This window comes from Acanthochromis polyacanthus, chromosome 17, assembly GCF_021347895.1.
Source record: "Acanthochromis polyacanthus isolate Apoly-LR-REF ecotype Palm Island chromosome 17, KAUST_Apoly_ChrSc, whole genome shotgun sequence".
In the NCBI taxonomy this organism is placed as follows: domain Eukaryota; kingdom Metazoa; phylum Chordata; class Actinopteri; family Pomacentridae; genus Acanthochromis; species Acanthochromis polyacanthus.
Genome location: NC_067129.1, coordinates 10,290,944 through 10,579,301, shown reverse-complemented (window position 1 = coordinate 10,579,301; position 288,358 = coordinate 10,290,944). Strand labels below are relative to the sequence as shown.

General features: G+C 41.0%; 11 protein-coding genes and 2 long non-coding RNA genes across 20 annotated transcripts; 5 read left to right on the top strand and 8 right to left on the bottom strand.

Annotated features, from left to right (window-relative positions):
* Positions 1 to 19,679: 19,679 nt before the first annotated feature.
* supt20 (SPT20 homolog, SAGA complex component) lies at positions 19,680 to 35,109 on the top strand. 5 transcript variants are annotated; one of them, XM_022210026.2, is made up of 24 exons: positions 19,680 to 19,805; positions 20,314 to 20,409; positions 20,579 to 20,614; positions 20,808 to 20,933; positions 21,577 to 21,703; positions 21,789 to 21,892; positions 22,082 to 22,198; positions 22,309 to 22,362; positions 22,571 to 22,710; positions 22,874 to 23,030; positions 24,493 to 24,549; positions 24,685 to 24,762; positions 26,312 to 26,481; positions 26,575 to 26,607; positions 26,704 to 26,815; positions 27,018 to 27,123; positions 28,242 to 28,397; positions 28,914 to 29,226; positions 29,315 to 29,427; positions 30,041 to 30,099; positions 30,676 to 30,786; positions 31,875 to 31,965; positions 32,709 to 32,797; positions 34,096 to 35,109. In XM_022210026.2, the coding sequence occupies exons 2-24, from the start codon at positions 20,407 to 20,409 to the stop codon at positions 34,240 to 34,242; spliced, it is 2,499 nt and encodes an 832-aa protein (XP_022065718.2). In that variant the 5' UTR covers positions 19,680 to 19,805; positions 20,314 to 20,406; the 3' UTR covers positions 34,243 to 35,109. The 5 variants fall into 5 exon arrangements, with proteins under 5 accessions (XP_022065718.2, XP_051793438.1, XP_051793437.1 ...); XM_051937478.1 differs by having other exon boundaries at positions 29,312 to 29,427; positions 34,120 to 35,109; XM_051937477.1 differs by having other exon boundaries at positions 29,312 to 29,427.
* exosc8 (exosome component 8) lies at positions 35,036 to 40,392 on the bottom strand. The gene is made up of 11 exons (XM_022210055.2): positions 40,320 to 40,392; positions 39,924 to 39,960; positions 39,726 to 39,789; positions 39,559 to 39,632; positions 39,430 to 39,475; positions 38,454 to 38,559; positions 37,255 to 37,300; positions 36,782 to 36,878; positions 35,956 to 36,076; positions 35,767 to 35,873; positions 35,036 to 35,246 (listed from the first exon to the last, which is right to left on the bottom strand). Exons 1-11 carry the CDS (start codon positions 40,334 to 40,336, stop codon positions 35,128 to 35,130), a joined length of 834 nt encoding a protein of 277 aa, XP_022065747.1. The 5' UTR covers positions 40,337 to 40,392; the 3' UTR covers positions 35,036 to 35,127.
* Positions 40,393 to 41,144: 752 nt separating this feature from the next.
* alg5 (ALG5 dolichyl-phosphate beta-glucosyltransferase) lies at positions 41,145 to 45,859 on the top strand. The gene is made up of 10 exons (XM_022210046.2): positions 41,145 to 41,483; positions 42,175 to 42,343; positions 42,598 to 42,644; positions 43,139 to 43,207; positions 43,355 to 43,447; positions 43,542 to 43,655; positions 43,756 to 43,815; positions 43,907 to 44,058; positions 44,849 to 44,934; positions 45,287 to 45,859. The coding sequence occupies exons 1-10, from the start codon at positions 41,421 to 41,423 to the stop codon at positions 45,400 to 45,402; spliced, it is 969 nt and encodes a 322-aa protein (XP_022065738.1). The 5' UTR covers positions 41,145 to 41,420; the 3' UTR covers positions 45,403 to 45,859.
* A 4,328-nt stretch (positions 45,860 to 50,187) lies between these two features.
* Positions 50,188 to 56,869, top strand: smad9 (SMAD family member 9). The gene is made up of 8 exons (XM_022210074.2): positions 50,188 to 50,752; positions 52,503 to 53,041; positions 53,748 to 53,963; positions 54,216 to 54,476; positions 54,635 to 54,745; positions 54,920 to 55,141; positions 55,787 to 56,043; positions 56,305 to 56,869. The coding sequence occupies exons 2-8, from the start codon at positions 52,846 to 52,848 to the stop codon at positions 56,446 to 56,448; spliced, it is 1,407 nt and encodes a 468-aa protein (XP_022065766.1). The 5' UTR covers positions 50,188 to 50,752; positions 52,503 to 52,845; the 3' UTR covers positions 56,449 to 56,869.
* A 78-nt stretch (positions 56,870 to 56,947) lies between these two features.
* rfxap (regulatory factor X-associated protein) lies at positions 56,948 to 60,529 on the bottom strand. Its single transcript, XM_022210076.2, has 3 exons — positions 59,826 to 60,529; positions 58,577 to 58,687; positions 56,948 to 57,864 (listed from the first exon to the last, which is right to left on the bottom strand). Exons 1-3 carry the CDS (start codon positions 60,252 to 60,254, stop codon positions 57,760 to 57,762), a joined length of 645 nt encoding a protein of 214 aa, XP_022065768.1. The 5' UTR covers positions 60,255 to 60,529; the 3' UTR covers positions 56,948 to 57,759.
* Positions 60,530 to 76,009: 15,480 nt separating this feature from the next.
* On the bottom strand, positions 76,010 to 130,703 carry dclk1a (doublecortin-like kinase 1a). The gene is given in 20 exon segments (XM_022214359.2): positions 76,010 to 76,186; positions 77,641 to 77,714; positions 77,927 to 78,040; positions 78,135 to 78,215; positions 78,318 to 78,414; positions 78,588 to 78,665; positions 78,860 to 78,993; positions 80,115 to 80,261; positions 81,949 to 82,068; positions 82,540 to 82,712; positions 83,565 to 83,646; positions 91,365 to 91,459; positions 105,477 to 105,506; positions 105,509 to 105,545; positions 105,548 to 105,582; positions 109,251 to 109,266; positions 109,268 to 109,351; positions 128,415 to 128,764; positions 129,701 to 130,096; positions 130,585 to 130,703. Coding segments are annotated over 19 exon segments (2,166 nt in total). The 5' UTR covers positions 130,062 to 130,096; positions 130,585 to 130,703; the 3' UTR covers positions 76,010 to 76,128.
* A 5,418-nt stretch (positions 130,704 to 136,121) lies between these two features.
* Positions 136,122 to 144,338, bottom strand: ccdc169 (coiled-coil domain containing 169). The gene is made up of 8 exons (XM_022214364.2): positions 144,117 to 144,338; positions 143,926 to 144,008; positions 142,015 to 142,125; positions 141,480 to 141,520; positions 140,248 to 140,346; positions 139,636 to 139,689; positions 136,963 to 137,039; positions 136,122 to 136,477 (listed from the first exon to the last, which is right to left on the bottom strand). Exons 1-8 carry the CDS (start codon positions 144,191 to 144,193, stop codon positions 136,291 to 136,293), a joined length of 729 nt encoding a protein of 242 aa, XP_022070056.2. The 5' UTR covers positions 144,194 to 144,338; the 3' UTR covers positions 136,122 to 136,290.
* Positions 144,339 to 146,067: 1,729 nt separating this feature from the next.
* sparta (spartin a) lies at positions 146,068 to 152,592 on the bottom strand. Of its 2 annotated transcripts, none has more exons than XM_022214363.2 (8): positions 152,426 to 152,592; positions 151,066 to 151,858; positions 149,305 to 149,499; positions 148,065 to 148,221; positions 147,605 to 147,799; positions 147,187 to 147,348; positions 146,917 to 147,007; positions 146,068 to 146,698 (listed from the first exon to the last, which is right to left on the bottom strand). In XM_022214363.2, exons 2-8 carry the CDS (start codon positions 151,855 to 151,857, stop codon positions 146,653 to 146,655), a joined length of 1,638 nt encoding a protein of 545 aa, XP_022070055.1. In that variant the 5' UTR covers position 151,858; positions 152,426 to 152,592; the 3' UTR covers positions 146,068 to 146,652. The 2 variants fall into 2 exon arrangements, with proteins under 2 accessions (XP_022070055.1, XP_051793594.1); XM_051937634.1 differs by lacking the exon at positions 152,426 to 152,592 and adding an exon at positions 152,084 to 152,298.
* Positions 152,593 to 155,224: 2,632 nt separating this feature from the next.
* Positions 155,225 to 161,128, top strand: LOC127530599 (uncharacterized). Of its 2 annotated transcripts, none has more exons than XR_007937244.1 (4): positions 155,225 to 155,331; positions 157,257 to 157,323; positions 158,654 to 158,769; positions 158,928 to 161,128. It is a non-coding gene; the product is annotated as an uncharacterized LOC127530599 (long non-coding RNA). The 2 variants fall into 2 exon arrangements; XR_007937245.1 differs by having other exon boundaries at positions 157,257 to 157,361.
* Positions 156,355 to 162,241, bottom strand: ccna1 (cyclin A1). 2 transcript variants are annotated; one of them, XM_022214365.2, is made up of 9 exons: positions 161,758 to 162,212; positions 159,152 to 159,310; positions 158,838 to 159,051; positions 158,638 to 158,750; positions 158,305 to 158,531; positions 157,982 to 158,186; positions 157,768 to 157,881; positions 157,526 to 157,659; positions 156,355 to 157,352 (listed from the first exon to the last, which is right to left on the bottom strand). In XM_022214365.2, exons 1-9 carry the CDS (start codon positions 161,758 to 161,760, stop codon positions 157,262 to 157,264), a joined length of 1,260 nt encoding a protein of 419 aa, XP_022070057.1. In that variant the 5' UTR covers positions 161,761 to 162,212; the 3' UTR covers positions 156,355 to 157,261. The 2 variants fall into 2 exon arrangements, with proteins under 2 accessions (XP_022070057.1, XP_022070058.1); XM_022214366.2 differs by lacking the exon at positions 157,768 to 157,881 and having other exon boundaries at positions 161,758 to 162,241.
* A 1,719-nt stretch (positions 162,242 to 163,960) lies between these two features.
* Positions 163,961 to 185,055, bottom strand: LOC127530593 (uncharacterized). Its single transcript, XR_007937237.1, has 3 exons — positions 185,005 to 185,055; positions 164,308 to 164,361; positions 163,961 to 164,151 (listed from the first exon to the last, which is right to left on the bottom strand). It is a non-coding gene; the product is annotated as an uncharacterized LOC127530593 (long non-coding RNA).
* Positions 170,163 to 182,052, top strand: LOC110965351 (serine-rich and transmembrane domain-containing protein 1). The gene is made up of 2 exons (XM_022214367.2): positions 170,163 to 170,821; positions 181,207 to 182,052. The coding sequence occupies exon 2, from the start codon at positions 181,212 to 181,214 to the stop codon at positions 181,554 to 181,556; it is 345 nt and encodes a 114-aa protein (XP_022070059.1). The 5' UTR covers positions 170,163 to 170,821; positions 181,207 to 181,211; the 3' UTR covers positions 181,557 to 182,052.
* Positions 185,056 to 186,544: 1,489 nt separating the features above from the next.
* Positions 186,545 to 281,465, bottom strand: nbeaa (neurobeachin a). Its single transcript, XM_051937218.1, is given in 63 exon segments — positions 186,545 to 188,258; positions 188,457 to 188,608; positions 188,757 to 188,953; positions 189,201 to 189,302; positions 189,410 to 189,580; positions 190,495 to 190,650; positions 191,024 to 191,095; positions 191,620 to 191,812; positions 192,483 to 192,572; positions 193,162 to 193,326; positions 193,451 to 193,603; positions 194,680 to 194,799; positions 194,905 to 195,045; positions 195,334 to 195,446; positions 196,520 to 196,635; positions 196,732 to 196,834; positions 197,047 to 197,164; positions 198,001 to 198,137; positions 198,453 to 198,485; positions 198,574 to 198,723; positions 198,799 to 198,923; positions 199,690 to 199,856; positions 200,738 to 200,846; positions 201,322 to 201,386; positions 202,800 to 202,861; positions 203,495 to 203,622; positions 204,675 to 204,794; positions 205,823 to 205,949; positions 206,897 to 207,051; positions 208,346 to 208,482; positions 209,606 to 209,994; positions 210,364 to 210,532; positions 210,657 to 210,725; positions 210,836 to 210,960; positions 211,964 to 212,144; positions 212,879 to 212,962; positions 213,386 to 213,409; positions 213,955 to 214,108; positions 214,448 to 214,665; positions 215,292 to 215,735; positions 215,966 to 216,646; positions 217,167 to 217,359; positions 217,490 to 217,613; positions 217,891 to 217,972; positions 218,101 to 218,209; positions 220,382 to 220,474; positions 221,297 to 221,394; positions 221,790 to 221,852; positions 222,223 to 222,302; positions 229,333 to 229,501; positions 231,258 to 231,410; positions 232,969 to 233,077; positions 233,768 to 233,901; positions 235,012 to 235,209; positions 241,039 to 241,185; positions 242,085 to 242,204; positions 243,415 to 243,507; positions 243,509 to 243,542; positions 246,711 to 246,832; positions 247,076 to 247,171; positions 249,333 to 249,433; positions 253,305 to 253,536; positions 280,793 to 281,465. Coding segments are annotated over 63 exon segments (9,177 nt in total). The 5' UTR covers positions 281,114 to 281,465; the 3' UTR covers positions 186,545 to 188,167.
* Positions 281,466 to 288,358: the final 6,893 nt, after the last annotated feature.

Below are 288,358 nucleotides of genomic sequence, written 5' to 3'. Positions count from 1 at the left end.
TTTATTCCATATGCCAGGATGCAGAATTGTCCACAGACAATCAGTTTATGTGCAAAAGTGAACAAAAAATAAGAAATAATCTGCCTCATTTATATAACTGTAAAGTAATTTATACAGTCACGAGGATTGGTGCAAAGAGGAGGTCAGGGTGGATGGATGGGCCAAGAAAAGATTTCAAAAGGTAGATTACCATTCATTTACTGTTTCAAAGCAATAGCCAACCAAGCCTCTTCCATGACCTTAACCTTATGTTTCTCATTGCCACCATGACAGTGTTTCTTTCCCATTTGAAAAATGGTTGTCATTGTGTATTTTAACCACAACTCTTCCACAACCTTCGGCATGTGTTTATTATTGTAGCCATGATGATGAAGAGCTTCTTTTTTAACACAAACCCAGCTCTTTTCCTTGACCTTACCAAGTTGCTTTTATTTCCAAAAATATCCAAACTGAGGTGAAAAATATTCAGTCCAGGTTACAGGGCTGTGTAAAATGTAGCTCAGTGAGCACATCAAGGTTTCGCAGATCACTTAATGCGACCTTAACGTACCTCAACATTGTTAAATGACAAAAACACTGAGAATTATTAATAAAATCTAGTGCTTCAGAAGAATCAAAAACAAAACCAATATTTTATGTTCTGCAAATTCACCGGAGAGTCAGTGTACTGTATTTCCCCCTCAGATGTTTAAAACAGACATTACAAAATGCTAATCCATCATTGAACCATTACTGCACCCAAGTTAGTGCACTAGTTTTACCAATCTGAATAGCTTTTTAAGAATTAAGAATCAGTCTGGAGTTATAATTCAGTACAGAGTTTTCCCTCCTGTGCAGGATGTGGGTTTTTTTTAGGCCAAATTTGTCTTTGTTCACAGGAAGATGTCAAAGTTTGAACAAACAAATGCTACTCAAAACATCCTTTTGAGGTCATTCCTTCTACACTGTGGTCATAGGCTAACCATAACCAGCCCATTTTCACTTGTAAATCAATCATAGTTTAGGAGATCTCTCTGTGAGCTGTTTCCATTTTCCTGTTTCTGCATATCCTTCCCACTCGCTATTAAAGATAATTCACTGTTTACTCCAGTAAAATCTTTCAATGTCCAAATAACAGAATCCTCTTTCCATACAGGATAGCAGACAATCAATGACTTTGGCAGCGTGTTTAAAGCATCATGTGCATGTGTTTTACATGGAACTGAATATAGGCATTTGGACCATCCACGGGGATGTATTCATGCACGCATGAGTGTCGTTTTTTAACACTTTCCTCTAAGGCAGTATTCATTATTGTGATTAAAGAAGTTGGAAAATGTGCTCTCACCAACGCCAGACACATTTAAATCCCGTACTGGCAATCTGGCCTCCGCATCCATCTCCTAAAGAAGAGCACAGCGCAGCCAAGGCCATCAGAGGACTGAAACCTAAATTTAAAAGTAATATCAAACTATTAAACAAGATGAGATCAAGTGCCATTGACTTATGTTTAAAGAAGAGTTGGCTCAGTCTGGTTTTGACATTGTGAGTGCTGTGCTTTTATCCACTCAGTGGCATTTGTAGTCTGATGCTCTCTAGTACTGATGAGGGGTTTTAGGTTTGACATTTAAATACAGACACTCAAAGCCAAAAGCATTTAGGAAGATTAAATACAGCATTTTAAAAATCTAAATCTAGTCAAATCTGAGTAACATTTGTCCTGCTTGAAATAAACTCGTGATAACCGTGACTCACTTCACTGTGGTCTAAACCTCCTTCACATTTGAGCTCTTATCTCACAGCCATGAATCAGCAGGCCAACTGATCTCCTGGGCGGAACATGAAAGCAACAAACTCATGACACGAGGGGGGTCAAAGCGATGATTTCACAGAGTGGAGTTATGAAGTTTGGGTGTAAGGAAATCTGAGGCTTCCAGCAGCCCTGGGCGGCTGTAGATCAGTCACTCAACAAGATCTGACCTACATGTCTTTGGCAGATAAATGGAGGAAACCCAGCCCTCTCCACCTAGAGTTCTCCTTGTATAACCTTCAACCCAGATCTGCCTCACAAAACATTTGCCAGGAAGTTCAGCTGCAGTGGTACATGACGCTTCACAGGTCAGTGTTCCTTACATTACCTCTGTGTGGCCTGAGTGAGTGTAAAAATGTTAGGCTTGTTGAACTGAAACAACCTTGACATTAAAACTGTAGTCAGTATGTGTTCTTTACCAGTCGGTATACCTTGTGGCCACCAGAGGCGTCACTAGGTTTTAAGGACAGGGGGGCTTAGCCCCCAGGAGATGCACAGGATGTGAGCAAACATTTAATTTTACAGCTAACAAAAACTGAGAAATTGCTTTTCCACATTAAGATTTAGATTTATTCAGAGATACTTTACTGTATAAATGTTTTACACCACAGTGGCCATGACTTTTGCTCACAATAACTCAGAGCTGCCAACTTGTGACCAGACCTCAGAGTGAGATTTGGTTTGTGCAGGATGCTGATGGGGGGTCTGGGGGTCCTCCCCCAGAAAATTTTGAAAATTACTGATCCTATTTCCTGCATTCTGGTGTATTTTAAGAGCATTTTGTTAAAATCTTATTATAGAGGGATAATAAAAAAACAACACTGAGCTAAAAAAAAATGCAAAAAAAATGCAATGGCAGGCAGTATTGAAAATGGTTCTTCATGTAAAATATGGATGAAAGTTCTGTGGCTGGATGAGCACAACACATTTCAGTATTTTCCATAAATATCTGCATAACTGAAATAACTCCAGCAACCAATTGTAACATTTGTCTTGGAGGATTCTAATGCACAACAGCTTCAATTTGACCACATCAGCCAACTAAACAATAAAAAGTGCTTAAGCAAAAGCAAAACATCTTTATAACTTAGTAAGTAAGTAAGTAAATTTTATTTATATAGCACCTTTCACAGACAGAGAGCCACAAGGTGCTTCACAGCATAAATAAAAACAACAATTAAATACACATAAATAGTCAACACTAAAAAATAGGATCATAACAGCCACAAAAACTAAGCAAAAGCCTGAGCAAACAAGAAGGTTTAAAGTTGTGTTTTAAAAGCGTCAATAGATGCAGCTGAGCGGAGAGAGAGCGGGAGATCATTCCAAAGCCTGGGAGCAACAGCCTGGTATGATCGGGCTCCTCTGGTCTTAAACCGAGTACGTGGCACCTTTAGCAAATTCTGATCCGCAGACCTTAAAGCCCTCGCAGGGGAGTAAGGCTGGAGCAGGTCACAAATATAAGAAGGAGCTTGACCATGCAAGGCCCGAAAGGTTAGAACCAAAATCTTAAAGTTGACTCTATAAGAGACTGGCAGCCAGTGAAGCTCCTTTAAAATGGGAGATATGCGAGTCCGCCTGTTTGTGCGGGTCAAAATTCTCGCTGCAGAGTTTTGCACAAGTTGCAGCCTCAAAAGCTCCCTCTTGTTCAGACATGAAAACAAGCTGTTACAGTAGTCTAAACGTGATGAAACAAAAGCATGAATGATGAGCTCTAAGTCATTACATGAGACCATTTTCCTGAGTTTAGAGATTTTTCTTAGTTGAAAGAAACAGTTTCTTGTCAGCTGCTTGCAGTGCTGCACTAGAGACATGTCTTTATCAAGGAAAACATCCAGATTTCTCAGACTCGATTTTGCAGACTGCCCTAAGTCACCAAGGTACTGTTTGATCCCTGGAATTGAGACGTCAGGGGCGACGATGAGTAACTTAAGTTATCTATTCACTGAACAGAATTACAATCACACACTACACTCTGTCTCACAGGAGCAGGGTGACATGAACTAAAATCAGGACTAAACCAGATCTGACTGGATATCACAGGAGCAGGGTGACATGGACTAAAATCAGGACTAAATGAATGAATAACTTATTAACGAGGCGCAAAAATAAATAACAAAGACTGTAAATTCAGAATAAATGGCACAACTGTAAACAGGAACAGGAAAAGAACAGGAAAAAATGAATTTTTGTGAGCCATGTTGTACTCCCTGGTGGCTTTTTTTGAAGCCTTGATGATCTCTGGGGTGGGTTCCCACTTATTGCATGGCTCCAAACCAGCCATTTTAATAGTCATAATAGAGGAGAGTGTTCCCGGTCTTAGTCTTCTTCAGTCCAACCAGTGAAAACAGAGTCATATTAGGTCCAAAACTAGCAAAATTATTTATTTATTTATTTATGACATATATTTGGACTGGGCTAATTTGGCTTATATATCTCTCTCTTGGCTATCTCCACTTTCCAATCATTACTCTAATAAATAAAAGCTCAAGTTAAACAAGTCTTATATGGTGCACCTGGACTGAAATGCTTCATATTTCATATTCATATCAAGTTCCATGAAAATCCAAGACTGTCTGCATCACAAATGACTCTCTCCTGTAAAATCCTTCAGACTCACCTTTCCAGTAGAGGTTTCTCCCCTCTCACTCTCTCTACTCCTCTGCCCTGACTCCTACAGGTCAATAGGGGTGGTGGAGTGATTATTATTATTATTATTATTATCATCATCATCATCATTATTCACATAATCATACGTGAATGAGCTCAGCTCCTGTTTCATTGTGTGCATCTGATGCTGGAGCTGATGCTCCAGAAGGAAGTCACCCCAAAGATAGTATATGGTAAAAAAAAAAAAAAAGAGTGCACACCTAACTCTATGAACAACCAGAACCTTCACAGTGCATTTCAGACTAACTAGCTAGCTAAGTAGCAGCGTTCTTTTAGAGCTGAAATGTAACTTTTGACCGCAAAACAACAAAGTTAAGACGTGCACAGAGATACAGCAGCGTCTCAGGCTGCCTCCTTTACAGGGACTCTCTCCTACAGAGTGAACAAGCCAGGTTTTCATTTGTCAAACAGGAAACATTTGGTTCATTAATTACATGGGACTTTCTGCTGTTAGCTGGGGGGCTGGAGCTAACTTATTGTTACTATCAGCAGTGATGAATACTTACTCTCCTGAAAACATTTTGCGTATCCATTCTTGTTCACGTTCTCCTAATGCTGGTCTCGTCCATTCTGTGTGCTCGTTGTGCTGCACGTACCGAGAGCAGCCTAGGTTGCAGGGGAAACGTGGACTGGATTTCAGGTGATGTGGGCGTGCTCCATATGAACAAGTGGAATGGACTGGATAACGACGCACCGACTCAGACTCTCTACCTTCCACTATGAAGTGAAGAGAAACCAAGATTTATGATCGTATCTAAGTTAAAAATGACTGGTTATGTGATTATGTATTTAAACTCATATTCTGGTCACATTATATGGAACTTTTTTGCACTTTTTTGTAAAAAAAACAAACAAACTTTTTTTTATAATAAATGAACATAAAATTATTTAGGGGGGCTTGAGAATATTTTAGGGGGGCTGAAGCCCCCCTAAAATAGCCTTAATGACGCCACTGGTGGCCACATGCACATTTTGATTAAAATGCAGATTTGTTTCATCATGATCACATTCCTATTTAAAATTATGCTAAGTTAGAAACTTTTGTGTAATGTGTTAAAAAGAAACGTAATGTGCCCGTGGGTAACAAGTCACTGTTGTGTACTTAAGTCCAAAATTAAGTCATTTTTAGCTTGTTTTTGGTGTTTACTGACTCCCAGGGAAAAATGTCAGGCTCTTTAGCTGCTCTTCAGCTGCTACTTGTTAAAGAAGTCACTAAATTGTGTCTGGGTGCTGTTACATTTTTCATTGAAAACAGCTGCTGGGGGCAACAACATGGTCGTAAGTGTGAATCTAAACCGCAGGGCATACAGCTACATAATGAGCTACAATCCACCATGAAGGTGCAGAAAGCTGAGAGGAGCTGCAGATTCATGTGATAATTCTCTGTAGGTTTGTATGCTCTTCACTATGAAGTACAAATTTGACATGGTTTTCACATTGTTGTTCACGTTGTTCCTCCACAGCTGCACTTTTAATCGTTCCCAAGGTCCTCACAGTGATACAGTTCTAGAAAATATGGAGATCTCTGCTATTGGACTTGCTGGCTCAGTGGAGAATATAAAGATCATAAAATGTATCTTTTTAATTTAACTATTTCTTTTCTCTTGTTTTTGCTACTGAACTGCAAAGCACTTTGAGCTGCCTTATGTGTATGAAAAATGCTATAAAAATAAACTTTATTCTGTCATTCTCAGTTTGATAAATTGCTGTCTGAATTGGGGTTTATGATGCAAATTGTGGTTTACAATCTAATAATAATGCAAATTTTCAGGTTCATATTTTGTGTTTTGGTTTGTATCTATTCCATTCATATCTCGCTCCGTTTTACTGTCTGCTTCTTAACAGCGTATCTGTGAAGCTCTTTGATGTGCTGTATGAAAGGTGCTATTCAAATAAAACTTCATAGATTTATTGATTTAATGTCAAGCTCACACCGTTTTATTTTCATTTCACTGCAATAAAAGCCGCAATAAAAAAATCAAGCAACTAGTTAGAACTTGTGGTTGTCACTTACTTGGACAGGGCTAAAATTCTGCATGATCATAGTTTTCCGAAGCCATTCATAACATTTTAGGCCAGAATAGACAGAGAAGCTAAGAACAAAGTGAATTACGATTCAACATGCTGAATCACGATAGTAAAGAAATTGATGTTAATGAGAGTCACTGACTGTAAGACTGTGTCAGCTTCTTTTATACAATGAAAATATGTACCTGAGAAGATTTAACATAAATTACATAAACCTCAATTTTGGGCACAAACTGTGACATCTCATTTTTTTAAAAACAGAACTTAAGGAAATAAGACAATTTGTTGTGTCTTAAAGGGGGTATTATGTAACAAAATAAAATGTAAAAGTAAAACTTGTCAAAATTGTTAAGCTTTTGTTTTCATTTAGATGTAACACCGTTTTCATTTACAGAAAAGGTGATACCATCAGATTTTGGGGGGATTTCTGGAAAACTGTTCATTGTGGAGGTGTGAGAAGCTGAAAGTATTTCAAAATTCAAGCAAATGTATCTGCTTTTGTATTCAGTGCTCAACAATGCAACTTGTAGGCAGCTATATCAAAGGAAACTCAATATTTCTCTCCTGCCAAAGACTGAAACATGAACTAAAATAAGTCTCAAAAGCATCTGATGTCAGTGGGGCAATGTCAATGTCAGTTGTTTTAACTTTATGGAGCCGTTGCGTCTATGTGTTTTGGCTAGCTCTGGAACATTTCTTTGCCAGTGGGGATTGAATTGTGAACATTTAGGAAAATACAACTTACCAATCTTTGCCATGATATAGTCGTGCAAAAATGTAAGGCCTCTGTGATCAGCAGCGTTTGATGCTCTGTATCATCAGTGGCTTTTTCACTTATTAGAAGTAAAATGGAATATAAGACTGAATCGATGTCATCCAGTGTCCAGATGTGACATCCCCTCACCTTTAGAGGTAATAATGGTGATTTGAGTTTTCTGGATCTTATTACATGACCTTGTATGACGCTAAAAGTCGGATGCTCGTTGCAATTTTACTTACACGACAGCATTTTCCATTGTTGAATGCAAGGCAGTTGTTCTACAAGCGTGTGCCTCGGATGTCCCGTTAATCCTCCCAGACAATCGCTGTAGGAAAGCAGAGTGGTAATGGAGTAAACTTGTCACTGCATTGGAACACTACGGACATGTGTTCACTCACTGGCTCGCTGTGTGTTTCCTTTGGCCAGGACCTCATGCTGTGTTGCCCCATCAGGCCGTTCCTGTCTGAAATTATTCCTGGCTTTCTCTCTTCCCCTCTCCCTCTGTCACACATACAGACCCACACTATTGCAAACTTGGCTCCGTTTCCTGCTTAATGTTCATGAACCACTGCGTTGTTTTGCTACAAAGTCAACAGTTTGCCCACACAAAGTCACAATGAAAAGCAGCAGACTTACAAAGAACAAATCTGAGTCACTTCCAGGAATGAGAGTCAGCTCACACTTGACAGTGACTCCTTGATAACTTGCCGAATCTGGCGTTTCCAGATGTTTGCCTTCAAGGACAAAGGCTTGAACACCTGTTGAGCTGCAGTTCATCACGTTTCATGATCTGGGTCCGAAAGCCTTAAGACAAATCTGTTTCAGACACTTTTTCAGGATTTAGGTGTTCACTCATATGAAATGCTACTGTTGCCAGGTCTGACTACTAGATGGATTGTCCTCCCTGAAGGTGAACAGCTACTTAATGTGCTTGGACTTGCATTTACAGCCTTTATTGCATCTTTCATTGCCATGTCATCTGATGTCATTTGTTTTCTAGATCACCTCGGGGGACATTTTCTAAAGGGGAATTTTTAACAGCTCACAGTTTGTGTATTTTCTGTTATGCTGCAATTGCCTTTTCATGTGCAATTCAATTTGTCACACTAATGCAGTTTATCATCTCTTTGCATGCCAAGTTTTTGTTCTTAACACCTAAAAAGAGTCAAAGGGTAAAAAAAAACTGAAACAATTTGGAATCTTCCTGTAGTACGAAACTAGCAGATTTGTTTAGAGGAATTCCCCACTCGTGTTTCTGATCTCTTTGACTTCCATCACTCTATTTTCTGTCAGCATTTCACAGCACATACTGTAAATGAGTCATCAGACGGATGATAGGAAAAAGTCATTTCTCCCATTTGGGCAATTATTATGAAGTGAGTTGTGGAAATTAAACATGTTCTTAGTCTTCCATGGAAAGGGCGATGATGAGTAGTTGTTTTTGCTCTTCTTTATAAAACTCAGCACTTCCATTTATTGAATTTCTTGTTGATCCTGGTATTTCTGGGTTCATGACACTGAAACAACTAAAGATTTAAAGCAGATGTTTTTGAGTGTGTTCATATCTGTTTTTGCTTTTGGGTTGTTTATTCGACAAGGATGATCATTTTTATATTTACTCATTATCTCAAAAAGCACAGTAATAATAGAGGAGTAACTACATCCTAATTGACTTTGACTATTTTGTTACGGCTACACTAGTGTACCTGTAATGTACAGGAGTCTGGCTTAAAATAGACATTACAAAAGTGGTTACACAAATGCACCAGTCATATAAGAGGAGATGTAAGAGGTTATAAAGAAATAATGTCTCCTTCTGCAGTTGTTTAGAATTTATTTTGTGGCCCACTATCCAAACTACAAATATCAGTTTCTCTCTGACTGTCAGTCACATTGCAGTATCCGTCTTTTTGACAGTCATACATACATTATGTCGAACTTTGTTTTCATGTTTTACTGTGTGGCTGTATTCCCACCATGGCTGGATGTTTATGCACACATGTGAACCTTGGCCCAGTGGTTTCCAGTTAGTTCCTGCTCCACATGTAACATCCATCCAGCTGCTTATCTGAGAGAAGAAACAGGAGCTCCGTACATGTGTGTGAGCTCTTTTTTGTCCTTTTTTCATTAGCAGTTTAAAAAAAAAAAAGACAGAAAGAGTGAGTCACTTACAAAGAAAGAGAGTGACTGACTCTTGCTCGTCTGTGCTTTCATACATCTGTGTCTCTGTAGGCAACAGGTCAGATAAAACTTGGCTGTGACTCTTGTAGTAGGTGACTTAGCTGTGGTAACATTCAGGTGACAAATGCACTCACATCATGTCCATTCTTGACAATGGTAATTAACAGCTCAGTTTGTGTTACAAGCAATAAGGAGAGCTGAGGAAAAACGGATCCAGTCGTTTCCTACAAATCTCTTTGTGCGCTGTTCATTCTCTGTGGAGGTTTATGCACTTTTTCTGGGCTCATTTTCAGACGAAGGGGAGAGGAGCTGCTTGCTTAACACCAAGCAATTTCAACGTGTTGATTTGATAATTGGCACAACAGGAAGACGTAGGTAGAAGTTCAGTCAGTGGTGCCAGAATAGAAGCTGTCAGCCATATATTTCCACAGCGCTGTTCTCTTTTCTTTATATAACATCAAATGTTAGAATAACATTGTGCTTTTTTTATGAGCTCAAGTTTTTTGATCTCACTGAAGTTCAGGAAATCTATAAAACTCTATATGAAACTAAAGCCATCAGAATTATAATTGATGTGGTAAGGCTATTGTATATTTCTTTTGATTGCAACAAACAACAAAACACACACAACTTGAAAAGGAAATAAATAAGGACAAACTGGTTTTGTTTGCCATTGAAGACCTCATTACACAATAAATCAATAAAGGCTGCTGTTTATTATGCCTCCACAAGAGAAATCCATCCAAGACAAATAGCCCCACCATGCAAACCCACTAAAATTAAACAGTGTTTGTTGGTTTGGGCACCATCCATTTCTCACTCTTTTCTTGCCTTGACCCCTCCTCACATATTCTTTGGAACCTCCTGCTGTCTTTGGATGATTTCCAATATTGACGTTCATGTTCACTTATCCGGCAGCTCTTGCGCTGCTTCTGCGGGAGTGAATCAGCTCATTTTGGCACGGAATCCTCTGGACTTTGCAGCTGCCATCAACCGCAGAGAGTGTCAAAGAGTCACGAAAGGTCACGTTGTTGAAATGTAGACACGTTGTCTGCTACCATGCTTTTACAAGTAAACAGGGGCAGCTGGCAAAGCTTCAGGCCTGAGCTCAACATCTCCCTCTCTGCAGTAATTTTATTTGATGTAACTCCATATGGTCGTTTCTATCATTCTTTAAAATCTCAGATGGGAAGCCATCAGCTCTTCACCGAGCACCAGGACAGGACCCAAAACCTCATCTTCCTTTCGGGGATTTGTTTTTGTTGATTGTGAATTCCTAAGACGTCTGATTAGGCAAATAACATGAAGCCAGATAATAAGATAGGTCATAAACAATTCCACTCTTCAGTCAGATTATGTTGAGGCACGAGCAAATTTCGCTCATCTACAATGTCAGTTATACATGATGGAAAATGGTGTCTGGTAAGAATGATGGGTCAAGGTTGAACCAGGAACTTTCTAAATAAGCTTCAATTACATATGTACATTCTTCCTGAAGGGCTCAATCTTTGGCGCCAGTTTATTCACTTTTTAGCTCCTGTTCTATGGTGATGTTGTTTTCTGTTACGCCGATGACTCCCATTTGTTTGTCTCATTTACTCCTGTCACTTATACTAATCTGGATTCTCTGCAATACTGCATTACTCCAATTAAGGACTGGATAGCTTCTAATTTCCTAAAAGTGAACACGGATAACACTGAAGTCTTGGTTATTGGTCCCAACCACCAAGTATCACTTCCCTCACAGAACCACTAACAACTAACGTGAAGCATTCAGCCAGAAACTTTGAAGTTTTTTTTGATCACAACCTCAAATGTAATTAGTGCAATAGGACTGTGGTTCAAACTTTCCATCTACAGATCAGAAATATTACCAAGGTCAAACCAATGTTCTCCAAACACATTGTTGAACAACTTATCCACGTGTTCGTTTTCTCCCACTGGGATTGTTACTTGTTGAAACACTGAATGCGGGGAAATCATGGCTTTGATGTGGCTCTCATTCTGGCTCAGATTCTCCTAATTACTTTTAAATCTCTTCATAGTCTAGCTTCATATAATATTTTACGTTTTTTCTTGTGTTTCATTACTGCCAGTTTTGATATTTTACTCTCTTTACATGTGTTTTATTGTCTTATTTTAATGATTTGCACATTTGAATGTCTAATAAATCACATTGTAACTCCAATTTTGAAGGGTGTTATAGAAATAAAGTTAATTATTATTGTCTGACTGCTTGCGTTGCAATGTCTCTCCCAAATCTCAGGCATTATATAGCAATGATTGCCAAAATTACAGAAACAATTTGGCCGTCCTCTGAGGAAAAACAGCTCATTCCCCAAAACAACACATCACTTTAACTTGTCCATCAAGAACAAAGGAGGGAGCAGTGGGATGGTGTCACAAAACGTGACCAAACCTCATGAAAACCATTAACAAATGTCAAAGATCTGTCAGTACTGTAACAGGAGTCAAAAAGATGGAAGCCTGAGAACATACTGCTCACAACACAGATCCAGCTGTGATCTCAGCGGGACTAAGAACTGTCTGTAACATTGTTCCCTGCAGATCTCTAGATTTTACTTAGAACATTAGCAGAAATCCTGAGAATTTTGGAATTCTTTGGAGATGTTTAGACTGAATTTGAGCAAATTACTAAAGAAATTCTCTTTTTCTCTCGCTCTCTTAGCTCTGCCTCCAGTATGTGATAAATGAGGTCGGCTTGGACCTCACAGAGTGAAGGGCTTAAGAAAAACATAAAAAAGGAAATCATTTCTGTGAGCGTTTAGAGAATGTCGTAGAAACACAGGTCTTTGAACTCAAAATTAGTTGCATAATTGAAGACAGCCTTTAGGAAACCTATTCTTTTCACCCTTCTGTTCCACCATATGGTACATAATTGTAACTTACCCAACACCCCACTCTGAGTTGTCAACAACGCTGCTTGAATACACTATTTAAAACATATTCCCATGTCTGGGTAAGAAGTTCGACAGTGAATTAAAACAACAGTGGCTGTGTTTTGAGTGTCTAGCCACAAATAAAATATATAGAGTTAGGGGCTATATTTCACCCATATAAAGAGAAAACCATTCGTCTCCGTATTTCTACCGGCCAACTCTCTGTGGGTCTGTTGCTCCTCTCTCATGTGACCTCATGAGATTTTTCTTCTGTGGTGTAATCCTACACAACAAGACCGAATAGCTCATTGTTTGGAACAAAAGCTGAGTCACAAGCTCATAGTGTGCAGGGTCCAGATATACAGCTATAATCCCCTCCGGACCACAACTGCACCCTATAAAGCAATGATTGGTGGCCCGGAGCGCCACAAGGTTATTGGCTTTTCCCACATTCATAAAGTAATAATATACAGCTCATGCTCTCTGCTACACACTATTGAACACTTAATCTTTCTCTGTGAGGTTAGGATTAGAGCGGAATTTGACAGCATGAAGGTAATGCATGAGCGCTTCTCAGAGTGGTTTGAGTGGGAATACAAACTGAAGACTGTCATTTTTTGGGCTGTAAATAATTGGTCATTTGTAACGCATAATACTCATTTTTGATTGCTCAGAAACACCATATTCCCCATTGAGTGAGTGCATTGTGTAAGCATCATTTGTTAAGGAAATGTAATGTCATTTGTTTGAATAGTTTTAATTTAAATGAACACAGAATTTATACCATGCTCTTCATTCTTTTTCTAAAAATGTTTGCTTTATTTAAAATGGATGGATGTGTAAATGCAGCACGAGTTTAATTTATACCATCTTTATACGTTTTACTTTGAAATCTTTGAATTATTTCATCTGACAATCTCCCTTTGAAAGTCTGGGCTTTGGAAAATCATGACATCCCTTCACCTGCACTGAGCTTGATGTTGTAAACTCCCACACAGCTGCTGTCCTCACCGCTTCACTCAAGAGAAGAGAAAAGCTGAGAGGGAAAAGTCTTTTTTTCCCACAGTTTCAAGGTCCCACGTCTATCAAGGTGAGAGAGACAGGGGAGACCAAAGAGCAGATAAAAGGGAGTAGGAGTAGATACACTGTAGATGCAATATATTTATTATTCCAACTGCTTGTCAACACTTTTTGCCACCAGGCCTGTTGCAAACACATTCTGCTAGATTTCAGGATGTGCTGGCACATTCCAAAGTGTCATCTCCCATCGCCCTCGCTCTCTAAAAAGGGTGTGCTTATTTCCAGCTCATCCTGCACTGGAAAAAACAGGACCAGAGTTCACTGCACAGCGAAATAATGACATACAGTGTCGGTGAATGGGGATAAAAAAAAAAAACCTTTGTCCGCTCTGTAAACAAAACAGCATGGTTCTTATTGTGAAAGGCTTTTTTATGATGAGTGATCTACCACACCTCATCAAATTTTTGGATTTGAAATCCTCCAACAATTTAGACTCAAATGCCCACCACATGTCAGGAATCCTGAAAGTTATTTGGTTCTTTTCTTCCTTCCAGGTTTCTCATCACTAATTAACTCTCTGGTTTATTTTGGAAGCAAATGTTGGCAGGTGCACAAGGAAAATGGACTGTCTTTCAATCTTTCTAGTTTCCGAACCAGTAAAATTACTGTAGGAACACCAACTGAATACATTCATCTATTCAGCTTATTATGTTGTCAGATTATTATTGGAATAATGGATTCATGAATTGATTGGCCACAACAACGACAAAAAAGAAACAGTGAACGGTGAAGCTAACAACACTGATCCTCTCATTACAATCCCTTGTTCTGCTGGAAAACCTTAGGCCATTGCATTCATGTGGATGCTGCACGGCCTCTAAATTCCCCTGATCCCAATACGATCGAGCATCCATGGCATATGCTATAACAAACCCCACCCTACAGTCCACAGGAAGCAAAGCATCCACTGCAAACATCTCAGACACCACACAACACCCCCAGAGGTTTCACATCCATGTCCAAAGCTTCAGAGCTTTTCTAGCTCCATTAGAGATAGCTGCACTCTATTAGGCAGGTGGTTTTAATGATGTGGCTGGTCGGTGCACATTTGGACTGCAAATGCAAATGCAATGGAAAAGTAAAGTACAAGTAAATGAAAGTCAGCTAATAAACACCATCTGGCACCTTTAATCAAGAGTCAGTGCCCAAATCCAGAGCTGCATTTTTGTTCAGTGTTTAGTTATTCAGAGGCAGGAAAGAATGGTTAGTTAAAGAGAATGTTTACTGTGGCCTTTAAAATATTCAGTTTAGGTCTGTTTACTGTTTAGCATCGTTACAACTCTTACAGCAGACAAAAGAGGAATATAATATCACTGAAGTTGCTTTAAAGCATCAAAAACACAAGATAATTTGTCTGAAAAGATACCCTAAAACCTGTTTTTTTTAGCATCTGCCAGATATGGTGGATGTTAAATAAACACAGAAAACTTGCTAGAATGAACACTGCAGACATTAATTGTGCTCTTTATCTACATCTGCACAGACAAATCATAATAAACGATTCCTGTTCCCCTGAGGTCTTGATGCTGGATGCTCTTATGAAAACCGAGCTTCATTTACATTGCAGTCAGACTGCTGTTTACATAGATAGCCCAGACAGAATGTCATCAGCTGTGGCCCCATGGCACCTCTGCCTTGCCGGAGTGCACCTTGAGTGAGCTCAATAATTGATTGCAGGTCCTAATTTGCAGAGGAGCTTACTCAAATCCTGCAACTCTTTCCACATGGCTTCAATGCATGAATTACATAAAAAGTTATTAAGCATTGAACTGTCATTTTCAATTTACCAGGAGAGACGCATGACAGAAATTTCTACAGATTGTCTTGATCTGAGAACAGCTCTCTGATACATATTGATGCCTCAGTCAGTAATAATAGTTAATTTGTTCAGGGCATCTTGAACATCATTACAAGAAACAAGTCAAAATTAGCAGACAGGTTTTTAAATTTAATCAAATAGCATCCTCCTCTGTTGTGAGATGCAAATGCAGTCAAGATATGGCATTCCATAACATGGAAAAAAAGAAAAAAGATGAAGCATTGTGCCAGCTTATTGCACACCTCACTGCCTGCCAAAACATTCCCTATTGCACAAGATAGAGTTCCAATGTGCCTGGAGTCATAATCATCATTGTCATCATCATTATCACTACCTCACTTGTAATATTGCTTTCAAAAAGAACATTCCTGCAGTAACGTTGGCAGCTTTATTTATTGTACCAACTATGCGGCTGAAACGCTGCCACACAGTCCAAATCCAAAAACACGTCTGAATGCAGACACCTCTCAGGAATGCTGCCATGCACTCCAGTCGCATATCACATAATGCCTTTTGTGCATTGTGGTTTTTCTTCCATACACTGTCCAACTCTCCAGCTGTTCAGTATTATATGATTTTTCATGCCAAGTTCCAACAGTCAGTCTTCACTGGTCAGGACATAAAGAATGAACTATTGTGAGAATGTATGTTAGTTCAACACCGCAGCGTGGATCTTTGGTAATATCCTGGACAGACACAAGTCAGAGTTAGAAGCTGGATAGACGGTGTTCATTATCCAAACAGACATTTTCCTTATTCTTCTTCGTGATCTGTTCATGTATACACACATGCAGTCAAGCAGCCATTGTTTTGACTGAGGCAACTACTGCCCAGCAAGTCGTGTTGATGTAATGCCTCATCTCTGGTCACGTACAGTCACTTAATAAAGCTATAGCTCTGGGATTTGAGTGAATGGAAAAACATTCATTACTGATGAATGTAAATCATTTTAATTAGACAAATACACCAGAAAGATGTTGGCAGCATCAGCAGCACAACTGACTGCAACCACATGAAATCCTGCCCTTTGTGAACATGAAAAGCTTAAAGAGCTTACAACCGAAATGTGACCGACCTCAAGCAAGCCCTGTCGTGTGTGTGTGTGTGTGTGTGTGTGTGTGTGTGTGTGTGTGTGTGTGTGTGTGTGTGTTCTTGTACTTGCTACATGGTGAGTACCATTTTCTGCATTTAACTATCAAAGTGAGGACATTTTTACAAAGTGAGGACATTTTGGCCGGTCCTCACTTTGAAACAGCCATGTTTGAGGGTGAAGACTTGTTTTTAGAGAACAGGTATGAATTGAGGTTTGGTTAGGGTTCAACCCGGTCTCACGGGGGCTGTAGGGTTAGGGTAAGGATTAAGTTTAGGCAATCAGTTGTGATGGTTAAGGTTAGGGTAAGGCTCTAGGAAATGCATTACGCCTATGGATGTCCTCACTAAGATAGAAGTACAAACGTGTGTGTGTGTGTGTGTGTGTGTGTGTGTGTGTGTGTGTGTGTGTGTGTGTGTGTGTGTGTGTGTGTGTGTGTGTGTGTGTGTGTGTGTGTATCTGTGTGTGTGTCTGCAGCAGGTGAGGACTGATCCTAACTGAGCCCCACCCAGAACCTTTCCGCCCTCATAAAGGAACCACTTACACTTAAACTCTCTGTTAACTCATGAAAAAAGAAATCAAAGCTGCTCACTGACGCTGAAACAAATAATGGGTGCAATATATTTATGTAACATTTTTGTGAAAGCTGCATGCTTAAAGAAAATCATGTTTCTTTCCTTTCAGTCTTTTAAATTCAGATGTTTTTATTGACAAGTTTTTAAGCACACTCGGTGAGTTTTACATATGCAGCAGTCAAACTTAAGTTAGATGATCAAAAGTAAAATTCTGGACTATTTTTAAAATGAACACTTTACGTTTTTGAACATTAATGCAGCAAGTACAATAGGTAAAACTGGTCAACAGTGTATGTCTGCTAATCCTATGAACTTCATCCTCTGCTTGTGTGTATTTTACACACATTTATGGGAAATTTTAGAGAAAAACTGTGATAGATTTCACTTGTAAATGTCACAAACTCATCTCAGCTCTGTATTTGCAAATGAAAATTTGTGATTCTTATATGTCATCTGATTTTCAGTTCTCCTCCACGTTGCTACTCCTGACCTGCTGGCCTGTGGCAAACAGCCTAATGAATCTGCTATCCTGCTCTTCCCCCTACTGTACAATTATGGCATTTCAACCAACCAATATCTATACATCACAAATTCTACAACTTCAAAGTATTGGCTTCAAGCAGTTTTTTTTTAATATCCTCTTTGAAATTTTCTAAATATATTCTCCACATTAAAGAATAATTACCTTTTGACCACAAGCAATAACCTCTATAATAAAAGCTATCACTGTTCCCTCCTCAGTTACCATTTTTAAATGAACATCCTTCTGGCCCATTTAAGTAAAACTGGCTCTTACATCCTTTTTCTTATTCATTGCCCTCATTCAGAGAAGTTTGTCAAAATTAAATGCAGATTTTAATATAACACCAACAGGATCATATCAATCAAAACCTGCACGTTTGATGTTCACATATTAGCTCAAACTACGATCCAAACTATGAACATCAGTTTCTTTTAGTCATTTATCCTGTATTTGTCTGTGAAGTGTAATATCTGTTTATGCATCCAGCTGATTAGAGTTTCCAGTCTGCTGACTACTACTTTAATTCTGAGTCAGCAGTCCAATTAGCATCTAATTATTTGCATATTCATCATTACTTATACTCTGATAGTAAGGCTATAATCTTGATTAATTACCACTGGAAGCCAGTTATTTTCAAAAAGCATAGAGTGTGCTTTAGAACGCTTTAACAGCTTCAGGCGTGCAAGATCAACATACAGTGGTTAATATAAAATGTGCATTAGGCATCTTATTACGCATCATAAAGAAACACTCAAATAGATGAACATTTATGTGCATTGCTCCGCCATATGGCTGCTCCCTGATGTTTTATATACTTTTATTGTACACTTGTCAAACTATTTACACAATTTCAGAGGAATTACAGTGGCTTTTATCATATGTAATAATCGCTGTATGATGCCTTGTCCTTTGCATTGTTGAGCGCCTATCTCCTATCCTATCTCTTACCCTAAATATTCATTTTCTCCCTGCTCACTGTGCAGGACCTACAGGTTTTCTATGCTAGACTATCATCTGTCCCAAGATTTCCTATGTGGTAACATGACAAAAGAATTTGACACAAAATTAACTTGAATCTTTAATCCTGCCCATGTGATCAATAGGTCAATTATTTCTGTTGTCAATGAATCTGTTGTTTGGCTTCTTGACAAACTGAGTAGTTGTTTGGTTTATTAAACATTAATAAATGACAAAAAAAAAAAAAACATCAGTTGGTATTTCCAGAAGTCCAAGATGACATCCTCAGTTTTCTTGATTTGTCCAAAACCCAAAGACATTACGTTTACTGTCATAGATGAGTAGAGAATTCTAGAAATTATTCATATTTGGCACAAAATGTTTATACAAGAGGTGAAGGAGGTTTTTCTAGTTCTTACCTAGTTTGACAAAATAATAATATGTGATAATACGTGAAAATATATAGAGTAGGACATCTTACCCCAGAAAAACCTCCTGATCTGGGCAAAGAGGCCCTTCAAAAGTTATTTTCAACACTCTAGCCTGTTTAATGTTAGATTTGGGATTTATATGTATTATGTACACTGATAACTTGCATAGTAACAAAATAGGTAACCATTAGTAGAACAAAAAGTATAATTAGCTGTGTAAAAGCATTGTTGTGCCATATTATCTTGCTGTACCACTCGCTAGATAGCTTCAGTTCATCACTAGTGTTGGCAAAGTATCCCTGCTGATTGGTGATTTGACATAATTTTTATGACAGCAATTTACATATGAGTAATAATAAAGTTTTTATAAAGTTTTGGCTTTTGTCCTCATCCCATGAATTTTACATTATCTGGAAACAATCAAGCGATTTTTAAATTAATCAAAAATAATTTCTGTATGTATCATCACAGTTAAATTAGAAGCAAAACCAAAATAAGAAAATAAGGTTTACTGAATTGATGACACGCTAGCTAAGATTATTTTCACAGTAGATGGGGCATCTTCCTCAGATTGTGGTGTAAAATACATCTTTGCAAGATTTTACATTTGGTATTACAGTAACAAAATAGTTTTTTGGCATGATTAAATTGTCCTCTAAATTTGTTCACTAAAACACGCTTCTTGTGGATTTATTATGTTGATATTTAAAATACACGTGTTTTCAAATAAAATTCGTAAAAGGAGTCGTCTTATTCCAGTTTACCCTATTAATAAAGTTGTGTTCATTGATCAAAATGATCAGGTATCGATCATCGAAAAAAAAAAAACAGGCGGTCTTTTGGTTCCGCCCACCGCCGCTCAAACCGGAAGTTTAGCTGTTGTTGTCACACTGGAAGAAAATGGCTGCCGCTCCGACTTTTTTTCAATGAAGACACTGATATTTCAATTTCATTTCGTTTTCTTGCATTGGAGCCACAGTCGACCGCTATGCAATCTAAAAGGCAAGTCGATCCTCTCTGTTAAGACTGACGTCGCTCCGTCGCCTTGTGTCTCAGACGGCGTACGGCCGTTAGCGTAGCTGGTAACTTACGGCTTGTCCACTCGGAACGGACTAGCATGCTAACGTTAGCCATGTTAGCCTCAACGGTCAGGCACCAACGAGCTTGTTGCTATTCAGCTACTCTCTTGGCTGGGCGCACAGTCCTCAGAGTTCACTAAGCTTAGCTACCTTGTTTTATTCACTCTGAGGCATTTTATGCATATATTTACTTTGCAGCAGCATTTCAGATAGTAGCAAATGATGAAACAACTTAGATGAAACAATGTTTCGCTCGTCAGTCCTCTTAGCTGTTTGTATGTGGCATTTGATTGAGTGCCAGCCAGACTATTTGGCATCAGCGCTGTCTTATCTGCCTGCCAGCCACACCGAGTGTCTCTACACTAATTTATCTTGTATCCACGTTTGTTTTGCCACGTTGATTGCAATCCGTCTGCTGTGCTGCTGTGCAGGGTGTGAATGGTCACTTTAGGAAGGTGACAGTGTGGGGCAGAAAGGACAGCATCGTCTACCGTCCCTCGCCTTGCAGCTGGCGGTGGACCACAATGGTAAGTTTAATCTCTTTAAGTTAATTTATCTCTTCTCATTCAGTGGACTTCCTCAGGGATGCTTATATAAGGTAACCAGCCTAAAGCCTTCACCAGCCCTTACACGGGTTATTCTATTCTCTACCAGTTTGTGACTAATTTGTTTAATTTTATTCGTATTCCTCCCAAGCAACAAGTTCTGGAATATGCATTGGATCGAGCCGAGGTAAAAAGTAGTTACGTCTGTCTTGTGTGTTGTTAATATTGTAGAATAAGAAATTAATAACATATTTACCCATAGCTGCTCCTAAGCACAGATTGCTTGCATCATTGTTAGGGAGGCTAACTTTGTCCCATCATGTTCGTGAGGCGTTATCTGTCCCATCATTCATTAATCCAGTGTGTTATCTTTTATTTAGTACATTGTTGAAAGTGCTCGACAGCGACCAGCCAAAAGGAGAATATCATCAGGTGGGAGGAAGAGCTTGTATCAGAAGCTCTATGAGCTGTACATAGAGGAATGTGAGAAAGAACCAGAGTTAAAGGTTTGTGTTATGCTATGTAATTACATGCCTGCATTAAACCCTTATACATTCCAATCTGACGGAATGAGTGGGAAAAAATGTACAGGAAACAGCTTTCATACTGATTTGTAATGCATGAAAGTATTTCAGGTGTATACAAATTTAAAAACAAAGAGCTTGCATATGTGCAACAGTTTTGCACTAGTCCATCTTTTTCATTTGTACAGACTTCCAAATTAAAAGCTATTTCCTGCTTTTGTTTACTGTTTATCAACTAGAATACATATTTACTATTGGCTTGATATATTTATATTTGGTAAGTAGTGCTGCCAAATTGTTCGGGGGACATGTTGTTTAATCAGCTGCGATGTTGCCCAAAACATAAGCTGTAAACACTGTTCAACCACAATGAGAATATATAATTCACATCTCAAGGTTTACAAATAGACATTTCCACTCTCTAATTATCTGTCAAAAATATTAAAATTGGCTGAAATAATTGTGCATGGGTGAATGCACATCATCTTAAATTTTAAAGGATGACACTGGCAGTTCTTTTCTGTTAGAAAATATTTTAGAAAAAATACAAAACTGCTACATAACTGGTGTCTGTTTTTGTTGCTAATATGACAGATTTGCTTTTTGTATTTTTTGCTCGGTGTAGAATTTAAGGAGAAATGTGAATCTACTGGAGAAGCTGGTGTCTCAGGAGTCTGCATCATGTCTGGTGGTCAACCTGTACCCTGGGAATGAAGGCTATTCTTTGATGCTCAGGGGCAAAAATGGATCAGGTAGGAGAAGTTAAATAATGAAAGAAGCTCACAAGTGGACCACATTAGTCTCTACTGTAACATCCTTGTTTGCGCTGCTTTTTAGATTCTGAAACCATCCGTCTGCCATACGAAGAAAGAGAACTGCTGGAGTACCTAGATGCTGAAGAGTTGCCTCCTATTCTGGTGGATCTGTTGGAGAAATCACAGGTGTGTGTGGATTTTGAAATGTGTCATTTGTAAATGTAATGTATCAGTTTCAAATTGTAAAAGCAGCGCCTTGCAAGGTTTCAGTTCTGGATTTCCTATAGCAATTCTTAGTTGTGCTTTGTTTGGTGATACTCTTTACTTGTAACCATTTGTTAGTTGACTGCCACAACGTATATTTTTGTGTCTCAGGTGAACATCTTCCACTGTGGTTGCGTAATAGTAGAGGTAAGAGACTATAGACAGTCCGGTAATACCAAGATTCCCACCTATCAGAGCCGACACATCCTGCTGCGGCCAACCATGCAGGTACTATTAACAAATTTACAATTTTGATAAGTATTGGGTGAAAAATCTTAATTTGTTTTAACTCAAAAACAGATTTGTTTATACTGTGTTTACATTTTTTTCCCTTACAGACTCTGATCTGCGATGTCCATGCCATGACCAGTGACCACCACAAGTGGACACAGGTAAAGTGTCATGTTCACTATGTTTCTGTCTTCTCTTAATTTCACCATGTAGTCATTCACCACAGCATGAAACATTTTGTTGCATCTATTCATGTAAAGTATACTCAGATACTGCATTGTATTCAGGAGCACCTCTCCCTTGTACATCCTGAGTTGTTTCGAATCAGCACAGGAGTTTTCTGCAGTGTTTCCCTTTTCTCTGCTTTAGGATGACAAATTACAGCTGGAGAGCCAGTTGATTTTGGCCACCGCTGAACCTCTGTGCCTGGACCCCTCCATTTCTGTTACTTGCACAGCCAACCGCCTGCTTTACAACAAACAAAAAATGAACACTCGCTCCATGAAACGGTACTGAATACACTCACACGCCCAAAATCTAATTTAGTCTCTTCTTTTTGTATAAAATGGAAAACACACATATGAAAGCTCTTTGCCTATGAAAAGGAAAGGAAAAAAATAATGGAGCCAACAGCTTGATCACGTTGAGTTTGTTTGTTTGTTTGCGTCATAGGTGTTTCAAGAGGCACTCTCGAGCTGCACTGAACAGGCAGCAGGAGCTGTCACATCTGCCCATGCCACCACAGCTGCGGCTCTATGACTACCTGCAGAGGAGGAAGGAGAGGAAACCTGCTCCTGTCATAGACCTGAAGATCTCAAAGATCGGAAACGTAAGTGGTCAACATTCATAAAAGTATGGATTAAGGTCCAAAAAAATCTTAAACTACTGAAGATACATCAACTCGGTGTCTGTTTTGAATTTGATAGAAGATGTTTAATTACTAATTATTTTATCAACTAAACAACCTACATGAATTGCAGAACATAATTTATATTTGGTCCACCCTCTGAGCTTTAGTGACAGGAGCATTTGAATTGCATTGACTCTAAAAGTTTGTACAAAACCTGAAAGTCCATCCCAGCATGATGGGATGATGCTGATGCTCCAAAGCACTTCTTATGATGTCAGGAGTGTTTAGCATTCTCAGTCTTCAAGTGCTTCCATAAATGCTTAATGGATTTGAGGTCAGGTAACTGTGGAGGAAAGTCTATGACACTTGGCGCTACTTGGTCTTCTTTTTCAAGTAGTTCTTGCAAAGATTTGAGGTGTGTTGGACGTATTATCCTGCTGCAGTAAGAATCCGTCCCAACAAGGACACAAACCAGAGGATGCAGAGTCTCTTAAGAGTGGAGTGGGGCTTCTCCATGGATAGGATAGAGGCAATCCAGTGCAGGTTTTAAACTCTGGAGTGGGCACAACACCCCCAGTTGTAAATTTTCCCCACTTGTTCTGTGAGACCACCACTAGATAGTGTTTTTTGACTGTAGTTTTTCCTCATTGGAGTTGTGCATTTATTATTTTGCTAATTTTATATGATCTGTAATGAAGTTGCTTTTCTATCTCCCAATTACCACAGCTTGATGTATTGATCTATGTAGGACAGTTATTATCTGCATAGTGGTGCTTTGGATGTGACTGGTGTAGTTTTTGCAAAGCGTTTGAAAGTGCCATGCAGTCCTCTTAAAAACCTTCAGCCTAGCCATGATTTGGTGTCTTGAAATGGAAGGAATTCAGACCGAGAAATAGTGCAGTATCTTACATTTTTTTCCATAATAAATTATTGTGGTTTGACTTTTTTAAAATTCCTCTGACTTTCTCATTATTTCTCGATATATGTGAAAATATGAATGAGTGTTGATGCTCTCAGACGTTTGGACCCCTGTGTATATGCACTGCATTATACATACACGGAAAAGAGGAAGTTTCCTGAGTCTCCCAAATGAGAATTGAAAAGATGCTTAAGGCATTGTTGCTTCCCATGGTGGTATTTAGCCACTGTGAAATCGGGTGAAAATCTTTGGCGAGCATTCCATTCAAACAGCTAAGCTACTGTACTTGTGCTCCAGTTCACTGTGTGACTGATTTCGTCTCTTTTTTTTTTACTGACCTCAAGTTAAAATGTGTATAAATGCCCCAAGGTAGTCACTAGAATAATAGGTGAAAAGAAGTTGATGTTTTAGTGATGTATTATTTCTGTTTACCGTTTCCTACTGCCAAGAAAATCTCTTAACCTTTTGTAACTGTCACTTGTTTTGCCCATATTTTTTCTCTGCTGCTGTCGTCACGGGCAGTGTGTTGACATGTGGAAGCAGAACAACTGCCAACTAACTGTACCCAAGGAAATTGATGTAAGTAGCTTAATAACCCTATATAACGCTGTCACTTAAACACTTGAAGCAACACTACTTAAAAACCACTCTGTTCATAGTCTGGCAGTTATAATGCGGCGCCTATAAAACCATTTTGTTTGTGTGTTGCTCTAGGTGGAAAAGTACGCTGTGGTTGAGAAATCTTTGCAGCTGGAGGACTCTCAGCCCACTACTGTGATCTGGCCTGCCGAGGTAAGTTTGGCAGCAGCATTAATCCTCCCTGAGGGTGCAGATCAATGATAGCTGTTTGCTCTCAGAAATGAGCAGGGAGTGTTTGTTTGAAATGTAAGTAAGTCAAAAAAGTTATTTATATAGCATCTTTTACAGAAAAGTTACAAAGTGCTGCACTGGATAGACATACAAAAAAATGATAAATAGCAATATATATATGATAACTGATTGCCCTGTGAATCAGTAAGAATGGGCGTTTAGAGGCTTTTTAAAGGCATTTGATCTAATAGGAGGCTCTGTTCCAGAGGAATAAATACTTTACGGGAAATAAAGTAAGTGTGGACTTTGTCGACTCCCTACATTATGAAAAATAACCACACAGCCCCTGTTTAATTGTAAGTGATGCAAAAATGTAGAGTTGCTAGAGTCAGCTAGAGTGCAGTACTTTTACTTTAGCAGTGGAGAGAGAGTAGCAAACCGTTTCTGATGCTGAAGATTTAAAGGAAACTATGCGCTCAGAGAAAGGGTTGGAGTCTTACTAAGAAAATGATTAAAATTGCAGACAAACAGTGGGCATAGGTCGTGAGCACACTTTGACAGAATTGTGTAATTACTCTCACTGCCAGAAGGGGGAGACGAAAGTGTCACTCTGCAGGTTTAAACAACCTGACATAGATTGCTTTTTGATGGTCAGCTATAAGTACAGATTGTGCAGAACTACAAACTGCTGTACATGTGGAACAGATTTAAATATCATACATGCTTTTACGCCTCTGGAAAAAATAGACCATGCTGGACTGTAGACAGACCATTTCAGTGACGTTCTTCCTCTTCATAAATGATCCTGGATATTGTTAGTAAATACTTCCAGCATATTTCATTCCAATGGAAAGTCTCTGAGATAAAAGACATTTTTTATGGATGCTGGGCTCTGAATCCGGTGGTGCTAAGCGCAGTCAAGGTTACAAAGCAATGCTGCTTGAATGAACATAAATGTTTGTGACTACAAATGAAATCACAGTTGCAGTCTGCCCCTTGCCTGCCTTCACTCTTCCACATCTGTCTTCTTGTCATAAACATTTTTCTTCACGTTAGGTAAAGTCAAATGTTTTCATAGCAACCAAGTTAGCAGTACTTTGTTCAAAATCTTTAATGTATTCGGTCTGTTGTGACTTGACTGCCAGTTTTCTGTAAAGTTAAAATGAACCACACCTCTAGATTTATTTATTTATCTATTTACTTAAGCATTATATTTATTTACTGATTTTTTAAAAATTTGTTTTAGTGCCCTCCACTGGTAGAAAGAAAAGAACCACACCTTAGCACAGGAACCAGACACTAAAGTGATTAGATAGAGTTTCTACATAAATCCATTGAAATACATGATTTAAAACTACTCATGGAGTAAAATGCAGAACAAAATTTAGATTGCACATATCCTTTGGCACATATTTTGATTTATTAACACATTTTGATTAATTGATGCTGAGACTTCTTAACTTGCGGCCCATTTACAGTTGGACAAAAAAAATGACACCAGTTCCCTTCTCTGTCGTCTTTGTGTCCACAGGAGGTTGTAGACGACTACACGTTTGAGTGCGAGGTGGGGGGTCAGGCTCAGAGGACCAAGGTGTCTATCTTCCAGTCAATGGGGGACCCGCTGGTGTACGGCAAGATTTACTGTGCTAAAGAACCAAAGGCAGAGGAGGACAGCACAGACCTAAAACTCATACATCCCCCGTAAGTACACTCAAGACAAATCAGAACCCAGTGACGGCATTTAAAATGTCACCCTGAATTAATTTGTCTTCATCTCTTTTGCCTCATTCACAGTTTCCTCATAGGGTCAAAGATAGATGCAGACCGGTGAGTCACTGTATTGGTTTTTGTTCAGAAACATGTCCTGCCAAATAGAGTTTATGCTGTCAGCAAGTGTGATATGATTTTTTGTCTGATTCACAGGTTTCTCACGCAGTACAAAGGAGTTTATGAGAGAGATGTAAAGTGTCAGGTCAAGATGTCCCATAACTCAGGCAACGTGGGACAGGGGCCTCCCTCCCCCAGCAAAGATGAGGTAAGTACTGGATGTAGGGAAAGTGTGAGGTAACTGAGTAGAGTTTGAGAGATAATAATGCTTGAGCTTTGTTAAAACGTTACCCTACCTGTCGTTGTGACCACGGTGTTGTGATTTGCATTTAGCGTTGTTGAGAAAATTATTTTTATCCAAGTGTTGTGAAGCGCAGAGGCTAACAAACAGGTTTCAATGTCATCTACAGGGTGATGGTATTTCTCCACTGGTCCAGACGTCACTGTTGGGAAAGGGGGTGAAGCACCGACCCCCTCCTATCAAACTGCCTTCAGGATCAGGCAGCAGCTCCTCAGGTACATCTGCTAATTGTGGCAAAGAAATGCAACCATGTGGTGGTTCTACATGATTCCTGAATGGAGCAGAAAACAGGGGGGAAAAGGAGTAAATAGCCTCATTTATAGAAAGTCCCAACATTTTGCTATCTGTGATTTCTGTAGTGCTCTTCACAACAGCAAATGTGTTAAAATTGAAAGAACAAAAGCACACCCTTCAATTAGTGAAGAATCACAGTGGAAAATGGATGCAAATAAATCATAGACATGGCTTGAAGTTGTACAGACCTGTCCTGGAATTCCAGCGTGGTGCCACGGCTGTAATCATTTTAGATTAAAAAATGTCTATTGTTAAGTGTTTTTGGAAAATATTCTTGCATATTGTGTAACAAAAATATGACTATGTAATGTATGTATACAGTCAGAGGGAACCCTACATTTTGTTGTTTGTTTTTTTTTGTATTTTTGGTGGACCTATTCTATTAATAGAAACCTTTGTTTACATTGTGGCTCAGTGATGTGTCGGTTGTGCTTCTTTGAGAAAGCAGGCCTGTCATGCCACATGCAATATTTATCGACCAACAGAAGAAAAAGTGTTGTAAAGTATTCACGTACTTTGACCGTATGCATATAGGGTGTTCTTTGTGGTGCTAAAAATTGTGCCTAGACTTAGATACAATACCACACTACAGTGTCCAACTAACAAAAGAATGAGTAGATAATATACTTTGCTGCCATTTGGACATTTAAAGTCCATGTGAGGATTCACATTTAGAAAAATGATATTGGATATTCTTGGTGTTCTGTAATATGTTGTCATCCATCTGACTTGTAGCTTACAGCTTGCGAGGCTATGTTTTTAGCATGTTAGACTTTATCTCTCCAAACTTCTGAAAACATTTCAGGCAGGCAAATTTTCGTTGGTTTAAGGCCTGCTTATGACAAAAAATTCAACATAAATATAGCATCAAATATAGTTTGATTTAGCATCAGTGCGTTAGCGTTGGATTTTTCCTTTCACGGCTTGCATCTTGTCTGCATTGTAATGTTGAGGTCAAGTTACAGGGGAAGGATTAACCCTGCAAAATCCACGGAGAAAGCCCAAAGGGAAGCCTCATATACTTGACTCTTTTTTTCAGGTAATCCATATAGTTCACAAACCACCAGTGGTCTACTTAAGTGTCCTACGCCCCCTCCAGCCAAAAGCCAGTCTCTGAACAGGAAGCACTCCATGGAGCTGGGCCAGGTGGGCCTGCTGTCGCCTGCCTCCCTCTCTCCTATGAGCTCCACGCAGAGTGAGTACAGCTGATTCTTACGAACTGCTGGACAGCTGACTCTCATGGGACGGTTGTAAAAATTAGCTGTAATAGTTTGTCCTATGTCACCTTTTCTCACAGCTCCCAAGTTTTCCAGAGCTGGAATTTTTTGACAAACTCTGATAAATTACCTTGACAAGAGTTCAGTTCTTAAGTAATATGGAAAAGAATTTTAAAAGCATAAAACTACAGGGATGTATCTGGAACTCGACATGAGCACGTCCTATTGCATCATCGCAAGCACTTTTCTCTATAGTCTCTTGTGTTCTAACTAAAACCAGCTGCCACGGACAGTTTTGATCTGACGAGGGGCTCATAATTGTAATTCAGTTTTTCAGCTGTTGTTCACCAACATTAGCTTCCATTTGACCCAGAAGCCATCATCATTGTCAGAAAAATGAAAACCTAATCAAGCATTGAACTGACTTCTGGCTCTAAAGGCATCACCAACTGAAAGAACTGTTTTGCTCTTTTCACCCACTTTTCCATCTTAAGGATCGGGGACCCCCAAGCCATCTACCCCCACCCCCACTAACACGCCATGCTCGACCCCGCATCCCGTCGACTCTCTCTCTGCCCCTCTCTCGGTGACCCCAACACCTTCAGACCCTCCCATGGTTCAGAGCCAGTCGCAGCCGGCCCTCCTTACGTCTTTTGCCCAGCAGCAACTGGCTCTAAGCCAGTCCCTGCCTGTCATGACCATTCCCCTGCCCACCATGGGCACATCAATCACCACGGGAACCACCTCGTCACAGGTCATGGCCAATCCAGCAGGGCTCAATTTCATCAATGTGGTCAGCTCTGTCTGGTAAGAAAATAAACAGCCTCTGATGCCACACTGTCACTTGCAAGTCACTGTCCCTTCTCTTGATGATCTTGTACTGTGTCTGTAGTAGCCCTCAGACTTTGATGAGTGGCTCCAATCCCATGCTGGGTCCAGGCCTTAACCTGAGTGGAATCCTGCCACCTACAGGGTTGATGCCGACCATGCAGTCTGCAGCCCAAGCCGGTAAGATCTTCATTGTCATGTCTTCATGTGCATCACTGTAATGGGATATGAGCCGTCATTCTCTGTAGAAGGGGACACAATAGAAGCCTGATTTGCAAACAGTCATCAGCAATATGCCCCTGACTAGGAAATTATGAGGAGCTGCTGTATTGCTCAAGGATATTTTGTGGGTGTTGAATATGCATTGGCTGCTCCAGAGATTAAACAAGTAATTATGCAGTTAAGAGTTTATCCATGTGAACACAGGGTGACTGTTCCAACCAAGCAAGTGAAGTAAATATTTTTTAGCCAAGTGCATCAGAAGTTATTATGAGCCCACAAAAATAAGATTTCCTGGCTCTGGGCATGCTGACTAGGGGAAGGTGTTTCAGCATATATCCTAAAATCTAACATATAACCTCAGAAGAAACAATTCAAAGAGAGTGTGTGACAGGAATTGTATTTTTAAAAAGACACAGCATGAACAATTATTGTGACAGTTGGAACATCAGAACACAGGGCATTTACACAGTACAGTAACACTTCAAATTTAACAAAATCCAGTTCCAGTCTATGTGTCTGTACTTTTTGTCTCATTGTTCTGTGTTTGATGCAGCTGTAACTTATGTTATAGGGAGTCCTTTTGGCCTGAACAGCAGCGCTGGGTTGAGACCGTTGAATCTTGCATTGCAGGTATGACTCTCTGACGCTATAGGTAGCATGCACTGGGTATTTGTTTGGCATAACTCTACCCTGATCCTCACCTGTTTTACCACATCTGGAATATGGATGTGTGAGGAAGAGGTGCAGGTTACATTTCCTTCCACCTCCTTTTCCTGCACATCATGCATATTCAATGTAGTAAACAGTCCTTATGACACTTCTCTCAAGCCACGAGGGCATGCATCTTTCCCATGTGATGCCCTCAATGGAATTTTAAATGCTCATTGTGACAACATTATTACTCCTTCTTTTCTTGAGCTGCTCAGTCTCTTAGCAAAAGCCTTTGCTGGAGGAATAGTGGCAGAACCAGTAAAGGGGAAAGCAATTCCCTTTAGAGTCCCTTGTAGTTCAGACATCGTGATAGTGGTAAAATGATTGCTTTGTTAACTCCCGTTTCCCTCTTCCCCCCTTTTGCTTACACGTGCATCGTTCCTTTCCCTCTGCCTTTCCTCTTTCCATGTCCTGCCCTTCGTTCGTCCTCACCTCCCCGTGTTTTACTTCCCCCCCCTTTTTGTTTGTTGGTGTGTTTGTGTTTCACATCTCCAGATCCCCACTGGTCCTCTCATCTTTAACTCTCTGCAGCAGCCGCAGCTGTCCCAGTTCTCCCCACAGCAGAGTCAGTCAGCCACCTCCAGTCCTCAACAACAGGGGGAAACGGTGAGACACACAGTTCGCGTTCACGTGCTTACAATATACAGGGACACAGTCACAAGAGCCATTTATATTGATTCCATAATTGGGAAAGCAACTGCCAGATGTTACAAATTGTGTTAGATGAAATCTGTAAAGTTTAAGCTTAACCATGTTTAATATTTATAGAGTCCACATTTGCACAAATATGTATAATCTGGGTTCTGCACATTTGCTTGTCAGAATAGAAACTTAATGAGTAACTCTCCAAAGGAATACATCTGTCAAACATTTAACTGTGTATTTAGATTGTTGGGAGTTCTCAATGGCACAGAGATGTGTTTTATATAAAAAACTTACAATTTGTATTTCCCAAGACTCTCCTAGTAACTAGCTTGATTTGAGAGGCGATGCATGAGCCAAGGACCACAGTGAGTGAACTAATGGCAGTGAACAGTCATTACATATTTTACAAACCTGGACTTTATGTCAGAGTGGCTTGAAGAAGCCAGAAGTACAAAAGAAAGCCAGATGACCAAAGCGTACTGACACGTAATGACAGATTATGAATGTACTTGGCTGACCCTGCTGAAGGCCAGACTTGGGTCCCAATGGAAAATTAGAAAATCTGACAGCTGTCAGATACTCTTCATCATACAATGGCAAGTTTGAACGAACCTGTCATGGATATTGGGAGAAAAGCCCAGAATCCAGCAGTGGTGATGTAGGAGAAGGTGTAAGCACTGCCAAAACACATCTCAGCTGCCTAATGACCGGACCTTCAGACAAGCAAAATCACTACCGTCGTTTAAAATCACCTTTAAAAACTTTGTGTTGATACTGTTTCCTTTCACATCAGATTTTGTCTTTATTTCCTACCATTTTGTGAACAGATGCAATTTTTGTAACATTTTTTACACACATGCTTTAAGTTTACTTTTTTGAATTTTTGTAAATATCTTGAGAAGTTGTTTAAAAATACAGTGTAGCATATTTCAAGCGGCGAGGCACTGTATACATTACTGCTTACGTCTTTGTTGTTCACAGATTTTGTTTTGGTAGCCATCGTGTCTAATTGCCCTGATGTCTTGTGCTATTTTTAACTTTCTTTTTAGAGTGACCCGGGCTCCGATCAAAGTTTAGGAAACCAGCAAACAGCTGTCATCAACCTGGGAGTCGGAGGCTTCATGTCTTCGCAGGCAGCAGGTACGAGCCACGCAAATCCACACAGACACACCAATGCACATTAAAGCCACACAAATTGCTCGAAAACATTTTTCTTCATTCAGTCCTTTAACTTGTTTCCAAACAAAAATGTCACCATGCCACTAACTAGTACTAATAAGATGAGATTTACTAATGTATTCATGATTGTAATTACTGTTCATTAGGACTCATAGTCTGTAACTAAACATGATCATTTTACTGCAGTTAGCCATTGTTCCTCTCAGTGGAGCATGTAACAACTGACAGGAGAGACTCAACTTCCCCTTCTTCTCTGCTACATTCTCCTTTTTTCTTTTTCCTCTGTTGTTGTTGTTTTTATTTTTGCCCCCACCCTCATGTCTTTCCCTCCTGCGCTGTCTTTCTGTCTCCCTTCTCAACCTGCCCTGTTCACTCACACTTTTCCGGCTCACCCTATTCATGCTATTTCCCCATAATCCCCTCTTTAAAACAATCCACGCACATGGTCATTTACCTGTGCTGCTGGCCTCCTCGCAATGTCCTCTCTTTTTGTGCTCCCTTTCTTTTGTTTCACTTCTTTCCATGTGTGGTTATGCATCGCTGCTCCTTCTGTCCTCCCCTTCTCATCCCCGTCAATGTTCCCCGTTTGCCTGTATGTGCATCTTCTCTCTTCATACTTTACTACATTCCTTCTTCTGCTTCTCTCCCTCTTGCCATCACATCCTTCCGTCTGGGGCTCCCTCTCTCCTCCCCCCCCCCCTTAGTGCTGTCCCAGTTGGGCTGTGGGCTGGACGGGTCTGGGCCCCCGCTGCCTTCTCCAAGGCTTCAGCAGCAGCACCAGCCACAGATCCAAGTAATACAGCAACATTAACATCCATATACACATATATATATATATATATATATATATATAATCTTTGTAGGAGCTAAACACAGAGGCTAGATTCATCAGCCAACTCTCCATGCCTTTATTTAGCAGGCAGGTGTATGTTGTGCTACAACATAATCTGAGTAAATTAACTTTATGCTGTGTGTAAGACTGACGCAGACAAGAATCGATCATCTTAATCGTTCTGTAGCATTTTCATCAGACCTGCATAAAATTTAAGTAAATTTGAAAATACTTTCTAAGTGTGGCTCCAAAATGCTGAATTTTGAGGGCTATGAAAATTTGAAGACATTTAATATAGTAAGACTTTTGCTATATATAGTAAAAAAAAAAATCATCTTAAACAATATTTGAAAAATATATCCTTTAGGCTTTTCTTTAATTTAATGACGAGTTGCAGTTTAAACTGTATCACCTCAGGTCTGATTTTCATCAAATCCTTCTTCACCACTTTTTTTTGTTGTTGTTGTAGATCCACACCGTTCATTCCATCTTGTGTTGTATGTTTGGTTACTATGTTGTTTGACAAAGAAGACCTCAGTGGTCCCAGCAAACCCCCACGGCAGAGCTTGTGACACTTCCAATGGCAGCAACTAACAACGTGTCGAACTGGGAGGCATGTTCTGAGACGGCACTTAACTCCGGGATCTGAAATGTGGTCACTGGTTACATACATGTCTGAATAGTTGCTGACTGCATCATGACAGAGATGATAGGCTGTTACGCTGTAAGCATGAAGTTGTGAAAAGAGTTTATTTGCGGAGTTGAAGTTGCTGTCTTACTCTGAGCAGAAAGCACGGATGCTAAGCTGCATGTTTGTTTTCGCCGGGATCACAGCCAGTACTTTGTGTCTCCAGACGCCTCTGGTGCTGCTTGACTGTGTCCTGCCTCACTCCCCCAACACACCCCGCCCCGCCCCGAATCCGTCCTCTCTTCCTTCCTCCTCCTTCCCCTCTGCAACCCATTAACCACTCTTCTGTGTTTTTCCGCACACTCCTCTTGTATGCCGTATGTACGAGGCTTTAGTTCAGCTTCACTAACCCATGCCACTGATAGACGTACTTATGGCACAAAGTGTTCTCAAGATATTATGCAATTACAGTTTGAATGAGGGAGTCAGCTTAAGACCGGTGCCAGTTCATGTTTTTTTAACCTTACTGGAGGTGCTTACAGATACTTTAGATTCACTGACAACGTACTGAAATCTCCTCTGATTTTTTTTTTATTATTTTCCCCCCCGTCTTTCCTTTTACACTGAACAGTTGCAATTCTTGCACCAAATGCAGCAGCAGCAGCAAATGGCTATGGGAGCAGCAGCTCCTCAGGGGGGAGCACCACGGCAGCATACCGCCAGCCAACCAAGAAGTAAGAGGAAGAGGAGCACGCCACAGCCCCTCCCGAAGTCGTGACAGATGAAAATCACACTAAAACTCTTCCCCCAGCTACACAAGAACGTGAATGATCCATACTGTGCTCTTTGTCTGCCTCACTGTGGAGACTGCAGACAAAAAAACAACAACTTGTTTTTGTCTTTTCTGTTTGTCTTTTTCTAGCTGACAAATTTGTATGTAATGGTTGTCAGAGGTTTCGGAGAACCAAAACTGTGTCCACCATAGAGGATGGGGTTTTTAGAACAGGGAGCCCTAAACTTAAAGAACCTTACTGATATTTTTTTGACATGAAACAGAAGAAGATGGTTCTCGTAGGTAGTGGGCTTCCACAGTTAAACGCATTGCCCCTTCAGGAAGACTTTTTTTTTCTCTATGGAGGCTCCTGTGGACTGAGAGGATCATGAATGCACATTCTCAGAGGTTTCCAAGGCTGCCCGATCCTCCTGCCTCTGCTTGGTTGTCCCCGGTAGAAACTGCCCTTTAAGCACGGATCCCAGCTGAGCTTATTGACACCAAATCCTCCATATAACCATTACATGTGAAAATGCAAATCTGATCTTGGAGTAGTGCCTGGGGGCAGCTCTCTACCTCTCAGTCTGTTGGAAGTCTTTCTTCTGTTAGCGGTCCCGGCACAGGGCTCAAAACGAGGACTCAAGATCAACATGCAAGATGGGTGTATCTGCTTTTGTACAGCACATTTTGAAAAGGCATTTCCTTTTAATTAGTTCAGGAGCCATGAGCGTATTCTTATGAGACATCGAGTGTGTGTGTGAGACATTTCTGGACACTGAGAAATAATTTTTTTAAGCAGTCTTTGTCAGCAGTTTTATTGTTATTAAAAAAAGAATATATATTGACAGTGGAAAATACAGCTTTTAGATAAAAGGCATCGTCTGAGTCTCTTTATTGTGCCGTCTTCACACTCTGTATGACTTTGTCGATGAGTTTCTGGATCTCTCTCTGTCGTGCCGTTGCTCGGCTGATACACTCCTGCAGTTTCTCTCCTGACAATGACGTCCCGCCTGAGGAGAGGTTGTTAGAAGGAAAGTGTCACAATTTATAGGATTTGTTTTGAAGCGACTAATTCTGGAAAAACGCCATTCAAACCCTATCAGTTTCACAGTTGTATTTGGGATTTAGCCCTCGTTCTTTTAGTAGTTTTGTCAAAGCGCAGTTCATGTAAAATTCATTTTGCCAACACTGATACTGAAGTTACAGCATAGGTAAATGTCAGTTATATTTCATGGGAAACAAAATGTCTAAGAACACAAAAATCTCCTCAAAACTGTAATTCATAATGAATGTATCTCACTGCCTATAGCTTATTCGCACTGCTACCTCATAAACACTTAGATTTTTGTGTCACTTGCTTCATATCAAACTGAAATGTAACCTTTGTATTCTCAAACAAAACTATTTTCTCCAGCCCTACATTTTTGACAATTGAGAATATCTAATGAGCTTTCCTTTGTGTAATCACTGACAAATTAGCCAAACATCACCTATAAATAGAGCGGGGAGTCATCAGAGGCTGTTTCTGACCTGGTTTGTGGAGAGAGCAGAGTCTTCCTGCCTCATCCGTCACAACGGTGAGGTGTGAGGTCGACAGACTCTCCTCCTCAGCTGTGGGGTCGACGATCAGTATGGAGCTGCACCGAGAGCAGGGCAGGATTACAAAAGACGCACATCGCATTTATGAACACACTTTGTATTCTACTTTGACAAACTTACTCGTCAAAGACGCAAAAAGATGCACCGACTGGATGCTTGTGAATGTGCAGCCCACATCTCTTTGCTGGATTCACCTCTGGTGTACACGTCTCCTTGTTGATGGTGATTTCTGGGAGTTGTGCTGCAGAGACCAGTGACACTTAATATACTGAAAATACAGCTTACAAAACAGAACCTATTAAGTAGAGATTTTTTTTCTCTCAAAGACAGTGGTAGAATAGCTGTATTTGCTGCAACAATACTGCAGTACACAAAAAGATTAACACTACATGACAGGCACAAATTCCTGGCTTTATATTAAGCGACTAAGTATAGATTAAAATGCCTCAGACCAGGAGGTCCTGCAGAGAGGGAAGAGAAAAGTGGGAAAATATATCACAGGAACTTTGCTTCCACCATCAGTGATCGATACGAGGAAACTGCGTGAGTAGAGCCACAACAACTATCACTGAACTCATTCCAACATGAACTGTTTAACCTGTTTTGGAAATAGAATCTGAAGCCTGCAGAGCGATAACTACTAGTCTACGGACAAGTTCATTTTTCTCGGCTGTAAATAAAAATTATAATCATACTGCATACATTAGATCTATACAGACTGGTATTACTACTGTTTTATTTTTATCTTTTAGCAAGGGAACTACTACCAAATACTCAGATTTTATTATTTTTAGTCTGTAATTTTGCTTGAAGTCACACTGCAAGTAACCGTGCACTTTGGTCGCAAGAAGAGACAAGTAAAACACTTCAAAGTCAACAACTGTATGTATATTTTTTCACTTCCATCACAGTGAAGTCCATTGCTATCATTTTATACAGCACTTACTGTTCTTTAGAGCAGCCAGCAGGGCAATGATACAAGCATCCAGAATGTTCCCGTCGTAGTCGAGACACATAATGTCACAGTAGAGAACCCAGCACAGCTGCAAGCAGAATCAGTAGAATTAGTACAAATGGCTCAACATTTACAGAAACCACAACCGGTGAATAAATTATGTATCTTCAAGGCATTATACCTGGAACATACTGCATAGAAGACATTTACAGATATGTATTAACAGACACATATAGCATCTTAAATGATGAATATCAACTAAAATAAGAAGCATAATGTTGTTTTTTCCCAATATTTTGCCCATTTTATTGAAAGAAAATAACACAGTAACCCAACAACTACAGATTCTATTTTTAATCGTGCTGTAAACAGAATGACAAGTTCATGAATTTAAAGTCCTAATTATCAAATTCAATTATGTGACTATCACACAGAGCAGCGTGTGTGCGTGCTTCTGGATTTACCTTCCCTCTGTCAATGCACAAGTCCTCTGTTTTAATCACTTCAGAGCTGCAACACACGTGAGAAACAGTCAGTAAAAAGGAGTAATAGGCATGAAGACAGCCAACATGAAGGTAGTGTCTACAGATACGGACCCGTAGCCTGTGGCCTAAGGATACGGCACTTTCCCTTACTATAAATATTAATGAGACGTACATGAATATTAATGAGCCAGCTGATGAACGCGCTTTGTGATTGGCTGGTAATCCGACGGACATAAATATTAATAAGTCGGCTTGGTAATCCGAGTGATGAAGGCGCTTCCGTGATTCGAGGTGAATCTGCGTGCCGAGCCTGTCATGTCAGTCATCTGCTGTTCTCTTTTCTATCATGCATAATGTCTTATAAATATCATTATCTGACTTTTTCACGGACAGCGATTTGGGGGTTGAAATCAGCACTACTATTAAAAATAGCAAAACTTTTTATTCCCGTGACCCTGTTCTAATAAAGCACAAACAGCAAACAAAACAAATGGCGGAACTAACAGCCAGCAAACTACAAGTATTTTTTTACCTTCAAAAGTAGCGACAGACTATTACATATTAACAACCTAAACAAAACCCTGACGTATTTTCTACGTCTGTCAACACAGACACTGCACGTCAGTCACTTTAATGTTAGCGGACTCTGTTGAATGGCTAAGTTACATCACCACAAACAAATCTCACAATATCACAGTAAATCGAGTTTGTGTTTTGTTTTTTTTTTTAATTCATGCCGAATTAAAGAGCTGCTCCTCGCCATTCACGAGTGTTTGTTTCATATTCGACATCCTTAACTTTATCTTGTAAATTAGCGTCCGAAATTAAATGGGAACATTTGCAATGGAGTTCGTCAGCCGCTTCCACCACTGAACGCGGTAAACTAATTAATAGGAGCTGGACTTCAAACAATTTATACACGGCGTCTAAAAGCGTAAAAACTGCAATGTCTAAAGTGTGAGAGGAGACGGTGTATTTTTGGTTAAATTATACAATGTTCGCCGTCAAAGTCATTCATATAAACTGCCTGTAATGTGCAGCAAATAGTTCACCGGTGCCAGCTCTTCAGTGACCTTAACGGGTCCGTACCTCTAGTACAGATGCTACGGATACGGGTCCGTACCTGTAGCATCAACCTTTGATGAAAGCTAAGAAAAATGTATAAAAGTCTGTCACACCTTTCAATTACATCAGCGATGAACTGGCTGGCAGCCTGGGCCTGTTCTCCTGGTGGACCCGGTCGGAACCGAGAGGAACATAAAGGTGGCAGGTCCACGTTAGGCACTACGAAGGGCACAGAGAGAGAGGACTCAACTCAAGTGTTTGTTAATGTTACAAATTAGAATGGCATCCAGAAGATGTAGTCAAATCATAAACAGCAGGAGGAAAAAGACAAAAAAAAAAAAAAACCCGCAGTTCAATGACTATAACTTGTCTGTTTATTAATTTTTGATTCAGTTGAAAGTAAGTTCCTCCTCTCCACTGTTACCAATGTGTATGCTCAAAAGGAGTTTATTGATTGATTGGGTCTTCCTTCGATAATTTTATAGAGACTTAACCCTAATTAATAATCTGAATTAGTCAGGTAATTTGTTTGAATATATAATATTGTAGGTTCCTAATCCTAAAAGTTAAATTAGTCTGGCAAATCTGCATAATTAACAATAGTATACGGGCTTCACCTTAATATTTAATTTAGTCAAGTTATGTTGCATTTATACAATATAGTAGGTCTTTAACTGTGATATGTAAATTAGGATAACTAATAACATTTTAGGGTCTTAACCATAATATCTAAACTTACACTAATCTAATGTGTAATCTTATTTTTCTATTGAAACAACCCTAACATGTGCTGTACAAATAACAATGACTTGACTAATGTGGTTTTATTGCTTTAATTATTTAACTTCTATTCATTAATGTTGACATCATGTGCTTTGCATTTTTGTGTCCTTTTGCTTTAACCTTATCTTAGTTGTTGTTATTTTGCTCTGTGGGTATCCTGCTTTTGCACCGTCTATTAAAGCACTTCGCAAACTCTTATTTCTAAAAGTGCTGTACAATTCAAGTTAGTATTAATGTCATATTCATGTAATAGAAAAGGGAAAGGGGGCGGATCTTGTCTTCAATCAACCTTGGCGCTCTACCTACCGATGTAACCTTTACCGGGTGCCTCCACTGTCGGGTTTGTCAGCTCCTGCAGATGAAAATAATTTGCTGTTAATCAGGTCTAGCTTTATTGAGACAAGGTTTTTAACGGCTGTTTTCTGGAGCTTTTACCGCTTTGATTCCACAGATGATCGTGGTGTTTCCCAACTTCACCAGCGCTGAGCCATCTGCTGTGGATATGGACCCTGACCAGAGAGAACAGGAGACACAAAACAGTGACTGGGATCTGACAAAATGAAGGAACACATTTAATACAGTAAGGAATAAATCATTCTCACCTATGTTGAGTGTTGTAGTTCTGAATTCAGACAGCTCCCGTCCATCAGGTCGACAGTTTTCTTTCTGAGAAGGAGATGTTTGAACGTAATGAGACAGCTGATACTGACACTAGCAATAAATAGGTATATGCACCCACTGACTCAGCAGAACAAGGTTTAGTAAACTGACTGCGAACTGAAAGGATTGTGGTCACGAACCAGAAAGCTCCTGTGGTACTCCAGAGGCTCAGCAGTCCTGCAGAGTCAACAAGGAATGAAGGATATGACAGATAACTACTGAGATCAGACTAACGACAACAACACAACAAAGAGACTGGGTAGTTTATGGCCTTAAATCGACTATTCCGTTGATATATACACGTGGATAGCAGTAAATGTGAATTCATTATGAACTACAGCATGAGAGAATCAACACATGAACTGAATGAAGAGCGCCGTTTTCGGTTTATCCTAGTATCAGGTCCTTTATTTTTGGAAAAGCACAAAATAATCAGATTTACATCAGCGCTACTGTTACATCTATTTAATGTGTAATAATAAACCAATTCAAAAGTACTACTTTCGGTAAAACGGCTACAATTTCTATGTTCTTACTTGAAACCAGCCGCCATGATGTTTTGATTAACCACGTGGGTTTGGAGTACGTCCTACGGTAGCCGGTAAGAGGAAATTCGCCGGTGTGGCGCTAAAAAGCGAACATTGCCCCAAAACTGATATGTCCTGGTTCATGACCATCCCTAGCTGCACTACCAAACTACTGTTTGGCAGCTAAATCGCATTTTCACCTAAGTAAAGTTCTACTTTAATTATTTTCTCAGGCACGGATATTTAGAATTGCACATGCACACACATAATTTTCTTTTCATTCTTTAATCAAACAATTTCACATAGAATAAAGAAAATAAATCAGTTTAGATATAACAATATTCTCTTGGTATCACAACTTCCTACACACTTTATGCTGAATTTACCATATTAAACACCAGAGTACCTACACACTCATTTATAAAGCAGTATGATCAGGATTAATAAGGCTGCTAATATTCCTGAAGTGTGTGTTTCTTTTTAATTGTTTTTTTAAATATACTTTTAAACTATCACTTGTGAAGCATTCTCTACTTGTCTTTTTTCTGATCGGACATGTTAGACTGTGTTCTGTAATATATATATATATATATATATATATATATATATATATATATATATATATATATATATATATATATATATATACATATATGCTTAGTGTTTATCTTCTAAAGTGTTTAGGAAATTAATATTGTCTATTTATTGTAATCCCCTAGTTTATTTGCAGTTTCATCATTGCTGTCAGTTCCACTCCTGACCACTAGTTGGCAGTGTTTGTGTCGCTGCAGGAGATACGGAGACTCTTGTTGTAAATGATGATGTGTCGAGAAGTCGCCGCTACTTCCGCGTCGCCGTGGTGTTCATTTGTGATTGGAAGTGGAGTTCAGTGAACTGCCCTCAGAGTAATGGAAATATAAGGGCTCTTATTCACAGCTCCTACTTTCTAAACAATCTCTCAAACCTGCGTTTTCTTCTGTATTCTCGGAGGTCAGTGAAAAAAAAAAAATCTACTGGACACAAAGCAAAGTAAGGAGAGAGCGAACTAGCTTTTAAGCTAGCCTCTAAACCTGGTGGTCTGTCGGAGGCTACAGGAAACCTGGATGGAAAATGGATTGTCTGTGTGAAATAGTTCAAGCCCTCGTCGCTTTAGCAGCTTTAGGTTTGATTGTGGTAAGTAATTATTATATTCAGTTGATATTACTTTGACAGAGATTTGTTGTAGCTTGTTTTAGAAGGTGTTTGTTATCTGTAATAGGAAGAAAAAAAGCTGTCAAACTACTTTGTTGCACCCACTGACTGACAGTAACAGTGACAGTGTTGATTGCTTTCTCTTTGCACGTTTTCCAGTCTGTTACTGTACCTCTTGTATCTTATTTTAATTATTCTTCTTTTTCTGTCTGCTTTAAAGCAACTGAATTGGTCCACTTTAAGGTGGAAAACAATCTGAAAAATAGTAAAGCTTGGCACAGTTTATATCATGGAAAAAAGTCAAACATTTGATTTGATTTAATTCTGCAATACAAAAACATGCAATTAAGACATGAGGAAATCAGAACTGAAATACAATTTCAAAACAGCATATGGAAGGAAGGAAGTTGGAAGGCATGAAATTTTAAAATGTGATTATAAAAACACTAAACATTGATGACACATAGATGTAGCCCATTGCAAGTGGTATCAACAACAAAGATCACTGCTTAATGTGGATTAAATAGTACTTGCTCTATGGTATGAAATGAAGTATCGCTGTCATCTGATTATCTTGTTAAAGAAAGTTTGTACACCTGTCTATAAATATTTTTTAAAATGACCCAACAGAAGGAGTAACAACAGTGCCATCCTCATTTTTCTCCCTTGTCAGGTGCTCATAATAGCACATTTAACTGCAGGCATGGTGAACCTGGTACGCCACGAGAAGGAGAAATACTTCCTCACCGCTACAGGAGAGAAGGAACTCTTCCCTAGCCTACATGATTCCCACTCCAGGGAGCTTTCTGTTGTGATCCCGGCCTACAACGAGGAGCTCCGAAGTGAGTGACGACAGCTTTTCTATCCGGAACATCTACACAGTTCCCTACCTAAGAATGCAGACACTTCAGTCTGTGAAGACTAATGTTAATTGCAGCATAACTTCACAAATAACAGCATTATGAATCAACTCATTGAACTGGAAATCATTCACTAATTGTGCATCATCAGTTGACAATCAGTTTAAAATTTCCCTGTGCAGCTGCAGTGGGGTGTAGGTGCTAATGTGTATGTGTGTTACTGTGTGTCGCTCCAGTGCCTGTGATGCTGGATGAAGCTATGGAGTACTTGGAAAAGAGACAAGTAAGTGTTGAAACTCAAATGTGCGGTGTTAAATTTAGTCTTAGTGAGGTTTTATTCATATGAGTTTCAGTAGAAAGCAACTGGACTGACTGGGGAATTTTAGTTGTATATAGTCACTACATGTCATCACCCATTAGAAACTGTGAAGGTGCCTCTTGGATGACGAGACAAACGTCTTCAAAAACCTCAAAGAGAAGTCCAGTTGATTTCTACTGAAGCTCCTAGGATTACCATGACCTGGATGACTGAGAATCAACACAGATCATTTTATTGTATTTTAGCCACTCATTGTAAATAGCCACTCATTTAAAATATTTTAAGCATAAATTAATTAATAATTTCGCCACATCTCTCAAAACATCCTCTGAGTTGTCTTGGCAAAGTCAGGTCTAGTTGCTGAAAATGTCATTCTCAAAGTTAGCAGTAGGTGGCAGCATTGATCTTAAAAAGTGCCTGTTGAGAAACTAAACCTTCACATTGCTTCCTCACTACAGAAACAAAACCCTTCTTTCACCTATGAGGTCATCGTGGTTGATGATGGCAGCAAAGACAAAACCACCGAGGTAATAATTTTAAACCTCCTCTTTTGGGAATATGTTCCCAAAATATGTTCTATTTTAGCTCTACTATGTTTTGCTCTGGTAACGATTGCGAAATGATTGCAGTAGATGCTTGTTTTCCAAGTGAGCATTGTTGTGATGTCCTACCAGGTCGCTTTACGGTACACTAGGAAGTACAGTGCCGATAAAGTGCGGGTCCTGACACTGGTGGAGAACAGGGGGAAAGGAGGAGCTGTGCGGATGGTAAGACTGTAGCTGTGAGAACACAATATGTCTGGATGCTTCACAGAAGCAGCAGTATGGAGTTGACTTCTCCTGTCTTTGCTCTGTATCAAAGGGAACTCTGAGCTCCAGAGGGAAATTCATTCTGATGGCAGACGCTGACGGAGCCACAAAGTTTTGTGACATTGAGAAAGTGGAGGCTGGACTTAATGACCTCAACCCCAGACCGGTGTGGTGGTGTTCTGTTTTTGTTGTTCTTCCTCACATAAATATATTAATAGAAGAGCTGTTTATACATGACCATACTAAAAATGCTCTCTTATATGTAGGAGAACATGGCAATTTCATGTGGTTCCAGAGCTCATCTAGAGAAAGAGTCTGTAGCTCAGGTAACTGTTTTTCTGGGTTTGTCTTTTGAGACCAAATTATTGTCAAATGTGTCTTGATTAAATTCTAACAACTACTTTTATGCTTCCATAGCGATCTATGTTTCGTACGTTCCTTATGTATGGCTTCCACTTCCTGGTGTGGTTCTTCTGTGTGAGAGGGATCAAAGACACACAATGTGGCTTCAAGCTTTTTACACGTGAGGCTGCACTCAAGACCTTCTCCTCTCTCCATGTCGAGCGATGGTAAGGAACGTTATGACTTCTCAATCTTGCCAATCAGAAGTTATCGTATCATTAATGAAGGGGCTGTTCTGAAACGACAGACAAACAGATGTGAAATGCCTCATTCAAGCCATCTCAGATTGGTGTTTTTTTAGGTAAAAATGGTTAATTTGACCTCTAGTCAAGTCAAGGTTAAGTTTAGATAATTACTGGAAAGTGGGCGCTCCACACCTGCAAAAAAATGAATAAAATTCAACTAGAAATCAGTGTTTTCTACTCATTATAATTCACCAATTATGAGCCTTCTCATTAGATGGTATGCATGTAAAGATTCTCTACTTTTAATGAGTTAAATTACTAAATGTCTAAAACATTGGACAGCATACCTCTTACACCTTGTTCCCTTTTTTCTGCTTTTTTCTACTTAAGTAAACTGCATGTCTGTTGATTACAAAAAAGCAAGAAAACAAATCAGAAGTATTTCTGTTCCCCAGTTTGGCCACTGAATGCACAAGGAGGCCAAAATTACATCATTTTGAGGTCTGACTTCTCTCTTTTGTGATACATCGAATGCAGCTTAAGGAAAGCATTTCACGGATCTTTATAACCCAATAGAAATGATAACCTTGTGAGTTCTACCACCCCAACAGGTGCAATAAAGCCAACAGGAGAGGAATGCCTGCTGAGCTTCCACACCAAACACTCGTGATTAGACCGCTGTGTTTTATTTATTTGTTTTAGCTGCAATAAAACATGAACTTTAATGCAACTTTTGAGCATCTGTTGTGCCCTTTAATCTCTCGTCTCCCAGGGCGTTTGATGTGGAGCTCCTGTATATTGCCCAGTGCTTTAAAATCCCCATAGCAGAGGTGGCGGTCAACTGGACTGAAATAGAAGGTAGGTTTTTCGTGGAATATGTGGACATGTGTTCTCTGTCTGTGGCACTTATCTGCTGTTCTATAAATATCTGTTGTACGTGTGCGCAAGTTTGTGATTGGCTGAATTTATTAATTTGTTCTGCGAATGTTTTATTTTCTTTGCAGTATTTTGAAAATTCAGAATTCTCTTCAATGCACCGGCTAATTGTTCATGTGTGCTGCACAACTGACTTTATAAATGGTCTTTTCAACTAATTTTTTCTATCGCATGTCCCATCAATGATAAATATCAGCGAAGCCGCACATATCCATTATTTGCCCTTTAATGATATCACTTGAGAAGTAAGTTGTTGTGTTTTTTGCTCTTCCAGGATCCAAGCTGGTGCCGTTTTGGAGCTGGCTGCAGATGGGACGAGACCTGATTTTCATTCGCCTGCGCTACATCACCGGAGCCTGGAAACTGCAGTCACCTCGAAAGACTGATTAGCCAATCAGATAAGCCCTTGTGTCACAGAGACAGCCTGTGATAGAGCCATCAAGCCTTTGGATGAGGTGGGATTACAACTGTGTCCATCATTCACTGCTCTTTTTCTCTTCCGACATCACTGGAGGTGAAGTTATCGCACAGTTGTGGGCTCCTCATGGTTCTGCCTTTTTTATTGGCTCGTTACGGCCGCAGTTACACGTACATCTCTGTTGCCACAGTTTACAGAATGTATGAGCGATTCATGTACTGAGTTACTTCATGTTTATTTTGTGCCCAATCAGCTGTAAGTGAGACAGATTTGTAGTGAGATGTGAGGAATCTGATCATCTGTGTGTCAAGATTCTCACAAACCGTTCTTATGTGAAATTTACTAAAGGGAGGTGATTTTATTTTGGAGAAAACATGGCTGTGGGAAACTTGAATGACTTGAACCAAAATAAAATTTAAAAAAAGTCAATTATTTCTGATTTGGTCATTAATACTAATCTCCTGACTGTAGCTGCAACTGATTAATCAACTAGTAAAAGGAACAAAAATGTACTGCAACTATTTTGATTGCTGATTTTTAATCATTTTTCAAGTAAAAAATGCCAAATAGTTGATTATTTTAGGTTCTCATGTGTTCGAATTATTACTTTTTTGTGGTCATTTGATGTCACCTCAAACTGTAGATTATTGTAGTGGATCATTTTCATTATCATTTTCAGATTGGGCTGTAATAACCTAACTTTACACTATGCCTCTCCAAATTGAACTTACAAAGTGCTTTATAGAAGGAAGAGAGAATAGAGAATAAAGATTGAGGAAATGTGAAAACAATGAGGTCAAGTGCACAAACCACAAAATCTAAAGTTATAAACCAGGAAGAGGCAAAGAAAACAAATGACATTCAAAAAGGGTTTTTCAGGAGGTTTACTTTTGAGAACGGCAAAAGCATGATTACCATTTTTTCCGCCTTCACCATGGAAAAGCCTGATTCCTGAACTGAAGACCAGCAGCCAGAGGACTCAGCAGCTCCACAGTGCAGGGGATGACCGTGTAATGTCATGGATGTTCATTCTAAAATCAATCAAAATGCAACAGGAAGTGTGAAGAAAAGAACTGAACCTGCAACCTTGTGCATTTTGAATTTGTTAAAATCCTTCTTAACCAGTAGCAGGTGACTGTCAGAGGATTTTCTGGGATGATCTGGCATCTTTTTCCCAAATCTTTAAATCAGTGGCTTGTTTTAAAACCAACAATTTCCCTTGGAGCTGAAAATTTGCAGTCAGATGACAGGTTTTTTTTTGAATATTTTTAATTTTGGTAGGTTGTATTTTGGTCTTCCATTAGCTACATCTTGCCATGTGCTTGATATCTTTCAGTAAAATGTAACATATGCTCTATCCCTACATCTTTTACAGTTTAGTGGATGATGATTGAATTTGGACCACTGGGTGTCTAACTGGGGATCAAGCATCGTATTTAGAGTACCGTGTCAGGAAATACCTGTGAAATATTACTGGAAATCTACACAATGCAACTCCACTTACAGATCACTTCATTTGCAATAAATTAAATTGTCAGATGAAGTTATATCCGGGATCAGCTATATGAAATCTGATGCGTTACAGGAAGCTGCATTATGGTGAGTTTGGCCTCTCCTGGTAGAAACCGGGGTGGGAGGTGGAGGGGACTTGGATTACGTTATTTACGGCATTATCCATCCTTTTGTTTGTCTCGTCAGCCTCGTGAACATCTTGGGAAGAGTGCTGCCAGCGTTTTTGTGGTCGGAGCAAATGAACTTTAATAGTGCTGTTTTCTTATGCAAGCCTGAGGCCTTGGGTTCGCGCTGATGCGGATGTCTCTGGGGCCTCCCGGAGCCCCGGGGAGCGCATCCTGTTTGCGCCCTGCCCGTCTGTCTGGCCTCTGCACCCAGACAAGACACTGAGGCGGTGAATCATCTGAGCGCTTCTAGTTTCCTGCCCCCGGAGTAAGATCTCCAGTTAAAAATTATATTTAAAAAAATAGATAAGGTGACGATTAGTAGATCCACACAAGAAGGGTATGGCGCTACGCTCACTTGATAAGATATGAATAAACAGGTTGTTAAAGTGCTATTTCCTTAAAAGTCTCTGGACCAGACTTTGATAATCACTGCTTTTGACAGATCACCTCCTATTTAGTGCAACACCAGCAGCTTGTCCTGGTGGTGCGTTTGGGTGGATTTACCTGGAGGTTTCAGGAGGCACAAAAAAAATCATCTTTTTTTGGCAGGATCCGCAGAGTGGTTTCACTTCGTGTTGGGAGTATTGTTACGTCCCGCAGCAGTTGCTGTAAACTGTGAAAATGTCAAACTTGTAGACTCACTGTCGCCAGCCGGGCTTGCGTCATTAACTGGACCAGTCACGGCACTCCCAATAAAGGATCGTATCCATCCGCAATGAGAAAGACCTCAATGTGGCTGCCGACAATAGATAATGAAACAGATTGGGACTTCTCAGTGGGGAAAAAAATAGTCACTTGATTTGAAAAAGTGAGTGAAGTCGAGGAGGCAGACTGTGAAGAGTCTTAGTTCTGGACAATTCAGAGTTGTTGTTTTTTTTTTTTAGACTACAGGTGCAGTTTTTGTGCGTATTTACGCACAGCCACATGAAAGTAATGGTAACTAAAATAGGTATGATTTGGTGTGATCGCAGTTAGGATTTGCGTAGTCATAATGATATAAATGTTCTATTTAAGTTAACAGCTAGTTTACAATTTATAAACAATTATTGATTCTGAATCACACACATACAAAAATAAAAGAAATGATGATACGTGATGTAATACTCTGCTATAAAGGCAAATAATGTAATTAAAGGTGCAGGTGAAAGAATAACACGAAAGAAAGTTAATGAGGTGTGTACCACAAACCCGCTGTGAAATCCTAAAAGAAGAAACGTTCTTCGGCTACGACAGCATCTGTCATGGGAAAGTCACTAAAATAGTCTGGAGCAGGAGAGCAGGTGTGACTGTTTTTCTTCCTGCCCTACGCTAGTTAGTGATGATTGGGAGACTGGCTCAGGTGGCCACGCACACGCAGGCGTGCACCGCGCCGCGAGCCGTGGATGTGAAATCCCTGAAATCCTGGGAAAGTTCCAGGAGGGGGAAGGCGGAGGGATCTTGCATGCAGGCGCTGCGGTTCCAGCCAGGCTGACGCCGCCGAGGCTGTGTGGCGCTCGGCTGGGGCTGCTGGAGGAGTGGAGCCTCCGAGCTCTTCAGACCTGCGTCAATCCGACCGCAGAGGTCAACGCAGGAAAATACTGAGACTGAAGCTTCACAATAACAGCGGGAAGTCTGGTAGTAGTTAGCTTTGACCGTCCCTGCAGTTTGTGCTTTGTCCTCTCTGCAGGTATTTGTAGGCTCGTCCCACCCACAGGTCTAGTGTTTAGATCTCTTGTTTCTTGTCTATTTGACACTATTATTGTTTTCTCTGTCCTTTTTCTGGTCAACCTAACCAGTGGAGGCAGATCCCCCCCCCCCCCCCCCCCCCAAGCCTGGTTCTTTCTTATTCATAGGAAAATCGATTTAATATTCTTAATGTTACTGTAAGGTATTAGCATTAAACTGTAACTCATTTAACAATCTTTTTTATTGTAATCAAACTAAATTTTTCATCCTTATTTTGTCAACCAGCACAATTTTCATGTTTGTCTGTCTGTCTGTCTGTCTCATGTAAATTCCCATCATAAATACCATGTAACTTAAGCTTCTTAGGTAGACTTGCAACAATGTATTTTTTAAATAATACGTTTGTATATTTCCATGCTCTCCAACCTACCTGCTCTGTGACATTACCGTATGTGAATTACTGTTATTGAATTAATTTAGGAGGTTTTAATTTTTTAGAAACTTGTTTGTTTGTTTGGGACCAACATTCACCAAACCAAATTGTTGCAAGACAGAAAAAGTACAAATCGAGAACACTTCCTCATATATCTGTCATTTTGTTTTAGAGTTCTACTATAGGTGTAAGTTTTACAATTACTAAAGGGTGTGTTGATGCTTATTTTACTTCTTCTTTTTTTTTTAACAGAATCAGAACTGGTTTTATTGTCAAGGAGTTTTTCATGCATGAGGAATGTGACCTTTTCTTTTACTTATGGTGCCTAATAATAAACACCAACAAGTAGTACGGAGGAATATACATGTCAAAAAAGTCAATATAGCAAAATAAGAAGCCATGTAGGAAAAGTAACCATATTTAAGTTATTGAAGATTTAAGAGATTGTGCAAATTATTTACGTAGAAGTGTGTTAAATTTCACGGTATATTGTGTAAGCAACTTGGAATGTCTTTATAATGCTAAATTTGGTTGACATCAGTCAATATAACGTGAATGTGGAGTCATCTGCCCAAATAATTGCAGGTTCAAGTTTAAGACCTTTTTTTTGGCCACAAACAATTATACACAGTATTAGGGTGTCCCTAATGTCTGGATACATAGGAAATGTGATGAACTTTTTGGTTTTTTTTTTTTAAAGACAGTTGAACTGGTACTTCTCAGTGAAGGATAGACATCGAAAGAAGGCAGATGAATTTAATGTTTTGATATAATTATTGTTAATAAGATTTCCTGTGTGTCCAGATTTTAGGGATGTCCTGTATACAGGCAGAAATAAATAAAATAGCGCAAATATATATACATATTTAGACGAGGCGAAAGTAAACCGGATAGTGAATAGAATACTTATGCATTCATGTACTTTGGCTTTGCATGTTCAACATCATATTTTTCTCTGTGTGTGTGTGTGTGTGTGTGTGTGTGTGTGTGTTCGTGTTCGTTCTTGTACTTGCTACATTGTGAGTACCATTTTCTGCATTTAACTATCAAAGTGAGGACATTTTTACAAAGTGAGGACATTTTGGCCGGTCCTCACTTTGAAACAGCCATGTTTGAGGGTGAAGACTTGTTTTTAGAGAACAGGTATGAATTGAGGTTTGGTTAGGGTAAGGATTAAGTTTAAGCAATCAGTTGTGATGGTTAATGTTAGGGTAAGGCTCTAGGAAATGCATTATGCCTATGGATGTCCTCACTAAGATAGAAGTACAAACGTGTGTGTGTGTGTGTTTTTCTGACACGAGCATCCCTCAAAGTAGCGACGCTCTGCTTTTATTTTGAAACAACCAAATGGATGCATTGGTTTCACTGACTCTGCCTTGGCCCATTAACGTCAACACACATGCTCGCAGACACAATCCACACACTCATACAAACAGACACACACACACCTTCGCAGCCTCAGTGAGCTGCTCTGACTGACCCACCAGACAGGGAAGCCTCCAACACTCAACGACTGTCTGCGCTGCACTTGTTATCACGGCAGAGGTGAGAAAACAAACCCAGACTCCGTTGTTTATGTTCCAAAAAATGTACATTTATTTTGGAGGCTACATGTTGCTTTTAATTTGTAGCTTTGTTCAACATCAAATTTTGCTGTTGCAGCCCACATACGTGCGTAAAATATTATTAATAGCACTCTTTGGCAACTTTTGGGGCGTCAAATGTTCTGTTGTGATTATGTGATAAGCTTAATCAATCTTGTATAGCTAAGTCAATTAGCATTAATTGAAGAATGTTCTAAAATAGTTATGTCCTTCTGGCCCATGTGCTTGCTTAAGTGGAAGTTTAGTCTGAGGTGTTATCAGACTTAGATCATTTTTAGTGTGATTTTGGCTCCAGCGCGCCTGATCACATATTTTCCGTCAAGGTGTGCGTCTGGAGGTTTGAAAGGGCAGAACCCGGATTTTGGAGCAGCCAAAGGACGCAGTGTAGTAGTAGTGAAAGGAAGCCGGGTTGTTTACTTTTTTGGGAAGGGGTGTCCTGGTGATAAAGCATTAGGTAATTAGCCTATCTGAGCCTGCAGACTGAGTGACGCCAGCCTCCATAAAGCAGCAGCGGAGGACTGATGCCGCATTAAGTTTGTGCGCCTTCGCTGTCATTGTAAACCTCAGCTGTCTGCGGGGGGAAAAAACACAGCGCTGGTCCTGCCAAAAAGCAGAGAGCAGGATGTAGGTATGCTGATTCACAATACTTATTACCTGTGTTTATTCTCGCATCCATCTTACTTGAAAAGCCACTGACTGAAGTAGAAGCTCTAATGTGGTTCTGTTCTGTGTTTTGGGTGCGTTTACCGAAAAAAAGCGGCGGTTAAAGGAGCTTCCAAGCCACCTTTGTGAACTGTAGAGTCTGCCAAGATAGTTTTTAGATGCGCATAAACAAACAAACGTGCAGAAAAAACGAGGAAGGCTGTAATCTGGCGGGCAAGCGTGATTTACAGTAATAGTAGCAAATGGGAAACAATCCATGTTCCTACCCAAAGTGTCAGACATGATGCTCTATAGACTGAAATAAGATCATACTAAACTCACTGTTAAGACTTTCTTGTTAGGATATTTAAGAGATGATGATGCTGGAGTGATGCCAGGGATTCTGTTGTTACTTATACTCAAGGCTACCTAAATAAGTGAAATATATACTTTTATACTCCTCAGTGCTGGCTATGGTGATTTCCAGTACTATCTAGATGGACAGAAAGACACAAACGGAGGCAGAGCTCTTTCTCTCTCTGTCTGTCTGTCTCCCTCCCTCCCTCTCTCTCCCCCTCCTGTCCTGTGATGTGTTCTGGCCAGACAGTATGGCTCCTGGGCGTCAGTGGCATGATCATAGAAACAGAGGCCAGAAAGGACATTCCTCATTGTTGGTGAATCTAGAAATGAGCTTGGCCATCTTGGCCTGCTCTTTCTTTTTTCTGCATTGGTTTTGTTTCATTTTCTCCATGGAGAATAATAACACTGTTGTTTAAGCATGTGTCCTGCTGATACAGCCTCCTTATCATGGAAATCCACCTCGAAAGCCCAGTTCATTAAATTTGAGTTAATTTTTGGTGAAGTGGAGTCCAGTGTTTGGTTTCGCTCTGGCCAGCCAGGTCGACTTATCACCTCAGTGACTCTGGATTAATTCTTTTTACAAATAAAACCTGAGGTCTGCCTTTTCCCTACCCTCCCAGCTTCTCTCCAACAATGCATCTGTTTTGGCTGAATTTTCAGTTAATACAATGTCTCACTTCTCTTGCCAGATGATTGAAACTTGACCTGGATTTCTGGCTGCGTGAGGAATAACCTTCCCTGCAGGAGGCTTCGGATCCAGAGCTGCCGGATCCCTCTTGTGCCAACACAGAGAGGGGATTTAGAGTTTGTACTGTGCTGGCAGGAGTCCAGCTCCTCCACCAGAGTTGCTTGGAAGTAACAGCGGAATACAAAAAAAAACAGCCTCTGTTTACACAGACTCATCACGCTACCTCTTTTATCCTTCCCCCCCTCTGTGTCATTATTTGCATCCTTACTCCTGTCCTCAAGGGAACTTTTATCCCGTTAACAGCACCCATCAGCTCATCTCGCCACCCATTTATCCATCTCATAATGAACTCCTCTACCTCCATTACGTCCCTATTCTCCTTCACCAGCCCGGCGGTGAAGCGTCTGCTCGGCTGGAAACAGGGAGATGAGGAGGAGAAGTGGGCGGAAAAGGCTGTTGATTCTCTGGTGAAGAAACTAAAGAAGAAGAAAGGGGCGATGGAGGAGCTGGAGAGAGCCCTGAGCTGCCCCGGACAGCCCAGTGAGTATCACAGTGTCACACAGACGTTTAGTAGTGATTCGCAATACAAAGAGTCAAAGAATAATTCCTGACTTTAGATGATTTCAATGACAGAAAAGAATGCACACAAAAAGGTAATATTTGAGATTTGCTTTACTTGCTTGTTCCTTGTGGAAAAAATGTGATGCTTTTAACTCTTTGGAGTTATGCCACATGTGATGAGAGGTCACAAGGAATTCACAAGAGCTCGATTTTACTGTTGAGAAGGCATAAATGCTGAGAACCACCGACTGAGTCAGGAAAGAAGCTGTTTCCTAGTGGAGAAGATGTCATTTTAGAAACCTGCTGGACCAATACAAGGGGAAAAATCTTATTACTTAAAACCTGAAATGTGAAATTATACTTGTGTGATTATCATTTAAACACATTAATTTGACATTAAATATTTTTTTATTAAATGTTCAGATTCACATGTAACACTATTAACTTACAAAAAGATACACTTTTGACACAAATAGATATTCTCAGTAATTAGCTTAACTAAGATACTATAGTAAATACAGAAGCACAGGAGATTTCCATTTAAAAGTGCATGAGAAGTCAGTGACTGCATCATTTGCTAGACTATTCATACTCTAGAAAATACAAGACACAGTACTCTCATGACTAAGGCTCCACTTTACTAAATCTGAATTGAGCACCGTGCCATTTCATTTTACTCCTTCAGGTAAGTGCGTGACGATTCCTCGCTCGCTGGATGGCAGGTTACAGGTGTCCCACAGGAAGGGTCTGCCCCACGTCATCTACTGCCGGGTGTGGCGCTGGCCCGACCTGCAGTCCCACCACGAGCTGAAAGCCCTCGAGTGCTGCGAGTTCCCCTTCGGCTCCAAGCAGAAGGACATCTGTGTCAACCCTTACCACTACAGACGCGTGGAGACTCCAGGTGCACACATTAGCAGAGAACACACGCTAAATTTGCCGTAAAAATAAAACCGTTATTGAATTTTAGAATCATAACAGCAAAGCTTATGTGAATTCCTAAATAGATGCAGGGCATGTGATCTAATAATGCTCCCCAGTCATGAGCATTTGCGGTAATGTGATCTTTTATAGCAGCATCTGGCTCTTGCTCTCTCTCTTTGTCTCTAGCCGCTCTCTACCTTTTTTTTATTTTTTCTTCCTCTCGTCTCCTCAGTGCTGCCACCCGTTCTGGTTCCGCGCCACAGCGAGTTCAACCCTCAGCACAGTTTACTGGCTAAGTTCAGGAACGCCTCCCTGCACAACGAGCCGCTGATGCCCCAGAACGCCACCTACCCGGACTCCTTCCCTCCACTGCCCTGCTCCTCCTTCTCCTCCTCCTCCCCCTCTTCATCCCTTGCCCAGTCTCCCACCTCGCAGAGTTACCCCAACTCCCCCAACAGCTCAGCAGAACCTGGCAGTCCGTATCACATCACAGGTACGAATCCGAACATGCAAGCTGATGATTTCAGCGTCACCGTGAAGTGCGGAATTTCTGCAGTGATTGTAGCAGATTGTGACTTTATGTGTGTTTCTGATGAGGACACGTGAATTAGATTTTTATTCTTTTGTGCGATTTGTGACATGGTTTTCCAGCTGAGACTCCCCCACCTCCGTACAGCATGATGGAGACAAACACTCAGGAGGACGTGAAGCCCAGCAACTCCACAGAAACCACGAAACTCACATTTTCCGCTCCACACAGAGGTAACACAACCTCACACAACACTGAGATATAGAAGTCATATTTATGCGGTGTGTTTAAAGATGCATTCTAACATTTCTTCCTCAAAGGAGGCATAAGCAGCCTTATTGTCATGTGCCTATAGAGGTTTCTGTTGGATTTGCATCTCTAAGTCAACCCTTTGTGATCCTGTTTAGATTTAAGGCCCGTTTGTTACGAGGAACCCGAGTACTGGTGCTCCATAGCCTACTATGAGCTCAACAACCGGGTCGGCGAGACTTTCCACGCCTCGTCCCGCAGCGTCCTGGTCGACGGTTTCACGGATCCGTCCAACAACAAGAACCGCTTCTGCCTCGGCCTCCTTTCCAACGTCAACCGCAACTCCACCATCGAACACACACGCAGACATATAGGCAAAGGTAGGCCGCACAGCTCTTGTGGGTGTCTCTTGTATAATTTCTTTGAGTTTTATTAAAACTCTACCCAACATGCATCAGTGAGAGCAAGAACTGAAGCGACGGTTGTTCGCAGAAGTAATTCTACTCACAAATTTGTTGCAATCGAAACCCAGTGCGTGTGTGTTTGCCTCTGAAAGCAGTCGGACTCGGTGTGTCTTATTTCAATGAGTTCCTTCAGGCCAAATAATGTTTCTTTTTCTCCTGGTAAGAGTTTACAAAGCCTATTGTAGGACAGACATCAAGCGTCTTTGTGGGTTACAGTAAGCTATGGGCTGTGAGGATGTGTGTGTGAGGGTAGCTGGTCCACAATTCAGACACTACTGACACCACTCAGACATGCCCTGTGGCAAAATAGGGGAAAACCACAGCTTTTTCAGTTTGTTTACAAAGCAGTGATTGAATTATGTGGGCTGTGTCATTGATTATACGCTTGCCATACATCTTTTCTTGGATAGATGCTGTTTTTATGCTCCTTTGACATGCTGATATTTTAGGGTTTGCATTTGCGCCACAGTAAACGCGCTCGACTTGTTTTCACAACACTGAAGTTGATTTATTTAGTAGGTTTTATCACATAGAGTTGTCTTCTTCCCCCCTCATTGCTAGGTTTACACCTGTACTACGTGGGCGGTGAGGTGTACGCAGAGTGTCTGAGTGACAGCAGCATCTTCGTCCAGAGCCGTAACTGTAACTTCCAGCACGGCTTCCACGCCACCACCGTGTGCAAAATCCCCAGCGGCTGCAGCCTCAAGATCTTCAACAACCAGCTGTTTGCTCAGCTTCTCGCCCAGTCCGTCAACCACGGCTTCGAGGTCGTCTACGAGCTCACCAAGATGTGCACCATCCGCATGAGCTTCGTCAAGGTAGCTACACTTCCTTCTAAAAGTAAACATCTGAGGGTAATAGTGACAGAAATCAGTTTGTGGGTTTTTTAAAAGTTTGGAAATCCACTTAGTGTAACTCAATATACCGTTATGTAAATCTTAATGTGCTGTCGAGCATGTCGTATCCCTCTTATATACAAGGTGGGATTACACTTGTTCACTTAGCGACCATTACTTTTAATGCTTTCACTGAGCTGCCAACATACTCAGCTGAGATTTATGCTTGTGTCCATTCCTCAGGGCTGGGGAGCCGAATACCACCGTCAAGATGTCACCAGCACCCCCTGCTGGATTGAAGTGCATCTGCACGGGCCCCTGCAGTGGCTGGACAAAGTCCTCACACAGATGGGCTCCCCACACAACCCTATTTCATCAGTATCGTAACGTCACCACATACACACACTTTTGTTAGTGTGTGTTCTCAGCCCTTTACACAGGTAGTCGTAGATTCTGTACGTTTTGCTATATCCAGATTTTCTGTCCGAGGGTCCCTCTCTTGACATCCGATACAAAATACAACCACATATATTACAGTTCTGTTACATCATGTCATACAACTCCCATGACTGAATTTCGTTCAGCTTAATTTGCAGCTTGTGTAGTTAAAAAATCATTTATCCTCCTCTCTGTTTCCAATGGGACATGTTAACTGCACAAAACAGAATGGGATAGATTTGTAGGTACTCAAGGAAGTGTTATATTATTACAACAGTACGTACCATATTTCAACGTGTAGACCAATGTTTGACTTCATGTACAGTTTGCTTTTTACTTGTTACATTAAAGTTGTCTTTTTCTTTATGAATCACAGCTTTTCATTTTCTATATCTTTATCTTTCATCAAAGAGTGACACAATATAAAACACGCAATCTGAAAACTTGCTAAATGGTAACATTATATTTTTAATCTCATATTCACAGTAGGACACACACTGAAACTTAAATACAAAGCAAACAGAGCTGGCATCCCAACAAAACTTAGCTTGTTTTCAGTCATGATTTACTGTTTGTGCAACAGACATACAAAACCATGTGTTAAAACAAGTCCTTAAAAGCTCCACTCGGCTAAAAAGACATGCATTACACACTTGATGGTCACATGTAACAACACTCAAAGAGAAAACATTTAAAACAGAACGAAGATCGGTAATAAACGAAGGGGAAATGGCCTTAAAAGTAGCATATAAAAGATACTTAAACACACAGAGAAACTCCTGTTTTTTCAGCAATGATCAAACTGAGTTCAGAATTATTTGGGCAAGAACTAAATCGAACAACTTTGACTGGACAATTTTAAACCAAAAGCCTTTGTTATTATCAAGGTAACTAACATAAAGACGAGGACTTCACAACTTAAAATCTGAATTGACAACGGATGAAAAGAAATGTTGGCTTGTATTTAGAAAAATATAGCCCCCAAACGGCACCAGATACTGTATGGTTAGATTACATGGTCAGCGTGCTACTTCGAGAAATCCACTTTTTTTTTTTTTTTTTCAGTCCGTTAGTCTCAACTCGCGTAACAAAAAACATCATCCGATTACCTTTTTCTTCTTTTGTGGCTCTCCGATTGGACGAATTCATGCTTACAAATGTGCGGTTGTTCTCCATTTACGCATCAGGCGCCAGACAGTGCGTTTCTTCAGTGCTCTCTTTGCATTACAAATACTGACATCAAACACTGTCCCGCCAGCGTCAGCAGCCCTGGAACTGCTGCTGTGATTGGCTGCGGCTCTGCGTGGCCAGAAGCTGCTGCTGTTGCTGCAGGAAACTGATCACCTCCGGACTCCTGAGCAGAGACTGAAGGACACAGACATTCAAATTTCAAATCAAAATGCAAAGAAACAGTAGTGTAGGTCCGCCTACTTGTCTTATCCTGCCTTTAACTGTGCCAAAATGTCTCTATTAGACATGGATGTAAGCTGGGTTGAAGGGCACCAGAGACAATAGCCGTCAAACCCGTTAACTTAGATAATTTACTATTTAGCTGCTGTGCAAGGCCAGACATTTCAAATTACTCTGCTTTGAATAATAAATTGCATCTCTTGTGGCTTTTACATTAAATATTCATTCGGCTTGTTAAAAAAAATCTTGCCTTACAAAATATTTGCGACTCACAAATTCTGCTTGTGTACACATTTCTGAAGATAGATTTTCAGGCTAGCTCAGCTTTCTTTGCTCAGAAAATCAGTGTACGGCACAGTCTTTTAAGGTCAAGCCTTCTGATTGGAAAACAGTACAGAGGAGTGAAATAGAAGACAATTTTAAATGCAGGGGGATTTAAAGGGTTCAGATATGAGAGAAAGAGAGAAAACACTGAGAATAAGGACACCGATAAGTAATTTGCTGAGAATCAGAATGAAAATGATGCAAATCCATGACGAGCATACTGTTGTGGAGGCTTGTGGTCAGCCGTGCAAAGACGTTTTAAATACTTCTATCCTTTAATTTGTTATCCATCTGCTTCAGCATCACGGCACCATCGGTGAACCTGAACAGCTGCATGTCTTACCAGTCTTTTCTGGTTGAGGACCTGCTCTATCAGCGAAGGTCTGGCAGGACGGTCTCCCACAGCACCCAGACGCTGTTTGTTAACGGACACAGGCCGCTCCTCAGAGTTTTCCTGATTAGCACACATAAAAAGAAGGGGAAACAGGCAAAAACAGGCAATTAAGAGTGAAAGTTCTGTTTGTACAGTGACTCAGTAAAGTGTGTAAAAAGGAACCCAGGAAACGGATGAATTCAGCCCTGGTAGTGAGGGGGTAAGCATGCATTTTCTACAGGAGGTGAATCTGCCCCTCCTTACTCAAATATAGTGTATAAAATGTAGTAAGTTTATCCTCTGTTTATGAACTCTGTCAATGGATACATCTGTTGTTATTTTCATCAATCAATTTTATGTTTATTAAGAAAAAATTTCATGCAGGATTTTGTAGAAAAGCTAATATGCCCGCCAAAGTCCTGTTTGTTCCCCACAGCTGGTTGTGTGTCAAAATCTTTACTTTGATTTTAATAAATACATGCAGCATCCTACAGCAGCAGGTGGGTAAATTCATTTTTTTAAAGTGAGAGCGATTTGCGCATTTACACACCTGAAACAGCAGCAGTAAATCCATTACCACATGGTCAGACAAAAAATTATGTTCTATGTTTTTTCTACACATGTCAAGTCAGCTGTTACACACTAATTCCAGGTTTATATTGTGCAAATATTTGGATTAAAGCTTCACTGGATGAACCTGAGGTAAACTTTTTGGCAGCCCAAACCAACCTGAAGTTTTATCCGCCTAGTAAAAGAATGGAAGTAAGTGGTGCCGAGTTCTGACCAGATGATGTGAAACAGCATTTAGTCATTTGCTGCCCACTGCTGGAAGCACTTTTAATGTGAACTTCGATTTGCCCCATTTTAATGGATAGTAAAAGGCAGTTATTTTTGCCACTACTTTTAATAAATCAGAGGAATTTTATAAAGTCTAGCCTATACTGCCTGTACTTATATTTTGCACTTTTAGTCACTTAAATTTTTTTTCATTTTATGGACACTTTATCTTTTACACATTTTTCATGTGTGTTTATTTGCTGTTCGTCAGTTTTAAGCACACTATGAAGTTTGTATGCACTTTCTTCAACTTGCTTCAATGATTCTGTTGTATTTTGTATTTATAAACTTTAACAGTTTTACACACACACATACGTGGGTGCAAAAAAATACTTAAATATCTAAGTAAAGTGTCCATCCCCTCATTACGGCTTCATCTTACATCAAGTTTTCCACTGGACATGGCCTGATCACTCTTCTTCTTCTTGTACTTGTCCTTGTACATTTTGTTGCGGTGCTTTTTGCACATCCACGGTTTCCTCTGCTTGGCCACCTGAGTTGTCGTCTCCGTGCACCCCTCGTAGGTGCACTGTTTGGGGGCGTTGTCTCCCTCCGAGGTCTCCTCGTCGTTGAGCTCCTCCGGGCTGGCGGCGCTGTCTCTGGGATCCGAAGTGTCCAGAACGTCGCTCTCCTCGTCCGGATCGTCCATGTCGTAGGAGGAGGTGTTGTTCTCCGGTTCGTGGGGCGTTACAACATTTCTGCTGTCCACAACTCCGCCTTTACTCACGTAGTACCTCTGTCCGTCTTTAGTGAGCAGAAGAGTCGAGTCTTTGTCTTTATTTGCGGATGCTGAGTTGTCTTCTTCGCTCATGATTGCGGTTCTCAAAACAGTGTAGCTAGCTAGCTAGCTAGCTCACTAGCATCCCTCACGTTAGCGAGCTACGCTAGCATTTTCTCTGACATTTCCCACCTAGTTTCCTTTATCAAACATCAAGCGTCTTTGTGAGTGCGGTGTGTCATGAATAAATCATGAGTTGATGAGAAATGTGAAGATTTACAAGCGGCTACCGAGATACTTGCATTGATTTAGCATGTCGCTGTACACTGCATTTCAATAACGAGAACCTTCTTCTTCTTCCTCTCAGCTGCATCGACTCACTGTGTTAAAGCGACACCTAGTGGCCAAAAGAAGAAATACATTCTATTTTCGCTGCCATTCTTTTTAAGAAGACAGGCAATATATTTTAATCATTACTGTTATAGCTGCATTTATTACACCGCCAAAGAACGGCGGAGTTATGTGACGATTGGCGTACGTTTGTCTGTGAATCTGTCTGTCTGTCTGTCAGTGTGAAACATTACTCAAAAACGGACTAACGGATTTGGATGAAATTTTCAGGGGAAGTCAGAAATGACACAAGGACCACCTCATTAAGTTTGGCAGTGATGGAACTTATAGTCTGGATCCATGACTTTGTTAAGGATTTCCCATTGCCTGATGTAGCTGCCTGCACAGTGTCGCTGTAACCATGACAAAAAGTGAACACTGTGTTCGTTACCTGCTGACAATCACATGGCTGTGATCCTACTACAAATTGATTGTGATTTATCAGTTGGAAATAATACAAGTAACAAATGATTAAACTGTGGGGGTGTTTCTGAGCATGGAGGGAATGATTGTTTTAACACTAGCAAAACAAAGAATCAGAATCAAAATCACTTTTATTTGCCAAGTATGTGAGCACATACAAGGAATTTGACTCCGGTATTTTACAGTACCCTCTTGTACAAGACAAATAGAAAACTAAATAATAACCATAAATTATCTAACAACAAATGTAAAAATACTGACATAACTTTAACCTTACGTAATAAGAAAAATTAGCGTGACATGACATGACATGACATGACATGACATGACATGACATAACATAACAACATAAAATAACTTAGTTTAAAGTGAACAGTGGGAATGGTGCATTTCTGGAGCTTATGTACATGATATACAGATATGCAGAATGTTTTTGGTTATAATTTTATTGTTTATTGGACTGTTTGTTGAGGTTATGGATGTTTATGTTTATGATTCAGACTGTGACTGGTTTCGAATGTTCATCAGAGCAACAGCCTGTGGAAAGAAACTGTTCATGTGCCCAGGTAGCTCAACTGGTTGAGAGAATTGTCTGAGACACAGACAAAAAATTCATAGTTTAGCATGTGATCCAAAATGTCACCAGAACGTCATCGTTTAGCATGTCGTACAAAATGTGACAAAAAAGTCATAGTTTAGTATGTCATCCAAAATGTCACCAGAACATCATAGTTTAGTATGTTGTACAAAATGTGAAAAAAAACCCATGATAGTTTAGTATGTCGTCTGTTACGGCCCTGTGCCTCTGTCTGTCTCTTCCTGCCTGGTAATTTGTGTTTTGTGTGTTGTGCTGCTGTCGTTCCACCTCCTCGTCCATCCCACCACACCTGCGACATCTGGAGCTGAGGTTGGACTGGAGTAGGGGTGGGACTACCACTGCAATCAAGGTTCCAGGAGCTGATAAAAGGGCCAGTTGATGCCAGCGTTTGGTGGCAGCTCTTGGGGAAGGGAGCTGTCCTGACTGTTCTGTGAACTGTTCTGGGAACTTTTGTGTGAATCTGAAAGCTAGACAGGTGTGGAATTGTAATGAATAAAACTGTGTCTGAAATCTTGGCTAATGGAAACATTTGTTAGCTTTAGTTAGGGGTGCTGCTGCTTGTGTATTTTTATTTGGAGCTTTTAATTTCTATTGGATGTATTTTGTGAATTCTCACACAGTCTGGTGGAGTTTCCTTCTTAGAGAGAGTCATCTTTTGTTACATTAGTTTTTTTCTTCTTTTAATTTCAGCACCACCCATTTTGCTTTCAGATCACTTACTTTTGTTTGGGTTGAAATCTGCCCTTAAAAGAAAAATAAACAGACTGAAATCTGAGAACCTGTTTACTTTAATGACCATTGCAACTTGGTTACCCTAGACCAGGGATCGGCAACTTTTAACACTCAAAGAGCCATTTCGACGCGTTTCCCACAGAAAAGAAAACACAGAGAGCCGCAAAATCCTTTTGGCATTTAAAATGAAGACAACACTGCATATATTGCTTTTTTACCTCTATGCCCTTGTTAATTTTGACTAATTAATTAATAAAAAAAATAATGCATTAAAAAACCGCACCTTTCTCAGTTCCCAAATTTCTGGCACACCAATAAGACTGATGAACACTCCAGCCAGGTAGGTAGCGCTAATGAACCTAAAGTCTGTTTTCCAGCCGTGAAGAAGATTCACAGGATGCACTGTCAGCGCACAACAAAGTTTAGTGAATAGTGATTGAAGACGAGAACACTCTGAGTGTGTTGAGCAGAAATTTTCTTTTAAAAATCTTCCTGATGGCAGCTTGGATAAAAACGTGGTTATTTGGAAATTGGGCAACAAATAGTTTTCTGATCACTGCAGCACTTCAAGCCGGTGTATCCATCCCATAATAGACCACTTTTCGAGATGCTAAAGGTGCTTGAGTTTACAAAAAGCTTTAAAATATTGAATATAGTCGCGACAAATGAACTTTGAGTTTGCAGTAATCTGTAAATGTAGTAGACAGATAAATATAAATGAAAAATACTTGTGCAGGACTCTGCTGTGAAGGCGGAGACGTGTGGCAGTGGTATATTTGCGACAATAAAAAAGAAATTTGAAGGAACGACAGCTAGGATTTAGGAATGGTGGCCCGCCGCTGCTGAATGAATGTAGAGCAAACACTGGGATCCGAAGATCAACAGGACTCCAAATGAATACACTGTTAACCTTTCCTGCTCAGCTCCCAACTGTGGTCAGGAGCCCAGGGGAGGACAGTTCTCTAGGGCCGAAGTTATTGTTGTTACTTCGGGGTTAACCCCCTTCACTTCCTCAGCAGTCGTAGAAGGCAAGGACACAGGAGCCCAGCCTTGAAGAATACTGCAGCCTTTATTTCGAATTAACAGTGGCTGAACCATACAGTTGCGCTAACCCAGCAGCTACACACCTCTTCTCTCTTACTCCCCGAACCGACGGTCGTCTTCCTCGCTCGCGCTGCATTCAGGGTCGCTCAGACATCTCGCTCTCCCCCTCACACACACACACACACACACGCTGCTCTCTCTCTCCCTCTCTCATAACGGAGCCACACACTCTCATAACAACACGCAGGCCTGCGAGTGTCGGAGACTGACGGCTGGGACGCATATTTTGACAGACAAAAATGAAGACGTTTTATTTTGATGTTACAAGATCACAATAATCTTCAAATTTAGAATTAAATTTTTAAAACTAACAAACTAAAATAAAAAAATTGTAATTAAATAGCCTGCTGATCATTAATTTTCCAAAGCTACAGGGAGCCGCAACAGAGTGACGAAAGAGCCGCATGCGGCTCCGGAGCCGCGGGTTGCCGACCCCTGTCCGAGGCAGCCAGGTTGTAACACGTCCAAAATGTGGACAAAAACGTCATAGTTTAGCATGTCATCCAAAATGTGGAAAAAACATCATAATTCAGTATGTCATCCAAAATGTGAATAAAAAGTAATAGTTTAGTATGTCGTCCAAAATGTGACAAAAGTCATAGTTTAGTATGTCGTCCAAAAATAGACAAAAAATGTGATACTTTAGTATGTCGTCCAAAAATTGATAAAAACATCATAAGTTAGTATTTTGTCTGAAAATGGACTAAAAACGTCATAGTTTCGTGTGTCGTCCGAAAATGGACAAAAAACGTCATAAGTTAGTATGTCGTCCGAAAATGGACAAAAACATCATTTTCCACCTGAAAATGGACAAAGAAGTCATAGCTTAGTATGTGGTCTGAAAATGGACAAAAAATGTCATATTTTACTGTGTGGTGTCTAAAAATGGACAAAAAAAGTCAGACTTTAGTATGTCGTCCAAAAAAAGACAAAAAAGTCATGGGGCTGCTGCATGTCTTTCCCCATTCGACTCCCCCATTTTCTGTCTCTCACTCACTTGTCTATCCAAGAAAAGGCTACAAAAATAAAATTTTAAAAAAATGTCATAGTTAAGTATGTCATACAAAAATGGAAAAAAACGTCATAGGTTAGTATGTCGTCCAAAAATGGACAAAGAAGTCATACTTTAGTATGTCGTTGAAAAATAGACAAAAAAGTCATACTTTAGTATGTCGTCCAAAAATAGACAAAAACGTTATAGTTTAGTATGTCATCTGAAACTGGACAAAAAAAGTCATAGTTTAGTATGTCATCTGAAATTGGACAAAAAATGTCATAGTTTAGTATGTCATCTGAAACTGGACAAAAAAAGTCATAGTTTAGTATGTCATTTGAAATTGGACAAAAAATGTCATAGGTTTGTATGTCGTCCGAAAATGGACAAAAAACGTCATAGTTTAGTATGTCATCTGAAACTGGACAAAAAACGTCATAGGTTTGTATGTCGTCCGAAAATGGACAAAAAATGTCACAGTTTCGTATGTTGTCAAACAACAGATGAAAGATGGGGCACATGTATAGCTCAATGTGTTAAGGAGGTGAACCATGTATAGGGGCTGGTCTCTGATGCAGTGGCCCAGGTTCGATTCCTGCTTGTGGCCCTTTGCTGCATGTCTTTCCTGTTTCTGCTCCCCCATTTCTTGTCTGTCACTCACTTAGTCTATCCAATAAAGGCTATAAAAATAATATTTAAAAAAATGTCACAGTTAAGTATGTCGTACGAAAATGGACAAAAAACGTCATAGGTTAGTATGTCGTCCAAAAATGGACAGAAAAGTAATAGGTTAGTATGTCGTTGAAAAATAAATGTCATACTTTAGTATGTTGTTCGAAAATAGACAAAAAAAGCCATAGTGTAGTATGTCATCCGGAAATGGGAAAAAAAACGAGATAGATTAGTATGTCGTCCGAAACTGGACAACAAACATTATTTTCCGACCGAAAATGGCCAAAAAACGTCATAGTTTAGTATGTGTTCAAAAATGGCCAAAAAGTCATAGTTTAGTATGTTGTCCGAAAATGGACAAAAAACGTCAAACTTTAGTATGTCGTCCAAAAATAGACAAAAAAGTCATAGGTTAGTATGTCATCCGAAAATCTACAAAAATGTCATACTTTAGTATGTCGTCGAATAATAGACAAAAAAAGTCATACTTTAGTATGTTGTTCGAAAATAGACAAAAAACGTCATAGTTTAGTATGTCATCTGAAACTGGACAAAAAATGTCATAGGTTTGTATGTCGTCCGAAAATGGACAAAAAATGTCACAGTTTCGTATGTTGTCCAAAAATGGACAAAATATGTCATAGTTTAGTATGTTGTCAAACAATAGATGACAGACAGGGCACATGTATAGCTCAGTGTGTTAAGGAGGTGACCCATGTATAGGGGCTGGTCTCTGACGCAGTGGCCCAGGTTCGATTCCTGCTTGCGGCCCTTTGGTGCATGTCTTTCCTGTTTCTGCTCCCCAATTTCTTGTCTGTCACTCAAATGGACAAAAACGTCATACTTTAGTATGTCGTTGAAAAATAGACAAAAAATGTCATACTTTAGTATGTGTTCAAAAATGGCCAAAAAGTCATAGTTTAGTATGTCGTCAGAAAATGGACTAAAAAGTCATAGGTTAGTATGTCATCCGAAAATCTACAAAAATGTCATACTTTAGTATGTCGTCGAAAAATAGACAAAAAAAGTCATACTTTAGTATGTCGTTCGAAAATAGACAAAAAACGTCATAGTTTAGTATGTCATCTGAAATCGGACAAAAAAATGTCATAGGTTTGTATGTCGTCCGAAAATGGACAAAAAATGTCACAGTTTCGTATGTTGTCCAAAAATGGACAAAATATGTCATAGTTTAGTATGTTGTCAAACAATAGATGACAGACAGGGCACATGTATAGCTCAATGTGTTAAGGAGGTGACCCATGTATAGGGGCTGGTCTCTGATGCAGTGGCCCAGGTTCAATTCCTGCTTGTGGCCCTTTGCTGCATGTCTTTCCTGTTTCTGCTCCCCCATTTCTTGTCTGTCACTCACTTAGTCTATCCAATAAAGGCTATAAAAATAATATTTAAAAAAATGTCACAGTTAAGTATGTCGTACGAAAATGGACAAAAAACGTCATAGGTTAGTATGTCGTCCAAAAATGGACAGAAAAGTAATAGGTTAGTATGTCGTTGAAAAATAAATGTCATACTTTAGTATGTTGTTTGAAAATAGACAAAAAAAGCCATAGTGTAGTGTGTCATCCGGAAATGGGAAAAAAACGAGATAGATTAGTATGTCGTCCGAAACTGGACAACAAACATTATTTTCCGACCGAAAATGGCCAAAAAACGTCATAGTTTAGTATGTTGTCCAAAAATGGACAAAAAACATCATAGGTTAGTATGTCATCCAAAAATGGACAAAAATGTCATACTTTAGTATGTCGTTGAAAAATAGACAAAAAATGTCATACTTTAGTATGTGTTCAAAAATGGCCAAAAAGTCATAGTTTAGTATGTCGTCCGAAAATGGACAAAAAACGTCAAACTTTAGTATGTCGTCCAAAAACAGACAAAAAAGTCATAGGTTAGTATGTCATCCGAAAATCTACAAAAATGTCATACTTTAGTATGTCGTCGAATAATAGACAAAAAAAGTCATACTTTAGTATGTCGTTCGAAAATAGACAAAAAACGTCATAGTTTAGTATGTCATCTGAAACTGGACAAAAAATGTCATAGTTTAGTATGTCATCTGAAATTGGACAAAAAATGTCATAGGTTTGTATGTCGTCCGAAAATGGACAAAAAATGTCACAGTTTCGTATGTTGTCCAAAAATGGACAAAATATGTCATAGTTTAGTATGTTGTCAAACAATAGATGACAGACAGGGCACATGTATAGCTCAATGTGTTAAGGAGGTGACCCATGTATAGGGGCTGGTCTCTGACGCAGTGGCCCAGGTTCGATTCCTGCTTGCGGCCCTTTGGTGCATGTCTTTCCCGTTTCTGCTCCCCCATTCCTTGTCTGTCACACAAATGGACAAAAACGTCATACTTTAGTATGTCGTTGAAAAATAGACAAAAAATGTCATACTTTAGTATGTGTTCAAAAATGGCCAAAAAGTCATAGTTTAGTATGTCGTCAGAAAATGGACTAAAAAGTCATAGGTTAGTATGTCATCCGAAAATCTACAAAAATGTCATACTTTAGTATGTCGTCGAAAAATAGACAAAAAAAGTCATACTTTAGTATGTCGTTCGAAAATAGACAAAAAACGTCATAGTTTAGTATGTCATCTGAAATCGGACAAAAAAATGTCATAGGTTTGTATGTCGTCCGAAAATGGACAAAAAATGTCACAGTTTCGTATGTTGTCCAAAAATGGACAAAATATGTCATAGTTTAGTATGTTGTCAAACAATAGATGACAGACAGGGCACATGTATAGCTCAATGTGTTAAGGAGGTGACCCATGTATAGGGGCTGGTCTCTGATGCAGTGGCCCAGGTTCGATTCCTGCTTGCGGCCCTTTGCTGCATGTCATTCAAAAAAGGCATACTTTAGTATGTCGTTCGAAAATAGACAAAAAACGTCATAGTTTAGTATGTCATCTGAAAATGGAAAAAAACGTGATAGATTAGTATGTCGTCCGAAACTGGACAACAGATATTATTTTCCGACCGAAAATGGATAAAAAATGTCATAGTTTAGTAAGTCGTCCAAAAACGGACAAAAAATGTCATCGGTTAGGATGGCATCCGAAAATTGAAAAACCCCCCATCATTTTCCGTCCAAAAATGGACAAAAAAACGTGATAGTTTAGTATATCGTCCGAAAGTGGACAAAAATGTCATAGGTTAGTATGTCATCCAAAAATGGACAAAAAAAATCATACTTTAGTATGTTGTCCTAAAATGGACAAAAAACGTCATAGTTTAGTATGTCGTCCGAAATTGGACAATGAACGCCACAGTTTAGAATTTCGTCCAAAAATTGACAAAAAACTTCATTGTTTGTTCGAAAATGGACAAGAACATCATAGTTTAATATGTCATCCGATAATGGACAAAATATGTCATAGGTCAGTATGTCATCCAAAAATGGACAAAAAACATCATAGTATGTCATCTGAAAATGGACAAAAAAGTCATTTGTGGTCCAAAAATGGACAAAAACGTCATCGTTTAGTATGTCGTCCAAAAATGTTTTCCTTAACTCAAGTCCGGTCCACTTTTTGGAGCGATCTGTTCCACGTTTTCCTCAACTCCAGTCCTGTCTACTTTTTGGAGCGATACAGTCTGGAAAAAGGCATAGTTTAGTATGTTGTCTGAAAATGGACAAAAAACGTTATAGTTTAGTATGTCATCCGAAAATAGAAAAAAAAATCATAGTTTAGTATGCCGTCTGAAAATGGAAAAAATGTCATTTTTTTCCTGAAAATGGACAAAAACGTCATAGTTCAGTATGTCATCCAAAAATGGACTGAGAAAGTCATCGTTTAGTATGTCATCCAAAAATGGAAAAAAGTCATTTTTTCCCCCGAAAATGGACAAAAACGTCATAGTTTAGTATGTCGTCCGAAAATGGACAAAAACGTCATAGTTTAGTATGTCGTCCGAAAATGGACAAAAACATCATTTTCCACCCGAAAATGGACAAAGAAGTCATAGCTTAGTATGTGGTCTGAAAATGGACAAAAAATGTCATATTTTACTGTGTGGTGTCTAAAAATGGACAAAAAAAGTCAGACTTTAGTATGTCGTCCAAAAAAAGACAAAAAAGTCATGGGGCTGCTGCATGTCTTTCCCCATTCGACTCCCCCATTTTCTGTCTCTCACTCACTTGTCTATCCAAGAAAAGGCTACAAAAATAAAATTTTAAAAAAATGTCATAGTTAAGTATGTCATACAAAAATGGAAAAAAAACGTCATAGGTTAGTATGTCGTCCAAAAATGGACAAAGAAGTCATACTTTAGTATGTCGTTGAAAAATAGACAAAAAGTCATACTTTAGTATGTCGTCCAAAAATAGACAAAAACGTTATAGTTTAGTATGTCATCTGAAACTGGACAAAAAAAGTCATAGTTTAGTATGTCATCTGAAATTGGACAAAAAATGTCATAGTTTAGTATGTCATCTGAAACTGGACAAAAAACGTCATAGTTTAGTATGTCATCTGAAATTGGACAAAAAATGTCATAGGTTTGTATGTCGTCCGAAAATGGACAAAAAATGTCACAGTTTCGTATGTTGTCAAACAACAGATGAAAGATGGGGCACATGTATAGCTCAATGTGTTAAGGAGGTGAACCATGTATAGGGACTGGTCTCTGATGCAGTGGCCCAGGTTCAATTCCTGCTTGTGGCCCTTTGCTGCATGTCTTTCCTGTTTCTGCTCCCCCATTTCTTATCTGTCACTCACTTAGTCTATCCAATAAAGGCTATAAAAATAATATTTAAAAAAATGTCACAGTTAAGTATGTCGTACGAAAATGGACAAAAAACGTCATAGGTTAGTATGTCGTCCAAAAATGGACAGAAAAGTAATAGGTTAGTATGTCGTTGAAAAATAAATGTCATACTTTAGTATGTTGTTTGAAAATAGACAAAAAAAGCCATAGTGTAGTGTGTCATCCGGAAATGGGAAAAAAACGAGATAGATTAGTATGTCGTCCGAAACTGGACAACAAACATTATTTTCCGACCGAAAATGGCCAAAAAACGTCATAGTTTAGTATGTTGTCCAAAAATGGACAAAAAACATCATAGGTTAGTATGTCATCCAAAAATGGACAAAAATGTCATACTTTAGTATGTCGTTGAAAAATAGACAAAAAATGTCATACTTTAGTATGTGTTCAAAAATGGCCAAAAAGTCATAGTTTAGTATGTCGTCCGAAAATGGACAAAAAACGTCAAACTTTAGTATGTCGTCCAAAAACAGACAAAAAAGTCATAGGTTAGTATGTCATCCGAAAATCTACAAAAATGTCATACTTTAGTATGTCGTCGAATAATAGACAAAAAAAGTCATACTTTAGTATGTCGTTCGAAAATAGACAAAAAACGTCATAGTTTAGTATGTCATCTGAAACTGGACAAAAAATGTCATAGTTTAGTATGTCATCTGAAATTGGACAAAAAAATGTCATAGGTTTGTATGTCGTCCGAAAATGGACAAAAAATGTCACAGTTTCGTATGTTGTCCAAAAATGGACAAAATATGTCATAGTTTAGTATGTTGTCAAACAATAGATGACAGACAGGGCACATGTATAGCTCAATGTGTTAAGGAGGTGACCCATGTATAGGGGCTGGTCTCTGACGCAGTGGCCCAGGTTCGATTCCTGCTTGCGGCCCTTTGGTGCATGTCTTTCCCGTTTCTGCTCCCCCATTCCTTGTCTGTCACACAAATGGACAAAAACGTCATACTTTAGTATGTCGTTGAAAAATAGACAAAAAATGTCATACTTTAGTATGTGTTCAAAAATGGCCAAAAAGTCATAGTTTAGTATGTCGTCAGAAAATGGACTAAAAAGTCATAGGTTAGTATGTCATCCGAAAATCTACAAAAATGTCATACTTTAGTATGTCGTCGAATAATAGACAAAAAAAGTCATACTTTAGTATGTCGTTCGAAAATAGACAAAAAACGTCATAGTTTAGTATGTCGTCCGAAAATGGAAAAAAAGTCATTTTTTGTCAGTAAATGGACAAAAACGTCATAGTTCAGTATGTCATCCGAAAATGGACAACAAACATCATAGTTTAGTACATCATCCGAAAATGTTGTCCTCAACTCCAGCCTGGTCCACTTTTTAGTCTGATCCGGTCCACGTTTTCCTCAACTCTCGTCTGGTCCACTTTTTGGAGCGATCCGGTCCATGTTTTCCTCAACTCCAGTCCGGTCCACTTTTTGGAGCGATCCGGTCCACGTTTTCCTCAACTCCAGTCCGGTCCACTTTTTGGAGTCATACGGTCTGGGAAAAAGGCATAGTTTAGTATGACGTCCGAAAATGGATAAAAACGTCATAGTTCAGTATGTCATCCGAAAATGGACAAAAACTTCATAGTTTAATATGTCATCTGAAAATGAACAAAAACGTCATAGTTTAGTATGTCGTCCAAAAATGGACAAAAAACTTCATAGTTCAGTATGTCATCTGAAAATGGACAAAAGCGTCATAGTTTAGTATCTCGTCCGAAAATGGAAAAAAGTCAATTTTTTCCGAATATGGACAAAAACATCATAGTTTAGTATGTCGTCCGAAAATGGAAAAAAAGTCATTTTTTGTCAGAAAATGGACAAAAACGTCATAGTTCAGTATGTCGTCCGAAAATGGACAAAAAACTTCATAGTTTAGTATGTCATCTGAAAATGAACAAAAACGTCATAGTTTAAGAATGTCGTCCGAAATGGACAAAAAACTTCATAGCTTAGTATGTTGTCTGAAAATGGACTAAAAAAAGTCATAGTTTAGTATCTCGTCCAAAAATGGAAAAAAGTCTTTTTTTTTCCGGAAAATGGACAAAAAACTTCCTAGTTCAGTATGTCATCTGAAAATGGACTGAGAAAGTCATCGTTTTGTATGTCATCCGAAAATGGACAAAAAACTTCATAGTTTAGTATGTCATCTGAAAATGGACAAAAATGTCATAGTTTAGTATGTCGTCCGAAAATGGACAGTAACGTCATAGTTCAGTATGTCATCCGAAAATGTTTTCCTCAACTCCAGCTCGGTCCTCTTTTTAGTCTGATCCAGTCCACGTTTTCCTCATCTCCAGTCCAGTCCACTTTTTGGAGCAATGCGGTCCACGTTTTACTCAACTCCAGTCCGGTCCACTTTTTTGGAGCGATCCGGTCTGGAAAAAGGCATAGTTTAGTATGTCGTCCGAAAATGGACAAAAAAACGACTTAGTTTAGTATGTCGTCCGAAAATGGACTAAAAAAGTCATAGTTTAGTATGTCATCCGAAAATGGGAAAAAGTCATTTTTTTCCGAAAATGGACAAAAACGTCATAGTTCAGTATGTCATCTGAAAATGAACAAAAACGTCATAGTTTAGTATGTCGTCCGAAAAATCACCAAAAATGTCATATTTTAGTATGTTGTCCAAAAAATCACCCAAAACAACATAGTTTAGTATGTCATCTAAACGTTACAAAAACTACTCCACTAAGGAACAGCAGAGTTACGTGACGATCGACGTACATTTATCTGTGAATCTATCTGTCTGTCTGTCAGTGGGCAACATTACCCAAAGTCGGACTAACGGATTTCGATGAAATTTACAAGGGAAGTCAGAAATGACACAAGGACCACCTAATTAAATTTTCACAGTGATGCGGCTTGATGATACGTCAACTGAGCAGCCTTGGTTGCATACTGCTCTCTCTGAGTGCTTTTTCTAGTTACTATTATGATGATCATAATCTCTTTACAAATATGACCCACACTAGCTAGGTGTTTGCTCTGGTTAAGTAGTTTTTAAGGGAGTGGTCACAGAGGGCCTCATCACATTTCCAAGCAGCTAAAATAGATGTGAGAAAGCTATAAGTTAAGAAAAATAGACACATTTTCTGAAATTAGAGATACTTTGCAGTCTTTGGGTTCACACCTCTAACAACCCACTTGGTTCCTGTAAATAATATTAGAAATTAAACTGAAATCTGCAAATGTGGCTGACAAAATCAGAACAGTATACAGCTGTCTGAGGTTTAGTTTTTTTCTCTGTATCACTGAGAGATTGTGAAACGAACAGTGAAAAATTTCTTAGGTTCTTTTTCATTAATTTTGCAAACTCTCCTCAAGGGACATTATAGAAGACAGGAATGTTTTTATCTTTTAGAAATGCCATATGTGACTTTCCAGTTTTATCAAATAATACCTCTATGCCTCTGATAACTGCTGTAGTTGAAGCTAAGTTATAGCACAAGTTATCCCTCCTGACTTATCATCTGATCATTTTTTTCCCCAGCCGTACTGTGGTAAATCCCAAAAAGATTTCTATGATTAAACAAGTGTGATGAATTTCACTTTACTCTGTCAGCCCACCTGAATGCTGAGCACTTGCCCTGTCAAGTACAGAAAATGATGGATCCTACGTCTCTTGCCACAGTTGGGATTCATAACAACATATCGAGCACCCCTTATAGTCAAGTGCCAGCCAATAGAAAACAGTAAACAATAGCGAAAGAAGGCCTGAGTGGGATGATGCGCATTTCCCAGTAGGACAAAAAACTACTTGACCTGTATGTAAAAAAATAAATAAATCAGCCCAGGATTAAACTGTATGACTGCTATTTTTAAAAAAAAAACAACACTAATTAACATATCAACTCTTTACAAAAGACACCAACAATCCGATTTTAAAACATGTTTTATTATTAGTATTGTTATTTATAGACCATTGTTGAACAGAGGTACAGGTATTGGTATTGCAACGGACTGTAATACGGTGGTGCAGCTGTGAAAGCACTTTGGTAAACCACATGTGCCCATGTGCTGGAGACTTTGAATTTCAGCAGCACACTGGTCCGGTCAATATGGCGGCACATTACTGAATATGCACGATGATGAGAATAAATACAGACACTTAGACAGGTGTGACGACTGCAGGGAGATCATCTGCAAGAAAACTGAAATTGCGCTGCATCTCGCTTACCCGTCTGGCTTCCCATCTCTTATCTCACATCTGTAACTGGAAATCATATTACCGGCTGCTTTTGGAAAAGAAGTGACATCATTTCCAGCATCTAACAGAAACAAAGAGGACAATCTCTTCTGCTTCTCTAGATCTGACTGTATTGATACATCAACGTCGGGTCAAAATGGTCCCTTGTCAACTCAACTGTAGTGTTTCATTTCAACCTGATGATCTCCTCTAGGTTATTTTTTTTCTTTGCTGACTGTTACACGTTTGACTGATGTTGTTTGTGTGTTGCTGTTCTTTTTTCCCCTTTTTTTAAACAATTTTCAAAGACTTACTACTAGTAAAGAAATATACTGTATTGTGAACTATCAAAATAAATAAAATTGTTATTTACAGAACATATAAACAATACTTCATCACTAAACATTTTTTTAAATATAAGAATAGGCTACTGTATGTCTGTCATGCTTTCATCTGAATAAATGAAGCCATGAATGAGGTTGTACAGAGCTGAAGTAAATCCTCGTCCATCCTTTTTACTGTAACTGTACTGTTTTGCAAGAGTGCTGCTGGTTCTCCGGCATTTCATCTCAGTCCTGTTTGACTGCACTTTGACTGCAGTACCTTTGTGCAAATAGGCAGCCTGTTAAATTTACACATTTATCAGCTAAAACAAACCTCCAGATCCATGACACATTTGAGCGGCAACAATTTCTTTTCTTTACTGCTGGAATATGTTCATGAAATATGCAAATTAGAGTCACAAAATATAAAGACCGATGGGATGTCAGTGCAGAACGATTGTGAAGAATTGTGAGGAAAAACATCATATGTCGAGTTTGCTACACAAGCACCCGGATGCTGCTGAATCTTTGTGTATCGAGGCGTCGTGAACCAAGCAGTTAACAAAATGACCAAAAGCAATCAAATGCACCATTGTTGTCTTAATAGCAGTCTGTGTAAAATGTAAACTGTAATACTGAAATCCAACATTACGGGAAGGCAACGCCAATACTGTGTGGAGCGCAGAATTATCATAGCACAAGTGCTGTCTTTGTTCTTTCATCTTTTTTTAAAACACATTTTGCAAGAAAAACTCTTCTCTCTACATCCTCTAGCTGTCTTTTTCCTACAATACACTGTTCATCAAGTCTACCGTACTATACTTTAAACATTTCTGAGCCCTACTTCTACAGACTTTGCCATTGTTTTCATTCCACCAAGCTCCTAGGATAAGTCAACCAAAAAAACATATCCTTCATGAAAAAGAGAAATGCATATCAAAAAAATGTAGTGAATAAAGAAAGAATACATAAGGTTCAATAAAACATGAACATCGGTCCATATTCTCATATTGCCTTGTAGAGCTGTTCCACCATAAGGAAGTTTCCATGTTGAGCCCGGATCATCACTGAAGGGTAAACAGTACCGTCACCCTTTCTCGCTCCTTGAGCTCTGCAACATGTGCTCAGATGAGAGAACGTCAAAAAGAAATAAGCAAAAGTCTTTCACCTTTTCCCCCTTTCCTCATGATCCCCGTCTTTTGTTGCCTCTTCAGTCTTTTCTCCCAACCATAGTTTTCTTCTTGTCCCTGCCCTTTGATCTATCTCTCCTCCTTCGGAAAGATGGATTCAGGGGGAGCTGAAAGTTCACTCTGATTTTTTTCTTTAGTTTTTCACTGTTCACACCCAGCATCAAGGTAAAAGAGCGTAAGGGAAGCGGACGCCTCCTCTTCCTCCTCCTCCTCCATACCGAGGGAGGAGCTGGATGAGGATTGTCCCTCCTCGCTTCCTGCTCTTCTGCACACCTTATCCTCTTCCTCCCCCTCCTCCCCATCGGTCTCCGCTCTAGAAGGGCGAGTTGGGGGAGCAGACGGTGCTGGCTGAGCTGATGGAGATGTCATCAGAGACAGATGTGGGGCTGGGGGCTGGGGAGGGGTCAGAGCACGAGTCAAGGGTCGGAGAGGGAGGGGCCAGGGGCAGGCCGGGGAGGCAACTGGGAGGCTCCGCTCGGAGTGTTTTTGTTGTCGTTGTTACTGAATTCACAGTCTGTGTCGTCTGCAAAGGCAGCAGCTTCACATCCGGGTGGCGTCCTCGTCTGAGAACCTGCCCCTCCTTATCAAGAGGGGTGGCCTGAAAGAACAGGAGAACATTCTGATTAGATCCTCTGATGGAGGCGTCCAAGTGCACAGAGGATAAACTATGCAGTATGGAGGACCAGAAGAGCCTTGCGCATGTTCATTAAAGCTGAGGTAGGCAGTAGTTTTTTGGTTTTTTTTTGCGTCACTGGGCAAATATTCCACACCGACCTTTCAACACATTGTAATTTGTATAGTGTAGGAGGAAACTAGACTCCAGTATTTGTTTTCAAGCTTTAAAAATAGTGCATATGATGAGAGATTTTAGCCAATCGCAGGTTTTTTCACACAGTATCACCAGATTTTCATGATGGAAAGTGGGGTCTGAATCTCATGTAAAGCCACAGATGAATGTTAACTTTATTTTTTAGCATGTTTCAAGCATTTGCTAATTTGTTTGGAGGGGCTCAGAGGAAAGAGCTTCAGCAGCAGGGCTGTATTTTAAGATTCCGCCACTTTTATCTGCTTTTCTGCCTGCCTCAGCTTTAAGTTTCTGATTGATATTTAACTGGACAGTCACAAGGGGAATTAACAACAGCAAAAGTAGCAAATCAATGGGGGCATATTTAAACAGATAAACTAAACTGTTATGTTTCATTTACTTTTCAGCTTTCCTTCGTTGCTTTGTCTTTTACTTGCTGCAAAATCTGCTCAAAAATGTTCTCTATAATCAGTGATTTACAAGAAAAGGTAGGAAAAAACTAATTGTCGCATTGATGCATTCATTTGTGAGTATTTTTTCAAGCCTATTATAAATTCCTCTTGTAAGTGTCCAAATTCTTTTCATTTCCATCATCTTTATAATCGCAAACTTCAAGGTCCTCCATAAATGAGTCACACAACACGAGTTGGGCAGCGGGAGCTGAATAGCAAGCTTTGGTATTAGAGGAGGCAGCCAGGTGGGGAGCATCACATCAAGCAAGTACATCACAAGGATTCAATGAGACAAGCAAGAGTGCAGGATTATTTTTTTGCAAAGGGAAAATTCACAAAGAAATTGCAAAAAATGAAAAAATGACAGTGAGAACCACAGCAAAACCATTTTTCTTTTGCTCAGAGACATAGCTTTTTAGGATGTGTTCAACAGTGAAATGTAGGAGAATCATTCACAGGGGTAATTCTTAGGATAAAATGCACGCCCTTATTCACACACCAAGAAATTGAGGTGACACTGTTAAACAAGGTTGTAGCAAAAGACAACAGTATGAAAGAGTATGTGTGCACGACGAGGGAGGGATGAAAGGAACGAAGCAAAAAGCCAAAGCACAAAAAAACGACAAAGCGGGGACGATGAAGCTGTCAAAGCAGCACAGCAGCAGCCAGTCAGCGGGGCAGCACGCAGGGAGGGAGGGGAGACATCAATTTCAGAGACACTATTTTGGTTTGTTTTGATTTCTCGCTGGTTTGCGACCATCTATCCAGTTGTGTCTCTATGGAAACCTGGCGTACCTTATCCAGTACATGGCCGGGTGCTGGTAGAAATCCAACGACCCAGATCTCTGCATAGAAAAGCTGTCATCCAGCTGAACACAAAGAGAAACCAGCACAATCAATCTAAACACCAGATCATTGGGAAACAGAAATACCACAAGACACAAAGTCCTCTCAAAAAGCTGCAGAGAAAATTAACTGAGAAGAACCTCGGTATAAACCAGCTCTACTGAGAGTAATAGCTACAGCTTTAGATGAATCAGTTGCTTTATGGGTACTGTAGTTTCTAAGAGCAGTCACTTACAGAAATGACTGACACTCCTGCAGTCGTGTCGCTGACCTTCGGGTTGGTGTTGAAGTGTTTCTTTATCTTCCCTGCTACAGACAGCTGGTGGTCATTCTCACATAGACCCTCATCCTGTATCAGGTTAAGGAAGAAAAGGAAATAAATGTTGTGTTCTTGCAAAAACGAGGACCGAATCGATGTTGGCGATCAATGACATGATACTTACAGTGACCCAAGGGTGCTCGAGCACCTGGAGGGCGGTGTATCTCTGATCCACCTCCACCTCCAGCATGGATCGGATCAGCTCCTGCAGCATCAAGTAAACAGCGGTGAATTGTTTTTTTTTTATTGCTCAAACATCCTCCAGACACAAACAGACGGTGAACGCAGGCATAAAGTGGATTTTCACCTTTGCTGTCTCTGACACGTTGTCCCAGTAGGGTAGAGGAAATTCTAGCTGACCCATTAGGATCTGATCGAAAAGCACTTCTTGATCGTCACTGCTCCTACAAGTGAAACACTTCTTTATTAAAGTGCGTGTATTAATAAAACAGCGCTCTTATTAACTCTGCCCACAGGAGTAAAGGTGCAATGCTGTTAACCAACCATATGGGGGACGCATGCACAACTTGAAGATTGACTTTAAAGCAGAAAAAGTGATTTCTTCCTGTTAGCTTACCCTCGAAAAGGTGGGAAACCACACAGGAGGATGTAGGTGATGACTCCTGCTGCCCAGATGTCCACCTTAAGGCCATACCTGCACAAAGACAAAGAAATCAGTCAGCTGTCAATATGCAGAGAACAAGATATCTGAGCAGAGACGCTAACGATTTTTCCTCTGCAACAACCATCCTAATCGCATAAAAACATAACTAATATGTTGGCCATGAAATTGAATTATGACATTTAAGAGGTAGAGGCTGCAGTTAACTGGATTTCTGCTTCTCTTACCCTGTTTCTGCGATGATTTCAGGTGCTACATATGTCGGGGTGCCACAGACCGTGTAGAGGGGTCCATCCACCATAGTCGCCAAACCAAAGTCTCCTAGTTTCAGGCTTTTGCTGCCATCTGCATGTTCGTACACCTGAGCAGACAGAAAATACCCATTCAGTTAAAAATAGGATCTGCAATGAGATCATCGTGATCCGAATGATACCTGCGAACAAACTGAGACCTTAAAGCTCCTATAAATGGATCTATATACATAACAGTTGTATCATGCGTGTGAAAGGGGTTTTGCTCTTAATAATTTGACTTCTCTCATAGTGTTGTTTTTATGTGGCAGACAGCTGTTTTTGGCAAATAAATGATGTGAAACTCACTGTACCCTACCAGGGCTGCACTAAATGACAGACAGACAAAGTTAGTCATCAGCTGGAGGACACGGTGAAGCATTTAGCAGATATTTTAATCAGGCGTGGGTGGAGACCAACACAGAGCTGAGAGGAGAGCGACTTGCATTTACAGAGGGGGCCAAAATTATGCTCCAAATAAACGGTGGTGTTGCTCCATGTTTGCTGGATGTGTCGAGAGAAGTGTTTACTGGCGTGTTTTCTAGCTTGTTTACCGTAAGTGGCCAAAAAAATTACCTAATGCAGGTTTAAAGTTGAATAAATTTCTCTCTGTTGCCTACCTAATATTGTGAAAATTGCCGATTTTAAAGAGGTAAGTTAGTTTTGTCCATCTGTTACATGCTTATGTGATTAATCTGTATGTAAAGACTTAAAAAATAAAAGATAAAGTGGCACCTTGGGGGAATCGCTCAGTATTTCTTATCTAACTGAAACAGCTAGAGGGTGAATAAGGGGAGACTTGGAGAAACACAGAAAAAGAAGCTGTACAGCCAGCGGGGGTGAGTGTGCCAACAGAGGCCACTCAACTAGCTTTGGAGTGGAACATTTTAAAATATGAATCTGGCTTGGCCATCACTTGTAAGGACCGAGGAGGGGCAGCAGTTGGAGTAAAGAGGACGAGAATGAGGAGTGTGACAGACGGGAGAAGGAGGGAAGGCACAAATGAGGGAGGCTGGAGAAGGAGCGTGCAGGAGGTGTGAGGGCAGCAGGAATGACTCATCTTCTTCTCTCGGTGAGAGTCCAGAGTGAGTGATATTACTTCACTGTTCATTCAGAAAGAGGGGAGGAGGTGGGGGGGGGGCACACTGCGGCAAGTTACATGACCATGTGTGCAATCTGTGTGTGAACTCACCAGCAGGTTTTCTGGTTTGATGTCTCTGTGCACAATGTTGAGGCTGTGGAGGTATTTGATGGCGTTGGCCAGATTGTAGAGCATGCCGCTGGCGTCCCTCTCTGTGTATCTGTTGGCGGAGGTGATGGCATCGAACAGATCTCCCCCCTGCGGACAAGTCATGATGGATGGACGGGCTTGTCAGTATTAGGGAGGACTTTCGCAGCAGTTTGTTTGGTGTCTTCACACACACACAGACACAGAACCTGACAGATTCACTTCCAAGCTTTCACAGTTGCTCGTCTTTTCTGCTGAAAGAGTTTTTCGGCTGAAAAAGTTCATTTAGCAGTAAGTTGTTTCTTTTTTTTGTCTGCTCAGCAGCTGGAGGGATCAACTGTGTCCTCATTCCTCACCTTGATTAAAATGTATCCTTACGCTGTCTTTGATATTTCCTTTACATTTTAATCTTATTTTTTTTCACTAATTCACGCTCTGCTCTTTTCTTTCTGGCTGTATTACTCTGTCAGTCTGCTATTTTGCATTCTGTCTGAATCTCACCCTCCTCTTAACACCCTCATCCTCTGTCTCTCTCTCTCCCTGAGTGGACTAAGTGGAACAGAGGCTTAAAATAGGGCTGAATCTCTCTCTCTCTCTCGCTCCTGAAGCACACTGTCAGGGTTCAACCTGCACAGCGACAGTTGTTTAAATATGAGAGCTGTCAAATGCCACAGCTCAGCTTCTAACCAATGTATCTACAGTTCTCTGCTTCTACTGTGTGGCCAACAGTATATGGACCCTCAGGCCTTGCATCTAAATGTGAATATTCCATTGGAAAAGCATGCATTTTAATATACTGTCACAACACCCTGTATTCTTATCTGTGAGTTTCTCCCATTCAGTCACTGGGAAATGAAGCATGGCACCCCAAAAAAAGTTAGATGGGGTTTTGATCAGGCCTTTGCATGAAAAAGTAAAGTTTTTCAAACCACATTCAAAAACCATTCAATTTATGGGCATTACTTAGTCACGCTGCGACATTCCTCCCTTCCTAAAACTGTCACAAATTATTGTCTGAGCACATTATTGCTCAGATTTGCTCTAAAAATTAGCCTATAGGACCAACACTGGTTTCTTTATCGTAATTTTTCTGTCAATTAATGAGCCTTGTCTCCTTTGAACGAATAAATGAAGTGAAACAGAACCAAGCAAAAGAACACTTTGTGTATACCGTACTTTGAACCATACTGTGCAGCATCTCCCTCCCTCCTTCTCTGCTCTTTTCCTCTCCCATCACTACACCTTTCTGTCTCTCTCCTTCTCTCGTTCCTTGTCATTCTAGTGGTGACTCTTTCCACCTCATTCATCCTCAGCCTCCTCTCGATCCTCCTACTTTGGACAAGCTCACACGTACACACATTTCTCCCACAGATTGGTTCTCATCTATATTCTGTAGTACTCCACGCCACGGTACGAACAGATGGATCACATTCCTGGCTCCTGAATTATGCAAAAACATTTCTTGACTCAGAAAGCGGGAGAGAGAATGAAGAATGTGACCACACGAGCGCTCGAGGCCACAGACCGATTCTCTCGATCCCATACTGTGCCGCTGCTTGGAATTCATCATTTGCTTCGCTGGTTGAATGCTGCTGCTCTGTTACTGTCATCATTTCTGCCTCTCTGCTCCTCTCTGTCCCTCCGAGATTTGACATAATGATCACCGTCATGTAAAAAAGAACGCCTCTGTCCATTATGAAAATTTGGCAAAATATCCCAGCCTGCCCCTAAGCAGAACAAATGGTGCACAAACACTAGAAACTAAACATGTAGCTGCAGTACACAAAAGGCCACACACCTTGACCAGTTCCATGACCAAGTAAAGTTCATTGTAAGTGTCCACCTCCTCGATGAGTAGCACGATATTTGGATGCTTGACCCTGCGGAGTATGGCCACCTCGTTCTGGATCATGTGCTCCTAGCAGGAAAAAATAAGATTTTATAGCCAAGCAGAACATTTATCAAAAGAATCAAGTTTGTCAGATGTCTGTATTGTCAGAATCGTGCTCTTCAACTACAGTTAACTGTGATGTGATGATGTACTGACACATTGGATAACACTTTAACATCACTGTAGAAAAAAATCTGCTACTTAATAGACATGTCAACCTATAAATTCAGTGGACAATTTTCATGTAAAATGCTCTTTTATGGGTGGAGAAACACTTGAGTTAATAAAACTATGGTTAACTACTGAAAACATGACTGCATAAAGCATTAGAAAAGCTGCTTTTTAGTTAGTTATAGTAACTCGTATCCAGAGAAGTTTTTTGTACTTTCAACACTTAATCTTACTCCTAAGTCAAGTAACAGTTTTTCGTTTTGATTGGAGCTGACTAGTAAAGTACATTTTTGCTTTTGGACTTATATTTTGTCCATGTTTCTTTACCTTGCCTCTGCATTTGCCCTTGTTGATGATCTTCAGAGCGTACTCCCGTCCAGTGGAGTGTTCCACACATTCCCTCACAACTGCAAAGTTCCCATCTCCCAACATCCGGCCCACCTTGTAGCGGTCTGATATGTAGGACGGCACAGCTGGAACCTCATCAATGAGAACCTCAGCTGCAGGGAGGAGGAACAACATTTAGAGCAACTGAGGGGCTCAGAAATCTAAACCAGTTTACACATAATCGGTGCAGTGCTTTGCTCACTTTTTTCAGGATTCAGAAGACAGAGAAACTTTTTACATGTTTTGTCTATAATGGAAAAAAATTACTTCATATCTAACTGAACTTAAAGGTAGAACTAATGAACATATTTACAACTTAACAAGCTGTAAAATACTTGCAAAGGGTATTGCTTTCTAAATTTAAGAATAAATCTTCAGGTATAAGAATTCTAAATTATTTAAACTTAAGTTTCAGAGTCAAATGGGGTTGTGGTTACATCCCACGGTTGACATTTTGTCACAGTAATGCTCTGCAGAGTTCTCTGTAAATGGTAATCAAGCTGGCAAATAGAAAAGTTAATGCGGAACCAACTGGCAAATCAAAATGCAAATAAATGCAATTAATGCTCCGTTAAATATTACTGCAAGTGATGACATTCGATGGGGTTCTTTGGACTCTTTTCAATTAAGGAAAAACACAGTTGAAAATATCCAATGATACTCAAGTGCCCGACTCAGAAGATATCATGTAAGTTATTTCTTGAAGTCTGTGACTTCAGACTCATAACTTGTCATCTTTTACGAAATTTACCAGGACATCCTTTTCTGCAGTGCAACAGAGAGATGGAGAATGACACCAGACAGAGGAGGGGAAAGTGTGAAAAAGAATGAGGTGTTGAGAACAGGGCGTACAAATCAGACGCATCAAAGGTCATGAACATGACTCAAACATGCATGATATTTGCAAGTTAAAGGCCTTCGCCCACTGAGGGACAGACGTGACACTCATGTAACATCTTCCTCACCTTCAGTAACGAGCCCGTCACCGTCTTCCACTGAGCTGGAAACTTTAGTGGAAGACAGAGAGGTGGAAGAACCCTGGGACCCCTGAAACATAAGGAAGAGACAGAGAGCAGGGTGACAAGAGGGAAAAGACTAATATTTTAATCCGTGGTATTACCCAAAATAGTTTGTAATCCACTTCACACACTGCACAAAATACCACCACAGTCCCTTCTGCTGCACTCCCAGCCAAAACAAACATGCATGACCAAAAATAGACAAAGAGACATTGTGCAACTCGTCTCATCCTCAGAACATCCTTTAGTCTGTCTTTGTTTCTGCATAGCTGTATTGTGCTGCTCTGGCTTGTGTGTGCACTGCACTCATGAACAGATTTACTTAAGCCACTGATCTGAATATAAACCAGTTACTTATCCACCACACCCCCCTGAGTGGTGTGTGTGTATGTGTCCATATTTGGAAATCCAAATAAGCTCCTCTCCATTCACTTCACAACTTGATCTGATCTAATTGCATCCTCCTTTCAATCCTCACTACTGGCTTTACTAAAACATAAAAACACAGGTTTTGGTGACACTAATAAAGGCAGATGAATACTGCCTTTCATCGGATTAGTAAGTAGGAGGTCATTAAAGTGAAAGAGAGTGGCTGAGATGAGGCGTCTGCATCTATCTAAAGACTAAAACTCATTACACCCTCCACCTTGTAACCTTCTGTCTGGTTGTCATGGAAGCAACAGGGATGGGGAGCGAGGATCCAGTCAGGACTGTAAATGAGAATCTCCCCCATCTCGCATTTCATTCTTCTCTCCACTCCTGTCCACCTTTCTGCTCTCGGCTTCAGCTTCTTTTAACACATCCAAACAGTTTCATTATTGCTTCGTTTGTAGGGTGAACATTTTTCATGTGTTCTCTGTGTGTCTTTCCCCACTTTCCTTCCTCTCCCCTCCCCTCCCCTCGGCTAAAATCCCTCTTTCCTGCCTTGCAGTCATGTTTGAGGTCTTTGGGGTTTCTAGTGCCCGGATAAATCCCACAGGTTCAACGGGAATATGCAGCCTGGCCAGTGATGGAAGCAGACTAAAATAAGTCCTCTGCCTGATGTGCATTATTAACACGTTTCTCTGTAAATGATCTGTTTAGCACGTGCCGATATTCACGTGCAACTGTCCTGAGAAATCAAGCAGATGATGGCTATCTAAATCGCTAGCAGGCGACCAGTTTTTCTTTCATGTCTCATTTCAGGGAAGGTGTAGCCAGACGTATTTTTGATGCTCTTCTCTGAATTCAAGCAAGATAGAATCATTCACACATCAATCACTGCTGTCTGCTTAGAGCCGATAAGATCTAAGAAGTGCTGCTGCTGAACTAATGGATGCTGGCTGTGGGTGCGATAATAATCCAGTGAGCATTTCAAACAGGATGATGTGGAAAAGGAGGCGAAATCTGGCATCAAAGCATTACATTATTACGGCATGGTGGCAGTCCATGAAAAACTCCTGCTTTGATGCCGTGTTAATGAAATCACATCTCATCCTTCTTGTTTTACAAAAGGCTCGATCTCTGCATAAAGAAAATTATGCTGGACAGTTTTGCATTCGTGTGAGCTTGCTGTTATGCCAGAGAGTATTTATTGTAATGATTCGCATACAAAAAACTATTTACAGAACAGCTCTGCCCTATATCTCTGCCCAAGTCACTGTCAGCTCTTTTGTTCATCTCTACTGCTGTGACCTGAAAAAAAAAAAGGTGAATATAGCTATGAGTCAGGCTGAATTTGGTTTACGTAATGTTGTTTTTCGTTGGGCACTCATCCTGGAACAAGAAAACCCACTTAATACCCATAAAGCCGATGACCCTCCTGTGCTTTTTCTCAAAAACATCCCTATTCCGCTCTTTTATTTCCTCGTCCCGACTCGTGTATTTACCTCTCTTGTGCCCTTATCGCACATCTAGCCCTGTCCTCTACTCTCCTATCTCTCTCTCTCTCTCGTTTCCTGCCACAGAGGGAAACAAAATACCGTTGCTATGGAAACTGCTCACAGAGAGGAGAGCAGCAGCTTATGAGGCTTCCAGTGTGGAGACAGAAGCCTATATATGGCCATTCCTGTCTGCGGGCTGGGAGGTAGGTTCAACCTTCTACGAAAATTGTGTCTCTCGTTCCTGAGTGAAAAACTATGAGGCAGATGGAGTGACAGACAGAGTGAGAAAAAGAGATTTGAAGGTGAGGAAACGTAAGAAAAATGTATGGAGTCTGGCCTGGTTGATATTGATCATGAGATTTGGCAGGAGCTGTCTTGTTATTGTTAGACCATCCAGCTTTCTCCCCGTTGCACAATACGACACACACTATTCCTAGCTCTACATCTCTACACTTTTGCTCCGGCTATGACTCACAGCACTAAAAAACACACTGACAAACCTTTTACATCATGGCTGGAGCCACTGCTCTTCAAACCTGCAAGGGCAACGCACGGCAACAGAATACTGATCAGCGCATAAGTAGGAATTAAACAAGATGTCCATGGCTGACCTTAAATGTGGAGCATCATCAGAGAAGTACACATGGAGCAGCAGAAATAATGGTTTATTCTGTTGTAGAAAAGGAAATCTGTCAACTGCAGAACTGAGCATTAAAAATGCACCACACATTTACATAACCAACTTAAGTGTAATGCCAGCTTTGTCCTCCGTGTCCCTGTTTGAATCTGATTACGACACACATCCTAAAGCCTTTTTTGCTCTTTGTCCCTGAGGCCGGGAGAGTCAGACCTCTCCTCCGGCTGCATTTCTTGTCACTTTTACTGTCATGCAATATCCAGCAAAAGCAGGATTTATTAGTGTTTGCCCCGGTGGAACAGCCTAATAAGATTTGATGGAAATGGGCTACATCGTTGTGTCCCAGCTTCCTACTCTGTCTCTTATAAGAGCACAAGGTAGAGGAGATAGTATATCTTGACTCTTATTTTGGTGTCTAGACAGACAGAAAACATAATCTACTTGACTCTCATCTGAAGAGATCAACACTGGTTAGAGGATTCTGTCTTTTAGCTCTGCCAGTTGGACACAGCGAAGGTTTCTAATCACAATCCTGATGGACTGCAATCCCAGAGAATCACAGAAATGTGATTAAATACTTCTGGGAAAATTAAAAAAAAAAGGGAGGGTGACTTAAATGGCCCCACCCTAATGTAGAAAAAAAAATCCAGAACAGAAGCAGTGGGACAGGAAGGGATAAATGTGCCTCTGGGATTGAGTTTGGTCCTGCTCTGTTGAATACATAAGCAAATGTAACGAAGGAGAACCGTTGGTAAACATGTGTATATGAAGACAATCAGCATCCTCTTAATTATCATAATAATGCTGTAACATGAGGAACAGCTGTTAATCAATGGTGCTGAGTGAAAATGAGGCGAATAAAGAACGAAAAAATGCAAAATGAAAATGAAATGACAATGAATTTAATGGTGACTTTCAACAAATGGAAATGAATACATTGAGCAAAGAAAACACAAACGGAAACGAATGAGCCGAGAAAGAGCTGGCAGCATCACATGACAAAATCACAAGATGTAGAAGATGGACGGCATGCTGAGATTTTTATGCGTGTGAATGGAAGCCCTCTGCAAAATGTTTTAGATGCATTAACGACATGAATGTAAGCAGATCTGGATCGTTTGCGAATCATTTCGAGGAATAAAACGCCCCAAAAAAACTTGTGTAACTGAAGTAATTGCCTCTTGCACAGTTTCCTCGTGTGGTGCAGCCAGTCTTTTTGGCAGTCATAGAAACAAAATTGGACAAACCATCTAATGACATCAACACGACATGAAATAAGAAATATATTACAGCTCAAAAAAACAAGTACAATCCTCAGTAACAGTACACTCACATGGATGAATGAGACAATAAGACGTTTGTAATGCACACTTTCATCTTCAGTTGGCGCTCTCTCTTTCTCTTTCTCTCTCTCACACACACACACACACACACACACACACACACACACACACACACACACACACACACACACACACACACAGTCACACACATACACAAATAATTAAATAATGATTCACCCAACACAAATTATGAACGATAAGAATGAGAGATGGAGCATGCAATTCAATGGATCATGGACATGAATGACTAAACGGTGAGAGGAGGATGTAGGTGACATACTACGGATACAATTAGCACTATCTTGCTCTCGTTCACTCAGACAAACAGCTACCTGACTGCGCTGAGACACGGACCTTCTGCTTGTCTCGCCTTCAATCTGTCAGCTGCTACTCTCCATCTATTGTCTTCTTTTTTTTGAAAAATGATTTATTCCCCTGCTTCTGTTTTTTTCCACACCTAATCGAGTGAACAGACGGCAGAGAGCTGTGACCTCGCTGGCTCACTCAATTTATCTGTACATGCTCCAGAGCTGATACTGACAGAAAACACAGTTCGGGGTGTGGGACATAGGGTTTAGTATAAAAGCTGGAAATCTAGGGTGCTGTCAGTGAGGCAAGTGGCATTAAAAGGATTATAAGAAGTGCAAAGGGGAAGGGGATGACTTTGTGAATGTGGACCACTCTTTCATGCTTCTGTTGATAATTTATAAAAAATGGGTCATAGCGTGCACCAAATGTGTCTACTCCCTGTGCATAAATACTGTTTCCATGTATAGAAGCGCTGTTTCTTAACTATGCATGACGGTGTAAGTGACTCTGTGCACTTTTTCTCTGAAATGTGTGCATGTCTGTGTGCCTACAGTTATGTATGCGTTAAAAAAAGAAAGGGAAAAAGCCACTGTGCATCGCTATGCCTGCACATTCTGCTCGGGGAAATAGGCTGTAATGGTCTGAGCCGTGCAAGCAGCCTACTTCAGGCAGCAAAGTGCCTCTAAGTGTTTAAATGCAGGGTCCGGCGAGGTGAACTGTTTAAATGCAACACTCGTAGTAGGTCACTGAGCCTCTGTGGCTGCTCGGGAAACGGACTTCTTGTTTTTTGTAACCTTTATATTACGAGGCGAAGCTCATTTTTAGGTGGCTTTAAATGTTTTATCAGCTAAAAGTTCAAAAAAGATTTCAGTTACTATCAGACCAAAATATTACATTCCCTGATGTTAAAGATCATCTTGGAGTCACAGTGTGATTAGTTTTGCTTTTTGTGATGAGAAAGGCATTCACACACCTAACAAGGCTGACAATGAAGGAATTTATGTGTATTTTGCGCTTATGATTATTCATGTGAGTTTACACAGAGGTGACGAAAAGGACAGAAAATGTGCAAATAGTGTCTCGGGCTTCTCAAAGCAGCTTAGAAATCATCTACAAGAGAAATGATGGAATATGATTTCTCCCTGTGAAGTTAATACCCTTTCATATGGGGGGGATGGGTGTTAGGGGCAAGTGAGAATAGCTGGGAGATGGAGTGAAAGAGAAATTAGAAACTGTCAGGGATGCGAAGGGACGGGGAGGGAATCGGTAACAGGGCGGATAGGGAAAAAGTACGAAGTGGAAGAGAGAATTACAACATAATATGGCTGAGGAGTGTGAAGCTGCAGGGTGGAGAGCAGAGATAATGGGCTGTGAGGCTTCCTCCCCTTTCCCTTCCAGTCAAAGCCATTGCAGGCAGAGTATATACTGTAGTGTCAGCGAGTACAAAGCCTGGAATAATCTCTCTTTGAGTAACGCACACTCAACTCATGTTGTGTAATACTCGAATTTAACTGCTCTTCTGGTGAGGCTCCACAAAAGCGAAATGTTTGAAGAGAAAAGTGGACAGCGGCGAAAAAGACAGACTGAATTTGGAGAGGAAAGGGGCTCGTTTTTTTCCCCTAAATTTCCTCATCACGTCTGGTTAGCCCTCGTTCACCTCTCCACCCTTCACTCCCACAGTCTCTCTCTGAATCTATGTGGAAACTGCCTGGGAAGAAAGAAACAGAGGCAGCAGAAACTGTGCACTGTAATTGTCTGCATGTACTGCTCCACATTTATTCATTCAGAGGGAAGCAGACAGAAAGATAGAGAGAGTTTATAAAGGCGCGCACATGCCACCCCATTTCCTCGCAACACTATAATCTATGGTGACCCAGTTCCATTCTACGCGTGAATGTGGAAGCTCTGTTTCACCTTGTTCTGTTCTCGGTAGCTACAACCCAAATCTGATGTGTTCCTGTTGCTCTGGCTGACCTTCATACCACGTCAATATAACCACATCACTGATGGAAGCCCACGGGCGCGGCTCTCCACCATCCATTAATTCTTCCTGCCTCATCAAATGTAGCACAAGACTCAATCCACCGAGCCCACCAACAAATGACGACTTTCTGCTGTGCTGATTTCTCTCATACACACAGCCATACGCACTCATTTATGGACAGAAATGATTCACAAGCCATTCAATTTTCTGTTGTGTCCCATTAAGAGGTATTGACTCCAACCTCGTTCTTGCTTTTCTTCCCTTGAAAAAAAGGGCCCTGTGCCTGCACAAATAATAAATAGCTCAACAATTACAAAATAAATCATAGCTGCACCTCTGTTGTCAGGCAGAAAACTGGTACAGTCATGCAGCACAGATTCACTCGCTGTGTGTTTGCAAATGGAAGCCCATGTGAACACATGGCAGGTTCACTTATAGTATGAATGTACGAGGTTGACGTAAACTGAGCGTGCGAGTGTCTGTTTACGAGGGAGAAGGAGCCAAATCAGCAGCAGGCTTAGAGCTCCACATAAATTATAGTGCTGCTGTGAGAAAACGGGACTCTGATTAGGATGGAAGCTGATATTAAAAGCTCACCATCATCACTGTCCAAGGACTGGATTAACAAATACTTTGATCGTGAACGCATACATACTTGCACGGACACACAACATGAGCTGAGGATGTGGAATTCAAGTCATTTTTTTCCATTTGAGTTGCATGCTCTCGCTCTGCACAGTAGTATTTTGTCTATATTACAGTGTACACAGTGTGGACGCAGCTCAGATCCTCGTTCCTCCCCTGTTAGCTACAGAAAACACATTCAGATTCTTAGTTTTGGTGGTTTAACAGGGATTATTTTGAATGCAGGCCAATGACAGAATATTTGACAAAAAGAAAAAACGGCGGAAATAGTCAAACGCACTAGTATAAAATGTGTCTAAATCATTTACACAAGAGGACATGTACAAAATGACATATCTTGATTAAAGCAGTTGGAATTAAATGCATCTTTTTTAAGTTTGTTGCTAAAACACACTAAAATGCAATGCAAGGCACTGCTTAGTGGCTAATAAAGGATGCAAACCAATTTTTAGAAAATATAAACAGATTTCAATCAGTCAGTCTCATCTTTAGATCGAATATTGCACAAATTACTGACTGACACATCAGGTGATCCTCTATAAGTCAGTGATAGCACCATTCATTGTTGAGCTACCAAAGGCAGATAGAGTTCTCCGTGAAAAAAGCTATGGGTTAGCATTAGTGGAAATTTGACAAAATATGAAAATGTTTAACATGAATCCTATCATGGGCCTGCCAGTCTTGGAATTCACCAAGCATTGGAATTCCAGAGCAGCACTAGGTGGTGGCAAAGGTCAATGCCCCACCCGATCTGAGACACTAAAGATGTCGGGATGTTGTCGTTTCTTCATACTCTAGCGACTCTAAGATGTAGTCGGCCTATGCTCAGTCATGGCTTTGTCCTTTTCCTGAGAACATAGAAGGAATGTGTTATAGATTTACTGATTTAGTGTCACTGGATGCTACCGGGTAATTGTTTGTGCGTGTTTGTTTGTTTGTTTGTGTGTGTAGGCATTGTCGTCTTACCCGGCGTCGGCTGAGGCTGCCCGGGCTGGTCGGGGAGGGGCTGGGAGATTTTCCCGAATGAGGAGTGGACAGCTGACTGGCCGGCGTCCCGTTTACTGGAGGGAGAAAACAAGAGAAAATGGAACAGGGTGGGTGAGAGGGGACAGACCGGTGCAGAAATATTGAAATAGATGATGCTTTAAAATGTGAAGGCATGCTTTCTAAAACAGTTATATTGGTGTCTAGCAGCAGCCCACACTTCCGCCCTCAGCATCTCTTCATTCACATGAATGAGGCAGAAGAGGAGGAGGTGGAGGAGGACAAGAGGGGGAGTGAGGGAGGAAGAAAAAGAGCAGTGAAATCCACACTACTCTTCTTTGTCCTTTACACTTCAGCCAAAATACAAATCCTGCTGCATTAATTATCCCTGAAAATGAGCCATTTCAGCTTGAGTTTTTCCAGACGTGCGATTACATAACCTTCTAGGTATCAAGAGCATGGCTGGGAGTCAACATACAACACCAGGACGTCCTCATTTTCAACCACATCCTATATTCAAGTGTACTTGTGACCCCGGTTCGGTCTACTTTTCCCGCTGCAGCACAGCACAAAAACCCAGCGGCATCATCTCATTAAATAAGAACATTAGATTAATCAACACTGCATCCGAGTCCTGTGTGTGGTCAGGCAAAAAAAAAAAAAAAAGATTCAAAAAAGCCCTAATGGCATCATTAAGTTGCAGCAAAACATGAGTCCGTCTTTCATCTCACTGAAAACAGGAGTTATTGTTTCTTGGCAACAAGACACTGCTTGGTGAATACAAAAATGATGATCACAACTGTGTATCCCTTAAGAGAGATTCAACAACAGTGAGTCCGACTGCAGGTTAATGTCAAGTTTTCCTTTTGAATAAAAACTCTAATTAAAAATATCCAGTGTGGAATTCAAAAAACACCATCAGATTCACTACCTGATAGCAATTCCAAGCCTTTTCTTGTATTGCGATATTTTCTGCTACTCTGGGCCAGTATTTTTGCATTAGTCTACTGCATGTCAACAATATTTATTTCTATCTATCCTTGTTGGTGCAGCAGATAAGTGAAATCTTTGCTCCCTGCCGAGATCAAAGAACTTTCTGAATTATTCAAGACAAACGAGAAAAAGCACACTAAAGACTAAAATAGCACCGGCTGCCACACTATCACACAATTATCACTTATTTTACATTCTAACGATGAAAATACAAAGAAAGTGCTATTGTTTGAGCCATTCCTGGACATCTTCATTGATGAAATTCGGCATCAGCATTACGCACAGAGACAGACACTCCTCCCAGTTACACAACGAAAAGCATCAACATTTATTAAAACCATCTCTCACTGACTTGTTAACACAAAAATAAATGACAACATGGCACAAGTCAAATCCCCGAACCGCGAACAACCCACATATTGGACGATCCGAGCAAGGATAAATAAAGTTGAAAGCCGAATAAAATGCTTTTTCATTGTTCCTACCTTCCACTTCCAGCATGGTGGAAAAACACAGTGATAATCCAAAGCAGGGGGAAAGAGAAGACGAAGAGGAGGAGGAGGAAGAACAGCACCTTTCTACGCGCTCCGTCCGAGTGTGATAGTAAACTGTGGTGAATGGAGAGATGGAGCAGCGCTGTACTACACGGAGAGGCGGAGAGGATGCTTGCGCAAACTCTGACGCGCACCGGGAACACAGATACAAGGAGAGAGAGAGCGACAGAAGGGTGGAAGCAGGAAAAAAAATACATCTACAATTCGGATATCTACTTCTATGCCCAAAATAATAGACCGAGATTTCAACGGGGAGCGAAACTTGGAAAGGCGCAGATTGCCGTTGCATTCAGTGGAGAGAAAAAGTCATCCATGGAGAGGTTGGAATGATCTAGAGGCAGTTTGTCCGAAGGTTGATGCTAGAGGTACGGTAGACACTACGTTGTCCTATATGGATACAGAGCAGGTGCGCCTCCAGACGTTTTTCATACGGGTGGCCAGATGGGCTCACTGAAAATGTTGGGCTGGCACACAAAAGCAACAGCTATAGTTGAATTTCAGGAATAATAAAGTTGATGAAGATGAATACACGTTGGTTTCTTATTATGTGTGCCAATGCATATACAGCTGTGACAGACCAGTTTTTACAGCCTCACTATACTGCAGATTTTAAATTGGATTTGGTGGCACGAACTTTTTACTAAATCTCCGGATTTTTTGGTATTTTTATATTTATTATTTATTTAATATATTTATTATTTTTAGTATTTTTTAGTCTGCCTGTCTGCTCCTCTTTCTGCTCTGCTCACTAAAACCAACAGATGACTCACAGCTGATTGGCTGATTGATACTGGTCTAGATTTTCAAAATAAAAGCTCAAAAAAGTTAAAAGTTACCGATCAGGGCTTGTGAAACATGCTGGCTTTACACAAGCATTTTTCATGAGCATTTTTCAAGATTGTTGCGTCCGAAAATGCCTGAATTCACAGCAGCTTTTCCAAAAATTGCTATGTAAGTTATGATGTTTTAAACTTATTTGTTGCGATGAAATTGCAAGACACACTGACACTTGCTAAAAAGTTGCATTTTTTCAGCTTTTTAGAACATGTTTCAACATTGTAATTGACAATATTTTTTCCGAAATTTATTATATAATGCTCCAACCCATTTACACAAAAGCTGGCATACCATGGTGGGAAAGTAGCAGCAGCCAGATGCTGGCTTAACATGAAGTGGTTGGTAGATTTAAGACACAAAATGATAATTTACTATCAGATGAATCACATTTGGACATATTTCTCAGTGGCCTAAAAAGTTAATTTCACTTCCTGGCACACACGTATTCACACATGTGCTCACGGCTTGTCACGTCAATGAACCAAAAAAAGCGTTTAGAGAGCGCAGTCCTCCGCCAAGACTGTTCATTTCCTGACCTCGCGCTGAACACAGGCATGCTATGCATGTGTGCATACCGAATGGCGTGACGTCAATATGTAGCGGGCGGCAGGAATTGATGGGACTCAGAAACACCCCAACACTCAGATGTTGCTTGTGTTTGATTTTGCTAGCATGTAATAAATTTGGACAAAGCCTGGAAACAGCTGGAAGCAACAAACTAGACTTCAGCTCCTTGTGCCCCCTTTGCAGATGCCACTGACTGTGAGGGTTCTGGATTCATTTTTGTTTTTTTGTTCAAACAACTTCATAGGGGGAAAAAAATGCTATTTCTCAGTTCAAATTTACCGCAACAGATACTGTGTTAGTCTGCTCTCCATTTCTACCATTTTCTTATTCCTGAAATTAACTGGCTGAGCTGGAAGACTTGAAATCACAGCAAGGTATTGGAAGTTTAATACACGTTAAGTGGTGGTTAGATAACGGAGTCCTCCTGTCCACGTGTCCACAGCTACCTGAGCAAAAAAACTTGAACCCCAGCTGGTTCCCAGTGCATGTCTCTGGGATGCTAATGGTTTTGCATCTGCCAAATGACTGTGATGTAATGGTGTCTTTCTCGATTCATCTGGCATCCCCAGTCAACATTCACACAAGAAGTTCTGCTGAAGAGGAGTAAGGTACCAGTTTGGCCAGAATGCAATGCAGCCACAAAAGACGGTGTGTTTCAGCTTCTTTCACACCTACCGTGTTAAGTAAGAAAGTGATATGGTTGCAAAAAAGAAAACTTTACAAGACGCCGAGCTAGCAGTTAAGATGCCTGTCTGCAGCTGTGTGATGTGCTGGGTGAAATACTGGCTATATATTGTGATGGAAATTTAAAAAAAACAAAAACAAAACATGGTCCCAGTGAGCATGGTATATACACACGTGGACAAAATTGTTGGTACCCCTCAGTTAAAGAAGGAAAAACCCACAATTCTCACTGAAATCACTTGAAACTCACAAAAGTAACAATAAATAAAAATTTATTGAAAATTAAATAATCAAATCAGCCATCACTTTTGAATTGTTGATTAACATAATTATTTAAAAAACAAACTAATGAAATAGGGCTGGACAAAAATGATGGTACCCATAACTTAATATTTTGTTGCACAACCTTTTGAGGCAATCACTGCAATTAAACGATTTCTGTATTTGTCAATGAGCGTTCTGCAGCTGTCAACAGGTATTTTGGCCCACTCCTCATGAGCAAACAGCTCCAGTTGTCTCAGGTTTGATGGGTGTCTTCTCCAAATGGCATGTTTCAGCTCCTTCCGCATATGTTCAATGGGATTCAGATCTGGGCTCATAGAAGGCCACTTTAGAATAGTCCAACGCTTTCTCTCAGCCATTCTTGGGTGTTTTTGGCTGTGTGTTTGGATCGTTGTCCTGTTGGAAGACCCATGACCTGCGACTGAGACCAAGCTTTCTGACACTAGGCACCACATTTCTCTCCAGAATGCCTTGATAGTCTTCAGATTTCATCGTACCTTGCACACTTTCAAGACACCCTGTGCCAGATGCAGCAAAGCAGCCCCAAACATTACTGAGCCTCCTCCATGTTTCACCGTAGGGACAGTGTTCTTTTCTTCGTATGCTTGGTTTTTGAGTCTATGAACATAGAGTTGATGTGCCTTACCAAAAAGCTCCAGTTTGGTCTCATCTGTCCAAAGGACATTCTCCCAGAAGCTTTGTGGCTTGTCAACATGCATTTTTGCAAATTCCAGTCTGGCTTTTTTATGAGTTTTTTTCAGCAGTGGTGTCCTCCTTGGTCGTCTCCCATGAAGTCCACTTTGGCTCAAACAACGACGAATGGTGCGATCTGACACTGATGTACCTTGGCCTTGGAGTTCACCTTTAATTTCTTTGGAGGTTGCTCTGGGCTCTTTGGATACAATTCCAACGATCCGTCTCTTCAATTTGTCATCAATTTTCCTCTTGCGGCCACGTCCAGGGAGGTTGGCTACTGTCCCGTGGGTCTTGAACTTCCGAATAATATGAGCCACTGTTGTCACAGGAACTTCAAGCTGTTTAGAGATGGTCTTATAGCCTTTACCTTTAAGATGTTTGTCTATAATTTTTTTTCGGATGTCCTGGGACATTCTCTCCTTCGCTTTCTGTTGTCCATGTTCAGTGTGGTACAAACCTTTTCAAAAAACAAGCAGGGTGACTACTTGTCTCCTTTAAATTGGAGACTGACTGATTATGAGTTTGGAAACACCTGTGATGTCAATTAAATGACACACCTGAGTTAATCATGTCACTCTGGTCAAATAGTTTTCAATCTTTTATAGAGGTACCATCATTTTTGTCCAGGCCTGTTTCATTAGTTTGTTTTTTTTAAATAATTATGTTAATCAACAATTCAAAAGTAATGGCTGTTTTTGATTATTTAATTTTCAATAAATTTTTATTTATTGTTACTTTTGTGAGTTTCAAGTGATTTCAGTGAGAATTGTGGGTTTTTCCTTCTTTAACTGAGGGGTACCAACCAATTTTGTCCACGTGTGTATCTGTGAACACTGATTTGCTTGATATTTGATCTTGCATAAAAGGACATTGTGATGTTGTAAAGAATAGTGTGGAGATTAGCCCTTTAACTGATGTTCTCATATTTGTGAAATTTAAGTTTGTGATGGAACTGTTTCCTTGCAGAGGAAAAAGAGATGATAGTGTTATTAGAAAGTGCAACACATCTTATTTCATTTTTTAAATTGAATATTTTTATTTCTTCTTTTATTTCATTTTTAAGGTTTGGATATCCTTGAACACTTATTTGAATAGAATATAGATTCTGATATTGTTGTAAAGAATGTTGGAGATGTGCACTCATGTTGGAATAAATCCTTAATTGTGAAGTAACCCTTACTTGCACTGAATTGGAAATATTTAGAAAAACACACTGAATTACAAGATTTTGCAGAACAGTGCGCTATTGTAGACTTAATATGCAAGGCTAGAATTACATATTTAATAGTAATAGGTCGTGATCTAAAGTGGGCCAGTCTGAGGCATGAAAGTCCAGGGCTGAAAATGAGTCCCACTCCGGCCGTGACAACAATGCACCTATACAGCAAATACAGAATTCCAGTATGTGAATTTTCTCATCTAAGGTCAACAAAACACTATTGGTGACACTCAACTCAATAAACTCATTAGCTGTGGCCAAAAATAAAAGCTAAAACTGTGGAAAGCCATATGCTAAATAAATACAATATCCCCAGGAGTTTCAGTTTTGTGTAGTCAATATCAGTGACAAAATGTGAAATGCAAAAAAGCGGCTTGTCTGTCTTTCTCCAAAACTGCACTTTAATGGGTTAATGATTATTTGGTTCTAAATATAAATGTGTCGCATATGGAAGTTCATGCATGAGGGAGACCAAAATGTCTTCTGGGGATTTCAACAAACAAAATCAGTAATTTTAGCACAACATTTAATTTTGGCATCATGTATGATCATTTATCCTCTGCATTCAGTAGAACACAGTCAAACACCGTACATTTATACAAGCTGAAAATACAGAAGAGCGGAAAAGTTAATGCACTGCTTTTCATAAACCCAAAGCTGTAAAAGGGCCATTATGCCTTCAGTGCAAATATCCACACTGCCTTGGCTGTTAAATAGTTTTTCCTGCAGTTTTTGTTGTTTGCTTGGTTCTCTGCTTGTCAGTTTTCAGGAAGTACACTTTGTACCCCTCATGAGCAGACTGTAAAGACCATGAAAAGCAGTGAAGGCTTCAGACGCCAAGCGGTCACAGTTCACAGAGCGCAACAGCCAGCGGGGGATCCTCTGGAGATATCCTGGATATATTTGTGGGTCAGCTGGCCTACTCACTTCTCCCACTAAAGTCTCTCCAATCACGCAGTGATGCTGATGACAGAGTTCGAAAGGTGAGACCCTGAAGTATCAGACTGATGCTGACACCATCTGCACTCCTCTGTTAATTTTAGAGAACACGAGGCATCAGAGAGACAGATGGCGAGACGGGGAGAGAGAGAGAAAGTATGTATGAGTGCAAATTGTTTTCTCACATTATTTCTGGGTCTATGTGTGTGTATACACACTCAGGCTGGGGTTGTGACATCATCTCAAAATGGAGCACGAGTGATGACAATGTCAGGCAGAGACGCAGCAACCTGCCCACACAAACAGACACAGCAGAGACTGATGCCAACACAGACTTTCAATATGAGAGGGAATACCTGGCATTTCTTTAAACATAGCAGCATTTAGGTTATACCTTAAAGCTGCAAGGTAGCTGAAATTGAACTTAACTGAATCCTTTTGGATTCATTAATGATTGGTCAATAAAGCTGATATGTAACTTCGAACTTAAGATTTATTCAGTTGAAATTCATCTTCATTTTGTATCATATTTACGTCACTTTCAAGCTTCTATTTAATCTAAAATTCTGGGACTTCAGTGTAATTATGATTCATTAGCCGGCAGTATGATTCACCTTACAAATGTACAACGCATAACTCCCTGAGCCTTGATGTTCTTCACTAAGTATAAGAAAGGGGAGTTCATTTCTCCTTGTGCTGGAAGCAGATAGAAAACATGTTTGTTATTACTGGAACTCTGAATGGATTTCAGCATATTCTCAGAAGGCCCATGTTCTCGAAGCAGACGAGACAACGTGCTCGTCTGATGAAGCAATACAAAAGCACACCGACAAAAACTTGCAATCCTCATAATAATAAATGTAATGTTTACACTGACTTATTTCTTTTTTGACACCTTAGTCACTGTGTGGTGGCGGTGAATGTCAGAGGTGGCAGCAAACATAATGACTGTGATTGCTTTGTAAGTAGTTTTATGAGCAATAACCTCGTCTTCTGCCTGATATTGCATGTCTTGGAAAATAGTTCTTTGTTTAGATAACTCCAGTTTTGTTAGTGTAGCATATGGTATATTCTAGCTCTGATGCTTGTTTGAATACAACCAAATTGTCATATCAGGTCTGAAAATTTAGATCAGATTTAGGTCCGTTTAGATGAGATGGGTAAGGACCAGAATTTGATGAGGTGTTCAAATCCTTGAAAGCTTTTATATGATACTGAACACAAAGCAAATATGTTTTCCAGCTATCTTCTAATTGTCAGAAGTTACAGACATATCAACCTCATCCACACCATACAAATGATGAGAGATTTAGGAACCATGTTTGTTCTAGTTGTGTCACATTTAGGTGGTGAATACATCTGATAACAAACATTTTAATATACGATATCCATCCATCCATCCAGCAGCTGTTCCGGCGTTATCTTTTAGAATGTCAGCTGATCGGTGCAGTGAATTCCATCTGAGATTAGGTTGAGAGATGAGGTACAGTTATGTACACTTACACTATGGTCAATTCAGAATTACCATTTAACCCACTGTGCATGTTTTTCTCTAGGAAAATCTAGAGAAAAACATGAAACAGAAAGGTCAAAACCTTCCTGTTGTTGAAACAATTTAGATCACTTTCTGAAAGGTCTGTTTTCCTTTTACATTTTAAAGATTCTTTGTTGTGTCAAAAATCCACCTTAAATCCACTTTTATTCAGTGCCATAGCAAAACCAAACTTGCAACGGCAGTGAGTAATTCGTATGCGATAAACATTACAATATTCCATCTAATGTCACAGTGTAACATCGTCTGAATGCGTCATTTGTGTTGGTATGAGTGTGCAAATGTCTCTCTGTCTGTCCCTGAACGTGCACTTCTGCTCCACAGTGGCGTCTCAGCTGCAGCCAGACACATGGATGGACACCAGGTGGTTTGGCAGCCGCGTGTTGTGTTGCATGCTCTCAGTCTCTCTATTTCACTAACGCAGAGAGAATTCTCGCTTCATATCTGCTCTGTTGCAGCTCCTTTCATCCAGCTTATTAGATGCGATAAAGACTTATTTTACATCCGTGTTGGCTGAACAGAAAATTAATATGGGACGTCAAGGTTGCTTTCAGAACTCCCAAAGACCTGCACGGAGGTTAAAAAAAGAGTTCATTACTGTGTTCTGACAGTATGGGTGAGAAATTTTACAGCTCTACAAGTGCTGATATCTAAACATCTAGAAAAGAGAGCGCTGTCCTGGCTGATGACTACGCTTTTTAATTTCACTGTCAAGATCTCAAATAGGGTTTTGACCGTGGGTGTAAAAAAAAAAAAAACCCAACAGATGCAGCAATAAGACCACATTCCACAGTTACATAATGTTTGTTTGACAATGTAGCCATATTTCCTAACTGGGAATTTTAGATTTGATATCAGAAAACTGCAGACCAAAGGACTAAAACATCAAGCATACTTGGTAACAAATCAAATATGCATTCCAGATGAGGGTTCCTGCAAACTCAGAAACAGCAGATGACCATCCCTGTTTGATTCACTTGTTCAATTAAATACTTCCACATTTTCAGGAAATATGTTGTTGATGTGTGAGTGTGATTGTTTGTCTGTATATGTAGCCCTACAACTGGCGACCTGTCCAGGGTGTCCCCTGCCTTCGCCCGAGTCAGCTGGGATAGGCTCCAGCACCCCCGCGACCCTAGTGAGGATAAAGTGGTGTAAAGACAACGGATGGATGGATGTTGTTGATGTAGGAATCGCATCTCTCCTGGTTTTGACTAAACTACTTTTTTTAAAAAAATTCTGATGATTGATTAAACCCCTAAAATCTCAAATCTATTTTTTGAAGTTAGACATTTAGAAGTTGTTTTTATTCCATTAAGACAATCTCTTCCTGTCTTAAAATGGCTTAGATGTAACTGTAAATCATTGCTTCTTTCAGAATGTGTAAATCTATTAAATATTTACTTTCAAATTAGATTAATCAGCTGTTCTTCAGTTCCTAAATAATATTTTGTTCATAAACACTCAGAAAACAATTAGAATTCCTGATATCCAAAGGTGACATCTTCAATTTTTTCTCTAACAGTCCAAAAACTCAAACACACTCAACACAGAATGAAATAAAACAGAATGAAGAAGCACATCTTTACTCTGAAGACGAAACCACCAGTGTTCTGTTATTTGTGATGGAGAAATTCCAAATCAAAGTTATTTTTTCATTTCAGCAACAGTCTGATCTGATACTGTGCAAAAATAGCCCCACCAGTTTTGGCAAAACACGTTTGTTATTCTTTCTCAAGTATTAAGTCTCAATACAGAGATTTATGTCAGTGAGTTTTGAATTAATTGCAAGTGAGCAGCAAGTGTAAATGTGAGGAACAAAAACTTTCTTTTAAGGAACATAATATTGAAAAAGATGCTTGTGGTATTTTAGAAATGGAGTCATCATATAGTTAGGATTAGGTTTCAATCCATCTCTGCAGCGGAGCAGATGTTGGCAGAGTCAAGTTTTGTCTTTGTGAAAGGCTAATAAATAAGGATCGTAATCTGTTTCTCTTTTTAAATATACAGTGGGTACAGAAAGTATTCAGACCCCTTGAAATTGCAGCCATTTGCCAAAATCAAAAAAGTTCATTTTATTTCTCATTAATGTACACTCAGCACCCCATCTTGACAGAAAAAAAAAAACAGAAATTTAGAAATTTTTGCAAATTTATTAAAAAAGAAAACTGAAATATCACATGGTCAGAAGTATTCAGACCCTGTGCTCAGTATTGAGTAGAAGCACCCTTTTCAGCTGTACAGCCGTGAGTCTTCTTGGGAATGACACAAGTTTTTCACACCTGGATTTGGGGATCCTCTGCCATTCTTCCTTGCAGATCCTCTCCAGTTCTGTCAGGTTGGATGGTGAACGTTGGTGGACAGCCATTTTGAGGTCTCTCCAGAGATGCTCAATTGGGTTTAGGTCAGGGCTCTGGCTGGGCCAGTCAAGAACGGTCACAGAGTTGTTCTGAAGTCACTCCTTTGTTATTTTAGCTGTGTGCTTAGGGTCATTGTCCTGTTGAAAGGTGAACCTTCGGCCCCAGTCTGAGGTCCTGAGCATTCGGGAAGAGGTTTTCCTCCAGGATATCTCTGTACTTGGCCGCCTTCATCCTTCCTTCAATTGCAACCAGTCGTCCTGTCCCTGCAGCTGAAAAACACCCCCCACAACATGATGCTCCCACCACCAGTTTCACTGTAGGGATTGTATTGGGCAGGTGATGAGCAGTGCCTGGTTTTCTCCACACATACCGCTTAGAATTAACACCAAAAAGTTCAATCTTGGTCTCATCAGACCAGAGAATCTTATTTCTCATAGTCTGGGAGTCCTTCATGTGTTTTTTGCCAAACTCTATGCGGGCTTTCATGTGTCTGCACTGAGGAGAGGCTTTCCGTCGGGTCACTCTGCCATAAAGCCCCGACTGGTGGAGGGCTGCCAGTCATAGTTGACTTTGTGGAACTTTCTCCTATCTCCCGACTGCATCTCTGGAGCTCAGCCACAGTGATCTTTGGTTCTTCTTCACCTCTCTCACCAAGGCTCTTCTCCCACCATTGCTCAGTTTGGCTGGACGGCCAGGTCTAGGAAGAGTTGTGGTCGTCCCAAACTTCTTCCATTTGAGGATTATGGAGGCCACTGTGCTCTGAGGAACCTTGAGTGCTGCAGAAATTCTTTTGTAACCTTGGCCAGATCTGTGCCTTGCCACAATTCTGTCTCTGAGCTCCTTGGGCAGTTCCTTCCACCTCATGATTCTCATTTGCTCTGACATGCACTGTGAGCTGTAAGGTCTTATATAGACAGGTGTGTGCCTTTCCTAATCAAGTCCAATCAGTTTAATTAAACACAGCTGGACTCCAATAAAGAAGCAGAACCATGTCGAGGAGGATCAGAAGAAATGGACAGCATGTGAGTTAAATATGAATGTCACTGCAAAGGGTCTGAATACTTCTGACCATGTGATATTTCAGTTTTTCTTTTTTAATAAATTTGCAAAAAATTCTACATTTCTGTTTTTTTCTGTCAAGATGGGGTGCTGAGTGTACATTAATGAGAAATAAAATGAATTTTTTTGATTTGGCAAATGACTGCAATGACACAGAGAGTGAAAAAATTTCAAGGGGTCTGAATACTTTCCGTACCCACTGTACCTCTAACATATACAGTATATACATATGCACACAATATCAATCAATATATTGATATCAAAATTATTGACCCTGAAAGTCCAGTTTGAGTTGGCTCTTCTCCTTGTAATATCAAATGATGCTGACACCACCTTAACATTTAAAAATTACTTTGTAAATCATTCTCTTTTCATTTTCATTGTGGTGAAGTTCCCAGTCAGACCTACTTGTGATGACATACTTACGCATTTGCCAACAGAACGGCATTTCCATAAGGCATTGTGGTACAGAACACAGTCTCAGCTGTTGTTGACTCTTATAATTGGACACATTTTCCTCAAGGGAAAGAAGCAGCATGGTGTGTTTTTAATGGTAAAACAACAACAACAACCAGTCAGGTCAAATTGGGTCAAACAGCAGATCTGCATTAGATTTCATTTCCTGTTTCCGCTCCACTCTTCAGCTCCTCTGTTACAAACCAGCAATGTTTTAGGGAGTAAAACACAGCGCAGGTTGCAAAACAGCAGTCCGGGGAGCATTTAATGCATGTTAAGTAGCGGAAACAGAAGCAGAGGGGGAACATTCTTAGAAGTGAAAACGGCAGGATGGTCTGACTCAGCGTGCGGCGAGGGCTGAACGTCAGTCAGCTCAACTGCGGGCCATTTCGCAGGAAGTCACTGCCATATTTGGCCGTCACAAGCTATTGTGTCTGTAGCTACATGCTCCTGCTGTGCTATGTTTCCATGGCAACCAAGACGAGTCAGTCTCCCCTTCCCTCCGTCTCTTGTTTTCTCTCTCTCACACACACACACACACTCAGAGACACACATTAGTATACACCTTCATTCCAGACCTGGCAGCAGCCAGCGAGATCAGATAGTGTATGACTCATTCTCATAACCTTTTCCCCAAAGTTTTCAAGCCATCAAGCACCCAGAACTTTCTCTTCTCCCTCCAGCTGTTTCTATCACCGCTTCCTCGCTTCAAGAGCTCAATGCAAAAACAAACGAGCAAATGTAGGTTTTCAGTCTGCAATGCAACATAGTTGATTTGAAAATAGCCCCAATAAAAAAAATGTAAAAAGTGCATGTGTGCATGTGCTCAAGCAGCAGGTGGAACAAATTTTTTTCGGGGGTAGTTTCTGTGTGTTGCATCACCCACCGAATCATCCCCAACCCAATAGGTCTCGGTGCATTCAAATCACAAAATAATTACAGTGAGGAAGAAAAGTCAAGTGCACCGTTGCATAACTAGGCATTTTACACACAGCCAAAGCTCAAGCTGTGTAATCAGGGAAAAGAATGACCTGATATTTGTTAAAGCTCTAAACTAATCACCAAGTCCTCGCCGGCTTCGAGACAGACTGACTGTTTGGCACACCACACAAAGACACACACACAAACGCTGGTGCGCTAATGAACAGCTGCATTCAGTTGTTCAAATTTATGCTCTTTTTGTGTGTGTGTGTGCACATCTTGTTTTGCTGCTGCCTCAAAAGGAATTTCTGGCATATTATCAGGCAACCAAACAATGGAGCAGGTACCGGTGCAAGCTCTCATCATTTTATTACGTTTCATTAGTATGTCAGGTGAAGAACGGCTTGTGGGGAGCTGCAGGATTGAGTCACCAGCCCCATTCCCTCTTCTTTCCCTCTCATCTTCACTCCCCCTCTTTTTCTTCACCTCTTTTTTCATCCCTGTTTGCATTTTTCTCTACTCCCTTGTGAAATCATTCTCATTTGAATTCATATTGTGCATGCAACGAGACGTGGCTCACATTCGTGCGCGCACACACACCACACACACACACACACACACACACACACACACACACACACCACACACACACACACACACCACACACACACACATACATACATACACAGCGCCAGACACTCCGCAGAACTCTGATTTTCATTGCAGTGTTTATTCATACTGTGCTGCGACGCTGATTAAGTAATGGGCTAGAAATACTTAGCAATCAAATGAGGAATTATTAGGACACAAACAACTCCCAAACTCCCGGTTTTGAGATGCTGCATGCATTCTTCATGCATCAACACGCACGATGATGACAGTGACGTCAGGCTAAACTCCATTAACAGAAGACCGAAAGAAGAGGGACAAGAAGAGGAATGAAACTTTTGGGTTTTTGTTGTTTTTCTCTCTTACCAGATGCAGGGGACTTGCTGCGGCGTGATGGATGACAACCCTGGGGGAGCTTCGGTTGAGAGGCCCGACATCTTCCCATAGGTTACCGACTTCATCGTGCGGCACTCTGCAAACACAAAGACAAGACAGGTAGAGGTGTTAAGGGACTATTTGACAAAGAGGATAAACCCAGAGCCTATGGTGTTTACATCTAGATCCAAACAAGGCAGCAACTGAAGAGTCACACATGAAGGAGGAGAAAACTGCTTCACTTTCTGTTTGCACACACAAAAACAAGTGAATATTCAGAGTGTGACGGTAAAAAAAAAAAACGACATTGCGCTTTGTGGCATACCTATATGAAAGATTTAAACACAACAGTTAAGCATTTTTGAGACAGTTCTGTTAGATTGAAATTGAAATTTATGGATTTCAAGCCAGCTATTGTTTTATTTTTCTTCTTTTTTGATTGGCTTTGACCTTTAGTCAGGCAAGAAAACACCAAAGCACTGATGTATCAACAAAGCTGTAATTGGTTTTACCTTCAGGTCCCCTGCAAAAATGAGTCGCTGACCTTCACTGGGCTCGCTTTCCAGACGCAATTATTGTGGTGTTTTGGGAGTGACAACTATGACTCACGGAGGTCTGGTATTTTACAGACACACAGCGCTGATAAATGAGCCATGTGATAGCACTCAAACACCCTCGCCTGCTTCCTTCTTCCCCCAAACTTTTCTCCTCTCCTGTTCATTAACCCAGCCCCATTATAGCTCATTACAATTTCAGACCAGTGGGAAGGGGGAATTGTACAGCCTGGCACGTGTGCTCCTCTTTGTCTGCACTTGTATGTATGCGTATATACATGAGAGCTATCTTGGTTGTGTGGGCAATAGCTGTGGCCCAGTGATTAATGCACAATACAGAGTGTTAACATGATGACAGTGTGCCAGAGCTGAGGCAGAAGTGATATTATAGTGATGCTAAGAGGAGGCGAAGTTGTCTGCAGCTCCTGACTCCGAATCTGTCGCGCTGTAATGTTTCGTTTGTCGCTCTGCGCCGCTGTCTATTTCTGCTTCTTGCTCTCTGTCTGCATGAGGAGGTGTCAAATTATGCTCTCTGTCTTCTGGGACAGAGCAAACATTACAGACATGTGTGGGTTTTTTTAATCATTTGTGTAGGGGAAAAAAACTGTTCACACAGCCTCACACATTACTGCACCTTACAGCTGGGGATTAAATCTAGTCACCCACAAAGTCAAACATGAACCTAAGGGTTAGGGTGAAGTTTTTAGCGAAGGGTTGGGTTATGGGCGGTGTGTAATATATCAAGACTGTAACTGACGTAAGAAAGGCCACCAATGAATTAAGTCTATAAACATCCTCAATATAGCAAAAACAAATCGTAATAAAATCCTAAGAGCTTCATTAGAATGCTATTGGACTTCTCTTTTTCATTCTTGAAGACATTTCACCTCTAATCCAGCCGGCTTCTTCACTTCTGACTGACTGATGGGGAACCTTGGGTTGTTAATGGGCCATTGGAAATGTGATTTGGGAGTGACGATGTGGCTGGGACTTCCCATCAGTCACTTAGAACTGAGGAAGCCACTTGAATAAGAGGTGAAGCATCTAAAAACAGAAATCTATTTGCCTTTTACTCAAACTTTTAGGATTCCATGGTCTGGATGACTGAGAATCTACACAAACACATTTTAAAATGCCCTCTTCGGTCATTGATTTAACCCACAAAGCTCATCTTTGTTTATCAAATGTACACATTTTAGAAGTTCCTGTCAAAGATCACCAGCTGACCTATGACTCTGTTAAAAACACTACAAAACTCCTCTACACAATGACAAGTTGTGTATATATAATATTGGAGCAAATCAGATGTCTGGGTGAGAAACTGATTTTGAAGAAGAATGACGTAAAAGATGCCCGGTTTGCAAGTCAACCGGATTGGTTCATTATGTCTGAAAGCCAAGAAGTCAGAATCCGTGTTTTGTTCTCGTCAAACTGCAGATTTAAAGAGGGAAATGCTTAGCCATGGTGTTAACTGCTTATTTAGCTTCTTCTAGCATGTACAAACACCATATGACGTATTAAAGTATGAGAATTTAATTTTCACTGGGAGGGGGTCTATGGAAAAAATGCTTAGGGACTTTTAGGTATCTGTCTGGTCTTAAATTCATTCTTATAGTATGGAAAACAACCCAACATCCGGACTATATAAGGTGACAAGAAGTACAAGAAGTCTTGCAACAGATGGCCTGGCCCCCACAGAGCGCTGATCTCAACATCACTGAGTCAGTCTGGGATTACAGAAGCAACCGAAACAGCCTGAAGAACTCTGGCAAGTTCTCCAAGATGTTCAGAACAAGTATCTTACATAACAAGTACCTGTACTACCTCAAATTGGAGCTGATGCAACAGCAATGGATTACAATGAATTTTGGGAAACCATAAAAGACGCTCTTGGTCCAAATGTGGGAAAAAAATAATGGTTAATTTGGAGGAGCCTTAGAGGTGCGACAGACCTTGTAAACCAGTTATGATGTATTCAGACTCTGAATGCAGCGAGAAAAAAAGCCCCACAAAGTAAACACGGACGCCAGCAGCAGGGAAAAACAGTGTTTGCTGTACTGCTTAGTGTGCTTGTGTTCACACATACAGTTGCTGCAGACATGGACAGATAATGCAATTGCTTCTTGCTTGTAGGTGGTTAGTGCAAGAATTTGCTTATAGAAACAATCATCAGTAATTAATGAAAATTCTCTTGGAAACATGATGGAAGCACGGTCTTATAAGATCTGTTGCACGTGGGAGTGGTTGTGTGATCAAGAGAGGAGACAGTTGCCTAAGGAAGAACGGCTAATGGAAGCAGCCGGGCTTTATGTTCACAAATGAAAGGAGAGAAGTGGGGGAGAGAGAGAGGAAGGAAAAAAGCGAAAGAGAGACAAAAGGGGGAAGGGGGTGGAGGTTGCACAACCCAGGTGGGATGGATATTATTCAATGGATGAAGAGATACCAGGGAAACAAATGAAATGAATAAACCTTGGAACAAAAGCCGGCGCACGCTCATTCATGTAGGAGACAGGAAGGGAGACGAGAGGGTAAGAATACAGATGAGCGCTAAATGGCAGCAGTCTGCAGAAAGGAGGGGAGAGAGTTAGAGGGAGAGAGAGAGACGGGTAAAGTGAGGACAGAACGTTATCTCAGCAGACCGCGGTGGAGAGGAGGAGGAGGAGAGGAGGAGGAGGAGGAGGAACAATGGCACAATAGGTGAGATGATGGCTAAAGTGCAGTGGACCCTTTCATCCAGGAGCAGAGAGGAGGACAGAAGAGAGAGGAGGAGACAGCAGAGCATGAACTGGACAGCCTACACAGTCCTCTGAACCAGGAAGATGTAGCAGAAAGAGAACAGACAAGGGGCACTGATGAAATATTGATTAAATACCAACATAAAAACAACCAAACACAGAAGATAGAGCGAAAGAAAACAGACACATGATTATAGGTGTTTCCCATTATCAGTGCATTTACAGTGACATGATTTCAACGTAAAACTAGCTATTTGAATCTAAATATTGACATGTTTTTTGACGTACTGAAACAGCAGAGTAATGGATCACAACAACGCCTATTTTTGCGCTGACAGGGTTATTGCACACTAAAAATGCTACTTGTAAACACTCTGAAAACACCGAAAGGATGGAAAGCAAGTACACAAGAAAGGTGCGTAGTCAAATCCGAAATGTCAGCTTGGAAATGTCAGACAACCTAACGGTGGCCTCACCACTTTCATCCAGCATCAAAGTCATCTTGGTAGCGGAACTTCTCCGGTCCACAAGCCACGAAAATATCCTCGTCGCCAAAGAAGTCTTGCAGGCACGACACCTGGGAGGGGAAATAAAAAACACAGACACATGCATGTGAGTTCAGTTATTATTGTTCAGCTTCATGCTTGTCACACAGATGCAGACATTTAGCTGCAAGGAGCACAGACAGCTCTCTACTGTCACTTTGCTGGGGCAGAGTGGCAGCTCTGCCGTTTGTTGAGGTTCTCACAACAGCAATTTTCCCGGCAGGTCTGCATATGCTGAAAATGACAACTCCCCAGTCATGCAGTCTAGTTTGCATACTGTGAAAGCCACTCGCATGCTTTACAAACTGACTTCCCTCCCTGTGTTCAGGTGAAGCAAAGAGCCGCAGGTGACTGATAATGATCATGGGAGGTGTCTATCTGTGCATGCTTGGGTTATTAATTTATTATCTTTTCACGTGAATGCTCATTGTCTGTGCACAAGTCCCTAAGGTGCAGCGCTTTTGCATTTAATGACTAATCAGTGTCTGTAATGAGACCTTGCTGACTCACTACTTTGCTGATGCACAGCAGCATTGGACATTTAGAGAAGAACGTTCTGTTCCCTGAAAACTAGCATACTGTAATGAATAACAAGGAGAAGAACCTAAGACTGGATAGATAAATGGAGTCCATATATGATCTAGACTAGGAGCACCGAACATGCAGTCAAAACCTGCCCACCAGAGGGTCCAATTCAGCCAACAGCACGACTTTGTATAGTGTAAAAATTATAGAGAAGACGTTCAGTGCAAATTGTCAATTTGTAAAACTGTAAATTTAAAATAATGTCTAGCCCACAACAAGCTGTTTTGATCATAAAGTAAAATACCAAATTGCTCATTGTTCTTTTGTCATTTTGTGTCTAATTTTTGTAATATTTTGTCTTGTTTTGTTTTTAGTTTATTTTTTGTCTGACTTTTGTTGTTTGTCTCACATTTTTGTCATTTTGATTCTCACTTTTAGCATTTTGAGTTTCTTTTTAGTATCACTTGTGTTTTTTGTCTTATTTTGTCATTTTGTGTTTTGCTTTATTTGTTGTTTAGTGTAACGTTGTTGTTTTATGTTTTTATGTCTCTCTTGTCTTTTTTTGTCATTTTTCTTCTTGCTTTTGCCATTTTTTGTCTCGTTTTTGTCCACTTTTCGTCCCTTTGCAACTTTTTTGTCTAATTCTTGTCTTTTTGTTTTACTACGTGTCTCATTTTTGTAATTTTGTGTCTCATTTTGTAATATTTTCTCTTGTTTTTGTTGTTTTTTGTCTTTTTTTGTCATTTATATCATAAAGCAAAACACTATATCATTCAGTTCCAGATACCTGTGATTAAATGTTTTGTTTCCTTTGTAGACACTCTGTGATCTGTAGGTTGTAATGTGTAAACGATAAACTGAGGCATAATATTGCTGAAATTTATTTATTTTTCTGAAGAAATTTCAAGTTGTTCACGATGTTTTGTAAAAAAGATAATTCCTTAAATCTGAACATTTTCGGAATGTACTTTTTTTGCACTGAAACAAAGGAAAAATGTGGAGCTGTTGTTATTATCTTAATATGCTCTGGCTCTGATTTTACTGGTCTGGCCCACTTGAGATCAAATTGGGATATGTGGCCTTTGAACTAAAACAAGTTTGATACCTCTAATCTAGAGAGACTAAAATGCCTTCTCCAGTTGTTGATTTAACCCCTAAAAACTCATCTTTGTGTATCAAAGTCACATATTTATAAGATTTTTCTATGGAAATAATCATCGTTCACATGGCTTAGATGCAACTCTACAGCATTACTTCCTCTAGAATGTGCGGATCTATGAAGTCTACACCTCACACTCCACCAACTCACAGCAGGTGGAGCTTCAGCAAAGTACTCCACACAGCACAATGGCAAGTTGTAATACTGGCGTAATTCAGCCACACATGTTCAAACCAGAAACAGACTCTCAAGAAGGATAATGACACAGAAAGTTCCAATCTGCAAGTTGACAGGAATGGAAAGCTCAGATTCTGTGTTTTTCAAGATGGAAATGCTCAGTCATGGAATAAACCGCACATTTCACCCAAGATGTGTGTTCTAGTATTTTAAAAAAACCACCATACGGACATGTTGGCATGTAAAAAGGAGCTTGTTTTTAGTCGTACTTGTTTTTTTAAACAGCTGGAATTCACATTAAAGAGTAAATTAGATTTTTAAAAAGAGATTACTGTGGAGTAAGTACAGAGAGAGACTAAGACTGACTCACAGAAAAACAACAGTCTTTATAAATCACTGTCATTCTGTGACAGACTCCGTACTGTGCAGTTAATACCAAACTCACTGCAACATGCTGACAGGCATAGATTAGAAAACACTAGGTCACAACACCACAGCTACTGGATCAGCAAGAGAGGAAAAAGGGCCTGCAGAATATATATGATGTACAGATCATTACTATTCACAAATCTTTAGCTCAAGCTTTTAGAACATCTATTGTTGCTGCACAAGACAGATGTTTTTTGTGGCTTTTTAATCTACGAGGTTATTCTGCTAGTGAGAAAAAAAACACTCTGCACTGGGGTGTTTATTGTTACAAATAGGCTGAGGAACATGCCGCTGTTCATTATTTTCTATTTGATTTAGGCGACAGCTAATTCCATATCTGATCTAAACTCTGCATGATTTACTCAAATAACTTTAATTACACCCACAGGCCAACCATCACATTTCAATCCCAAGCCATCAATATTCCAAATTATGCTTCACGATAGGCAACAGTACAGTCAGGGAGGGATTTAGGGGAAGACAATAGCTCATTCATCCACGATGACAAATCTCCCACCAAAAAAACCTATTAGGGAGCTATTACAGTTTGGGCTGCATGCATGTCGAACACTGCCTGGAGTTAACACATAAACACAAAGCTCGCCTTATTGCATTTTCATGGCAATTAGCATCCAAGAATCCATTTAGATTCCTATTAACCACTGATCAACAGCCCAAAAGAACGTCACAGCTGACATAACAGCCTTATCAACAGAACAGCAAATAAACAACGAAGAGGCCATTCTGTGTGTGTGTGTGTGTGTGTGTGTGTGTGTGTGTGTGTGTGTGTGTGTGTGTGTGTGTGTGTGTGTGTGCGTGCGTGTGTGTGTGTGTGTGCGTGCGTGTGTGTCGTCTCGCTTTACCCCCCACAGACTCTAAATGAGCCAACAGGGACACCAAAAACAAGTTTAATCTCAGACACAGACTCTCCGTGGACTATGGATCGCTTTCATTTAACTTTTCAAATCAAGGCTTGGCATCTGTGCGTGTCTCAGTGTATGTGTGCGTGTGTGTGTGTGTGTGTGTGTGTGTGTGTGTGTGTGTGTGTCTGCATACGTTCAGTCGCACATCACATTAAGACACACGTTTCTGCAAAGGGATTCACGGATAATGTGTGCGTGCGTGCGTGCGTGCGTGTGTAAGGAAATTACATTATTCTTGTTTCATAACAGAGTCCATATTGCTTTGTTCCCTGATATCCCCTGATAGCGCCGGTGATTATTTCAGCGGCGAGCAGCTCGACTTCCTAACAAGGTGGCTGTGATACAGATGCTGGTGCTGTTAACGTCTCCCCAGTGAGTCAGCGCTGCTGGGAAGCCTTGGCTATTTCTACCTCTAACAGCACAGTTATTTAAATTCATGCATTTTAACATTATTGTTTATCTTTATATCAGTTACATATTGCTTGGTGTTGCATACAGCTTCTGTTGCACACTTAGCTCTATAATTACTGCAAAAAATGCCATTAGTAATGCCGTTAGCTGTTTATAGATTAGCCAGTATTCGGCGTCTTACGTAACATAACACATTAGACTTTCTTGCATTAATCCAGTAAATTTGAATACTTTGGTTCTGGGAAATTGTGATTAACACTGCATATTACTTTTAGACATTTTAAAATCAAAACAATAAGCGGAACATCAATCCTCTGAACCGTAAACCCAGTGAGAAGGTTTTAAAGACAGGCTATCATTAAAAATCAGCAAAATTGTACCATTTATCAGAACCGTGAAAACAAAGAGAATCATTGGATTTCCCACTTTCTGACGCTCTGTGTGATTCATAGTTCCATCAGGAACAATTATTCAGTCTAAGGTTAAAATCGTGATATTTCATCAAAATAACTTTTATGTACATGACTCACAGAAAAATTCTAAAAATAAGTTGTTTTTAGGAATTAGATTCTGAAAACAACCAAAACATTCTGCACTCCTTGACACACGAGGAGCCATTAGTGACTCTGAGTGAATCTGACCAACAGCCAGATGACAATAATTCAGGAACTTTTCAGCTGAACTGCAAGTTTTGTTTACATAGAGAAGATAGGAGACAAGCACGGAAACAAATTAAAGTTGAAAAATACTGGGTAGAGTCCCCATTTTTTCCAGTGCTGGTAACACCTTGTGGGCACTTGAAACAAGTTTGTACATGTTGATTCCAGGACTGTTTTTTCAACTTTCATAGAAATGAATTCAGCTTCAAGCTTTTGTCATTCCAACTTTGTTTTATGACATGAAAGGCAGTTTATAGTTCTCTCTACTTCTAGGTATGGTTATACTGTTTCCATAGAGGTGCAGGACTTACAGTAAAAAAGAATGAACCCACAGAGAATGGGTTCAAAATTGCCCAGAAACTGCTTTGAGTTCAGGGGGTTAATCAATATTTGATTGGTCAATTGTAGCTGTTGTATCAACCTAGGTTATGTTGCTGCCTACCGAGCTACGATCTTTGCTCAGCTGACTGATTAACTGAACAGGAAATGACCTTCCAATTTTTAGATAATAAGTGGTGTGCTTAGTTTTTAACTAAAATGTTTGGTTTCAGCATTGCTTAAGTGATGATGTTTTGATTTTTTTTGTTGTTGTTGTTTTGTATTGTATCATGGTAAAGTAAATATCGCTGCACTTTGAATTCCTGGTCAGGAAAAATCCAAGAAAATCATCTGCAGATTATTTAATGATGGAAATAAGGATTAGCTGTGGTCCTAATTACTTGTTTGTTGCTGCGCTCTGAAGGGTTGTTTCATAATAACACAGGGAAGGACAAAAACAAGCTGTTGCACTATATTTTCCTGTGAAATGTAGTGAAGTAAACGCATAGTTAAAACGGCCACCATTTGAAAATGCTCATGCGTAGAGCACAAACATGTGACCGTACATGTGCAGGTACACAGTGTGAACCACCACATGCGGCTCTTCCGCCACTTCAAAGCTCTTTGATTTTCTTCATCACCGTACGCTGACCTTCATCACGAGTGATGAAACACCTCATTCATCAATTAAAAAGTGAGGGTGGTTCTCTTCAGCTGACATTTATTAACTAGTGAAAAAAAATTGCCGAAACTATCTTTGTTCTTTCATTCCATCTGCATCCAAATACAACAACAGGACATACTAACACTGGTCACATAGAACTTAGAAAAGCTGATTTTGAATACTACACTCACGATGTTAACAGATTACACTGTTAATTGTTTTTTCTTATTGACAAATGACTGTTTTGTATATGTGAGCTGTTGCTTTTTCTGAACTTTTATGTTGTTAAATCAACATACTGAGGTTTTTTTTTTTTAAAAAGCAACTAATTAATACTTTAATGTTTTTTCTTTCAATGGAATACCAGTGAATTTAGAATGATATAAAACAGAGATGAGAAAAAATCCTTTTACAGGCTACAATTGCCAAATCTGTAGCATTTTCCTTGAAATATTAACTGGTTTTCTGATCGAAACATTCACAGTTTTTTTCTGAAAATGTTAGTCTTTTGTTATACCTTCGGGTGTAATTCACCAGATTCAAGCTTGCATACTGTTGAAAGCTTGTGATTTTAAATCGCCCGACAGTCATCTCGCAGATAATTTTGTCCCTGTCAAAAAGGATTTTTGCTGGATGCGAGCAGAGAAAAGTATATTTGCTGCTATGAGTCAGTCTGACCACATCCTTGAGCCAGAGCTGCTACTGCTGCTGCTGCTGTTAGAATGAGGGAGTTGAGGGTGGTCATGCTGAGATAGGAATGATAGCACACTTGAAAAGCTTGAAAAACAAAAAGGAAAGATAACATGCAACAGTTCGAGGAGGACAGAAAGAAGAATTAGGAAAGACAGGAATGGGAAGCAGGGACAGTCTCGATGTAGGGCAGCCTCTGAGGGCACCTTTAAGCTGAAGAGCAACACACAAACACACACTGTACACCGAGCAGGGCGTGAAAAAAGTGCGGTTGCCATGGTGATGATGCCCTCTAAGCATTGGTGCATGGCTGGTGCGTGCCACCAACTGCACGATGTGCTCCAAGTGATAAGAGTGTGCTCCATCATTCATATTTTATCTACTATGAGCATGATGCTCTACAGAACTGTGCCATTCACACAATCCACACACAGACACACACCAGAGGCACACGCTTAGTGCCGAACCACTCCTGCAGTGTCTCTTGTTCAAAAATGATAATGCCGACGAGAAGGCCTTTTCTGAAAGACAGACTAATGAATGATGGGAAGCAGAAAGAGAGGCATCAAACGAAAACAGTCAGAGATTAAACCAAATTGCCAAATCCCCGGCGTTAGAGAGGAAGCAAACAGACAGAGGGAAAAGAGCAACAGAGGAGGAGATCTATTCCTGACTGCTGCTCGGAGCTCTTCTCTGAGCCCAACGACAAAACAAGCTGCTTTGATGTCTCTGGTGCTACCTTCTCTCAGAGAACCAGCACGGTTATACAACATCCAGCACTGCTGAAACAAGGGCAGGAAGAAACAAACAGAGAGACAGAGGCACTAAAACAAGCTGATGAGAGACGAGCAGAGGAGCGTGCAGATTGGTAATTTCATAACCCTGCTGTCAACTCTCGACTCAAGTCAGCCTCTTCATTAAAGTGAGAAAATGGTCTCGGAGATTGGGTCACGAGGTTTGGACCAATTTAAATGGGATCATTACATTTCCATAATCAATTTATTCATGTACTAATTTAAAATCAACACTGCAGCGGCGAGGCAGAAGGTTAACAGGTTTATGTATTGTGTGTCGGACCTCACATGTCTGACAAAACCACCAATCTCCTTCCTTACCTGGTCACTTCCAACATGACTGTCAGGATAGATTTATCATTGTGTTACACATTTTAAAAGGGGGACATGGTATTCATTTGATATTTAACCATATCTGTAAGTTAAAACAACAGAGATGCAGAAAGATGCTTCTACAATAAGACATGTTTAACCCCTTTAAAAAAATGCAATCATCATCTCTTCCTAGAAATGCCTTATGCAACAAATAACAGTTCTCTGTGGATGCTTTTCAATAAACTCTTTTATGTTCTCACAGCGCCACCTAGTGTACAATCACCACATATCTACTAGAGAGTCAGTGCCTCTCTCTCTCTCTCTCTCTCTCTCTCTCTCTCTCTCTCTCTCTCTCTCTCTCTCTCTCTCTCTCTCTCTCTCTCTCTCTCTCTCTCTCTCTCTCTCTCTCTCTCTCTCTCTCTCTCTCTCTCTCTCTCTCTCTCTCTCTCTCTCTCTCTCTCTCTCTCTCTCTCTCTCTCTCTCTCTCTCTCTCTCTCGTATTTGCTCTCCTTTTCTTTAATTTTCCCTTAGAGTATAAATATACACATTTGGGAATCTTGATACTTTTGCTCAGACATGGTGCTGCAGAAAATTTACCTTTGTAGAAAATTACTGCAAAGGTGGATCCAAAACCGAGGCAGAGAAATAACAGACGCCACATGGTGGTGCTGTTTAATAACCACAAGTTAGACCACACAACAAAAATTCAGCTCCAGCTCCAGCAGAAAAGCAGTGTGACAGACAGGTTATTGAGATTCTCTGATGGCTGATGGAGGCAAAAGTAAGGACACAATTTGGTTTCAAAATTATGCAGACACACGAACCACGTGGGGGGATCGAAGAGAAAGCAAGAAAGAGGCGACAAAGGAAGAACGTTTCAGTTAAAAGAAAGTAGGCATAACTATTTTTTTACCACGCCAAAGCTCAAACAGGAATTCAAAGAAAGTTAAGAGCACATGTGGTTTTCAGTGACTAAGCAAAACAGATGAGATCATTTTAAATGGGGCTTTGGCGGGGCCAGGGCCAAGTGGCCCTGGAGCTAGGTGGCCTGTTGGCCCTGATGGGGCCTGCTGCTGCTGCCCCGGGTGCAGGCGACTCTCATTGATGGTGTTTCCTCTTTCTGGTGCTTCTGCTCTCAGCCAATACACACTATTATTTCTTTTACAGTAGTGTGCGTGTGCGTGTGTGTCTGACTGTCTGTGTGTGTATGTCTGTGTGTTCTTAGGAAGTATGCTGTGGGGCAGGGTTTGGGAGGGATGTGGGCCATTGTCTTTTTATTGTTTTTTATTGTTTGTTTTTAAATTGTTAAGCACTTTGTGCTACTTTTGTATGAAAAGTGCTATACAAATAAACTCTGATTGATTGATTGATTAAATCTAAATCTCTGTAGACTAACTGAGTGTGTGTATATACAATCCTAATGCTTATTTTATGCAGACTTCAGAGCAAAAGCTTTGTTTTTGTGCGTCTGTGTGGCTAATGCCAGTAGCTCCTGAGAATCAGCTGCTGGGGACAAATGGCCAGTGACAACACTTCACATTCTGTTCATTTAGATCAGCTATTTCGGTCTCGCTGTCAGATTCCAGGTCTACTTGAGGATTCATCTGGCGGCTCAACATTTTTTAGCGAGAGTTTCTGACAGGCTCTCACAGGCAGCTGAAGTGTAACTGAGGACACATGCAAGTGTGTTTACATCTAGACAATAAGCAATACTCAGTAAGAAGTAACTGATTAATCAGTTAGTGGATCAGGAGAAAATGATTAATTGCTGTTTAACTCAGTTATCAATAAAATATTTTCAAATGTTTTATGTTTTTTTGACTTTTTGTTTGCACTGCTGGATAGCAAACATGTCAGCATTGGGATGTTTACAATTTTCTGAGATTTTATAGATGAAAAAAGCTGTCAAGCAATAGAAATATATATATATATATATATATATATATATATATATATATATATATATATCATTAATGAAGACTGACGCTTACTTAGAGTGCAAGAGCTCAACAAAACTCATGTCTGCATATTTTTCATGTAAATTCAGAGGCATTTCTCTGACAGACGGCTCACAAAGCCCCCCGAAAATTTGAAGACTCAACTGCTAATCTACAATAGACTCCCAGCAGCTAAACTGAGGACATGGTGAGGTCAACATAATCCAGCCCACAGAGAGACCACGTTTCTGAGGGACGAGGATTCGCTGCACTCTGCCAGAGCAGCTTAGCTCAGTGGAGCTGTCCGCGGTGCTGAATCCACTGCAGCAAGCCGTCAGGCCCTGAAAGGCGGCTCTGAAAAACCTCGACGAGAGAGACTGAGGAGGCAGACAGGCAGACGGACGGATGGACAGACGGATACTGGAAAACAGCCGGACTGACAGAGTAACAGATGGATGTACTGACACAAACAGAGAGAGACAGAAAACAGAAAGGGCAAAGCGTTTGTTGTGAGCACTACGAGCATCTGATGTGAAGGAATGAAAGGAGCAAAGGAGTGAAAAATATTATATTGATTGACAACGCTTTAATATTTGAGCAGCAGCTTGTCGAGGCAGCAACAGGCCTAGAGGTGGGATCATAATTGGTGTATGTCGGGACATTTCAGAAGATATCTGAGTTTAAATTAATGTTATTCTGTAGAAATGAGCAGTTTGTCTACATTTACTAGTCAGTGATGTACTGTATGTTTTCTGTGTGTTTCTGACATAATATTTATTTGAGAAGCCAGAAACTAATCAGATTACAATATGGTACTCGATCGGTACACGGGGTATGATCCAAATGTGTACTATATGAAAACATGTGCTGCATATCTTCTTATAGAGCATATTAAACTATCTGCAGAAAAGGTTCCCACTCTCAAAATGAAACAGCCAAAACACATTTCCTTATTCTCAAGAGGCTTTAAATCATCTCCTCATTTCCTCTTTCACCCGAAAGACACACAGGAACTAGCAAGCAAAGAGCAACAGCACCTGACAGGAGAAAAGGTAGACAGAAATTGATCTGAAAGAGGCACCAGGGGAGGATAAAACCATCTGCCCCCCTGAGGGAGAATTCACACCCCACATGACCCCCCCACTGCCTCAATCAGCACAGTGCAAGCAGCCCCGATTCATCTGAGGGCCGACAGAGGATGAGAAATGACGGAGAGGGCCAGGAAATTAAGTCAGAGAGAGAAAGAGAAAAAAAAACAAGAAAGAAAAAGAGAGCAGCGGTGACGTGAGGTCAATTAGCTGTGCAGCGGGCTGAGTTGGCACTGGTGTTACTGCATTCACCTCAAAGAAGTGCAGCAGACTGCCTGCCCATTCTGTTGCATAACAGCTTATGTAACAGCTTCTGCTCTCCATAGGGGGAAGCCAAACTTTCTCATGAAGCTATATATGTGTTTCTTTGTAAATGTGACTGCCGTTTCCAGTCTTTCCTGTGTCAAAATCCAACCTTTTAGTCATGACACAAATAAAAACTAAGGAATTACACAACACTGTTTCCCAAAGGACACAACATGACATCAGCTTCAACTTCTCTTTGTGCTGCCAGCGCTTCTATCCATCCGTCTCTCTTGTCTTTTATAGGGTCCCCTGACTTTTACCTTCATCTGTCTTGTCATCATTATCTGACTTATCTCTCTCTCTCTGCTACAACTCAAACAGTTCATTCCTTCACTGATCCTCCTTCATGTTTAGCTCCCTCATTGATCTCCTTCCCCCCGCCCCCCTCCAAGCTTAAATCCATTTTTGAAAATGAGTGTGCAAGTATGAAAACGTGTGTGCAGACAGAAATGTTATGAATGTGCTGCATTAATGAGCTAGAGCATGAGTGAATGAGCGCCCTGGGTGATTCCAGGATCTATTAAACAGGCAGTGAGGAGGAACAAGTAACTGACTTAAGGGAGTGAGTGAGTTTCTTATGTCTGTTAGTTTCTAGAGAATCAGGGCTGCAACTAAATACTCGTTTCATGGCTGATCAGAAATCAGTTTATTTTCTTCATCAAACAGTTAATCATTTGGTCTATTTAATGTCACAAAGTTGTGGTCTTAATTTCTCTGACCTTTGAAAATGTCTTGTTTTCTCCAACACACAATCCAGAATATAAACATATTAAGTTTCATATCATAGAGGAGAAAAATAGCAAATATTCTCATATAAAAGCTGCATCTAATGAAGGTTTTAACTTTGTTAACATGCCTATATGGTAGTTTTATATGAGAGAAGATGCATCATGAGTGAAATAAGCACTCAACACCTTGACTGAGTGTTTCTGCCTCAAAACTGCAGCATTCTGACGACAGATCTTCCACAGTTTTATACAAAACAAACTTAAGGAGCTAATGCTATTAGGTTTGCAAGGTTGAACTTTATGTAGAGTTACATAAAGACATTTTAAGGCAGGAAATAACTATTTTCATAGAAAAAACTTCTACATATATAATGCATAGAAATGAGTTTTGTGAGAGATTTTATCAATGACTAGATAGAAGTTTGACGGGTATTTTTGAAGAAAAAATACTAATCAATAAAGTCGCTGACAATTATTTCTCAACTAATTAATTAAACAAGCAGTTTCAACTCTACGGCTTCAGACAAACATGGTCTGCTTCATTTAACTCTCTATACTAAGTACAGAATGGGAAACATCTTTAAAGAGTGCAGCTCCAACCACAGTTTGACTGCTGTAGCAGACGAGAGTCAAACATACCTTCCTCTAGGGCTGTTAATTTGTCCTAAATCTAACTGTTTTGATTAGGCACTAACTTTATGCTTGGAAAGTGATTTTAAAAGGTACAATAAAGATGCACTTAAAAATGCCAACACGCTCATGAACACACTTTTGAGTTTAATACAGACAGACAGAAAAAAATGGAGCCATATGTTGCAGGAAAAAAAAAGTGGCTCTGATAATAATTAATTGATGGAAAAAAACAATACTGTTTTTATCATGATGTAACGCTTTCAAAAAATTCCAAAGCTACAGGCATATATTTTTAGTTTAAAAAGACACATTACAAAAAATTGTTATGTTGCGTATGAAAGTGGTACAAAGTTAACAAAGTTATTAATATTTAATTTTAAGATGGTGCAACTTCTGAGCCATTCCTCAGAAGAGCAACATTTTTTTTTGCCTTCCAGCTGGTTTGGAGAAGAGGGAGCTTTGTTCAGATTAGCTCTTAAGTCTAATCTGACAGCTGAGATATGTCGGCGTGGCTCTTTAGGCAACTAAAAGCATGAAGTTGGGACGCAATCTTTCAAACGCAGATTTATATGACACAGATTAGAGAGAGAGTGAGTGAGTCAGGAAATGAGTGAGTCAGACAGTGTGTGTGATGAAGTTGTGGTGTGACTAAGTTCTCCACAGTCTGCCTGCGATGGAAACGTCTGCCATCGATCCTAATTTGGCAGCAGATCCTCTGACTACAATCAGCCCTCCAGTTTGCTACAATCTCACTTCACTGTAGACAGAGGCACACACAAGCTGGCGAAGTGAATCAGATGGAGACAGGCGGACAGAAAGAAAGAAAACCAGTCTTCAGAAGCATACCCTAAATAACCCGTTTACACACAAAAACAGCTGTATAATCTTAGGATTTCTGCTGAGGAATGTGCTACAAGCTATTTATCATCAGTGTCACTTGCTGCAAATACATTATAGAATGGCAAACACACACACACACACACACACACACACACACACACACACACACACACACACACACACACACACACACACACACACACACACACACACACACACACACACAGTGCTGAATAACTGTGACTCAGCAGATCAGCAGGAGCAGATGGACTTTGCTTCCCACAATCCTCCTATGCAGTGCAAAAGTGACATCATCAACATACAATACATCCAAGAGCGATTAAAAACAGCTTACTTCTTTGTATACGAGCATAACATAATCCCTGCACTACATTATATGCAATATTTCTAAGATGCTGTAGCACCTTTTCTCCAGTCCCTGCAGAGCTGGATGCAGACCAATAAGGAGAGAGGAGGTAGGGAGGGAAGAAATTGAGAGGAAAAAAAGTGAGAGGAGAAGAAGCAAAAAACTGAAGGTGGTATAATGTGCAAAGAGACACACAAGGACAGAGCAGGGAAGGGGGAGGAAAAGACGAAGGGGCAGAAAGTGGGGGAGAGAGAGAGCAATGCCATATGTTGCAGCTCTTGGATTTGGGGGTGCATGCCGAGTGTGCTAATTAATTGAGGACCAAATAGCCGTAAAAACAACAGAATGTTGCCAGAATGAGACAGACTGACTGAAAGCAAATAAGGGGAAAGGAAGGTGAGGGGGGAAAAAGAAGATCAGAGGAAGCGTGGACGGCTGATAGACGTGAAGAGGGCAAATTTGTTGGCAGAAAACAAAAGCAAACATTATATAAGAGGATAAAAAGTGATGCAGATTGAATGAGATGCGGTACGAGCTGTAAATGAAACAGAAATCGGGAGACACAGAGGGGAAGGAGGCTGCAGAGAAAACAGAAGAGGAAGATAAAAGGATATTAAAAGCTCTTCGGCCTTGCCAACCAGGAGAAGAACAAGCCAACAATGCGGTTTAAGAAGTGAGAGCTGCAGTGCAGATGGTGAACAAGTGGTTTATTCTCACTCTTCTCCTACGTATAACCCTTCATCTAAGCTGTGTCATTTAATGAGCACAGAAATGTGCCACAGTTTTATTAGTGGCATGAACAAAAGAGATAAACAAAACAAAAGGGAATAATAATGAAGTTCGAAGTAACTTGATTACAATTAGGAATGTTTTTACAAGGAAAAGTCATATAAATAGTAGCAACATGCAGAAAGTCATTATAATAATCCCATAAATGTGTGAGTTTTAGAAGTAAATCGAAACTCCAAAAGATTTTTTTAAACTGAATTATTCTTAAAGCTCATTGGACATACTAACAAACAAACAAACAAAAAACAAAAATAGGAGTTTACAGCCATGCGAGGAGCTCTGTCAGGCTGCAATTAGGCGCAAACTTAGTTTGAGTTAAATGCTAATATGCTAAAAGCTTTAATGCCAACATGGAAAAGGTCTAATATTTATCATTTTCAACATTTCAGTTTAACATGCTATATGGTAGCAATTGCTAATTAGCACAAAACACAGAGTACAGATGAGGCCACCTAATGTCATCACTGCTGTACACCGTCAGCAACCAAAGAAAACAAAAGTCATTCAATGGGTAGAGATTGTTCTCTCAAAAGGGAAGGCTGGTGGTTGGAAAATTATGACCAAAGTCAGTAGGATTCATTCCCCGTAGACTAAGGCTGCTTGAGAAAAATTTAATGCCAATCCATTCTATAATTTAGCAGATACTTCAGTCTGGGTCAAAGTGGTGAACTGAACAACCAGGGGAGCAACAAGAAGCTTCCTCTGAATAAGACACAAGCTCCACTGAAAATTTGATCTCAAAAATTTATGGGTTTGTCACTAAAATATTGACAATATTCCATTTTTGCATATTTCATTTTTATTTTTTGGTATTTTCACCATCACACTTAAAATTAGCTTGCATGTGTAATTTATGCATGTGGGCGATTAGTCACTAGTTCACTTTAACAATCCTACCATCCCGGATGCGGTTCTTTGCGTCACGCAAAATTGTAAGCTTTAGTCTCTTTAACTCAAAAATCTAAAAAAAAAATACAAAACATAAATTAACTTCTTTGACGCAAAACAGAAGAACAAATCAAACCATCTGTTGTGCTGACAGAAGGCAGCAACACCTACCTCTCTTCTGCCTTCTTATTCTTGTTATTCAAATTCTTAATAATAAGAGTATGATAAATTACAGTTAAATCAAGTAAATAAAGGTTGTGTTTGTCAGTTCTGACCAGTAAAAAAAAAGAGGTTCTGCAACCGACAAATAGATTTACAGAAACATTAATATTACCAGCCTTAAGGCTAAAACTAGGAAAGCAGTTCAAAAGATGATTTGTGTTACATTGTGGTAGTTAGCAGTTCTGTTAGCTTAATCCACTCCAAAGAAAAAAATGTTTTGAATGTTTTTTTTAACAATTTAAAAAGAAAATCTGTCTAAAGACTAAATCACGCATTAACTAAATCAAAAATCATCTGCATAGATATCACTACTTATTAAAATTAAATGGGAGTTTTTTTTTGTGGCATTTGGATGAATTGACCCTTAAAGCCCTCTTTTTGTAAATGTTTACATTCTATTATGTAAATCCCGTCTTTTTTAGCATGACTAACCAATGTGGGAATCATATGACTTGCCCGTGCTGAGCCCATGGGCATACTAAAGGGTCTCATTAATGAGGCCTTCAATAATAGAATGAAACCAACCTTAGACATGAGTAAGTAGCATCACTTCATGCACTGGTAGGTAATTGCCTACAGTAAATGGCTAGTGATGCATGAGCAAAAAGCTGGAGGAGTCTATTAAAAAGCGTGTGTGTCACTGTCTGTGCCTAAGTATGCATGAGCCTATAGGCTCAGGGCTGGCAGCTGGGGTCCGACACAGTGTCTGCGCGTGCGTGTGTGCAAACACAGCTTAGATGTATTAATAGTCCAGCCACATCCGTGTCCTAAGCCACTTATGGGTCGTCTATCTTCTTCATCAGACCAGACCAGCCACACCATCCCGCCATGCTGCTGCATGACATCACAGCAGGCCGGCCCGTTCCTAGGCAACTGGATCAAATCATCATAGAAACCGGCGAGGTGAAGAGCTTGCCGAGAAATATGAGGTTGTGGTAACCCCAAAGGAGAGGGGACGGGCCTAAAAATAACACCTATCTGATACAGCGGGAGCAGAGACAGTGGGACAATCAATATAGCAGTGGGGGTGGAACCTGATCCGGTCTTTGTCTTCACTCCGATTCTCCTATTACAGACAGAAATATGATATCCAAAGTGATCACAGTAGAGTAAGCTCTCAGAGAGCAGAGTATACCGCACATATTGCATCAGATGCTCGTAGAGGCTTGTTCAGAGCTTGTCATCTCATCCCGATCTCATTATTTTCCATTCTTATGGTTGAGTGCCAAATAGGAAATACTGTGAGAGTGCTGAAAAGAACAAACACCAAAACTATTGTTTTACAGCAAGCATGCAGATGTATTGTTACTTAATTATACTGACTGAAATGTACAGGTGGCATTATGGTATTATGAACCATCAAGTGCCAAAATGTGCCACAAATGCCTGCTAAAAACTCTGAGTCACATTTATTGTATTAAGTATTTGAAGTTTTGTAAAAGTAAAAGAAAAAAAAGTATTTTAAAAAAAACTATGCACCTCACAGCAAGGCTTCAAACCAAACTCTATTACTGTATTAGTATTGAAAGGCTCTAGCACACAGACAGGCACAAAAGCAGATTTATACACTTAAACACACACATAAATGAAGAGGCGTAATAAACAGACTAGCTGTGGACTGCAGCTGAAAAAACAGACCTTAAGTAACCACATTATTCATCGAAGCACATGTCAGCTGCAGTATTTTCTCTAAATGGTGCCTCTGACAGTCCTTTTGAAAAAAACAAATTTAGGTATAAATCTTTCCCCACTGACTCTGGCCTCATTATAGGGGTTAATGAAGGTAAGAAGCCGAACTTCTCGGATGCTCTCTCTCTCTTTGCAGGCTCTGCTGGGACTCTACGTTACTGGCAGTCAGGCCCAGAAACCTACTTCTGCCGTGGGCTCAGCTGACGGTCGCAACCCACACACACAAACACGTAGACGTACATGCATGTAGCTGCACACACACAGACACTTTACTGAGCCTCTAAAGTAACCTAATCCTTGCGCACACTTAGGTAATTACTTATACACACTCCTCATAGTCAATAATGTATATTCGAGTGTCATTAATATACAGTTTGCTTTCTAGCCATCCCGTAACTCCTGCTTTGGGCTTTTTTTTCATTCAAATATGCTTAATCTATGAGTTTATTCATTAGTAAATGAGAAAACAGATTTGATTTTGTCATATCGAATCCAGTTTTGTGGAATTAAGGTCAGTTTCCTGTTGAACTAAGCCTGATTCTCCCTCCATGCAAAGGTCAAGTTAACACGGATTAACCACATTTCATAGGGGGTTTACATTTCCCACAAGCTTATCTGGTGTGTTCTGAGACCTTTCACCCATTCAGAAACAGGAGGCTTGTGCACTATTTCCTGTTTTGCATGCAACACATGTGGACTTCAATCAGTAGCCACTGCACGTCCAAATTTCTTTCTTCACCATTATTTCCAGTCTGGCATTAGAGTCCCACGTTCTACTCGTTCTCTGCTACTAATAGCACAATCACAAACTCTCCCATAGCCGATAACCCACGCCAGCATGCAAAATCAGACCTAAAAACAAGAAGGAGTTGATTCTGCGCTCAACCCAGCCCTGCCAATTTGGCAGTGAGTGTGTTACCATGCCTACAGGCCCAATCAATACCACATCTAAAAATAGCATAACCATAATAGTCTTACTCCCAATCACAGAGGGGTGAGCATGGCAGGAGCTTTTATTGTGTAATCTCCAAGATAACCGTCACCAGTGGCAAACCGCCGAGTTAGTCGAGCATATTGCAAAAGCGTGAGTTTAATCCCCAACAGCAGGTTTCTCGAGGAAAACCCGATACTGGGATTTTATTGGCTGGTGCTGGGATCTAACAGCGGGTCACTTCCTGCTGAGTTAACAGCGGATCATTAAATGGGCAGCGAGGCTTCAGCGGCGGGACGACAATGCCAGAGCAAACTCATGTAGATTAATCTTCAGAAGTGGGATAAATGGTAACACGGGGTACTAAAAAAAAACATTAAGGATGAAAAACACTCAGGGCAAAGAGCAAATTCATGAGCATGAGTCACAAATTGGCCATTTAGGAGATGATTGGTACTGTACGACATAAAATGGCAGAACGCCCTTGACGTCCAACACAATCTGTTTCAAAAATAATGGTGTCATTCTGATGCTGCTGCCAAGAGAAGAGTGTCACTGGAGTCAGTAACTTGGTGCCATGGCATTACAAAGAGAGGAGTTGAGAAAGTGGACAGATGGACGAAAACAATGAGGGAGGCTGGCATGAGGGATGAGGAGCAGCGTTAAGGAAAAGCAGAAGAGGCCAGACTTAAAGTATGTCACAAATATAAGTTAAAACCCTGACATGCTGGGAGAGATGACATCTTTCTCTCTCTGTGCTAAAAAAAATACCAACAAACATCAACATGTGCCACGGAGAGAGCATGTTTGACCTCATTCAGCTGCACAAGTTCAGTGCTACATCCACAAGCATGGGGACTACCAGCTTTAAGTGCTGTAGTTTCGTACATGTACATCACTCAACGCCCTAGACCACGCTCTTTTTATAGCCCTCCCTCCACTAGCAGAGAGAGAAGGAGCTGGATAGGTGGGTGGAGTACCAAGGGGGATGTGACTCGGTTTTATTTCCGAGGCAAAGCTCTGGCACACATCGCTGCAGCGTGGGAGAGAGCCCAGACTCCATTCATAGATTTCTTTCATCTCTACCTCCTATTGACCTCTTTCAGTCTCTGTGTCACCGTTTCCCTCCACAGCTCCGGCTACGAACGGGGACACACGTGTTCTTCATTCATAAAAGGCTCAGGGGAGGAAAAATGAAAGCCCGCTCATTAAATATTTAGCCTGTTTTTGATCCTTCTGTCAGCCTGATCTTTCACTCCACTTTTTCAAGCAAAACAAAACCGGCATCTTGAACAAACACCTGTGATGTTGTACTCTTCTCGTGCACATACAAACCAGCAACATAACATCTCCCTCTGGTTTCAGTGTTTGGTCTGTTTCTCTCACTGGAGCCACTCATCATGTCTGACACTTGCAACAAATCAACAGCTCCCATCGACTGGATTGAGACAGCTCGCCTCCAGTGCAGGTTAACAAGCAGCAATGGCACCCTGATTAAAAGTAAACACTAACAATGCCTTTAAAACATGCTGCCTACAACAACAGAAGCATTCAGCCCTATATGCTTTAACACATTCCGTTCAGGGAAATGAAGAAATGAGAAGTTTTCTCACCAGTTTGCCCTCCAGCGTGTAGATCTTCTTCACCACTCCGGAGTCCAGCTTGATGGCATCAGTGATGTCGGTGAGGACCTGTTCGTAGGAGTGAGCTGTCTTCTTGTTCAGCAGGATCCTCACAGCTTTGCGGGGCTTCACTCCGCTCCGCACCACTGTCACCAGCTTGGGCCGGATGAAGTCCTTGCTCTCGCGGCCGTCCGGGGCGCCGGCCTTGGAGCTGCCCAGGGAGGGGGGCCCTCGAGACGCCGCTGCCGAGGCCTTGACATTCACCGACCAGTTGGGGTTGACGTTCTTTGTGTAATCCAACTTTTTGTAGGCTTCAATGGAGCTGCACACATAGCTGTCACCTGTTGGGAAGAGGAAGGAGGAGGGGGATCAAGCAAAAACAGTCATTTTCTGGCAGACAGCTGCACAATAAAGACATTAAAAGTAAAATATTTACAGATTACTCACATATTTTAATATATTCTAACACTTCCAGCAGATTCCAATAGTTTATAGCTCCTCTCATGCAATTTCTAATGAGGTAATGTTACTGGCATGTAGCTATTAGAGAGCAAAACAGATCTGGCTAATCCAAGAGTCCAAACACAGGCTTCTTATGTATTGCCATATGGCCATTAAAAGTAATCTTTATAATAATCATCTACAGTGTGTTTCATTGGATTATCAAGTTTGATGGAGCAATGCACACAAAGATATACTTGCTCAAACCAGTCAATACAAGCAAATAGATGTTCACTATGCATTTTCCAAGTCGTATACCTCACAAGAAGGAGGGGGCAGGGCAAGATCACATGACATGGCAGCTCATAGGACAGGAAGTGTTCAAAAGCACCATGTAAGATTAGATTATACATGTCAATAAGGGTGATAAGGCACCGATGAGACCACGCAGATGCCCTGTGAAGCCTTTAGTCCAGATTTGGAATGAAGACAGGGTTGGAAATGCTCACAGGGGTAAAGAGTCAGGCTAATTCCTGGGTGGGTTTTCTGTGATGCAGACAAGGAAGAATGTGGTTTGACAGTGAAATCACAATGTGAGGGATACCTCCTTAAACAGTGCCCATTTTTAACAGCTTGGTCAATATTTGTGCAATACTTCTGTGTCCCATCTGAATAGAGTAGCCGTAGTCTAAACTGTCACTGAAATAGGAAAAGCTCATTTTCAAGTGGATTTTTGCTCAAGAGTTACTTTTGTAATACTGATTAGATTTGCTTTATGTCTATTTTGATACCCATGTTTAGACTCCTCCGGGTGTCCCGTGGAGCTGTAATCTCACCTTCTACCAGGTGATCAATGCTGGTGATCTTCTTGGAGCCATCCAGGGTGTAGATGGTCCGGACCCCCTGCGGCAGATTCACGTTGTCGGACAGGGAGCGGGTCAGGTCGGCCAGGAGCGCGTCGAAGGTCCGGAACCTGTCCGAGGAGATGGCGTACACGATCCCGTTGAAGTAGCGATCTCCGTTGCGGTAGAATCGGACCTTCTTGGCTCTCTTCTCCGCACTCAGAGTCTTCAGGGTCCGGGTCCGGTACAGGCTGCAGTGGGCGCTGTGCGTCGGACTCGGTACCCCGTTCATCTTGGCACTGGAGCGGCCGTACCTCTGACCTTTGTCCCGGTCGTCGAAGTGCTCCATCTCCATTTCACTACCCAGGCTCACGAGTACGGCTGTACTGTCTGGCGGCAGAGGGTGGGGAGGGGGAAACAAAAAAGAAAAAAAAAGTTTTCAAAAAGCAAGAGGTGCAGAGATGGAAGAAGGCAGTTTGCTGGTAAAGTAGCCAGCCGGTGTCCGTCGCTGGTGCGCGGTCTCAAAATAACCCCCTAATGACAGATTAAGTGCTCTTAAGCCGAGCAGTGGACAGTGCGCTTCATGACGACCCACAGCCTGACCGCATGAGAGTCGCTACGAGGCGCAGATGGATGGAGAGTCACGAATCGATAACAACCTATTAATTTGATCCTATAAATATTCACGAGATCCGCGAGGGAGCGCAGGAGAGACTCCCCAACACTTACCCCAACAATGATTCAGATCTGGAAGACATATTTTACTTTTTAATTAATCTTTGGATCTAGAAGCATGGCTCGTTAAAAAACACACATCTTTAAGTATGTTTACAGCATCATACTCAATCATTCTCATATCAGCTGATTGGCTTTCTTACCTACGCGAGCAATCAACGCTTCTGTGACGGTGACCTCCAGTCTGACTGATGCTTTATTCCCAAGATGTGAAAAAAAAGACAGAGGTTCCAGTGAGCTTGTCGCTGACACTGACTGCTGCTGATGTGTGATCCTGTCCTGGCTGCAGTGAGCCGCCTCCCCCCACTTGTGCGTCCCTTTGTTGTCCGAGTTGATGTGCGCCCCACCAGCGAACACCAGGACGCGTGTGTTTGTGTTTTGTGTGCGTAGTGAGCAAAGACTGCAAATGGACTAGGTAGCAGCTGCCTCCCCTCCCATTCTCTCTCTCTCTCCTGTTTTTTCCTTCTTCTTCCACCCACCCCTCTCTTCTCCACCTCCTCCTCCAACACGTCACTCTGTCGTGATTTTCATTGAGCGCCCCCACCCCTCATTTAGATGCAGACCCACGCTTCCCACTCGTGCTGGTGGATTCTGCTCGGGTCCTGTCCCGCATCCTACAGAGCCCTGGAGACAGGCATCAGTTGAGGGGGGTTGATCCACCCTGATTTCTGATCATTTAAGAGCTTCTGATGTTCAATCTCTGATTTTTTTGACACTTAGAGTAAATTCTCTAGTTATAGTGGCTACTTAGATTAACTGACCTTACTGATTATAATTTCTCACATACTAAGCTACATGTTTCTGAATTTGAATACATTTTGTCATATTTTGGTGTGTGACCACATCCGAAAAAGCACAAGCACCAAGCAGCACAAGAATCGATGCACTTGGATTGTTATGTAACACACTTTAAGCGACTTGAACACACTAATATTGAATTACACAGAATTTCATAAGGCGATGTGGAGCTGAGAGATGGAGAGGATGTTGTCAGAAGCTGGTTTCTTCCTTTAAGCTCTGAAATTCTTTGACATGAGGGCAGGAAACAAGTCTCTCAAACCAGGAAGAGATAGAGACCACTGACCTACATCACGGCCTCCAGAGGACCCCCCCCCCCCCCCCACTCCATCACCACTCCCTCCATCATTTATCTGTGCCACTGATGACGAAAGTCACAGCTGCAATCTCTCAAAATGAGTGTCACTCTGTACACTGTATTTACAGTTCGACAAGTGGAAGACATAGATTTACAAGTCGTCACAGCTTTTTATATGCAAAATATTGAGTTTGCTCCTGTTTATGTAATGTTTGGTGCATTAGATGCAAGGTCACATATCATCCAATTCATCTCATCCATCGGTGCAACACAGACGGTCATTTAAATATTCAAAGACAGTACATGAATATCCACATGAATGAAACCGACGGTGACAGTGACAGGAATATGTCCTCCCCCCTCCCCACAGACACAGACACACACAGGGATGCAATGTGCGTCACAAACTGAGGACTGACAAGGTGTTCCTGCCTAATTTCATCCTGAGGAAACAGGACGCACGTGGAGGAGAGTGTTTTAAAAGATGGAGGACACTGACGGGACACAGTCGTGGCCTTAAAAGCAGGAAAGAGTCAGATCTGGTATGTGTACATTTATATGTACATTCAAAGGACAAAAGGAAACATGAAGGTTAAAAATGGATTTCAGTTTTGCTGTGGATAGAAACGGTGTCACAGAAAGTGAAGTATGTCTTGAATGCTGCTCTGTATGGCTTTGGATCACATTTTACAGCTACTTTTGAAAAGTGGTTTATTTCCTTTACGTCACCGATGCCACTGACAAATTACCAACTGGCTGAAATAAAATCAGAACGATACTGGCCTAGAAATATTGCAGCCTCACTAATGAAATAAGTGCAATTCTTCACAGAGGCCATCTTTGCTCCTGAAGCATGACTAGGCAATTTCCTGACATTCAGTTGACTTGTATATAAAGAGCCTGAGAATTTGGCATGTGTGACCAGGGCTACACACGTGGACAAAATTGTTGGTACCCCTCAGTTAAAGAAGGAAAAACCCACAATTCTCACTGAAATCACTTGAAACTCACAAAAGTAACAATAAATAAAAATTTATTGAAAATTAAATAATCAAAATCAGCCATCACTTTTGAATTGTTGATTAACATAATTATTTAAAAAAACAAACTAATGAAATAGGGCTGGACAAAAATGATGGTACCCATAACTTAATATTTTGTTGCACAACCTTTTGAGGCAATCACTGCAATTAAACCATTTCTGTATTTGTCAATGAGCGTTCTGCAGCTGTCAACAGGTATTTTGGCCCACTCCTCATGAGCAAACAGCTCCAGTTGTCTCAGGTTTGATGGGTGTCTTCTCCAAATGGCATGTTTCAGCTCCTTCCACATATGTTCAATGGGATTCAGATCTGGGCTCATAGAAGGCCACTTTAGAATAGTCCAACGCTTTTCTCTCAGCCATTCTTGGGTGTTTTTGACTTTGTGTTTTGGATCGTTGTCCTGTTGGAAGACCCATGACCTGCGACTGAGACCAAGCTTTCTGACACTAGGCAGCACATTTCTCTCCAGAATGCCTTGATAGTCTTCAGATTTCATCGTACCTTGCACACTTTCAAGACACCCTGTGCCAGATGCAGCAAAGCAGCCTCAAAACATTACTGAGCCTCCTCCATGTTTCACCGTAGGGACAGTGTTCTTTTCTTCGTATGCTTGGTTTTTGAGTCTATGAACATAGAGTTGATGTGCCTTACCAAAAAGCTCCAGTTTGGTCTCATCTGTCCAAAGGACATTCTCCCAGAAGCTTTGTGGCTTGTCAACATGCATTTTTGCAAATTCCAGTCTGGCTTTTTTATGAGTTTTTTCAGCAGTGGTGTCCTCCTTGGTCGTCTCCCATGAAGTCCACTTTGGCTCAAACAACGACGAATGGTGCGATCTGACACTGATGTACCTTGGCCTTGGAGTTCACCTTTAATTTCTTTGGAGATTGCTCTGGGCTCTTTGGATACAATTCGAACGATCCGTCTCTTCAATTTGTCATCAATTTTCCTCTTGCGGCCACGTCCAGGGAGGTTGGCTACTGTCCCGTGGGTCTTGAACTTCTGAATAATATGAGCCACTGTTGTCACAGGAACTTCAAGCTGTTTAGAGATGGTCTTATAGCCTTTACCTTTAAGATGTTTGTCTATAATTTTTTTTCGAATGTCCTGGGACAATTCTCTCCTTCGCTTTCTGTTGTCCATGTTCAGTGTGGTACACACCTTTTCACCAAACAGCAGGGTGACTACTTGTCTCCCTTTAAATAGACAGACTGACTGATTATGAGTTTGGAAACACCTGTGATGTCAATTAAATGACACACCTGAGTTAATCATGTCACTCTGGTCAAATAGTTTTCAATCTTTTATAGAGGTACCATCATTTTTGTCCAGGCCTGTTTCATTAGTTTGTTTTTTTAAATAATTATGTTAATCAACAATTCAAAAGTAATGGCTGTTTTTGATTATTTAATTTTCAATAAATTTTTATTTATTGTTACTTTTGTGAGTTTCAAGTGATTTCAGTGAGAATTGTGGGTTTTTCCTTCGTTAACTGAGGGGTACCAACAATTTTGTCCACGTGTGTATTAAGGTGTCTACGTGGGCACATTTTATTTGTAGTTGTAAATTCAATCCGGAGCGCATTTAATGTGGATCGGGCTGTTTTATGATCCTCTATCCCTCATAAAAACAGGACAGAAAATGCTTTTTATGCCTTCCCTCTGTGTATGTCAGCCACTCAAACAATTGTTTTAAACATGCACAAAAAAACCACAAGTAAAAGCACAATTTTGTATTTTTCTGCTAATGCAATCTCTGTGAAGTGAATAGTAATGAACCCACAGCTTGAGCTCAATCAGATGGATTGATGGGCTTATGACTCATAATGTAGCAAATCCTATCTGGAATCACTTAGAAAAATTAAATAGTATGCCAGGAGAGAAATTTTAAACCCCCCACACACAGACTGTTGACAGTTACGACAAAGATACTCCCACCATTCCGTCATTAATCACTGCCTCTTTATGCTACGAAAACTTCATACAACGCAGTGTGGCGTGTGAACACGGACGCACAAATCTGACTCATCTCACAGGTTCGCATGCGTGCACTGGGATCCATCTGTGCACAAAGGAGTCTCTTATACACACACATATGCACATATTGTTTGCAGCTTACGGTACAGAGGAGCTTCAGCTGGATTAGCACTGGGAAAGCAGCAGCACTGTGATTCATTGTGTTTTGACAGATACTGTAGTGATCTGTCATTGTGTTTCACCTGTCAGTAGAAGACATCTTGGTGGCTACTCTGTGGCTGTGATTCATGGGCAGTATGCAGTGAGTTGTGCTAAAGCGAGCTCGCACGTGAAACAGAAAGAAAAAAGACAGACGAGCGACGCTGTACACGTTTTCTTTCATAAGGCTATATGGACCAGCTATCTTTGAATTAAGTCATTAATCTAAGACAAACAGCCTGTCAGTGGAGCACATTTAGGACTGTACACCAAGCCGTCCAATTATATCAGAAAGTCAATACCAGCGACAAAGTCCTCCTGTAGATGGAAATCAGAGCGTTAGGATTTGCAGTGATGGAGTCATCGGGGATACTTTGTGGAGTTGGTTTATTGAGTGAACAGACTAATAAACTACTGACTGTCACTGTGAGATGATACAAAATTTGAGAGATTGTGTCCAAAACAGCCACGGTATTGGAATATGGAGCTTGATGTTCAGCTTAATCAACACATTACTTATTAACACATGGAAGCTGAGTCCTGAAGTATACAATAACAGTATATTTTAGGGTGGACTTCTCCTTTAATTTCTATTAGGTACTACAAACCCAAGATTGCTCGTATACTTTCTGATGGTCTGATGTTTCTTGACACCATGAGGTTTGCTTGTTGCTCTTCGAGTTAAAGGTCAGTTCCTTTGCCAGTACAATTCTCCCCTGTGCCAGTCTTGGACCTAAGGTCATAGATTAAGTAATGTATAAATCACCCTTTGCAACTTTGTTGTCTCAAACCAGATTACAATCCATGAACGAATTAATGACGAGTGTATTCACAAACCGATCACCAAACAAGCAAGTTGCTTGTTTGAAAAGAACAGGACAAAATGACAAATTCAAGCTGGTTTTGCCTATAAGATCATATCCTGTCCTATAAGATAATGTTGCAATCCAGTGTTTTGAGGCTGACAAGAGCTGAACCCAACCTACACACTTCACAAACACAAATGAAAGACTGCTGCTGGCAGTTCTCCTGTTCACTACATCATCTCGTAGGGATACAGTTTTCTTACACCCACGTTTATAAAGGCGGTCAGTGGGTGGGACGGGGGTGACTGCTGTGCGAGTGAACTACATCCAGAGAGAGTGGTGGTTGTGGTGCTGCTTACGTAATGGTAGTTGTAGGAGGTGCTTTCAAAATTTGCAGCGACATAAGAAATGTCAGACCCAGCAGGCTTCTGGCACATTAAGGTATGACCACACTGTACTCAAAGCCTATAATATTCCTCCCTCTGAAACATTTTCTCCTAACAGCTACTCTTCTTGAAAGGAACATGGGAGTACATAATAATCACACTAGACTTTGTATAAATGTAGCATTTTATACTATGAGATCAGTTTAATACTGTATTTGCCATCAAATGTAAAAATATTTCCAATACAATGTAATCAGCTTTTGAGCCATGAGAAGATTGGAGACACATCGGTTTAATCATTCGAACAGAGAGGACCATTACCTCTTTTCAGAAACACCAGTTTTGAGTTAAGGATAATGCTTCACATAGTGCTTTAGGGTGGGTAACCTGCTTTCTCTTTGGCATTTCTTTTCTTCTCTTCTCTCTGTTGTTGCTCCACCACCACCTCCTCCTTTCACACGCACTCCTCCATCTTCTTCTCCCTCTTTTCCTTTCTTAGAATCAGCCTCTGCCTTCCTGCTGGCCCGCTTCCCTCTATGCACCAAGAGACAACACACACAGAGAAGTGCAGTTTTCTATTTCTACTAAACCACATCAGCCACTTAAAATAACACAGAAAATCAACATTTTTACAACAAAAATAGAATATACACCTCAGGATTCATGCTTTTAATAGTTTTTTGTCCAGCATTTTTACTTTATCAGCTACAAATCAACAGCTTGTACGGCTACTGTAACACATCCATTTACATGGGATTTCCAAGATGATCTTTACTCAGAGTATATATCACATACGAGAATGAGCCAAAGAGATCATTAAAGTGATTTCAAGCACCTTCCCCATTAGTCAGTTCATTATCAATAAATCCAATAAGAAATAAAACCAAGGTGGTAGCACAAATCAAAGACAATGAAACTTCTATTTCTTCTGAAGTTCTTGTTCTTTATTTTTTGTTAAGCCGCAATTTTCTTTTCATACTACTTTTCTTCATCACCTCCAAGTGCGGTGCCTCACTGACCTCATGTGTTTGCTCTCCGGCGCCCTCTGTGGCTGAGTAGAGTACTGCCTTCTTTGGGCTCCATGGGTAGAAGACATCTGTGGCAGAGAGCCAATAATGATTAGACACATCAACATTATGTTTAGCTAAATTTACACATTCAGACATGTAAGACAAAAATAGAAAAAGAAAGAAAATATCTGAACCCTTGAGTCTTAAAGTGAGGGGATCCGGTGGCTCTGTTATGTTTTAAGGTGCATTTTGCTGATATGTTTTGAGTCCATTTGTCCCCATAGAGGGAAGGGTCATTACAAATCAATACAAAGTTGTTCTGAATTATCACTTTTAGCCTATGATGAAACATCTATGTCATGATGAGAGTGGTCTCTTTCTTTACCCCCATCCATTTCATAGGGCAAGAAGGGTCACTGAATGGACTGAAAATTATGGGACTTATATGCTGTTCCCAAACACGAGATTTCATTCTAGCTGAACACAAATGGGAGGTTTTGAACCAATGTTTAGACAACACTCTCCATCACTATTATCTAACCACCATACAAGAAAATATCTTTTGGAAGAATGGTGTTCATCCCTCCAGTAGAGAATTATAGAAAGTTGGAGAGTCAGTACAAAAGTGCATTGAAGCTGTTGTGGCGGTTTTCTTCAAATTGTCACTTTCTGTAAGAAATGGCAACCTCTGGGACCAAAAATGAAGCCAATTGTGAACTGCCAAAACTGAAGTTCCATGAATGGTCACATGACACAGGCTCCAAAAGCAAGCAAATTACCACTGGCACTGTGTTAAAATGCCCACCTTTACAACAGCAACAAAAATTCATACAGTCTGGCATGAAGAACGGTAAGGTCTGGATGGCTCTCCACATCTGTGTCTGACAGCTGCTTGGTGTTACTGTGGCTTTTTTTAAACCCTAAACAGCAAAAAGTTAAGCAAAACGCCAATGAAAGCCATGGGGGTGTATCAAAACACTGAAACTGCCCACTCAAAAATTAAAATAATGAGCTGAAAGGTGCTGAAACCAAAGCACTGAGGGAGAACTGGTGAACAAGTGATTCCTGCTCAAGCCGCAACTTCCAGGGTTGTAAAATTATGCCAATTTGAAAATCCTACAATTTGCAGTTCCTGGAATGGCCAGTTGGAGCTGCCACCAAATGCAGTTCCATCCAAATAAACCACCACAATGAAACGCTCAATTTTAAACAAAAAAGAAACATGTTTACAACCTGATACAAAAATAGTTCTTGTCTCTATAGCTAATTTCTCCACTCATGACAACTGTATGGGGAGGAGTTTTAGATAACTCAACCATTTAAATTGTACTAAATCTTAAAGTTGTGCAATGTTAAGAGTGTAGACACTTTTAGTGACAGGTTGATTTTATTAAAAGACACCCCAAGGTACAAAGACATTTGCATGGCCTGCCTCAGCTCAACCTCACTCCACCTCTTGGTGCATTTTTGGACTAGCTTACAAGGAGTCAAGCAGAGCATGATGGCAACACCCTGAGCCACAACACTGAGCTTCAAAACCACCCTTCAGGAGACTTATGCTTGATGCTATGGAGTGTTTTCCCATGTTTTATGTGCTTGCACTAGGGAAAATTTGTCTCTCGCCACTGTGGCTAAAGTGCTAGAATTTTGTTTAGCCACATTTAGCCACACCTTTTCAGTATCTGTACTGTGGCGAAATTTTGAAAAAAAATGGAGTCCTTTTCCTGCATTCTAGTGCATTTTGATGCAAAAAATTATGTTCAATATTGCTTCAGTTTATTTCAACATTTGAATTTAAAAAAAAAGTACATATGATATTTTTATATAAAAAATTCAGTATCTTTCTATTTAAAATGATTTTTCAACTCTTCAATCGCCCTCTCCTTGTCCTCCTTGTTGTATGCCTTCCCGGGGTTAGTCCGAATCCTTTTTTCTGATTGGCCGAGACGAGACACGTGACAGTGTGCATCTATTAATGATCGGAAGCATTCGGGTCGTTCTGGTTATACTCGGTAGCGCTCTTCAGTAAAGGAGACGCGGTTTGTTATTTTCTTTGATTATCGCTCGGCAAATTACGAAAAAGTTGTAAGTTAACCCTTTTTCACATTTATTAGGCAAAATTAGCTTCGCCACCGTGGCTAAACATGCTAAAAATGGCTTCGCCATCCTGAGGAAGGCTTCGCCTATGGCGAAGTGGCGAATGGCTCGCGCAAGCACAGTTTACATATAGTCTATGGTCTGTGTGTGAGCCTTTCTGTTCACAACAGGCTTGAGTCAGTCACACACTGTCATGTTGTGTCAAATGTAAAGATTCGTCTCTACAGTGTAACACAGAGAAATGTAGCTTTGCTTCAGTTCAGTGTCAGCTCTGCAGTATCCAGTTTTTTGCAACATGAGGCAGAAAGTCCTTGACTTACTTTTGTGACTGAACACAGCTTCACCTATTATATAACAAGAGCATGAATGAGAAATCAAAACTAAGCCAGCAGAAGAAGAGTCAGAGAGCAGAGCAGTGCGATCTATATACAGTATGCAGTGCAAGACGGGAAAAGTGTCAGTTGTCCTCTTGTAACACTCAACCCTAGCATATATTTCATATTCAATGATTAATAGTCAATGCTTGATTCAAGAGCTCTTTGTTTACTTAGTGTGGAGATGAGAAATAACATTCTGAATGCTTACCTTAGCAATTTCTGAAAGGTATGCTCTCCTCTCATCATTGGTTTTATGAAATGCCTGATATTTAAAGAGACACAGAAAGCCATGTTGTCACATTTTTCCAATCATGAGCTACAGTGCTGTCAATAATCTGTCTGCTAATGGGTATAAAGCTTGTTTGCTGTGTGTTTGAGCATGAGCACATTTCAGAAGACTCCAATGTTAATGAGCGACAGATTACAGTAGGGATTACTGGCTGAGAATGCTTCATGCTGAACCTTTATTCAACTAATATCTCACTCTTTCTGGAGCAGAACAATAAACAAAGAACCAAGTGGCTAAACTGAGAACAAACTCGCCAAGTCAAAGCAGTGCAGGACAAAGGTTAGGGACTGCTTTAGTCAATTAGCAGTTGTTAAAAAATTAAGAAAGCAAAACAAAACTATCAGCCAAATCCTGTTCAATCCATTGTGAATGATGTTTATTTGTAACTGAAATATGTATTACCTGGAAAAACCTAAAGCTGCTTGTCTGCAAAATAATTAACTTAGAAAACAGACATTGTGGCCCACAATAACACATTACACAAAATCCCTCTCACTGTTTTCTGGCAGTGATAACAGCTGAGACTCGCACCTTTCCCTCTTGTTCAATCTGAAGATGACAGTCCATCAGCTGACTCTGGAGGTCAGACTTCTCTTCAGTCAGAAACTTCAGACGCTGCCTCAGCGTTTCCTGTGACAAAGTGTTTCCATTAATTAGCAATTTTCGCTGTCATGCAGCTGAAGACTAATTACAAACCGATTTGAATAAAGCTGCGCGAGGATCAAACGATAACAAAGCAGTTAATGCAGAAAACATGGGCACAAAAATGGATTGTGCTCATGCATTATTCAGTGACCATATAAACACATTAGTGCAGAGACATGGCAAAGCCACGTTAGATTTATAGCACTGAGCAGAGCACTAAGACCTGCTGCTTTGTTGGGTTTGGAACAGTCTGGTTCTTGTCCCTGTGCCCAGAAATATGCACCTGTAGTCAGCATTAATGAATATCATTTGCTATGCGTGAATACCAGTTTTTAAGAAACAGTCAGATGCGTTAAGATTAGCCAACTGTGTCAGTAATTCATGAATGGTGCATGAATGTGTGCAGGAACTGTGTTGATTTATATATGATATCATGCATATTTTTACCATGCCAATCATGAATCGGGCTAAAACTGTCTGCCATTATAGCATCAGTCGTAGTTGTCAGGGTCTGTAAGAGCACTGGTGCTAGTGAATGCATCCTAGAAATGTTCTAGCAAACGGTGTATCTCACTGTTGTGTTACTTAACTCTATGGAACACAGAGATTCTAACGTTCATCAGATAATGATCATTTATATTCCTCTCACACACTCAGTCTATCTTAACCGTCACGCTCACAGTTTGTCTACATCTCTTCAGTCCACAATCTTGCAATCACTGCTCGGATACACTAATGAGCATCTGTTAGCTCTGCCCTGAGGCGCACAGACACGTGCATATTTAGACTGTAATGTGCATCCTTTCAGTGTGTGCTATGTGTGTGCATTTATGTGTGTTTAAGCATTGTAATTAGCGTGCATTACTCTCCCATGGTTTGTAATCCCGTGATTACAGTGCTGTGATTAAACTCTGGTTTATTCTGCCTGCACCAACGGGAGGCTGGAGAGCAGCTGGCGTTACAGTCCTCTCTGTCCTGCCTGCACTCTGCTCATCCTGTACCTCTAGCTCTCTCTGCTGGTATGTGCTTAAGTCTAAAATACATTTCCAGCTATTTGTGGACCATTTCTTTGTTAAATGAAAAAAAAATCTACAGAAAATGAGCATGTTTGCACTCACTACTGGCATGTCATCATATGATCGGATGGAGGCGAGTCGATCTGCAAAAAAAACAGGAGCATGTGAGCATTATGTGTGCATGGACTAACATAAACTTGCTTGGAATGAGTAAATATATCATAGGGGACATTTTGTGTCTTGATGAACTGTTAAACAGGTCTAACATCACATACTGGAGAAATTGCTATCATACAGTTTCTGTTCAAATATAATGACACAATATATGTGATATCTTTAAAATGGACCACGCATTCATAGTTCTTTAGGACAGCAGCAGCCTTTGTTCAACAGTTTTGTAGAGATGAGACAGAGTCACTTATTACACTTAAACTAATTTTGTTTGATTTAAAGCCAGCAAGCATCTGCCAGTGATTGCATCATGTGCTTCAGATGTTGCGCTTGCTTGATGTTTTGCAGTGACACTATTCTCAATATGGAGAAATTAAGCTATACAATACACTGAGGGATTTAAGCCAACGGATTAGAATAAAACCAAACAATTTCACTTTCAGAATGAACTAATTTAGGAATTTACCCATCGGGTTTCCTCGTATGTCCTCCAGTCTCTCGTGAGTAAGTGAGATCTGTCTTTCCAGCTGTCCATTTAGCTCTACCTGGGTCTCATACCTCGTCTTCCACTCATTTCCTGATACATCAGAATACAAATAGATAACTCACATTAGAGTTCCATTTGGGGCAGGACACAGTACAGACAACACAGAAGTATGTCTGGGTTGACAGTTTCCAGCAAAGCTAAGCTAAAGCTTTCAAGGGACATTTACACTCAGTTGCCGGTATATTAGGGAATTAATCTAACAAAAAACTCAGGCAGGCCTCCTGATGCAAAATACAGTGGAATGTCCAAAAACAACTCCCTCCATTTGCGACTTTGACTTTGTCACCCGCCTTTTTCCCGATCACTGATGGTGCCCCGTCTGTAGCAAGGCTGACAGCGGGACCAGTCCATTCCGACCCTGTCCAGCACCAACGACGGCGCGGAAAATGTTCTCGGCTGTTACGGTGTCCAACATCGGCACCGACTCAAGAAACTCCTCTGTGACGTTCAAAGTCTCGTCAACTCCACGAATGAATATGGCCAGCTGAGCGACGTCCATAATATCAGCGCTCTCATCTGTTGCAACAGAAAATGCCAGAAATGACTCTACTTTGCTTTACGATTTCTGCAGCCTTCAGCGTGCAAGTTTTAACGAACTCCCCCTCAGAGTATGGCTTTGATGCTAATGCTGTTTTGCTAGCAATTAGATAGCTGGCTTTCAATGCGGCATCGCTGACCTCACGGCTCCGGGTGAAAACAGATTGCCGTTTCCTCGAACCCGCCAACAATTCATTTATCTTCTGTCTTCTCAGTTGTCCTTGCAAGCTGTTGTATTTTTTTCCGCCATGCAGAGACCCATAATGGCGCCGAAGATTAAATTCCTTGCTTGTATACACACCAAGCACACAGGTTTTAGCCTAGCTTAGCTAGACTGTATTCCCGTTAGAAGGGATATACGGGAATACTTCATGTGTATTTGTAATACACAATATAAAGGCTGTCTGGTCCCCAGGCAACACAGGTTTGTCATTCACCTCAGTGAACGAACAGGAAGTGGTCCATCTGTCTTGGAAAATCCTACACTCGATGTCCACTTTTTTTCCTTTGTTGACAAACATAGACATGTCTATGGTTGACAAAGACGTCTCGCTGATGGGCGTGTCAGGGCCAGCAGAAAAGCAGGTGAAACTCCAACAGACAAAACGCCTCCAGACCCGGATCCCGTATAGCCGCCACCTGCCGCGAGTGCCGAGTCGCGGCCCGAGTGAGACGGAGCGCCCCTAGCAGACAGTACGGGAGCTGCAGTTTGACCAAACAAATGCAGTGGTAATGTAGGTCATAATTTTTTGAATATTTTTTGATATTGTAGATGTATTTCGCAGGCCGGGTCGGGCCCCCAGTCGGTCCGGTACCGGCCCGCGGACCGTACGTGTGACGCCTCCGCACACAGCATACATTACAAGTAATACTCTCAACCTTATCTCCAAAGTTTCACAATAAATGACCAAACTTTGTTTTTTGCTCTGATTGAGCTGCCGAAATAATCTGTCATCTATCATTTGTTATCTAACATACAGCTTTAAAAGGGGAAACATTGGCCCTGGGTCATCAGGAGGTTGGGGTGGTCCAAAAATTCAAACACCTGACAATGCAATTTAACAGTACCCCAATCTGCAGCCTCCAAAATAAATACACAGGCGGCTGTAGAGGTTTCTAAATAAAAGAAAAAACTGAAAAATAACATTTAAAAAATTCAGTACAGGACTGTTGTATTAGTACTCTATTTTTACTCTATTAGTGCCATCTCAGTGTTTTCAATAAATTGGCAACTGAGTGTACATAGCAATAAATGTTATAAAATATAGTCTAAAGTTAACTATTTTTTCTTACCTTCTCCATCAACACTGTGCAGTCTTTCCTGTAGTTCACACATGGTGCTCCGCAGATCAGACACCGACTCTTCGAGCATTTCTCTACAACCAACAGGAGCCACAAGATGCTATTTTTGCAGCAAACATTGAATTTCTTTATCAGCTTTGTAAGAGAAATAAATTACTTAATTTTTAAAAAAAAAAACTTACTTCATCTCCCTCTCTTGCTCAAGTTCTGCCTGCAGCCGCGATAGATCGTATTTGCTGTAGTCGCAATCTTTCGTCATGTTTCTGAAAAACTTGCATCAACTGCGGAAAGGTTTGTTGTCACGGGGTTTCCATGGAGACCGCTGTTTACGGCTCGTCCGGGCGGTGTCGAAATTCATGGCGCAGATTTAGCGGGAGGTTTGAAAATAAAACTTCCTGACAGCGCAGTAATGAGAAGCTTGAATTGCATCTTTACAAACAGCGATATTTCTTGTTGCAGACAGACATTTTATTAGGTTCATTTCGTGCGTAATTACGCATGGAAATGAGTTTCCTCTATGTGCCCAGCTCCTAATTCAGCATTAATGGTATAAATGTCAGTTGATTTATTGCCACACTTGCAGGGGTTCAAATTACAATAAATAAAACACACAGTTTTGCATGCGTGTGTGCACCAGAGAGCAGCATTTTATCGTCTACATTTTTTGTCCCTCTCCAAGAACGCCTTTGTAAACATCCCATATAAAATATTTTATAAGCATAGTTAAAATAAGAGATTTATATCCCTTTAAATTTAATTTACACACTTTATGATACATTTTCATGGTAATGCAAACAGCCAATATATACAAATAGGTGACAAATCAATGGGAAAACCTGAACTCTTGACCCCTACAGTGAGGGGATTCATTGGTACACATGGATTTTAATGAGCACAGCCTTTTCTCATTTGGTCCTCTACTTTTTCTCCATTTGTGTGCTTTCAATATATTTTCTGAGGACAACCCACACTTGGAAATATTCATTCAGAGGGATGAATCACTGCAAATCAAATCAAACTTGCCTGGAGTGATCACCTTTTCCTGTAATAAAACTTTTCTATAATAATGGGAATAGTCTGCTATAAGACAATGTCCCCACTGATTGGGAACAAGATCTCACAGAATGGACTGATGAGTATTAAAACAATGTGGTGGCCTCCACAGAGACCAAATCTTAACCTAATAAAGCACCTATGGGTGATTTTGGCAGACAGAACTCTCCACCATCATTATCAAAACACTACACGAGGGAGTATGTTTTAGAAGAATAGTGTACGGTAATGCCCCGGCAAAGTGAAGTTGTTTTGGCAGCATGCGGTTGCATAACACCTCATTTTCTATGTTGGGTTTTCCATTAATTTGTCACCTGTCTGTAGTTATAACAAGTTTATCGCTACAATATTTTGCCATATCCAAATACAGTGTCAAGCCTATAACACTAAAACAAAAATACAACTGCAACATAAAACCTAATATAAAAGTAACCTCAACCTAGAAAGCAATAATATACCTTGGCTATTAGCTTGTGATGGAATATTGCACTTGGCCTGAGTTTAATTCTTTTACATCCATTAATAAAATAAAACAAAATTGCTAGTTCACAATGAGTGACCTATTTCATTGTATAAATCAGGAGATCAGCCATCAAGCTGACAAAGAACAAAGATTCTTCATCCTGTGGAAATCTATTTTTTCTTCTCTTCCTCTTCCTTTTTCTGCACACCGTTCCTCTCAGTCTCTGCTTGAAGCTCTTGTTTTTTGCATCCTTTTGCTCAGTTTTTACTTCATGCTCCTGTTTCTGCTCCTCCGTCCCCTCAGCTTCTGTCGACTGTTCATCTTTGCTTTTGACCATGGCCTTGGCTGTGTTCTTGCCAAAAGTCTTCAAGATGGCTTTGATTCCTAAATTGTCAATGTTGAATGCAGTCAGACCGACATTGCCGACTGACTTGAGAGCGGTGTCTGTGGCTTGGCCTGCATCGTCGCCGTACCTTCACCACGAATAGCATGGCGCAGATAGGGAAGAGTGGTGTGGTGGAAGAAGATAAATGAGGATGTGTATAAAACTGAAAGACTAGAGCATGTGTGTTTGAAGGATAGTGTTGTCATTTAAAAAAAAAAAACACTGTCGTATCTCACTTTGTAGCAGTTTATTAGTAATAATCTACGAAAAACAGCCTACAAAGCTACAGCAAGAGAATCACCACCCAAGAGGAGCCAACAGTCAGCTGCAATTAACATGGACAGACCCAGAAAGACATACCACAAGCTTACAGCTTTTACAAAAAACTCGTAGCTCAAGCAGTATGTTAGCAAAGCAGCAACTCAGGCAATCTGTGTCTACACAGGAGGCGTTCAGGCACAGCAATGAGTGTAGGTCACGATTGTTTTCAAATCACTCAGAGCCCAATACACAATTACTTTAGGTAGAAAGGAAAATAAACTTAAAGTGTAAAAATATACTTCAAGGTGCATTATTGAATGTATAGCACAGATTAAACATGAGCCACTATGCAGCCTGTCTAGACAAGGTCAGAGTCAAAAAAGAATGCGAAATGCATACTATATAAGTGTGACATACATGAATAAACAACTCTGCTTAATGAAGACACTTGCATGTTTGTTGCTGCATTACGTTTGTCTTATTTAGTGTTAGTGAGCATCAAAAGGTTGAGCAGCACTGTTAGTTCACCAGACTTTGCCTTTACTCCCCCGTGCAGTCATATGTTGCGGGACATGTTTAAAAGATTCTCTAAGCCCCTAAATCTGAAAAGAAACAGTTGGAAAAGCAGGTCAATGCAAGAAGAAGTATCAAGAAGAAAGCACCACAGCAGGCAAGTATCAGGCTGGTTTCTGATCCAGCCCTCAACTATTTAAAGTGACCAAAGAGATTCACAAAAAGGGTGAAAACAAGATATGCGATAATTCATTTATGATCCTATCATTTAAATATAGATACAGAACCTGGAAATATCTGAACTTACTTGTATTTCACTGTTGTGACGGTCTCTGTTCCAACACTTTTGCAAACAAGCTTTGCTCCTGTCTCCAGACTCGACCAAACAGTAGAGAAACCTAGTTTGGAAATAAAGGGGGGAAAAAAGTTGAGTTCTGTAAAAAGACCTGGACCCCTCCTCATCACTCAAACACTGAAAATGGCAAAAATATTTCTGATATTTCATGTTACAGACAGACAATGCACAAGAATCTAAGTGATAACATTGTGTGCTTATGTACTGAAGTATTGCACATACCATGTACACCGCTGGATGCTACAAACTTGGCTCCATCCAAGTTGGATGCGCGGCCCTCTTCGTGTTTTTTCAAAGACTCTGGGACCAGCTTTGCACCATGTTTCTTCACATGGGGCACCACCTTATCTGCCACCTGTGTTGCCACTGTACTCACTCCATTCACTGTAAATACACAAAGTTACAGAGCATTAAAACAAAAACACATCAAAATCCACATTCACACATAGAACAGGAGACCAACATTTCAAAGGAAAAAAATGAAAATTGACTGTTATTCCTTTAAATCCACTGAAAAATTTACTGCCTTCACCCAAAAGCTGTTTATATGTCTGTCATTATTTTGGCAAAGGATTTCAAATCTTGCATGAAGTCAAAACAAAATGCTCTGATTTGTTTCCTCTGTTGCATGAGTCCTTACCCAAAAACTTGCTGACTCGGACAGCACCCCCGGTGGCCTGTTTGGCCACATTCAGACCTCTGCTGACATGAGGGCTGACCTCTGAAGGAGTGTCCTCAGGTGTGAGGTGATCCCGAATCTTGGCTGCTCCTTTCTGGATGGCCTTGCCAGTGGCCTCTGCTCCTTTTGCAAAAGACTGACTCAACCATGTACTTCCTACAGAGATACATTTTAGGGAATAGAAGCACATTAGCAATGTTATTTTGTGCTGTGGTCTCAAAATGTGGATTAGGGATATGTGAACAGGTGGTTGAACAACAGCATTGAATCCTGTTGAGAAGAGACTGCTGGTAAAAAAAAATACCCACTGGTGGCTGATGTTGTAGAGAGAGGGACATCTGCTGTACACAAAGTGTTTGTGCAACACTATGCAGTGATTTTTTATTTCATTTTCTTCCTTCCATTACTGTCACAAACTCACCTGATGCAATGCCTTGGGCCATCTTCTCACTCCATCCAGGAAGTAGGGGTTTGTCCTTCTCTGCTGCTTGTACTGCCAATCCCGTTTTCTCTTCAAGGGAACTAAGAGGGACTTTCGTACTTAAGTTGACGACTTCTGACCCCATCCCATCTGGATCCTGCCATCAGTCATTATGAGACAACACATAGCAGAGTGTTTCTAAAGTGTGTGTACGCCCAAACTGGTTACGCTTGACTTGTATTGCTACCATTATTTTGGCAGCTGCTTTTTTTCCCTGTCAAGTGTCAAGCAGGAATGTAAAATGTGTCACAAATCTAAAAGCAACAAGTTATCTAGTGTAACAGCTTGATCAAATCACAAAAGGAGTTTTCATTCTCAACAGATCAGCACAATAGATACAACAGATGGCAAAGTCAGAGATAGTGATCAGTGAATGACACCAAAGCTCCAAAGTTTGTTTTACTCAGGAGAAATGCATTTAAAGACACTGAATCGAAAAATTGTCAAATTAAGACTAATACATAACTGATATGACACAGCTTCAAATGTAAAGTGCACTTCAGAAAGTGTTAATTTCAGTTAGACAGTTTTGAAAGTTTGGCAGCAAAAAAAAAAAAGGCAGAATAACTGAGAAGTACAGAGGTGTACATGAGAGAGACATAATTATGAGTATAACAGCATGACAACTAACAGGAAGTAAGAAAGGAAGAAAAGCAAAAAGCTAAACTAATGAACAGAAGACTGCAGCCACATCACAATGCAGTAAGAAATCTTACACACACACACACACACATACATATATATATATAAGTATATAGGCTATGTAGCCATTGCATTAACTACCATTACTCTTTTACTGTAACATGCAGCATTTCAAAACTACATTTTTGCAAGTTTTTACAAATGATATATATATTTATTTATTTACTATACACACACACACACACACACACACACACATATATATATATATATATATATATATATATATATATATATAATTTTTTGCATGCAATATATTGTTCTTGACAGACTTTACTTGCTTTGGCACAAACAGAAAGAGCTCAAAAAGCTTCAAACAGCTTCACCTGGTACTGATTATGTTCAACCACCGCACCCTGCACTGTCCTTTTCTCTCCAACCATGGAGAAACACCCTAAAGGGATTGTACCAACACATTTGCTCCACCCACATGCATACTCATCTTTGTATTTGTTTCAGACTGAAGGCAAAAACTCACCTGGATCCTAAGCTCAGTAAGCTGCGACAGGACATCTTGAAAGACCTCTCGGTCAGCGGCAGGCAGTTCAGAGGACAACACTAAACCCACAAAGGAGCCTGGAGTCTCTGCCAAGGTGTCAGGGAACATGAAGATCCCAGAATTGGCCAGCAGCACTGGAGTGTCTGCAGTCAGCGGATAGAGGCAGTCGCACACCTTGAAAACGGGAGGACAGAAAAATAATGGGAATGATAACGTCCTCTAGGTCAAAGGTCATCATGATTTCAAAAGAGGTTGCAATAACCAACCCTTAGCAATGACCTCAGATCTTTGAAATTAGAGAAAATATAGGAAATTATATCTGCCTTTGTTTCTCTAAGCGGTAAAGCAAAAGGTGTGAAGTGAAAATGAAAAAATATCCAGTGTTATATAACCCAATAACTTCATTGTAAAAGGTCTGGTTGGTTTCTCTTTTGACCTCTCTCAGGATTTTAACCCCATCAGGACGAACATAGCAGCCACGCACACAGATATAATACAGAAACAGACTTGCTGCTGCACCGTGCCGCTGGTATGCCGCCTGACAGAATGACCCATGCGAGGATGCAGGGCACTGACCGGCAGCACAACAGAAGTGCAAAGTCATCTGGTAATGGGACCATTGTCTTGCTGGAAACAAAGAAGGACCAGAATACAGGAGAACAGCCCACCAGCCTGGTCTGGTGGAAAACAGGCATAATACACGCTTTGTAGAGGTGCCAGAATAGATTTGTATTTTTTATTCATTTGGCACACAAATAATCAAATAGAAGTAACTGCTGGTCATGAGGCTATATATGAATAGGGGCTAAATAGGTAAAGTTATACTTCTAGAAAGGTGATTGTGCCATAGAGCAACAGGTGATCAAATCAGTGATAAACATCTCCTACAATATAAACATAAGGGAAAGCAATACTACAACAAGAAAAAAAAATTACAGTTTTGCAATTCGGCAGCTCATTGTCATTAATGTGACTCTCAAACAACGCACAAATGTATTCTTAATATTTAGAAAAAAAATGTTTTAGCATCAAATCAACTAGTCCTTTTATCAACAGTTGGAGTGTAATGAGAACATTGTAACTGGAGGTGAAACAATTAGCCACTTAATCAATTCACTGACTGACAGAGAAATAATGTGCAACTATTCAATCGTTGTATTCTTTTATCCAAGCAAAAGTGCCCCAAACAATCCACTATTTCTAGTCTAATAAATGTGAGGACTACTGTGTTTTATCATTTTTAACACTCTATGCTTATGAATAAATCTTGTCAGGTGCAATTTTTCTGTTCTGCTTAACATTTGAAAACATTTTGTGAAACTATGACGAGCATTTTCACAATTTCATTCGGGAGACAATGAATAAAAAATAAGATACAGGGTAAGATACAAGACACAAACAGTGTATAAGGATCCACCTCAAAGACAACACGGTCATAAGAGGAACCTTTCTTAGTGAATAGTGCTCCATCTACGCACAAACACAGTGACTCATAGTTAGGTATGAAACACTTCTGACAGCGTTAAAGTGCTTTCCCCTGGGGTTACACCTACTTACCTCTCAGCACACACCCAAGGAAATACTTCTATAACATTGCTAACATTTTAAATGCTATGAAAATTTACTTTCTAAAAAAAAATATGTGGCACAAGAACTTCTTTTGGGATTTATAAAGTCCTATCTTATCTTATCTTAACATATCCACTCTCACATAAGTTAATTAACATGACATATACTTACATGTAAAAATGCTGTGGAGCTCCCATCAGTGGAATTCCCTTGCTGGCTGTCAAATGTGATGATGCGAAGGTAGCCTGGAGAAGAGAGCGAGCTGACCTGTCCATTGGGTGCAACAAAAAACAGCTGCACCCCTGAGGGGATGGAAAGCAGCTCTTGTCCATCTCCTCCAGTCTGGTTTCCTGACCCGAGGGTGCCTCTGTTAGGGCTATAAGACAGGCTGCGGTGCCCATTTGTGGGCTGCGGCGTGTACACCGGAGGCTGGTCCCCTGGGTTATCCATGGCTGTAGATCCTGGAGCCGCTGCAGGGAGTGAGTGTGTGTGTTGAACAGCAGGGGAGGGAGGTCTGGGAGGGGGCGTATTGGGGGTTGGGGTTAAGTTCTGGGTGGTGGCAGGTATGGTGGGGTACAGATGGTGGGTAGAGCTATTGGGGGGCTGACTGTTGGGTGCCAAGTCTGGATAAAGATTAGGAGGAAGATCCTTCAACAGTAAGCCCCTCTGGGCTCCTGTTGTCAGCTGAGAGTTTTCCAGGGCAGAAAGATGGGCATCGACAGTCCTCAAAGTGTCCCTCATCCTTTGCTGGAGCTGCCGGGCTGTGTCCCACACCACTCCCTGCTGCCTTTCCCCGCCGGTGGGAACATCCACCCCCTGTGTGAGGTGCATTCGGCCTTTTCTGTAAAACACCAGGGCATCTGCTCTGTTGTCTGCCTGTTCAGCGGCCAATCCACGACTCAGGGAATTAAACGCAGACTCATACTGGTCCCTGATGAGCAGCAATTCAGCAGGTTCAGCCATTCTGAGAGGTGGAGAAGATAACAATAAAAGCACTTTAATGACTGGACACTTTTATATACAACACTCAAATATTAAACAGTGATTTACTGGGATTAATACAGCTTGTTTCAGGGTAAATGGTCCTCCAAATTAGTTACTTGGACAGGAAACAAATGGGACTGTAAGGCTAAAAACACACTGAAGTTAGACAAATGAAGCAACAGAAGACAAGAGGAGAGTGCAGTACCTGTCACCGAGATGTGATGTAGTTCCTTAAACACTGGAAAAGCAGCTTCAGTTTTCTGCTTAAATACTCATGATTCAATGTGTGAAAAATCTCAGTAATGTAATTGTTCTTGCCAGCGGCGCGCGATTTAAGCGTCGTTGACTTGCTAACACATCTGGTTTAACCTGAATAACGAGACCAGAGTGTGTTTTTTTGTTGATGTCTTCACCTGTCTGAAGATTTACATTTAAATAACAATAGTTAACACATGAATTCTTAATGTCATTATCATATTTATCGAACAGAAAACCCCAGACATTACTAGCTGAGCGTTGGAAGACAGAAAGTTTAAATGCGACTTACCTTGACAGCCAAACTTTAATATCCGGGCAAAGAAAACAAACAAACAGATAAAAAATCAGTAGTTAAGTGTTTTCAAAGATTCCCTGATAAACTTTTAAAAAGTGCTTCTGTCCTCTAGATGTGAAAAAGACTTCTCATGTCAGCGTGCTCACCTGCCTGATAAGTGATTTAATCCGGCGGAGCAACTGTCAAAATAAACAATAAAATGGTTTCCTGTCAAGACTTTCAAAATAATATTCACAAGGTTTAATACAGGATGCATGTTACTATTATGACAAAAAAAATTGTACAGAAGAAAAATCACAGATATAAAAATCCTGTCTTCTGTTAAAAAAAAGTAAATTTAAAAAATAAAGCTTGTAAAAATGCTTGAATATAATTCCCCTTCCTGTCCATCGGATATAGTCCATTTTCATTTAAGGTATTTTCTTGGATGATAGTAAAAATCAGAAGAAAAGGTTTTCAGGAAAGTTCCTGTTACATTTTGATAGAACAAATACTTAGATTTTATTACATTTTTTAAAAAACAAGAATATACATATACAAAATTCCTTTAATTTATTTATTTTAAGAAATTTTACCTATTAGTATGGAGTAAAAATAACATACTTTTTAATAACGGGTAAGTGTCAGAGTAGAACGTTTGATCTAAAGCTTAATAAAAGCACCTCATCTGTAACATAATGTAAAGATCAGGCTCCGTGGTGGGTAATAGAGAGGACCGGGACAATACCCGGTGGGCCGGTCTGATGTTTGGGCTGCGAGGGCCGGTGTTTCAGTCATGGCACTAGGTTGATCATTATGCTGCTGCAGCTGTTCCTGGGCCGCCTCCATCTGTGTCTATGGCCACCTCCACTGGCAGCTCTTTTTTTTTTTGCAGACACACCATGACGTAACAGGTCCGTGCACGCGGTCAGAGGCAATGACGTACATATATAGCTATATATATACGTCATTGGTCAGAGGTGTTTCAAAGATGAAAACAGGCAGAGCAAGGATGGTGCGGAGAAGGCAAGAATTAAAAGGGGGAAAGCTCTGGAAACAGACGCAGCCAAATGTGCAGAAATTGGAAACTTTTTCACTAAAACTTGCAGTTTGAAACGACAAATGAGGACGAAGAAACAGTTATGACAAGATGTTGAACTTTGCAAACCACCGTTCAAGTTAATTATCAAGTCAATTAATTGTGTGTCATTGTGGCGTAAAACATAATTTAAATAATGGTATGATGCGACCACATAACTGGGAACCTTTGTCCTGTAGCCCCTCAGAGTCAGAAGAAAGATCCAGCACCAAGCAGCAGCCAAGAGCCCACAAGTCCAGAGTGGGAGGTAGGATTGTTCATTGAGTGAATATTATTAGAATGAATATAATGAAGAGTCTGGTGTAGACCTGCTCTATAGGAGAAGAGCCCTGAGATGCGAGATGATTCAGCTCTACATTCATGAAACTGACCTTACGGCTTTGTAAAAAGTGGAGATTTGTGCTGAGAATTTTGACCATTTAAAAAATGTGATTTAGTATCAGAGGCAGAGCCAGTAGTGATGAGGGGATTACTGCTGTCAGTATGGAAGCTTTACAAACTCTAAGATTAAACTCTCTACAAGGATGCAAAATAAGTTGGACTTCTACATGAGAGCTTTATTCTTCATCTACTTCCTGAAAAGTCTGGTCAATAACAAATCTACTATTTTCAGCTGAACTAAAGACAGACTTTGTGATTTTTCTGCTCACATGTTGTGTTGTTGTAAACTTACTCTTTCAAATAAATAGCCTTCTAACCACCTGGAAGGCAGTGCTGGAAGCCAGTGTTTGTCCTGTTTTTGTATCACTCCTCGGAGACCTTAGACAGCCGGTTGTAATGTTATTTCAGCAACACACCATACTATGATGTTTTTACAGTGAAGCTTCTACTGTGGAACCAGTTTGACATGTTCAGGCGTTCTATGTGTGAAAACTCAGAGATTTCAGGTATCAGAAGGTGGTTTTCAACTTTTTTTTGTTAACTTTCTGCTTAAACTTTAAACTAAATTTACTTCACTAAACCAGCCCTCTGGACTTCCAGTAAGCTGTGTTCCTATTGGCTGTCCAGGTGGCTGCTTGGTGTTATCAGGAACACCTGAGCAGCTCAGTTCTTCCTTTATTTGTCTGCAGTCAAACATTTCCTCTGCTTCTCTTCACCACTGAACCGGGTTTGGGTCTGTTCCTTTAGTTTGTTCTTTAGGCATTGGCTTGCAGTTTCCAGCAGTAAAATCCTCTTTAATGTAGTGATGGTGAAATCGAAGCTTCATGAAGCAATGAACCACTTTGACACATTGCTTCGAAGCATTTGACACAACCAGAAGAGTGACATCTGCTGGTCCTGTGTCAGAACTGCATCCAAGTGGAAAAAAATGAAAAAGCCTCAGGACTGCTTGTCTCACACTGCTTTGTACTTGCAATAAATGTTTTAAAACGTTATATATGTATGTTTGTGTGCATATATGTATATTGTGTTTCTATGATTAATTGTGTGTTGTGTATGAATGAATCTATGCGTATGTATCTGTGTGTTATCTAATGTATGAAATGCAACTAGATATATCTAAACTAAATTCTAACTAAATGTATACTCTCCCTAACTTCTCTCAAAATGACAAATGGCAAATGCACTAACGTGATCTCCTCCTCTCAAAAACCCACAATTTGAGAAGTGAATCAGACCCCTTTGCTTAAGACCTGGGCAGACTGAAATGTCCAACCCCTTCAAAGTTCGCGCGAAGCACCGCGACACGCGATGTGACGTAACGAGGCCTCGTTCTCGATCGTCACGTGATTGTGGGCGTGCTGAAGCAGGGATCGAAACACCGTCTCGGAACACTTTCGCTTCAAAAGCTCGGCACTGTGTCGAGGAAACTGGATCGACCGTAACTACTTTAATGTATTTCTTGCTGTGTTTTAGGGCTTTGTACTGGATAGTTGTCTTGGTAAATGTGGTTCTTTAGCCACAGTTAGCACATGGTACTACTGTGTGCAGTGATTAGTGGATTTGGTGAAGCTGAATTGTCTTTATCTTGGCTGTAGTGAGTCTTTAGAGGTTTTTGGTCACACACATTCTGTATTCTTGTTTGTGAACCAACGTTGGTTGTCCAGAAGGTAAAAGAGTTCCTGTCCCGATTCTGTTTAAAGAGGTTCTCTGGTAGGCTGCAGGAGACTTTAGTGTTTGGGTTGTGCTAGTTTGGTTTTTGTACGGTTTCATTTGGACGACTATCTTGAGGCACCTCCATGTAGTTTAGTGAGGTTTTCTGTAACAGTTCTACAAAGCAACCTGCGGCAGAAGAGACTTTGAGAGTTTTTAGGAAGTTCTGGAGACCAGACTTTAGAGCAGCAGAAACATTTGTAAACAGGAGAAGGTGAGATTCGGAGTAGAAATGAGAAGGAAACCTTCTTGACCCGTGTGGTGAGGTCCTATACAAAGAGTTTGAGCAGGTTGTGGAGAGTCTGTAGTTGTTTGGTTTGAAAGCACAAAGAGTCGACTCATTAAAGGAGAAAACAGAAGATATTGTTGGTTCGTCTGTTGCTCTGCAGTTTCCTTAGACTTAATATCAAGTTTCTATTTTAAATGATTTACCGTGTGAGCCCAAGAAGACTTCAATAAACTCCCTCCATCCCCTGGACACAACATATTTTATTACCATGTTAAATCTTTCTTTTTAAATATGTTTTTGAGTTTCAATCATAGTTTTTCTCTTTGCTTGTTTAGTTTTGTCATCTGTGTGAAAGGTGCAAAACAAATAGTTGAATTGATAAACTGAATAACTGACTAACTCATGATTGTGACAACAGAAGTATTTTCATTGTGATTTAAGGGTTTGTTTGCTATTTAAGGTTGGGGTTAAAATCTTGACAGAAAAAAAGATTAAAGAAATAAACTACACCTAAAAATTAAATCAATGGGAAAAAACATTTAATCCAATAAAACTTTTAGAAAGTAAATTACACATTAAATACAATTATATTAAACAGACAAAATATTTAATTACATAATTAAACAAGATACAAAACATGTAATTATGAAATTATTTTTCAAAAACAAATATTAAACATTCAAGATGAAATACTTTAGGTAATCAAACATTTAAAAAATACAATTAAACAAGAATATTACAAATATGAAACATTTAATTAGATTATTAAACCTTTAAAAAGACAAAACATTTATATTCATATATATATTCATGTTTTATAAATGAGGCCCCAGGTCTTTAACCAGCATCCCTAAAATCCATGGAGTGGGCTCCAGAGAAATGAAGAGAGGTCAACTTTTATCAGCCTCCATCCAGATGTTCAACTTGGTATCTTTACTTTGAGATTTTTAGCGCCACAAACTTTTCGCATCACACTTTATTATCTTTTATTAGGACTTTAATGGAATCCACCAGCAGATTTAGTTTTTGTTGAGAAACTTTATTCTTGTCGTCGTCCTTCTATTTGACCTCATGTTTATTAGTTTTAGTGGAGAAAGTTATTTTAACTGTTGATTAGTCTCTGATAAACCAAATAATAAATTGGATTAGTCAAGAAAATAAACAACAGATAGAAAGTAAGAATCTTTTACTTTGTCAAACAATGAAATACAATTGATACAATGAAAATAGTCATTTAGTCATGCAGGTAATGTCTGGTATCGGAAAGTTAAACTATTAGACACAACTTCATACTCAAAGCAGAGTTATTTTTTGTATTATTGGATATGCTAGAAAAAATATAAGAAAACATCTCAAGATAATGAAGTGCCCAGATGGGCGTGGCATGTATGGAGCTGAATCCACTGTGTTTGTTTTGTTCTTAGCGTCATTATGTTCTGGCAGAAGGACCGGCAGAGTGGAGCGGTGATTCGCAAGAAGGCAAAACAGCAGGTGGAGTGATCAAAGACACACGACAATACCTGTAAATGGTGAGATAGAGGGCATCCAATTAGAGATGCAAACTTGCGTCTTGGGAGCCTTAATAACCCAGACTGCAAAACTAGACAGTTCTGCCTGAAGGCTTGTAGTTTACTTGAACTGTTCATAAAGTTGTCCTAATTTATATTCAAAAAGCCTATGCACCATGCCTTACTTAGAACTTTTGTATTTGTCCCCGATGACCTGTTGTGGGCGGCTGTCTGCACTGATGTATAGTTTGTGGAGCTCAGTCAGGCAGGGCACAATTTCAGCCATGGTATACCCAGTAAAGGAAATTAAGGAATCAGGCTGAAATGCAAAAAAAAAAAAAGAGAGAGAGAGAGATTTAAACTCTTATTTTGTTTAGTTTCCTGAAAAATACCTATAAAAAGGACCTTTAGCACTGGACAAACTTACCCAGAGAGATCTATTTATAGTGTAGGCGGCTAAGCAGTAGGCTGAAGCAGCCACTATAGATGGGGAGTACTGCAGCAATGGGCCAATTTCTAGCAAACTTAACTCTGTTATATACTAGAAGCAGAAAAAAAAAACATTTCAAAATATGAAAGAGAAATGAAAAAGTGTCTCCTTGAAGGAAAAACTTGGCTGCAGTTTGTGTGATTATACTTACCAAGGCGATGTTCTTTGTGTTGGCACAAACCGAGTGGATGGACATGAAAAGGTGAAGGAACTGGTTTGAGGTTGGTGCTGCCATGTTGAAGTCCAGCACCCTCAGAAAAACATGCTCCATCTGGATCAACTGCTTCTTCGTGTAGGTGTTGTCTGTGATGTACACAAACTCATTCAGCTCAGGAGGTATGATCTCCTCGTACTTTCTACAAGGGAACAAATCACATGGTTATAGGTTTCCGTAAATTCTCAAGTCTTTACTGGATAGAATAGGAGCGAATCTTTACACACACACACACACAAAAAAACAAAACATATTCTTACGCAGCGATCAGTAGTGCAGCTGTACCAACCAGCTGCAGCTTCCCCCGTTTCACATATGCTGTGCAGGAGAGAAAGCGGTCCAAGTAGTTGACAGCAAGGTGAAGAGTTTCAGAGCGAAGCTTGTATTCCTGGACAACTTCAACCAGCCACTCCACCAGAATGGTCCGCATGCCATCGGTGATCTCTGGATGCCTCTCTAAGTAGTCTGGTCTTGCGCTGAGCTTCACCTAGCATTAGAAACCAAAGCAGTTATGACAAACTTGCAGCTCTCATAGTTACACTGCTTTAATGCTGAGCAAACACTAATGTGATAATAAATTAAACAAATTGCACTTCTCTCTCCCTCAAGTGCTGGTAAATATTTTCTGCATACTCCAGACCAAACCCCTCCTCTGATACCAGGGATTCATTTGGTTCAGACTGCATGGAAACATCCTGGCATGAACCTACAGAAGCAAACACCAGGTGGGTACAAAGCACATGCAATAAAAACAGCTTTGCAAGGTAGAGGGTTTTGCACTTTCCAAACTCACTTGAACTCAGCTCCAGTAGGAGTCTCAAATCTTCATTTTGCAGGGCATCAGTTTCAGCATGTAAACTGTCTAAGGCCACTTCTTCCCCAGACGCAGCAAGAACCACTTCACAAGCCTCTTCGACGTACACATCGTAGCTGGAACTGGATGGACAGCCAAGAAAGTTGAGCTGGGAGCTGTCTGACACTGAACTGCGTTTGGATAATTGGCTTCCCTGAGGAGGAAAATGAGTTGACATGATCGTCACATCAGGCTGGAATGTAAATGTAAAACCTGTGAACTATCATGCTCTCCACGGTGCCTCTCATGCCTACCTGACTGACGGATCGACTACGATGCTCATTTTCCGACAAGACGCCGAGCACTGTGCGTTGTTTGGTTCTCTGGACCTGCAGTGCATCTGCTTTGGTTGAAGATGTGACATTTTCTTTGCCAGTGTGACCACCACGACTGGCAGCTCTGCAGAAGTTCATCTTTAAACAGGGAGATGAGAAAAGAGAGTAAAAAAGAAGTGCCAGGAAGACATGAAACACAGTGAGAAGAATTATTGTTTAACATTGAGCTGCCTCAGTTAAGTAAAATATATTGTGTTGCCTTTGTCAGTTCTCTGTATGTACAGAGTGCCTGTCTGTTGGTATCTGAAACAGAGTTGCAAGATGAATCTGGCAGGTTGCAGGACAAGGATAGCAAATTAGGAATCAATTGTGCATATTTTTCCAATATAAAAAAAAAAAAAAATAGGATTTTCTTTTAGATCAAAAACACTTAAAACAATAAAGGATAAGTTAACTTACATTCATATGGACTGGGAAGTATTATTCAATAACAGCAATGTATGACAAATTGTAATCTACTCAATATACTTTAGAAACCAAAGAATAATAAATTAACTTGGTGTAAGGGTATAACTGTATGCAGCATCAGATTTTATAGTTTTAAACCAGATTTTGAAAAAACAATATTCACAGTTTGCCATAGTGTAATAAATATAAACAGTCTGACACAAAAAAGATACATGCAACACTTTAATTTCTTTACTTACAAGGGTCACGCAAGAAATACAGATGGGAACCGCAGCAACAGCTTAATGTGACATACTCTCATGAGATACTGTATGTGATACTAGTGAGTTTATGGTTGTCCTGACCACATTACAGCAGCTAGATAAGGCTGCAGTAACAACTGAGGAGGATAGAAGCAGAGTGGTCTAACTCACAGAAAATCCAAACTAAGTTTTATATAATTTCTGTAATATTTTATGGTCTAGATTTCAGTGGCAAAGTGGTCGAACCCACAACCCAAATATAGCATTACAGTGGCGATTTAAATATTAGACCATTCTTGAAAACACTAAATTTTGAACCAGTTTTACTCAGAAACTACAGACCACTCTACTTCTAAACCCTTCAATTACAGTTATTGTTTGCCGTTTTTTTATTAATTCATGATTTTGTCTATAAAATACTGAAAAATGTGACTTATTCATATTACATGTTTACTTTTTTTAAAGCCCTGAAAAAGTTTACAGCAGTTTGAAATACACCATGGCTGTGGAGGGAATGCACTTTTTTTTCCAATTTTTGTGGTCTGAGAATGCACATATTCTATCTATTAAGCATCTAATTTGGCTTTTCTTTGTGATTATTCCAGTTAGCGCTATCATTTGCCGTAGGAGAAGCCTCCAGCTCTGTTGCTCCTCAGAGTTGATTCACTTGAATTTTTTGCTGAATCCAAAATTTCTAAATAAGATGCCTCGTCTTCTTTTTGACATATCTGTATGTTGACTACACAATACCACACAGACTGAGGGTTAGTGTTTGCTCTTCATCTATTTCATTCTGATTTAGGTTTATGGCAGCTGGCATTAAGAAAGTTTTTTTTTTCAAATCTTTGAGTGAAGCTTGTGATATGGTGCCACCATACTTCATGATTACAGGCATAATCTATGATTATCAAGATTTCAAAGATGCTCAAAATGACACAGATCCTGTCTTTAGGAGAGCTCATGTCTCCTCTGCAGTTTGTTCACTATGGTATAAAGGACAGCATCAAATCATCTTATCCAAAAGACTCTGGCCAGTGAAATTGATTTGCAAATCTGCCTGAAAAAGACAAGACATTTGACTTTTTACTGATTGATGAATTCAGGTCTGTGAGGAAAAGTACAAAAACAGAAATGTCCATTTTTACTAACTGCTCTCACAACATCAAAAGAAAAGCTGCGTGGGAAATCAGTTGCACTAAAAGTTTAAGAATGGTAATAAGGTCTTGCATTAAACATGTAAGCATCACTTCCACTCAAAATGATGTTTCTGTCAGTGCAACCTCTATGAGATGTTTGACCCTCACTGTACAGAATAGTGTAGGTAAAATCTGAATTAAAGGCATTTATTTGTGAGCAGGACCTATAACATTACAGCTATTTTACATTGAAGTGAATCGTGGTCCAACAGACGCTGCAGAAACACTGAAGGTGGTATTTCAGTGGTGTAGAAAACCACTTACATCTACTCATGAAAAATAATGAAATGAACAATATTTAAACAATCATAAAACATGATTTTTTCACTAAGCAAGATAGAAAAATGGCATTTTAAGAATTTCAAAAATAGTCATACTGACTTGTTTTTTTAAAGAGAAAAATCCGTATTATACAAAACATGTTATTGTGAAATGATTATTGAACACATCTTTGAACATTCTTGCAGCAGAAATCGAATTAACAACGTGTGAAGCCAAATCATTCCTCCTGAGATATCCACATTGCCATGGTTACAAGACCTTGCCAGTGGGAATCTCAAACTAATACAAACGGAAATCAGAAATGAAGTTGAAAGCAAAGTGCATCGCATCAGTGAATCACGGTCTCACAGTGGAAAGCTGCAGGTTTCAGAGCATCTATTCCTGAATATAAACTCACCATGATCGGGATCAGCGTAGCTCACAGTTGAATGTTTCAAAGTGGAAACGTGTCCATGAATTCACACCAAACTAACAAACCACCACTAAAACTTTCCGATTCCCAGCTAATTTGGACAAACAGCGACTTCAAGGTGACTTTAGGAGACTGAAAGCAGATTTCTGGATGGTTTGTTTTGTTTTCCTCCGGTGAAGTTCACCTCGCAAATGAAACAAATCAGCTGTTTCGCTTCAGGCTTCTCGTCCAATCACGTGTCAGGACGCAACCGCTGACAGGCGACGTCATGCGTGAGGAATCTGTCAGGGACTGCTTCAGTTTATTTAGTTCATCTCAACGACTGTGAAGTTTTAAAGCATCATATGAACCTTAACATGTGCTTTCAGACAACGTTTCCAGTGTCGCCTTCTTTAAACAGCTGTAGCATCACTCAGCAGATCAGCAGCAGCTTCGTTAATTACTTGCATCTTCTGACATGTGATTTTAATAAAGAGTAAAGCAGTTTCAAAGATGAATCCAGTACTGAAATATATTAATTATTTTCAAAATCCAAATGTAGTTTCCTCCAGAGACTTCTAGAAGAGAGGGTATTACTGTCATACAGGGTTAAATCTACTGGTTTAATCAAATCAGGGCAACTTCTCAGTGTGTCTAAAATGATTGGAGAAATAGTTAAAAATCTGATTTTAAAGTATTGCTGTATAAAAATAAATAGAATGTGGAAGTTGTATTTTGTATCTGTGATGCATACTGTAAACAAGTCTATATGAAAGAGAGCATGGTATGTATTTACAATCCTGCAGCAATAATGCAAAGTAAAGATATATGAGCATATCAGTTACTGGACAATAAAGGAGGAAAAGTCTTTTCTCCGTTTTGTCTGAATGGAGACTGAGTGTCTGCATTTTGCATTTTGTCCATCAGATGGCAGACTTTCTCTTCAAAAACAGCTAACTGCAACCTGAAAAAGTCACAGTGGTTTTGAATAACGGTATAACTGACCATGTAACATTGTGACCCTTTTATATGCAATTTTCCAAAATAGTTGTGAACCTTTTGCTCACTCGGGAATAGAGATGATGCAAAGCAGTGAAACATCCCGCTGCTTCAAGTACCAAATGATTCAGATTTATGTGTCTTTTTTCGGCTACAAGCCACTTGGATGTTCAAATGCCTGGTGGCTCTTTTAAAAAATATTTTTATTGTTGTTTAAATTTCTAATCTAGTCACAGCAAGAAGTGCAGGTATGAAATGGAGGGGCCGAGGGGAGCTGGAGAGGATCGGGAGCATTAACTGCCAGCTTGTCATGCTGCTGCTGAGCAGCTTCAGTGGAGCAGCTGAGGATTAAATATTCCAATTTGCAACCTTTTGGTCACAAGGCTCCTTCTTGAACCTTCAGCCAACCGTCAGCCTTAATACTTTCCCAACCGCTGAATGTGATGGAAGGCCCCCTCACTTTTAGTATTTATGATATTTACCTTCCTCCTTTAACCAGAGTAGAAAATTTGCCTATTCTGATTGGATGTTTGTTAAGTTATGTTGACTCGATGTTTCAATTTAAGCACAATACAGTTACTTCAGGAAATAAAAAGGAAGTGTTGTCTGCAAAATGAGTAATATTTTCTGTCAGAGACTATATCACCATGCAGAAGTGCATGAAATAAGGGGTGCTAATGGAAATATAACTTTGACATGAAGGTTTATACTTTCTGCCAAATTCAAATTTTGTATTAAGATTTTTGATAATTTGCAAATAAACATAATTTTTATGTCTCAATTGTGGGAATAACACAATCACCTATCTTTTTCTGCTGTCTAGTCCCACATTTTATTGAAAAATAAACTGTTACATTTTTGCAACACTATAACAGAATTTAATTCTTTTAAAGTTATAAACATGATATAGATACCATCCTACTCCTACATTAATGTAGTTATGATACAATGTAGCTCTAAATGTTATGTTGGATAGTAACAAAAAAACACTAAACAAAAAATGTAAAAAAACAAAACAAAAAAAAAACTATAAAAGCTAATGCATCTGAAACGATCAAACATTTAAAGGATGTATAATCCAAAAACATGCAAAATTAAATGAGCAAGTTGATATTTTTTGTATAAAAATGATGCTCTAAAATAGAAAAAGTCATGGAAAATATACATCTCTTGGGCTAATAAGAAAACTCCACTTGGAAAATCATATTTTATGGCACTAGCTTAAACCAGTTTCGGAATTTACAAGGTTAACATCATGACTCAGCAGCATAATTTCATTTGAGCTAAATGTCATTTTTACATGTGCTAGACAGCTGCTGTTGTTCGGGTGTTTGCATCACGGCTCATCTCCGGTTACCAGATCATCATTTGTGGAGCTGAAAGAGATTTCAGCACCAGTTCCTTCAAAAGTCAAGGTTGGCAGAAACAAATCAAAAAGAAAGAAAAACAGAAAAAAGAAGAATGGGAAAAAAAAGGCAAGTTAGAGAGACGAACGGGAGTCATTTTCTTTCTGACAGATAAGATGCATTGGAACTTGTTCTGATGAAATATCCTCACCTATTTGCTCCAGCAGAGATGGGGGATAAGGTGGCCTGCTGTGCCCATTTTCTCCTGTCAAAATAAAATCGATATGTGTTCACAGTGTGCTGAGAGGAGGGAGAGCACAAACGCACACTCGCAGTAAAAACATAAAAACACAAACATGGCACCTGCTCGAGGCACACAAAGTCTCTTCTGTGTTTCTGGCTTCTTCTTTTTTTTAAATCCCTCCTTCTCATTTCCGTTTAGTCCCTAAGCAGATGCAGATTGCTCCTGACAGATAGCATTGGGCTGGTGCCATTTCATTAGTGTGATGCATTGCTGGTGACAGGCTCAGGCCAGATGCATTGGGTGTTTGAGTGTCACCTATAAAACACTGTGCTTTCAAGGAGAATCACAGCTGAGAACAGACCGTGTCATCTGGAGCAGAGGAGAACAGAAAAAGGTGGACTCTAACCTGGAGGAGAAGGAAATGAAGAGGAACCTGCAGAGGCTTATTTCCTCATTCGCATTTTTCTTTTTGCAGCGATAAAACCTCATTAACTGATCGTGATGCAATCCAAATTTCTGAATCACAGTCAAATAAATCTCCAAAATGGCGCAGTTTCGTGATATTTTGTCAGCAACGCCACATTTAGATGCCAAGAAAAGTTACTGTGATATCCTCAGATGTATCATCCTCCAACTTTTAGCAGCCTCTCTCTCTTTGTAGGCTGTCACTTTACCCACAGTCCTCCGCTCATCACTATTTTCGTGTCACGACAGAGAGAGAGTGAGCGATTATGCAGCCAGGTTAGCAAACGTTTGCAGGAAAAACACACTGGATGAGAGCTCATAGCTTGCATGCAGCTGAATGCAACTTTTATTGGCAGCTCAGTCCAAAAAATACGCTTTTTTATGAATGTATAATATCTCTGTGGTCCATCTGCACTGTATGTGTGTGAAAGGTAGCAAAAATGAAGCAAACACAAAAGGAAGATACTGCTTCCAATAATGGTAATGTCAGGTGGAAGGGCAATTAATAGCATTTATTGGCAATGAGAGAGATCAAAGAAGATATGAAGTTAAAAAAAAACAGGTTATCAATCAGCAAATGTGAACTTCTCTTTGTCTCTTGTCTAAAGGTCAAAATTTCACAGTCTTCGTACTCTCTTAATGTTTTATTAATAGATTCTAATGTGATCAAAGGACTTTTTGTGGGGGTATATGAAGTTCAGTGCCAATTTCCTCCAATAAAGCAGATCATCTCTGTAGCAAGTCCAGAGCATTAAAGGAAAATTAGCTCAGATAGAAATAGAGAGAAAGTCTAATTGTCTGTTTCTTACAATGGGAGAGTAATTACGCTATTTCAATCAGGACGCCATAAACACAGACTGTATAACCAGAGGGAAGCACTTTATGGAATATCACCGCGTGTAACAGTAATGCTACAAACCCTTGATGAAAGTTTAATTGTTTACTTTTTGGGGTCTGCTGCATTTTTTTTCCACATTCATTAAAGATATGGGGAGAAAGGAGGATAGAGAGAGAGAAAGTGGGGAAGAAAGTAAAGTCAGTCATTTGATATTCAAAAATGTAGAAAGACAAAATGACTCAGTAATTATTCTGAAGGACAGAATGCTGCATTTTGTCCTTGTATCCTCACTACCTTCTGTGGCCAATTTGTGCATCAAATAACTCCCAGTCTGAGCTATGGAACATATGAATTATGAATGCCTGAGTGTGAGAGTAAGAGCTTTTTTAAAAAATTATTTTATTTGCAATTTAAGGGCCCCAAATCTTTTGGAGCACTAAATTATTCATACATTCAAATGAATCTGACTTTGAGGACATTTTTTTTCTCATGAATTTAGAGTACACCCTACAGAGGGGGGAAAAAATTGCCAGGACTGTCATGTTTTAGTAGGATGGTGTTTTCGAGAGGTGCTGTTGGACTTCTTGGACACGAGCTTCTGTTGTTTGTTTTGCCTGTTTCACCGACTCGTGGGGGAATGTTTTGGAGAAAGTGCCAGCATCACGTTGCATATGTCTCATTGTTATTCTGGACAAGTCGTCTGTCAGGCTGCTGTCCTGTGTGTGTGTGTGTGTGTGTGTGTGTGTGTGTGTGTGTGTGTGTGTGTGTGTGTGTGTGTGTGTGTGTGTGGGCGTGTCGCTGTTACGCCTCAGTATGTTCGCTCTGCTTGGTGCCCTAAGATCTGTGGATATAATTCTGAGTGGCAAGCCGCTGCCATGAGACGATAAACAGGAGTGCATGAGCTGGAATCTTTTGAAAGCACAAGTGAGCATCACAAATAGTGCTGGAAACAAACGACAAAGCACGCTTTAGCTGTCTATCCAAGTTTAGAGATGCAAACGTTCTCCTCTAATCAAGACAAGACAAATGATACAATTTCCCTGTTCCTGTTTCATCAAAGTCCTTAACTTTTGCTTTTATGAGCCTCTCTCAAACTGGTTCCTGATTACCAGAGAGATGCAAATCATATCCGGCATTGCATCTAAAATTCACATAACTTTGAACATGTTTACAACTAATGCTGTGACACTTTCTTGTCTTTTATCATAAAGTTTCGACTTGTCTTCACGTGGGTTTAGCAGCATGTCAAATCCCCAAACACACACATACACACACTCTCCCAAAATAGCCCCCAAAATAGAGTTACACCCCCCATTGCCACATGTCTCCCTCTCATTAACATGCAGTGCAGAGACTGCTGTCCTCACAAGGGCAGCGCTAGGATGGCATGGAATCAGAACAGGCTGGGATATCAGGGAATGACATGGAATCGGCGGACACTTCTTCGCCTTCCGGGATTAGTGACAAAAGCCAGCTGAGGCCAAAGCTCTTATCTCCATCCTTCAGTCCTCTCTTGCGTTCACACACAGACACACACACATACATACAAGCGACACGAAAACACACAAGAGTTTGCACAGAGGCGGCACATGTACGCCCAACATGTTCCCTCTCCAGGAAAACAAGAAATATTGTGTGAGTGCAACGATAGAAATAGAAAACAGCCTTCCAGAGTGTGATTAGGAGGCCAGGGGAAATAATTATTAGAATAATTAAATGATGTGCACTGTTACTTTCCTCCGTCCTTGGTTTCTCCCTCAACACAGTCAACACCAGTGCCTACAGTGTCTTATTAAAATATTTATCTACTTTTTTTTTTTTACTCCTCTCGGGGGGCTGGGATTAAGAAAATATTCACAAACGGATGTGTGCTCATCCGATGAATCCAGGACCCCTTCACACGGCTGTCAAATTTTTGTCTGAAGTAGCTACACATGAATACCAACTGAGTGATGTCGGTTAATGCTGGATTTGGACATGAAATAAAGCCATCTCATCGCTACTCTCTGCTCTCCTTTGCTGCTATTCCCCTCCGGTGCCCATGTCAGCAGGCAGATGGCTGAAGACAGAGGCATCTGTGGAAGAGGAGGCGCCTCTTTCCCCTTCACAGAGCAGGGACAGGTGTCATCTGCCTCACAATTAACACCTTCATGAATACCATTAAGGCGCTAACAAGCTCATGAGAGATTCAGAGTCATGCACAAATTTTATTTTAGATCAGCTGAGACTGAGCATTATCTGAAGTGTTTCACTTCAAAATGATTTAGCAGAGCTCTTTAAAGCTTTGAGTAAAGCATGAAAGCACTGGCACTCTAGCAGGAGCTCTAGTAATGCTACTCTTAGTCAGTCGGTCCACCTCTCTGGCCAAGATGGAAATCATTGGTGCTGACACTGAAGATCAACTGAATGTGAATTCAGTGACTTTTGTGATCCTGTAACTTCTCAATCAGCACCACTAGATGGCTGAAGTTTTTGAAGAATCTCAATACTCATTCAGACAGCCATGTTTCCCAGATTCCCAGAAATTTGACTTAGAAAAAACACCTGCAAATGCAATCACATTCCCATCAGCCTTATCTCTGCTTTACGTTTACTTAAGCATGACAGTATGTTAATATGCTAAATGAGAAGGGTTTGTCTGTGGACTGCAAGAGAACTTGTAGGGGCGTAACTTACACAGACTGTACATAAAAGATGGATGTAGCAACAAGCTGTGAAAAGTGAAGCCGGTGCAGAAGTGCCATAAAATGCAATACCACTGAACACCACTAGGTGCTGACTTCCAAAAGCTCTGATTCCAATAGATTCCAATTCAATTGTCTATTGCTCTCATGAAAAGCCAAGCTAATAAATCTTTCCGCAAGTCATTATGGCTTCTTTTTGCTAAAATCTACTGGTCAGTTGTTGGCTGTCCAGCACAAAATAAAAACTCAAACAAGGCCACAAAGGCACAGCTGGAGACTCATTCAACCGGTGAACTTGAATGATTATGCATGCCATTTCTACACAGCTGTCTCCTAATTAGTGATTTTTTTTTTTGCTATTTGTAGATGAAGTAGGCAATACATTTTCCGCAGACAGTTCTACTCTTTATCAGTTCACCGTAGTTATGACTTGTTCTTCTTTTTTTGTGCTAGGAGACCTTCAAGGGATTTTGATATGTAGCATTTTCAGTAAATGCTAATTTTCTTATTGATTCTGCAATGAATCCAGTGCTTTACATTCAAATTTAGCATAAAGTATAATGTGTGGAATGCATTCAATAGTCAGTGATTGTAGACTAACCCTCCATTACCGGAACCTTAACCAATGTCTGACTTAGCAGTGTGACATTACCCTCAAATTAATGTCTCTTGTAGTAGCTGTGACTTGCTCTGGCTGCAGATGGATACTGTTGTGCTTAACTGAGATGAGATGAGTAAGACAATAAACACTACACCTGCTTGTAATTAACCAAGTAACATCTTTGTTATGTGTGGCATGCCGACATTGGTATTCCACTCCAAACACCTCTGGACAGCCTTACAGAGCTACTACTCATAACCGGACTCAGAAAAGAGTATCCAATTGCAGACTCAGAGAGGCAGAAGTGGTTCAGCAATATCGATAACATCATTAACACTGAAAAACGACTGCGATTTGTTATAGATAGACAGAGAAAGGCATAAACAACTAGAAAGAATGAACACATAGTGGCTGAAATGCAATGATGAAAAGCAACACTAACCAAACCGGCCAGGACTAACAGAAAGCCGACTGTACATAGCAACAGGGGGGAAATGGGAACAGGCAGTAACGTTGACAAGTAATCAGCTGACTGAGGGAAGTCTGAGGGCATCTAGCAAGTCTGTGAAGCTTCATGGGAATACAGGGGCAGAGGGAAGAGAGGGATTGCCTGTCACAGACTGAACCCATACCAGCAACTAGTCTTTAATACATTCTGTCAAACTGCAGTCACACGTGTCAAAACCCATCTTAGTAAATCTGAACAGCTTGCTACCACTAGAAATTGAGAAAACGTCCCGTCCAATATGTTTTTCTCTTGTGTTGCCTGCTGACGAAATACAGTAAAAACAAAAGTAAGGAAAGCCTTTTGAAAACGGATCCTCTTTCATGTGTAATTTGCTTCAGCATATGTTCATGTTCAGTGTGCCTAAAGAGATTTTTTTTACAGAGCAAATGTGCTTAGCTGCTGTTAACAGACACACTGTTTAGAGGGGAAATGGGAAGGACAGAAAGTGCGAAGAAAGCGGAGTGAAAATACAAGATAAGAGCTTTAGGATGAAGAGAGGCGAGGAGAGCGGCGTTTAGAAATTGAGAGGTGTTAAAGGCTTTTTCTTTCGTCTTGGGCTGCCCCTTTCTAGTTCAGTCTGTCGGTTTGGGGACTTGTTTGAGGAGGCTCAGTCTGCCGGCACGACAGCAGCCGGTTATTGCACTCCATTGGATGCTATCTACTGACGCAGTTTGCCGAGAGCAGTGAGCGAGGCCGTGTCCCTCACACAAACAACAGAACCGAAGCACGGGCTCGGGATTGTGTGGGGTTATGTCAGCAATGACAAATATTGATTTATCAGTGTATTTACTCAAGTGGTTGCGTCCACTGATTTGTTAACTACCTACTGAGCAGAATGTTAACTGTGAGGAGTATGTGCCCAAAAACAAACGAGCTGATGCAGATGAATGGAATGAGTGTGGATGTGATCATTATTTAAGGTGATGAATAAGAAGAGGCTAAAAAATGTGGGAGGGCGGAGATGGGGGAGTCACAGAGAGAGGGGATGGGATTAGAATGAGAAGTACTGCGTCTGTTGTTTCCTCTCCGGCATTTCTAAAGGAGCAAAGAAAAATAATGTAAAAAAAAACCCTGTGTCATTCATTAGTTGCAGCTTCTGTACAGGTCTGCATGTGTTCTCTTTTAGTTGTGAGTCCATTCACAAAGGAGTCACATCTACTCCAGCTGTAGTGTTTTGTGTCAGACAGAGAGAGAGAGAGAGAGAGAGAGAGAGAGAGAGACAGAGAGAGAGAGAGAGAGAGAGAGAGAAAAGAGAGAGAGCGGACAGGCTCGCAGGGAAAATCTCGGGGGCAACAGATCTGGTTTGTTCGGCTGAAGCACCAAACACGGGATGGATTTCTGCACAACGTGAACGAGCGGGGAGCAGCTGCCTCACACATAAAAAGGTCTGTAACTCTTCCTCTTTTTTTTCTTAAGCAATCCCACACATGCTGCAGATGCTTCAGGCTGCTTGAAATGAAATGTTTCCAAATTGTTTTTGAAGAGAGAGACACAGCAGGGATGGTGTTAATCTGATATGTAAGAAGGGGGGGATTCCCGATGAATTCAAAGAGCCTTTATTCACCTTGAATTTATCTTTGCAGTTGAAGGCAACTTTATTTAGCGGTTTATCACTGCCTGTAGAGAGTAGGAGGAAGACGATAACATGGAAGGTGAAATAGCAATATAATGAAGAAAAAGATTTGAATGTTCCATGAGATGTGTCAGAGTTGCAACACCCAGTAAACAAGTTTAATAATAAGGGAGGGAGGATAATTCATGTATGCATTCATTCAGTAACTTGGAAAATGAGCGGGTATCCTGTGTGGCAGTTGAGAAAAAGAGGGAAGAGGTGAGTGATGAGAGAGGTAATTGTTCAACTGAGACTGCGAGCAAAAGGATGAGGGCATAAAAGTGTCCTTTCAGTGCATCGATAACAAGAACTGGTTCTGTTCGTGTTCAAAATGATACAAGACACGCGACTCCGTTCGTAATAATAAACAGAGTGGATGAGCTGCAGGCAGAGAAACAAAGTGTGAGAAACGAATTTATTGGCGACGACACTCACAAGTATCAGGAGTAATTAACAGATATGAAAAAAACGAGGTGTAAAAATACGCTCCACCACGGGGATGAACTAATGGGCGCGCACACGAAAATACACAAAAACACTCAAACATCAAAGCAAAAGAGCTCATTATCTACACTGGCCACTGACCAAAAAACACTCCTGCTATTGAGAATGTTTATGACTGTCTGCTGGATTTTTAACTCATGTTACCTTATTATCAGCTAAAAGAAAGCTCCTTTGAGACATCTTTCCAATTTGGCCTTTTGAGATTTCACGCACTGAATATCTGAGAGAATCAGATAATAGCTCAACAGTGGTGCTCAACCCCCGTTGTCACTTGGAGTGTTCTCAGGTGTGCTGTGAGATTTTGTCATTCAAATGTAACAGGAATGAATAAACACATTAGTTTATTACTTTGCAGATTTGTTCCAGCTCTGCCTATTGTTTCTATTTGGAGGCTTGGAATACATTTATTTATATGCCGTTCCATTATTTTAAATGATGAGTAAAAACATCACTTGTTGTCTTGTTAATAAGATGTTGAAAAGATTGTTTGCTTCATCACTTTCATCACTCCTGCGTATCTCTGACACGTACGTGGGTTATCTGTGGTATTTTCGGGGCTTCAGAAGAGATTTAGAATTCATGGGGTTGAGCCTGAGGTCTGTTTTCAGCTGATCTGGCTTAGAATATGAGATATTTAACCACGTTTGAAACTCGGGCTACTTTTATCTCTCGGCAATCTCACATTTGAGCTAAAATTGCACATGGATGCGTGTGTCTGCATACACACACACCAACGAATATCACCGGTATTTCTGTTTTCCTTTGTCTGCTCAGAAATGTGGTGTGAACACAGTATGAGACAGTATGAAACATGTGCACGCACACACAAACACACTATCACACTCCAAAGAATATGGCCCAAATGCCGTGACATTTTACCACACGTGCATTTGGTCCATTATTCATGAAGTGGAGGGCCAACACCACATCTGAACAGAAAACAAAATGCATCTCACTTGGAATGGAGTCCAAGGCTGTTTCTGTTTGGCCCTGAATGAACAAAGTATGGTGAAAATAAAAACAAGGCATTTACTAATAAAAGCACAATACCAGGAACATAAATATTCAGCGAATAAAATTTGGTCATGAAAATAAGATCAGTGCAAACAAACAATATTTACGTTGTGTTATGAGTTTATTGCCATATTATTAAAGCTATAAAAGTCACACACAATAAAACTTTTATATGAATACCCAACAGGAAATAAAACTGTGAAAAATAGGACAATAGTGTAAGATATTTATGCAGAAGACACAATAGATAAGGCAAATTGAGCAGAATATACAGAGAACAGTTAGAGTGAAGAAGATTATGCGGACGTAGTGAGGAAATGAGGAGGATGAAGGGCGAAGAACAGACTGAGAAAATGGAGCAGAGGAAGCTACACAGCACAATGTCTCTGGAGGAGTTTGGCTGAACATACTCCATCAGCCAAGGAGGAGATTGTCTGCGGAGTGACTTGCAGAGATTGTGCAGATCAAGGAGGAGTTTGATTGGGAAGCTTTAGGAGTCACTCTCACTGTCTATAGATACAGAGTTGGTGGCGGACAAAAGACTGAACATACAGAGGTAAAGCAGCGAGAGAAGAAAGCTGCAGAACTCCAGAAATGAAATTTGCTGAAGGCACCCCACTTTGAAGAGTGTGCAGCAGAGAGCCAAGCCTGCACAGAATATATTTAAAGCTCTTGCCATAACCAAGAAGCCGCTGTTGACATTAGAAAAGCTGAAATACATAATCAGGAAGAAGTCGTAGCTGAGTGAAAAGGAAGCGCAATTCTGAAAGAACCTATTGAAGGCCACCAGGCTGGGAGACCTGAGAGCGAGAAGGCTGAACCGCCTCAAAATACCCAAACTCTATACAACCCTGACTGGAAGTGAGGGGAAGAGCCTTCTTCTGTATGAAGCTGTTAAAGAAGGAGATGTATAAGTCCCATCATATAAAGTCTAGTGAGTTCTGGTTCCAGACTCCTGGAGACCAGTCAGGCTATTTCTCATGAGCAGCTCCCAGTCACACAGAGAAGCTATTCTGGCTTTCAAAAAAGCAATATCTGCTCAGGAGGAGGTGTAAAAGCAGCTTAGATCACACCTGAGTGAGTCTGACATTTGGCGAGATTTCCTTCCTCTGACGGAAATTGACAGGTCGAGCAGCAAGTGGACACTGTACATGTTTTTTTTTATTTCACCTTCAAAAGTGTACTGAGCTGAAAAACTAGAGTACTTCCATAACAGACCTTAAACCTTATCATAAAGTGCATTGGTTTGACCTCACAGCTGTGAAAACCCAGTGTGCAATGTCTTTTAAACAAATGGTCACCTTATGTCCCAAACAGAGTTTGCACATTGGATGGATGTTCATGTTAAAAAGCAATCCTTACAAAATTGGGGAAAGTAACGAAGTCACGGGGGCAGATCAGAGGACTCAGGTGTGGAGACAGAGGAGGACAGACGGGTACAAACAAAATGGAATGTATTCAAATAAACTAAATCTCATAATACAACTCTGGGAAAACCAGCAGGGTTAACTAGACAAAACCAAACCTAAAACCTCAAGGATTAATTATACTCTCCACAAATCTTCTTCTTTTCCTTTCGGCTTTTCCATTCAGGGGTCGCCACAGCGAATCAATTGCCTCCATCTAACCCTGTCTGCTGCATCCTCTTCTCTCACACCAACTACCTTCATGTCCTCTTTAACCACATCCATAAAACTCCTCTTTGGTCTTCCTCTAGGCCTTCTGCCTGGCAGTGGGAAACTCAGCATCCTTCTACCAATATATTCACTCTCTCTCCTCTGGACATGTCTGAACCATCTCAGTCTGGCCTCTCTGACTGTATCTCCAAAGCCTCTAACATGTGCTGTCCCTCTGATGTACTCATTCCTGATCCTATCCATCCTGGTCACTCCCAGAGAGAACTCTCCACAAATAAGGCAGAATAAAGTTATCAAGTGGGTTAACCGCTGATACAAGGCGGACTGATAGGAGAAGCTAGAGGCAGGCTGGTTGGCAACAGATCGGGACCGGTAGGATTACGGGGATGTGAGTCTATGGTCTGGCAGAGGGTAAATGAATGAGCTGGATTTATAAAGAGTGATCTCCTGCAGTGATCAGGTGAGCTGATCACTGCAGGAGAGGGAGGGAGAGGTTGAATGAGGGAAAAAAGGGAGAAAGGCAGGGGCTGCAGCAGAGATCATCACAAATGAAAGATAAAACTGATAGAAGAATTTATTGCGCTGCTTCAAATCACCTGTGGTTCCCAGACACAAAACAGAACATGACGTTAAGCCAGGCTGTTGTTACACAGACATAATGACAAATGGCATTCCAACTCAGTGGGAGACAGATAAACAACGGGGAGCCACAAATTCCACAAAAAATGAAATCAATTCCATCCTCAATAGCCAGCAATTTGTTCTTTCAGTCTCAGTAATGAGATGTAGCGACGCTCAGGCCCAGATAATCAAAGAAAGTTAGCTGAATAAGTAGTGAGGCATGACTGCAGCGAAACATATCTAAGCGGGAGAAATTTAAGCCCAGACCTATCACACGGAAGAAAAAAGAAATAAGACGATGATAATTTAAGTATTATCTTAAATCCCCCTTAAAATCTGCTTTGTGCTGATGCCCAGTGGTTTAACTTCTATAGCTCACCACCAATCTCCACCCTCAGGCTTAATCACTAAACCCTCTGACGTAACTGCTGTGGTGTCTGGGTGTGAGTTGATGAGACATGGAACAGTCTAGGAATGAGTGGGACACAATACCATGACAGCAAGCAATGCTTGCAAATAAACAATATTTTAAAAATGGGACAAGTGCTCTATTCTCGGTTTGATTAGCTGCTCAGTTACTCACTTCCTATTTGTGGCAACAGAGCAACAAAAGCCAGGAAAGCCAAGGACATCAAAAATCCTTTGCTAAAATTCAACCAAAAATTCAAAAATCTATACAAACATGCAATAAATAATCACAACAGAGCAGCCAGATGCTAGCAGATTTATTCCCAACACCATCCATGTTTGGTTTATGTGCTCTTTGTGGTAGGCAGCACAACCACATACATTTGTCAGCAATCTGTCTATGAATTATGGGCAGCTCCCACGTCTGCAGATATATGGACTCACAGAAATGGTGCCTAACATTTTTGAAAAGTCTGCATCAAAGCCCTCATGCAGTGAGGTGGGTCCCTGAGTCTTAATAGGAACCCTTCTCGGAGTTTGCAAGTCAGACACTGTGAAGACAGGGAATGGGCCTATGTACTCCAAGATGGTTACAGAAACAACAGAGAAAAGCTCTTCTGTAACACTGGGTGTGATCAGAGGTGAAACACACGAAGCAGCACTCTCCGAGACTGAAGGTGCCGAAATCTGCAGTTCCTCTAATGGCCACTTGAGGGTGGCCTCAAAGGCGAGTCAATCCTCATTGACCTCCATGTTAAAACTGCCTACTTTAAGGCAGATAAATATCTTAACATCCTGGTATAAAAAATGGCTTTGGTCTCTGGAGCTAATTTCTTCAGTCATGACAACTGTATTGGGAGAGTATTTTTATGTAACTTATCCTTTTAAATTTTACTAAGGCTTAAAGTTATGCATAATTATATAGGGGGCCTCTTAGAGTGACAGGTGGATGCTACTGTGGGATGGCCCATACACATTTGCATGGTCTGCCTAAGCATGTTCATGTTAGCCAGGAATTAGGCAAGGTCAGTACACCACGGTGAGGACACATATGGTAACGTCACAGAAGGTTTGTCCATCTTTATATACAGTCAATAAAACAGACCTGAACCTTTTAACCAGGGAGGAAAGTAAAATTCTCCATTTCTTCATGGTGTTGAAAGAGTTGGCTAACACCTCATTCTAAGCTGAACATCCTTCGATTCAGGGGGTGGAGTGTCCCAAGGCACATCTCAGGAAAAAAATCCCCAACATAATACCACAGGATTGCATATAAATTGCACTCCACTTGATGGATATCCTGTGCGTCAAGTCCACACAAGTCCTTGCATGGTGTTCAAATGACGTGAAATATGAGGGTTGAGGTCAAGGAGAGGATGTCGCTTATTGGGGCTGCATTGCATGAAGTGGCTTTTAAAAAGAAAAAAAAAGTGTTGTGATAATTCACCAAGTGGTTTGGTGTATTATTCATACGCTGTTTCATCATACCAAGCTGGAAGCCCTGATTTTCTATCTGAAAAATAAAAAAATGGAACCAGGAGCAATAGATGGTGAAATAAAGTGTCTGTAGAAGCAATTTACAAAAAAAGGATTTAGTGCTAAGTTACTGTTTAAGACGGAAGAAAATGAGGAGATGGAGAAATAGAGGAGGCCACGGTTTTGTTACTCAGCAAGAAGCACAAAATGTTTAAGACTACTGACAATTTTGTGACAAGAATAAACTACATGTATCCAACATGATGTACGGGCTAAATTCTCGGAAAAAGCAAGACGCTTTCATATAATTTTTTGTCAGTGACGATTCCACCATTTTCCCAATTAGGCCTCGGTCTTCTGTGTATTGTGTTTGCAGCTATTCCTAAGGAAAATAACTACAGGTATTTATTAAGTGTAGGCGGGAGTGTGTGTGCATGTGTACGTAACCTCTTCAGACTCAGCGGGACTGGCAGGCCTGCCCTCTTAAAGTAGATTAGCTTGAAAAAGAACGGAGCATACCTTGTTGCCTGGATACAAAAAGCGTCATTAAGCACAATTATCACCCACTTCAGCTCACAATGAACAAGCTTCATCACAGATTTCAAAACAACATATCATTAATGACAGCAGCCTATACAGAGCAGGAGAGAGTAGGATGGAGAGACGAGACCAGAACGGAAGATAAGACGAGGGAAAAGGTGGGAGAGAAGAAGATATCTGAGCAGAAAGGAATTCAGCGTGCTGTTTTTGGATGCTTCAGATGAATGTGTCTATTTTGAGCAGAGGTGGAATTCGGAGTTAAAAAAGGATCACTTAGTGAAATTACACGTTGCAGATGCAAATGTTCAAATCATTTCAGGAATGAAATTGGTGAGTTTGTTGAGAGAAAACATAAAAGACACATTGATGCATGACAGCAGAACGAGGGAAAGACAGAGTCTGTGCAGAGAATGTCAATACTTTAACTCTGACAAGAGTCTGGGGAGAAAGAGACAATCTAAGCTTACAAAGCGATGAGACAGTTTTTCACTGGGTTAGGACGACTATTGGGAACATTTGACAGAGAAAACAGAGCTGGGGCGAGAGACTATGCTATCACAAAAAGACTGCAGCCCAGCTCATCCCTTCTCATTATGCTGTGTATCTCCCTGAAGGTGCTTTGGGCTGTAAATTAAAGAGAGCAGAGCTCTTGTCAAATAGACCATCCAGAGAGAGAGAGAGACAGAGAATGAAAGGGAGTGAATAACTGGAGAAGAAGAAAAGAGTTTGGGGACAGAGCAGTCTGCCAAACTTCATAAGTGACATGAAAGAAAAGTTTTGTAGTGAAATGAAACTCGCTGGAACTGAAGGCTGGGTTCAAACTGGTACGACAAATTAAATTAAAGAGTTTGCCAGTGCAAAATTAAACATGAGAATATTCACGATGATAGAAACACTGCACAAACAAAACTGATTTACAGCTTAAAAAGCCAGATTTATACCTTACTTGCATTTAATGTATGACTTACAGTCTAACTAGCTATTTTTCTTGCTGATACTAATGCAGTTACCATCCGATCCCGACTAGCAGGATGAAAGTCAGCACCTTCAAGCGTGAGGCCATAGTTGTCTGCCTGAACCTTGTGGGCTGATTCCACTGGGTTAGGGCTTAGCTGCAGCATTAAGTAAAGGGATGTTACCCATCTTTGGATCTTGTTCACTAGTGATGGACATATGGAGCATGAGGTAGAAAGACAGAAGGGCATCGTCAGCATATAGAGTAATGCTGGTGTTGTACTGGACTTCTGGGGTGATCAGAGTTTTCAGCCAAAAGACGAAGTTCAATTTGATGTTCCAACCCTCACTTGTAGTCATGAAATGTTGGTAGGTAGAGACCGAAAGAATAAGATCGTAGATACAAGTAGCTGAAATAGGTTTCCTCCGTAGCGTGGTTGAGTTCAGGCTTAGAGATGAGGGTGAGGAGCTCAGACATGTGGAGTGACCTCTGAGTAGAGTTGCTGCTGCTTTGCAATCTAAGGGGCCAGCTGAGGTGGTTCAGGCATCTGATTATGAACGCCTCCTAGGAATTTTGCTTTAGAGGTTTTCTGTGCGTGTCATGCTGGGGACAGACCGACAATTAAGTTAAATGATTACATATCTCTATCTCATTTGGCCTGGATGGATGGATGGTTTATTTTTGTCCTAAAGCACTTAAATTTGCATACCAACTCTTGTCTCTCTGCTGTTTTATTAAATCTGACACATTCTAAATATACAAGACACTGTTTGGGCAAGAATATAAAATCATACAGTAACACCAGAGAATTTATACAAGAGAGACTCATCACTTAAATAACCCTGAATAGCAGTCTACGGGAGAATTCTGTAATTTCAGAGAAGGCAGTTGTATGACACAAGTCCAAACACTACCCCAAAAAGCCAATTGTCTGCCTTCTACCAACCAAACCAATAACCATCCAGCCAATGGGGTGGCATGGACTCAATCATGCTGCTGTGAGACTGTACACCTGTGTTATTTAGTGGAATTATAATGTTTTGGAGAAAATAATTTATTTTGTGGGAAAGTCACCAAAATTCTAAATTTTATTTTTTTTACATCAAATTGACTACTGAGTCAAAACATGCAGTTTTGATGTCCCAGTGAGCTCCCTCTTCATTTATTTAGTCAGGCCTCTGGTCTTGTTAACCAGAATAAACTGCCCAAAGGTGTTACCAAGATACTCAGATTTGCCTGTACAGACTCTGGTAACATGAAGCAAATTACTGACTGCATTAAACGTTTTACAGTCATTTGACTGCAAATCACTACTTCTACTAGCAATTAGTGAACTACTAATGCTAATCACTAATGGCAGTCAGCAGCTAATTAAGAGAAGCGTGATGCTTCCAGCACATAAACACACCCCAGGCTTGCATAAAAACTCAGTGTCATTCCTGACTCTCTTATTTGTACGCTATACTGTCACAGTAACATTTTCAGTCACGAACGCAAAACATATTTATGCCTGGCAGCTCCTTAGCCATATACATGAAGTGTTCTGTAAACCACTCTTTAAACTGAAGCTGCTGTGCTATTCTGCACAAAAATACTGTAAAATGGGCTCTCAATAGGAGTCACACAACCAGTTATTGAATCTCAAAGGATAACTGGAGTCATGCAAGTGGACGGGCACACACATGGGACATGGTGAAATGTGTAATGAAATGGAGAGAGGAGGAGGAGAAGGAGGGCTGACGGATAAGAGGGAAGTGAGAGCACACCGCTGTGAGATGAGGAGTGTGTGCTGACCTCTTGCTTTCATTCTGGTCATGGTCATTTATTCCTCCCTTTGAAGTGCCTCCTCCGCTGTCATAGATCAAGTCAAGACACAAGGCTGGCCTAACCCAAATACAACCTTATCCTTTCCCCTCTGTCTCCCACCAAACACATTTCAGTGCTCGGCCACATCTTCCGGCCACTTTTTGTGTCATGCAGTAATTTGAGATGGAACATTATTAACAGTATTAATATACATGGGAGGACGATTGGCTCTCAGCTGTCTTTGTGAAAGCTGATTAGGAGGAGGTTAATTTCATCAGATAAGGGTGCTTTCATTTATGAGTAGCTCCAGGCAAGAAGTCTGACAGGCATTCAATGAGACAAGCACTCCCCCTGCTGTTCAGTACTGTTTGGTCAATATACATGACATGATTCTTAAAATTGAACAAGCTCACTTATTTTCCATGTAAATAACTCTAAAAACCACAACAGAACAGCATTCATAGGATTTTTTTTGTAGTTAACGGGAAAAAAAATCCTTACAAACCATATTTTTTCTCATTGCACCAACTTGTAGTGGTCAATTCTTAATACTGAGAATCATAATCTTCACTATTCTGCTTAAAGTCACATGTCAGACACACCTATTTGTACTTTGTCTATACTTTGATCATGGGCCTTTTATAGAGATTTGACATATTATAGCGCAATTAAAGATAATGGACTTAGTAAGGCCTGTTTCTTTTGTGCACTTAAATGCCACAAGACTGACAGTAACCATACGGGGCAATGCAATAAAATGTGATATGTATTGCAATAATCTTTGCAAGTAATTTCTTAATTTTCCTGAAATCTAAATCTGGTGCTCCAAAACAGCAAAACTAAATTATTATTGTTTGCCTCTGTTGCTTTGATTGAAGTCCATTCTGCATCTGGGCCTCTCGGTGGTGCAGAATTAGAATTGCAGAAGCGCTCTCTGTTTTCTGTCTAATCGCCAGCAAAAGTAATTTAGAGGTTACGTGAGGATGCGGGTGAAAGCTCTTGTGTCAGCAAGCATCTGCCATGCCTAAATGTCCTGCAGGGAGAGTCGATTCCCTGGCAGCTCCAGAATACAAAAGAGAGTTTCTCTGACAGGCCGTTTATATAATGAATGTTGAAGTTAAACGTGTCCCTGTTGTTTCACATTAAATCTCACTTGTCTTTCTTTATCTCTCTTGCAAACCCGCGGTGAAACATCAGCCAGGATGTCAGGGATGGACGTCCCATTAGTGGACCATAACGAGACTGGAATCTCTTCGGTAGACAACGGGACTTTCCTCCGTTTCTCTCCGACCTCCTCCTCCACGTCGGCGGCTGCTGCTTCGTCTCCGGGACGTCCGGGCAACGTTTACGTCTACGTGTGGCTCTTCCTCGGCCTGCTGGTGTTCCTGCTGACGCTGCTCATCATCTCCCTCCACAGGCTGAAGAACATCATCTCCTCCTCCTCCTCTGTGCCCGACTGCAGCAGTGAGGGAGGGAGCTCCTTCACCAACATGGAGATCTGCAGCATCTCGTCTCAGAGGTCCACCATCTCCTCGCTGTCCACCTGAGGGGAATGTGAAGGCGCACATATAGAAGAGACACACATCTATGTGCTCTCCTTCGTGCGTGACAGCCTCCACACTGTGACATACAAACACGAAAACACTTTGTCAGCTGCAAAGATGCTGACAACATGGTATTACACTCCATGCATGCATTTTCTAATCCTGATGGTCCAGTAATTCTGGAGAGTCCGTGCAATTACCGAGGGCACGGGGGAAATATAGCTCACAATGAAGTGATGAAGAGGTCTTGAGGGGTGAGAGTGACCCTTCCGAGTTTTACAATTAAGACAAATGAACCTGAGAAACTGCTTTCTATATGCAGGAAAAACATAATAAGCAACTGCTATCGTTCCTCCCCCGTCTTGTGTTGTACGTGTCATTTACTTTAAAAAAGCGCATTGTTTTAAGGTGAAGTTTTGTACAGCATGTCTCATAATGTCTGCAGATTACATTGCAAAAACAGCATCATAATAACATTAAATATTACTTTGTACAGAAATGCGTGAATGTGTCTCAGTTGTTGAGTAAGGCGTTGAGATTAAAGAATAAGTCACATTAACCGTCTCAACTTCAAAGCCTGCTGCTGGGTTTGAAAGTCATGTTTTACTAACTAAAATTCATCAAAATGACTTCATTTCTCTTTATCAAAGCATGAAACTGGAAAAACAGAATGATTGCATTTTCAGTCTTCTCATGGGGCATGAACACATCATGCTTGACAAATGGTTTCTTCAGAAAAATAACCAAATGTAAATTTAAATTGTCAGAGTTCATCAAAATAGTTGTGCTACATTTCCTTTTTTTTTTTTTTTTTTTTTTACAATTCATCAAAAATAAATAGTTTGCATTTACAGAATTCTGCAAAAAAAACAAGAAATGATGTGCTTACTGGCACAACTAGAGAACCGTAAGTGACTCAGCTGTGACCAACAGAAACTTTACAAAAAAATCATTTTTGGCTTTTTGACTGAGCTGAGCTGAACTGCAGCCTGTGTTTGCACAAACCAGAGAGCAGTTGGAAACAAATCTAAACTATAGGTAGTTGCGTGTCTATAGCATGCAGAATCACCCGGGCACACCCACAAAAATGTTGTACAAGTTTATTCCAGGTCTTTAAATTTTTTATAAAAACTTTTTATAATAACCAAAGGAACATTTTTTAAATTATTTGTATAATTTATGTCTATAACAGAGTTCTGTCTACTTGTAGCCATGGATTTGTGCAGGACTTTGAATTGCAAATGAAAAGTGAGCCCAGAGGGAGGAAAAAAATGCGACATGAGCAAAAAACATGCACAAACTGCTGGAGGTTCAGAGGTCACAGTCTGTGTACATGCCAACGTGGCTCATAATCCTCAAAGTCTGAGGAAAAAGAGGTTACACAAAGAAGACGGCAGACATGGTGCTGTGGAAGTGAAGGTGAGAACGAAACGAAGGTTGAAGACTGTTGACAGACCTGCACCGTCTGACTGCAGCTACAGAGAGACCAGGTCAAAAGTGGCATAAACTACAAGATGAAATTCCCGTCCTGGCAGACAGATCTACCAGCGTAACGGATTACCCTCTTCCTGCCTGTCAACCCACATGACATCTGATCCCAGTCTCCATAGAGACCGAAGCAGGGGAGCTCTGAGCAGCTTTGTCTTTGTATGTATTGCTGACTTAAGCTACAGTAATGGCTCACCTCACAATACATCATCTATGCTTCGGTATTGTGAGATGAAGTGTACTCCACATTGTAAAAAAAAAAAAAAAAAAATACACACCAGAAATTCAGAACAAAATATGTGAAAAAGGTTCATTCATCTTTGCCACATGAAATACAATAAAGAACACAAAAGCACAGAGAGCAGAGCTGACAGCCACAGAAATACAACAAAAGGAGTCCCATCAGCTTGCTTTCTTGACAAATCCTCATTGTTACCACATTAAAGCTGCTGTCCGGAGTTTGTATCGTAGCGTCTCCCAAAACACTGGTGGTCCCACCCTCCCTCCCTCTGATTTCGCCCCTTTATTTGTGCACGCGCAGAGTACATGAGAGGAGTGCCCGGAGTGCTGCAGCATCTTGCCTGTTTTGCTGTTTTCCCCTCTTCTACATTTAGTACATTTAGTAAATAATAAAGGAATTACGTTAGAATTCCGTATTGAGTCTAACTTGTCCTAATACCAAAATAACATGAATCTGCTAGGACGGACGAGTAAAGTTTCAATATGTGATTACACTCGTGTATCCCTCTCGATGACGTTGTTTATCAAACTTAGTGCATTTACGCGTGTATATGTGTTACATTGTTTATTTATTTCTATCTAGAGTTCAGAATTGCATGACTCCTCTGACAAAGAGTATGTCCCAGACGCCCCAACATCTTCCTCCAGAGGTCGGGCATCTAAACGAAGCCGTCAGCCGGGCTATGGAGGCCGTGGTCGGGGAGCGACGCGAGCACCCCGAGCCAAAAAACGTCCTGCAGTCTCTTGGTCTGACAAGCCGTGGGATTGGTAACTTTTCTGGAAGTTGCTGAGCCCTGATGCTCTCTCCTCCACAAGCAAAACAAATGTGTGCGCGGTTGCGTAGTGCGTAGCTCGCCCACCTCTGCATGGGCTTGCTTGCTGTGCGCGTAAGAGGAAGGCGGAGCTCAGGAATAAATTTTCATATCGCGTTATACTAACTTTATATTATAGTATCGAACTAGACTAACACATTTAAGCTTTGTTAAAAAATGATACATAAATTGAAAACAAACGGAAACTCCGGACAGCAGCTTTAAGCTTAATGTGAGAGGACGGTATCTGCCAAACTAACACATGGATCCCACATGTTTAAGCTTAAATCATAAATTAAATACCTTTAAGAAATAGATATTGATATTGAAACATGGACTCAAAAATCATATTTACTTAAAAAAAAAAAACTATCTGTGGTCGTCATCTTGGATGGAGTAAGAACAAATGAGAACTGTTTAAAGGCTGTATTTGATTTGTAAATTTAGGAGCATTCATGTAAAGCAGTAAATCACTAGATTGCACTCTGTACCTACACAGGTTTCAACTATCAGCAACAAGCAAGTTTTTCATCATCAATCAACCTATCAATACTGACAAACTAAAAGAGCACAATCAAAAGCAAAGGTGTAAGCAAAGCAGGTGAAGTTGAATGACAGGTTCATGGCGCTGTCACTAAAAACTGGTTGATTATTTCAGTTTTTGGTTTAGTGCAGCAAAAAAGTGCACATTTAAAATCACAATTACGCAAAAAATATTTGTTATAAAGTTAACCAAGCTACCAAATTAGGGTGCTAGTGTGACAAAGTTATGAAAAACAAACAAGGAAAAGCAGCCACTTTAAATCCTACCGATTGTGTTTTTTCCTTCAGGGGACATATCAGCAGAAATGGAATACAACAATCCTGATTAGGTCTTCATAAAATATGATAAGAATTATATTTTGGGTTACCTTAAAACTGGCCCTGTGTAGCTAGAGAGTGAGCAGATTCTTCCACCATGTTGCACCACCACCTTGCTATGGTAGCCCTGAAAGGACAAACCATTCGAGAGAGGGTTTTGCATTTTTAGTGGCAAACACGGGTCAACAAACGTACAAAGGCCAAGTCAAAGACGTTTCTGATATGTGTTGAACAGGGTTGCTTCTTGTTCCTGATTCTGTTTGTAACATTTATGGACAGATTCTCAAAGGGCATCTGGAGTGAGGAGGACATCTGGTTTGACAACCTCTGAGTTCTGTTAGCTTCATCAGTCTGTGATCTTTAGTGCACACTGGGGCAGCTGAGTGTGAAGCTGACAGGATGAGAGTCTGAACTTCCAAGTCTGAGGCCAGGGTTCTCTGCCAGAAGCCGGTGGATTGCACGTTTTGGGTTGGGGTAAGTTGCTGCCCTGTAGGAAAGGAGCTTCAGTGTATCAGGGACATATGGATCGATGCAGTATCAGCAGTAATGCAGGCATTGTACCAGACTGTCATGGTGGAGAAGTAGTTGAGCTGGAAGGCGGAGCTCCTGATTCCTCAGTCAATCTATGTTCCAACACTCTACAACTGTCATGAGCAATGAGTACCTACCAAAGGAAGAAGCTACTGAAATGTGTCCCTCTGTAGGTGGCTGGGCTTAGCCTTAGCAATAGAGTGAGGAGCTCAGACATCCGGAAGGAAGGAGCTTGGAGTAGAGTTGTTGCTCCTTTAGTTGCTAGCTGAGGTATCTGATTAGAAGGCCTTCTGGGTGAATTCCTCTAGAGCTTTTCAATCACGTCCAACTGGGAGGAGAGTCATGGGTAAATCCAAGGGAGGATTACATATCTTATCTGGCCCAGGAACGCCTCAGGATTCCCCAGGAAAATGGAAAATGTAAAACACTGCCAGGGAGAGGAACATTAAAGTTCTCTTAGCTTAGTCTGCTGTCACTTTGACCCGACCTCAGATAAGTGGAAGAAAATGAAAAATGGATGGACAGAGATTTTCCTACATGTTTGGAAGGAAAGAGTGAAGCGTAGTCAGTCTTACTCTCATTTAGCCCCATGACCACTGACACATTTGTTTATTGAAAAGAATGTCATTCCATACAAAGACTTGGGTGACTTGTTTCTGGAATTTCCCCACCAGGCTCAGTTGATGCACATTTTAATACTGGGTTCCTTTAAGATGCTCCACTGGAGTAGCTTGGAGTCACAGGCTTAGGGAAGGACAAAGCTGGACTTGTACTTTTTGTACTAGAAGAAAATCTCCATCACCATCCTTGATTCCCCCGTTATTGGCATCAGTTTTGTCAGCAGTGTAATAGTCATTCAATGATTAAAAACACAGCAGGTCATTGAAAATTTAAAGGTGATGACTGCAGTTTGTGCAGTGAAAGAACAAGTGGTGACTCAGAAGGAAGCAGAGCCTTATTTACATCAAAAATATTACCGTGAGCAAAAGAAAACCACATTAAAATAAAAGTAAACAAACTTAAATTCAGTTAAAAACAGAACATGAATAAGACAAGTCATCAAATTCTTTGCATATTTTATTTTTCTTATCATGATTTTTTTTCCAACTCACACATGTCATATTTTACATCTTTGCAATAAAACATGAATACAATAGTTTTTAGGGTTTCATAGATCCAAAAATATTTAACCTTTTTTTGGATACGTAAGTTGAACCTGTCGATAGAGTATGTGCATGTGCGCATTTGATCAAGATGGCTTCACACATACAGTACATCTCACCTTTCATCCTCTCGCCTCCCTCCGTCCCGCCTCTATCAGCTACAGAATCATGATATTGCTTACAACTGTGAGGTTGTAAAACTTATAATCACACATGAGCTCAACGCTTTAAATACAAACATCAATGCACAAATAATCCCGTAGGAAAATGGACCTAAACAAAATGGCAGCCGACCAGAAAGAACCAAGCTAATAAATAATGATATGTGATTGGTGCAAAGTGCAAATACAAAACAAACTTTTACATTGATTTGATTCTCTTTTTTTTAAATAATCAACAAATGTGGGTAAGTGAAGCTTTCCTCTGCGCTTTCAGTCTTATTCAGCTGATTAAGTCTCCCACCAAGCCTGAACCAAGACTATATGTACATATTTGACAAAACAATCACCAAATATACAAAGGAAATCATGTCAGTCTTGTGGTTTTCATCCTTGGTGGCACTGGCAAGATCTCTGTATCATTACCTCTTCCGGCAAAACAATCACCTTCCTCGACACCACCGTTATTACCATCAGTCTTGTCAACATTATAATAATTATTACACAGTATTTTACATACAGCAAGTCATTAATAAATTAAAGGTGATAAGCGCAGTTTGTGTAGTGAAAGAACAAGTGTCGACTCTGAAGGAGGCAGAGCCTTATTTACATAAAAATCTGATTTAACCCTGCTGTGGGTGAAAGGAACAAAATGAACATTTAAAAATGAAGTAAAACCAGATCAAATTAAACTAGATAAAATGAAATTAGAACCCCCACGCAATTTTTCAAGGGTGAATTTAAGATCAAGCCAATAGCACCGGTTTTTGAATAGTGGGTGGGGCTGGTTCATATCTGACCATTTCTAATCAGTTTAGACACGTTGAAGGAGTCTTAATTTATAGTCCACCCAAATAATCCCCGTATTGAACTCCCCTTAAAAAGAAAAGCATGGAACAAAATTTTTCAAAGAGGTCAAAAAACAAAAAGGGAAAACCAAAGTCATGTTTGTGAAGAATTAAACGTACCAGGAACAGCAACTGCACCGGTCCTGTGAGTGGTACGGTATGATCGACCTCTAGAAGGTCTGCTTGACTCGCTCTTTTCCCCCCACTCTGCAGTCTTTCTATTTTATTAGCAGGTTTTGGTGTGTATCTTCTAGGTATTATGTGTCTGTGGTTACACACGTGTGTGTGTACGTACACGTATGCACAGAGGAAGCCGTTTCCACCAGCGCTGTCGCATCCTCAAATCAAGTAAACTTCACAAGGGAAATAGAGCCTTAGGTCCGGTACTTGTTTTTCCTTCGTCTCGGTACCTGTAGTTTCCCTGTGTTGCAGATACACAGCAGAATGCTTCACTTCTTCTCCCTCTTGTTCTTCTCTCCTCTCTCCGTCCTCCTCTTCCTCACGCTGTCCACCTCAGTACCTGTTCTGGTGTTCGTAGTGCCAGCGGTTGAAGTCTATGTTGAATGCCACAATGCTGCCGGATGCCATGCCAGTGATCAAAGTCCTGAGGGCAGACAACACAGAAAATCACTCTCTGTGAAAATCTAATCTATACCATCTGTATTAAAGCCTATTTAAAGGCGGCAGGACATCAAACAGATCTCATTATATCAGTTTCCCTGAGTCTATTTATTATTTGGCTATAATAACTGTCCTCTGCTGCCTCCTTGGAGGTGATCCAGTTCCTGCCTGTCTGTTTTACCTCTGGTCATGTGAGAGGTCCATGGCACGGATGCCGGCATCACAGCCTGGATAGATGTAAAGCTGTTTGAAGTCGCATGCCTGCCACACCTCCACAACTCCATTATCGCCTCCTGTCACCAGGTTCTGTCCATCGCTGCTCAATAAGATTGCCTGTAGAAAGAAAAATAAGAAAAACTGAGGTTCATAAACACTCGCAGTGCTTGAAGAGGCATATTTCATGGTTTGTGGGTAAATAAGGCGGCAGTTCATTCATAAATGTGCATCAAGAAATATCCAGTACTTCAAGAAAAAGCCTTACCCGTGTGGAATCGTTGACCTCCATTTGTGCCAGCAGTTTTCCATTTATGCTGAAGTTGCAGAAGCGGCCTCTCTCATAGTAGATGATACAGTGTCCCTCGCTGGACACGGAGATGAGACGTGGCCGCTGGCAAAGCTCTGGACCCTCCAGGGCCCTCAGCAGGTCCCCCGTGATGGTGTGGACCAGGCACGGGCCCTCTGAGAAACAAGACCAAAGCAAAACAGTATAGAGGCTTTTAATTTTTATTCAAATAAAATAAAACAAAGAATGCTGCTTTGGCAAACATAGCAGTATTCAGTGAAGTCAAGCTAGTACCACTGTCCTAAATGCATCTAAATATGTGTTTTATTTGTTTGTTTTACTGAAATGCATCGAATCAATCTGAATGTGAAAATGAATATCTCTTCGGTACAAGCACGGGAGTAAGGATGGAGACACACGAACCTTTGGCTCCACTGATAACCAATCCCAGCTCTGCACAGACAGACACACACACCACCTCGTGGTCGTGTCCTGTCAGTACGGCCCTGGGAGCTGGGTAGTCACCTGAAGAAAACACAGTCGGACACACACCTCTGGTTAGAAGCTGTTTTCTGAACTCAGAACATGTTCATGCACACACTGACACATTCACTCATGCTGTTTCCACTCACTGTTGTTTGGGTTGTCCCCTATAATGTGGTGTCGTCCGCTCCAGTACCACAGGAGAAGAGTGGCATCTCTAGAGCCTGACACGATGTAGCAGTCTCCTCCGATGTAGGACTCTGACCTCGCCAGACACGTCACCACGTCCCAGTGGCCAAAAACTATCTGGGTCAGCTTTCCTGTGGAGAGGAAGGAGGGAGACATCTTAGTCAGTGTGTGTCCTCTACTCAGGTTTGAAGGCCATGACAGCTTCCAGGATAAAAATACTCCATGACGGCAGGTTAAACAAGCAGGTTGGTTCCTAGAGAGTCATCTGTTTAACCCTCTGAACCCCAAGCAGGTTTTGGATATTTTCTGCTCCGGAGACACTTTCACTCACTGTGAGGTCAATTTTAGTGCAATACAAAATCCTGAACCTCCATGAAAACAGCAGATATGGCAGGAAAATGCCTTTTAAGCAGTATAACAAATTTATCCTGTCATAAATCAGAAAATACCCTAGAATCAACATGTACAACATTTTTCTAAGTGCAATACGGGAAAAAACTGGCGACTCTATATACTACTGGTATTTTAAAATTTAGATGTTTCATTTGTTTACACACGGTTCTGGGTCCCTGAATTTTGACACGAGTGCAGCTGAATCACTAATGTCTTTGTAGCTTTGTAGAATTTCTTATTTTCATTTTTTACAGAACCTCGTTAGACATTTAGGGGGAAACTTTTGAATGAAACACACAGAACAAAGTGATTTTGATGAAATATCACAATTTAACTGTTTGGATGAAACGTCATGTCACAAATGAGTAGTTTAAGGGCTGTCAGAGAGTTAAAAATTGTACAATTCTTTCTGTTTTCACAGTTTCTGGCTCTGATATTTGGTGCCATTTTGGTGAGCTTGTTAGGACAGCATGCCTTTGAAACCCACTGGCAAGTTTTGGGGTTAATATATTGGTCGAAAAGAGCTTTCCAAATCTTCACACAAAAATGCATAGACACATTCAAAGCAGGACCTCTGACAGAATCATAAACTGCTGCTGAGTACATTTCTAGTTTATTGCACAATGCCTTAAAAATAATCAAAAAAACCGACCTGTTTCAGTGGAGTAAACACGGAAGCTCTTGTCCCAGAAGCCGCAGACCAGGATGTAGCGGTTGTCGGCAGTAACCACAAAACAGTGTGTGTTGATTTGGATGCTCTGGTCCACCAGGTCAGTGATCTGACGCTTGTTCACGCCTGAGTTGTTTGCTGCAAGGGAGCACGGAGATGTCGTTGGGTTAATGAAGGCATACAAAGACAATATGGACAACAAACTATGTAATGAACTCCAACCTTTTCCTATAATTCATTGTTCAGGTCAGAGTTTTAACTGAGGACATCGCTGCTATCAGCCACGCAGATCTTGCAGTTTGTGTTTAAGTAGCGTGTGTATACAAACCTGTCATCTTTCAGGTAATACACTGACTTCTGCACCTCCTGTGACCTCACTGCTCTCATTCTCACGCTTACAAAAAACTCATCATTAATATTAAGATAGATTTAAGACAATTATACAGCTGCACACATAAAGAAAAAAGTCTGGGACCAATAAAATCTGCTGTTGTGATGTTTGTTCACTGACCTATGAGAGGGTCCATCTCAATGGGGAGATGATGAGCCTGTTCCAGGGAGTATCCTGGAGCTCCACGGAGGCCTGAAGGGTTTAAGGGTCAAACATTAAGTCGCACAAACGCATAAGTAACATGCACACATCAGAAACTGGTAAAGAATAAATCAGAAGCTACACCAGCTCTTGTAGTCACCTGGTGGACTGCTTTCTGATGGAACCTCTGATCAAGGCTTTGCTTAAAAATGAAGCGCCTCATGTGGCAATCAATAGTTAAAGTCTCTTGAGCTGCCCCATGACCCTCCATAATTACCAGGATTAATTAAACCCTGCGTGTTGTGCAAATTAGGTCATTAATGAGGTTAATTGAGGTTTTAATTAACAAATATTTCCATGTCAGCATCCACAGTGAGAAGAAAATAAAGAATGAAAAAAACAATATAATTAAACAAAACAAGAAAATAAAGGCTCAGTAACACCCGCTGAAATTACATCCAGTGAGTGTACAATAATTACAGGCTTCAGGAGGTTGGCTTTAATTGCGCGGATACTGATATGACCGCTTTGATTCACTGTTTAATCGTTTCGTCCGAAACAACCCGCAGACTCACCGACTGTGTTGTGCCAGCGGTTCACGGCGAACAGTCGGCTACACGTGACGGTGACGGCTGCTGGTATGCTGAGGTGAGGGAGGGTGTTGGCGGCGACGTGCGTGACGGGGGAGTTGGAGGGAAACTTGAGCACCATGATGACGTCCTGCTGCATCTGATCCTTAAACATCAGAGGGCTCTGGGGAAGGAAACACTGGTGAGACAGACAGAGAAAGAGCGAAGGACAGAGGAAGAAGAGAAGGAAGAAGGGCAGAGCGAGGAGGAAGGAAGGGAGGGATCGGGGGGAGAGGTGGGGGATGGAGACGGAGGAAGAGGGAGAGACAGAACAGATGGGACAGGAGGGAGGGAGGGGAGAAGGTATATTAGTGGGAGCACAGGGTCAGAGCAGGTACACACACTGAGGGCGGCGGCTCTGGGCCTTGGAGAGGAGGTGGAGGCGCTGGTTGGGTTTGGGTTTGACATGGATGACTCTGATGCAGAGACACTGAGGCCTCGTGCTGCTGAGGGGAGCAGGGAGGACAGAGGGGCTAAAAACTTCATTACATACACTTGTATGTAATAAAATGTCACTTATCCATACGGCGGAGTCATGGAGGTCATTCACGTCAACAATAATTGGTTTCAAAAATATGAAGAATAAATGCAAACAATGCAGATTCCAAACACATAGTTAGCTAATAAAGAAATACATTTAAAAAAAAGCGGAGTGGGAAAAACTTGCTTCCTGTTTTGTTTTTCAGTAGCTGTAGCTGAGGACTAATATGTGACCACACTTGATTCGGTGTTTTTTCTCTTTTTGTATGCATAGGCAGAGACATTTAAAGCTAATTTCAGCTTTGCTAAGTCTGTCTGGGTGTTCTCACCAGGTGCATGGCGGAGGAGCGTGGTGGATGTGGTTCTATCAGCAGCTGGGAGGGAACCTGACCACAGAGCTGAATCTGGGTCTCAATCACCTGCAGTGAAAGAGACGGAGATAGAGGTAGCACAGAAAAAAGAAAAAGTAGAAAAAGAAGAAGAAAGAGAAGAGGAGGAAGAGGAATACACACATTTGAGAATAAGGAGCATATACCCATTTCCTTTCCTCTTAACTTTGTTGTCATTACTTTTCCTGAGTATGAATAGAAACACACATTTCTATATGCTACTTGTACTGTACAATCCCTATAAAAAGTATTCACTGCTGTGGGGAGATTTCTTCTTTTTTAGGTTTTCACCATTGAACCATTTTCTACATAATTTGGCTTTTTTGACAATTTGCAAAAATAAAAAGATTTTTACATGTTCAAGTAAAACTGATTTCTACAATTTAATGCCAAAAAATTTAAAGTTCAGTGCGGGTGGATACTTATAGGCACTATATGTACTTTGAACTAATTACTAGTAGCTATTTTTCTCAGATTTTTGAACATGGCATGAATCGGATGACGTTGTACAATCAGTCACTATTGTGTCCTGTACAAACTCATGTGGGGTAGATTTCTGCACTGTAATAATAATAATCTGCAAATCTATCAATGCTGATGTGTTGTCATAGTAACCAACCTCACGCTGCACAGCATCTAGATTGTCCAGGGTGACCGCTCCCTCATAAGACAAGAAGCTGAACACGTTGAGAGCTCGGACCGCTTCCGGCCCTCGCTGCTTGTAGCCGAATATTAGATCGATCCACTGGTGAAGCTGGCACGACACAAACTCGCTCTCCAACGCCTGGACAGAGTAAGAGGTGTCGAGAGAGGAAAAGAAAGGTCAAGAACATGCTCAGTTTCAGTGGAGTGAGATTTAAAAGCAAGACAAAGAAGATTTTCATATTTTACAAATGACTATCTCTCACCATGCGGTTGATGCGGACAAAGTCTTCAGGTTTCTTGGCCCAAGCAGGAAGCTCCACGTCGCACACAGCAACTCCATCGTCACGCATCCCCAGCTCATATTCATTGCTGTTGACAAACATCTCCGGCAAGTAGTAGAACTCCGGGATCAGCTCCTAATTGACACAACAGAAACACAGTTGTTAATTTAACAAAGCTAATACCGACAACTTAGCAAAATCTGGAAGATGACAACAGTAATTAGTGTTCTATGAAAGCAGAAGCACAGAAGCAGTTTTCGCGAGAGCTCGCAGCAAAACCAGTGTTTTGGCACGAGCTCTCACGGGATTTCGCGAGCTATCGCGCGATTTCGGAACGAGATTTGCTTTCTAGCATCCTGAGATTTGGATACAGACCACAACAAAGAGCGATCGCCAGGTAATGTGGAGGTTTTCGTTCGCTTCTCATCTCTAGTATGTTGTGGGACACTCATTGAGACTATCCGAGCCGGTCAGTGTGGGGAAAAAAGCACGTTGGGGCGGACTTTGACACGGGGGGGTAATTGCTCCATACTTTTCGCTAGCTGAGCTGCTAGCTGAGCTGCTAAGCTGCCTGCCTGGCTAAATACTGGAGCTATGTCGAAAATTCATTTCTCCATCACTCACATGTATGAAATTACATATGGAAACAGACCCCAGGTTGAAAAAAACCGAAGTTCCCCTTTAATAGCATGTGAGAACAGGGAACCTGTCAGTCACGTCTAATCTGTAAATGCACATCTCTGCTCTCGTAACAGAAGTTTTCATTGTTGATTGGCTGCTACTTGTGACGTTTAACCAATCACACATCAAGCACATTGCTGAGACTATAGATTGACTACAGATGGAGAGTCGAAGTTGCACATTTCATTTTTTGGGGGGGGGGTATCAGTTAATAAAGATAATAACACTGATAATTGGAAAAATGACAATAATCGACCACAGTAATCCAGAGAGATCCAAGGCTGTGAACATTGCTTGAATGCCTTCTGTATCAGTTATCAGTTATTTCAAGACCTTTTATTTAAAACTAAGATGACCAGCAACATCATGTTGTCAAAATTTTAACTATTTCACAGTATCAGCTGAATAACACAACACTTTTGGTGCTTAGTATGTTTGCATTTTCAGTTTTCTTTCTCAAACGGTGGCGTATTTCAGACTGATTGTATTGTTTTCCAATAATCTTAGCTAATTACATCAGGAGTATTTACCTTCACATCAGCCGTGTCCCTCTGGCAGTTCCTCCACGAGCGGCCGATACCAGAGAAGGCTCTCTCCGGATGGTCAAACTTACTATCGTTAGCGTTGAGGAAAAACGTGGTGAATGGCTCCTACGGGCACAAAAACAGACACATTGGATTCAAAAGAAGCCTTGAGTATCTGGCATGCGTTCAGAAAGCTGGTACAGTTTGTAAGTGTGTTAAGTAGACACTCACTATTCTGAGCATCCACATCAGCGTTGAATGAGCGGTGGAGTATAAGGTTGTGTAGTGGTGAGGAGGTGTGCCGTCATCGTCCCATGTCTCGTAGCGTTCCGCATAAAACGCTGCTCGCTTGGGATTCAGCGCACCAATTGGCTAGAAAAAATAGAGAAATAACTGGCTCGAGTCAACAATTCTAAGAAAAAAAATATGATCTCTCTTTTCATTTCAGAGAGCATCGCTGATTGCAAGTGGAGAGAACAGTGATATTATGCAGCTCATTTTTTTCTTACTCTAAGTGGGAATGTGAAAAGAAGAGAATCCTGGTATATTATATATATATATATATATATCGCTTGAGCTGTACTTTACTGTTCATTTGGGTTTAGGCATCTTCAAGACATGAAATTCACTGGTGCATTAAGTGTGTCAGAGTGTTCTAACCTTGGAAAGGTCTCTGAAGTTGCCGGGCAGAGTAAGATCGAGTTCCTCTGAGTCATAGTTGGTCAGGACCCAGGGGAACACAGGGTACTGGTTCAGATCATTGTAAGTTCTCCCTGCAGGGGCAAAAGATAGACGGGAGATGGAAAAAAAAATGACAAACTAAATGTACTGATGTGTCAGTGTTTCAGTTTAGCTGCATCACCAGATGTCCTCATAATGTCACAACATGCTGACCAGCTGGCAGTCTGTTTGTGTGTTAAAAGAGCTACTATAAAAACACACAGCAGGATCCGACAGCATCGCTTTGTGTTTGAAATGAGCAGATTATTACATTTTATAGTGTTTTTAACCAAAGCGTTAAGCTTATTTATAGAACCACTGCTACATTTTTCTTCCAAACTCATGCTGAAATGTTTAATTAGTGAAACTAACTTCCAAGCCCAGATTAAGCAGCAGACTGGTTTTACAATTACGCCAACTAAGGATGTAAGTTAGTGCGAGAAAAAAGACAATTCAGCAGAGAGAAGAATAAAAGCACAGGCTGCTGGGAACTGCAATATGCCAGCATTTCTCAAGGAGTTAAACAAATATTCACTCGTTTATCTTTACGCAGAACTGAACCTCATTCTGTATTTCTATTACATACATATGTCAATCAATATATATTGTAAAATCTGGTTTCATTTATTGATTCCTTTTTCTATGACTATAGAAATTCCCCAGTATATAATTCTTCATTATTTGTATCACACTGAATATAATAAACTGTCTTTAAGTGTTTTTTCTAGATGCATTTACAGGCCAGTAATGTAGCTGACAGTTATCTCATTGTCTTTAGCTGGTCTATTCTTATAAACTGGGCGTGAAGAGCCATGCAAACAAGACAAGTGTGCATTTTCTGGCTGTGCAGTTATTTTTGTACATGGCAGCACAATAGGAACTGTCAAAGCAACCACATATAGTTGAATTAGTAAAATTTTTCCAGCAAATAAGCTATAAAATGTTCAAATCACAGAGCAGAGAGAGAGAGAAAACTAAGAAAACAGGAAGCATTGTTTCAACTAGTTCCAGTTTTTTTTTCAAGGTTGTGTGTTTGACCACTGTTCTGTTCATATGCCATGTAAGATCCACAACAACAAACACAGCAGAGTTAGAGCTCATGAAAATCAACAAACATGGACTTTACCTGCAATAGTATTGAGGAACATGAGGTACTCAAAGTTGGAGATCTCTCTCCTCTGCCAGCGCTGCGTCATGTTGGATGACTTGAAGAGCTGACGAGGAGTGGCCAAGGAAATCCGCCTGAGACATACACATAATGCATAATATATATGTCCTTCTATCAAGCCCGGTCACTGCCTTTCTAACATGAAACTGGTGAGTACGTCATGTACGTACCTGGCCTGTGGAAGACCGTAACTCGTTCCTACGCCGACCCGAGGGAGACTGTAGACGACCCTTTTGACGGTGGCCTGATCAGGGAAGTTAAACATGACAGACGCTGGAGAGAAGAAGAGAGAAGATACAGTCAACACGCTGGCAACACAGAGTTCATTGTTCAGTTAATATTGAGACGGTACCACACAGAATATCTAAATACACTAGGTACGCAATGGGACATTATATGGAGGAGATTTACACAAAGAGTACAAGCAGTGTCAGTGTTCTCCAATCAGTGTTGTAATGTCAGTCATAAGAACTCCCCAAGCTTACTTCTGTTAGCCATGAAGACTTCTAGTCCGGTATTCTGCAGCAGATAACGTCTGGAGAACACGGCTCGGATCTCACTGAACATCCATTTGCCGTGCAAACCCTCTGAGTAGGCCAGGACCTGTTGGAGACGGACATAATTGAAAATAAACCCTTTAAACAATAAACAAAAGCAGCACGTAAACTCACATCCTTTTGGCAAGAAGTTCATAAATGTTTGGAAATTGTATTTCAAGTAATTGACGTTTTCACACTGTATTTGGGAGCTGCAGGACTGCATACTCAATCTGCAGCAGACAAATATTTGATAAGAATATGACTTGTGGGAGAGAAGAAGGCCTTGACTAAGAAGTGGTTACAACCAGATGCTCCAACATTAGATGATCGGTATAAAATTATATGTGACATTTACATTATTCACAGACTGATGTTTTCTATAAAGATGCAATCAGAGAAATTTCTGAGATGGTGGACAACAATGAGTCGGGTTTATGGGTCCACAGAGACCAGACTTACTAAATAGATTGTGCTATGAGTGTATCTTTATGAACAGATGAGCAAGAATGACAACTTCTTTGTTCATTTGTTTTTCGGTTCAGGAACATATGCATTTGCTTAAAACGTCATTGAAAATGAACGGAAGAGCAGCAGCTGAAAGGTCAGCATCACTGAAACATGTTGTAGACTACTGGGTGATATTTTACATGGTTTATATGTGTATATAGATATGTGTAATATTTGAATGAGTTGAACTTGATATGAATGTTGCACTATGTATGAACCCACTGATACAAGAAAGATACAAGAAAAAGAAAAGCAGCAAGCAAAAATACAACAACTAAATAAAAACATACAACTGTCAAGCTTAGTGATCTGCCAAATCTTGCAGAGAATTTGGTCTTGCTCCCCCTTTCTCTTTCCATGCATTGATGAATAATAAAGGAAAGCCGTTCTCACTTTAGCATCCGTCTTCTTGAATGCAGGATCCTCTTCATCTACCTCAAAGTAGATCTCAGTGGTAGTGATGGACAGAGTGCCTCGAGCCACCACCACTGGAGCTACCAGCTGAGCAGGAGTGCTCAAAACCACAGGGCCTGAGGGGAGGAAGGCATCAGTCAGGTACTGCTGCTTTAGGTATTCACAGCACTGACAACAGCTCATGATAAGGAGTCAAAAACAACATCCAGTCATTTCATTGTTAGTCAAGATCATTCCTTTTTTTATCTACTTTTTCTATCATTAAATAAATGGCCTATCAGGTTTAAAACTCAGAGAAAGCACTGGATGAAATTAGGTGTTTAGTCTGATTTGCTAATCAATTTTTAGTCAATTAAGACATAATTTTCTCGAGTCAGACAAATCAGCCAAACGATTAGTGGAGCTGCAAAACTTTCTCATGTCCAACTTGCCTTTGGAGGTAAAAAGTCTTGGACGAAAACGTACTAAAAGCAAGAGTCACAGACAGTTTTGCTGTTTAGTTGGACTTTAACGTTGTGTCTGTTTGTGTGTCTTCGTTTCTTTGCATCTTACCAGCAAGGTTATCAATCTCTTTTTCCTGCAGCAGACTGACAGCATCGTCGTCTCCCTCCAGCATTAACTCGGCCTCCGGGTTCTGGGTGACCACCGACTGGCTGCGGAAACTCTTTTTCGACTTGACCCCCTCCTCCTCCTCTTCTGTACCTGTTTGCAGATGAGAGTAAGAAAACAAAGCAGTTCCAGACTGATTTGATTTTAATATTTGTGCACTTTACTAACCGTAGTCGGCCAGAGCTTTGAGTGACACGTCAGCGTGAGTGGACCCAAAGGCGTTTCGCACGAATCTCCGCCTCCTCCTGAGGTCGTCCTCCCAGTAGTCCAGGCGCCAGAAGTCGTGTAATTGGCTGAAGACACAAAAGCGGATGAGCAAAGATTAGTCATTTCAGTGGTGGGTTGCAAACAACATTTGGGAAATTCAAGCTCGAGATGAACTTACATGTGACATTTACGCTAGCAGCTTCGAAAACTAATTTCCTACAGTCAGAAGGTTTCTCATTATTGGGATAAAGGGCAGTGTTTAACCAGAAGGGCCTCTCCCAGTACACCAAAAACTGGCTTAATTTAGTTGAGAGAACAAAAACATAAAATTGATTAATTTTTCAATGTGGATTATGCTAATGTCCTCCAAAGTTAAATATATCATAAGGGTGTCTTTTGCAACAGCATGCATGTTGTGGTTTGCAGTTTTCAACAATAGTGACATGAGATAGACAGGGTTCAGATGCCCCATGTCCTCAGGTTGCATCACATGCCCTCAAAGCAGCTGCCAGCCTGGAGGCAGATCTGGATAACAAGCAATCATGGATTTAACGGGTGTGTGTGCGAGTGCTAAATAAGGAGATAAGTCTCACACAGCTACCAGGAGCCAAGTCCTTGTGTGTGCTGTACAGTTAAATCAGTGTTGAGTGCTTCATGACTCCTGTTTTTGGTAGCTTATATAAAAAAATCTCTGCGCAAACTCTTTTAATTTTCTCATTATATGCGAGAAGCGTTCCTCGTGAGCACTCAAGCGGTGCAAAGTCTGCTGTCAAATGACATCCTACGTGCACAAACGGTAACCTGAAAATGTCCCGCAGTGTAATTTGACAGTTCAATGCATCTTCCGCTCACCTCTGTGACATTGTGCCCCACGCTCCGTGCTTATTGGTCAGGATGTTGAGGATCTTCTGTTTCAGCTGGTTAGCGGTCACATGATCTCTGTGTTTGGCAGCGCTGATGAGGTGATCGCACATTTTCTCCTCCTCTCTCCGGTCCGCAGCGTACTGGGCACAGTTAGACTGCAGGAGAAAGGGAGGGGAAGAGTTTAACAGGAAGAAACCAAACATTATAACAAAAAAAAGAGAGCTGTGTGAGCAAGGAAAGAGTTCTAGTTGTACAGTTGGTGGGTTTTTTTGTAGGGTTTCTTGTTAAACCACTAAAGCCTTTAGACGAAGAACCGTGTGAATACATTTTAGGTTTTTAGACATGGATATTCAATTATAGCTAAATGTATATATATATATATATATATGCCATTAGTGATTTAGCTTAACAGTCATACCTTAATATGTGGTACGTGTTGGTCATTTAGTATAAAAATGCCAAAGATTTGTTTCAGGTCATTTAGAAACAGATTCATTATTATATAAATTGCCCACTGTAGACCACTAACAAGCCTAATTTAGATGAAATTTAAGGAATCCTTGTCAAAAATATTAGAATATGTCATGCATTTATGCTCAGAAATGAATACTGATCACTGTTCAACACTATCATGAAATTAACTCTAAAATATCAATATTTGTTTAAAATGTAAGCAATCTAAATCAGACATGAAATAATGTACATAATAGAAGTACAATTTCTGGAGCAAAGTCATTGAAGGGTTATTTGTTGTTTTACTCTATTGATGAGAAATACTCAGTAGGTTTTGTTGTGTTTCCCCAAAGCACTAGATGAGCCTGAAGGTGTCTTTCTGAAACACTCATTAATACAAGAGAGCCTAACATACTAATCTCTTCTGATGTTTTGAGGTATAAATTTATTTATTTTTTAATCCAGGTGTTTGTTGGTGGCAATCAATAGAAAAAAATGAGCCTCACTTGTTCACCTCTTCACTTTTATCTGCAGTATAACATGCAGGGTCTTGGCAAACAGAAGTGGTGTCCCGTGTGTTTACCTCAAACTCAGCGTGTTTGTGAACATCCTCAGCTCTCTGTCTGTTCAGGATGAACTCGGCTTCGTTGGCAACACGCACAATATGATCCTTCATGGCGTGACACAGAAGTCTGGCAAAGGAGGGAGAAACAAGGGAAAGTTTAAGAGTGACTGCAGGAAGCATCTACGCTAATTCTCAGCAAGATGGAATGTAACTCGTCTGGTCCACGATTTGAGCTTAAGCTTATGGGTGTAGGAGCAAACATTATGTGGCCTCAATGCTCTTGTGGATCTATATTTTTCAGTTTGGTATTGTTCTTCCCTCTAAGTTTTAGAGTGATAGTCCAATAAACACTTTAGGGTAACGAAAAAAAGACAAAATTACCGGCACTGAAATTAGCCCGGCCCAAATCAGCTGTAAACTTAATTGCACTTTAATGATTCGACTTCCTGCTGAACACACATGGCACTGTGCACTTATCCTGGCAAGGTTCTCATTAGGACCCGATCACAGCCATTAGTTGTTGAGCACTGATAACAGGAATCCTGCTAATGTGTGAATCACAGCGAGTTGTGTGGAAAATATCATTCAGTGTGATGGATTACCTTCCCTCATTGATGAGCTCAATGAAGGCCAGTCCTGCGTTCTTCTGAATGGAGTTCTGCCACTCCTGAGTGCAGAAGTCACATCAAAATGGCCACATAGATGCATGGTTGGTCGTAGAATGGGGTTACATTTGTCAAAAAATACATAATATACAAACACACAAAAATCTGGTGAATTCAGCAATACCATAAAGCACAAAAACGTACATTGTGTATGGTTGCCAGAGCTAAATCACAATATATATTGTTACATTGTGAATATTGTTTCTTCATCAAAACCTGCTTGAGAGAACCCAGCAGGTTGTTGTGTGTAATCATCTTTCTGGAAACAGCTTCATCATTTACCATCGCCAGTTTAAACAGTGTACACTAATGTGGAACTGCTCAAAATAAGCACGAAAAAGCACCTTAAGAGCCCACTGAATGTCAGCGAAAATGCGCCCGTCTAAGCGCATGAGAGTGTTTGTGCATATGAGAGTGGAGACTTCTGCGCAGGACAAGAGTGGGGCTGAAAGCCTCAAACTATCAGAGCTCCATTAGCTCCACTGGCTCTTAAGGCTGTGAAGGACACGTGGGACTATCTCCTGTTACATCCCCCCCCATCCAGAGGATCGATTTCTGGGCTAGGGTTCGCTCTCCGGGGCCTCTAATGGCAGATGAGGCCGGAGCCAATGGTAATACTATACATGCTGACAGGCAGACGCCCAGAAGAGTGGAGCAGAGAGGGTGGAAAGGGAAGGGAGTGGTGGAGAGGAAAAGTGCAGTGTGAAGAGCGGTAGAAGATGAAAGCAGTTGCTACTGAAACACTGTGTTAAAATTGGCCACGATTGAAGATGGAGCGAGGAAAAAATGGAGGGAGGAAAGTAGAGACTCGGTGATAGAGTTGAAGAAGCAGGAGTGCACAGAGGTTACTTGAAGAAGACGAGCTACTACAGGGCAAGAAAACGCAGAAATGGGAGACAAACTTCATAACTTGAAAGAAGAAGAAAATTGGTCACCTATGCCATGAGGGGAAAGCTCTGAAACTGTAAGTGTCACTTTTTATTGTTAGCATTTAGCAAAACTGAGATCCTGGCTTTGAATGCAAATAAATGAACATGCCACGTAAACTTCTACATTATTAAACTGAGATGTTTTGTTAAGTAAAAAAAAAAAAAAAAATTAGATGTGTGTGACCTTTGTGGCCTTACTGCTGATGACAGAAAACTGGTGTGATGATGCATATAAGCTGATATTCTATTACATCTGCAATGCGCTCATTACATAGTCCATCCTGCCACACAGGGCAGATCGATAAAAAGGCAGCTCCCTGAGTGCATTAAACTTTGCCAATCAAAAAACACACAGAAAAAAAAACTTCAGAATTTCATGAAAGTGTAACAAATTGACAACATCGGTTCGGGCTTTGACAAAATGTCTCCAAAGTGTGAGGGGAAGCAAACAGTAATTCAGCGAGGAGACGGCGAGGCGTTACCAACCTGAGAACAGAGCAGCATTACGAGCTCCACCACAGACGTACTCGACTTCATGCACACCAGACCTGCAGCACAGAAACACACAGCACAGTCAGGAGCCTCTCTTTCTTTCTCTCTGACACACTCACCACTGCGAGACACAAAAATATCATCAAAGTAGACCGCGTAGTGTCAAGTAGGTTCTGCTATCGCATACAGTCATCATAGTCAGGTTTATAAAAAGCATGCCACGGAAAAGACAGGAACAAACAGAGGAAAAGAAGAGGAAAGAGAGGAGGAGGAGGAGAAGGAAAGGAGCAGAGCTGAGGAGAGGAAGAGGGAGAAATCAACACTGAGACAGTGGATCACAAAAACAGGACGCCAGGAAGCAGGTGGGCAGAGAGAGGACACATTTAGTACAATCTATAATACAAGTAAAGCTGAAATTGACGTAATCTGATCTAAAAAATATTGACATATCTGGCTAGCTGGGTTGAAAAAAAAGTGCAAAATGCTGACTTCATACCTGCTTGACGAATGAGTGAAGCAGCCAGCTCAAAGACACGCACTCGCTCATTTACTCAACTTCTCACCCGCTTCATTCACTCGCCTCTTTCGCTCTCAGTCTTTCACAAACATCGCGGTGAGGGACAGTGAATGGGGAGACTCCACAGAGAGACGCCAGTTAGAGAAAAAGGAGCCGTGTACAGCACCTGTACCTTCTATGAGCAGTTCCTGCCCATGGCTACCCAGCAGCGTCCTGGACAGGAAGGGCGCAAAGTCCACGAAAATTTCCCTCAGCAGGGGCGCCACCTTCTCCAAAGCGCGCTCCAGCTTGGTGGTGATACTGTGGCAGGGAAAACAAGTGAGAAACAGATGAAGAGAATAGGAGTGAAGGTAAAATAAGCGACATACAGATGAGGGTAGAAGAGCGCATGAGGCAAAAAAGAAAAAAAAAACTCAGGGGGAATACGGTCGGTGAGAAAAGGGAGCATGAACGCGTTGTTCTCACCTACAGACAGGTGAGAACAAAGGAGGAGAGGGAGGCACAGCAAAACACAGGAGAAGGGATAAGGCAAGTGAAAGAAATAGAAAAAGGTGTGAAATGGACACAAAAGACAAAAAATTTTACAGAGTCAAATATGTGATGATGGAATGGAAGAACTAGTCAGGGTTAGTATTGGTAAGAAAAGGTTGATAGTTTAAGAGCTAATCAACCTGCAAATGCAATAAAAACTAAGCCTGATACTGCACTTAATACATTGTGTCTTTCTTGTATTATAAATGCTATATATCTCTATAAGATAAGAAATGATAAGGTAAAATTTTATTAATCCTGAAGGAAATTCTTGAATTTTTATTTGCATTTTTTGGTGCCTTTATGCGTGTATAGGTGTAGATCATGTGCAGAGCAAGATACTTTCTATTCAATGTTCAGTTAAGAAATGGTGAAAGAAAGCAGGCTAAAAACATATTCTTGGCCTTGTAAGCATGTGATTTCTGAAACAGACCTGGGTCACTAGGATTTAGAAATGTTGTTTTAACCTGTTTAGAAACGACTAAATGAGTGACATTTGCAGAAGCTGCAGTGGAGGTTAAAACAAGACAGTCTGACTCAGGTCTGATCTGGAGTTTGGGGTTAGTGTGAAGAGGCGACCATGCCAGAAGTGACAGACATGACTGTGCTGCTGTGGATACAAAGAAAACATGAGCTGCCGGCCTAAAACAAAAAGCGATGCTAGCTGTTGAGGCTGTTAGCATCTCGCTGAAGCAGAGATGTCTGTCTTTTCTTGCATGGCGTTCTGGGAACATTTAGTAGTGGTCGGGCGTAGCAGAGGGTGTGTGTGGTGGAGGTGGGGCAGAGGGAGGGGCATGGGGACAGGACGAGTATCTCCTTGCCTAAAACACTGTCCTGCATCTCGGGGGGCTGCCTGGAAGCCTGCCAGAGAGCTAAAAGACTTGAGCTCAGGGGGCGTCTGACCGCTGCGCAGCGCACACTGCGCCACCTCACAATAGGCACTGCAATACAAACCACACACACACACACACACAAACAAAAACACACGTACAGACACGCACACTGATTAAGGAACACAGGCACACGCACGCACCCACCCGCCCGCTCACGTGTGTGTGCACGTTTAGAAGAGCAGATATCTGCTAACACGTCTAAAGGAGAGAGGACATTAACAGAAACGTTACAATACAAAGTGCTGCAGGGTTCAAATGTCTTCTTGTGATGCTATTTCCTGCTTAGTAAAAGCCTCGTACTGCAGATCATCTTATATTTGATTAGTGACACCTACACAGTATGGAAACACAAATAAAACACAGATTTATGTTAATGACAGTTTCATTTTGCATGTTTTCAAATATGTACTCTGGAATCCATTAAAACCGTCAAGCTCAAGAAAATATCACGGCGTATTAAGAAGTGATGCCGTTTTCATACTCTACAGTAATTTGTGACATTAAAACACAGTTTTAGTGTAGACTGAGTGAGATGTGTTGGTGGTTTCTGTGTATGACAGCATGAAACATGTGTAGCTATTATTATTAATAACACCTTTAAAGAACAATAATGTAGACAGCTGCTAACTCAATCTGGAACTGGACTTTTCTTTTGATTTTCTAGTCATTTGCCACCCAGCACAAGTGTCAAATTAGCAGTTAAAGCTTTGTCTTTTCTGCTTGATTATTTCAACATGTCAGAACATTTCTGCATCTCTATTGACATTCTAATATAATTACATTGTCTAAAATCACATACTTTTACTTAAGTCTCAAAAAGCATGGGGGCGCACCCCTGTTTCTGCCAATTCCAGACAAAACTTATCTAATTCTATAAAATCAGCGATAACTGCGTGAGTGAACTGCTGGTGAGTAGTCTTTGGGAAGGATGAAGGGGCAGGAATGAAGTGGAAAAGAGACAGACTTCCAAGAAAACAGACAAATCAATATAAGAACAAAAGGAGGAAAAAAGAAAGAGTGGGAGGAAACTGAGTGGTTGAAGCAATTAGGAGCTTTATGATGGCGGGAGCTCTGACCTCATATTCTCCATGGTGTCTTCTGGCATCGGTGCCACTGTCTGCACCGCGGGCAGGTTCTTACTAGTCGCACCATTGACAAATGACGAAGAGGAGGAGGAGGAGGACGAGGCAGAGTCTGTGGCACCTGGACAGGACAGAGAAACATGAATCGAGAGTGGCCATGATTAGCCTGCAGGATAATAATACGGCAAATGTATTAATGTTGTGGATCAGCGGCTCCCAAATTCAATTTGGATAGTATTTCACCGGACATGCTGCTGCCTGTCTGCTGGTAATAGGCCCCCCGTTTGTGAAAATAGCTTTGCAATCAATATACAGAATCCATTCCAGGGAGCAGCTCTGCTCCTTGACCGTTATGCATGTATGATACAGTACATTATGTCTGACAGGCTCCAAAAGCCTTGAATACAAATCCAATCTGCTTTAATACATTTGCTGAGCACGAGGCGAGGTAGCAGCGACACTGGCCTGCTTGTCAGCTGATGTGTATTCGACTCTCCTCTTGTTATCCTAAATTTGCTCTTATTTAATATCGTATCTGGTTCAAAGAAAATCTAAAGCATGATTTTTTTCTTTTGCATGGAGAATTAAATATGAACCATGTAACAAGCACACTGTCCAGCAGAGTTTATTAAACAATTTGATGGTTAAGATATTCCACACTTGCTCTGCTGTCTGCAACTTCATTCATCTGGATCTGAAAGAGGCTACAGCTAATCCTGAAGGATCTGCTGGTTCAGTTTGTTTCTATTCTGACTTGTTGTTGCTGTCAAAGGACAGCGGAGTAAAGCATCAAAGAGTTTTGGAACAAGAGAAGGAATTCAGTCCGGCGTGATTGAGCAGCCTTTGAATTTGCTGTGGGCCTTTCACACCAGCACCTTTGTCATATTGCAGGTGTCTGTCTGCTGCCGCTCCTTGAATGCACTCGGAATAAAGGCAGCACATAAAACATCCAGTGAAGGTATTCAAAGACACGCATTTAAGATTTAATTTAACAGCATCACAAAGATGTGGGTGTGAAGAAGAGGATGTATATCTGTGAGTGCACTATATCGGCATGCTGTCTCTCACCTGTAGTGTTGATCATGCTCTTGGGTGTTGCCGTCGCAGCAGCAAAAATGTTGGGTGTGCTGCCGGCAGTGGCTGCTCCGCTCGTGGTGGGCGTGCCCACAGTGTTGACTGACAGGCTGCCAGGTGGCGGCTTTTTGACTGGAACCACAACACTCCTGTAAGAGAAGAGAGAGAAAGGCACCAGTTTGATGCACACTGTGTTCTTTATTTAATTCTCCATTGTCATATTTTGCTTCCTTAAGTTGCTAGCAGTGTGTGGAAACATCTGTGAGGTGATGACATTGGAACTACCACTTTTGGAAGTTTTAGGAACGACATGACAGAAGACTTTTAACATCAAACAAATATATAAGTAGCTTTTAAAAAATGATAGTATTTTTCTAAGTGTACCACCAAGTGTTGTTGCTTTGTGCAGACAGAAATACAAAAATGTATCTTTAATTGGTGTCAAGGTTACAATATTATCGCCTCAAGTTTCTATGTGTTACAACAGAAACACATTAAAATAAAGTGCTTTATTATTTAGCAATATGTAGCACAATAAAATATACAACATTTACTGTGAGTAGAATCTTGGAATGTGAGTAATTTCATATTAAAAGTTAGAATAATACAGCTCTGATTGCTCAGAAGAAATAATACATATTTACTTTGAAACACTTTAAAAATACTGTTTGTTGTTAGCGGTGTACTTGTAATTTATATTTGCTGATGGATTAGACGTATCAGGCCTGTCTGACCTATGAAGACAGGCTTGATACATGGGGTGGGTATCCTGGAGATGGATATGGAGCCATCAAAGATCTATTATGCTCACCGTCTTCAATCAATAACTTAGCTCTCAAGGACCGTGACAGGGCAGGATCAAGGAGACTAAGTGATGCACAAGAGATATTAGCAAGTCATCACTCAGTGGAGAGCCTGTACGGTAACAGTTTACACAACAAGCAAGAATTTAAACCTGTTTGCAGGCTTTGTTTATGTCCCATCGTGTCTAATGGCTGTATTATGCAGCAACAATATCTCAGTTTTTATGAGAGTTTTGTTCAAAATCTGTTTCAAAAATAAGGAGAAAATTAATCTGCAGTATCCTACTATTACTACTACCGAAAAGAAAAAGCTGCTGAATTTACATTTTTTTGCTTTTCGCTTCTGTGCATTATCTAGGATTCAATCAAATAAAAAAATACCAATATGGCTGCTGGCAAGTAAAGTACAGTATCTTTGTGAACGGTGTCAAGCAAAAAGCTAAGTTCAAAGATCAATTTTTGCTCACACTGTTTTTCCCAAATTGATGTACAGCAATTTGACAAACAGCAGTATATTTCATGTGTCTGTATCAGTATTGGCTCCAAGAATTGATTAACCGATGGACGCGTCAAGCTGTGCTGACTGATATTATCGTCTGTTCTAAAACTCTTCAGAGGTCAAATGGTGGCTGGGACTGACCTGTCGAAGGAGTGGAACTGCATGGGCAGCATGGGGTGTGTCTTCAGGGCAGGATCTGGGTGGTATGGAGTTGGCCCAGACTCCTGCCCCAGCTCTCCACCATCGACGGGGGCCGCCACCAAGCTCTTCAGGATCTCCTGGATTACAGAGAGAACAACAAAATATGACGACGACGGTGTAAGGGACAAGCTGGCGAAACTGAGAAGTATCAGGATGTTGTAATTTCTGTTTTCAGTGTGGGCTTTAATATTTATTATGCTGCAAAAACCTCAGGTGAAATTCAACAAAGAGAAAGCAGTAAACTATTAATATACAAAACTTAAATGAAAATCGGTGGCTAGCACTGTTATCTTGCAGGAAAAAGATCCTTGGTTCACATCCTGGCCTGGTCCTGGGATCTTTCTGCATGTTCTCTCTGCATGCGCGGGTTTTCTCTGGGTACTCCAACTTTCCATAGCGCAAAAACACACTGAGGTTAATTAGTAATTCTAAACTGTCCATAGATGTGACTGTGAGGGTGATTGTTTGTCTCTATGTGCAGTCCTATGATAGACTGGTGACCTGTCCAGGCCTTCGCCATAAGTCAGCTGGGGTAGGCTCCAGCATCCCTGTGAAACTATCCATCCATCCATTCTCTATACACCGCTTTATCCTCACTAGGGTCGCGGGGGGTGCTGGAGCCTATCCCAGCTGACTCAGGCAAAGGCAGGAGACACCCTGGACAGGTCGCCAGTCTGTCACAGGGTTACATATACAGACAATCACACTCACATTCACACCTACAGGCAATTTAGAGTGATCAATTACTGTGGGAGGAAGCCGGAGTGCCCGGAGAAAACCCACGCATGCACAGGAAGAACATGGAAACTCCATGCAGAAAGATCCCAGGCCCCCACCGGGATTTGAACCGGGGATCTTCTCGCTGCAAGGCGAAAGTGCTAACCACTACTCCACCGTACAGCCCCCTGTGACACTAATGAGGAGTAAATGGTATGTAGACAATAAATGGATAACCTAAATGAAAGGTATATATATAAAGAAATAATCTGTTCTGTCTAGGATGCATGTGACCCCAGTAATACGGGTAAAAAAAAGCAAATGCATTTCCTGACCACATTTAGCATTTCATAGAGTAGAAAAAGGTAGATATTAAAACAGAATCCATATCAGATGCAGAAAGAATTCATAATCAGTCACCAGAGAGTGAATTTACACATATCCCAGCAGCCAGGTGTGAATGGGGGGTTATCAGTGACCCACCTTGACGTTGATGCCTTTGTTTGTTTGGCTGATGCTGGAGATGGACGAAGGCGGGGCTTGGCTGGAGTTGGGGGTGGAGCTGGGGTTGTGGGGGGAGTCCAGCAGGCTCTCCTGTGATCTCCGAACGTCGGACGACAGACTGCACAACAGATCTGTGCCTCCTCCCCCGCCTCCCCCTCCGCCGATGTCTCTGTCCCGGTCTCTGTCTGTCTCTCTCCCCACCAGGCCGAGCCCGAGGCCCAGACCCATCTCCGAGCCGTTCAGGGATCCGGCCACGTGACCCTCTTCTCCGATGCCTGAGTCCGTGTGGGGGAGTCCGGCCCGGGGAGAGTCATCCACAGGGGTGGGGGTCTGCTTGTCACGATCAGAGAAAGCCGTGGACGGGTGCTCTGGAGACAGAAATAAAAGATGCAATGTGGTTTTTATTCTTTTTTAACGATCAACAGTGATATAATTGCAGAAGGAGAACTTCTCTGTGTGAAATGCATAGTCGAGAAATTGCTTGTTTTTGATGTTTAATTCTTTGTTTCTTCCTGCTTGCAAGCCTGTAAGCCTTTCTCTGCCAAGTAATACGCTTCTTTCTTCTTTCGTTTTCTTTCCTTTTTCTTATAATGGTTTTGTGTTCTTGACAAAGGCATTGTTGTTTGCCAGAAGGCTGCATTCACTACACCAACGTTACAACGATGAGTCACCGCTGGCTAATCCAAAATTATCCCCTAATACTGAGGATACTGCAACAAAAGAACAACAAGGATCACCTGTACTGGTTGGGGAGTTGATCTCGTGGCGGATGCTTCTCCCTGATAGGCTGGTAGACCTGCCAATCTCTCGCTGGGGTTCCAAAATATCCCGGTACTTAGATACCATGAGAACTGAGATAAAGTAAACGACTGCCAGCGCCAGAAACTGAGCCTGCTTACTGTCATCCTGCGGAAAAAACAACACAAGCACACAAAATTATTCAGCAACAAAAACCACTCCGGTATTTTTCTCTTATATTTATCACCAGAGGAACACCGTGTACACCAAAACTGCACACACACACACTTACCACATCTCTGAAAACCACGGCTCGAAGACGATTAATGTCTACATCCTGCAGGAGTCTGTCTGGATCCTGCTAAATATGGAAGACAGAACGTCAGAATGGGCTGCGTCTTACATATGCATGTTTCTGTGTCAGATTTTGACTGCTGCCGGATGCGCATTTGATTCATGTGTCTGTGGTACCTTGCTGGCGGTGGAGGCACTGTGGAGGCTGTCCTGTGACTTGCTGCTGGTTAAAGAGGACTTGCAGCTCCGATCTCTCTGCCTCTGCCTGCACTCCAGGCAGTTCCTAACTGCCACACAGCAAACTGGAGACAGGCGAGGTGGAGAAGAAACATGTAAGTATCATATGACGGCTGGGGCTTTTACATTCCATGACACTTCAGGTACTTATTGAGTTCTACTTTCTGGTGTTATTGATGAAGAGCACTGTGTAAAATAGTTTAAAGTACTGCATAAGGAACGTGTAAAATAAATCCCATGTAGCAATGAAATGAACAAATATTTTAATTCTAGATTAATAAGTTATTTATCTTGTCAGCAATTTGATTATTTGATCACTGTAACATCATACTACGTCTCTAAAATATTCAAATCAATTATAAAAACATAAAAAGAACACAGAAACACCAAATAGGGGATATTTTTGGAGAAAATGGCTTGCATAATCAATTATTATTAAACTGAAGAACTGATTAGTCATCTTTGTTGCAGCTCTAATCACATATTACTCATACATCGCTGCATAATCAAAGCACTGCTGTAAATTGGCAATATGGACAGTGTTACCCTACACAGCTCTGAACAGAATAAGATGATACAGAAAAAGACATTTTTAATTTAATACTTGAACTTGAAAACAAAACTCTGCACTGACTATAAGTCCGTCTGTAGCAATGCCAACCCAGTTTTGGTCAGACCTAAACACTCATTTTTGAGTGGGAAAATGATAACCAAAAATTGACATGTTTTGTTTTATACTTCAAAAATTCAACCTCCCTGTTGCCTGCTAGTAAAACAAAATGGCAAATTAGTGCCTATTTATTAGATCTACAATTATGTGAGGTACAAAAAAAAGGCAATATAAACTTTTAACCCCTGTGGGGAAATTGTAATAGGCACTTTTACTGTTCTTTTAGGGTAATATTATTAATCAGATGAATTAATCAATCAAAAGATTAACTGCTAATGAAAATAACAGTTAGCCGCAGCCATTCTCAACAAGACCAAGAAGCTGTGAGTCATTTCAACCCTACAGTGAACCGTTTTACAAGTTCTGGTTAACACTGAACACATGAAACTAGCACACACCCAGGCGGAGGCACTGCCTCATCAGCCCTCCTGATGACATGTTCTTTTCTGCCTCGATCTCACTAAAGTTGAGGGAGCTGGCAAACACCAGGACGTCGACCATGGCCATGAGACGAGAAAGGAAAGTGACCGCTGTCTCTGAGGACATGCCCTGTGTTGCCTCAATGTTCTCCAACTCCGTCTGGGGAAAGGGAGGAAAAATGGACACAGAGCTCGCCAGTTAATCAGTGAAAAACTAGGATGTAAACACAGTGAACTGGATGATCTCTCACTGGTTGTAGAAAGATGGTGAAATCCTGTAAGTGTCCTATTTTAAAAAAAAAACAAACAACAGAAGTAGGCCCTTTATATGCAGCTGGGTCGCACATGAGCAGAACCGCAACAGTCATGGCTGGTTGTACCAACAAACAGGAAAAGCAACCTTGAGTGTCATGCTGGTTAAGTGAAAAACAGACTTATATGATGAAATCTGGCAACATGAGGTGTTCTACACAACACACAGGAAGTACAGCCTGATGGCACACAGATAATGGTTACAGTGGGATTGTGACAGTAGCAGTGTGGCTGATTAGCAGTAACAGTAGTCGTGTGGGGACATGTAAAGCTAGCATTGAATTGATCATGACACAATCAAACCAAGTCCCCTTTAATTACCAAATTCGACAATTGAAAAGGAATCGGATGGCAGCATAGCAGGGGTTAAAACCAAGTGTGTGATTTGCTGTGTCTCTGCTTCAGTAAGCAGGATGTGCGGGGCTGTGGAGAGCCGACAAAGTGCAAGCATCTGGAGGCTCATCGGGGCAAGTGAGCACAGACATTTGGGAAATAACAGACACACAAGGTGAGGACAGAAGGGCTTGGGTTGGTGCTCTTAGCTCTTCTGGTGATGATGAGAGTCTCAGGCTCTTTACGCACCTCTCCCCCTGCGCCTCCTCCCCCAGGAACAGGGGTCACCTCCTCTCCCTTTGACCCCCTCTGGGGTCCGGCTCCTCCTGCCTTCTTTAGTGTTGATACAAATGGGACAGGCTTAGATGCAACCCCCAAGGACTTTTGGAAAACTCTCATGCTCTTTCTTCTCATAAAATATGCTTTATTTATTTTCTCCTGTAAATAATCTCGCTCCTGTTTTCTATAGTATTGATCCACCTCTTTAGGCTATTCTATCCCTCTTATTCATATAATATTCTAACAGAGTTAGAATATTTTATCTTAAAGGACTAAACACACTGAGTCACAGAGATCAAGGCATCCCCACAATAGATACAAACAATATAAGGTGGAGTACTGATAAGCAGCAGAGGAGCACAACAAATAGAAACACTATGGATGTCAGACAGGCAAGTGTTAGTGTCAGTCACAATGATAAATAAACCAGAAGTAAGTATTAGTAGAATAGAAAGAGAGGAAGAAACCGCAACTTACAGTGTTGGCACTACTCTTAGAACTCTGTCCATGCAAAACAGACAAAAACAGAGACAAAAAAAGACAAGAAATACACAAAATACATGTAACACAGAGAGGAAAAGAAAGATTAAAATGTAAGGATGATTAAAATAAATAGATTATCAAACTATCAAATCAAATTGTTTGTTAATTAAAAGGGATTAGAACAAAGTTTAAATAAAGGTTGAAATACTACAGAAGAAGTGTTACATTGACAGTCAAACACATAAAGATACTGATGAGAAGAATTCAGAAAATGTTCTTGAAAGTTTAATTAGTTTCCAAAATTTTTAATTCATGGCCAAACTAAAGACAATTTTAGTGTAATATTCAAGTCATTTATGATCTATCATGATTTTGTAGGTTAAAAAAGCAACAAATAAAAGAGACACAACACATTTTTTAACCTATAAAATCACGTGAGATCAATGCATGTTTAGCAGGTATGTACAAGTCTGTGTTTGGCGTCCTGAGCTACAGGCCTGTATAACAGCTGGTGACCTGCAGTTCCCCCTCTCACCACAGAGGGGTGCAGTGGAGCCACTTACAGAAGGGGAGGTGGCAGCAGACAGGAGAGGCAGAATGCCTCCACAGGCGATGATGATGTTGTCCACCATCTGAGAAATGAGGTGGATCGTGTTGTGGACGAAGATGATGTTCTCATTGCTGTTCACAAAATCCATCACCGACTTGGTGGAGTGGCTGAAACAGAAAATAAACGCTGGGAAGTTCATACAAGAACATCATTTGAATTTGAGACACTGTACATTGCAGGTATTTCTTTCCTTTTTAAATGGCTTCCTTCCAATCTAATTTTCAAAACAATGTGTGATTGATGTATTAAAAACAATGTAAACGGTAGCTGCTGGGATAGAAAATATTACTCAGACACATCAGACGGTTTTCTAAAACCACATTCACAAGTTTAACTACAATCAATTTTAGATATAAACATGGTAATTTCACAGAGACATGCAATACAGTTAATCTTATTCTGTGCCTGATTTGCAAGCAAGACACACTTCAAACAGCCTAACTCACCTCCTCCACACGTGCACGTCCGTCTCAAGGGCGAACAGCAGGTCAGTTAGCAACCTCTGGTGCATCGGAGACCACTTGAATTCTGGGATGCGGAACATGGTGGTGCGAGGGCCAGGGCTGAACTGACGCCGCTGCTCCTCTGTCATGGGCATGCCCCTGAAACCCAGATCGACGCGCAGGTCACGCTCCAGCTGGGCTGCAGTGCGACCATGGAGGGCCTGCAGTAGAGGGGATGACAGTTCGGTCAGCCAGCAGAGGGCTTTGGTTACATCTCCTTTTGGTTCAATATAAACCTTGGAATACATAGTTATAAAATTATGTTTCAGTTGAAAGAGAAACACAGGCAGCTACTTTCTGCTTCCACTGAACTGGTAGGAAAACTTAGCCCACACGTGGGCAGCTTTTTTGGCCGAGACAATCTGGCCGTGGCAGAGCTGTTCAAGCTAATCACAACACAGTCAATCACAATGGGCAGGTCAGAGAAACGAGAAAATGTGTTCAATCCACGAACTGAACGGATAAATCTCAGTGGAGAAGGTCAAAGAGCGATTTCCCCCAGCAATGTGATTATATTTAAGCAAGTTCCAACTCGCAAATTCAACCACTCAGAACCATCCAAGAATTGCTAACCTCCAGTTGAAAGACAGGAACAGACATCCAAAAACAATATCGGAAGCGTGCCAGCATTTTCATCCGAATGCCAAGTTATCAAAACCACACATTTTTATAAATGTAAACACATACAAAGAATAAAAAGTGCAGCATGTACTGTAGCTTCATGGCACCACTACAGCGCAGTGAAAGTGACCTTGCAACTCACTTACAGATGAGTGTATAAACACACCTGAGTGGTTGCAGTAGTTTGGATCTTCTTTGTGTCCTTGTCCTTCCCATCATCTGACCTCTCTGTATCAGAGGTGGTGCTGGCTGTGTCTCCCCCAGTCTTAAGCCCCACAGCTTCTCCCTCTGCGCCGGATGTGCCCTCTCCCTCCGGAAAATCTGGTCTTGAAGCTCCTTGGATCTGGGTTTGGCTCTCGGCTTCCGCAATGGAGCTGATGTCAGCTAGAGGGCTCTGGATCTTGAAGGGCCCATCCTCTGGAAGTTCCCCAGGAGTGTGGCTCTGGGTTTGTGTTAAATCTGAGCCACAGCTTGTCATATGGGCCAGAAGGCTGAGGTCATCGCTGGCGCTGGTGTTGGAGTGAGCTGTACCGGACGGAGTGGGCTGGTCTGGACTGGGCAGTACAAGAGGATCTGTGGCTGCCAGAGCCGGGAGCAGCTTCTCATCAACCTGGAAGACATGGATGGGGTAAGGAAATATAGACTCACTTTAAGACATTAGGAAAAGTTTGAGGCGATAACTTTTTTAATGTTGTGAAAAAAAGTAAGAAGGATAGAAAGTTGCAGAGATACTACAGTGACTGACTGGTGAAATTATATTCTCGGACTGCAGGAAAAGATGTGGCTCCAGAGATAAGGTTTTAATTAATCAGTGACAATAATCTTCATATAACATCCTACCTTGCTGAAAAGAAATCCGTTGTTGCTTGGGACACTGTCTTTTTCATCAGCCAATGTGATGAGCGGACCCATGTTCCCATCATCCTCCAGGCTGACTCCCGAAAGCCCCAAACTGGAGCCTATTCCAACCCCTGATCCTGGCGTGTCATCTTTAGGCGCCAGATTCCCATTCAGGTTCTGAACCACAGAGCAGTAAGCACTGTCCAGGAGAGAATCGACCTCCACCAGAGGGCCATTCTCCATTCCTCCCCCACCTCCTCCACTTCCACCGAGGCCTTCTGGAGACAGGTCCAGGTCATCCAACTTTACTTCTGTGGCCTCGACCTTCTCTGCTTTAATGTCTACCAGAAGGTCGTGGACCTCCACCCTCACCCCCGGACCAGCGCTCTGCTCCCCAGGAGTCAGTGCTTCTCCGTTGGGTCGCTTCACAGCGCCGTCTGCCAGGAGGTTGCGTGAGTCCCCGCCAGCACCCTCGCTGTACTCAGCCTCGCTCTCAGGTGTCTGTGTCTGGGAGTTGTCATCGATCTCCAGGTTGCCATTGACGACAGGAGCGGGCGTAGCTGAAAGTCCAGAGATGGTGGACACAGAGCCTTTCTTTCCCTTCTTCATGTTCTCCTCCTCCTGGCGCTGGTATTCTTCATACATCTTTGCCAAATACTCCTTATGGGCTTCATAGGTCACCTGTGACAGATGGTGGAGCGTAATTGGTTATGTGATCAGAACATAAGCAATGTCAATGGTTAACTTCTGCATCAATAACAAACAGGTGGTCTAAGGAGGCTCATAGATCATCTAAACCACAGCACGGATGGCTAAAACTGGGACACCAGCCTCTCGGGGCTCTTAGACCTCCATCTATAATGTCCACTCACTTTCACACTGTGATGACTAACTGGGCGAGTTAAACTTCCATTACTAAACAGTGAAAAGAGGTGAGCAGTTATTCAAATTGACATATTTTCATTATGGGTCTTGCCTTGAATAACATTAGTCAATATAAACAAATAAACATGCTTTGCTTCAGCTTTAAAGATATCGTCAGCCAAATATCAACATCTAAAAATTCATTACCACTATTATTATTTGTTCATTTTTAGCCACACAACACACTGAATCTACAAATACAAAGTGCACCAGCAGGACCTGTTCTGTAACAATGTGATAAAGGCTATTTTCTGAAATTTACACATCCCACTCTCACCTTAGAGTGTGCAATTGACAGGGTATCAACCCAGACCCTCCAGCCTCCCCATTCATATTTGATAGCGTGGTAGAGGAGGATCCTAAAGATGTTGTACACCATCTCCGTGATTTTCTGCTCCTCAGGATTCTTGGGATTGATGTATCCGAGGGAGAACATCCAGTCCTGCCACACAGAGCACTGCAGCAAGCAGCTGGTGTACAACACAAACAGAGTATATGAGCTGGGCTGAAGGATGGGCTTCTCAAATCTCAAAACATAACAATAATCATTGGAAGAAGCAGCTGAATAAATGCAAGTATAGTCATTTGTGTGGTTTTTACCGTCGGTTTTCGCGACTGTTGCTGAAGAGTTTTATCATGTCTGAAAGAAAGAGTCTCCTGACTTCCATCAGCTCAGCACTGGGAGTGGAGTTCTTAAGCAGGGTGGCCACTACTTTTAGAATCACTGGGTGGAAGGAAATAAACCAGTTAACGGGGAGAAAACAACACGATGAGAGAGTGGGAGAAGCAAATGTAGGAGAAAGTTTTTTGAATGCAGGAAGAAAAATGTGAGGGACAGGAGAACGTTCGGCAGATCAATAAGTGGGAGATGGCAGCGGCATCGGTTTCTCAATTCTGGCTTTGTTGTTTGTTTACTCGCATTAAAACAGAACTGCATTATTGGCAGACCAAAGAACACAGAGAGACAGAGAGATGCAAGCGACTGTGTTTTTTGTACTTACTGGGATTCTGGATTTTGACGGTGGAGTCGGGCTCAGGATGCGGTTTGTGAACCACCTGGGTGCAGACCTGCTCTGTGAGAATCTGCACAGACACAGGATTGGCAACAATCAATTAAAGGCCTTTAAATCGACCTCCTCAAAATAGACCACTGTGTAACATTACTATAGAAACGCACCGTGTGAATAAGCTGCTGTGAGACAATCACCTACCTCATATAGAGTGTTATAGGTGGTGACAGAGACTGTGTTGGTGTGCATCATCAGCCTTTCTCCAAGCAGCGTGAACAAGCTGTGCGTGTGCATGATCTCAACCTTCCTCCTGCACAGAAGAAATGCGCGTACATTCATAAGAGCATTATGACAACTGAAACTGACATTGATTGTCACTGACCGGATGATGGTCTGATATTGGCAGGTGGCACCATGTGGCCCTGTCAGTTATGATGGCACCAGAGAGGATAAAGAGCTGAATACCAACAAGAGAAATTAACAAGCCGCATTAACAGAGCTACGCGAACAATGCAGGCGACACCGGGGCAATGTTCCTGTGGCTGTGAATTATTAACTTTGATTATTAACCTTGCCAGTGGGTGAAAATTGTGTTTCTAAGAGGCTTTTAACTTGAGAGGCTGAAAAATCAGGGTTGACTGACTTCGAGTATTTTTGAAATTGAATTAAGTGAATAATGCTCCGAGCGTGTGTATATTCCTGACTACATTTGGCACAACATTTAATCATATGCTGTGTTTAGCAGTTAAAAAAAAGAGTTGAGAATTTGTTGGCTATTTTTATCTGCTATAAGCAAAAGAAACGTGGTAAGCCAATACAGAGGATGGCTGTTATGACAAATCTTTACATTATCATACAATAAAAATATCTACCTTCTGCATCAGTGTGACTTGAGACACTACACCACACAACACACTTAAAGCACAGACAGTTAAACGTGCATTTTTACATATAATCTCTCAAGAGGTGCAGACACCTGTAAGGCATTTTCATTTGCAGAAAACTGCGAAGGATTTGTCAAGATTACTAATTAACTCTCACCAGATGGCATTAGCAAGCAAGCAGTTCCTCAATTGTATTATTAGAAAGCAGGTGTAGCATTTAATATTAATGAGGTAAAACTTGAGCATTAACGCATTTCTTAGAAATGATGCTCAAATTACAAATGTAGAAATTCAATGTAATCTGTCAACAATAATGCAAAAAAACTCAATCGCTCTGAAAAATATCAAAATTACAGCAGAATTCTTATTTTTTATCCTATATTTAAGTCAGTAAATCAACGGATTTATCTGCAAAACACACCAAAATAGGTCATGTCTGATAAAATTAGAGAAATGCTTGAGATTATGAAGTTTGTTTAGCATAAGTGTTTGGTTGCACTGTGTCCTGTTTTATGTAACACTAAAGTGCCCTCTGGATTGATATTAAATTTCCATAAGTGTTGAAATGATATGTAAGCCAAAAGAGGCAGCCCTACAGGATGTTTGGTTGGAGCAGATGTTAAGGAGGTGGGGGACTGACAGTGCGGGTCTCAGGTGCAGCACGGCAGCCTGCTTTCATGTCGTGCAGCGCGGGGCGTGCGTGTCACATGGGATGAATAAATCCCCCAGCATTCATTGCTGCTCATCAAGGTTCCACCTCCCTGGCAGTGCGCGCTGTCAAAATGATTATTCCGCCTGGACATGATGATGAGGACATTATCTTCACATACACACAAACAGACAGTCTTTCAGAGGCTCAGTGGAGACGGCACTGCTGTAGTTTTATTTTCCCGTTTTTTGTTTTTTTTTACCGCCGTCTTTGCTCTCTGATCTATGATATGTGGTGCCTCTCCGTCTCCCTACACTGATGCAGCATTTGTGTTTCAGTTATGACAAGAAAGAGTTGGGAAATTTTGGTGCTCACTCATTTCAGTGATTCCCCGTTGGTTGAATATAAAACAGAGGAATATACATCGATCAGCCACAACATTATGACCATGGCAGGTGTAGTGAATAACATCGATCATCTTGTCATCATGCAATGTTCTGCTGGGAAACCTGGAGTCCTGACATGTACCACCCACCTAAACATTGCTGGTCAAGCAACTGCCCCACCCCTGACAGCAACAGCAGTCCCAGATGCCAGCTGCCACCCTTAAGAGAACAATGCACCCAGACCCACCGGAAAAACTGCTAAGGAGTGGCTCGGGGAACACGACAGAGCTGAGCTGATCACCTGAGCTCTGCACTCCCCAGATCCAAATCTTATTGCGCATTTGTGGGATGTGTCAGGATAAGCCTGATCTAGGTAGGTCCCACCCTGCCACCATCCCATGGCAACAGGACATCCGTGGCAACAGGACATCCATGCCCACGTCCATGCCCCACTGGGTCAGAGGGGTTTTAGCAACAAAAAAGGAACCAACACAATATTAGGCAGGCAGTCATAATGCTATGCCTGATCGGTGTTTCAGGAAAGTACAAAGAGAGGTACTGACTTGTGACCGAGGTGTTTGAGGAAGTAACCCAGGACTTTAAGGGCTTGGACCCGGATGCTCTCACTCTTAGAGGCCAGCAGCTTGCAGATCACCCTGCAACACGTCAAACACACAGCCACACGTCAGTAGGAAGAATTACAAAACCTTGCATGTATGCAAAAAGTAAAAAAAACAAACAATCCATGAGTTCTTCAGTGCGTAGTAAACACCTGCTGCCTGATACTCAGTAAACATCCTCCAACTTACAGTGAGCAACACGTGCGCTGACTGAAGCATTTTCTTCAAAGCAGTGTACACAGAGGGCATAAATATATATATAAAAAAAGACAACACAGTTTGCAACTAGCTCTCTGGCAACAGAAGAGTTGCCATAGCAACCTAAAAGACATCCATGTGTAGCTGTGCTTTAGGGGAATTACCAGCACAGTCAGAGTCCATCTTTGAAAAGTCTCGCTGTTTGGTTCAAGCTACTCTTTGTATTCTTCACATCAGTACTGTAGCTGAACATATAAACAACGGCTTAACCATACATAAAGCATTCATCGTTGGGTTTCTGTTTAAACAACTGTGGAAGAAAACTGAAAATTGTCTTTGCATATAAGGGAAAACACAAGATATTTGACGTTTGGTGATTAATCCAGAGAAGAATTGAGTTTTTCATCCTAATTGTAAAATTCTTGACAAACAAAGGGAAAATATAAAGGGGCATGAGCAGATATATAATTAAAACCGCTTTGTGAATTGTTTAAAGAGGGTTAGTCTGGTGATACGAAATAATTTATATCGTAATGGTTACTTGGTGTAGTCAAAATACACAAGCAGAAAATGTCTAGATATATAAAACTGACACTTTTAGGCCAGCGTGATCTTGTGTTGCATCAAATCTGTATTTGTGAATGTGAGGCCAGCCTTCACCTTATGCCATTTCTCTGGTCGAATGCAGGGATCATGGACGCCGGGTGTTCAGACATAAGAGCCACCAACAGCTGCAGCACATCGTGAATATTCTCATCCTGCAATGGAAAGAAACCAACGTTGAACAGGTGAGGAGGAGGAGGAGGAGGAGAAAGGCCCCGAAGGGACAAACGAACGGAGGGTTAAGGAGACAAAGAGACGCTTGCAGGCGTGGATGTAGGAAAGGGGGGATTGTGGAAGGGCAGATGGTATTTCGGAGCAAGAATAGATATAATTGTTACAGAAGAGTACATTCTGTTCAGTCCATTGTTGCGCCATTTTTCATGCTGTCACAGCACCAAAGCTGACTCACACTCTCACTCGTTTAAGTGGACCATAACTCCAGCCCACAATTTATAATGCACATTTCACCACCAGCTCCACTCAGCCACTCTCAGTGTCTCTCTGTGGCCTCTCTCTCCGTGTCTATTTTAATACAGAAGTTAGCATTTACCTCATGCATGGTCAACAGATAGTTGAGGATGCTTTGCAGCTCGTCCTCCTTCACGCCTCGGTCCTACGAAAAAGGGACACCAACCACAACATTCATGATCTTCTGTTGTTTTTGCTTCTTGCTAACCTCAGATGACTTCATTAGATCTGTTCCGGGGTAACGCATTTTAACCGTGAAGCAGCAACAACCTCACAGCCATGCAAATTGAGGGAGAAATCAATACGAGTGCACACAAACACAAAAGCTACAGCGTTTCATTCAGGCTGCTGATCCATAAGTCTCCTCTACACACACACACACACACATATTTTAGATTAAGCCAGAAAACCCCGGGGGAAAACAACAGGGAACATAATAAGGGTGAAAAAAAGTGCATTTCTTGAAGCTTAAACTATGTGATGAAGATCATGATAATCAGCATCTTTTAGTTTACCTTAAGTATGAGTTGTTTGAGGAAGAGAAGCATGAAGGCTCTGAGCGAGATGATCTCCTTTTGGGACGGCCGCGGTCCATCTAAGCACAGCAACACACAAACAAAAAATAATTTCCTGTTAAAAATCCATTTTTGTACGTGATAATGATCAGCTGCGCAAGTCTGCAGCTCTGTCTGAGTGAGGCCTACTGTTTACTGATATTCATTTTTTATTAGGCTTCCTGGAGAGCTGCGAAAAACATGTAAACACACACACACACACTCAACGGCAGAACTGTAAATCACTGTCATTAACTCCAGCAGCAATTTGGCAATCTAGATATTTTATGGTTGCACTAATCTAACGTATTACAGCAAAGACACAGTCATTTACAAAAACGTGATTGATGGTCGAAATGATCCAAACCAAACAACCGCTGTAATCCAACTGTGTCTACTTTCAAACTCTGGCACGCGATCGCTTGTTTGCTGTGGGGGGGGGCAACAAAGAAACAATCAAGCTAAAAACACAAAAGCATCTGACGCAACAACCCACAGCCATTTCTCATGTGCGGTTAAATTCTTTTACCACTCTTGCAGCATTCAGTATTTTGCCGTTATTCATTTATTCAACCGCCACAGACCTCTGTTGGTTTCAAAGAGCCACGCAGATGCATGACCTTTTTTGTATGTTTGTTCATTCTGATACTCAGCTGCATTTAGCTTCAACCGAAGACCTTAAAATTTAACTACTTTTTTAGCCTTTATTCTATAGAACAGTGGCGAGAGAGACAGCAAACATGGGTAGAAGAGTGCAGGACTGACATGCACTAAATGGCCATGGGCTGGATTCGAACATTTATGTGCTGCCCGTTCAGCCAGCTGAGCTATCTATACTAGTACTTTTAACGCGCTTAAGAGAAGAAGTGGCGACTCAGACGTTGGCAGTGGAATTTCATTGATGCACCTGTATTTCACTCATTTTTGAGGTGTTTAATGTGCACATCTGATACACTCGAAGCTTATGGCGATGATGAATCGGCTCAAACCTGCTGCCAAAAGACTTGCTAATGGAATGTGGTGCCAAATAGTCTAAAAGATGCATTGATTCAGATCAAAGCAATAGCGATATAACACCCACCCTTTAAAAACAAGGGCTTTTTTTTTTTTTTGCTTTAATGGTCCCACTGCAGCCAGATAAAGTCGACGTTTTCTCGCTCTTGCTTTCCTTCTCGTTCTCCATCTTCCTCATCTACTCTTCCACAGCTGACATTAACAAATAAACACTCAGAAGCAACACAATAAACCTCATTTCCCAACAGAGTCTTGTTCAGTTTATAAGGAACAATAAACATTTATGATGTTTGGCTTGTGCGCGTTTGCCACTGTGCACTTTGCTGCGTCAGGACGTTTTGGAATCATCCTTATTTTATGTATGCTACAAAGGGAGAGTAATGCAACGGCAAACAGTGTTTATTGTGCGCTGGAAATAAAATGCAAGCGCGTCCTCTCAGAAAAATTTAAACCGATATTTGACCCGCTGCTGCTTCGCCAGCGGAAGTAAGCTGGGAGGAAACATAAAAGGCTGAGGGTGTGAAAGGAAGAAGATATGAAGCTTGTCCCTCCATTTCTTTGTCACGCTCTGCCGCCCTTGAATCACGCGAGTGTGTGCGTGTTTCAGTCGGCTCACCTGCTCTTCACAAAGCGAAAACATGACACTGAAGCAATCCATTGTGATCCGTCATCCTTATCTGTCAAGCTGCTGCATGTTGCTGGAATGGTGACACTGACCATCCATCATGGTTACGGAGCAGCTCCAGCGAGTGCACGGAGGCGAACGTGTGCGAGAGTAACCTCCGATTTACAGAGTCTTTTGTTCACAGAGGACTCGAAGAAAGCCCACATTCATCTCAATCGCCTCTCAGGGGCAGCTTTAATTATCGTTTTTTTACTCTTTGAAATTAATTTTCGTCTTCTTATGCTCCTGAGCTGACTCAACAGTTTTATCGAGTCACTGTGATAACGACGGAGAGGTTTTTTTCCTCCTGCTAGATAATGGCATCCCGTAAAGAGTCAAAGAGGTGTTTCTTTAATGAAACTATTCATGAGTCTGTGAGTGTGCGTGCATATGTGCATGAGTGTGTGTTGGCTGTGACTTCTGGCCTCCTGCTACAACTGCAGACACACGCTGATTTAATCTAAAAATCTGAATTTCTCTGGGGTTTGTTTGTCGATCTGCCTGACATGTAAGATTTACGACATGTCAGGTCAACTAAATGCGAATACATGAAAAGGAAATCATGGAATATAAACAGAAAAAGTATGCATAAGGAAAAAACTATGAATAAATAAATAAATCTCAGCTAGTATAAGCATTTTGGGAGAACCTTTGTCATTGTTAATTTGCCTCAGCGACATTATTTTCCAGTCAACGGAAGACATTTAATTACTGTTTTCTGTGGTATTATAATTCTGCAGCAGAGTTCAAAAGCAATGTACTCTAAGCGCAAAGGGCCTGGAGTGACTTAGTAGGTACAGTGTTTTTTTTTTTCCCTTTTCAGTTGTTTGGTCCTGAAGACTATTTTTAATTAACAACAAATAAAGTTATTGGTCAAATATGAAGACAACTCGGTGATAAATTAAGTATTTCTAAGCAGAATCAAAGCAGTTGAAGGATAGAAACACACTAATACGGAAAAAATATGCAACTTGAATTCAACCTCAGACTAGCGCACAGCTGAATATGTCTTTATCCACAAAGCCCCCAGTATCATCCAACTATCTGTCCATTAATATGGAAATGAGCGCATATCACACTCATCCAGTATAGCCCAGTACACATTATGCAGACTTTCAAACAGCAGTTAGAACGCATCTGAGGCTAATTGCTACTGTAGTGTTATCGGAGGTTCTTATAGGGCGAAATCCCAGCCGTCTAACAACAGTATCGGCAAACAGAAAAGAAGCCAGACAGCCACTTGATTAGAAATTCCAACAGCTCCCTTGGATCTGCCAATCAAATCCGTCTGTTGCCATGGCGACATGGGATGCGTACTCAGTCAGCAGAGGGTCCCGGGCAGAAGACGAGGTTGATTAAAGAGAAAGGTCTAATCCGACCTTCTGAGACTCGAGTGTTCAGCAGCAGCTTCTGTGTTAACGCTGTTCTCTGCTCCATTACAACGGCAACATGAAATCTGATTTGGTACCGTGTTGTGGTTGAAGTACAATGTGTTTGTAATTCTTTTTTTTTCAAATACAGACAGATCTTTTTGTAGTTTTGTTTCCAAACACACTTCATTCACAGGAAGAATGAAAAGATGCGCTTACATTTCTGCAAATACAAAAGGTTTCTTCACACAGGCTTTGTAGGCTGCATTGTTAATTTTCTGAAGAAAAGAAAAACTAGTTGCTTACAGTTAAAATAAAAAATGAAAAAAACCCCAGAATGTTTCTGAAATGGTCTTATTTACTCTCATAAACACAACAACATTTGCACCATGGAGCTGCTCCGCCTTTTACTGAGAGTGGATGCTAAGGGAAGAGAGAATGTGTGTGAGCTTGTGTTTACATGTAGTATTCATTTTATGGGGACATATTGAGAACTGTTTTACATTGTGGGGACGTTTCTGGGGAAAGAAATCAAGACCTTGTATGGTAAATCACTACATTTTGGCATAAAGCTTTTAGTTTAGGGTTGGAGTACGTCTCCAGGAAATTAATTTAAGCCAGTGTAATGTCCTTTAAAGTAATGTGAAATTTGTGCATGTGGCAAACATTGCATCTTTTTTTGTCATGATCCTATGTTAAAGTAAAGATCACACAGCCATCTAAATTTTGTACAACTTAGCATAGCTGTAATTACCTGACCTGACATGACACTGAAAATCAGCAGACATTCAGAACTATTAAACTCCAAGCTTGCTAATTTGAATCTAATTGATTACTGATAGTAGGGTCTTGGTTTATGAGTTGAAACTCAATTTCTACTTTTGTCACTGACCGTAAAAAACTAATCTTTTCCCAAAAATCACTGTTAATAGGACAGCAACATACAGTTAAAAGCAGTTTCTACTGGCTTCATATAACTGTAATGAAGACTTCCAGCTGTAGAATAAAGGTTATAAAAATTATAAAATGCTTATAATACCATTTTTTAGAACATACTATTAAAACAAATGCTGATTATTGTAAGACACAGAAGCTGTTCTACCTCAGAAGACCCTATAACAACCCCCCATGAATTACTGCTTTAATTTGTAAGAGTGACAGCTATAGATTGTGAGGAAATGTCACTGAGTATTATAGGAAAACTTTTTCTTCTTCTATGTATTCATCTATAAAATATTACTCTACTTTCTTTATATTTTTATGACAAGCACATTATCACCAAAGCAGCTTATTGGTTTGAATGTAACAGTGTCCTTTGTCCTTAATCATAGAAGATGTACGGATGGGCAAACTGACGGACAGAGGGACATATTTGATGCGTGTCACATACTGACATTACCACTACAAGATAAATGCTTTGTTAAAATATTTGTAAGATTTGTGAAATGACAACTTTGTACTTTTATGTGACAACAGGAGGGAAATGTTTAATATGTTCCCTTTGAACCATCAATAGTTTCAGACCATTTCTTGTTTTTGTTCCTGTCACATATTTACTCACACTGCGGAGTCATTTTTCCTGGTAATATAAAGCTCTGCATCACTATGGCAGCAGCACGACTATGGCTAGAAGTAGAGAGAACTCAGAAATGTCTTCTGTGTAGCGTGACATACATATACACACGTGGACAAAATTGTTGGTACCCCTCAGTTAAAGAAGGAAAAACCCACAATTCTCACTGAAATCACTTGAAACTCACAAAAGTAACAATAAATAAAAATTTATTGAAAATTAAATAATCAAAATCAGCCATCACTTTTGAATTGTTGATTAACATAATTATTTAAAAAAACAAACTAATGAAATAGGGCTGGACAAAAATGATGGTACCCATAACTTAATATTTTGTTGCACAACCTTTTGAGGCAATCACTGCAATTAAACGATTTCTGTATTTGTCAATGAGCGTTCTGCAGCTGTCAACAGGTATTTTGGCCCACTCCTCATGAGCAAACAGCTCCAGTTGTCTCAGGTTTGATGGGTGTCTTCTCCAAATGGCATGTTTCAGCTCCTTCCACATATGTTCAATGGGATTCAGATCTGGGCTCATAGAAGGCCACTTTAGAATAGTCCAACGCTTTTCTCTCAGCCATTCTTGGGTGTTTTTGGCTGTGTGTTTTGGATCGTTGTCCTGTTGGAAGACCCATGACCTGCGACTGAGACCAAGCTTTCTGACACTAGGCAGCACATTTCTCTCCAGAATGCCTTGATAGTCTTCAGATTTCATCGTACCTTGCACACTTTCAAGACACCCTGTGCCAGATGCAGCAAAGCAGCCCCAAAACATTACTGAGCCTCCTCCATGTTTCACCGTAGGGACAGTGTTCTTTTCTTTGTATGCTTGCTTTTTGAGTCTATGAACATAGAGTTGATGTGCCTTACCAAAAAGCTCCAGTTTGGTCTCATCTGTCCAAAGGACATTCTCCCAGAAGCTTTGTGGCTTGTCAACATGCATTTTTGCAAATTCCAGTCTGGCTTTTTTATGACTTTTTTTCAGCAGTGGTGTCCTCCTTGGTCGTCTCCCATGAAGTCCACTTTGGCTCAAACAACGACGAATGGTGCGATCTGACACGGATGTACCTTGGCCTTGGAGTTCACCTTTAATTTCTTTGGAGGTTGCTCTGGGCTCTTTGGATACAATTCGAACGATCCGTCTCTTCAATTTGTCATCAATTTTCCTCTTGCGGCCACGTCCAGGGAGGTTGGCTACTGTCCCGTGGGTCTTGAACTTCTGAATAATATGAGCCACTGTTGTCACAGGAACTTCAAGCTGTTTAGAGATGGTCTTATAGCCTTTACCTTTAAGATGTTTGTCTATAATTTTTTTTCGGATGTCCTGGGACAATTCTCTCCTTCGCTTTCTGTTGTCCATGTTCAGTGTGGTACACACCTTTTCACCAAACAGCAGGGTGACTACTTGTCTCCCTTTAAATAGGCAGACTGACTGATTATGAGTTTGGAAACACCTGTGATGTCAATTAAATGACACACCTGAGTTAATCATGTCACTCTGGTCAAATAGTTTTCAATCTTTTATAGAGGTACCATCATTTTTGTCCAGGCCTGTTTCATTAGTTTGTTTTTTTTAAATAATTATGTTAATCAACAATTCAAAAGTAATGGCTGTTTTTGATTATTTAATTTTCAATAAATTTTTATTTATTGTTACTTTTGTGAGTTTCAAGTGATTTCAGTGAGAATTGTGGGTTTTTCCTTCTTTAACTGAGGGGTACCAACAATTTTGTCCATGTGTGTAAATGCCACAAACCATCAAGAATTTGAATAATTTATTTTGCAAAAATTGGAAAAAAAACCAACAACTTTGAGCCAATGTTTTTGTGCACACAGGCCTCAACAACAGTAAGAAAATATGGTGGCTCCACTCACTGTTGATATTTTACAGCATACATTTTTACTTTGTTTCTACCTTTCTCTATAGCCTGCTCTATGTAAGTACATAGAGAAGAGCTGAAGAAGGTAGAATTTTTTTTTTTTTTTTTTTAACCAAATCTGGTTAGCGCAAAAGATACATTTTTGGTGTTTTTGAAACATGAGACATGCAATGCAGTGTAATATAGAAGAAATAACATATATATTTTCCTGTTTTTACAGTTTCTTTCTTTGATGGTATAATTTTGGTGATTTTTTTTTAAATAACATGCCTTTCAAACCTGCTCGCTGGTTTTGAGGTTCACAAGGTTAAGATGAGCAGAGAAAGCAAAAGTTAAGAGCATGAGAAAAATTATGGCGTGAACCAAAAACAAAAGAATCTGAGACCAAAGAACCAAACACTGCGATAGAAAGTCGTATATGCGACTATAAATAAGAGGTCAGGGTGGTGTCTTCAATTCACTAGTGGCGGTCATCAGGAGTGCCAAAGGGACTCTTCATGTCTCCTTCACTCCTTCACAGTTAGTGTTCATGCTTTCATATGTGCAAATTGCGTGCCGGTGTGAACATACCGAGACCTTTGGGGGTGATCCCACTGCACTCCAGAGGATTGATGGCCCAGTAGTAGTACTTTAGTGTGTGCATCAGCTGCAGGACAGTGCCAACGCGGCGAATGGTGGTGTAGATGGTGGCAGTGCCGATGAACTCCGATGACAGGTAAGTGTAGAGGGACAGCTGGACCTGTAGGCACACACAGTCCGTTTATAGTGTCCACACAGATACATTCACACATACAAAAGTTGACAGACAAATATAAATTGTCTGGGGAGGAACAAATCATCAGTGTGTGTTAAAACGTGCAAACAAAAGGCAGTTTAACAGTGAAAAGACACCCGCAGGGGAAATGAGAGGAAACTTCCCTCCAGTGTTTTCTGTTTTGTCTTATTTTTGATGTTGTTCTGTGCCTGAAGCTGTCGAGGCTCATCTGAGGAGCTTCTCACCAGTGCTGACATTTAGGATTGCTCATTTGCTCCTTCTCTCCTTCTGCTCCCTTTTTCCCTCTCTTAATATTCCTCCAACCAATCCTCTCCATCGTCTGATACGAGTCTGCTGTACGCTCACAAATCTCTGAGCTCATTACAGTGACCACGACGCTAAGGACCAGCCTTAACGAGGTAGCTCTGTTTAAGTGGATGAAATTAGCGGCCTGACCATACCACATCACAGCTCATCTAGAAAGGAAAGCGTGCTTGGCTGACTTAAACGGCCTTCATTACATTAGGTTTCACGCGCTGAGCTGTTTATCTGATGCAATTTACAGCCAGTTTAGCCGAACAAAAGTCAGAAACTCCTCGATCATAGCATGATGTTGCGGTGCTGCAACAATGGCTTTGAAAAGGAAAGGGAAAAAAACAAAACAAACATCTCTGAAAGGATTATATTCACCAGGAATGCTTGGTCGAAAAAAATAGACTCTGTACTTTCAATGCGGGCAGGGGGAGACATTAGGAGAGATGCAGTTCACATATGATTTCTTCAACTGTTTCATTAATTCCTAATTTCTATGACCAAGGCTATTCTTGCTAATAATGAAGGTAATGATAACACTGAGAAATAGAAAATAACAAAGCTCAATGGGAGACTGAATGGTACAGGGAAAGCAAGATTAAAGGATTAAAAGATTTTCTGCATGTTGCTGCTTAGTACATTTATTATTCCTGCTTTGTTCTCATTATAACCCTGCTGAATAGTGTTAATGTTTACTGGCTAGTCACTGTAATTTTCCGTATTGGCACTCGATTGAAGGTAAAAGCCCAATAAACAATCACGTCGTCACTTTGGACTTGTTTGTGCTGACAGCTGAGATTGATATTCATGCAGTGTTGGATACTGGCTTTTCACAAACTCCTTATTCTCCCGATCAACTGCTCGCTCCACCGCTTTTGCTCCGGCACGCCCCGAAGAGCGACGCCGCTGTGCTCGGGAGCCAGACGCTTCTCAGGGTCAGAGGGGAGAAGACGGGGAGTTAGAAAGTTCTGAAAATCATGGAGGCAAGAGCTGACTGGCCCTGCGGGGATGCCAGCAACACTCACATCTAGTTCAGAGTGGGAAGAGGAGCTACGCATCTCTCTGTTGTCCTGAGGTCTTTTCAAATGTCACTTTTTCTCTTTGTTTCCTCTCACTCGCTTGTTCCGTCCTTTTCCTGCGTAACGTGCCAGTTCCTCCATTCATGTCCTCCAATCTTCCTTATTATATTATTGTAAAGGCCACTAACATGTCTCCTCCCTCTTCGTTTTTTATGCTCGTCTCAATTTTCCTTGCATTCAGCCAAAACCTTGTGAACGCTACAATCAGAAAATGAGTCCTCTCTGTCTGTCACCTCATTAGTCGTATTATTCAGACCTTCATTTTCGTTTTTCTTTTTTTTTTTATTTGCAGCAAGGTCACACATCTACACGCGCACACAATTTCAGGAGACGCACAAAAATAAACAGACCTTGGCGGGGGTGTGTATCCAGATGGCAGCGTTGAAGAGGACATGGTCACAGAGCTGTTTGAGGAGAGGCGCTCCATGAGGTAAACCATCCAGATACTTGGCGAAGGACAGGAACTGTTCAAGTACCGCTCTGGTGATGTGGACTCGTGATGACTGGACAGAGAGGCGCAAATGTTAGTTGGAATTTAACGCCGCTGAATAGTCATACAAAGCTGATTTTTTAAAAACTGACTTATTTGAGTTTTAATATCTCAAAAATATCTTCACAATAGGTTCTGACTAAAAATAGACATAACATCTTCCTGGAGTGCTTTAATCTTCTGAGCCCTTAACCAGTTTCTAAGTGTTTTTTTTTTTGCTCCCGTCACACCTTTTCCCCACTTTTTCACAGGTATACAAAATTCAGGTATACAGTATTATGCATGATAAAACACTTCATATCAAGAGCAGTGTTACCAATACTGGAAAAATGTGACTCTGTATACTACAGATATTTTAGTACTTACAGTTTTAATTTGCTTTGATCCCTGAATTTTTTCCATGTGACTGTTGGCTGCACCTGAGTCACGAATTGTTTCATAGTTGTGCCAAGGAGTGCAGAATTTTTTCTTTTTTACGGGATCTGGTTAGTGCAAGCGCTTAATTTTTTATTTATTTTTTCCAAAATAAGACATGTAGAATAACAAATTGATTTTGATGAAATATCACAATCTTAAGCTTATATTAGGTGAAGTTTTCTGACACAACAATACGTGACAGAAGCTGACACAAGTTGATGACCTGACCTTGTTCTTTTTCAGTTTCTGGCTCTGATAAATGTTTTTACAAATAACATGTCCTTCAGGGGATTCAGTGGGTGAAAATGGAGCAAGACTTTAGCAACGGAGTACAGCAGATACATAGCTGCCATGTGTGCCCATGAAACACCACAGAAAACTGTGTCCTGCACTGCTGTACTGTCTAAGAAGTGCAATTTTCATAACAGCTAAATTCAAATTGCATAGGTTTTATTACTGCTGCTTTGTCAGGAGATGCTGTTAACTTTCAATACAGCCAGTGTAACCTTGGATGCAGTCAGTCACCTGCTGCGTTATGCTATTTATTGCATCATATTAGGTGTCTGCGTTAGGAGTTGAAAGAGATGTTGAGTGACTCTTTTACACCACAAGTGTAATGCTAGAAAATGTTCATGTGAACTCTGTCTCCTGTATTCCACAGCGCTTTTCTTTTTGCAAATCTGTCTGATATTTCCCACTGAAAGTACAAAACCTAACCCAAAAAAGAAACCTAATGCATCTGAAAATCTTTATATTCACTTCTAAAAGTCAAATACTCAAACAGGTAAATAAATCCTGCCTTCATGAAGAACCTTTAACATTTGGTTTTGCTGCATCTGTGCTCGGGAAAGGGCCATTGAACTGCGTGATAACTTCAGAGGGTGAGATCTGTGATGTTGGTGAACTGTATTACATAGCTGCCAGTGTAATGCAATACTATTTAGTAGCACCGCAAATGACAAAATGCTGTTGACTTCCACACCATTAGTTTTTAAGCATGAGTGTAAGGGCAACTGAACTATACAATATAAAGAAGGTATATAGTTACATAAGCGTTATAAAGCCAAACACCTTTAAAGCCTTGAAAAACTAAATATACCAAATAAATATAACACAAAACACAGACTCTCCACTGCAGGGACTTTTGCACTGACCTTCTCCAGCAGGTATCCAATCACCAGAAAGCCCTTCCCACCCAGCATTTGCTCCTGCATGGCCACTGAGCTTTTCAACAGCTCCACCAGGAATGCCAGCAGGGTCGCACTGCAACATACACATCGAACGCACACGTCTCAGAAATGCTGTGGAAAAATCCTGGATGGATTTTAAAACCGCAGCACACAAACAGAGGTTCAAGAAAACCTGCGACACGTTCGCTTCACCTTCTCCTTCATTCAGTTTCCATAAGGAGTTCAGTTTTTTAATTTCTTACTGTTATCTCCCTGATTATATTTGATAAATGATGTGACGGCTGGCTGCTAACATGATGTGCAGATGCCGCCTGATATGTAAGAGCATTAGGGCTCGTTTGATGGAGTGGTATCAGGGAGATCTTTGAGGGAGAGGAACACAGACACTCTGACTCTTTAAAAACCCCTCATCGCTTCGAGGAAAACCACCTTCCTCTTCTTCCTTTCACACTTAAAGCCCATGCTCTCTGTAATCAGTTACTTTGTAGCCTACAGCACAAGTGTCTAAGGTTAGTCTTTTGTGTGAAAGATAATTCTCCCACATAACATAGAACATTAATCTTCATGTAATTGCACTTAAACTCTCTTTTTTAACTTCCTCTCCTTTTCCCTGGTTCGTTTCTGGGTCGCTCTCAGGTTCAGCTGCAGTAGGTGTTGCTCATTAGTCAAAACCTGCATTTTGGGATGCTTCCTGAGCTAGAAAGCCTTTGTACAGAGTATATCACTGCTCTTTGAGTTCCATGTATCTTTGTAGGCCACTCACCAGACTGTGGTGTCCACACTGCTGTCATTGAGCTGTTTGTAGTCCAGCTGAGCGAAGAGAGGGAACAGGACCTGGATGCCTCCTATAGAGTGGATGGCACTGTGGATGGAGTGGGTAACGATGGCCTTCACGTCCTGGGGGTTGGAAATTGACGATTAGTGCTGACAGAGTATTATTTTGTATGTACAAAAGGGTAGAAGCATGCACAGCTATTAAAAGATAAACAGCTTTTATAGAAATTTACCACAGATGATTATCTCATTTCCAATATATCATTACCTCAATTTCACATTTTAGTTGAAGCTTAAAACCTGCAGTTTCTTCCTGAACTGCAACAGAACTGAACCGTCAAGTACACACTGTTGTTTGGTGTCCATTATCTTATCTATTATTTGACGTTTAATACATTTTTGGGGAAAACTGCTGAAAATATTTTTGTTGCCAGAGAGAAAAAAAACACTAAGTGCAATAATTTTGAAATAATCACAATTACAGCAAATCTGGAAATTTCCATTGAACCGTAAATGGCACCTATATGCCTGTGTAAGCCGCTTCAACTCACTGAAATTAACTCAGGATAAAGCTGACTACACAACCTCTGCCAGATGAAAGTCATATATAACGAAAATGAAAATATGACTCACTTGTCGCCTTCATTATTGTAAATTACAGCATTTGCTGCTTGAATTGCTGGTGCAGTTTTCACACGCTGAGCAAATTAGGAAATTCTTAGAAATCAGATGTGATACAAAAAACGAACCATCATTAGCGAAGCAGAGCCCAACCAACCTCGAATGAAGGCCAATCGGAAGCATATTTGCTTGAATACAACTACAAGCGTAATGTGGCAAAGGGCTGAACTAACAGCTGAGATTTAGAGGAAGAATCTGAAACTTTGAGCTACATGACAGTGACAGTGACACCGACTGCAGGGGACAGCAGCAACTGCATTTCATGAGGTGGATTTTGTATTTTTTTTATTTCATAATATCTACAATGAAAATCTGTGGTAAACCCTGTACATGGAGCAGTCCACACAAGGTGGATACTACAGATTTCTCACAAATGTAAATGAGGCAGGTGTGACTCAGCCTGTGACAAATTAGCAAGAAAATCAAACTGAACTGTTATTCCATTTCACTTCAATCATCCATATGGCTGAACAAATGAAGAGATGTGGGCGGTGATTTAGAGGTCTACAGCCAGGCAAGAGATGAACACTCACTCAGAGGAATCAAACCCACCTGTAGCATGAGTGCGTGCGGTGAGTGGACGAAGATGGACGGGTTTTCCCTGGGCGATGACTCCAGGCAGAGCTGGGCATCGGTCGCCTTGGCGTTGTAGGTGAAGGAGATGGAGCTGGCCAGCTTGCCATCGTACAACACCTGCTTGTGGTGCTCAGCCAGGTGGATGTCACTCTCCGACTTAAACTTGAAAGTGCTCTGCAGCGACAGAGAAGACAGAAGGTGTCAGAGGTTGCGTGAGGGGAGAAACTTTGAGTCAGAGGGACAAAACGACTTGTCCACAGACAAGGGCAGCGTCTCTGTGTGCACAAGTCACAACACCTAAAATGGAGTCTACCTAATTGCAGCATGAGTCGTGTGTAAACAACACAGCATTAGCTTAATGAACACAGTGCTAACCCGGGCACTAATTCAATTAGCCCAGAATAAGAGATGGAGAGGGGGAGCGGATGTGTGGGAGAGAAGCACTCGGAGATCCAAATTTATCTCTTTCTCTTCGTAGTCTCCCAAAGAAAAAAAAAGAAAATACACACATTCGTCTTTTTCAGTTTCGACATATTGCAAAAATATAACCTTTTCCATGAGCTGTTAAGTCTTTATCCAGCTGAAATCTAACACATCTTCACCATGTTAATTCTATTCTTGAGAGGAAATGAGCTCTTCTGCAAATCTTTGGCATACAATATATAAGGAAATTGTAAGGCATGTTTAAACAAGAACAGAAGAAAGTGGAAAACGTGAATATGTGCCTTTTGTCGATGCACAAACTGTAGCAACTGTGGTCTGTACTTCGTGTGCCTGTGCCTTTATGTCTATATCTGTCTGTCTGCACAGGTCTGTGGGTCTGTGTATCCTGCAGCAGTGCTGCTACACATACGAAGTCCTACAGATGAAAGGCCAGCGAGTTGCTCTGCCAACCTTTGCAGCGGCTTCAGGCGGGGGCCGCTCTCCCCTTCAAGCGGCTCAGTCCCCAGGTGCCTTGCTCAGCCTGACTGCACAGGAAAGCTTCGGGCCGCTCACAGGCCTCCAGGCTCATCTTGCTCTAAACCTTTCATCTGAGGTCTATAGTAAAACATGCGCCCTGAGCAGTTTGAACCATGCAGTACAAAATCTAACATCCTTAACTCCATCTAACAGCTTAGCACAACTTCAGCGATTTTCACCATTTTCTCTACGCATTACAATTATCGAAATCACAAAAAAACGTACGTAAATGCTGTAAACCTATAAAGGCAACCACTAATTTGCAGCTAAATCCACTTTCTGAACACACCTACGCACACAGCAAAACATTATTCACAAGAATAATTAATGACAATTACAGCATGCCTGTGTTCATGTTTTCTGACTTCAGAACATATTACTGTAGTGAAATACAAGGGCTAATGACCCGGTGATAAAAAGCTTCCCCATTAAACAGCTATGTTAAAAACATATCCATTAGAAGCAACCCAGAAGACTGCAGGTTTGTGCAGGCATAATCAATCACAAACACAAATAAATCGCTCTTCACTTTATTTTGAAGGTTAGAGGGCACAAAAATACAGAACTGCCTGAATATGAAATTAATACACTTAATAAAATGCACATTTTCTGCACTATAAGCCCATTTATTGTGCTGCACTTATGATGTGTGGGTAGTTGCGCACATATACCGATGTGGCTCTGCAAATGTGAGCCTGTATTTATGTTGCTGGGCAAAACAGAGTTCAGGGGCAGGTAGCTCAGAGTGCAAAAGAGCTTTGCTGACTCTTTAAAGCATTAAGGGATGCACGGAGGGATTCGACAGGTAGCAGGAGAAACATGCAAGAGTGCAGAAAAGTGCAAAATTTTACATATGTAAAGCTTTACAGAGCAACGCTTACAGGCATGTGTGTCCCTCGCACACAGAGGAACGAAAGCGACAACTCTCGCCTTTCTCACACCTGACAGCTGCAGATACGACACTGGCCTGCAGTGATAACGGCACACACATCTAATCCATTCAGCTCAGCCCTGCATCTCTAGACAGTTTGCTGAATGAAGGCCAACCCTCCAAAAATGAGAAGTCCAGCATGTGGCAGGAATGCTGCAAAACTTATTTTGGAAATAATTCAGCTCACAAAACTAGTAAGTACTATCATAAGTATAAATGTAGGACCGTAAATCACCTGAAAAACTTGAAATATACCAAAGAAAATCAAAATTTAATAATTAATGTTAGGTTAAAAAACACTATACATGTATTGCCAGCTCTAGAAAGATATGTTATTGAGCCAAACACATTTCTGTTTTTAGGAAATACAATTTTCTACAAGTTCAGTATTATAAACACACAACACAAAAAGATTTTCACTGTCACAAATACGCACAAGAGGTGTGTGCACACGAAAACAAACACAGGCATACAATACAGGTGTTCAGATAGACTCACACGGTTCATTAATTACGCTGTGTCCAGATTGTTGGCAGCGCTCGGAAATGAGGACATCTGGACCCCTGATGAAGACCAGCAACACACTCAGCAACATGTGAGCGACAGGACGCACACGCACAAGACACACAAACACAACGATAAACTAACACTTTAAGTTTTCTTTTCACCAGAGGCCACGTTGACAAAAAAAAAAACAAGATGTTCCATCTTCTTCTTGTCATTAGGTGAGCATGGAAGCGCTGAACTGTGCACGCACACAGACAATCAGTACACACAGTGTGTCGGCCATCATAAGTCGCTTCCAACAAGAAGACCACGAGCACCCTCACTGTGCTGAAGGCTTCTTTAGCAGAGCAAGCAGAGCGTCTGTCTGCGTTTCGCTCCTCATTACCGCACAGTGACAGTGGCACAGACCAACAGGCTGCATACTCTACAGACTGCACAGTATACATTGATACAGTCTTCCTCGACGCCGATTAGGAAATACCCAAGGAGCAGCTTGTCATAGGCACACGGCTTCATCTGCGTGAAGCGGCGAGAACAAGAACTGGCCTACATTCACATTAAGGCAGGAAGCTGCGTGACACAAACGGAGTCGCACTAGCGTCCTCCTCTAGCCGTCCGAAAAAAAAGCCCACGCACTCATCATTACAATACAAGCACCGAGGCCTGAGGCTTTGAAACAACTGAGCCATTTAATGGTCTCTTCTGGGCATCTGAAAAGCCCATTCTCCGCCGTGCAGAGAGGCAATCATCTGACTGATCAGCCTCGGGAAACTGTGGGCTGTGACAGAGAGAGAAATCAGTATTCATGGCAGAGAAACAGCAAAACGCCAAGTATGTGATTATTAGGAGGAACGTATGAAAGGTCTAGTCTATAAAAAGCCTTCTGTTATAATTCGTGAGGGAGACTGTTTAGGAGAAGCGCACTATTATGAGAGAAAGATGCAAGACTCAACGTGTGTGATCAGTGCTACAATGTGAGACGAGGCTCTACACGTCATGTGGTTTAAATGTGTGCTTTGCATGTCATTAGCATGTTTCTCCATCAATTGCGAAGCCTTGGCAGATAAAACACGTTTCTGTTTGAGGATTTGCTCTTCCGAAGGAGCTTCTGAAATACCAGCAGCTGTTTGCACATCAGCAGCCTCAAATTCGTGCAATCTCATGGTGCTGAAGTCTTGACAGCCTTGGACACTTTCATAAACAAGCTGTAAGTGGCCCGAGGTGCGAAAGTCTGCCAAAACAAGAAGCAGACAGCTGGCAAGGTACTGCGGCATCTCATCTGTCACCGACAGCCAGGCCAAAAGGCAGAGATGGTGATTTCTGAAGCTATCAGAGCTCGACATTCAACATTGTGAAGCCTCATTTCAATAATTTTTATCACCAAAAGAACACAAAGTGCTGTGTCTAGACTTGGGGTTTAAAGGCAAAATCCATTCTTGGATTTTGCCATGTTGCAACATCTTTGTAACTTCTGTTGCCGTGCCCTCTTCAACTTAATCTTTTTCCATCTATATGAACTTACCCTTCATTTGCAAGGATGCATTTCTGTAACCTCACGAGAATGAGTGTCATTTTCCCAAAAAGGGACTTTAAAATGGGCTTTAAATCTACGCAGCTCTAAGGTCTCTGAAGAAGACTGCAGATCAGCCTCTCACTCAGTGTCTTTCAGCTGCACCACATTATGATATACTGTTGCGATTTTGAATTCCAGCCCCTTCTCAAACCGATGGCGGTGATGTCGTGACTGACAGGAACATAACAAATCAAACTGAAAAACTCCTGCACCGATTAGATTACCTCACTGAAGACAGCTCCACTGTCAAAAGCTGGTCTTTGGAGAGTAAAAACCTGTTGCTTCAAGGTTATGAGAGCTATGGTATGGTTTACATTTTCATTGCATTTGCCTTATCTAAACTGAATTTGAGCATGTGTTCTTGTTAAACAAAGGGGTCTAGACATAAAATACCACCTGTTGTTAAGCTGTTTCATCAATTAATCTTTAAAGAAGTAGCTCATATTAACACCAAGAGAGCAGAGAAGTCAATATTAACTTACTGAACCCAAAACCAACTGCCAGCTGAAAGGCATGTTATCTATAAAAGAACAAATATTACTACACCATAGCTCACTGAAAAAAAAAAAACAATTAGATGGACGAATTGACAGATTTTTTTAGCTTTCCGGCATTCAATGAACCACTTCTCTGTTTAATTGGAAATGTATCCAAACACAAGATTACAACTGAGATGATACATTAAAATTATTTTATTCTACACATCGCATTCAAATACTTTGATAAAATAAATTGCTTGGTCTAACCATATTCTGCAGAAAACGAACAATTCAACACTCCTCAGCACAGCCATGAAGCCACGAATGACTCAGCAGCAAAAATTGTAGGACTTTCAGTGGAGCTGGGCTGAAGTTTTACACAGAGCACAAAGAAGTATGGAGATGAATAAAAAAATGTAGATGAACAGCAAAACATCAATAGCATTTACAGCTAACCTTTTTTACAGTCTTGGTAACACTGGAAGCACTTAAAAAAAATGTTGTACGTACATGTTGAGTCTAGGTTTCACATTTTTTTTGTTAAGTGAATAATCAGACAAAATCTACTTTTACTTTTTGTATGATTTGTGGAACTACAGCTTTGCCATTCTGCATGAAAGATATTTTCAAGTTCTCTCTACTTCTAGCCATTGCTGTGCCGTTTTCATAGATGTGCAAGACTTTGAATTGCGGTGAAAAAGAACCCACTGCGAGTAAAAATGTGAGCACAAAATGTCCCGAAACTGCTTGATGTTCTTAGGTTGTATGTAGAAATATTGAAATAGCTACGAATTGAAAAGTTATTTTGAAAATCAATGGATAACATGCAAAATGGATAGCAAAAAATAACTTATTAAACCTATACTACATGCCTCAATATGTATATAAAGGTAAAGCGTATGTAAGTAGTTGAAATATTAAGCAGAATATAATGGAAATGGTTCTAATAGTCGGCTAACAGTGGTTAAACAACTGAAATAGCTAAAAGGTAATGGATAAATGGCTGAAAGCCTTTTATCGTTCCCCAACAAATCTCTACACTGACAATTCACTTGAAACTTGAAAACAGACTTGTAAAAATATCCATCGTCACATACATTACAGTGGTAAATCATGCCCATTGAAACGAACACATCTGGAACATAGTGGTGTAGCTAAAGAAACACTTGAGTTCATATAGGTTGTCAGGATAGATCGAAAAAGGAACCACTGCCATTGCCCACGCAAAAAAAAAAAAAACAAGTACACTGATGCTTTGAGACATAAAACAGGTACCTTGTGCTCCAGAGAATCCACAGTATAAACACTAAATGACAACAAACTCAGGCACCAATGTAAGAGCTACATTGAATCTGACAAAGCTGGAATGATCAACAACTGATAGCTGCCAATGTGAACGGGGAGAGACAGCATTGAGCAACAATGACAAGGAAATCATCAGGGTCCCAGGATGTCTATACCTGCCAAAAACTACAGGACTCCGAAGAGCTGTAAAAGATGCAGAGAATGCACAATGTAGTGGGAGGTAAGGTAGTATGTGGGTGCCGCCTTACCTTGTATCCAGGACCAAGTTGGTGAATGGCAAAGATCTGAGCTGGGTTGAGAGCTTCGCTGAAAACATAAATAGCTCCCAGCTGACCACAAAACACCCGGTTAGCATCTGCTGTCTCTGACGATCCCAGGAAACACTTATCATAGCTCTGGAAAAAAAGGTGCAAGAAAATAGTAGCCATCATTTTAAACATTCTGGCTTTGTCTTGCAAGGGGGAATGTGGAACTCATGGTGCTAACATGGTTTCAGATGGTGAAATGTGTTGATCCTTGCATTGTAAGGCACCTCAGGAGTTAATTATTGCCCATTTTTCATCTCTGATCATAAGTTCATCACAGAAATGAACACAGAGGACGGAGAAAAACTGATGAACTCTTGATACCTGCTGGTTTCTAATCACTCCACTCCAACTTTGCTATCACCTGCTATTACATTTTTTCCATCCACTCGCCTTTCATCAACTGCATCCCTCCGATACCCTTTATCTCAATGAGATCTTTACTCTTCTGCTTTTTCAAAATGATGACACACGTTTTATCTTCAGCCTCCAGGACAAAACAAACCCCGATAGCATCAACACATTCCGAGACCTGATCTTTTGCTTCTTCCAAGTCTTTCCGAGGAGCACGAATTGTAGAACATTTTACGTAAAGGCCAAGGAATTTCATACCGAGAACAACCCCGGGTAATGAGGGCCGTGCTGCCACTGAGAGGTCAGGATACCTGTCCTGTGCTAAATGAAAAAGTTGGGAGTTGGAGTTTGGGTGAACTGTGCTGGATAGGGGCCCAAGGGCAACTCTGGCCCAGCTGACAAATGCAGAGGGCAAACCTCAAATGTTTGCCAGTATCACAATGGGAGGAAAGCGTGAAGCAGAGCCAGACTATTAGTGGATTTCTGAGACTGCTACACAATCACTTATCTGGAAGCAGAGAATTTTTCTCTGAACAATCATAATTCAAATATAAGAATTAAGAGCCAAACCCGTTTAACCACAAGCAGTCAAAATAAACTCATTATTCATAACAAGCCAGCATCAGTGCTCTTACGTCATTGGTGTTGACATGCCAGGCCATGTCGCCGTAGGAGACCAGCTGACCGTTGACGTAGCAACGGATCTCGGAGTTCCTCCAGCGGTTGTAGATGTGGACGATGCTGATCATGTACCACTGAAAAATACCACAACCATTCAGGAATTCAGAAAGAAACAGGATGATAAATTTTAACAAAAATCTCACACGCAACAATGACAGAGAAAAGAAGAACATTTGTTTGTTTTCCTTTAGGCTCTTGCATTTGAACAGTTCAAGTGGGAGTTTCTCTTCAGAACTGTGTTTCATGTTGATTAAGACCTTTAATATTTTCTTTTTCATGTGAACAGAGCTTTATTTTAATTGATTTTACTTCCTTTTTTATTTTTAAATGCTCTGTTTGATCGCTGTTTGATAGATGATGCCTTGCCTCCCTCAAAGTACCAGATATTTTTGTACATTATTTTGTACATTGGCTCGGTTGGAGGCCAAATGCATCATATTGACTCAACTACAGTAAAAGCAAACCTCTTGAAGCCTGCAGTGAACAAAATGTGCTGTTTGTACCTTTGCACTTTCTTATTTAATAAGCAGTAAACTATTGGGGAATATTGATACAAACCTCTGCTGTGCAGTGATTCATTTATAGCTTTTTGCTGTATGTCAAGATGCATTTACTTAAAATTCGTGTCCTCTAAGACCTGAGAACATCCCTCTAACAAGCTAAGATTGTAACTCTATAAGCAGATGAGCTAACAGAGATGATTACAGTGTGTTTCCCTCCCTTTGCTCATCGTAATACTGTACAGCAATAACAGTATGCATGTGTATGCGCGTGTCTTTGATTAAAAAGCATCTTCTCCGGTGATAAACTCACGGGTTCCCCTGAGGAAAGACGGAAATTCAGCGGAGAGTGTTCAACACCGCACGTGTATGCAAGCATCCGCACTCTCTCACACACATGTCCACGCACATTAACACATGCACACGGTACACAAAATGCTGTGAGACATGGTGACTAAAAAAATTGATCAAATGGAACCACTGGGAACTGTGTTAGGCAGCGCAGGGATTCTACTGGGTCAGCAATACCGCGGAAGGCCATCTCATCAAGTGGATGTGTGTTTGTTTATGTGTGCAGGCAGGGATGTGTGTATCCGGACAGTAGCATAGTGCTGACGGTGCGGTAGAGGGGGAGCATGCAGGTCTTAATTGACAAGACCTTATCGAGACTCATCAACATTCCGGCGAGTGCAGGGAGAGATAGAAGGCAGCAACACAATCCTGATGCTCTTTCTCATCTAACAAGTGGCACAGGGATTTCCAAACTGTGCGTGTGTTTTCTTACCTTGCGGGGCTGGAAATCATATTTCACACAGTGCTGAAAGCCTTTTCCTTTTGACTTCAACGATGTAACGATGAGACAGTTTCCCACGAAGTGAGGCAGAATAGCCTATTCCTTTACTGGTGCGAAAACTGCAGACAATCAGAGAGAATTACAGTCATTTCATTTGGTAACAATTCAAGATCTGCATTTCAAAATAACTGCTTCTGTTGGCTCTGGATTAACACAAATTTTGGTGCATATAAGTGGTGGAGCGTTGAAGTTTCTGTGTGACTAAATTACACGTTGACTTCGAAGTTCCAATCAAACCAGAAGCTGTAAACAAAAAAAGAAGAAAACTATTTATTACAGATGAAACTGCACCAAAAGAAATCCAGTCTACCAAAATATAAGCAGGGTACCTTTCACACCTACAATATCACATGATTTAAGCCAGTACGAGCCACAAAAAAGCAGGATTTCAGAGTGTTTCCTTTGCGGCAGCACCAGGGGTCCCAGATCACAGGTTTGTGAGAAACACTACTAATCCCCTTCCCTCCATTTTTCCCCACATAATATTTCTCTTCCCACACACGTAACCCCCATGTAAAACCCCGTCTCACAGCTGAGCTTATTCATGAAACAACAAGACACATTTCACTTCTAAATAGGCCCAGAAGGATCACATACACAGCAGAGCCAGAAAGCAGATATAAATCCCTCTCAAGTGAATCCCCGGTAAACATTAGGAGTGCATATAGCGTGTTATCGTGGCCTTCATGCATCTGCGGAGGCCAGTATCAGACAGGCCGCTGGAGTAGCAGCTGCATCTGGGGAGGATTGATAAGACCTGGGCCAGAGGAGAGGAGGACGACCCCCCTCCCTCTCGCACCTCACTTACCATGACAACCTGACAAACGGTTACTAAGGAAACAGGCTTACGTCCTAACACTTTTCATGATTAGAGCTCATCTCTGCCGATGGTATCTGTAGAATAAACGGATGTATGTCATCCTTCCTGTAGACAACTCTGCTGCCTGATTCTTGAGCAAAACCTTTCTGTCGGTAATGAATCACAGCTTGGCTCTGCGAGGAGGGAGAGGTGAAGGGAGGATGCCGCTAGTTAGCGCCACAGAGTGAAGACATGGAGGAAGAAGGTGAGCAGTGGAGTAAAGGAGTTCAATTAAATAAAAGGTCAAAGTTAATGAAGCTTCATAGTGGGCTAACGGCTTGCTCTTACAACAGAAACGGCGAGGCCGGCAAGGTCCAGAGATGCACGGAGGCATCCACCAGCAGCAGAGTCTTAATGGAGAGGCTTGACATTTAAAGTTATGTTCCAATTCATTATCGGTTTATCTATTAACTTCCTGTCCATGTCATTCAGTCTGATGAGTTAAGTGTTTATCATCTGCAGTGCTTCATTTGGCAAATTCTGAAGAAAAATAATAGCGAAAGTGCTTGAAGTAAAGTTTTAAACACATCTTTTGCAGGACTCAGAAGGAGGAATTAATACTTGCAGAGATGCACATTTTGCTGTTGATCATCTCTGTGTCTGTGGCCAAAAGACATCTTTGGCGAGCTGGTATGAAATAAGCTGAAACACAGCAACACTGCCAAGATGGATAAACTTCAGAATTTTGGTAGTACTAAAGAACTGAAACTAAATTGTTTTTCTCATTTATCAAACAAAACTGCCACACATTCTGTGGTAGAGCATCTCAAATGTAAGGACTTGCTGCTTCGCTTCAATATATTATCTACAATGAATACATTTGGGTTTTGGCTTGTTGCTTAAAGTACATCTCCAGTGATTGATAAACCTCTTACTACTCATCTCTGTTAAATTGTTCTATCTTATAAAATCATATTTAAAAGTTTTTTCCAGTAAGCTATCTTCCTGCCCTAAAATAGCTTAGATGTAACTCTGCAGTGTTGCTTTTACTTCAGAAAATGCACATATATGAATTCCTGCCTCTTTCTCCACACATCACTCCCCAATCACTGCAGCTTGAGCACACTAGCCTACTTACAACTCCACTGAAACACCGTAAAACTACTCTACGCTACGTAACGGCACATTGTAAAATTAGATAACTTCTCCCATTTGTGTTGGAACAGGAAATCGATTCAAAAGATTAATAATGAAAGCTTCACTGCAGGTTGATGGCATTTGTTTGTTACATTTGTCATGCATGAAAGTCATCTGTATTTCTGCAGCTTCAAGGTAAAATGTTCACCCTTGGCCCTGACTGTTTATTTCACTCATGATGCGTCTTCCAGCACACAAAAAAACACAATTTCCACAAGGATAAACACTTTTCACCAGAGGGGGTCTACACACAAAACAAGCCCTTTTCAGACTCTAGCAACCGTTATTAGATGAATAAAAAAAACCTGACATATTAAACAATACCAAGCTTTTTTGCGCATTATTTCACCTTTGCTTTAGCTCTAGTTTTTACTTTCTGATATGTGAGGGAAAATAACAAGTGCCTAAACAGAAACCAGTCTCCTATTCTTGCCAGTCCCCTCAACCTTTCAAGAAGCACCAAGTAAAACTCTGGCTACATTCACGCAAGTATGTCTTCACATACCCTGCACAGGGTTTGATAGCAAACGTAGGAAATGATTAGAACTGAGGAAAAGTCTGCAGTGTATTAAGTGCTTTCTCATGCTGGGATTAAGTGCAGCACACTCTCCTTCAAACCACGCCATCTGTGTTCACTTCAGTTAGCTTGCTCTTACTCCAACCACAATACATTTTGACATCTAGAAGGAGCCGGGCCGAACTCGCTTTATTCAGCCGTGTGCTTTTCTTTGCTTGGATCAATAGCGAGAGCAGAGGCAAGTTTGTACAACAACAGTTAATTGCACTTCTTACGCAAAGAGTAAAATTCCATAAAGCGGTGCAGAATTAAGCACTGATGATAGAGAAGCCAAAGTATTTCTGCATCTTTTAGACTATTTTTCCTGTCCAGATGACTGAGTCTACAAAGACACCCTTCCACTGTGATCCTGAATGACTGACACAAAAACCTGATGTATACCACTGATGTTTTGATTCTTTTTCTTCAATCGAGCTCGTCTGTGACTGCACTCGCAAAAACATCGATGTGAAGTCATTGGGTCAACAAAATTGGCAAAGAAACGAAAGATTCGTGGCTAATAGGAACACTCAGACACTCCTATGTGTGGAAGAATGGATTTTCATTTAAGTTCAGAACAAGGACTTTACGATGGGTTTTTTTCCGTCTCAGTGTGCCATTATGGGGATTTTATTTTCATTATGCAACAGCCCAGATGAATGATCCTCTACTTACCAATAGAGGTACGGTTTGTCTTTATCCACATTGATGTTGTTGAGAGGATCCTGTCTGAACCAAGTGTTGATGGTAAATCCGTTCTGGTACGGCCATTTGGCAATCGGTGGCAAAGCTATAGCCTGGAGTGGGACACACACACATCAGAGCAGCTCTTGCAAATGTTTACAGCAATCAATATGTCACTCAGTTAGTCATTACTTCCTTTTTCACCATTCAACTCCTCGCACTAGTGGAGCAAAGTGCCAATTAAGATGCGCTGATGAATTGCGAACCAGAATGGCACGACAGGCTCTTTAGCAATTTGGGAGCGCAGAGAGTAAATTTGACTATTTATTATATTGTGTGTAAGTGGTCAGTCTCACCGCTGCACTGCGGCCTGGAAAGTTGAAGAAGGTGTCAGGACCGTGTCTCTGAGGCATCTGATTCAAGACCGACAAGAGCTTGATAGCATGTCTCGGCTGGAGGAGAAGGAGAAAGAGGAGAGGAGAGGAGAGGAGAGGAGAGGAGAGGAGAGGAGAGGAGAGGAGAGGAGAGGAGAGGAGAGGAGAGGAGAGGAGAGGAGAGGAGAGGAGAGGAGAGGAGAGGAGAGGAGAGGAGAGGAGAGGAGAGAGTGAGTGATCGTCATTATTACATGGCAGATGCTACCTAACAGATTCACAGGGGAGATACACGGTGTGACATCACATCTCTACCACAACCCCACTGGATCAATAACTCTTCAATCACCGGCGCCCCCCACCCCCTACCCCCCGCGACAACAGCCCATCAATACCATGGCAACCCTTTAATCGATCTGTCTCTGGAGAGGGCTGTTGGGAAAGGAGAAATTGGAAAAGATGAGGGAAATAGCAGCAAGGTGGATGGGTTGGCAATAGTTATTGGGCACGGGGACGTAGTGAGTGAGGGCTGGAGGAATAGATGATGGTCTTGCTGTGAACCGCTGATCAGTGACCAGAGGTTGCTGATGACGGAGGGGAGGGGGAGATTGACGAGGAGGTATATTGAACAAGCTGGCGGACACCAAGGAATCGCACATTCGCCAACCCCACAGCGAGCAGGGATGTCAGAGGGGAAGGTTTAGCCTCATAAAACCGTCCTTAATCTGCAAAGCAGTTCTAAAGCATCCACTTGGAGTCAACTACACCAAATGAGCGGAAGCGGGGCAAATCAGCAAACTAAAGGGAGCAGCTAAGGTGACATAACAAGAAGCAACGTAAGCTGAGGTTTTACTAAGCGCCTGGAAAGTCTCAGCTCCTGAATTAATCTCATTAACAGAAATGCGCATTGTAACACTAAGAGTAAGCATGAATCAGCAAGTGCGGAGAGGAAGTACACTGGTGGCAAAATTCCACAAAAAGAGCAGATGAATTCTCACTATAAAAGCCTGAAGCAGTCATGTGCAATAGAACTTCATGTCAAAGTTAACTTAATAATCTTAACTCTTTTCCCGTCACTTGACAATAACCAAAAGCAGAGAAAATCCCTTTTTGGCAGCTCATGATAACAAAAGCTTGTTTGGCTGACTGCTGGAGAAAGTTAGAGATGAGGAGACGTGGTGAGACAGTCTGACAGGATGGAATAAAAGACGGAAAAAAATGAGTCCTTGAGCAAAGCATTTAGCGCAGCAGAGCTCAGTAACAGAAAATAGTGGTTATATGTATACCGAATGCGAACACCCACACCTGATTGGGCTGTCACTGCGTTTTTTTTTTCCACCGTGCTTTTATTACTCAGCAACAGCAACACAATCAATCCTCTGTTACATTAATAAAGTCAATTAGAAGAGAACAAAGCACTGAATGTGAACTAAATTGCCCTTGTCTTGACACACACTCACAAATCAATCCAAACATACATTACACACACACATCCTCTGTTATTCTAGTCTATTAGCACAATCATCCCATTAAGCAACATCCAGACTAATGACACACAAACAAACCCATGCTATATAATTAATCTCGCATCAAATAAATTAAACTTCCACCACCATTAATTGTTGAATACTGGCTTGTCAGAAACAGTCAAATATCTCTTTTTTTAATCAGCAAACAGTCAATGTGAAATCCTGCGGAGCTTTTCACTTTAAATAAATGTCCAAACATATACGCTTTTATAATGACACAATGATGATCAATTAAGGTGTTTTTCGCAAAATTAATCGAAATGTGACTTAACAGCAAAATATGTCCATGTCTTTGTAGAGAAAATGACTGAATCCAATCATGAATACCAGCTCCTGTCAAAACAGACCGGAGATTCTCTAATGTATTTGTTAGTCTGCTGCCGTCTGCGCATAACAGTGGGGATTGGATTGAAGCTCCTTCTGCCGTTTCCAATGGAGTGCTGCATAAGTGATTTTTAATGACTTGCCTATATAAAGGCTCTGATGTCAGACATGCTCACAATATGAAAAAAGAGGAATTTAAGATATAAAATGATATACAATAACAAAGATGTCTTTGCTAATCGCTTCTAACACCCAGTACCTGCAAAGCACCGACAGATGTGTGTGTCTGAGTGTGTTTTTTTTTAAAGCAAAAACATAACTGTGCACGCACACAACGCAGAAGTCTGATCCCTTCGCGCAGAGATTTGGTGAAGTCACCACCAACTCACCCAGATGCCGTTGTCTCCCCTCAGCATACTGAAGAGCAGCTTCAGCTCCTTGACTGTGATGCTGTAACTGGCCATGACTCCCAGCATGTCCACCAGCAGGTCTGAGAAAACACAGACAGAGGCAGGAAGTGAGCGGAAGACACCCCGAACGCGCGTGTGTGTTTGTGAGTCAGCATTTGGAAAGCCCTCTGCTGACATTTCTCTGATAAAATATGGTGAGGTCATAATAAGACAGAGACAGTTTGAAGACTGTGAGTGTTGAGCAATTTATTTTTCCACGCAGCTAAAATTCAAGTGCCTCCTCCCGAGTAGTCAGAGCTGCTCCGCTGTGAACAAAGCACACAACAACCTTGAGTCTCAACAAGAGCGGCTGTGCACAGCATTACTAAGTGCGCTGAACGTATTCATACCAATAAATGAATGATCCGTTGGTATAGAATGCTGAAGCATCAAGTAACATGCAGTGGTCGAAAGTATTTCAGTAAATTTACTCAAATACTTCAGTACATCTTTTAATTACTCCTACTTCCATTGTCTGCCACTTTAAAATTCTATTCCAAACAATTTAGAAGCACAAAGTGTCCTTTTTACTCCATTACAGTTATTTGATAACTTTAGTTATACAATTAACAAATGCATTATAATATAATTTTATACTTTAAGATAAAACTTTATTGATCCTCAAGGAGAAAAAATCATCAGATACAAGTAGTTCAATTATCTTTACCACTTCCAACATGGAAGTGATGAACACATTAAAGCATCCATAATTATAATCCAGTGATACAGCCATGGCCATTGATGGCTATGACTGGTATTTATATTGTAAGTGACAATTTTGTGGTATTTTCTAAGATTCACAAGCGTCATGGTACTTGTGTCCAAACTTATGGCCATGGCTGTTTAATATGGTGAAATATGACACCTTTTGTACTTTAACTTTATTTTGATTCTAATACTTTTGCACTTAAGTATACATTTGAATGCATGACTTTTACATGTAACAGAATATTTCTACACAGTGGTACAAAACCGACATTCAATGAATGCTGATTTATTATGATACATTTTTCGATTAAAAATTCAAATAAATGTTTTTTTTTTTTAAATCATGGAAAACAGCATCTACTGCAATGGACTCAGCATTGTATGTCCAGGGCTATAAAAAAAACAGAGGATTTTTACATTTCTGTGAAGTAATTCTTGACATATAGCAAATTCTATTATTTTGTTCAGATTTAGATGCATTAATTAACACTAAACACAAAACTACACTGCATGGGGACACAGCTAAACCAGATTTTGTTGAAAGGTTACAAAACAATTGTCTTTTAATGCCTTGAACCAAAACACAAATGTAAAACATGCAAAAATAAATCTCTTATCCAGGCCGGTGATCGTTTTTTCTTTCTGCATCTAGTCTTTATGCAGAGCTAATTTAACCATCTGCTGGCTCTAGCTTCATATTTAGCATACAGAGAGGTATCAATCGTTGCACCCAACTCTGTAAGAAAGCAAGTTTAACAGCTGAACCGTTCCTTTAATGTGTTTACATTTTAATACTCACTCCTTGTAACAATCTGTCAGCAACCACACAAGAAGTCGTGCTTAATAGCTACATCTAATGAAATTATATAAACATGGCCTTAAAAATAATTCCCTCTGAATATTTAGGCGTATAATTAAATACCACAGTGAGGCTTTTGTTTAGTCAGAATGACCTTCCTGCCTCATTGACTTTCACTTTACACAACCACAACAGATCAGTGTGGATATGGCAGAGATACAGCGCAGCCCTCTCAGAGTGAGGCAATCTGCTTAGAAAGGCTCTTCTTTCCCATTAGGCCTGCTAGATATGAATAGAGCCTTCCCACAATATTTCATTAGCCAGAGCCCAGCGACAGGGAATAAAGGAGAAGGCTAGCTCACCGAGGTGCTTGGTGTGACAGGAAAACGCAACACACAATGTCCTAGATTCAAAACCCCTAAGCTCTGTTTTTTGGTGCGATCAATCCATGTAGGTCATTTTAAATAGTTTTAGAAAAGTGTGAGAATCGCGGTTCATGGAGGGAGTCTGCGAGAATCGGCATTAAATTGATTTAAGCGGCGTCTACTCTGCTGTGGTGAGCAGTAATAAGTCATGGAAGTTATAAAACACATTATCCTGCAGGCGGTAGGTAGGACGGAGAGGACACTCGAGGGGGGGAAGGGAGGAGGGGACATGCATTCAGAGGCATCATTAAAGGGAAGTCAAGGTCAATATGATCATGTAAAGAGATGACGGTGTATGTGCTGTTTTGTAATCAAGCCCTTTGTACAAATGGCAGCACAGGCAGAAACACACAGAGGTCGTTATTCTGCTTTTACTGCACCGGAGGATTGTTCTGGATGTGTGACGGCAGGGCAAACACACATGCACACTCGAAATACGTTTTGTTTGAAGATTTTGGCCAAAAACCTTGGCTGAGTCAAACATATCTTCATCCGCTGGGTCGGAACTTCACCATCAATAGCCCTACATCAGATATTTAATCTAAAAAAAAAAAGCACCTCCAATTGACCAGAATGCAGTCTTAAGAAATGTTGTTTTCAAGGTAACATGTGAGTTTCACTCTTTCCAACTTTCCAAAAGCTCTTTATGTGATTTTGAAAGACATTTGTGGGAAAATCCTTAACTACCTGGGCCAAGCATGTTGAGGATAAGAGGGAAAATCTAGCTCAAACAACAGACCTTCACAACACCTGCGTTTGTGCTCACTTAACAACATAAATTAATGACATAAGACAGTGTGAGCATATGTTACAGTGTTTATATAAGTAAGTGTGTCTGTTTCTATATAATTCTATTCACTTTTGGCCAACTAGCGCCAATTTCAACTTTTGCAACGGGGTCAAACAGTTATCAAAGATCTAATTCTGATTCAATAATTCATTTAATATGGTACAAAATAACAAGTAATTCACATTTTACTGAAAGTACAGGTAAATGAGGATCAACAAAGCTTCCTCTCAACATTTGTGTGCACTTGTCTTTCGGCTCGCGAGCAATTTTACCCTCATACATCAAGTATAGAGGCAGCTGTATTCTAATTTTATACTTACTGTCCAATTTAATGATTCCAAAGCAAGGTTAATGAAAAATCATGACAATTATATGTTCAAGTTTATATGCCTTTTGTGCAGACATTTGCCATATCCCCATATACAGTGAACTGATAAAGAAATAATATTGTGATACAAACCCTTTAAACCTCAAAACCTGCCAAACGAGTTTGAAAAACACGTTTGATATTTGTCTATTGTAAATTTTTTTCAATCACAAAAATTTCACCATTTACAAAAAACAAAAAGAATCGTTAGAAGTTCAATTTACAGTCCTTGAACGAATCATCTATGACATGCTATTTCATCAGTAAAATTTAAACAAATCTATGCTTAAAATTGTGATATTTAATCAAAATCTTTAGTGCAACTATGAAGCCATGAGTGACTCAGCTGTAACAACAAATTTACGGACTTCTCGGCTGAACTGCAGACAGTGTTTACACAGAAGAGCTTGGAAACACGGATGAAGGATCTATAGTATGTAGAATCATCACTTTTTCTAGTATTGGTAGCACATGTGGTTACTTGCAACAATCCAGGTGTTTTTTACATTTTGTAAAATAATCAAAGATAATATAAATCATCAAAGACTAGTTAAGAAAAGTCTACTTTTGTTTTTATCTTTCTTTATAACAATGTAACTTTATTATGCTGCACAGAGGACATTTACTTTATCTACTTCTATTCATGATTGTGCTGTTTCCACAGAGGTGCAGGATTTAATATTGTGGGAAAAAAAATTGAGCAAAAAACACCCAGAAATTTCTTGAGGTTCAGAGGGTTAATATGAACATAGAGTATGACCACTCCTGATTTTTCCTGTCATTGTGCACTCTGTGTCTTCAGTTGTCCCTCCATGCGTCTCACCTGCGATCATGTCGTCCACAGTGCTCATCTTGAGCAGCACCTGCTGGATGAGGCCGACCTCGGTGCTGGTCTGCAGGTTGCGTACGCTCTTGCGGAGGATGGCCGTGAACATGCTCCAGATCTCGGCCTGGCACGTCACCTCGCAGTGGGACAGCAGCTCCACCATGCAGCCGATGCTTTCCGCCTCCTGGATGATGAAGTTCATCTCCAGGTCGAACTCGCCGCCCACCAGCTGGAGGAGGACGGTGAAGAGGGAGGAAGAGGAGGGAGGAGGACGACAACACGGAAGGGGAGGAGGAGTATGGTTTTGGGGAGGCAGGAAAAGGACAGGAAATGAGTGCAAAGGTGAAGGCGGGCAGTGGAAGAATTGAGAGGGTCGGGGGGGTGGAAAGAGAGAGAGAGAGAGAACAAAAAGAGTGAATGATTCAGCGAAGCATTTAACCTTTTGTCTGCAGGAGAGGTAAGCTTGGCTACTGATGGATGCTGATTGTGGTCAGGAAAGCATTTCTTCTGCCAGGGGCCACACATGCTGCAACAAATAAATGTCCTTCATTGAGACACACACACACACACACACACACACACACACACACATACACACACACACACACACACACACACACACACACACACACACACACACACACTATCTCCACTTTTCTCTTTAATGTGAGAACAGCACTCTTCTCTCTGAACTACAACCACTCTGAAAACACAGCAGCAGGCATAAAAATGGCCCCTTCTACTACATCTGACACACACAACATCAGGCGAGTACACGCAGATTCACACAAAGACACTGATTAACACAAATTTCGGTCCCGGCCCTCTCAGATGGTATTAGTCACAGGATACCATACTCTTAAAAAACAAGTGCAAATGTTCTGTCTCCTAATGGCTGATGCACTGCAATTACTTGCGAAAGTACAGCCTTCATATGACTGTGCTTCACCACATGAACACAAGCGTACCCACACAGTTCATCCTCGGCATACTACCACAATCCAGGAAACAGGGTAACCATGGCAACCAGCAAGCTAAGAGAGCCCCATTGAGGTTATTAAATCTGATGAAACAGAAACATGCAACAGATTATGACGAACTAGCAAGGCAGCAAATAAACACTGTGACCACTGGGTCTTTGCGCAGTGAGAGGAAAGCGAATGAAAATAAATCAAGTACAGTCAGTATGTGTTACCACGAGATGAAAAGAAAAGCGAAAACGGTGGTGTTTTGCAGAGGGGGTTCATTTTCGACAATTTATTCCGCGTTCTGTTGAACAACGTTTAAATGGAAAAAAATGAAAAACTATTCCAAGCAGGGCAGGGAATTAATTCTCAGTTACTGTCTGTGCATTCTCGGCTAACTTTTATCTTAATGAGATGATTATTTTGTCATTTTACAAACTGCGTTTTGTGTGTAGTTGTAATTGCAAAAACTGTCTTACATGTGGGACAAGATCTTTTTTTTACTCCCCACTGAAACTTATGAAAGAAAACATGCATATTCATCAACTGACAGAGGAAAAGTTGAATTCATTAACAATTAAACACATCCTGGTGGCCAGTGTTAAACGTAGTCAAATATTGTTTCAAATTAGGCATTTCTGAATCAGCTCACTGACCTCATTACTCGTTTCTACTCGTATGACTGCTGCAGTAGATTTTAGGTATGCTATCCTACAACTGGGCCTGCTATTCAGAAGCAAAGTGTGTTTCCTTCCACCTATTTTCACATACATTTTCTATCTGAGCTCTAAAAACCTGAGCAGGAGCAACTCAGTCACCGGACGAAGCAAAAGAAAATCGCTGGTTGAATTCCTTCAGCAATCCAAATGCGCAAAAAAGACAATGTTGACTTGTGAGTAAACCACAAAGAATGTGATTTATTTGTCACCGAAGGTCCTGCAGATATCACTTTAAAGAACAATGATGCTTCTGTATATAATACTGATAGAAGATGGAACATTAGCTGCAGTGATCATTAGTAACAGCAGCTTTCATTAGATGCGCCCCATCGACAGACTTGATCTCAAGTCCAAGGACACATTAAGAGTAAGGGTTAGGCCTTGAATATGATAGCTTCCTTCTCCTTTCTTATGACTGATCAGGCCTCTCGTCATGAACGCAACATTTATCAAACGGTCTCCATGTTCGTCTACTGCTTCCCATCCTTCTCCTCCCTTCAGTCAGACCTACTGCCTCTTACTCCTCTCTCATTCTGTCCCTCTCTCTCACCGAAGTGAATTGATCCAGTGCACTCCGAACACATTAGCACAGATTAGAGAGGACCCCTGAACGAGGTATAGAATAAAGGGAGGAAGAATTAATTCATCCCACATTGAATTTCCCCCCTCTCCTCTGAGGTTCCCAATTACGGAGCTCGCTGGGGACCACTGCGTTCTACCCGCAACCTGTCAGGCTGAAGATGTTCGATATACCGCGCAACAGAAGCTTAAGGGGTGCGTAGACGGCGCAGTCTTTGTAGAAACTTGCTCGGGGATACGCAGAAACTTGAACACAGGATCGCACACATCCCCGGGGCATTACCTACACATGTACAGCACAGGCTTAATCTCTCTCTGCTTACATTGCTACCCATGTACGGCACATCACAGCAAGATGAGAGGGGTGATGCAAACGACTGTAACAAATTTAGTCTCGTGACAAACAATAAAGCAAAAAAAAAAGGGGGGGGGGGGGGGGGGCGCGAGTGCCGAAAACACGGTGGGAGAAAAACACGGAAGCGTCTTGATAATTGTTATCTCTCCTCCACCAGCGGCAACATCTGGAAAGGCGATTAAAACCTGGACGACACTGCCAAGAGCTGCCCGGACCTCGAACATCAGGGGGGAAAAAGAAGCCAGAAGGAGACAGAAAGGGTGTGAGAGAAAATATTCCCTAATATGAAAACGCTCACATCAAATATATGTTCTCCATTTCACGTGGCTTCAGTAAAAATGATAGATGCTCGAGCCTATTATTTGCTCGAACGGCGCTTTTAATTGATGTATAAATAAACGTGCTGCCTAAATAGCAATAAGGTTGATCACAAACAGCCTGAGCACACTCGAGCGCACTCAAGCACCATCACCGTCGCCATCGTGCACACCGACAAAAGATTGCTAATTAGTTTTATGAGGGAACATGATTCTTTTGCGTAAACACTCGTAACCTTCAGTCTCTCATTTCACCCCACTCTGCGAGTCCACAATGTCGGCTCCCACCCGTAATGGGAAAAGCACTCACAAAAGGGACGAGTAATCACATCATTGAGCACGCACAAGAGGCCTTTACCACGCCGACACATCCCCTGGTGGTTAAAGGACAAACTTACACAGGGGCACACATTATGCCACATGCCTCAGGATAAAGGGGCCTGGCACTGCCACCCTTCCTCTCTCCTCTGAGGCGCTGACCCCACGGCCTTCTTGGCAACGGGTCCAAGACATTTGCTTTGGCAGCATTATGACAATGATTGCTCCCCAAGCGCAGAGCTCATTTCTGTATGTTCCATTCATGCACACACACACACACACACACACACACACACACACTCACAACATCAAGGAAACTGGCGGCTGAGTCAGGCAGCCTGTCATCCACCAGTTGCTAAGTAAGTGGACAACAAAACATTAGAAGCTGGAGCTGGTAGATATGAATATGAGTCTGCATCCTGTATGCTTAGAGCACCAAGTATGTTGTGTTTAACCTTGAAACAGATTCTGTCTGAAATGTATGAAAGTCTCTCACTGGGCTTATCGCTGATGACTAATCTCCTCACATTGTGGAGACTGTATGGCCTTGAGAGAAGTCTGTCTGCCAGACGCTGCTCATGTAAAGTTCATTTTTCAAGCCACATATCAGCTCTGTAACCCGCACACTTCTGTGTTACCTTCTCTCCCGGCTTCCCCTGTTTCTAATTCTGTCCTGATCAGCTTTGCAGTGCAGCTCATTCAAACCCTGAAGGAAGCTGGCACTCAGCTTGGCATCACTCAGGCTGTGTCAGGGAGGTGGGAGTTTAAGGAGGGCAGAGGAGGGGGGGTATGAGTGCCAGGACCGTCTTCACACCACAAAGAGCTTATATGAGCAGGCCCCTCGACCAGCCAAAACCAGCTCTCATAAGAGGTTGGTAAAACAAACACTCCCTGTGTCCATGTGGCCCTTTCTCATCAGCTACACTGCTCAGGAACAGTTGATTTGAAATTGAGTTGCTCCAATGGTAAAAGGCCTCTTCCAGTGAGGATGCATAACAGCAGCAAAAGCAAAGGTTTAAGTAATAATGGGGGCTGATTGTCACATTGTCAAGGCTTAGGAGGATACTTGAATAAGAAGAAGAGATTCTTATCATTAACATCTGGGCTTTTGTACTAAAACAATGTAAAATGTCTCCTGTGAAAAAGGCCTATTCCACATTTTGATATCCCATCAGCATTCAATGGGAGTTGAGCTTCCAAAGTCCAACATTAACTCTCTTTTAGCTCTGTTTTTGGTGTCCCCCAGCTTTGAAGAGCATCTGCCTCTTAGCTGCTACACTATCTGTTATGTTTTTACCAGCTAGTTGCTAACCGTGTCTGTCACTGGTGCTGAGCAGAGGCTGAACAATAGAGTTTTAGAGCTTCTTTACCAAAATATAAACTGCTGGCTGCAGCCAAAAACACAGAGTGGGCAAACACAGTAAAGTTGTGGATGGCAGGCGATAATTTTCTACAGGTTCGTTTATACAAGCAACCTCTATACATTATTAGTTGAATCGTAGTTGCCATAAAATTCCAACTATATCTCTATTATAAGGTGCGCTTGGTTTCAACTAAAACAACATGGTTAAGGTAAGAGAGAGATTGTGGTGAAGGTGAAGAGAATCCAACGTTGACTGTTGAGACTAGATGCAAACCACTTTCTTTGGTTTTAGGCACTTACTCCTTTTGGTTATCTGGCAAAATAGTCACTGCATAGTACAGACATGAACATTTAGCACCCTCATGAGTATGAGATAAAATGCAGCCATGCAAACTTATTTTAGTAAATACTATTGTTCTGGAAATACCGTGTGGGTGCAGTGTGGTTTAAAATCCCTCATTGCTTGGACCTATGCTTTGTATCATTTGCCTGCTCTCTTTCCTCACACATTTTGTCTCTTCACTCACCAAGAAATAAAAGTTAAAAAAGACAAAGTGACATGAAATATTGAAACCTCCTTTTAGGGTTTTGTGTAATCCAGCGTGATGCTCCTGAGTCATCCAGGACGAGAATAAAACAAATACAATATGAAGTTAAAAAGCCTGTTTGATTCAGGTCTTTAGGTCTCTTCATTTCATTCTGGCATGATATAAAACCGCAGCTGTTCATTCGCGACTCTTTTCAAGTGCCCTAGTATGTCATAACCATGAGCCAGCACCAGTACCCTGAACTAAATGGAACGTAGCAATCATTAAACTGAATTTTTAGACTTGTGCTTTTCCTGCTTTGACGTGAGAATGTCTTGACATGACACTGAAATGAATTTTACGTCCTCATTGAGAAACGTAGCATATGCTAAAACCTTTTACCATTGTGTCATATCATTGGTTTTCCAGAGAACCTATTTATTTAATAAACAGATTGTTTGCTTTTTAGTTAGTTTACACAGGCTTTTAATCAAAATTCTGGTTTGGATTCATGCAAATTTTAAACAGTTATTCCAAGTGTATTCTGAAAGGGGATACATTAATCACAATAATAATGATTTAATCTCTCACAGCCCATGGTGTAGTGCTGTGATGGCACATCAAACAAGCGATTACTCTGCTTGATTACTATGACTGACTGTTGAATATTCTATCAAGGCCAAACCTGGCAAAAGCGGCACCTGTTGCTCATTATGCCCATCAGAGATGGCAGGTCAGAGAGGCGAGTGGACGGTCAATAGCTGCCTCCTCTGCGCACTCAATTGAGCCTTTGGAACTGGCATCATCAATATGCAACTTCAAAGCCCCTGGGAGTGCGCTGGAGAGGCGAAGCCACGTACATGTGTTTGTTTGCTGGGTGCATTTGTGCGTACGTGCCAGTGCGTGCATGTGTGCGGCTCATTACTCATTTGTGTCCCCTGAGTGAGTTGCGGCCATTCAGCTCCTTTGTGCGCAGAGTGAGAGGAGACGAGAGGCCCATCTAGACATGAGATCACAGATTATACACTTAACGCTTCGCCAAGAGGGCTCGACGGAGCGCAGGAGAGCAAAATTTGAAGGAGAGCGGGGGGGGGGGGGGGGGAGAACAAGAGAGGGAGATGAAAGAGAGAAAAAACAAACAAGAGGATGAACAGTGTGAACTGCGAAAGGGGCAAGAGGAAGCAGATTGTGCAGAAGGGAAAACAGTGATGAGAAAGAGTGCGTTTGGGAGACTGAGCAGGAGAGGTGGAGCGAGAAAGAAAATGAGGGCGAGACAGCAGCTGAATGCTATTGTGCTTTCTTATCAGGACGGCGGAGCAATTTTATTGCCCGCAGCCTTACAATGTGCAGTGGAGGGTTTAGTGCTCCAATGATGACCATAGCAAATCTCTGCAAAGATATGGATTACACAAGGGCTAAACTGGCCACTAAACACTCAATAATCCACATTCTGTTTTCTGCATGACCTCATTTTTGGCAAACTGCATTGATAAGAGCAGCGGTTAATTTTATCACCAGATCAGATTTATATTCAGGGGATAAACTTCTTCTAATCTTGTTTTTCCATTGCTTTATGTTGAGAATATATGTGAGCTCAGTGGCTTTAATAAAATAGGTTGAAGAATAAGATTTGGAACAAAATTTGAAAACAAAATATATTATAGAGTGTGTCTCAGTAGGACTGATTCATTATATAGGCTGGTGATAAACACTGTTTTTCTTCATCTTATCGTGATGATTATAATGTTTTGGACAGATTATTAGACCAGCTAGCAATACGGATATGTCACCTTGACTGCTTTGAAGCTTCTGTTTCTGTTTTAAATCGCTGTAAACTGAGTACGTTTGTACACTATGTACATGAAACAATCAACAGAATATTCTCGAAAATAATAATTACATAAATGCAAAATAGCCAAATATGGTTAGTTTAGGTGCTTAGTAAGTCTTTGAATGTTAATGTGAGAGAAAGTGGAAAAGGTGTAGAGAAAAGGAATGAAAGTTAGGGATAAGGAGCTGAAATAGAAAAGGGCAGCGTATGTGTCTCTGTCTCTGTGATGGTAATCGACACTGACATGTTGACTGACTGTAGCCTCCAGACACAGAGGGAGGAGGGGATAGCCCTGTAGACTGCATTTCCCATGGGCCTTTGTACCAGTGCGGGCACAGATGGCAGATGGGACAAGAAACAGCCCCCGCTCATGAAACCCTATACAGAACAACAACATCACACACAGTCAGCGCACACATGCAGGAGTCAGCAAAGTAAGCATCATCAGCCTCGAGTGTATGGAGCGTCTGAGAGCTGCTCTGCATAAAGTGTGGCGCCTTTACTGCAGGCTTTGGAGAGAGACGAGCGGAGGAAAGGAAAGCGCGCTGCAGAAAAACACGGTTTCAATACATGCATCAGACACTGCAAAAATTCACCACTGATTACATAAATCCACACTGGAGGATGGAAGTACGGTTGGTTTAGGCCAGCACGAATCAAGCATTCTGTGGCCTGGGTAGCTATTTTGAGTCACAACAGTAACATTAAATGACACCGGCACACATCTTGAGTCTGCGAGACACAATACAACACAGCAATGATATAGATCCCTTCAGGCGGTTAAGTCTCCTCAGAGGCTTGAAGTGACTTGACTAAGCAGAATCTGACAACAAGCAAAACTGTAGACAAGGCGACCTGCCACAACTACACTGACTACACAGGTATTATACACATGTCCAGGTGATGCATTATATACCAGACATCTTTACATTTACTAGTCTAATAGTCGAATACTGAGAGTGAAATAACAAAGCAACTGTTGAATGGATTGCCAAGGAGTTTGGAGCAGCTGTTAGTAAACCTCAGAGGATGAATCCTACTGACTTTGGTGATCCCCTGACTTTCCTTTCATCGCAGATTAGCAGGTTGTGTTTTGAAAAGCACTACACAGATTACCTTGGCACAGACATCATGTTCCTCAGAGGGGAATTTTTAATGGCACTGGTGATCCCTTGGCAACTAATAAAACACAATAATGAGGTCAACATCTCTATTTGTTGAACAGTCCAATCAGCCTTGGTCACATCTTGTGTTTAGTGCTACAACAATAAGAAGGTGGTGAACATAGTAAATCAAATATCATTATGTGCGTATAATAACTGTGAGAATAGTCGTCTTGTATAGCAAGACCTGTCTCCTCAGAGCATGTGTGGAATGATACGACATCTCCTCATTGTGATATGCTTAAAGAGTGTTGTTGCTTGTTTATGTTTCTTTTAACAAATTAGAGTCATGCCGGGCAGTGCTAAGCCCAGGATGTAGTGAAGGTGCCCCAAAACAGTGGTATGGGGAACATTTGCAACTAGGAAAGCAAGCACTGCTATTGAAACGGGGCACAAAAAGAACAAGTCTGCCTTATTGTACCAACTAAAACTTGACATTTTCAGCATGTAGTTTACTGTTCTTGCTTTCTGTAGCAAAGAGATTTTAAAAAAGGGTATTATGTAGATAGTGGAAAGGAAGGAGATAGCTGTGTGAATTGTATGGTGGAATTAGCTTACTGATGCCCCAAGTCTACATCAGGTAAGTCAGACGAGTGTGAGCATGACTCCAATGTGCCAAAGTACATCCTCAAAGAGTTGGCAGCATGAACAGTAATCTCAGTGTCTAAATGTCTCCATACTGTATGTCAGAACTGTTTTTGTTGTTTGTGTTATGTGACAAATAAAATAAATCCTGAATAATTTTAAAGGATAATTGCACCACCTTTTAAGCCATATGCATCACCCTAGCTATTGGTTGCATTACATATGTAAGGAAAAAAAAAAACACCGTGGTTCACTAGAAACTGACAGATCTTCATCCAACCACTCTCAGTGATTGCACTGAGACTAATGGGCCTGTATAGCACCACCTTTCATCTTCCCGCTACCCAAAAGCGGAGGGCTAAACTCGACATTTATGAGCTACCATCAGAAGACAAAAATCACCCAGAGGTTAACACTGCCAACTGAGACTGGAACGAACTTCACAACATGCAGATGGCGTCTCATTACAAGCCCATACGTCGGCCGCATACAGCAGCTCCATGCCGCAGCCATGCTCCTTTCTGTGACATCAACGCTGTCTTCATCTGTCTCACTTCTCCCCCACACATAAGCCGTCCAATCACAGGGCCAATAATAGAGAAAACAGGAGAAAATGAGCTGGGCTAAAGGTTTGGTTTAGAGTGCTTATCCGTTGTATTTTTGGATCAGGGTTTGTAAGAATTTGTTTTGCCCAAGTGAGCTTTCTGTTTGTTTCTTGTCATGTGGCTTTACTTAGTGAGCAAAGGCCAAATTTGGTTTTAAAATAACTATAATGCAAATCTTCAGAGGGAATTAGTATTTGTGCTTTTCATGCACACGGTATATACAGTAAGTGCGGGCCATAATGCACCAAATGAAAAATTAGCTATTCAGTGCTTGTACCGTTTCAGGGCCTAATTTGGCATATGGGGAAAGCCATGTATGCATAAACATTGTGGCCCATGGGCAAAGAAGGCTTTTTTCCAATGAGCTAGTGTGAGCCTGTCAAGGCCGCTGTGCGAGGAAGGTGAGAAATTCCAATCAAGCTTCCAATTTAGCAAACATGTGTATGCTCTGCAGTTCTATTAGAGTCAAGACACTGACATTTGTGTTCTCCGTGCCAAGAGTTATACCCTGAGCACATTTTCCACAAAAATAACCACGAAGGTGCATCTGTACATACATCAAAGAAAAGCAAAGCTATTGAGCGTTCCCATGTATTGGCTTGTCAGTTTCTATTAACACCGCCAGAAACCAAAGAGGGAGAGCGGGATAAAAGAGGTATGAGAGAAGGCAAGAGGAGACAGTAATACGTGCTGAGGTCTGTCTTCATGAAAACCTCTAGAAAGACTGCAGTTTGCTGCAGACCAGTTCAGTGTGCCTTTTCCCGCCTCCAACATCTGACTCAAACCTTGTCAAGTGAAAGCTTAAAACATACTGTACACACACACACACACACACAGACAAGCGCGCACTGACACTAGCGCACACACTCGAGAAAGTCAGTCAAAACACACACATACTCAGCATTCAAAGGGCAAAAGCCTTTTAAACAATTCATTGCAAAAAAGTCTTGTAGGTCTTAGTCATTCGCACCGACACTCTCACCGAGTTCGTCACTAACACATTCACAGCAGCAGCAGCAACACACATGAATGACAGCATGAGTAAACACTACAAGAGACGACACTGGAGATGGGGGAAGAGAACTGCACGGCTGCAGAGAATCTTCGCAAAATAATCCAATAATAATGAGGTGCCATTTCATTTGCATATGAGTAGCTTTTAAGAGAAAAACAAATCTAATTTTTCAAAAGTCTGTTTACTGGAGTGGAAGGCGAGGCGCTTTAAAAAGAGCAGAGGAGAAGGAAAAGAGAGCAGCAGCAAAGAGAAAGAGATCAAGAGGGGGAAAGAGAGGCCGCATGAAAGAGAGGTCAGACGTCACAAACAGGGCAGAAAGGAAACGCACAGTAAGAGTAATGGTGGGAATGTTTGCTGGGGAAAGCAGAAAGAAATGACAGATAAATAGAGAAGACAGTCAAATACAGCAGATCCTTTTCAGCACAACGGACAGCTCCTGCTCTCTTTGCTGACAGATACACTGATGGAGAGAAGCTACGGTGGAAATCCTTCACTGGGGCTGCAAAGTTCATTGACAAACAGCTGAAGTTGCAACTGTACTAATTGCTGTATTAATACAGTCAATATTTTCAAGGACTAAAAGCCTGTGACAGGAAGATATGAATGGCACCTAATTCAAAGCAGTGAGAGCCACACTGTTTGACGGTGCAGCCGCAAAAACAGAGCTGCACTGTTTCATGGCTGATATTCTCAGAAAAAATAAAAACCCAGAAAAATCCAGGTCAGAAACGCATGCATGTACATACACACTGCAGGAACTGAGAACTGCAGCCAAGTGATCACAAAGCTGACTTCATCCAACTGCAGTTTAAAATGTCTGCCACCTGATTGGCCAAAGAGGCTTAGTAACGGATCTAGCAATAAGCCTTGTCACATGCTATTGGGCAACAAACAAAAAACATTTTTCCCTTTTTGTCTCACAGAACACCACGTGACACTCTTGCACACATTATTACAATTTCCAAACAGCATTCCAGCGTCTGCATGGAAATCTACATTTTATGGTGATTTTATTATGGCAGAAAAAAACTGCAGTTAAGAAAAAAGTTTGGCATTATAGTTTTAAAACATTAATATCCGCCAGGCTGGTTGTTTCTGCCTTTTGGCTGTTTGTCAGTGGGATATTGAATTAATATTATTTTTTCTATTAATTTCCATTAAATCTGAAGAACTGGCAGGCTGGAAGCCAAAGAAGAATTGATTAGATTTCAGTGGAAATCTGGATTTGGAAATATCTGCCATTTTAAAGTCATTTCCATGCCATTCTTGAACCATGGATAAAAAGGAGATGAATATTTCAATTTCAATTCTGTGTATATTCCCCGCATCAAACAATTTGTCATATACATTTAGTTACTGAATGTGTGTGCTTGAGACTGACAGCATTGAACCACTGTGTAGAATCATGCCTCTCAGCTAAAATAATAATCCACTGCACTTTCTCATGAATAAATTTACATTTTTCTTTTTTATGCAACACAATTCAAGCTATTGCTTATTCAGTTGAGGGGACGGGGGGGGGCAGTCAATCCACTTTCATGTAGTGATAGCTGGGTCTTAGACAGCAGAAAGGAATACATGAGACTGAAAGAAAAGAAAGGCACGGATTTTATCAAAACAAGCTAGCATTATCAGCGATAGCCACCACAGCTGATCAGACAACAAAAACACTGGAACATGCAGAACGTCTAACAAATGATCAAATGAGCATCTTCTTACAATTTGGACAGCTTTGTCAGCTTTATAAACCCAAAAATATCCCAGAATCGCTATTTGCCATGAATCGTATCAAGAAAATGCAGATAAACTGAACCCAAAAGCACAAATTACTGGATGAGCATAGATTTATTTTCTTCATATCCTCTTGGGCGTTTAAGAAAATCTAAAACCTCCAGTAGCAATGGGACACCTAGCTTCCTTCAGGGAAATGCCTGGGCCTTACCAGAACAGAAACCTTTATGATTTATGTCTCAAGTCCTTCAGACTTATCGTTAAAAAGGGCCTTCTCTCCACAGGGAACGACAAGGTCTCGAGGAGACTGAAGGAGAGAGAAAACATCTAAAGTGGCGAAGCTCCGAGAGAGGAACAAAAAAGAAGAAAGAGCAGAGAGAAAAACTAAGAGGCAGGGAGAACAGTCGCATGAAGGAGAGGGGTGTAATTGAGAGCTCAGCATTGGAAGGACAGCGTGAAACAAATGAGACATGCTGCTGGATTCTACCAGGCACAGAGAGCAGAATGAAGGCACAAGTTAAATGACGAAGCGTAGGAGGCAGGTGTTCAGGTGTTGTCTTTCACATTTTTGCCCTTTTCTACAAGGAAAAAGCCGATTCCAGCTAGGACTAAAGGTAACTCACTTTCACTCTTTTCGTTTTTTTCTTCAAGACGCGAAGTAGGAAAGACATCTTTGCGTGTTAATGTCACAGGAGCCATGAAAGGAAGGACTCAAGGTTTCTATTTTGTACTTTAACAAGGCCTTCACACCTTGTCTCCTGATTTTTTTATTTTTTTATTTCAAATGTGCTCATTTTGAAGAAGCTGAGAGGAAGCAAAGTCCTACAGGGCATCCTGTGTGTTGCTAACATCTCACTGGATTTGTCAGAGATGAAAATAGAGACGAGAGAGAGCTACAAGTCACTATGAACTTATTATTTTTACTGAGCCTCAATATGGAACAATTGATGTGTGCAACAAATCATTTCTAGTTCTGAGTGACTTTTACCTTTTCCAAACGTATCTGAGCGTCCAACTGTGAGGTGAGGCAGGTGTGGACGAGCCGATGTTAAGTTCAAAGGTCACCAGATAAGCCCTGCAGACCCGACTCAGGCCAAGCTGGTGGCAATTCAGGATCACTAATCTGTTTGTTTGGTTTGCCTGAGCGTGTGCGCTGGGGCAGAGAGCATGTGTGCACGCATGTGTGTCAGTGCTCGCACATGCACAAGCCTGCGCGCATGTTCGCCATCCGAGAAACAATGGAGAGCACTGTTCCACTGAGCCACAGTTGATGGAGTATAAGAGAGGCAGCAAGCAGCACCAGTGAGTCTCAGTAATCCATCATCATAAGACAGGGTCAGGAATGACACACAAATGCACATGCACGCGCACACACGCACTGAGCAAGATGTACTTTGTGAGGGTTTTTTTTTTTGGGACAAAAAGACCACACACAGTGGGCACCCGAAAAGATAATCAGAAGTCAAGCAGGACAATCACAGACTGTAATTCTGAGCTAAAGAAACACACAGAAACTCAGAAGGCAAACTTGGCTCTCAACATACCACTTATTATTTTTAACACTAGAGAAAAACTGCTTTTAATTAGAGGTTTGGTCCAGAGAATCAGCTCCAACTTCAACTGCTTCTCTGTCAAGGTGTTTCTATGCTACAGGCCTGTCACCACATCAGCCTTACTTCAGACTTGTCCTCCACACTGGACAGTGAAGACACGCCGTTTGAAGCCGGCGCTGTTTGAAGTACAGCAGACACAGCAGTAACAGTGTAGCGGTTGTCAGAAGCTCATGCTTTGGAAGTTAAACCTTGAAAGGGGACCATTTGAAGTCTGCATTTGTGGTGACTAACTATGATTCCAGTGGCTTACGTGTTCTGGCAATTGTTTTTTTTCCCTTTACATTAACCTTATTTTACTGTCGAACACTGGAAACTTTGCCTTATTTGCATGGCTTTCAGGGACTTAATACATTAATACTTTATCTCATAGATTCTATGGAATAATTTAGAAACCGTGCCATCATCCTGGAGGATATTTTCATGGATACTAATGGAGAACTAATGGATATGAATAACCTAAGTGAGACATTTAAGATTCGAACAACTGAAACTCTGAGTGATGAAGATAAGAGTTGAGTTTCAAATGGGTCATATCTGCAACAACCATCTATTCTGCATGAAGTAGACAAAACACTGATCACTAGATATTTAATCTTTATTTGGCTGTTTCAAGTTAAATGGCTCAGTGCAGCCTCCATTTAGCTGGTTATCAGTGGTCCATATCCAACACAGCTCCCATCAAAGTGAATTGAAATAATAACAAATTACAACAACAGTGTTGCATAATGACAGTCACACATGAAGTTTGGGTGCAGAATGTGATCAAGATAGTTCCTTCCAAAGAAATTCAGGCTCCCCGGATGATGATGTCAAATGTCAAATTCACTCACAAAAAACAATTTCCTATCAAAAGGTCATATCAGCACAAAATCCGTTCTCAAATATCACAGCGCATTGCCGGCATGCACTTGTAGCCTTGAGAGCGCCGACTCTCTTTTTCGAGAAGGCCAGACACTTGGAATAGAAAATAAACACATGTGACTTCAAAAGGATTGAAAGATTAAGATATAAAAGAAAAACTTGCAAAGTCTAGAGTAATGTCCGGAGGAGAAATAACTCTGTGGACAGGGGAGGAGGATGAGAGAGTCAATTTTGAAAATCAAAAGCAGGAAGTTCAGAAATCATATATATTTACTTTGGAGGTAAACATTCCTGTGTAGATCCAGTCCCTCAGGCAAACAACACAATAATATCTGAAGCTAAAACAATAGATACACACTAATCAATGTGTGCGTGATCCATAACAACAATGCCAAATTAGTCGAATAGCCATTTAGTTATTTGTGTAACTAAATAAACTATAATTTCCATTTGTGACCCCAGCGGTCACACGAACAAACACACTCAGACTAAAACGCTTTCGGATCCATACATTAGCTTGATTATAGGAGTGTGTTTCTCCGCATTCATATTCTGTATTCCAACCTAATAGTTTTCCTGGAGCCAGAGCCTAAGAGTGGTGGAGGCAGGGCGAGGGTCAATGAAGGGAGGGGAGTGGTGCTGGGAAGGATGTGGGTGGGTGAGGTGGAGAGGAGTCCGCAGGGTGAGTCACCATCACTGCCTAGTACTGGATTCCAAACCTCTTCCTTCATCTCTCTATTCCAGGGTTTCTGAGTGTGAAAGTGCTCGCAGGAGGGGTGAAGCTAACGCCTGGCACGCTGCTATAAGATATCAGTCTCAGTTGTGCTACTGGTGCCAGAAAAGAAAACTTCTTAGGATGGATCAGAGCTATATGTTGTCTGATTTCCAGCTTACATTTCTTACATTCATCTGCAGTGTATATAAAGTCAATTCAATATCCACAGTTATGTACCTCTAGGGATACCAGTGTTGGATTTTTCATCACTTTGCCCTAGTGCCACCAGTACATTGAATTCTTTTCATATCCAGAGAAATGTGCAACATCTACTGGACATATTGGCACATGAATACCAGCTTTACATTTGCGGCTTTGCTTGAAAAGTAGGCAAAATTTGGTTGGATTGCCATGCTATATGCATTCACCCTTCCTGGATAAACTATAATAACTTGCAAGACAACTTAATGTTGAATTCTAATAAATGTTATCTTCAAGATCTTCCCAACAAGTTTAGATAATGCTGATTGAGACTATCAGCATGAGGTAAATCTTTCTGTATTTCGCAGTGCAGTGGAGTTTAAAATCTGCTATCTGTGGTCGGTAGTAATGCATATTTTGTGAACCTGCAATAATTTCCCAGAGCTAAAGAGGAAAACAACTGCAGCGAAAGGGACAAAGAAACTTACAGCAACTAGGAGTGTGGAAAAACCTACGAAGCATCCAAGAAAAGTGTCTTCCTATCACTCTCAACAGTACTTTGTGTTTGGTGCTAAATGGCAAATGTTAGCATGCTAACATGCTAAGCTAAGATGGCAACCTTTCTGAACATTACACCCACAAACATCAGTATTACAATTGCCATTGTCTGCATGTTAGCATTGCCATTAGCATTTAGCTCCATGCACCACTGCGCTTTTAGGACCCCCTACTGTTGTTTTACACTCTGCACCATGTTCGAACATAAAACTAACAAATGTGAACCTTCAATACTACAAGAAAATCATTGTTTTGGTGCCTGTGTTCAAAATTCTTTCAAAAATACTCCTCCACACTATTACATTATTGCGCAACCTGTTTGTCCTGATTGGTCTGGTGATGGCATGGATTTGAAAACCCTGGACTGCCAAAATTGTAGGCTTTGCAGTTTGCTAAATGCATTGTTTCAAATAGTGATTTAAATTTAAAAGCAATGAATGGTTCGTCCAGACCTTCATCCAACTGTTAGCATTGATTTTTACCGGAAATGAACTCGCAAGTGTGAATTTTCATTATATCCATTTATTTAATTTAAAATACAAGTAGCGTATTTTATCGCTGCTTTTTGAAGAGCTGTTTTTCAAAAGCACAACATTTTTCTTTTCCATGATGATTAAGTGATTTACTGGTCTCAACATTACACCATTCACAGCCTGTCATCAGTTTTAATGGATTAGCAGCCTTTTGTTCACACTGTTTTGGTCTCTATTTTTCCCCATTTACCAACAGATAAAAGTACCAAAGTCTGAATTAATGATTTTTTAAAAAGTAAAGGTAAGTACCAACCAGTAGTCACTTTCAGCTGTTAAACAATGTAGGATCTTAGAATGTGTGTGAAAATATTATTCAACAGACTACGTAAATTTGTCATGGTGTCAAACATCGGCCTAAAATATTCTCATCAACACTCCTGAAAGGACATCCAGCCCTCATAGAGAATGTTATTGTCAAATAGAGTGTCGGTACTAGACAGAAGATTATACCATTCTTATTTCCCTTGCTGATACGAACCAGAGCACACAGACGTAGCCTTATTGCTAAAACCAGCACTGCAGCGGTGTTAGTCAGAATGCATCACTTCCACAGAAAAGAAGCACAATAAAGAAGCATGTTGTGTCACTGTCCGAGCTGTTTAACTAGTTCTCTTTGGAGTCTACACATCATTACCGAGGCCTTTTTCTTATCAAGCTGTGCTGTCTTATGAAAAATTCCATTCGGAAAGCCAAAAAAAAAAGAAATCCTTGTTTAACCCTCCCCTTCATCTAGAGCTCGTTGCCATTACTGAAGTGGATTTATTAGATGAAATCCTTTAGGGATTGCAGCTCTCTCTGCAGTCACTAGTTAAAGTCTATTTCATGGAGGGGGGAACACGCCGTCCTGATAGATTGTTCGCTCGGTGCAGATGGAAGAAACAGAAAGAGAAAATGTTTTGGCTGGAGACCGAGTGTTGATCTACGAACCAGTCTAATGTGGTGTTAAATGACTTGTTGCAGCTACTGACACTGTTTTTCAGGCTGCAGGGCGTGTATGAGCACAGCAGGGAGACGCTACATGTATGAAGTGGAATACTAAAGTTACACACATGCAAACACATACACACACACACACACACACGCACCACAAAGTTGGCTATAATCAACCTTCGGCCACTGCAGTATGCAGTATGATGAATAGCTACAGAGTTAGATATACTTCCAGTAAAGCAGATGTGTGGTGCATGTGTGTGTGTGTGTGTGTGTCTGTAGAGCCAAGGGAGCGAGGCGAAGTAGGCCAGCATGAATATAAAATCACCCCTGCCAGGCAATGATGTGAGCTACAAGAAGGAAGAGAGGACTGTGTATTTTTTTGTGCGCGCATGTGTGTGTTTGTGAGGAAAAAATGTGCAGATGAAGGTGTAGAAGACTAAAGCAAAGGTTTGTAGGAACGCTCATTTATCAACTCTCGGGGATGTTGGGGGCACACACTCCACCAGCGCACAAACACCAGGTAATTCAAACAAAGCAGCTTGTTATAATTTGGAGATTACCGCATTGTAGGGGTGCCAGACAAACAGACACACACACACACAGATGCACACTAAGCAACAACCGGGTCTCAGCAGTGGTTTTGATCCAAATGCTGTGTATGAAGACTCCATAGAAATGATCCCCATATGGCCCCCCACCTTCCCCCCCTTGCACACACAGACAATGCGCATGTTTTAGGAAGAAAAAAAAAAACACACAAAAGGGGCAGACACAATAGCGTGAACCAGCCAGACACAATAGTGTTTAAACAGGAAGCACAAGGGAAGACAACAAGAATGATCAAGAACACAAGCTTCTCGTGGCCTTTATATGAAAGTGCACAAATGAATTATTTACTAGGTCTGCAAAAGTAGCTGGAAATTGATTCATGAAATAGAAATAATGCTTTAATAACAAATTCATCATTTGGTTACTAAATGAGAATAACAATGTCTTGTTATTGTGGTTTTACAAATGTACTTGATTGTCTTTGGCTTCCGTCATTATTTAACTGAGTAATATTCACTGTTGGACAAAGCAAAACTATTTCTTAGGGCTTACGTAATGTTTTCATTTTATTTCTTTAGACATTTTATGCAGCAAATTCCGACTCCGTGTTTAAAGTTTTTATTTCAAAGAGCAATCTCAGAATATGTCCTCATTCATTTTGGGTGTAATAACCCTGAGGAAACTGAACAAAAGACATTCACAGTACAAGGTGAAAATTACTTGCAGGTAAAATGTCAAGCTCCGCAATTTATAGTTTCTCCAGCGTCGGAGTGTAACGACTACAGCATCACTGATGAGTCTTTAAACCCCACATGCTGAATAACTGTTTCTCCAGCTATATTCTGATCCGCGTTCATCGCCGAAGAACCTGTGAAGTAGTGGATGACCGCCATTGTCAATAAGGACTTTCCCAGTTAAATAAAGGCTGAATTCTAAATAAAAATGTAATTGATCTTAATTGAACCCTCTCAAGTCGAAATGTCCGGCACTTTTTAAAATCAGCTAAACTTAAATGAATGAATAAGATTACTACAACTTCAGTCAAACGATAAGCTTATTTCAAGCAAAGAGAATGTCAGTGTTAGGTTGAACAGTAATTAAATTCTACCACAGTTCAGCAGCTGATGACAAGCAGTTGCTGTCCTTGTCAAATTCCTTTTTTGCTTCATAATTTTTACTCCTGCAGCAGGTAAGTGCAATTTCTATGTGACTCATTGTTAACAAGTTGTGCACCAACGCAAACAAAATTTTTAGAGCGCTAAAACAAAAGGCTCTACGATTCATTGTGTTTCAAAGAGGTCAAAAAAACAACACAAAATAGGCGGTTTGAAGCTTCAGACAGTCATTGCAGCTATTGCAGTGTTCGCTTCTGCAATCCTTTTCTGTCACTTTCTTTGATCGGTGAAAGCAGCAGCAGCTGGGCCTGAGATCCTTATGTCGTCTCCCCCGTGCCTCTCTTCCAGTTTCTACATCCACACTGACAAAAGCCTACAGCTACAGTAAGTAAGAGGTGATGGCAGACGTATGGTTAACCACAAATTGTCTCCCACCAGACTTTCTTAGCTCAAAATGTGGAAAGGATGAGTAGAAGGAGAAAGTGTGTGCGCAGAAAAGGAACCGGAGAGGGACGGCAATGCAGACAGCTCCATTACCTCCACACAATAGGGATCATCCACATTCATCCACCAGCCGCTTCACCCAGCCAGAGTCAGGGAGCGAGGGACCAGATTACACCGAGGGGTTAGGAGGATGGATGTGCTTAGAGGAGATAAAGAATGGAGAGATGGAGGAAGCGACAGGAAGCTAACAAAACGTGTCGTTAAGCAAGGACGGGACATTTTTTTTCCGTGTTCCTCCGATTCCCAGAAGGTGCCCTCACCCCCAAAATCTTACATGGCTTATCCTGGGAAAAATCCAGCCATCTGGAAATAGCAGCTAACAAAGGATGAGAAGGGAATTTAGCAAAAGTGAAGGAGGATTGAGGTGCTTTAAGACGCGGAGAGGTGAACGGTTTAGCCTGGATGCCTCGTACGCACGCATACAAATCAGGCCGGTGAGAGTTTGACACAAATCATGTTATCAAGTCAGAAGGACTGAAAGTGAAAAGATAATGAAGCTGGGAGGAATCAGTATCGCACCTTAAAAAGATTCACGTGTCTGAAGTAAGCAGATCCCAGTAAGAGGATTTGGGAGTGAAAGAGTTTGTGGTGTACAGGGGAATCTGACATTTATATTTTTAATTGGGTATTTTTCTTCCCCAGATATTTGTCGGGTTTTCGACACTTGTCCAGGATGCTACAGAGGGCGGAAGCTGTAACTGGCGACCTTGATTTCACAGAGCTACCCATGCTAACAAGCCAGTACAAGCTAATCCTGCAGAGCGACATGTGAGTGATGAAGAAAAATGGCCAATTAAATCTCAGAATGTCAGGGTATCTCTAACAGGATTCGTGTTCCGTACAAAAACTGTGCAAACTCGGCCGTACTGAGGTCCATGGGCTTCCTACTGTATTTCACTGCTGTGTCACCGGGTGCAGAGTAGAGGGGAGAGCTGTGATACCCACAGCATGATGAGGCACCACAGGGGGTGCCGGAACTCATCAGACCCCGACAGAACGCCATACAGCTGGACCGAAGAAAAGAACACCTGAAGGACAATCACAGACTTTTCAATATTCCCCTCTGAATGCTTCTCATCATTTTGCTATCTTTAGTTCGCCACCTTTCTCCCGCCGCCGCTCTCTCTTCAGCAAAAGGGCATCCTTCTCACATCATCTCCTTCCTCCTGTCTTTCACGCTCTCTGTGGCTCATGCAGGGGTCAGGACAACCCAGCTGTGTGATAGATCGCAAAGTCACTCCTGACCTTGCAGCAGAAGCCACACCCTCCATCCTCCAGCTTTTCGTACATGCACACACACACACACACACACACACACACACATGCATGCATGTGTGTGAGCGAGAGAGAGAGGGAAAAACAGGCACAGAGAGTGTATGTATGTGTGTGTGTGTGTTCATGCAGTTAAAGTGGCAGGTCACCGCATGTAAAAACATTCAGTTTTCTCCCTCAGGTCGGGACAGGCACTGTTGTCACCGTTAGCTAACGTTGCTCACTGGCAGTGGACCCCAGGCACAAACTGACTAAGCTCCTCTGCAGCATTACAGCGGCTAATCTTTCCCAAAAATAACCCCCAAATATGATCTGGCAGGAGACCGCAAAACACTCGGTGAAGAAACAAAATGTGCGTCCTCCTTCTGGAACATTTTTGTGTCGAAATTTCAGCGTTCCTCTGGACACTTTCTCAAAGTACTTGTAGGCAAGTCTCACCACTCAGCAACCATTTTGGTAACTCCCCTGTGCAGTTATTTTGGGTGAGCTGGACTAAATGAATGGGGAGAGAGCAATAATACAATGCAATGCTGTGGAACAAATGGGCAGTGAAGTCTAATGAAAAACATTTTAGTGTCCTATTTTTGTCTCAAAATAAAGGTATGAAGAAACAATAATTTCCTCACAGTCCATACGTGTACTACACTTGTGCAAGGTTTCATGATAACAACTTCATTTACAAATCAATTCCCAGCGCTCTGATGTGACACAAATCATGCCTCTTGAACAGCTGCCATGCTAATTCCTATTACTGATAAGAACACTCTTATTTAAAGTAATGTCACTGTTCATCCTCACCTGCTCCTTCCTGCCACCAGACAGTGCAAACTGGTGTGAATCTCAACTGCATGTTTGCGTCAGTGCCACAAAACAGCATATGTGTCTCAGTTTGACTCTTATAAAGCAAATGATTGGATCTTTGGGGTGAGAGGCTAAGGATATGTCACACAACTGCCATCTTTAGCTACACGGATTTGTTCCGTCTATTCAGGAGTTTTTCAGCAGTGCATCCTCATAACGCCTCTGACTTTTCCTGTCTTTGCAGCTCTTCTCTACAAAAATTAAGGTAGAAATTAGTTCAGAAATAACTAATGTTGCATTAATAGTTGAGATGATCGGTCAATTAACTGGTTAGCTGATGAACAGGGAAAAAAATTGCAACTATTTTCATATTTGTCCTCTCAAATTGCAGCTTCCGTGTTGTGGATATCAGAAGCTGTTTCTGTCTTATGTGATGGCAGAATGAATATTTTTATTGGACTGACCCTCACGTTAAAAAAAGGACATTTTGTGGACACTGTTTTATTCATTGTTTTTCTCATTTTAAGGAGGTTACACAAGTACTTCTAACATTATATCCAAATACATACAGTGAAAACGGGCAAGTGAACAGAATATATTACTACAATCATGGTAAAATGGAGACATTAAACACATCAATGATCGAAACTGGCTCATATGCTATTTTACACTGACACTACATCAAATTTAATGAAATATCACAGCAAAAAGTAACACTGGCTGAATATAAACCAGAAAGGACTGAAACTGAACAAATATTTCCATTATCACTTGATTCTTTTCTTGAGTAGTCGAACTGTCATTGTGTCAAAAATTTGTAAAAAAAAAAAAAAAAAAGCAATTATAATTTTCTAAAGCCCACGATAATGTCTTCAAATCGCATGTTTATTTTACTCTTGTTATATTTGAAAGTCCATTGTCTGAATGAATTAAATTAAACTTCTTTCCACATAAAACAGGAAAGAAGAATCTTCACATTCAAGCTGAAACCTGCAACATTTGTGGTCTTCAAAAAGCATCATTCACCAGGGGAAATGCTCCAGCTCACAATTTCAAATAGAGTGGTCCTCCTCTCCACTAAAGTTCATGAAATTTGGTCAGTTAGTTTTTGTGTAATCTCACTGACAAACAGACTAACATAGGGATGTTTAAGGCTGTCTTTTGTTTGTCATTTGTTGGGTTTCTCTCTCTAATATAATACTGTAAGGTCCTCACCTGCAGATTGTATCGAATTATTGCTTACTTTTAATTAACTATAGCTACAATACAAAAATACTGTGGAAAATAATTGTCTTTTGTAAACAACACTATACTCAATGTCAGATAACTGGTATTTCTAAATAAGCATCTGTTGTGTTTATGTCAACATTTATTACACTTGCAAGGAAATGTATTGTTTATTCGACTATTCACGTCTATTAGTGTGATGTTTGTTCGGACACTCATCAGCATGGCTGTGCAAGCGCGTGACGACGCTTTGCTATTCGCCTGCGTGGCCATACAAGCAGAGAACGGCGCTTCAGGGAAATAGTTAGCCTCTGCCCCAAGTCTGCAGCCACAGGGCAAGCTGGATGAACGGTTCAATTAAACCGAGTTCTCAGTACGGATGTTTCAAAGCACCTCGGGGCAAAATGGCACACCGCATAACACATTCTGAAAACAGGTGATCTATTCCTTTACAACATCTGTGAGGTATAAATCAGCATGCCAGTGTCGCTGCACTCCAGACAGTCTGTCAAGCAGTGCTGAACACATGACAAAACACCCTCATTTTTCCTCATCTTCCTTGAACTTTCTCTGGTATCATTCAGAAAAGATTTTTTTTAAAAAGTGTGCAGTTTGAGTTTGTGTCTGTATTCATGGTTCAATGTCAAAATAAGCCCATCTGAGTGAGCGCATGTGTGTTTTTTGGGTCTGTGTGACTCAATATGTTGTGCTGACTCTGACTCTGCTGGCTGTGGACTCAGTATCAGGTGACCTTGGTGATTGTGGAGTGTGTGTGTGGACAAGGATAATGATGAGACGTTTGCTAACAGAGACTCAGCGGGACCTCTGAAGGAGCTCAGGTGGGGATTGACACTGCCAGAAGATATCGCATTTGACCCAGGAGGATGATGCATGAGGACATAAAAGGCAACGTGTAGGCATGGAGACCAGGAGTGTGTCACCTATCGTTTTCTAAGCAGGAGAAATTCAATGTTTTGATCCCAAAAAAGCATTACAACCAGATAAAGCTGCCTATAAATAAGCACAGCTGGTGCTGTACTTAGGCAGAAAGAATGACAGTGCTGCCTGTGGATGCATTTGAAATGTATGTCTCAGTACTTCAAATAAAGAATAAGAAATGACAGTAGGGTTCAGACAGACAAGTCACATGTCAACCCCTTTCCTTCTGTCAGCAAACTCTGCTCCTCACCTGGTTTTCTCTCTAGATAACCAACAGCACAACATAAATAAGCAAAGGCTGGAAGAGAAGTGGCCGCAGATGGAGGAGAAACATGAGGTTTCAATCCACAGAACCAGCAGTGCAGTGAGAAAAAAGAAAGCAATGTCTTCTAAAGGGGATGACATAAGCAGTAAATAGTCCCATCACCACACCATGAAGTATCCTATCATGCAGAGTATCATCTGCAATAGTGACATCCAACCTTATTTTTGGCTACAAAGTAGAGCATCACCAATTGAATACATCCAGGCCAGCCAATGAGAGATTTTGTTGTTCGGTTTTATCCGAGGCCTGAAAAGCTAAAACTGCTCAGTAATTCTCAAGAAGGGGGGAAAAAAAAAAAAAATCAAAGATTAAAGGAATATCTGAAAAAATAAATCTGCTTCTGCTCTCCTGCCCCATTAATCACCTCATGACCCCTCTGATTTATCTCACAGCCCCTTGGAAGGGACTAAACTCTCAGGCTGAGAACCGCTCAGCTGTGACATTTGCATTAGCCGTCTTCATGCGCATCTAAACATGTACGGACTGGTGACAAATTAAAAAACTGAACGAATGAGAAGAGAAACATCACAGACGCTTCCACGCAGAGATCACTGAAGTATGAAAATTGTATGAATCACACGCTACGGCCTTCGAAGCAAAGTCTCAATTCACTTCAACCCCTATGGGAGGTTTGAGAATAAATTCACCCGTCTGAATGTAAATCAACCCTATAGACTAATACAGCTGCACCAGAGTGCACCTTGCTGTCTGATTCAGTCCTTCTTGTTGCCGTCTAGTGCAGAAGAATATTAGCACATGATAGGAGGCAGAAAGACAAAGGAGAAGCATAGAGAGAAGCGCCGTGACAGAGTGCTGTGTGAGAAGTCCGGAAGTGGAAAGCAACACCAGGTGGTCGAGCGTCTGGATGCAGGCAGTCAAAGAGCAGTGTTGCCTTGACAACTGTGATGCCTTGTTGATGGTAATAGCTGAGCACCTCACCGCTAGCACCCCACACAATTAATGCACATGCATGCGTGCACTGTAAGTGTTGAATTGTCTTTAAAAAATACTATTAGTTCAATATATTAGTTCTGCGCTACACAAGGCAGCAATGCAGCACTCTGGCCATGTCAGCTGTTATCTCTCTCCTTTTCTTTTCTTTCATCCTATAGTTCATCTCCAGGCAAAGGCCGGCGTCGTGCCGTATAGAACAGGGAGCGTATCTGATAGAGCCGACAAGCCATCTGTTCAGAGAAGCCGCAGTGGGATCTGATCAATACGACCACGGTGGACGGAGAATGTGTCTGCTGTGGTCTCCCACATTGACTGGAATAATGGATCAGCTTTTGGGTCACAGTGGACTCATTGTACCAGCAGCATGACCACTGAGGTTTCCTGCCTCCACACCTCTTTGTTTCAACTCTTTTAATTAAGGAGCTGGGCAGCAGAATTCCCTAACAGGCTTAGCTATTGGCAGCCTCGCAAACCAGAACTGATTGTTCAATTCAGGATTTAGCAAGTAAGGCTTTGTATGACCAACGCATACCGCTTTAATTTGTCGAGCCTTTTGTGCGTTAATGCATCGGACCAACGTCCACAAATAAACACGCTGGCCTAAAAGCAGGTATTTACATAAAAACACCAGAGAGTGCATTTCAGTTGAATGCTCTGATGAGCTTTCACTGATATGATGTGGGCCAATCCAGAGTACTCTCCTCTTCCGCTGCATCAGCTGGTGATTTCTGAGCACATAGCCACTGCAGCATCCTACAACCTCCTCCTCCTCCTCCTCCTCCTCCTCCATTCTCTCTTCTCCTCCCCCACCCTCCCTCAACCCCTCTCCACCTGCTTTTAAATGCATGGCGCTGCCCTGCCAAAGCCAGTCTATGCAGGCAGAATCACTTCTCTCTGTCCCTCCCAAGTGGAGGAGGAGGAGGAGGCCATGAAGCAGGATGGATGGTTATCGGCCTCTGCGACCCAGGGGGTTGTAGGAGAAGGAGACAAGGTTGGAGTGAGCCAGCAAAGCCCCTCTGCTCTTCTGTGTACTACCGATAATCGATTGGGAGATGAGAGGCAACCTGAATCAGGATGGCTCACCGGTATGACTGTGAGGGAAAATGGTTTAGCCCAACTGTAGGCTGTCCTGCTCCAAGCATCCACTGAGTAAATAGGCCACTGGCAACATGAAACCCTGAAATAGTTCAGAAAACACTGCACTGAAATCAGGTTAAATACCACCTCTATATTAGTCCACCTCTTCCTCAAAAGAGAAACGATCAGATGATCAGAGCCCCCCTTTTTTCTTGGCAGATATGGAATATCATGCAGTACACGCCATCGCCTGATGCATGGAGAGGGGAAACAGCCAGCACACACGTCCTATATCCCTCTAAGTCTTCCGGACCTGTGCATTTTGCTCATCTGTTTCGTAACCATGCACACCAGTCATGTCAACCCCCCCTCGACTGGATTAAATCCTCTGGATGTGTTGTGTAGGGGGTAGGCCCAGCATCGCCGACACAACCTCCGATGTGGAAGGGGCAAAAGATGAGAGGAGGAGGAGGGTTGGCAACGTATATCTGCTCCATAAATAATCGCACAATGAAGCACAGTAATATAAAGCACTAACCGCCTCAAAGCTACCTATACATCACTCCTTTGCGCACAGGATGCAGGGCCCAGCCTTCAACAATAGGCCTGTGCATAAATTGGAGCCATTCTCATACACACACATATGTCGATGGGTAGCATTAATGCTAGTCGGCCTTTGTCCGCGTTGGATCACTGTGTTTCCGTGCTGACAGACGTGATTTGGCTCTTTAGGAAATCAATTTGATTCCGATTTGGGGGGTTTTCAGTGTTGTGCGCAACGTTGTGACGGTTCGCCGTCTGTTGCAAACTGCCTATGCATCACTTCAGAGTACATATCGGGGTCAGAGAACAACCTCCACACTCCCGCACAGTTTCACTCTAAACGTCTTTTGCTCGTTTGCACCGCAAACGGGTCATTTGGTCAACAATGGCTGGAGATCAGACAACCCTCACTGGCTTGGTGGGGTCACATGCTTCATTCAGCTCCACAATAATACTGCTTTATTTATCCCCCCCAACATGCAGCCTAGCTCCTTTCTTCATCTACAGAAAATGAAAAAATAAACAGCACATTCATGTTCCGAACAAACAAATGACATCATCCCCTGAAAGCCACACAACCAGGAGAGTGAAGCATCGTAAATAAAACATAGCTGGTTAGGGCGCAGTGATTCTACTCTGCTCTATGGCTTCCTTTCTGTTTTCCAACACTGCGTGGTCCCGCTTCCACTCACCAGGTTCAGCACCGTCTCCACGATGTCCCTGTTGCTAACCTCCCCGACCTGGATCAGGCCCACCAGCACGGCGAATTTCATCTGGATATTCCTGATCGGCACGGCGGGGTTGATCACCCCGGCCGGGAGAACCATAGAGCCGGCTGCAGACACCATCCTTTCCCCGGTGGAGCCGGAGCCAGCGCCCGCGGCGACCTGCTGCTGCTGCTGCTGCTGCTGCTGCAGCGCGGAGGAGCCCGGCGGAGGATGGGGGTCTCGGTCTGTGTCCGTGAGCGAAGAAGCAGAGCCCGGTGGTGCTGAAACCGGCTTCTCGCTCGACATTTCCCCTTTGGAAACAGGGAGGAGAGGAGCGGTCGCCGCTGTCTCTCACACCTGCTGTACAAGCTGGGGCGTCTGCTGCTGCCGCCGCACAAAAAACATCCAACTGCGCAGGAAAAACAAGGGGGGAGCGCCGCTTCGTTAAAAAAAAATCCTCTGAATTCACCCTATCCTCCTGAAAATGTATAGGGATTCATAGGGCTAGAAAAAAAACAGGATGGAGGCTTGACAGAACGGTAGCCTACGCTTCTCTCACTCTCCTCTTTCTGTCTCTCTCTCATTGGCAGGTTGCAGTCAGTGCGGTCGTCGAGGAGACAGCGCCATGTTGACGCCCCCTGTCTGCGGTAGCGCGCTTCGGCCGCGCATGCGCACCTGCGACCTTTCTGGGAGGGTGCTGAAGCGGAATAACATGGAGCCATCCATGCATGGGTTCATACAGAGCACAGCAGCGCCCAAAACCGCTGGATGCTGTTGTTTTTGCTTTGTTGCTTAATAGATTTTGTTAAGACTTAGTGGCTGTGAAGGTTTAAACGTGGAAGAATACACTTTTTTTAAAAAAGAAAAAATGCAGCAATAAATAGCTTTTACTGGAGACTGGATTTGGAGTGCAGTGCAGTGCAGAGGCAATTCAGATGGAGTTCATGCAGGGGTTCCTAGTTTCAAGACAGAGGCTTTTTATATATTCAGAAGCAATCCATCTGTCCCACTTATTGTTTCCCCTGGTTTAACTCTGCTACTGCTGTTTCCTCATTAGGCATCCCAGGATTGCTCTCCTGACACTCATTTCTTCTTCTATCATATTTTTCCCTTCACTCTTCTATCTCTGGTGTCCTCAACCCGGTTCCCATTCCAGTACTAAAATATCACTTTTTGCACCCACTTTCTTACCTCATCACTTCTCCTCCTTCATCTTCTGGTTTATCAAGCATCCGTACAGACTATATTATCCAAAACTATTGGTGTCTGTATTTTTTTATTTTTGAAACTGTACCCCCTTCTGATTTCACTATATTAGATGCAAACGGTTTGTTTATAGGCAGCTGGACTGGATGATGACACAATGTCCTGCATGTTTAACCGTGTCTGGATGCCGTTGTTTTGGTCATACATTAATTTCAGACTCGCAGGTCCAGTCACAGTCTATCACACAGCTGCAGTATCCTCTGGTGGCTGCACAGGCCAAGCCTACCAGTCCACTACCTGTATGCGTACATAAGCCTGTTTCACACCCCATGTGTTCTTCCACCAAGGCACATCTGCCGGGCAGGGTTTCCATTAGCGAGGCGGCCATAGAGGCTGATTTGTTACTCTGCCCATGCACGTCTGAGGGTATTTTCTTACAGGCGACGATGTCACTTGGATGTCTCGCTCCCTGTTATCTTGAGATGCTGACCGTTGACAGGGGCGACGAGGAGGGGGTGACGTGGGAGTGGGACTTTGAATCTGAGAGCGTGCACGATGTGTTGCACGTGAGATCATTAGAGAATTTTACAGATGAGCAGAGGCCATCTCATCTATCCACCCCCCTATCCCTGAACCCAATCATCAGCACAAAGGAAATGAAAGAGACAATCACACACACACTCCATCAGATGCACACTTGCATCTGTTACACACTTCCCTCATACTCAAGAGAAGCAATTTCTCTAACTAACACATGCTATCTAGCTCCGAGACGTGCACACACTTGGGCTCACGCACACACTTACACAACCACAATGGCAGGCTCTCTCGCACACAAACACATTCCTCTTTGTTTTCAGACAAAGGCTTGCTTTTGCAGCTTTGTCGTGATTTCACAAAAGACTTCTTTAGGAGAAAGAGAGGTCTTAACCGGGATCTGGTTGGTGATTGGGTAAAAGCATTAACATTGTTCTCTCTCTCTCTCTCTCTGTTTCACCCCTCTCTGCCTCTCTCATCTCTTATCCACCTCATGTCTTTCTTTCCCTTCCTTCACCTCCAGTAGAGGTGCAGTGCTTGCGGGCAGGCAGTTATTTTCTTCTCTGTTCCAGTGCAGCTTTGTAGAGATGTGTGGAGGTAGTGCTAGCGTCCTGTGTGGGCTGATGATCAGAGTGCTGGAGCTTCAGAGGGGACTGGGACTCAGTGAGGATCAGGTAGAGAGAATGCAGCAGCGGTGACGTCTGTCAGAAAGGGTTTGATCACTGGAGAAAATACAGATTGATTCACAGAGGTTGTTCCTTTATTCTTCTTGTTGGTGCAATAGTTGTGGTTAGATTTGACAAAACCTACTGACAATCAGCTGTTTGTCATTTAAATGGCTGGGAAGTCAGACAGGTGCCTGGACAAAAGTAACACTGCAATTTTTCTAAGATAAATAGCAGGATGGATTGGATTTGAGATTGTCTATTCTGCTTCCCTGTTTCCTCCTGCCATTAGAGACAATTGAAAAGCAGACCTGTTGATGTACTGGGATGACCTCAGATGGTGACAGAATCACAGGTAATAACTTCCTGTGTTCGCAGACAGAAATGAGTCACCATCAGGATGGCTGTGCGTGGGCATGTGTCCATGCATGTTCATATCTGTGTGTATTTGCGTACATGAGGAGAGTGTGAAAGAGATAAGACATAGATTACAGTACAGCAACCTTCTGAGATTTCTTGTCTCATTGATCCGTTAAGCAGTTTTATGCAGTTTCTATGAATTCAGTCTTTTTCCTCATAACATTTACTAACAATAAACTTAAAATACATATGAGCTGAATAAGGCTGGATCAGAAGCTTTTCTTCTGTGCTTTGTTCATTTTACTCTGTTCATTATTGCTTTTCGAATGAAGAGAGAAGTACAGGCATAACCCGGTGGCTGTCATATTGCTATAATGGTTCCAAACAAGGTTATAGTTTGTAATCATTTCTTTTCAGCCGCATGTTCTGCCATCGTATTTATTGTATTGTTCCTCTTGCTTTTCAGCACAACAATATTACTTTATTTCTGTTAAAGAAATCAACCAGTGAGGACCAAATGTAGTTTTTTTATTTTTGGAAATTTTAAAGATCACTTTGTTTATATGTCATCAATCTGTCATCTTTTATATGCTGGAAGATACTATCAGTGAAATAAGTTGTCAGTTTTCACAATAAACCTGCCAATAAAAAAGTCTCAAAAACATGGATACTGACTTCACAGTTTTCAAACCTAAGGAACCAATCCTCTCAATTTGCAGGGTGGAGCATTTTGTATCGTTTATTTTTCAGAATCCGGTTTGAACATGTGTGGCTCAGTTACTCCAGTATTACATCTTGCTATTGTGTAGTAGTTTTACATTGTTTGAGCAGAGTCAGAGGTGAGCTGGTGTGCTTGAGCTGCAGTGGAGAGAGGTGGAAAGAGAAAGAGAGGTAGGGACTTCAAAGATTTGCACATTGTAGAGGTTCACTGAAGCCATTTGTAAGAAGTAGGAGACTATTTTCCTTCCAAATATGCAATTTTGATACAGAAATATTCATTTTTAGGGGTTCAATCAAGGACCTCTGAGGGAAATTGCTGTTTGTACAGGAAAGAACACAAGAATAAATCACTTAATTGCACAGAAATTAAGAAAATTGCATTCTCAAAGCTACTGGAACCTGATTTGTATTGAAGACTCGTCTGTCTCTACTGGCAGTTTTTTCTCACATCTTCACTGATAAAAACATTTAGCAATAGACCTCATTCACAGCAGACATTGTACTCGTATGGCACAGGTGAGGCAAATTTCGTTAACAATGACTCAGTGCCATTAAGTCTCCCGCTGTGCAATTACACTGAGCCAGACTGAACAATATGGACACTGTCTGGAAGTAGCTCACCGAAATGAAATGCGGCCATCTTTAATGTTATCAATTAAAGCTGTGCTTTTCCAGCTATGACAGGACAAAACCTCCACTGTGAAAAGTGTCTGCAGACAAAAGCACTTTAAGAACACATTCTGAGGGCATTAGACAAGGTTTCCTTATTGCCTGCTTGCAATCCAAGGGCTAAGTACGTTCATCACACAGGTTATATTCCCTGACACATTCGCTTAGTTGCTTTAATACAGGTGGAATGGCAGAAGACAATCCTCAAAGGACACCCCAAAGTAGCTTATTAAAGTTTTAAAGATAAAGAAGAGCGCCTCTGAAGGAAAGAGCGCGTCGAGACAAAAGTCTAAAATCTCGTAACCTCAATATTGGTCATTGTCATGTTTTAAGGATTACACACCCCTTTAAGAAGATTAGACCATCTTTCTTCTTATGAATCTCCTTTTAAACTCCTCCGGATGAACTCAAAAATGTGCAGCCAGATGATAAATGTGTGCAGCTAGATGATGGTTTAAGTCAAGGAAAATTTTGAAGATGAAGAATTTATAATGAACAGTAACAGAATGCTTCAAAAATATATACTTTTAGGAGATTTTCTTTTCTGTAAGCTATGCCACAGTTCCACATTTTCTTTATCTAAATGGTGGGAGGCACTGGTCTGTCGGATGTCACCAGGGATGAAGGAGCCGGTCCTTTGACAGGGGACACGGCCTGGGATCAAGGCCTCGGCTCTCTGACTGGGTTGGAACATGGAGCTCGTTAAGCGTGCTGGTGGGGTAACAGAGCTGAGATGAAACAGGCTCTTCGATTTGATGAAATGCACAATGCATGTATAGCCCCGAACAGTTTACAAGGTCAGTTCTGAAAATGTGTACACCGGAGAACAGTGAACAACGGGTAAACACATCTGCTTGTTCGGGGCATCTGCACTTCTGTTGTCAGAATACGTGACAGTGATCGAGTATGGCTCAATCTCTCCAACGCCGTGGAGCCTCAGTCCCCTGATGAGTCAGTTAATATGCGACCAAGCGTTGCTCGAGCTCTCAGAACTTTATTAAAAATTCTACTCAAGATCCCAAGATTTCCAAAGATATTACACCTGCCACGCTGAATTAGTGGTGAATGTGCATAACCAGAAGCGCAGCACAACCGGAATTTAGAGCCTTAAAATAAAAGAATATTGAATTTAGACACTTTAGTCAAAGCAAAAGTGTGAGTTTTTGAGGCACCAGGATAAAAACATACTTAACTTTATTCAACACTGTGAAAACTTGTGCTCTATTTTGAGTTAGTATTGTGGAAATAAGGGATTTAAAGGGGAAGATTTAAAGCGTGACACATGCCTGGTACACTCACACAGGTGTTTACCAACAGATGCAGTGGAGGCCACACCTGATCATATATCTGGTTTGACTTGCCACTAAGAGTTTATGGTCTATTAGAGCAATATGTCAAATGGCAATGTGAAAACAATGTGGCACTGTGGAAGGGAATTGTTTGTATCGACGTACCTGCAGAGAATTATCACCTGAATCTGCAGCTCTCTCCTGCTTTATGAAGCTTTGCAGCAACGTTCAGTTCATTGTCTGGCTGTCTAGCCCTACCGCTTTGCTTCTCTCTCACCACTCTCGTAGCATTTTTGGCCCCAGCAGGCAGCTGTTTTCATCAAAGAAGCGCTAAGAAGCCACTGTACACTGCCTGCTCTGGGTTAAAAGGCAGACAGACACAGTGAGAGGCTGGCTGGTGAACATATTGACCACATTTCCTCACTAATTGGTAGAAAACGAAGTCATGGAGTGAATGTCGGACAAACATTCACATGGTGTCCTAAATCAGAAATGAAAAAACGGTTCGCTATATCTGTTTAAAAAATGATGAAATGTTAGTTGTGGGCACAACTTGTTCAACGGCTGTCCCTCAAAAGCGAGTTTCTGGAGGTTGGAATTTCACATAACACTGCAAAAACCTTGGCAATCTTTAGTTGATAGTCCAGAATCAAGATCTGTATCACAATTTACATGCATAGATGTTTCCATAATGCAACATCAAAGCTCCTATACACTGTACAGGGTTGGCTCCGCACACAAATACTAAAATGTTATTAAATTATTCTCAAAACCTCTAATCTTCAAACAGACCTGATTTGCCACTGTAAGCATACCAAAAAATACTGGAATATGCTCATTAATTACTTTTACAGCCAAATCACTGTGCTAAGCAGGGGAAAAAAACTACTTGGCAATGTTTGGAAAACCTTTTAAGGTCATCTAATAACACATACTGCAAGTATAATGGTATTTCCATTATTCTTTAGGAGTTCTTTCTTCTTATCTGGTTGAGAAAATATGAAATCTTTCACACAATAAAAGATATTTTTAACTTCTTTCCCAAAATGTGACTTTGTTTTTTCTAAATCAAGATAGTAGCCAGAAATAGCATATCAAAAAAGATAGGTTATGTTTGTTCCAGTGTTTTAAATCTCTTAACAAAACCATCTTCCACATTTGTGATTGTGCTTAACAATTTCAGGTTTAAGGTTTGGAAGCAGGAGGAAATACAGTTGCAACTTGGGAAACATATTTTTCCCTTTTTGTGCATAAGAGGTAATATTTATTTGAGCATTCTAGACACATTTAGGAGAGCAACGAGTACTGTTAAATGATATCCGCTGCTATTTCTTCACAAAAATGACTGCATCTGTGAATCAAATTCACTGGCATTACACGAGAGACACAAAGTGGGATCTTCTTGTGTGCTGAGAACGATAAGCAGTTTCACTTTCATTACAACAGTCGTGTTTCATAACATACTTTTCAAACTTTTTGAAAGCACATGTAACACGAACGATGGCTGGATTTCTATTAGCGCTTCCTTTTCCAGGGTCTGCATATTGTTCATGCTGGATGCCTGGCGTGGTTCGCCTGCATGCCTACGTGGAGTGCAGCCATCACTGATGTTATTAGGTGCACTTGTGCTTTCAATGCCATAATGAGTCCAAATGTCAGCAATTACCGCTGTGAAAAAGGGGCTCCATCAGGTGCTGTGATGAACCTGTTAGATTACTCAGGTTATTATTATGTGGTCAGTTTATCTCTGTACTCAGTGAAAGTATAGTATAAAAGTGCACATATAGTAGCAGATGCATTTTCTCCTCCTTGTTTTTTTCTGTAGAATTCATACTCAACCTAAAACATTTATATAAGCAATACTTTCTGATTGAATTCAATAAGCCAAATGGGAAATATATAAGAAAAAACATTAAACTTTGCATGAACTGTTGCAGTACAATTAAAGGATGACGAGACAATTCACAAGCGGTATTAACCAGATCACATTGTTCGTGATAAAATCGAATCTTGATACACATTTCTAGCTGTTTATGGAAGTCAGGTTCTCTATACTAATGCATATCAAAAATAATTTTTGTCATGAATTATGTAGAGTATTTCTT

Coding starts and splice junctions, on each gene's coding strand:
- sparta (XM_022214363.2), bottom strand. CDS start 151,857: ATGGCTGAACCTGCTGAATTGCTGCTCATCAGGGACCAGTATGAGTCT. Junction 149,500..151,065: donor GCTCCACAGCATTTTTACAT/GTAAGTATATGT, acceptor CCCGTTTTCAAG/GTGTGCGACTGCCTCTATCC. Junction 147,008..147,186: donor AGCATCCAGCGGTGTACATG/GTATGTGCAATA, acceptor TTTCCAAACTAG/GTTTCTCTACTGTTTGGTCG.
- LOC110965351 (XM_022214367.2), top strand. CDS start 181,212: ATGTCAGGGATGGACGTCCCATTAGTGGACCATAACGAGACTGGAATC.
- supt20 (XM_051937477.1), top strand. Junction 20,934..21,576: donor AGAAAGAACCAGAGTTAAAG/GTTTGTGTTATG, acceptor TGCTCGGTGTAG/AATTTAAGGAGAAATGTGAA. Junction 24,550..24,684: donor CTGTACCCAAGGAAATTGAT/GTAAGTAGCTTA, acceptor GTGTTGCTCTAG/GTGGAAAAGTACGCTGTGGT.
- smad9 (XM_022210074.2), top strand. CDS start 52,846: ATGAACTCCTCTACCTCCATTACGTCCCTATTCTCCTTCACCAGCCCG. Junction 53,042..53,747: donor GAGCTGCCCCGGACAGCCCA/GTGAGTATCACA, acceptor TTACTCCTTCAG/GTAAGTGCGTGACGATTCCT. Junction 54,746..54,919: donor ATTTTCCGCTCCACACAGAG/GTAACACAACCT, acceptor GATCCTGTTTAG/ATTTAAGGCCCGTTTGTTAC.
- ccna1 (XM_022214365.2), bottom strand. Junction 158,751..158,837: donor CCTACTGGAGCTGAGTTCAA/GTGAGTTTGGAA, acceptor TTGCTTCTGTAG/GTTCATGCCAGGATGTTTCC. Junction 157,353..157,525: donor GACAAATACAAAAGTTCTAA/GTAAGGCATGGT, acceptor CACCATTTACAG/GTATTGTCGTGTGTCTTTGA.
- rfxap (XM_022210076.2), bottom strand. CDS start 60,254: ATGAGCGAAGAAGACAACTCAGCATCCGCAAATAAAGACAAAGACTCG. Junction 58,688..59,825: donor TGTCCAGTGGAAAACTTGAT/GTAAGATGAAGC, acceptor TGTGCTAATCAG/GAAAACTCTGAGGAGCGGCC. Junction 57,865..58,576: donor TCCTCAACCAGAAAAGACTG/GTAAGACATGCA, acceptor TGTGTCCTTCAG/TCTCTGCTCAGGAGTCCGGA.
- ccdc169 (XM_022214364.2), bottom strand. CDS start 144,193: ATGACGAAAGATTGCGACTACAGCAAATACGATCTATCGCGGCTGCAG. Junction 141,521..142,014: donor CATACGAGGAAACCCGATGG/GTAAATTCCTAA, acceptor TTTTTTTTGCAG/ATCGACTCGCCTCCATCCGA. Junction 139,690..140,247: donor AGATTGAACAAGAGGGAAAG/GTGCGAGTCTCA, acceptor TTTAAATATCAG/GCATTTCATAAAACCAATGA.
- exosc8 (XM_022210055.2), bottom strand. Junction 37,301..38,453: donor ATCGCTGATGTAATTGAAAG/GTGTGACAGACT, acceptor CGTGTGTTGCAG/CTCTGAAGTGATTAAAACAG. Junction 35,247..35,766: donor CTGCTCTCTCCACAAACCAG/GTCAGAAACAGC, acceptor ACCTCTCCTCAG/GCGGGACGTCATTGTCAGGA.
- alg5 (XM_022210046.2), top strand. CDS start 41,421: ATGGATTGTCTGTGTGAAATAGTTCAAGCCCTCGTCGCTTTAGCAGCT. Junction 43,448..43,541: donor AAGGAGGAGCTGTGCGGATG/GTAAGACTGTAG, acceptor TCTGTATCAAAG/GGAACTCTGAGCTCCAGAGG. Junction 43,656..43,755: donor ATGACCTCAACCCCAGACCG/GTGTGGTGGTGT, acceptor TCTTATATGTAG/GAGAACATGGCAATTTCATG.